This window comes from Cinclus cinclus, chromosome 10, assembly GCF_963662255.1.
Source record: "Cinclus cinclus chromosome 10, bCinCin1.1, whole genome shotgun sequence".
Taxonomy (NCBI): Eukaryota; Metazoa; Chordata; class Aves; order Passeriformes; family Cinclidae; genus Cinclus; species Cinclus cinclus.
Genome location: NC_085055.1, coordinates 25,681,682 through 25,970,039, shown reverse-complemented (window position 1 = coordinate 25,970,039; position 288,358 = coordinate 25,681,682). Strand labels below are relative to the sequence as shown.

At 39.6% G+C, this 288,358-nt stretch overlaps 1 protein-coding gene across 2 annotated transcripts; it reads right to left on the bottom strand.

Moving 5' to 3' along the window:
- Positions 1–82,575: 82,575 nt before the first annotated feature.
- On the bottom strand, positions 82,576–268,087 carry CLSTN2 (calsyntenin 2). 2 transcript variants are annotated; one of them, XM_062498932.1, is made up of 18 exons: positions 267,970–268,087; positions 203,528–203,545; positions 191,482–191,493; positions 163,764–163,959; positions 161,891–162,099; positions 155,554–155,703; positions 141,386–141,571; positions 136,475–136,723; positions 135,843–135,964; positions 113,558–113,720; positions 100,439–100,605; positions 96,890–97,038; positions 95,142–95,365; positions 93,329–93,499; positions 92,585–92,730; positions 91,789–91,912; positions 89,972–90,156; positions 82,576–82,773 (listed from the first exon to the last, which is right to left on the bottom strand). In XM_062498932.1, the coding sequence occupies exons 4-18, from the start codon at positions 163,922–163,924 to the stop codon at positions 82,576–82,578; spliced, it is 2,604 nt and encodes an 867-aa protein (XP_062354916.1). In that variant the 5' UTR covers positions 163,925–163,959; positions 191,482–191,493; positions 203,528–203,545; positions 267,970–268,087. The 2 variants fall into 2 exon arrangements, with proteins under 2 accessions (XP_062354916.1, XP_062354917.1); XM_062498933.1 differs by lacking the exons at positions 191,482–191,493; positions 203,528–203,545.
- Between the last annotated feature and the right edge of the window lie 20,271 nt (positions 268,088–288,358).

Below are 288,358 nucleotides of genomic sequence, written 5' to 3'. Positions count from 1 at the left end.
ATCTTTGCTATGACTCACACACAAAGGTAGAAGTAAAGAAGGTTGATAAAACAATCCAATAATGTAATTTCCTCTCATCCAAGTTAGACTACAAATGTACCACAATGCTATTAACTGAGGTAAAGCAAAAAAAACAGCCCTGAATTCTTGGAAGCACAGAAATTTTTAGCAAGTGAAGGAATTTTTAAATCAGATACTGAGTACTTATGTACACAGTACATAAGTAGAGAGAGATAATAGTGAGAAAAAATGGGACAAGTGTAAGTTTATTTGGTTTCCTAGAACCTACAAAGAATGTAAGCAAATTTACATCACCCAGGAAGACTCATTTGTTGCCCAGAATTAATCTGACAATCACTGAGGGCAGCAGAGGACTAGTACCTACACCTACAATTAACACAGAGCAGCTAATGGGATGCTACAGCTTAACCTACTGACTGACCAGCCATAGTGCAAATAGTAAATAATCTTGAGAGAAGAAACAAATCAACAGCACATGCTCTAACCTTATTTTTTAAAAATGAAATTAAGTAGGAATAGACAATTAAAAAATATTTAGCACCCAATAAGCACTATAGAACAGGCTGGGGGTTAAATGCGTAAATTATTGGAGCTGCAGGGTTCATAAAACTAAAATTGAGAGGAGGATATGGAACAGTAGAGTGGCCAAGACCTCAAGGAGCAAACTGGGGAAAAAAAAGGCAAAATGCCCAAGCAATGGCTGGAGCCAGAAGACTCCCAAGTAGACAGTAATTTGCAGCTTATTTATAGCCTTGACAAATATTTTGTTTCCAAAAATTTCATTGCTACAAACACATTGAAATTATGACCCTATAAAAGCTATTCTCCAACACATTGACTATTTTGATTTTGTGAACATCCCAAAATATTTTAAAATCAATACAGTAGCAAAAAAATCAAGGAAATTGTAGTGCTGGACTGCTAAAACACAACAGTCAAAATTACTTTCTGACGATAATGCAGTCTTTTTGGCAAAATCCAAATCAGCTCTGCTTAAGAGCATTCTAGGCCTTGACTACAGAGCAGCAGTAGGAAATTATGAGCAGGGAATAAACCACAGAAGTTAAACTGGGAGGTGACTTGTCCCAGTGGCTGGAAACAAGAAATGCCCAGTAACAGCTCACACCCTGGAAGGATGATGAAAGGGATACTACTCTCAAACCCAGCTTCAGCACATCAGCATCATGACTGTTCTGCCATTTCACTGCTGCTTCAGAGCTTCAGCAGTGAATCAAATAAAACCAAAAATCTGTATACCTTGCATTATTAATAGAGTTATTAATAATCTTTCTGTGTTTACTTCATAATGTTGTGTTCATTTCCTTCTATCTCTTTAAGCTTTTATCCAGCTCCATGCTGGTTGTTTACTTGATTGAAGGACAAGCAAACAGTAGCTTCTATTAACAAAGATTGACTTTTCTTAAACTGGGTGCAAATTCAACCTTGTGAAAACATTACACTAGGTAATATTGTTTGCATTAGAAAGTTACCATCCTGGATTAAAAATACTGGAAGAAAATTTTAAAAACCTGTTGTATTAATCACATAAATTTGATTGTGCTCTGGTTTATGAAAGTTTCCGGTTTCTTCTGCACAACTTCCTATGCAGCAATTTAGCCACAACAGTGGCATTCAAGTAATTTAGAAGGCAAAATGCAATCTTTTGAAAACAAGAACTATGAAAATCCCTAATGAAATAATTGACTTTTCACTGAATATTAAAAAGAATATTTCTGCAAAGCAAGCTGAAAAAAAAAAGTGGAGACTTTTCTTACAGTGAAATATTTCATTCAAAACATATTGAAATAAATTTCCACTTCAAAAACCAATATTTTTTCCTCATGCAAACATTTGCTTCTGTACCCAAACACTAGGAAAAAGGTGGCACTGTACTCCTTAGCATATAAAGGAAAATGGCTGGGAAACCCTTTAGTCTCAACCATTCTGTCCAGCAATTTATAGGCCAGAGTTCAGCACCACAAACATTTCCTGGAGAATTCTGCATGTTTATCTGCTTCCTGATTAATTCCTCATATATATGCACATATACCTATAATGTATATTTATATATAAAACCCCCAAGATGTACGTTCAAGAGTTCGTGTATCACCTATTTATTCCACTTGCAGAAGCATTATGATATCTCTCAAGAAAATAGGCAATTACTTAATAGTTAGTTAAATAGCCACTGAATTAAGTGTAATCAAGGGGATAGTAAAATATGTGCATTATATGAAAATTGTGATGGCCACCATGGACCTTGGAGTGCTCCACCATCCCCAGGGGGACCCCTGTTGCTGTGCACTCTCCCAAAAGCACTCCAAGAGATGCTGCTGTTGCCTCTTCATCCCTTGCCTCCTTGAACTTAGCCATCTCAAGGAAATTAAGCAAAGAGTTGCTACTGCTGTCATTCCGTGGCTAAAAGATGGAGCTTTACCACACATCAAAGGGGAAATCATATATTACTGTGGAACAGTCTGTACCTCTGTAACGAAATTGTGTTCTGTAAACCTCCCTATGTAATGCATACCTTTAGACTGGGATGGCCTCTGCATACAGAAATGCACTGACTGCATAAAATTCACCTGAAATCATGGCAGGCCTGGCAGATTTGCCTCACTTGAGCTAGCACTGAGGAAATATTTTTCACTACTATTAGAATTCAAAAATAACATGAAAATAATCTGCTCCTCCTCGGTGGGTTTCTCAAATTCAGATAGATAAAAAGGGTGAAAAAATGAGAGATACAAATTCACTGTTCTTTATAGACTGACTGACATGACTTCATAAACAGCAAGAAATAGGAGTATTGAGCAAATTAGAAGTTGATCAAGAATTAGCGATGTAGGGGGGGGAAGTAGAAAAGCAGAGGTTCTCCCTTGACTGCAAAACATATAGGAAGTGTCATCTTCGTTTTCTTTATTTGATGAAGCTGAACTGTCAGCTCTCCATTCTCCTTGGATGCTGCAATCTAAACTCCCTCAGTTTATTAGCTGCCTGGACTCTCCTCTTTTCTCAGCAGAAGAGATGCTGGCTGGCAGAGTTCTGAGGAAACAGAGCCTCTGTGTAGTGGAGAGCTGGCTGGGCTGAGTGAAGAGAGCAGAATGACTTACACTGAGTTTTCCTCTAATGGAATAATTTAAATGAGCCTGGTTTCCCTTTTATTAAACGTGAGAAAATCAATAATGGTTGATCACAACTCCTATCCATTAGGCTATTTCTAGAATAAACCCACACATCTGAACTTGGAGGAGGCACAGTTCAGAATACCAAATGTGTTAATAACAAAACAAAGATTTAGCAGTAGATTTCAGTAATGGGCATTTTGTATCGCTGCTGCTTTTAAATTTACATTACTGCTACTATTTTAAGTAGTCTTAAAAAAGAGACAGAAATTAATTGCTAAAAAGATAGAGGTGACAGTGTATGGATGAATAACGTTGTGATTGCCTTTAAATAAAAATCCACACGTATATGAATTAATAAAAACCTGGCTTGTTCACTTTTCCTAGTATGGATTTGTACAGGTTCTTGAACATTCCCTTTTCTTTATGAGTCCTGATGTAATTTAATTGTTTTGCCATTACAGATGGACACAAAACCTGACTACTTGAGAATCTGAGTACAGAGAGACATGGTTAACATCAGTTTATATAGGCAAGAAATAATATATGATACTATTTCCTTTCTTTCATTGTGCTTGTGTTCTGTAGGAGAGATAAAAGCTTACCACATGGCAAGATTGCTAAGTAACAATCTTAACAATGTTCAAAAAATTCACCTTTGTGATTTTTTTTCCTTTCAGAAATATCTGAATCGACAAGTTCTGAAGGTAGGAGTCAACTAAAGGATAAGAGTGAAACTTTCAGAAGTCTGCAGAATGTGAAGTTCCAGTGAAGTGTGTGACAGCTCCCCATGTTGTCCTACTTGTAGGTCTTCAGACGGAACGAGAGAAAATAGTCTCAGATCTCACAGAATCAACTACCCCTCCCCAGACTCATCTGTAGCTTTCTCTCAAAAAATATGACCAAAGGTTTAACACATAAATATAGAACTGGAGGAGATGGCTTAATGCAACCACATGAGCACTTTGCTGAAAGAATGGCAGAAATAGAAATGTAATGATGTGATGAGATTGCTCACCTCAGTAGGAGGTGTCTCCCGCAAATGATAAAGTTGAATTTGATCTGGAAAGATTTTTTAGTATTCTTCTGCACTCCTTTCTGACTTTCCTCCAGAATTATATTCCTGTGGCATTACCATACATAATGTATAAATGATCTCTGCTTAGTATTACATTTATTGCAACATGAAGTATTTTAAAAGTTCATCATATGCTTCTTCATGGTGACATACTGGGACAAATTTTGAAATATAAGTCCCCTGGGTGACTCTAGAAGAGCTTCTGTTGTGAATACAGATGAAAGCTCAGGGAAAGTAGACAAAACAATCTAAATCTTCACAAAAGCAGACTAAATATTTTTCCTTGTTAATAAGCTCAAGTTGCAATACTTGCATCTGTCCCTTTCATGCTGTAGCATTTAAGACCCAATCCTAGAGAAAGGAGTTTGAAGAAAATTTGATAATTAACATTTAATGAAATTTCTATCCAAATAATGTGGGAAAGTTTTCCAGCTTTGAGAGTGGACCTACTTTCAAATAATCTTTAGTATTCTGATATGATATAACCCAGAAAGATTAATTTTGATTTCAATCCTTACTTGAAACAAAAAATTTAAGGTACAATGTATTGAACAGCAGCTATTTAAGTTTTCTTTTTCTTTTTTTTCTCCTTTTCTTCTTTTTTTTTTCAACAGCAACAAATTTTTTTAAAAACCTCCAAAAAAGAAAATCCAAGCCAAAACAAATTAGACTAAGACAATGCCTTGATAAGCACAGCCTCTAAAATGCAAATGATGCTCATGCATTTAGGAAAATGCCTATTGCTAAAGCTTTGCTCATTTAGCCTCATGGGTCACCACCAACACTGCTATTGAAAATTTTGGCCTCCCAATAAAACAGCAAACCCATATCACTGGAGAAAATTTCCCAGTATAACACACTATAAGGGTGTGACTGCTGCTTGCATTACTAGAGCACTTGCATCTGACATTATTTTCATCTTCCCAAAACCAATTTCTAATTTATTTTCATGTATAGTGAAAATCCAGTAACAGTGGGGCATGAACTTATTATGTAGAAATGCATACAGATGCTCTTACTCAGCACAATTCCCTTTGACGTCAGTGAAAATTTTGGCCAAGTGAGAAGTGAGAACAAAATTATTAGCTGTTAAATTTTTCAGTTGATATTTTTAATCCTAGGATAGCATAGTCCGTCTTTCCAAGAGACATGCTGGCTAAGGAGACTTTTGAACAAGGTACTTCAGCTGAAACAGAAGATTTGGAAGGGACTGCTCAGGCTATGGAGTTCTCTCTACCCTCACAAATAATTACATCATGCAATCTCTTTCTTAAACTCATCAAGCTCCTCCTAAAAATTGGGCTTTTTTCCTCCATACTAAAATGCTGTTCTAGAACCTTGTTTGTGAGATGACTAAAACCCATGTTCTGATTTCCAGCCTTAACATACTCTTGGAATGTTTGTATATACTTATTCCATAGCTTAAGCACTTGTTTAGTGTTATTGTACTATTTGCCAATTCAAGGTTAATTTTCTCCTATAAATTACTTCATCTTTCAAGATCTGCCTGCTTTCAGTAGTTTAATTATGCTGTACTTTACTTTTTAAAGATATTTGTAAGGAAGTACCAACACTTCTTTAGTCCATATCACAAATTTGAGGTTTTTCAGGCTTGAGAAAAAATTATTGACAGGAGAGGTAACAGTTCCCACCTTATTGGAAGCTACTGCAGGAACTTGGGTAAAAAAAAATTCTCCCCTATCCACAGAGGAAGGGACAACATGGAATGGGTTTATGGAGGAAGGACCCTTTCAGTCAGATACCAGAAAAACCTTCCAGCTGAGCCATTGGACTAGATTGCTATATCTCCTTTGCTATAGGTTTCTGTAGGAAGTGAGATAAGAGTCAGTCAGGCATGTACTGGGTGCAGCTGCCCACAGGCAGAGAGGCAACCCAAGAGATGCTCTCAAGGTCACTCTCCAAACTTCCTGCTGGAGTAAGTTCAACCATTCCAAGGGGGATATTTATTATATAGCAAGTTGGAACTGATAGTGGCCATGCAGACCTCCTAGTAATTTTTCATGACAATGAAGAGATAATGGAAATATCTCCAAGATCAATACCTTCTTTCTCAAGAAGCAGCATTGAATATCTGTCTTATAAGATTCTTTTCTTTAGAGGCAGTAATTAAAAAAACCCCACGAACTTTACTGCATATTCTTTTTTTAGGAATTATGCCATTAGAATTCCCCTATTTTCAGGGGCCCTGAAACCACAGCTCTTTATCATTTTCCTCTTCTTCAAAAAGGCCCACAACAACATTATGTAGTGTCCTTAATTAAGAAAAGTTACTTAAAGGCTATCAAGCACAGTCAACCTCCAAACGCACTTAACCTCCAAATATTGATTGCAGAAATATAATTATTATTTTTTAAAGTGATAAACAAGTTATTTCAAAATAAAATAAGCCCCTTAAAATTATCAGTGTTTTGTATATATTGTCATTACTTTTAGTAAGAAGCCAAACTGAAATAGGAGATGTATTGAACAACTTTTATCTGGATTTTGATCCTTTTGTGCTCAGTTTAATACAAAAATATGGGGTCGGTTATAAGTAATATGAGTAATTGCAGAATGCACAAGGAGCCTCTACCCAGAAGCAAAAGCAATGTAAGCTTGATGCAGTCGCCTACATCTAAAATTGCATCTCTGTAAACCACCTTTAACACTGAAAAGCAAAACAAAACCAGTGTGGATTGCTATGCAGAGTACATCTTTGGAAGTTATGCCGTTCAGCTGTAACTCCAAAAAATACTATTTGGAAGCCAAAATCGAACAGTAAATCACAGAGCAAACTCAGGCACAAATCATTTGGATATGAAAGTTATCTCAAAAGTTAATAAATGCACACACATTGTGTAAAGACAGGGATTAAACTAAAAATCTCTTAGAAAGGGTCTGACTTTCCAGCAGTTTTGAAGTTTTAATGCAGAACAGATAAAGAGGAAGTTTTTATTAGGAAAAGAAACAACCTGGAAGTGTTTCCCTGAGGAAAGCATTGTGGCCTAGCAGATGCCATCATCTATCAATCTCCAGGTGCCTGCTTTAAAAGTCAGTTCTTTGGGTGCTGGACATGTCCAGCATTGCTCCATCTCGCACTGAGGATAAGCAACACCAGGACACTTTAACTTGTGACTCTTCACACAAGTCTGTGCTCCACAGAAAGAATTGCTTCCCAAATAAGGAATTAGCAAACAACAAGGATGACAAAACACAACCTATCACTCATTAGTTTCTTTCCATCACTATTAAGTAAACTGAAAGTCATACTCCCGCTGACAGCAAAATTTTGACAACTGCAGTTGAGACCTATGAGATTAATTAAATGCAAAGACATTCTTCGGTGTGATTGGCTTCAAAGACACCACTTCATTTTAAGCACCAGGGATTGCCAATTACTCCTGCTTGAGGCACTCTGTCCTCCTGCCTTCCACAGCACTGGAGGGAGAGTTCGCCTTGCACAGATTTCTCACTACATATTTTAAAAGTTAGCAATCCCTACTGGCCAGCATCTTTTAGTTCACTATCTCAGGAAATTCTGCATACTGTAAAAGCATCATGGCTTGTGACAGAAACACTCAGCATTTCTTCTTGTCTCTCTCCCTATGTCAGTTTGGCCCATGCTATTTCCCTGACCTGATTATTTCCTCTTTGCAGCAGCTAAGTATCCCAAAAAGCAAATTTTACATCTATGTTTCCACCAGCCAGGAAAATATGAGCTACAAAGGAAAATAACACCAACATCAAATGTCCCATGGGACAGAGAGCCAACTGAAATGGCCAGATTAGTCAGCATCACAGCCTAGTCTGTGGAATCTGCTTCTATCCATCAGCCCTGACAGCAGAGTTCAGGTTGTTCTCTTTTTCTTTGCAGCAACAAATAGCTCACCATTTGCCCCAACTGATCAAGTTCCATTATTAATGCTATCTATGTTTCTGGAACAATTTACACTTTTTGAAACACCCTCTTTGCACACATATTCTGCAAATACCCCAGCATTCACTGCAAAATGGGAGAGATGTTGTTACACTGAAGAGAAGAGCAATACACAGTTCTCCCTGAAATTCAAGTGCAGCTGTTGAGAATAATGTACAAATGGCTATTTTTAAAATCTGAAACATGTTAAATCTAAGCTCTTGCCAGCTTCATTCCAACAGTTATGGATTCATTCCTTGTAATTTGCTGTGTACTTTTTCAATTTATGACAGAGAAATTATATATTTGAAATGGAATGCCTCATGTATTCTGTAGATTACCATTGTGAGCAGTACTGCTTTGACCTTTTTAGCAGGCTGTAATTTCATTTGCTGCCAGGACTATTTAGGTTGTTCTCTTCTGTCTCAAAACTGAAGGCAACAGACAAGAATGACCAACCAACCAAACAAAAACAACAACAAAAAAATCAAAATTAAGCCTTAAAGTATAACAAATAAGATGATTACACCTCACAACAGGAACCCTGTATTGAAATGAAGCTTCACCCTGGCATTGCAGTTGATTTTGGATTCTTTCCATTGAATAAATTATTTTACCTTTTCACCTTTAAGCACATTATTAACTCCATCATTCTATCTCCATTCTCTGTTAAGCTTATAACACTAACACAGTTGTATATGACAAGAACACAATTTCTTTAATTGTTAAATGCATGGATGTTTATTCATTCTACGCACCACAGCAGTTGCTAATTTATTATTTTAGAAAAGAACTATTCTTTCTGTGTAAGATAAAGGCCCAAAAGTTAGCATAAAACATCATGGCCCTAGACAGCAGCTGCTTGATTCAGTACATCTGCATTTAGAAATACTGAATGGAACACAGGAGTTCAGGTCCTTCCGTTCCTATTTTACCTTTAAAGCAAGGCTCAATATATCACTTGTCTGTGGAGTAAGGAAAGGTATAAACTGAGAATAACTGGAAAAATACATTTATTAAAGAATGTTCATTCTTTCTGTGAAACATAAGTCATTACACCTTGTTTTCATTTCTTGCACCATTTACATCTGATGTGATTTTACAGCTCTTCTATTCACTGTCTGTACTGTGAGCACCTCTGTAGTACAGGACAAATCCAAAAGTGCTTTGCAAACAATGACAAAGATGACAAAGAGGGGCCTTGAGCCAGAGAGGAAGTGCCTCCAGATGGGAAATGGAGAAATAAGCAGAGCAAGAGAAAGAAAAAGGGGTCACTCAAAACTGACCAAGCTGGGATGGCTATTTGTAAGCAGATGACAGAGAATCTGAAAGGAATTGAAGCACTGAAAACCTTTTTTATTTATTTCTAAGTGTATCACAGCATTCCCTACATCTACCAAAGTGCTCCCTTTAGCTACAGTCCTCTCATAATCATCACTTCCCACATAGGTAAAGACAAAAATGGGAAGTAACTATTTTAATTTTCAGCACTGAAAAAATGTGCTCCATCGTCTGACAAGCAAGTATGTTGCAGCAACTGTCCTGTCACATGAACAGTTATTTCTTGGTAACTTTCTGCTTGCTTATTCAATAGAATTATTTCTTTCTGATAGAGGTTCATTGGGAGTTCTTGGAGCACGCTGCGAATTTATGCCAGACTGCCCTATAGAAAAAGTGCTCTTGGAGTCATCAAATTAATATACATAATGGGGCTGTGATAAACAATGGGAGAGGAATGGAGCCAGAATTTTTGCAGTTGGCAACCATACTTTATGTTTGTGCTTTTGTGGAGTTTGTGCTTGTTGGACTTTTTTCAACATTTGCTGAAACTTTCCAGAATATGTCAATGCTTGCTTATAGCATTTTTCTCAAAGTACAGCTTTGGGTTTGATCCCTGCATAACTTTTATTTTTCACTGCTAATGCCGGCTGTCCCATATGCAGATCATATGGGCACATATAGCACAAATGGGAGGAATAAATATTCCTATTGAGAAGAATCTGTGTTGGGTTTTTTATTTTAGAAAATTTGGAACAAAAGATTTTATGTAATCTTACTGGTATCACATAGTAAGATCATTGAGAAAGTATATTAATTTCAATTAATAATTCAGGGCAATACTTACCATCTTATCATCTGGGTTTGTCTCAAGACAAGAAACTACACCTCAGTCATGCACCTCCTGGAATAATCCTCAGAGCACTCCTCAACATGAAGTGGAAATGGGTGAATGGGTGTCTCCATGACCACTGCTGTGATGGAGCATAGACATCATGCAGGAAACCCAGTACTGGAAGTAGCATCAGTCAGTTTTTTGAGGCATATACTGACTAAACCAAGATCAACCTCTCTGTCTCTAGCCTCTTGTATTAGTAGGCTAAAACACTAACATGAACTCTTCCTGGTTTTATCCTGTAGCCAGGTCTCTGTACTGGAACTTCTTTTCACCACATAATGCAGAGCTGAGATCCTGATTCCATCAGGAGTCACCAGAATGTTTACCCCAAACTGCAGTGGGGAAGGAATACCAGTGAGATAGTCAGATAATGTTACTTCTAGATGGAGCCCAGAGGAGACTAATATGATCTTCCATAATTAGAATTTCAGCATGTATCTTCTGTGACCCAAATATTTTTTGTATCTCTCCTGGGACTGATCTATCTTCTCGAGAACAGTCTAAATGCTATACTAGGACTTACATAAAATATGGTTAAATTGTAGTAAGTGCTACCTCATATTTTTCACTGGCTGTGCTCTGTGCTGCTTAAGCATCTCTGCTGCCAATTGCACTGCTCACACCAAGTAACTTCAGGTTCTGTCGTTTCCCTGTTAGCAATCAGATACTGCTTTGAAGGGTGAGCCATAATGATGACAGCACCTCCAGGAGAGCTCTACAAGGGCTTCCAGTGCTCACACTGAGACATTGGTCGGGCTGTTCAACCCCAATCTAACCAATCTAACTCCTAAAGTCAACATCCTCAAAGCAATGTCTAAAACCTGAATACTAATTTGTTCTCAGATACTAAGAGCCTTAAATGTAAATTATCTTAACTGAAGTCACAAAAGTTCCCCAGTTCAGGAAACTGGGTTCAGCTTCTTCAGGTTCGTTCAGTGAGTAACAGATTAATATATTAAGGTGACAGAAATGGATCTCAGTAAAACCGGTAGCAAATAACACATCAAGTTGCCTTCCAAGGATACAGTGTTAATAACCCTGTGCTGGCCATCAAGTATCCAAACTCTACTTAATGATGTGACTGCAGGCAACGCGGAAGCTGGGTAGAGATGTGACCTGGTGTATAAAACTGGTGAGAATTTAGTGTGTCCTGCATATTGATTTCCTGAACTGGCAAACCAGACTGGGGGGGTGGGGTGGGGTGGGGGGCAGAAGCAGGGGAGAAACAACAAAAGACCTCCTTTATTTGTTACCAAGAAGTCTTGAAAAACTCCTAACAGATGTGAGGGAAACTTTGGGCTACACATCTCTCCCAAGAACTACAGCTATCTTGACAAAACCCTACACAGTTTTACTTTAAAGCCATATGGACTAAAAAAAAATAATATGGCCTATTTCTGTGAAAAAGAGTGTGTAAAGAAAGAAAAGAATGATCTTTCATTTGCCACACCAGTTCAAGTTCTTATACTATATAATGAAACAACAATTCAGGTTGCAAAGAGCAGGATCTCAAAATTACTTCTCTCATTCTTATATAATCTTGAGTGGGAAAGGAAGGATCTGTCAGTAAATATATTGTGATGTACGAAGCTATGGGGAAAATAAATACAGAAGTAACGTTAGATATTGTTGAAATGTGTCAGTTCAGAGAAGGAGTGGCATGAGTTGTACTGCCATTGGTAAAATGTGACATCGGTGAGCATGCCCTGTTCCTGAAAACAACTAAATATCTGTCAGAACAAAACAGCCAGGTTTTGAGATGGTTATAATACTTCAAAACACCCCAAGCATCCCATCTACTATACCAGGAATCATATACTTCACAGGGTGTTGAGTCCCCTTGGAGATTCATATCAGTGTTCTTGTTGCTATTTTTGCAAATATTTACCCGTGTTTTCTATGGGGACAGAGCTGCCAAAAATCTATGCAACCTTGTGTCATTATAAATACAGAAAATTTAAAAATTAGCAACAAGCCCCTTTCTACCTTAATAAAAATCAGCAAGTTACATCAGAAACTGAGTGCTCTGAACCACTGTCCCTGGCAGAAGAAACTACAGCAGCCCTTTCTCAGTGCAATCCAAGTGGTGGAGGAAGGGGAAGCAAATTTCGTGAACTGCAATTATCAGTTCCCTGTTTTCAAAGCAAGAGAGGGAAAAGTTGGACAAAACTTCTGCTTTTCCCTCAAATACTACACTAACCTTGAAGGGGTGGATAGACTCCAGGTCTAAAGTAAGATAATATCTCTCAATAGTTGCTATTGTGTATTTTATTTTTCACCAGAAAATAATGACAGGAGGTGCACATAGCACTGTTTTAAGGTAATGAAGATACAGCTCAGGACCCAGAATTTTGGTTAGAAATGAGTGGTGCTGCAACAACTGCTGCAGAATGTAGTACAGGCTTACTGGGACTCTGCCAATGAAACTGATGGATTTGCTCCTGCCTGTGTGACTGGATTTACTTCTCACAAAACACTACAAATTTCTACAGATGCAGAGAGAATCATAGCCTTTGAGCAGAGAAAAAGCGGTGGTGGTGGAGAGGGAGGAGAGAATGACAAGTTCTTGCAACTTGTGTAGTTATTGATGGGTTCTGATACCACACCCAAAGAATTTTTCCCTTTCTACCTAAGTGTTGTGACTTGATGCTGGCTGGATGCCAGGAACCACAAAAAAAGCTTCTTGCTTACCCTCCTCTGAAACTGGACAGAGGAGACAAAATATAATGAAGGGCTCATGGGTTGAGATAAGGACTGGGAGAAAACACTCATCAATTACCATCAACGGCAAAAACAGGCCCAACTTGGAGATATAAAGTGAATTTATTACCACCAAAACCAGAGTAGGATAAAGAGAAATAAAATAAGCCATTGAAAGCACTTTTCCCCCACAGTCCCTCCCTCCTTTCCACTGACAGTGCAGAGAGACAAGGAATGAAGGTTATGGTCAGTCCATGGCCCCTGATTTCTCTTGCTGCTCAGGGAGACGAGGCCCTCCCCTGCTGCACCGTGCTTCTCACAGAGGCCCCCTCTGTGGCCCCTGCACTCCCAAAAACCAGGCAAGACCAATACAATTAAGAAAAAAACCCAAACAATAAAACCAAACTAAATCTAAGAGTCCAAATTAGTGAGAAGACAATTAAGAGCTGTCAATTTGCAACAGGTGCAAGGCATACACTCTGTAAGAATGTTTACATTCATGTTTTTCCACAGCATGCTACTGAAGAGACAGGTACATAAGATTAAAAAAAATCTTTGTTCTAGGAAACTCACAATACATAATTTTAAAAAGAAAAATTAATATAGTGTCCACTGCACAATTTATTGCACTTGCCAGAGGAAGTCCCTGTGGACATACGTCTAAAAGCACATACTTTTAATAAATATACATTGGAAGCTCAAGATAAATTAATTGTTTTCTGCATTAGGAAATTCTAAATTTATAGATGCAATTAATGAATTTTCAAGCCCTGCACTTCTTTTGTTGCTGTGTGCAAGACCAGTTTAAAATGAGCCCCAAAACCTTAACTTAGTCCCGTGTCTGAAGCAGGATTATTATCCAGCATGGTTATCAAGTTTCTTGCAAATCTGTTCGTCATTTTATCTTTACATCTTATATTCAAATGCTGGTGTAATATTATTACAAACACAATTGTTCTGGATTTGGTTTTGAAATAGGGCTATTTTGTAGGATTGCACGTGAAAGCTATTCAAGTTTCAACACACAGATTTCTCTATGACCTTTATGACCTCAAACACCCTGATTATTTAATTCCTTTCCCCCTCTTGAGCACAGTGAGAAAAAAATGTTTGCAGAGCATCATCCAGAATTAACAGCAAAAAGCACTACAATGCCTACTTCTGTTAAGAAGCCAACAGTGACCACCTAAAGCTCAAAACTATATTCTACATGAAAATTGAAAAAACTGAGTCATGCTGCTTTACCTCTGCTTTTGCCAGTAATTCTACTCATCCTTCTGGAGTTTGCTCTTGGGTTTACCTGAACCACCTCTCTAGTGAAAGGAATTTATCTCTGAGCAGTCTCAACAGCAGAACAGTGCTGGCTGGATATTTGAAGCTGAACTGCTGAACAGAAGTACACTGAAAATAAGGATATAAGCACAGCTGATAAGGTCTCCCAAATTCCTTGAGTGATATACATAAGATAAAAACTTATGTTTATGTTTTAAAACTTATGTTCATGTCTCTCCACAGGGTTAGGCTGTGACTGAGCCTTGAAAAAACATGTATAAAATAAATTTGCAAAAAGCTTAAATACAGGTCTCTCACAGTGCAGAGTTTGCATTCAGACTGAACCACCTCTACCCCCCCCACCCCCTTCCCCCAGAGGATCCCGGTTTTACTGCAGCACTTTGGATCAGCTACTGGTTGAAGGAGTGACTGCTCCCTCCTGTGGACTGTGCACCACCCCTCCTTTCACACCAGTATCATTGTGTACACTCACTGTGCACAGTACAGAACAAAACCCACTGATTCTACAACCCAAAGAAAGCAGCCTGGTAAAACAGGAGAGCTCTGAATACACAGGGACACTGCCAGGAGTAGTTACTGCACTGCCTTAATTTTCCTTAGCTCTTTTAGACAGCTCTTTTCTGGTCCCAGGCTTTGAGAAACCCCTGTGTCCCAAAAGATGCACAGGATCGGGCAGTGAACTGGGCTCTGTGCTGAACCCACACCACATCTACATCTCCACAGGCCAGGGGTTCATCTCCTTGGGCTGGATGTGCCTGAACCCTACTGTTTTGCTCCCTCTGGGTAAGTTGCAGTGGTCTTCAGTGACACAGTCACTGCAGCACTTGACATTAGCAAATTACTTCTAACATCCTCTCCATGCTGTCTCTTTCTCCACAGAGCCAAATCATCTCAAATATTTATTTGTATTCCAAGACAGCCAGATGATTAGAGAGAGGCTCCCTGAAACCTCTACTTCTACTGCTAGATTAGTACATTCTTCCTTGAAAAACTAGTCTGTGACTTTCCAGCAGTGCGAATGTGATCTTTCGTGGCAGATAATGAGCATTTGAGTACTTTTACGCTGCTGAATCAACAAATGCACACAGAATTTCAAGTAAGTTGAAATAAACTCCTTTGGTTGTCGCCATAAAAGTTGCATGAAAACATTCATAACCTTATTACATATCAGTTCTACATCTGTCATCTCTCTTATTTCCCCTTTCTTTAATAATTTCTCCTGCTCTTCTCCCAGTCCATCTTTCATTTGTATTCTTTATTTTTGTTCTATTCCCTTTTATTCCACTTGCCTTTTGATCTTGTTGCCAGAGGGCAAGAGCTGGTAGTGATGGCACAGAAAAAGCATTCAAGTTTGGAAAAAAGAGGGGAATGAAGAAATCTCTCACATACATAATGATAGATTTCATTAATATTCTGGAACATCTGAATTAACTTTTTTTTTCAATTACAAAGAAATTAAAGTTTCCTGTCTTGAATTATTTGGCACAAGTGAAAATGTCCTGCCTTTCAAGCAAGAAATGTAACTTTAGCAGTGCTATTTTTGCAGGTTTGACAAGTAAATTGTAAGATAATAAAGGCAGATTATCTTATTTACAGAACTGCAATGTGTAAATGCTATTTATTTTCAAATGTATAATAGAATGAATGTTAGTTGGTGATAAAAACATCAATGAAAATAATGTAAAGCTTCCATAGAGACTCAGTCTTTCATGCATACCACGTTGTGCACGTATGATCACCATACCATGTTCTGATACTGCATAAGTTGGATACACATGGAACTTAACTGCTGTGAATAACATTTCTATTAAAAGAACCATGATTCAGATGTTATATACTTAGCTAGAAAATGCAGTTTCTTCATATTGACATCTGGGAGGTGTTAAAATATTGTGAAGGTTATTCTTGTTTTATAACGACCTGATACAGCACCAAACAAGTGCAACGGAATCAATTAAGTTCTGCTGGACTGCCCACATTTCTTCAGTTTTAGATTGTAGGGCTTAAGAAGAGGTGGTAGAGGCTGAAGGGATCCTTTTGTGTTCAATAGCACAACTTTTTTTCTCCTTACTTTATGGACTAGCCAGCATCTTTTAAACTTCTTTTACTGTCATTAAAGCACAGAGGGAATGAATGCCATCGCTTATTTATTGCAGATATCTATTTTGCTATTAGGAGGAATAAATAGCAATACATGTCACAAATTCAAATCAATCTACATCTATATTTGTTCTGACAAAACTAATAGACACAGAAATGATGTTATCTCAGCAATTGTTTCTGTAGTGTAGTTCCAACACTGTATATCAACCCAAGCACAGAGTACAGGTCCACTCAGCACAGTTCAGAAAAACACAGATGTTGGGGGTTGGTTTTTTCCCTTTTCCCTCTGTGGAATTTTCCCATTGTTATGCTAAGATACCTGTTGACTGGGCCCTGGTGGCAAGGGGGAGGAGAGAGAGGAGGGAAATCCCTGCGAGATTCAAACATCCAGAAGAGGAAGGGGAAGGCTCTGGCTCAGCCCCATTTCCCCCGCGGAGTTCGGACGAGAAGGACGATCATCGCATCAGCCCCATCCCTGCCATCCCAGCACCAGGAATCATCCTCACTGCTGTCAGACCCTGCCCTGCTCCCTTCTCACTGTAACCTGCCACCATCCAGCACTCTGCTGAGCACTGGACCCACACCGTGAGCAGAGGGCTCTCTCCATCTCTCTCTCTTTCCCCTGGGACAGCGCTGCCATCACCCCCAGCCCTCCTGCAGCTCTGCGGGACCCGCCCGCCCCCAGCACCGGGAACTGCAGCTCAGGGAAAAGGTGCCTGCAGCCAGAAAGGGACTGGGACTGAGTTACGGTTCTGTTTGTGGGTAATTTCATAGCTGTTGTTCTTGTTTGTCTTGTTAGATATACTAGTAAAGAACTGTTATTCCTACCCCCAGATCTTTGCCTGAGAGCTCCCTTAATTTCAGAATCATAATAATCTGTAGGAAGGAAGGATCACATTTTTCAGTTCAAAGGGAGGCTTCTGCTTTCCTTAGAAAACACCTGTCTTTCAAACCAGGACAACGGAATATAGCCCCAGTGGGATACCTTGCTGATTTAGTTATTTTGCTTTCATTACCCAGCCCATCTCTTTTCATAAAGTATGAAATTGAGCTGCTTCATTTCGTGCAGCACTGAATATAGAACTGGACAAGAGCTTCCTAACATTCAAGTTGTGTATCTGATTATTTTGTATTTTGGCGCATCCTTTTTAAGAGGAAAAAGATGACATTTTTTTCTCTAAATAACTTGTGTATGTGTTATGCTGGTTAGCAATGTACTATTTTAAACTGAGAATTAAACTAAATGTTGATGTGCTTCAAAAAGTTGAGGATCCAATGTCTTTATGTCACCAAATAAAAGTTTGACATTAACTGAACTTTAGCCCTAGGCAAAACTAGAAATTACTTAATAGAGCTGTGACCTTATGTGGTGGTTTGCAAAGATTTCCTGCAATTTTTACCTTCCAAGACCTGGGCAGTCTTGGACCTGACAAGGACCAATCAGTGGCATGGTGTAACACTGTTACACCAAAGAGAAAGTTGATGCGTCTTTGTGAAACACACATATAAAGACAAAGCACGCGGGAAAGCTCATTCCCTTCTGGCCTCTCAGAAGGTAACACCGCCCTGGGCCGGGGTGGGTGAAGTCTGATGCGGGGCTTGGGAAGCTGCTTGGCCCCATTTTCGACCAGGAACCCTGATAACCCGGGGGAGGAGAGGCCCATTGTTAAGACCAAATTCCCCCGGGCATGGCCAGGGAGCCCATGGCTCTCCAGAACCCTGCCCTGCCGCCAGCCCAGAGTGGCTCCAGGCCTGCCCTGACACCTGCTTGGCCTGCAGGAGAAACAGCCAGGTCCCTTCTGGCAAGGTCCCCCACACCCTTTGCCTGCCAGGCAGGATGGAAGGAAGACCCCCCCCAGCCTGCAGCTGGAATTGAATGCAGCAAATGCCAGAAAAGAGCCATGGAGCCAGAAAACTCATCACCGCTTTCTGGCTGGGCCCTTACGGTCCTAACCCAGCCCCAGCATGGCCTTGCAAGACTCTGTGTCATAAAATAACTCCCAGCCTCGGCCTGGAAGAGAGCACAAAACCATCCACTGCCCGGGCAAGGTACTAACTCTTTCACTGCCCAAAATAAGACTTGCAGACACTTTGCCCTCTTTCCTGAGTGAAAGAAAAAGACCAAGATGATGATGACGCAGAAACAGCATGAAAACACTGAGGTCAGACAAAAGGAAGAGTCAGGTGCCAGATGAGGGAAGAAGGAGAGTCATGGACTGAAATTTCACTTTTTTTATGCTATGGAGAAGAGACTCTTGTTGCCCTATAACACAAAAAGATATATTATGGGGTGGATTGAATGTTTTAACTGTAGATAAGAGCAGAGGCATTGATGTTAGAGTAAGCAGATGTTGAAATGGTTGTGATCCCCTAAGTTTGAATAATGAAAAGACGAAGACCCCTGCTGCTCCCCTAGGGAAGAAGAAGAAGAAGAAAAAAGACCTCTGTTTTTCAAAGAAAAAGAGAGCTTTTGTTTGAACTGCTATAATCCTTAAAGTGTGCCTCATAAGTTGATATGATCATCAATAATGATTGTGAGAAAACTGTTAGTTGAGGGAGGGAGTTTTAAACAGTGATCAGATTTCCATTCTCCCAGGCAGCTGATCACTGTGACATCGAGCCCAGGAGAAAACTGCTTCTTGTGGAAAAATCTCCATAGATTGAAGAGAGAAGTCTCTCCCAAGTGAGTTGGTGAAAGATTATTTTACAGATGATAAACTGACTGAGTTTTTTTCTGTACGTTGTCAGTGTAAAAGACAAGAAGTGTGGGGAGGGAGGAGGAGTGTTCTAAAAGTTTTATTCTGAGTTTTATTATTTTTTCTTATAGTTTCAAGTAATAAAATTTTTCTTTGTATCCTTTAAAGTTTGAGCCTGTTTTGACTTCCTCCTAATCCTATCTCACAGCAAGAAGTAAATAATTCTAGTGGGTGCACTGACAAATTGGTGGACCAAAATCATTACACCTTGCTAAGCGCATACACAATTCTTATTTTATGAGAAGAGGAATTCAATTGCCCTTAATAATGGATAGGTAGTTGTTTCTAAGTACTTATTCAGTCTTATTTTTATAAATTTTCATTGAAATCCTGTATGCTCATTACTTAGTTTTCCTTCCTTTAGCTCTGGCTTCCAAGATCCATTGTGCACTATTTATGTTGTTGAAATATCCTGAAAATACACATTTTACAATGTGGGACAATTTGCACTATCAGGTGTATTTAGAAATTAACTCTCAAAGCCATGTTTAAGGGCATTAGTCATGTGTTCTTAAAAGAGAAGCAAATAGTTTTGATATGGTATCTGTTCTAAACTTGGTGTTACTTTTTTGCATGGCAAATTCCTGACATTGAATTAAGACTACAAAAATGCTGGAGACATTCTTATTAATACAAAATTACTTCGTTAATAATATCTGCTATTCTAAAAGCAGCAGGACAAAAGAACTGTCACTAGGTTGCCTGCTGTATGTGTACACCTGTTGTTCCATAGTGATATTTTAGCTGCCATTCATTTAAAGGAACTGATATGATTTTACTTTTTAGTTCCTGGGGAGTTTGCACACAGCTAGAAGGTTATTTTTCCTCATGTTATTTTTTGACTAATTAGGAAGACATCTCCCTCAGTTTAGTGTATTCTCTGTCTCTTGTACTTCTGCTCAAGTGAAATTCCTTTCTTGCAAAAAGTGCAACCTTGGTACTACAGTCCAAATCAGATTTGAGAGTAAGAAACCTGAGTATTCCTGTTAATTTTCAATATGATAACTCAAATTCACAAGGTCAAATAAATCAATAATAAAAGACTACTTCTCACAGCATCTGCTAAAATCTTAGCTTTTGATTTGATTGCAGCACCTTTGGCCTAAAACTAACTTGCTTGTATTTTCAGATTTCTAACTTCACTCTTTTCTCCCAATTAAAACCCACATGGCACACACCCAAAGTCTAATTTATTCTGCAAGGACTCTTTGAATACTTCTCAGTTCTCACTTTTTTAGGCGACTTATTTACTCATTAGAATTGCAAGGAAAAATGCAATTTAAAATTAGGTAAAAGACACTGCACAGAAAAAGAACCACAGGGCAGTATGCTGTATAAATTGTCAGAACCACAAGTTTACCAATTTTATACACTTCACCAAAAGTTGCTTTGTGGTATAGAAAGGAAAAATAGCCTCTGAATAGAAAAAGGAAAACCTCCAGCATCAGTCCCAGCCGACCCTGACCTTAGCTCATCACCTGTATGAATTCCATAAGCATTTCCTATGGGAATAATCAAATTTGTCTGCCTTCAACAGCCAGGTTACACTAAATATGTCCATAAAGTAAATGTTGCATAAGTTATGCTTCTAACATTCAGAAATACTAATATTTTTCTTTTTATACCTTTTTTTGATCACACACCAGGCAACAATTATCCAGGGGGTTCTACAGAGAGACCTGCAACAGTTGGATGGATGGGCAGAGTCCAGTAAGATGAAGTTTAATAAGTCCAAGTTCTGAATTCTGCATTTTGGCCACAATAAACCCCTACAGCAATATAGGCTGGGGATGGTGTGGCTGGACAGTGCCCAGGCAGAAAGGGACCTGGGGGTACTGGTCAACAGCTGACTGAACATGAACCAGCAGTGTGCCCTGGTGGCCAAGAAGGCCAATGGCGCCTGGCCTTGTAAAAGGAATAGTGTGGCCAGCAGGAGCAGGGAGGTCATTCTTCCCCTGTACTCAGCACTGGTGAGGCCACACCTTGAGTGCTGTGTCCAATTCTGGCCCCTCAGTTTAGGAGGGATCAGTTTAGCACATCCAGAGGAGGCAGCTAGACTGGTGAGGGGCTTGGAACACAAGCCCTGTGAGGAGCAGCTGAGGGAGCTGGGGTTGTTTAGCCTGGAGCAAAGGAGATTAAGGGGTGATCTTAATCATTCTCTACAAATTCCTGAAATGTGGTTGTAGTCAGAGTGGGGGTTGGTCTCTTTCACCAGGCAGCACTGACAGAGCCAGAGAACCCAGTCTCAAGCTGCACCAAGGGAGATATAGGATGGATATTAAGAAGTTTTTCACTGAAAGAATAATGAAATATTGGAATGCTTTTCCTGGGAAAGTGGTGGAATCACCATCCCTGGACATATTTAAAAAAAGCCTGGATGTGGCACTTAGTGCTATGGTCTAGTTGAGGTGTTAGGGCATGGGTTGGACTTGATGATCTTGGAGGGCTCTTCTAACCTATTTGCTCTGTGATTCTGTGATAACAGGAATTATTATGACCTCTGGGTCACATTTTCCAAATTCAGAGCCAAAGAAAAATGCAGTTAGACTATTCCTAAGTACTGCTAACCATCACTTTTCCTTGCAGACCTCTCCAGAGCTTCTTGTGAGTGAAGGACAATGATGTTGTAGCAGCATAATAGACACCATAGTCGGTGATCCATACTAACAGAACTATATGTTTGTTTTAGAGTGACTAAGGGCAGCTAGGGACCAGATTGCTGCTGAAGTTAAATTACCCTTAAAACATAATCCCTGCTGAATGCTGTGCAAAACAGGGCTGCACAGGGAGTTTGTGCACACAGGGTGCCTACACAATCCATGGGTGACCACAGACGAGCTCGAGAACTGCCCTGCTGCATGGAAGCTGCAGTGATAGGACAGTAGCCCAGCTTGGGGATGGGACAGTATGGACCCAAATTGATCAGAGCAGGGTCCATTAGCAAATCTTCACCACACACTGCAGCTCATTTCAAACTCTTGGGATTTTGCAAGCATGCAGGAAGTTTCAGACCTCTGGAAAATAGAAAGCATGTGCAATCTCTTCAGTAAGGGTTACTGGATAGTAAGTGATCATCATACTCTCTTGTTCTTTACTTCAGTCTTTTTAATTTGTAATCTTAATTTACTTTAGAGCATTTTTGTAGTATAATGTCTCACTAGGATGATACAGGATATTAAACCATATGTGTATATAAATTGTATGGGTTATTACCAATGACATTATAAAGCGTTCAGGGAGCATTTAATGGAATACTCTAAACTACACTGTAATGGTTCTGTTACAAACAGTGCTATTGAAGGGACAGAGGGCACCACGACTGACAATGTCAGTCACTCAACTGCTTCAATAGCATTATATCATGGCCACAACTCTCCCATCACCTGTCCTGCAGTTAGCGCTGCTCAGCACAATCATATTAATGCCTCCTTTACTACTTGTTTGCAGTAGTCAAGTCTGATAAGGGTAAATTACTCAAGTTGTTTTGCAAAATGCCAGGAATTTTTATTTGTCCTCTTCTTTTCTAAATCCTTGAAACCAAACTGTCTTGCTTGTCTTTTATGCAATTATTTACAGAGGAAAATATTTCAGCCTGAACAAATTAAATGAATGCAGTATCTGGGTGTTACTTTTTGAACTCATAGCAATATACTCATAAAGGACTCAAATGAGTTGTTTGGGGTATTTTTAATTACATGAAAAACAAATTAAATAGGAGAAGATTGAAAAAACATTGAGATAACTCTGATAAAAATGCTCATTAAGTAATTTATGAGAAAAACTCCTCCTCTTCCCTACCACAAAACACATATAAGTTAATACTGTTATATAATACTTGAGAGTAAACCTCATCCATTCAAAGTTAGAATTTCATCTTTCAATAGAATACTGTGTCCCTGTGGTAACAGAGATTAGTACATAGATGATGTGGAATGGTGCACATATTGTCAGTCACAAACTGGCAGTCAATTTAATTATAGAAGTGTTTTATGTAATATTTAACAAATTAATAAAAAATTAATTGAAGCAGAAATTTAAAATTTGAAAAATAACTTCGGCTTACGGTAGATAAACACACTTCATTCTAATTTTCCGTTTACTTTCACTTCATATAATAGGCCTGTTTTGTTTGCCAGACAAATACTTTGTCACTCTTTCCTTTGATTTTGATTGACACATGCACAGTTGGAGTTACAGACATGTTAATTAATTTAGCATTTGAACACTGTGACTGAACAGTGTTCATTAAATGGAAGAACAAAATTCAATCAGAACTAAATGTGTTTAAACAAGTCAACTTTGTTTCAAGAGCATTGATTTACTCTAATAAATTGATTTGGATGTGTAAGTGTACCATTATTCAAATAGTTTTAAAAGTAAAAGGAAAAGCTCAAAGGAAAATGCCATTTTCTCCATCAACAGAGCATGTAATAGTTTGCCGTTACAAGCAAAGTTTAACTTGCCAGAAGTTGACTCTAGTTCCTTGCAAGCTTTGTTTTAGGAGGAATGGGTCATACTTCATCATGATGAAGCATATTGACATGTTGACTGCTTGTTGTGACCCATTTTTGACCTTTCTTTTAGAGGCATAAAAGTCATCTTTCCTTTCCACAGTATGTTCCTTATTTTTAGTGGTCTGAATTGACTGTAAATACTGAACTGCATTCATCTGCCCACTTAAAATATCCACTCAAAAAAAGTCCAAAACACACTCTGAAAAGCAGTTCACAACACACACCTATATTAAATCTCTCTATAGAATTGCTTTTGTTTGAAAAACAAGTGTCTGCTAGGGAAGGAGGAACCTCACTTGAAATGGAGAATGCAAACCCTCTCCCACTGAATTATTGTAATTTTTAAATTAAGGAGCTCTCAGGCAAAGATATGAGGATAGGAATAACAGTTCTTTACTAGTATGTACAACAAAGCAAACAAACAACAAAAACAACTATGAAATTAATAACATACAGAACCAGGGACCCCATGACAGCCTTCTCGGCCGAGTCGGGAAAGGATGGAGGAAAGGCTTTGCTTCACAAACCCCTTGGGCAGTCGATCCCGGTGCCCCTGCAGGACTCTGAGAAACACTAAGCTGGAACGAAGGAAAGAACAAAAGTTCCCGGGCTGGTGTGGGGGGGGAGGAAGAGGAGGAAGAAGAAGTCATCCCACTGTATCTCTGTCCCTCAGAGAGAAACTCCGCAGATGAGAGAAAATGCAACCAGATGCCCTCCTCCTCCCTGAGTTTGGCCACTTCTTTGTTTTCTTAAGCACCCGTAAGTGCCCAGTAGTCAGTGTTTCTTAGCAACTTGAGGGGAAAATTCTATAGGTAAGAAGGAACAAAAGAAAAGAAACCAAACCCCCAACAAGAATTCACTTACCTTTTAAGAGTTCCAGTACATTTTCTTTGCACTATTGGAGGAGGGCAAATGCTTTGAATCTTGAGTTAATTTATATTCCTGACTCAGTAGATGCCCTCTACTATTTAAATGACTATTGCTGATTAATAGCACTTTTGAAGTGAACTCTGTATAGATACTCAGGTGCCACTGTCCCATCAACAAATGCTTGTGTCAGCCAAAATACCTGGGAAGACCTCCCTGGAAGCTGAGTGTACATCTCATATAAACCTGTAGATAAACTGTCACTCCTTCAGTGAGCAGCTAGAACCTTTAAAGAACAATTGCACTTCAGATTAATATTTAAATGAACTCTTTTCTAACAGCAATACACCATGCCCCCTTTTTCATCAGAACACTACTTGGAAATATGTTCTTTGCAGTTCCTTCTATCTCTGAAAATGCTGGAAACAGAATAACAATACAGAGCATGGTATGTACCACTTTCAACATAGTAATTAAATAATATCACCTGAAGTTCATTTTTGTAAACCCCTATATTTAGATCTACAGCTTGAGAGTTATTCTAAAATTTAACCAGTTACAGCTCCTATTAAAAAATCGTTTTTACCTCTTTCCTTACCTATCATTTGAGAGCTTCTTTCTTCTTCTGTGCTCATATAGAAATTGTGGACATCCTACAAAGCCTTGATATTTCAAAAGGCTCTGTCACCCATTTGGGTTCCTTCAGGTGAATAAGCAGGAAAAGGTGTTCCAGAAGAACAGTATTATTTATTACTGGCATTTTAATACACACCAGCAATACTTGTCCCTAGGAACGGGTATCTGACTTTAGGTGTCTAAAAGCTAGTATCTGTTAAAAAAGGACTGCAATATGATATTGGCTTTTGCATTTATATATTAGTTTCTACATTGATCATAAGTATTTAGATATAATATCATATATACCTTCATTTAGCTGTTTGTTAGTATAACCTAATCTACCACTTTCAGTATGTACTGCATAGCCTATAGAAATAGCAGTGTGGTAAATATACAATGTTATAAGCCTTAACTAAACACTGGGTGTTAAAATACCTCTATGTAACCAAAACAAAAGGTGTAAGGAAATCATGTTACCTCCCCTTCTCCACTGACTGAATTCTCCAAGCGATAAGATAACCATGACACAAACCAGAGTACCAGAGGACAGTTATAAAATACCATGTTAAATTTAAAGAGTACATACTAAATCCTTATCAGAGGATGTGAAACAACACATCCTCTGATGTGCTGGGTTTGGAGACACAAGGAGGTATAAAATACATTTACTTGATACACAGGATGTCATGCAGATAAGACAGCATATGAAAAAAACAAGCAGAAGAATTCCCCGTGTAGCATCAAACAATTCACAACAATGTCTGAATAATGTATGAACTGTATGAATATGCATGTGGCACAGTAAGGTAGCATTATAAAGATAACAGTATCTGGACTATTGGCATGTTCTTCGGCTGTTTGCCAGGAGCACCCCAGCTCTGGACTTTCCTGTCATTTTATTCCTTATTAAATTTTTTAAAAAAAATTCTGTAGCGTTATTCTGTTTCTCACATATCTACTCAGAGATCTTCATCTTGGCTCCCTCTGCATTCAGTGGGTATTCACTTCTGAAGGCTGACCAATCTATAAGAAATGTAATTTAAGACGTTGCTATAACTCAAGCATGCCTCATCAAATGCCGATAATTAATTATCAAAAAATTAGGATTATAATCTAAACCAGATGAAGCAAATTTCAGTGCTAACAGCAGCTGGGAAATACCTCCATTATAATCACTTGCAATACAACTTGATTTCTGCACGTAATTGCCAAATAAAATGCATTCGATTTAAGTCTTTGTGAAATTTGTACAGGATTAAAGTAAAGCTCGTTGAAACTCCTTAAACTTGTGTGTACAGTTTCATAATTAGCATGGGGTCCAAACACAGCTTCAGTTGCCCAGCTCAGGGAGTGCAGCAGGATTTTGGACAACAGGAACTCCATCCCCCCAGCGACTCCACCCGCACTGCAGATCTCATCGGGAGCGGGGCAGAGCTTAGGTGCCTTCTGCAAACTAATCATGAAAGGCTCTTGATGTCCTGGCTGCTGAGACATTTCGGGTCTCAACCCTGTCTCTAAACGTTCGTGTTGCTTATTAGTAGTGTGCCGTGTTTCTATGGTCCTGGCCAATGTTTCTCGTGCCCTTATGGCTGTTACACTTCCAGAGCAGCTTTTGCAGCTTCTTCCCTCGGGAGCTGAGCGAATACCCTGTGTTTGTGACTTGGGAAGATGCTGTCAGAGCACCAGGCACTAAAAGCACCGAGTATTTTAAGAAAAAAAAAATAAAAAAATCTATGAGCTGGGAGAGGCTGATAAAGCATTTTTTAGTGGAAAGTATCACAGTTCGAACAATTAAAGAAAAAGAGTAAAATAAAGCATGATGGTGCTAATAAGACTGTGCAAACAATAAATTTTATCCAAAAAGAGGCATAGGCTTAATAAAGATAGAAAGTATAAAGCTGGATCAGTAACAGAAGGTTCTCTAAAGCAATTTAAAAGAGGACATTTCCCTTTCTGGCATCTTGCTTTTATTTATCATATTTTTCCTGGTAATGGACTGAGAAACTACTGTTACTTCTCACATCTTATGGCAATAGTGAAACCTGAAAATGAACACAAATACTGCAACCAATTGATGGATATCTGTGCAGTTACTGTTGCTACCTTATTGCACAGGAAACAACTATCTTCCTTTCTCAGTTATTCCTTGGTCACCAAAGCTGCTATCAGATTTCTTGCACTCGTTGTGTCACCATATTCCTGAAGATACACATGTTCTAAACCCTTTAAATCTAACCAGAAGACCTACATCATAATATTTTCCAGAGCAATCTCACTATACTTTGTAGAATTGTTACCTATTTTTGTTTCTCAGCAGCTCCCTGCAAGAACACCTCTCATGTGACCTTCCCATGAGTGTGAAGCTCATTCTCCCCTGACCCAGTTCCAGGTGCATTCCATTACTTGATGTTCCTTGCCCCAGCTGAACAAGCTCTTCTCAGGCAGCTCATCTCAAGCACAACAAAGAAATTTTGCAGCACTCTCACAGCAGTTTGAAGCTAAATGTTTTGATAGTTAAACAAGAGACTTTTCTTCACTTGTGTCAAGAAAACCCAAAAAACCAGGCAATATAAAAGCAATTGAGAAAATTACAAAGTTAGGCAGCCATAAAAGTTTATAACCCCATTGCAGCTGATATGGGTCTTTTTTGCACCTAAAGATAATTGAAATCTGCAAAACAAAGATGATGAATATTCATTCAGAGTTTGCAGTAAAGCGTTATGCTTTTGCTAACCAGGGGAGGAAAAAAAAAAAAAAAAAGGCAAAATTGAAGTAATTCACCTATCCTGCTTCTGGCTTCTGAAGATGACAGCTAAAAGCTAAGGCTGCTAATTAACACTAATTTATAAGGGAAAACATCAGGGTGCATCATAGTACTTGCTGATGGCAGGAGTATGGCTTTGATTGCTGAAGGCTGAGCATCAGTAATTTTGTTGTGTGCTCATGCCTGATCATTAAGCTGAAGTTTGTGCCATGCTATTTTGGAGGGACACAGTGCATTAGTCTTACTGCAAACGCTTTACAATGTAAACAGGTCCAGATGCACTAAAGCTGATGGGGTTTGGCAAAACTTCGAGCAGAGAATCCGTTTTGCTGCAGTTTTTTGTTTTTGTTTTTTTTAATATGTAGCTTCTGCAAACTACTGAAATTCAAAGAATGCACAATACAGTATGCTCAAATGCAAATAATTATTTGAATATTGGGATATGGTCCTTCACTTTTCCTTCTGTTCTCATCATAGCTAATTTCTTTCTGTTTTTTTCCCTGCAGGAAGGAAACCTGATTAGAAATTGTGCCTTTAAATCTTTCCCAGTAATTCTGTCTTTTCACTGTCCTGATTGTTTTCACCCCTGTTTTTATTGCTATGGTTTTCTGACCGTATCAAGATAACTAAAGAATGCCTCAAGTTATTTGAATTTTATACTGGTACTATCAAACACATATAGGCACACTGGGAAATGTTCCTGTTCCTGAAGCTTCTTTTTTTAAAGGTCTAAACCTTTTGTCATCTTGAAGAATTCATTCGTTCCCCAGGAATATATAAACCAATTACCTGCAGGGCTAGACATTGTGATCCAAGTAGGATCTACATCGAAAAACAAAGGGAAGCGGGTCAGCAATCTGAAGGTTGCCTGGTTGCACTCATACTAAAAAAGAGAGAGACAGACATTGATATGCTTAAGCACCTTTCCTAAAGGTACTTAACTTCTATGTACATATTAGCAAAGTCTTCAAAGGCATTTAAATATTCATTAGAAAAACTACAGAAGTCATGCTTAATTGAAAGAAGAAAGGCTGAAATAAGGAATAAAAAGTTGATCTGAAAGGGTTTTAATATGCAGAGTCTTCTTTTGAATATGGACTTTAGAAGATATTACATGATTTTTAGATTCTGGTGTGTGTTATGTGTGTGACCAAAGCAGTAGTCTCTGGTTATGGACAAGGGGAGTATGGACTTCTGAAAAAAACCCTTATGTAATTGTTGTATGAGATCTTGGTTAGACACAAAGCATCTGACCAATGAAAACAAAAGCAGTGGGAAAATTAAGGAAGAGTCATGATTCAGTTGCTCAGAATAGTGTCTGTCAGGGATCTTCCATGTGCTGTTGGTTGCTAAGTCTTAGTCAAGATGCTAAATTTCAGCCAGTTCAGAAAGTTTTTCCTAGCCAACTACAAGACAAGAGAGGTGTTTGAGTAGATCAGTTCTCAGCTAGACTGCTCTGATTTTGTAAAAAAAAGAGTAACAAACCTGAGCTAGGAAACACTGACATTGAAAATGTAAGGACAGGGAAGACTATCATACTGGAAGTTTGAGAACTAAATGCTAGCTGGGGTAAAAATTAAACCCTGTGTTCTGGACTGAACTTCAACATTCACATTTATCTCAAGGATGCAAAATGGTGTTACAGAACTTAGTATTAACATCAATTTATTTCCAAAGAAGCATAAGGCACCTAAAACTCTGTAATTCAATGCAAGGAGGAAGAAGGCATTTAATTGTTTTAACATCTACTGAAAAATCTCATCTACACAGTGACAGTGCAGCTTGCAGATTAGGAATTGTACCAGGCCTGAGAAACACAGACTAGTTCAAGAAGGACCACCAATCTCTTCTTAAAGGCTGGGGGCTGCTGTAAATCTAAACAAGAGGTACTGGTTCTCCTGTTTATTTCAAAGAGTGCATGACACAAAAGTAATCTAAAAGTAGTCAGTGATCCATTATTTCTAAGGGAGAATAAGCAGACATTAGCAAGAGATTACTTTTTCAAATTGACTTTAAGGATGTTTTTTCCTACCCAAGAAGAATCTAAAAACAACCTTAAAGAAAAGTTATCCCTAACATGAGTTTTGCAGTCTTAAAGCTTCACAATTTTTGCTTTACAAGTATTATGGCTGGGTAAGCAGCCAGCACCCCATCCTTACTACTCGGGTATAACTGAAAGAGGAAATCTGAGGAATCATTTTCTAGTTATTTTGTATAGTTCATTTATAGACCTCTTTTTCATAAGTGTCCTCACAACAAACGATAAGTATTTGGAGCAGTTGTGTAGTGAGGTGTTGTAAGTGGTTATATGAAAACTATCCAGTTATTTAATAATTGAAGAAAGCAGAAAGATTGATACAAAAGGAATTGAAACAGTCAAAATGGAAATTGATTGATTATCTGTCCCTTGGGTAACCAAACTCTAAAGTTAGAGATTTTGTAATTTGGAATAATCACCCAAAGGAGCATACATTAAATTTGATTCTTGATCCTTCCACTTTTAGCATAACATCTGTCCAGTTCTAGAATCCTCCTGTCAATGTCAAGGCCTTGCATGAATAAATGATTTTATTTTCAGTCGTGTTGCACAGTATCCAATGAAAGGATACAAACCTTTCTAAACTATATGAGAGTCTGAAAAATATTATCTCTAGTTTTCAAAATCATCTGAAATACATCCATGATAAGCAAATGTAGGTCAGATATCCAATCTAGGCATCCACCAATATATAATTGAATCCATTCAGAGAATCTAAACTAGTAGCCATTTTGCAGAAAGAAATTGATATTTCCTACATGGATATTTCCTACTGACTTGAAGGACAACGGAACTCAGGAGAATTCACATGCTTAAATACTGTTAATTACCTTGAGGAAATAAGTGAAAAGTCTGGATGCCTTTGGAAATCAGGCTATTCCTATTGCTGTCTGAGGATATGCAAAAAACTTTGAACACAACATGTCATACTAAGAAACATTGGTTCAATAATCATGGTACAGCACAAAGAATTTTATTTTAGTAACTATGTCAATGGCACATCAATCATTACAATTTCAACTGCACTCTAACACTTCCCTAGGTTTCTGATACCACTGACCACAAACAGTTCTGAAAACTCATTATTGACTGGCATGGAATGAAGTAACTCTATTCCAGCAGAAATAAGAGATTTGTTATCTTGCCTTCATCTAAATAAAATAAAATAAACCTCTCATCATCCTCTTTTGCTACATCTGTCACTAAGAATTCCACTCTTGTTTATTAATCTTTTCAAGTTGAAAACAGGGTCTTTGATCATTCAGGGAGAAAATGCATAGAGAAATTTCCAGACATGCAGGACTCCTGCATCTAATAGAACATTGAAATTCTGCTACAGTACAGAGAGAAAAACATTACACTATATTGATTGTAATAATATCTGGTTTGGCTAGAAGCAGAGGTTATGTAGATGACTATTTGTGTAGCTTGAAGAAAAACCAAAAGGAAATTAAGAATCCAGACCAAAATAAAAGGCTATATAAGCCTACATGATATTCTGGCATAAATAAACATAAAACCCAGATTCTTTCACAACCAATTTTTGAGTGATTTGAAACAAACATTTTTAATTATTCAGTTTCCTTGCTGCAAAAATCCAAATACGTACAAATGAGGGACAAAGAAAATGGTGATTCATAAATTATGAGCTCTGCAAATGCTGACACCAAACATTTTAAAACTATTTAATGCAGCAATGAAGAATGGTGAAGCTGCTGCAGGACCATTGAAAAAAGGCTACAGAACTCATCCAGTTTCAGTAAGTGCTTGATTACTTCTTATGTATTTGGACATCCTTGTTGATATGAGTTTAATTAAACACATGATAATATCAATAAAGTCCTATACCAAACCACTCTCATTAGTTAAAATATTTTAATGTGTCCCCCCAACCTCCAGAAGGTTGTATGTTTCAGAGAGAGAGAAAACTTCAAGCAGTAATTTTATTAAGTATTTTCCTGTCTGGAAAATCAGTCTGCACTTAGAGGTGTCAAACTGCAGACAGGTTTTGGGGTACATTCTGCAGCTCAACAGTTTTTTTGGGGTAAAATACTTGATTGTGCAGTGGAATGAAAATTGTGTTGCAAAAGAAGCAGAGAAGCAGTAGAAAAATTGTAAAGTAGCAGTCAGAAACAGTGCATTTAAAGACTAGAATTATATAGGCAATTACAGATTATTTTGCTCACTGTGTCATTTTGCTTTAAAAACAAACCAAAAAACAAAAATCCCCAAACAAACAAACAACAAAAAACCCACCAAACCAAACAAAAAGCAAAACAAAACAAAAACAAACAAAAAAGAAAGAAAAAAACCCAAAACCCCCTCCAACCAAGTTCAGACAACAGTTTTAAGATAGCTATGATTTATTAATTGCAAATTCTTTGAAATTCTGGGATTAGAAATAGCATAAACTAAAGCCACCAAGATGGGCAACCACTAGCAAATCCATTTTCTATTGAATTAGTGCAATCAGAAAAATATTAAATACTTCTGGTGCTATTTTATTTTCTTAAACATACAGAGTAGTCAGAGATTGAATGAAACTCTCTTACAGAAATGTATCTATTACTCAGGAAAGGAAGACTGTTTTTTTTATTGGTACAGTATATAGATGCTGATTTCTGTAGCATTAGAATTTAAGGATATAGTCTCATTTTATGCTCTACTTCCCAAGGGTGTAGGAGCTACCAATTTATGATAAAGTCTAACATTTCTCTTTCAACATTCTGATAAGGAAGAAAAGAATTAAATTGGAGGCAAGGTCACCTACTGCTTGTAAAAAAGGAGTTAGGACTTTGAAAAGCTAATATTTTATTAATTGAAACAAGAATATTTTTCTAGGCTCTCTAAAAATGTAGTTGACCTTAAGATCTTAGTATAGCAGCATTTAAAATAAGTTTCTGACATCCTCAAGCTGTGTTTTTTTTGTTTTTTTTTTTTTGTCATTTGATCTCTTTTCAAACTTGCTTAAAAACAAAACAAAATCAGTTCTTAGAGCCTGACATATCTTTATGGAAAACCATTCCAGGTTATGGAATAAAAGAAAATCCATTAATTTATATTTAACTGTAGTCTTTTTATTAATACAGATCTTTAGTCTTACTTAATATGGGTTTAGTATTTTACTTTTTATGCTTTTTTGGAAATAGATTTCAACACATTCTGTTCATTAAAAGCATTTTGTCATTAGAATACAAAATCACATGGCAGAGAGAACTGAAGGTGAATCAAAACATATGATTTCCCTTTTCTTTAACATGAGAATCCTGGTGTGCATAAAAGCTCTATGCCAGAAAGATGAGTGAATTGTAATTCCATGAAAGCAAATCTGTTCGCCAGGAGTTAATTTGTGCAAAAAGCTTCTCATGAAGCTGCTACAACTTAGACCACTACTTAGAATAAAAACATGATCTTTATAGTTCTTTGTATCTCAGATTCTTACCAGGAATATTTGCTTTAGTAATTGACAATGTTGATGAGACAGTAAATCTGTTTGCTGTGAAAGTAAACAAAGGAACTGTGCTTGTGTTGGGAGTGGTTTGATTATTTGGAAATTGTATTTATCCCTGTAATTATTTCATCTTGAGACTGGGATAGCAATGTTTTTTCCTTCTTGGTACATAACTGACAAAATTGTTTCCACATGGATAAAGAAACTTAAGGGAACAGTATTTTTCCCACCATTCTGAATGTGTTTTATCAGTATTCTAACCTTTCATTACTATAGTAGAGTTTAGTATGTAAATGTTGGATTATGGGCCAGTCTTGTCAGCACCTACAGCAAGAATGTGAATGCAGGATATCCAATTTAGCAAATAATTTTAACAATTGTGTCAGATCTCCCCTGTCTTTTCCATAGTGGACTGTTTAGCCAGACAAGCTTATTAGGACATTGAAGGATATTCCTAACAACACATTTAAAATCCAACATTATTTCTCTTTTCATAACGAAGTATCAGTTTGTCTGAATACTCAGCTTCCACATAGTGTCCTTTCACCTACATGTTTTCTCATTTTGTTATTTTATAACTATGAATCTTTACATTTAGTAAATGAGTTGTAGATCCCTCCTACTTTCTCAGCTGCTGCCTGCAGATTGATTTCCCTCTGAACACCTCCTTTTTTGTGGCAGTATTTCCATTAATGCATTATTACAAAATATGGTATTACTTAATTACAAGTATGAACGAAGAGATGACCTTTCCTCTGAAGACACCAAGTCCTGCCTGCGTCAGCTGAGCTCTCAGTCCCCTTCTGCAGCAGGATGTGTCCTCTGAGACAGTGCAAGCAACTGTGAAGCATAAAACAATTTGTTTTGCTAAGTAGCTGATCTGAGTAATTGTTTGTACTACAAGGGAGTCTGGGGAGCCCAGGCACAGATGAGGACATTGCATGAACCTGGAGCTAATTCTTCACTGATGGTAAGAGAATTCAGCTTGATAGTGAACTAACAAAACCAAAATTCTGAAGATCTGGCAAACAGAATGGGTGGTAGTAGACTTCAGCACGTGCCATGTGTTGGGTGTCGTGTTTTGCATTTGTTCTTGGCAAACCACTTCAACCCCTTTCATTCAGAAGTTATGCTGAATTTCTGAAATTTGGGAATACACCATGTGACTGATAAATAGCTGTTGGTATTAAAACCAGAAAGAAATGCCCCAAATGTCCATACATTTCTAACATTACAACGTAGGAAAATTAGATTAGAAGGAAAGTCTACTTTTTATTTTGGCTGAAACATATTTTTCTCAGTTTTTCTTAGGAAGCTGCAGAGAAAATTACTGTGAAGGCTTTTCATGCCAAGAAGCAAACTTTACGTAAGTCTAGGATGGACCATTTTGCCAGTTTTTCTGCTGAGGGGAAGATAGTAATCTTTTCAAAGAACTTATAGTGTGTGACTGAATAAACACTGTAGGTGGTAGGCAGATGCAGTAGACCTTGGAGAAAGCTATTTGAGTGATTAATCAACTTCATATTTTTGACACCTCTGATTCCTTGGCTCCTTAATATGATAGAAAATGCTGTGTGAATTGCAGTTCATAATGGTTTATAAAATATAAGCATGGTCCCTGGTTCCATGATGCCTAAAGTCAAATCTTCACTGCATTTAGGCAGTCATTGGATAGTATGTTATCTGAAACCCATCCTAGAAATTTTAGGGAAAAAGTGAGGCCCTAATGTCTGGGAATAGCCTTGCCAATGTGTGTCAGAAAAAAAAAAGGTTTTTTATGTAAAGATAGACACCAAATCTTGGAGTAATTACTAATTTCAGGATATTAACTTTCGTTGTGTACTGGCTGTAGCTGTATTTGTCTAGTTAAATGCGGGGAACTGTACACTAGAATGCAGGTCTTGGGTGGTGGGGAAAAGAGGGATGGATGGTTGGTTGTGTGATGAAGTCTCTGTGCTGCTGTACTATCCAAAGGCTGGCTTATAATCTCTTGTTAAGAAACAACTCCATGAGTAAAGTTTTTATATTCAGGTTCAATATCTGCAGAGTATCTGCAGTCTCTGTGCCATGAACAGGGATTTAACTGCTCTGCTGACAGTGACACTGCGTTAGCTGTAGCAAAAGGTTTCCTTGGAAAGCTCCTCCCTTATGAACATGCTTTCTCCTCATGAACCCTTGTTTCAGGTGTGTGTTTCTTGCACCTTTATTCTTATGAATATCCATAACCACACACACAACAGCTCATCTCATCCCCTCCAGGCTGGAACAGCTGCTGCCCAGCCAGCAGAGAGGAGAGCTGTGTTCTGCTGACCCAGGACATGGACCAGCCCATTTCTCACCTCTTTCTTACACAGGTTCAAACCACTTTTAGCACTGACCAGTGAGTCTGGGAAAGATCATCTTGCTGGTAAACCAACATGACATTGTTCAGAAAAGTAAATGAGGAATCTTTATTCCTGTTAGAAGGCAGAATTTTGCATTATCCATATTCACATCTCTTTTGTTCTGACTGCAAACCAAATAATTTCCAGGTTCATCCTGATGTTATCCCTGAATATCTGACTTAAAGATCGTACTGTGTTTTTTAGGGAACACACAATCCATATACCCACAATGAATTCTTAGCCATCAACCTACAGCAAAATTAGGACAATTCTGTTCAGAAATAAGGACATGTCAATGAAATATCTCAAAGGACTGTAAGGAAGAAACCATACTTTAATCTCTTGCTCCCTCACTCAGATGACCAAAGAGACACCTGGAAGACTTGTAGTAAGCTACAGTCCAAGGAAAAGAAATAAAATATGTTTATTTTCATTGCAACAATTAAGATAGCGAGCTTGTAAATTTATCTTTTAAAGAAAAAAAAGCAGTAAAACTATTTATAGCCTTGACATTAATTATTTGTGTGTGTATGCATACATATACCAACAAGCATGCATATATGTTTGATGTAAATGCATTTTAAAAAATCTAATTATTTCAAACATAAAGTTACATCACAGGGTGGGAGAAAAGAAAAAGATGACATGATAGAAGATTCTAGTCTTCAGAGTTGTTAGTGTAACAAACTTAATAATCACTATATGTCTTAGAAATACATAACAGGACTTATAAAGTATTTATGGAATTTAGTGACTGTGAAATTTGCAACTTTTTTCAGTAAATTACATCTTTTTTTGCCTTTGCTGTCTATAACCATTACTTTGTACACAAAAGAAAGAAGCATGTCTGTAAGAAAAGTATGAGGATTGAATAAGTGTCTTGTATGGAGATAATGTAGAACATTATATTTTTTCTTAAATGCCCTACTTGTCAGTAAATTATGAAATACAGGTTATTTTTAATTTGACTAATTTTAAACCCAAAGTGGGAAATGTTCATATAATCTGTGACATATGTTTGGAGTCATTAGAACTCATAATGCAGAGTTAAGCAGGCTGTAAACATTTCCTTCTATGGATTTTTGCTCATGTCTGTGACAGCAAAGTTAGTGCAGCAGAGAGTGCAGCAGAGAATGCAGCATAGTGCATGAAAAAACTGTCACTGTGTGGCTTAAAGAGGTTGGAGCTCAACATTAATTTGAAAAGTTCTCTGTATTTTTTGTTCAATGTCATTACTGTAACCAACAGATTTTCTGTGAATCTTCTCTCACCCATGTGAAAAACATTTCAGAAGGAAGAGTCAAGATCCAACTATCAGATTCCTTTCCCTCCCTCATGTGATGCTGACTGCATACAGTTTTTCAGGCTAATGCTGCTGAATGTTTGACATGTAAAACACCTAACCTGAAGAATGTATTTTGTTTTGAGTTAGATAATGCAGAAATAAGCATAAAGGTCTGAGTTCCTCAGCAAAGTGCCTCACCCTAGCTAAATAACCATCATCCCTTTTGGGGGTATGGATAAAGAATAGAAAAATGTGGAGAAGGAGCAGTTTTGCTAATATACAAGACAGCAAAATTAAAAATACAGTAAAGACATTGCTGATTCAATTTCAATATCCCATAATAGATCCTTGAATCTTTTCCAACACGCTCTCTCTTTTCACTCACTTCTTAGCTTAGTCCATCTCTTTGCTTTGTAAGGTTTCCAGCCTTGTCATTAATTCTGTTTTTGTACAATGCCTAGTACCATAAATCCCTCACCCTGGCTGAGATCACAGTGTATCACTTAATTTTGTTTTGGCACAGGGTAAATATTGCACTTATGCTGAACAATGACCATGTTTGCCAAACAAGTAGGAATAAAGGGTAGGGAAGACATGGCCCATTGAAATCAAAGGCCTTGCCAAGTGCTCTTCCTCAGGCGTAACAGGAACACTGAGTTTTCTCATTATAAAAAGTACCAGTGTAGCCTCCGATCCTTCCTAGCCCGGCTATCAGGCCCAGAGGCTACACTGAATTAATTGATTTTATGCAGAAAGACAATCTGACCCAATTGCTCAGGAACTAAAAAACTTTAACATTAGAAAATAACAACCAGCAAACTGAACAGTTTGTACTGGAAAGATGGTACAGGAAGGCTGGTTCCATGCACGAGGGCAAGTGGACAAAAGCAGGTGTCAGGGCATGTCAGGGGTATTTATAAACTTGGAGGAGGGGAGGAATTAGAGTGGAGTTTAGGGAGGGGGTCCAATAAAGAAGGGCGATTAGGAATATTAAAATTATTGCAGGAAAAAAGGAACCAGTGATAACAAGGGAAGCAGAGAACTTTCTGGCAATGATGAACATACTGGAACTGCAGGATTCTGGGGGTGATTTTTTACTCACTACTACTGCAGGGTTTTCCCACAGCCTTAAGTCGTGGTCATCTGTACTTCTATTGGAGCTAACTCCAACATACCAGAGACCCTCAAGGTTTCTGCTGAAGGCAGAAATAAATAGCTTGGAGATAGTAAAGGCAAACAGATCACCTGAGAGTGAGCTGTGACAAATGGTCTGAGATACTGCTTGAACATTTGATTTTTACATGAAGAGTAGCAAGAATGAGATTAAAACTAGGAAATATTGACTTCTCTGGACATGGAATGTGCAGGCTATGGCTACCTACAAGGCAGTAAGCCTAGCCCATAGCTTTCTTCTCTCAGCAGCAATTTCCCCACAACATTTTTATAGCACAGCAATGAGAAGGGGTTGGGTTTGGGTATTTTATTTTTTCCCCCTCATCTTATAATTAATAAATAGTAACCAAAAATTTTAACCTCAAAAGATATAAAAACTATTGTAGACATCTTTCAACCCTCTGTAATCTGTATCTAGGTGAAAACTGGGTTGTCTGCTTCCTAACTCATATTTTGTCTCGGCTGGTTTTGAAAATATTTCTGCTGTTTTGAGTTGTCTTTGGTAGGTAATTTTCAGTGGGAGCCCTGCAGACAGAAGGAAGCATTACGTCAACCTAACTGGGGCCATATTCACCATGAATGGAAGCACAGGGGTCAGCTTGTGGTGGCAGCCAGAGGGACAGATAGATGACACAGAGATGCTTTTATTATTCTCCAAGAAAATTGTGTCCTTTTATCTATTGCCATGTGTTTCTAACCCTTCTGCTGCCTTTTGCTACCTTGTGCCTCTGCTTATTTCCTGTAGTGGCAGCACAAAAATAAGCATTTTATTTAATAACAGTAATGTACATCTATGGAGTTTTGTGAACTGAGGGGAACTCTACATCTGCTAATCTGTTTTCTCTCCTTGCAAGGTGAAGGGCTGCAAGATTTAAATAGACCTTTTGCAGAAGAAACGCAAAATGGTAGTGACATAAAACATCAGGCACCAAAAAACACAGTCAGATACAACCAGATGCACTAGAACAGCAAGTGCAAAATGTTTGGAATTCTGCACTGACATCACAGTATTCTTGATGTAGGGTTCCATGGATTCTCTACTTTCTTTGCATATAGAGCAAAATGCAAAGAGAGAAATCAGAATGATTTCTAGCATGCTCTTTGATGACTGGTTTGAATATGCATCTCAGAAAAGTACTTCTTAAAAAAATCACTCATATCCATTGATAAATTCTCCAAGACATTCACTATAATTTGTTTTGTGACAATGTAGCATAATTTGAATTCTTGCATGTGTAAAAATGATCAATGTAAAGTCGCCATTGCAAAGATTTATTCATGGGTACAAAACAGTTTCTGTCCGCCTAATTAAATCTATGGTATCCAAACCAATTTGATTGGGTCAAAGTTTGTGCACAGAGTAGCTGGCAAGTGCTGCATCTGTAGTGCCATTTAGTTATGGCAATTTGTTAGTGGCAGTCTTAAATTATGAGATGTTACAAACACAGACATTTCCTTAACATTGACAATGTCATTTCAGGCATTCTTAATGACATTATAATTTTTATTGTTGTTGTTTGCTCTTTCATTCCTTCCCAGAAATTCCTATGATGTTTTTCAAAACAACAAAAACTCAGAAAGTAAAAGTCACTCATAATTCTTTGTCTGCTTCCTCACAGCTTTGTTGTCTATAGAAAAAGCTTGGCAAAGGAGTAGAGTTTGCCTAAAAAAAATTAAAAGGTATGTGAAGTTGCTTATCTAAAGTCCTAGTTTAATGAAACAAAGATGAAACCTCTCCATTTCATGGACATCTATTCAGATTTTGAAGATAGTTTCTGCAATTACATGGGTGTGTCAACATAGCGAATAATTTTCTGGGTAAGAGGAAAGACAGGTGAGAAAGAAGAGGTGTCATAGCTCACTAGTAAAAAAAAAAGGAAAGTAAAATGTGCAAAACTTTTATTCTCTCTGTATTCCTATGGCATCTGTGTCTGGCTTTCTGTCCAGTTCCACCACTTTCTTGAAGGAAAGGAAATGTAGCTTGCAAGTTTTTAAGAAGGGTGTTTGTCAAGTGGTTTTGTAGCACCAAGATACCACAGATAGGGTATTTCTTTCACACCTCCTGTGTTGCATTTGGAAGAGAACAGCCCACAGGCACTTGAGTTGAGAGGGACACTGAGACCCTATGGTTAAGATATCAGCTAGGGCTGTCAGTTTGCTTCTTGAATCCAAAAGAATACATCAGGAGGCAGAGAAAATGAAACCAAATTGAACAATAGGGCCTTAGGATGAAGGCATAGTCCACTTCAGGAGCAAAATGGCAAAATGCCGTTCAATTAGGATTTCTACTGATGTAGTAAAAAATATTAGCTAAGAGAGTGAAACAAAATTATTAGTAGATGAGACTTAGAAGTGAGTTGTAAGAACAGTATTTCCAGAAAGGGATAGATTTTCATATATTTAATATGCTTCTGGGTAGTAAATAATGCATTTTTAAAAAGCACCTGTATCATACTTTATGGCAGGGGTGACTGAGGCACACGAAGTGAATGTGTTTTGAAGCCCCAGACTTGTCCACTTTTGTTCAAAGCCTCTGAAAATCTCACTGTGGTCACTATTATTGTTTTTCAAAAGGATTAGTGAGCACCTTCATTTATTTGATCAATGACATAGAAGTGAGAGAATGAGGGTATTACATTTTTGGCAAAATACGATGTTTCTGAAGTCAAAGCAGAAGAAAGGTATTTTTTATGGCACATGTGGTATGTAGATGCATTGAAAATATGATTGTGCATAAAAATCTAAATATCCTGTGTGTGTTTTATAAATATTTCCTAGGAGCTTTGTAAATCCATTTCTGTGTGTTCTCTGTTGGAAAACAGTACTGCAATACAAAAGTAACATATTTTGAGATTTTTATCTTTCTATGTGTGTTCCTTTGTTTACATTACTTGTCCAAAAACACAGACTAGTACATTGTTTTGTCCAATACAAATGTTTTGGTATTCAGGTATCCTACTTGCTTGTAAGAAGTTAGAAGATTCCTGTAATTAGACCCCACCTAAATTTTATTTCAGTTTATTATTCCAGTAGATTAACCAGAGCCGTTCAGCTGGATAGAACCTATACAATCATCTTGTCCTACTGCCTGACCATTCCTGTTTCATTCTAAAAGTCAACAATGACATTTTCTGCAGCTACTGTGCGAGAAAGGAGCCACAAGAAAGTGGTTTAAACAATTCTGTTTAATGGAAGATAGATACATGACTGTTTAGATTCTTTGGAGTTGTCCTGATGTACTTGGTTGCTTCTCCCAAAGTTAGGAGAGGAAAATATGCACATGGAGTAAGCACTGCACAAATGTGCAGCCTGGGCCAGTTCCGAGGAGTTCATAATCTAAGCAAGAAATGAAAGGGGAAAAGGTTTATTACTCAATCTAAGTAAGGGAAAATACAACTTTTGAGAGCTGTCCTAACTTTGAGGATTATTATATAGAGGCAATACAAGGTTTAGTCAGTATTTTGAAAGGAAACAGTTGTGGTATTTTATTCCAATGCCAGTGGCTTCTGGATGTGTTTTTATCTATGTTACAAATCTCTCTCAGAATGGTAACAGAGATTACTTATTCTTTGAATTTTTTACTCTTTCAAAAGGCAGATAAAACCTGTAACTGGTTACTTGCAGAGAGTGCAGAAAAGGAAAGTCCTGACAAAATCATCCTTTGTTAAGCATTAACTCCAATTGTAATTATTAGGATGAATGCATTTATTTCAGATGAGAGGTTTGCAAGACTTTGGTTTTTGTTGTTTTGATAAGCTCTGTATTGCTTTGGATATTTGAAACCTAGTCCCAGTCCATGTTTTGTAAACCACACACCTTCTTCTGTCAGGGATGATTTGGTGTAGTTGCAGTGAAGACTGGGATAAAATTCCTGTCTTACAGCAGGCTCTTGGCAGAGTAAAATGCTGGCTCCAGGTGGCAGCAGCACAGTACAGGGGAGTATCAAGGGGTTCTCCTGTGCTTTTCCAGCTACGCTCTCTTGCTTCTAGAGCTCAGCTGCTGCTCCACCTTCCTGTGTGCTCTCTTCTCTTGGCTTACCTCCATCCCTGCTCTCTCCTTCCTGTGTGGAGCAGGAATGTGTTTCTGCTGCTGGATGAAGCCCTGCCCAGGACAAGTGAAGTTGGGCCTGTGGTGATCTGCAGAGGAGGGATTGTGTGCAGCAGGATCCAAGGAGAGTAGTTTGTGCACTCTCCCAGGAGCTGCAGTATTCAGTGCACACCTGTGTGCAGCTACCTGGAAACTGCCAGCTGGACTGCACGCTGGGTCTAAACTGAGCCTGGGATTATTTGTAGGGCTCATCCCTCCTCTAAAACAGCAGCATTTGCTAATTTAAGAGGCACTCTGCTCGATTTAAATTCATCTAGTATGACTGGAGCTTTTTAATACAAAAAGAATAATTAAAATCTTGATAGATAAGTAACATTTCAGGGCAGGAGGGGAAGAGGTGTTTTTTAGCAAAGAGAAATGGGCAGTAGGATTAAAATTAACTTTTTATTGGTCTAAATTCTTATTTGTGAGTTCTTGCTCCTTTTCTGACTGTATCACTTGGGAGTATGGGAGCTGCCATAGTGTATCCAACCAGACATTTGTCTGCTGCAGCACAACATTTCCAGTGGTGACCAGTGTGAAACACTCTGGAAAAGGCCAGGAAAACCTGGGGGGAGGCCAGAGTGGGGAACACTGATCATGAGGAAAGTGAGGAAAGTGGCTTCTTTTCCCTCCTGCTTTTGTTTTGGTTTTGTCTGAATGAAATGGATTGAAAGAAAGCTCCAAAGTCATCATCGGTTTGCGACGGCATTTAAAGTTTTCCCTTTTGATAATTCACCAAAAACTAAAGAAACTGCTTAATAAGAAGGCAAAGAGGGGAAGGGATCCAGCTGCATTTTAAAGTACATCTAATCCAGTGTAGGAAAAATTATTTTTCTTTAGCACAATGAGAAAATGTGTGTACTACTGCATCTACCTCCTGCCCTCCAGCCTGACCCTTCCAGCCTACCTCCTCTACAGCTGGCAGAAGCGTGTGTGCTTCCCTGTTTTTTAAAGGTAGAGTTAGATTATGCTTCCCCCATCTCTCCAAAGGGAGGTATTTCCTGGAATGCTTGATGATTTGCCCAAATCTAGGGCAAATTAAGGCACTGTGTGTACAATAAATACTAAACATGTCTTGTGATGCAGAGCCAACAGAGTAATTCAGAGGTTTTCCATCAACAGTGCTATAAAACATACTGAAAGTCAATGATGAAAAAAAAACTTAGAGTTGAAGAAAAAGATATTTCTCTTACATATTTTTTTCCTTCCCTTCACTTCAAGCCTTCATTGTCATATTTACAAGTTTTTAGAGTACTAAACAAACTCTTGACGAAGTGCAATTAATATAATTAAAGCAATTAAGATCTCTTCATTGAGTCTAAATGCCAAATCAGGAAGAAATACCACATTTTTCAAGGAAAAATCTCACAAGACTACTTTTTGGCTGTGGGAGACAGAGAAAAAAGTGTTTAATAAATCCATCTCAGAAGGAATTGTGTCTGGTTTGGTGACTACCATGGATTGTGTTTTAAACTGAATAGTGGTAGTAACTAATAGTGAATGTATTGGTTCTGGTCCTAACACATCTCCATCATTGAATTAGGATGCAGAAATAGTTCTAACTGGTATGGTGAGAACTAACCAAACCTCTTTCTTTTCAAATGAGGGTCCTTAGAAGTTGGGTTGAGAACTAGTGCTCTATATGCTGCCCATTATATCTTGAACAAGCTTTTTGTGCTGGAGCTTCAGTAACAACAAAGATATTTAGTCAGCTGGAAAATTTTAAAAGAAAGCCAATTATTAATGTGGAGACTCTGGTTGTAGGTTGTGGTTGTCTGGTTGTAGGTGTATGATGCTGACATCTTTCATTCTTTGGTTGTAACCAATCTCAGGATTCCACATGTCAATAAATAATAAAGGATTTTCTCTTGTAGATCACAGAGAGTTTTCTTTACTAATATAACTTTAAATTGCCGTAAAACATGGTGTGTTTTTAAGTAGGTAATGAATAGTGAAGAGATTAATTGACTGATTGATTAATTGAAAAGATCGCAGGGTGAACACAAGCAGAGAGGAGGGATAGGACTGAAAGAAGAGCTCATACATGTAAATAGCTGACAAAGAATAAAAGAGAATATAATAAGGCTAAACCCACCATAAAACAGAGAAACACAGTACTGGTAATGACTTGCATTCTTGCAGCATCTTTCATCCAGAATTGTCTTCAGATACTGTAGAGATCTCATCATTTATCCCTCCAAAGAAGTCACCTTTCAGGTGAAGGTGAGAAAAGAGATGAGAAAGATATGGAGAAGAAATATTGCTAAAATCTAGGGAGATGGAGGCAGAATAGGCAAACCCATTTTTCCAGACTGTTTTGCAAAGCATCCCACTCATAAACAAGTCATGATCCTGAACTGAAGGCATAGATATTCCATAACAATTTATATTGTGTCTGGGACTGCATCTTGGGAAAAATAATTGGATGACTCACCTAATATGAAACTTGAAAACATAACTCCCTCTGTGCTATATTTGGGACTGGTCCTGCCACATGCAGGCATCATCTCTGGAGCACATCCTAGCTTCCCTAGGGAATGGCCATGGAGGAACTGTGATCTCCACCCAGTCTCAGATTTGGATTGAGGATATAATACACTGCAGAGGAAATCCACAAGTCTCTTCTGACAAAAATATTATTTCAGTGATAGTTGAAGACTTAAAAATTGTTTTCATCTGTTTTAAAACAGGAAAAAAATAAGGTAACATCATTTTCTGCCTATTGTTTCCAATAAATATGGCAGACTTGTTGGAAGGGTAAAGTTTTTTCTTTGCTTTGCAGGTATAGGGACTTTTCATCTCTGATCCCCCACAGACTAGAACCATTTCAGGTTGTTATAGTTGTATTTGCCAATTGTAATATATCTGCTTTTTGTTGTGAAATAGAATTAGGAGTAAAAGTAAAGCGGCTTAAAACTTAAAAGGGAGTAAAGAAAAACTTTATTAACAACACAATAATAATAATAAATTCAGAACAGATATTCAGACCACTCCCTCTTTCCTCTTTGTCACAGCTTAACAACATACAGAGACACTTCAGCCAATTCCTTACTTAAATAATCTTTTTCAGTTCACTTTAGGGAGACAAGTCTCTTCTTGTTCAGCTATAGGGATCTTTTTCAAGAGAGGAAATAACCAGTTCTCTCCTGACTTCACCTTTTTCACGAATAGCAGCCGCCTGGAAATCTGCAATAGTGAAACTCCTCCCACCTTCACAGCCTTCCCAGAGCTGTGTTTGTGGGCCATGTTAAAGCCATGGGGTATTACTGTTAAGGATGAGCTGCTCAAAGGCAAAAGTTCTCTTCAGCTCTCTTCTCTCTGTTCATACTTCATTTCCAGAACAGAGATCCCCTTTTTCCCTCGGGGCAAAGGAACTTCCAAACTCTTTACACCTCACCCCACCCCCCACGTCTTTTTTCATGGTTTAAAGGAATTTTTTAGTGTAATACAGTCCACCCCTATTACTTAAAAATAGATTTATCAGCCAACCTTCATGGTGTCTCCTCATTCTCCTTCCACCTAAAAACTTAGCTCTTGCTTCATTGACTTTGGTGTATCCTTTCTGTTCTTTTCCCTCTCACCCAAGGAAGGATGGAAGGTCTGCAAGTCTTCTTATCTGAGCATTGGAAAAGTTAAAATCTCACACAGAGGATGCAGGGGTTGGGCCAGGCCATGCTGGAGCTGTGTCAGGATCTCAGGCCGCCCAGGCCGTGCTGGCAAAGGCCGGACAAAAACCGCAAAGTCCAGCGAGAGGAGAAATCGGTGCCAAGGCTCTGTCTCCAAGGCTGCCCTCCGGTGCCAACCGCCCCCAGCTCCAGCCGCAGCCCGGGGGTTCTCCCTGTGCCCTGCCCAGCACACAAAGCCCTGGGGGGCTCCCCAAACCGGGCCCGGCTGCCTCCCCCCAGGCCGTGAGGGCGGCCGGGCGGGCTCGGCCACCCCAGGGCTGCTCCGAGCCGGGGCAGGGCAGGGCCCCGCCGAGCCACGGCCACACCTGGGGAGGGGAGGGTGAGGATCTTAGCAATGGGCTTTTCTTCTTTTTGGCTATCGGGGTCCCTGGTTGGAAACGGGGCCCAGTGTTGGCATGGAAACACATAATCACAGGATGATTATACGCAGGTGCTTCTATTGAAGAGCTCTGGGAGCCGGGGTACAAACCCAAGTCTGACTCCAACATGGATTCAAGATGAACATGGTTTTATACCCTTTTTGTTATATAACTATATATTAATTATTAAACCCATATTGTTTTATTGTCTACACTGATCTTATCCAAGCATGAATTCTTGTAATTTTCATCAGGTCCCCCAAACACATTTTCTCATGATTCTTATTACAACTAAACAATAACTATATTCAACTACCAAAGAATCTGTCATTTATCATATGATGATTACACAGGTGCAGTTTCACCTGATCTAATTCATTCCCAGGGTCTAGTTCCCATTCCCAGGCCTACCAGACCCAACCTTTCTTACCATCCCCTGAATCTATACAATCCCCATGATTTTGGAAACATTTTAACCCTATGCTATCATTTCCCCCCTTTGAAAGTATTTTCATTTCATTATAATAAGTGCAAATTCTTTCACTTAATATAGTCCTTTTGGCTTCTGAGTTTATACTTGCTGTTCATCTTCAAATCCATGGTTGTTGTAACCGTGGTCATGGATGTTGTCACGAACCGAGGAACCTGAAGATGATGGGTGTGGATTTCTGTCCTGTGTCAGTGCCTTCATTATCTTTCGGTTCCAGGATGTTCTTTTCTGTATTTATCTTTTCAGGATGCTGTAGACTAACCAAATCACTAAGAATATAATTAGCAAGATTACCAAACTCTCAGTGATAGACCTAATCCATAAACTCACATTCCATCCTAACCCTTTGAAGATTTTGTCTAACCAGCTTGTAGACAAGTCCTTCTTGTGCCCCATACTCTATTTGTTTCAACTGACTGATATAATATTCTACATCTGCAGTTACGTTTGGGATGTGGATGCAGCAGTGATCAATTTGTCCTTTTAAAAATCCACATACCCCATGCTCTTTCAGGAGTAATGTATCTAAGGCAAATCAATTTTTTAAAGTTACTTTTGTGGTGGCTTGTAATTGCATGTTTAGTTCTTTAAATCCTTCCTGGGTGACTCTTGCTAGTCTATCTACTTGACCTGTCTGTTTATACAACATTTCTCTGTTTTGGTAGTTTGCTATAGGACCAAATAAAGACTATAGGGCCCACCCAAATTTCACTCCACTAGAGGATTCTTGCCAAGTTTCATCCTGATCTGGAATTTCTCATCTTGTTCTTATCTGCAGAAATTCATGTTTTCCATTAAATGGGGATTTTTTCCAAATTGGACATAAAGTAGGGAGGCCCAGGGTAATTTCTTTTACTTTCCCATCTACAGGCAGATATATTGTCCATGTACCATCACTTGTTGCCCATACAAATTGTCCTGGACTTTGGATTGTACTCTTGCCACATCCCACTATTATCTTATAATCCACTTTAGCTTGTTTGTGTTTAATCTCTCTGCAGGCACAACCAATTTGCAAGGCTAATGCTAGTGGTGGCATTTGTTTTATATTTAGTCATCAGAAGTGAAAACATAAGTTTTATTACATGCCCACCAGCTTACTTTTCTGCCTTTATTCTACTGCTAGTGGCAGTGTTCATCACTGCTGGATCTGTTTCATTATCTGGGCCTACCCATTTTAATGCACCAAGGGGTATTGGCCATATATTGAAATTTCTGAAGTATATTCGTGGATGAATTTATGAGAGCGCATCTTGTGTTCCCGCTTTGAAAAAGGCTGAAGGATGTTTAACAAAATGTTGCCGGAGAACTTGAATCCTCTCCACATCTCCTTGCCCTGTCCCCTAATGCCAGTCTCCCATCAGGCAAATACTGTAGTGTGTAATTCAGTTTTAAGCAACAGAAGCTACTTAGTTCTTGTACATCCAGGTCAACTGGTGCATGAAATAAAGATGCATGCACAGTCCAGGGAGAGAGATGCATGACCTTTGCACCTGAGAAAAGCAGATAACTTACCTGAATGATTCAAAAATTCCCACTCCGTCTTCCAAATTTTATTTTGCTCAACTTATTCATAATAAAATGCTCCCTGTTTGTGCTTCTGTATTTACATAACTTCATACTTGACTTCACAGTAGGTCTGCTGCAATTTTTGGTTTTTTTTCTTGAGGAGCAGGGATGCTTTTGGTTTTCATTTTTTTCTTCTGGTTCTGAGATTTATTCCCATTATCTCTGTACTTTTATTCTAATAATTGCTACTTCACCTCATGAGAGTTGACATTCTGTCTCTTTAGTTTGTACCCATTTTACTGATGTTCCTTTGTCAGCTGCATTTATATGCTCAACCAATAATTTCTGTGATAAATTAAGCTGTAAGATAAAGTTATTTTCATGTTGAATAAGCTCAAAACATCCAATCCAAAACTGGAGCTTTAAGGTATTTGTTACACAACTTTGTTGTAGCCTGGTGAAGACGTAGCTCCAGATTTCACTTTTAAAAGTTTTAATAGCTCTTGAAAATGTCTGTATAATGTGGTGGTGTTCCACTAGCTAGGCTTCAAGGATTATTAAAAGAAATTCTGCTTAGATTTTTACAACCTATATTTATGCTAGAATGTCCTTTCCAGGTTTTGAGGGGATTCCAGAACTACCTGTAAACTGTGAGAGATTCTTGTAAACCAGTGGGTTCTATGCAGCAACACCTATAAAGTGAGCGTGTCTGAACATTACATTTGGACAAACTGCCTCCCTTGGCTTTTGTAGCCTGCCCAGTGAGCAAGCAGAGAGTCAAATGGCTTCTAGAAAATTCATATCACACTGTGGCAAAAGTTCTTAGAAGAAGACATACAAGCTGTTAAAGATTATAAAAGATTGGGTTTCCTGCTGCAAGCAGACAGCTCCAGCAGCTGGTGCTGCCTGGGTAGATTTTAGCACTTGTCTCCTTAATTTGTGCAAGTAGATAAAATATAAGACTGAGACACCTCTGTTCCAGCCTTGCCATTCCTTGTGCTGGGCTCTGGATAGTCCTTTCTCCCCTCTGCACCTGAGTACTTCAGCCATCAGTGCTGACCAAAGTAACACAGCTGATGTGACTGCAGAAGCACATGAGTTTCTGGATGGAAGTTACAGGAAGGGAAGTCTGTAAGAAAAAAATTGAAACAGTTATTCCCAGCTTGTGCTGTAAAGTAGCACAGTTCATATTTTTTCCATGACTTGCACCAAATGTCTCACCCAGTAAATTAGACTGTCTTTGTTTTGTCAGTAAGGCCATAGTCACTCAACAATTTTGCATAGGATACTGGGTGATTTTTCATTCATCCAGTGTTGGTTAGTTCTTCAATTATAGTTTTAATTGTTCTTAGAACATCATAGCTTTTTTCTCTCTCTCCCCCTCTCTTTTTTTAAAGTACTGATACTCTAAATATGCCTGTCCCTTAGCACAATAAAACTTTTTGTTTGTTGTTTTCTTGCAAATAATTCCATTTATTCAAATGCTCAGCAGAGACATTTGTAACCAGGTCAAAAATACAAGCTGATAAAGTTCTCCAGATGTCAGTGAAATGACTGAAAGAAGAAACCACATCTGCATATAGCTGGAAAAGAAAAGCACATGCTGCTGCAGCAAGAGAATTTATCTTTTTTTTTTTTAACACTGCTGACCCACTGAATAAACACCAAAATTATATTTCTGTATGAAGAAATCTTTTACTGTTCTTTGTAAACAGGATAACTGCATTTCTTAAAGGCCTCTGTTATCTGCAAGCGAATCCCTTTGCTACAGAGAAAAAACCTCTAATGGTCTTATGAGTGATGATTTATAATAGACCCAGGATAGCAAATACTGTTTTGGCATCAGTCTGCTCTAAACCAGAACCACCTACACTTGTGAAAAAGATAAGGTTAAATTATTTATTAGACAAAATATTACTAGAGGGAAATAAGCCTTTTGTTAAATTTTTTTCTGTTCTGTAATGTCATCAGTACATTTCAGAGAGAGGAATTAAAGGACAGAAGTCCTGTGATAGTGAACTGCTGGATCACAGGTGACAACCAGCATCAGCCTTGTCAGTGGGCATGATTTACTGAAGGCAAACAATCAGCCTTTATCAGGTGCATGGAAAGAACAAGTGAATACTGCCAATACACACTGCCAATAATGAAGTGCCAAAAAGTGGAATTTCTAATGTATAAATGAAACACAGCTACTTTGATTTCAGGAAATATACCCAGGTTCTAGTGATTTGCTTACGAGTAATGGATTTTTTCTCTTCTGTCCTCCTTTATTTTTTCCTCTGTTGTTCTTTATCTTCTTTATATCATTCAAGTCATTGGAGGAAACCTGTTCCAAGTGTTTTCTTCTGGTATGATGGTCAAAAGAACCTTTCAGCACAAAAATCCATAAGCTATTTATAACTATTTACATGTGGAGCTTTTTTTTCTCTGCTTTGATAGTCAGAGGGCTGTGTACAGGTCTCAAATCCCCAGGGCGGCCATTCAGAGGAAGTTAGATATAAAAAGACATAAACCTCCGACAGCTGCAGTTGCAAGAATTGTCACTTTTTGTTGGCTTCAATCAGCAGGACAGCCTAGAGAACAAGATGAAAAATTTCCTTTGCTGCATGGTGACAGTTGTATGCAGAAAAGTAAACAGACATTTTGTGTCTTTCCTTAGCTGCTGTTCAGTGCTGGAAGCACCTGGAATCTGTAGATAGTTCTCCTTCTGCACCATGTGTTTGGAGATAAAGCAGAGTGTGGTAAGTCCTAAAACTCAGAAAAATTACTGCTTCAAATCAAAGTCTATTACAAGAGCCACATAAAGAACAACAGGAAGATAAAAATATAAACAAAAATACAAATTGTCATGCATGTTTCAAGATGAATTAGAAGGTTTTTTAGACACTGGAAACAAGTGTCTGTAAAACATAATCAGAATGACATCCTCTGCAGGGAGGACATTGTGGGCATTGAGCTGGCAGGCAGAATATTCTGATTGCCAGGGATCAGTCACTGCTCTCTGGTGAAAGCAAACACATTCCTGGTGGATCTTTGCTAAAATTCCTTGCTCTGAAACAGGAAATCTGGGGAAACTCTGCTCTGCTGGGACTGTGTGTTTGTTAGGCCTGTGTGGGTATTGCTGCAAAGGGTCTGGGTTGTCACCTGGTCCTGCAGAATGTGCTCAAAACTGAGGAAAGCTCTGGAGGCAATAGAGCTGTTTGAAGGAATTTGGGAAAAAGAAGACCAAAAGCAGCAGACAATCATAGCAGCAGACAGTCACAGACAGACTTCAAGTCTATCTCAAGTGACAGCTGGGAAGTATCTATATGATGTCTGCCACAACAAACTTGTGGAAATTCATCAGTGTGGTAGAGACTCTGTCCTGGATTTGTGGCTTCTTAAACAAGGTGCTGATCAAAAGAAGGATATTAATATTTATCTATCATTAAAACCTTTTCTTATCTGCAAGGGTAGAAGTAGGAGGTTTCATCTGGATGTATGGAAAGCCTGTGATGATATGTCAGATTCATGAAAAATAAAAATCTGCTATGGATAGATTAGGAATATTTATGGGTTTGTTACTTGCTAAATTGCTGTAAAATGTGCAGAAACTGTAGTGTTTTTCAGTGTTGTGCTGAAAAAAAATCCTGGCATATATTTCTTGCAGCTAAGGTGGAAATAAGTTCTGTTGTATGTCTTACTGTTTTGCTGATTTTGATTGTATATGGAATGTGAGAGATTTCAGATGGGAAAAAATCATAATTTCTGTCTGCTTCTATGCATGAAATCTGTGACATGAGAACAAGAACACTGAACTGAGAGCCCAGACGAGTTTGACTGATCACATACACTGGGGTCTCCTCAATCCAAAGAAGGCAGATACTGAAATTCTGTTTGTGTTGGATTGTTTAGGGCTTTTAAACACCTGTATTGTTAAGCACATGGGGGAAATTTACTTGCTGAAAGTGAGCAAGTGAGAAATTAATGGATTTCCTTTGTAATAGTGGGTGATGTCTTGGCCATTTGGTGTTACCCCCAGGCTGTGTCAAAGATCCTTATGCAACTGGGGCTGCTGCGGATGCAGGGAATAGAAGTGACATGTGGTTCTTACCATCTGAGGAGACAACATAACCAAACAACACCTCAGTCCAGCAGGATGAACTGATACATCTTTGCATTCCAAAGCAAGTTAGGAATAGTGTGGTGTGCAGGCCTTGGCTGCAGGTTCTGTTCCCACCTCCTCAGAGCTAAAGCATCATCAGGGTTCTGTGCTGGTGGCTCCCTGGCTGTCTGATAGTACAAAGAATGTGCAGTTCTTGTAACTCACTAGATAATGGCAACTGGCTTAAATCCTGATAGTAGATGAGCACTATTATACATGATGCCCAAAAATCATTTGAAAGACTGACACCTGGTCTCAGTTCTATATGTGTAAAATCCTCCAGTGATAGAAGTCACAATTGTCAAAAGAGGAAATGTTTTTCCCAACTCACAAAACTTGCATCTGACTGGTACATTGAGGTACACTGAAGAAGTTACTGTCTGGAATTACAAATACAGGCAGAAGTAAAGGTCCTAAACACACAAATTATCAAAATAAGACCTTAAAAGGAAAGGATCAAAGCTATTGATAATCCCTTTTCCTGAATATAAAAGACTTTCTGTAAAAGGACTGCTTTTGCCTTTCATTTCAGTGGCTGTTTATCAGCGTCTGGCAGCAGCATTTTCATTATCAACTTCCAGCAGACAGTAAGTGTTGGCTCATCAGGATGCCCCTTGGGTATTTTATTTCTTGGCCATGTGATGAAACAAGGCATTTTTCCCCAACTTTTCTCCTTTGATATCACAGGAGGTATCATTCTTTGGAGTCATATTTGGGCTTGCAAGTTGATGAGAAAAAGTATTCAGCAGGTGCACACCAGCACAGGTATCTTCACTTTGGCTTCAAGGATAAGATATTGCCTTTGACCAATAAAAGTCAGGCAGTGCTCTCACTGTCTTCTGTGTGCAGTTTCTGAACAGAATTCCTCTTAGCTGAGGGCAGATTCTGTAAGGGAAAGCTTAGAAAAAAAACAAGGCTTAGCTCAGTATCTACTCAGACCCTAATGAAAATCTGCCTTAAGGTTAGTTTACTCACCAGAAAGTCTCTTCTCATTATATTTGCTTTCTGAGACTTTATACAGACTTCATGGTTGTCCTGATTCAGTAAAGTATATACCAAATCAAACTCTGGAGTAGCTCCACAGAGGAAAAAAACAAGTCACAAAGCCAGTGAGCTACTTTTGTTTTGTATCCATGTGCATTCTGATTTACAGCTCAAATGGTATCAGGAAGTCAGAATTTAAGAAAAGGGTTGACTGTCAAACAATGTTATGCAACAGTTTTTAAATCCATCAAAGCTGTAAAAATTGGCCCAACTTTCATTGCAGCAAAATTTGTGCGTTGATGTGATTCTGGTGTGTTCTTATCCATGCTGGAAAGTTTTGTAGTCCAAACCACGTGGAAACATGGGTTAAAGTAATTGGGTCCTTTATTTCTCAATAGTGATTTCTTCTAACTAACCACAACAGAGTTCCTTGCTTTATTTTTACCCAGGACTATGATAAGAGCAATCCTAATAAGCCAAGCAGAATTTTAAAATTATAAACCCCCTTGTAGGGTTTTCATCCTGTGCACAGTACACACAGTACAGTAACCCCTAAGCAATATTTCCTTCACATTGTAGAATTCCAGCAGCATAACTTCAGAAATAGGTTAAAAAAAAGAAAAGGAAAAAAAAAGAAAATAATGTGTCTTAAGAAATCTTTCCATCAATCATATTCTATTCATGTTTTGCAGTGAAGAAGTGCATAATGTGTTCATAGTTTGCAGTTCCTTGTTGTTTAAGAGGTTTATGCCATTGTGTTGCTGGGACTTGTATATCATTGGAAGGGAAAAAAAGTCTATCCAGATTTCTCTTTGGCTTTAATTAAAAAATAACACCCAGAATATTACATGTCGCCCTCTTCATAAGGGAATTGTCACACAGTACAAATGATTTCAAAATTTTCTTGCACTTTGTGCAAGCAATTACTGTTTTTACTTTTCTTTGTAAAGCAGAAAAGAAGGAAACCATACTTTACTTCTTATACACTTGCTTATATTGTCCTAGAGCCCACCAGTCACATGTTTAGGCTGCTTCTCTATTTTGACTATGACTGTCAGAATTTTGTTCTAAGAGAAATACATAAAATCTATATAGCTGGAGGGATATAATTTGGTTGTTGGTCTGTCTATAAGGTGACTCCTAAGGAGTCATAGGATCATACATATAGTTCTCACTGGTAGTTTTTATGGGCATCTTTAAATTAGGTGGAAGATCCAAAGTCAGGAACAGGTTTCAGTGGCTATTTTGATAAGTACTCTGTGTTTTTTCACACAGAGAAAAAGTCAGGAGCAGCTCTGAGAGGTGTCTCTGTGAACCACTCAGTTATTACTCAGTTAAACTGAGAACATTCTTTGTCTCAGGCATTCCAAGGTGAGGATACACCAAATCAGTGGTGGTGTAACTGAACAGATGAATAACTAGATGATGGGATAGAGCTGGGTCAGAAGTTCTTTTATACCCCTGTTATATCCAGTTTTTTGTGAAGTTCTCATACATGGCTTGTATGCTGTGGAAATACACATCTGAGAACCATGTACAAGATGTGCTTGCTGTTATCATACATTGTTGTTTGAGAGAAGGAAGCCTGTGTTCTTATTCCACTTTTGATATCCTTGTGTCACCTTCTGTCCCTCTGGTTCTCTGTCTGTAAAATGAAAAAGGCTTCAATGAGCCTCAGTCTTGAAATACAGTCAGAAATTTTCTAAATAGCCCTGACATTTTTGCTTTGTTGTGATCTATTATGCCCAGCCTGAGTTTTTGCTCAGTAGTTGAAAACAACTCTCAGAGATATGAAGGAGGGTTTTAATTTTTTTCTGCAGATATCAAGAGGGGGGTTCTTATTGAAACAAAATTTATATATATATATATATATACACCAATGTCATCAACTACAGCAAGTATTAGAAATTGCAAATTGCAGAGGACACAGGCAGACATCTTCACAATATAATCCTATGTCAAGTTTTTGTCAAAAGAAATTGCAAGAAATCCTGCATTGTGTGAGACAATACTTGCTCATGCCCTTGGGAATCAATATGGCCAAGTTTTATGCAGCTCTGATTAAAATACAGCTCACAAGGATGCTCAGGCCAAAACCCACCAATTTGATTTCAGTACCAGTGCAGTACCTTATTCTTCCTTCAGTACCGGGTTATTAATTCATAATAGATATTTTATTTGTTATTTAGATAAACAATTTTGTGTCTGCACCACAATGTTCTGCTGTTTGCTCAAGTTGTAGGAAGTTGCATATACTGCATGAAATTAAATGAAAATTCAAATTACCAAGGTCTTTTGGCCTCTGCAAGAATGAATGGGAAACCTAAAGGAGGGAGAGCTTCTGGGGAATGCCTTCTTACAATTGTTGAGGCTGGCAACATTTTTAGTATCACATAAGTAGATCAACAATTTCTCATCTCAAATCCAAAATTCAAATGTAGTTGCATAGGCAGTATTTTCATGTATTTTTTTCTTTGGCAGTGAAGAAAATGGTGTCAGCTATCTTCTGTCCATCTCTTGTTAAGCCTACATGTACACTTTTTGCCTGCATGCCCTAAAGTCTGAAAAAATATATTAAAATGGATCTTAGAAATAAGTTTTCTCTCCTTTTCTCATTAAACTATCCATAAAGTGCTAGTGAAGCTATGTGTGCTGCTATTAAAGCACTTACATATTGGTCGAGCCTAAAAATTTGGGTTAATAAAGCAAGATCACTTTTCAGAAACTCATTAAACTTTACTGAGTTGTATTACACATACTATAATTTTAAGCCTTCTACTGCAGAAATGGAGAGGAACAGTTTGTTCCTCTCTGGTTTAAGTTTCTTTATTTTGATGTCCTAATTTTGCATCTGAGAAAGGAAGCTGCACCTAACGACTCTGGGGCTTCTGAAAACCTGGAGTTTGTAGAAGATACACTTCCAAAGTGAAATGGGGGAATAACTGGATAATGAAACTGAGCCAGCAGGGGCAGAAGTGTCAGGAAACGCAGCATCGCTTATACTGGCTGAACTGAACAAATCTAACTCTTATTTTTTTTTCCTGATTCTTTAAAGATGTCTGTTGACCATTTGTTCCTCCAGCTTACAGGCATGCAACAGACACAGAGCACAGCAGGGTGGTGTTGAGGGGTGCCTGTTCCAGAAGCCCTGTTCCCTCTCCGTGGGGACTGGTAGCTGCCTGTTCCAAGGATGCACAAGCATTTAATCCAGCTGAGGACAGCTGCAGGACATGTGACTTCTGAATTTCCCTTTAGGATATGTGGCTTCTAAATTTCCCCTGTTACCATTCTAGCTTTGCCCCATGTCCTGTCTTCTTATCTGCTTCACCTGACAGCTCTGTTGATATTCAGCACTTACAGCTTGTGCAAGTTCTCATCCTCTGTCTTCAGAGCAAAGTGCTCAAAACCTCTGGCAACTGAGGAGCACATCCTGGTCCTGTCAGGCACAGCTTGAGAGGATCCAGCTTTGCCTGTGCTCCAGGGTACAAGGATGAGATCCTGGCTCAAAGGAGCGTGTGAGTCCACAAACAGGCATCCCTCATACCTTCTATGGAATCTAATTAATCGCAATTAACAATTCTAATAGCTTTGAAATAGGCTTGTGTCCCTGGCCGCACCACACTGCTTTCCTAGTCCCAAGCAGAGAGAAGTGGGGTTAAAATGCTGCTCTGTAGAAAAGGACTTTTCTGTTTCTGTTCTTATCTAGCCCATGGACTCTGCAGGGTCTCATCTTCAATAAAGTTTAGAGTTTTCTCCTCTTGGAGACAGGTAATACAGTATTTCCTGGTTTTAATATGGATTTTGTTCAGCCATCCATTGCAATGCAGCTTTTGCTAAACTTCCTTGTGCTCATGCAAAAATTTCTGGGTTAAGAAATACTGATATAGTTAATCTGTGTTACTTTATGTTGTTGAATTTTTGTTCTTGAGTGCATACAGAAATTATGACCATGGTGTCTGGAGATGGACTACTGAGCTAACTTGCTTTGACAGCTGTTTTTTAAAATATGCTTACATAGAATTACATTTATGGGAGATTCTCATTTTCCAGTGGAATTTTGTCTTCATTCATGTCAACATAATGCAAAATATCAAGAGTAATTATTTAGCCCTTGCTAAATAATGCCCTCCTGAGAGGTCCTTGGTCATCCAAAGCAGCCATGAAAGAAAACACACAAGCATGTTGTCACTAAGCCTTAGGGAGTAAAATGCTAAAGGAATCTACAGTCCACATGGCCTATTTTACTGTACATAAGCACTACCTTTCAGTAGTCTCAATTCCCTTGATTCTGTTTGCTCCATGATTTTAGTTTTCTGGGCTTAGAGTTCTCTCCTTCTTTACTACTGAGTTGTTTTAAGCAATCTGGATGCTAAAGTTTTTTTCTTGTGTTTTTCTTTGAGAATGCACTTTTGCTGCATAGGATGAAAGCATTACTAGAGCAAATGTATGCATATGAAAGTCTAAACTTTGGGTTTTGTGATTGTTCATACCCCTGACATTTCATTCTGTTTGACTTCAGAGAAATTATATCTTGAATACAAAAGGATATTGAGAAAATTAATTTCTAAAATAAAAAATGATAGTCTAACATGAATAGTCTAACATTAATATTGTTAGTAAAAATAATCCTAACAACCATGCTATTGCACAATTAGATTCCAAATTTCCTGATTTTAAAACAGTTACATAGCTGAAAGTCAAGGAAGTAAGAAATTGCTGGGAGGTTTTCTCTCTGCCATGATGAAATTAAGCAGGCTACTCTGAGAACATGTTGAAACCATAAGTTTAATTAATTAATGGTTCAGGGCACAAGACGTTTGATAAAGCAGAGTTTTTGTGAAAATAAATAAATAAATTTTTATTCTCCCAAGAAATTTAATTATGTCCTGGTTGTTTTTAATGGGTTTTGCTCCTGCTGCCTTGCCCACCCTTACCTGATTTCCTAATTAGACTACATGTCAACAAGAGATGATGAAGACTCCTTGTACATGAAGTCCCAGCAGAGACTGTCTGACTGCCTTTGGCTGGAAGTTTTCAAAATCAGTTAGAAATAGTGTAGTAAAATAAATTGGAGCTCAGGAGAAAACAAAATGAATGAGCACAACAGGAACATGAATTTTCAAGCAGTTCAGGTACTAAGATGTGGTTATAATTGTCATATTTTATTAACCTTCTAACCATATAGTGAATTTTCTTTCTTCATCATCATTAAAGAGACCTGTTTGTGTTAATTAAAGTCAACAGAAAAGCCTTTTACAAGACAAATTTGTAAAGTCTGATGAAACCAAGAAAGAGTCGGCTGATTTGAATCAAGCGCAATACATATGCAATTTTGATGGCATAAAAATACTGTGAGAGTGAAAAGGACAAAAGGAAAATCCATAACAGCACCCTGGGACTCCAAATCCCAAGGTGTCCTGCTTCATCAGTTCAGCTGTAGTGTTTACCTGAGCAATATAAAGTGAGACTTTGAAGAGTCTCCTTCTGCTTTTAAACTTGTTTGTCTGTTTAGCTGCAGCAGTGAAACACTGGGCTGGAATTGCCCTGATCCAGCAGGTCATGTGGGTGCCAGGCTGGCTTCAGGCTGCAGCAATCTGTGGGCAAAGCAGTGGCTGGGGGACAAAGGAAGGCTTAACTCCCTCTGAGCTCTGAGGGTGGGGTGGTGATTCCAGCAACCTTCTTTTCTTCATGAGCTAAATGCTTTATGACATTGCTGAAGTTCATGAGAAATGAGTGTTCAAATAAGCACTTGTAAGCTCACATAGAGTTTTGTGGTGTGAGCTGGAGCCTGGTCCCATGCTGGATGTTGTCTGCCTCGGACACAAGGCAGCACCGTGGCCTTAAAGAAGAAAATGGGAAAAATGCAAAGTTATCAGTTCATCTGAATACTCCTCCACCCTACAGAAATGTGCAAATGTAGGAATTCTTGAACTGGAGACAATACTTTTTTGCTTAATAGCCCTCAATGGATGTTTTCTTTTTGCTGGCCTCAGGTTTGTGCTGTTTCTGTCAGCCTGCACAGCCCCCTGACCATAGGCTGATCTTTGTGACAGCTACTGAAAGCAGATTCTATAAAAGTGCTAGACTTGATCCTTCTAGACAAATGAAATTAAAACATTATTGGAACTCCCTGGAAGGGAAGATTAAACTTCTTCTATAAAACTGTACTCCTTGGTCAAAAAGTGGAAGATTCAAAGGAGACAATGTATCATGGGTTAGAGAGGATATCAGACAGCAATTGAAAATTTTTACCCCAGAGAACAAAAGTTTTCCTATTAGAAAATCTGTTAGAAGTGCTTTAGGGATTAATGATCTTGTAATTAATGATCTTGTAATAATGATCTTGCAATACATTATATCTTTCTGTTTTTTAAAATAATGCCTTAAACAATGTGGTAAGTTATAAGCAGGATTTTTTTATTGTGCTTTTCCTCCTAAATTAAGAAACACTAAATAGGCTGGATTTTTCTGGGGGTGGTCATGCACACATAAAGTGTGCAGTTTTAGTACTTTACTTGGTGATCGTTTCAGATATGGTCTGGAGGTACTGGTTCTGATTCTCTGTCCTTTGTACCAATTTTGTATTGGCAGCTAAAGAGTGATGCTCACACAGTTGGTGTCCCTTTGGGTCAATGTGCTATTAAGTTCCCATTACTGAGAAGGTTCTTTTGTTTGAATGTCACTCTTTCAGATTTTTAGCTCTTCTGGTGACACCATCATGTAAGTGGTATCATTTGGATTGAAAGGCTATTCCTGATCAAGCCACTTTGTCCATTGGTTCAAGTTGTTTCGCATTGCATCTCCATTTTTGATCAGTTTGAGGACAGAATAATTGCCAGCTCTCCATGAGAACATCTCTGAAGGGATATTCTTGATTTTTTGTTTCTGTTCGTTTGTTTACTCCTTCTCTTCACAATCTGAAGCAAATATTAATCTCAGCATTAGGGTATGAACAGGCAATTCAATCATCATGGCTTAAAAAAATCCTCATGTTCTATAAGGCATGTTCCCATGTCCATGTGCATGTTTTTAGCTCTATCATTCTGATTATTTTTTTCTGCAGATGACAAGCAGAAATTTACTGCTTGTTCTGTCACTTTGGATCACCAGATTAACCCTAAGAAGAGATTTTACCAGGTGAGTATTAAACACCATGTTTATGAAGGCTTTAGAACCTTAAAGAAAGCAGGAGGAATTGGATGCGTTTTGAATTTGCATTTGCAGTTTTGTCTGGATCTCCTCCAACAAACTGTTTTTATTGACCTATGAAATGTTTGCTTCCTATTGATCTCTGTTTCTTAACATGTTTCTGTACCGGGATTATTATCAGGAAATATTCCTGCTGGCAGCTGTGCTATCTGAACATTTTGTTTAGATCCAGAACTTTAGAGTTCTTTTAGGAGAATCCTGTCTTTTTACAGACCCATACCAAGCTTCAGGGATCTGCTGAGACTGTCTGCCATGTGAATTAAATAGTGTGGATTAGCTGCAGTGTCTTCAGAGAACTACTGACCAATCATAATGTTTGGTTGTCATGAGAAAAATGCAAAAAAAGAGATAATTATTTCATTTTCATTCCAGAGATAAGTAGGAAGGAAAAATATGATCTTGGTACTTATTAATACAGTGAAGTTGCCTGCAAGGTGCAATTTTCCCTCTCAAAATAAGTAGCTCCAAGTAATGCATAATAAATATGAGTGTGAGCTGTGAAAGCAATGAGAGCACTGCTGAATATGCTTTGCCTGTAAATTTGCTTCTCTCATGATTTCATTCTTTCACTTATAAATCACAGGATGTTTGTTAAATACTCTCTTATTCTAGCACAAGTAGCTTATCAAATATCATACATAATGTCCCCACAAGCTGCCTATGGTCTTTTCTGCATCTGAGGCTTAACATAAGAAATGTCAGAAGAAAAAATGCTTTACACTAAACTTGGGCTAGAAATACAACAGGCTTTCAGTAATGATATATTATCAGAATTATGCAAAGATGATTAAAAGATCCCAGTGGAATAATGTTCAAAAATGTATCCCTTTTGGGACCATCCTATGAAACCAATTAAGAATAAACCCAAGAGGGTTCTATTGAATTTTTTTCAAAGACATACTGTATTGTAATAAAGAGCATTGCTCTTTTTTTAGGGTTTTCTATTTTTAATCATCCTTCAGAATATCATGAATAATTATACCTCTGCTAGCAAATCTCAGAGGCTGGTTTTAAAAATATTCAAGAATTTCCCAGAAGATGTAATTGTTTTTGTTCACTATGATTATATTCTTTAGGACAATAACTCATTTATTTTGTGATACTTCTGCGGATTGAGTTTTTTTTACAGAGGTTCACCAAGTCTTGAGGTATAAGAGCCATATTTTGGTTCCTTCAGATATCCCCCTTATGTCTGCACATGAAAAATCCCCTCTAATATAATGCACCCAAAGTGTTTCCTGGTTAATAGTCACAATGGTGATGGGTTATAATTTTTCTTCAATTGCTGAATATCTAGAATATCCCAAAAGTAATTTGTAGTTGTCCTCCTTAGTTTTCTGATATAACCAGTGTTCTTTGTCTGCTCTTTTATCAGAATTTTGCCCTGTGCTGTTCAAATCTGTGCACAAGTAAGAGAGATGTGTTAATTAGTCTTGTGTTGAGAGTGTTGTGAAGGTAACCTGGTTTGTTCCTCCAGCTCCCCAGTGCACTGTGCCATGGAGACACAGCCAGGGAGCTGAGTCCTGGGTTGATTTCCATGGGCCATCACACGTGGGCAGCATGGACTTGGTTGATAACTAATGACACCTACTTCTTCTAAAATAATGCCAGAGGGTAGTGGGAGGCTAAACCCAGTAAGATGAATAGCTACATTTTAAAGAACATTCTGGATTTATGCTATACATAAAAATGTCGCTGTGCTAGGTCTAATGATCCTATGCTCCTCATGGAAAAAAAAAAAAACAAAACCAAAACCAACCAACCAACCAACCAACCAACCAAAACATTTTATAGGGTAAAAGGATTAGATTTTTTTTTCTGAACGTTATTAGCTCCTATCTGGAAATTCATCATTGTTTAAGTACTATTAGCTCCCTGAGGAGGAGAAAGGGGGCTTTCCTGAGGCAAGCCATCTTTTAGGAGTACAGGGTCTCATCAGTTCCTGCATATTTTCTCAACTGATTCTATTTCTTTGTATTCTATACATCTTTTAACATTTTCAGTTTATGAGTTCTAGTTGCTGTCTGTTAACTTCAATTTCCATGTTTCTTTTAAAATCTGTTATTGCTATAACCTGATTTGGACAAAATACACTATTAGGGGACTTCTGCCAGGCTTTGCCACAGAGTAATGGGACTTTGAGCAACCTTTATAGTCACGTTCTGTTTCAGGTTACTTATTTGGAAAGCCTAGGTAACTGTGGATTTAATAATTGGAGGTCTCTAGAAAGGAGTAGATTAATGGAAGTCTTAATAGAATGAGAAGCTTCTGGGATTAATAAAATGCTATCATTACAAGACTCAAACAGTTGCAGCTTGAAATATTTCTGGACTACCTGCCTTGCTGCTGTACAATGGGCAGAATAGGCTGCCTCTTCTAAAAGTACTTATGTAGCCAAGAAGCATGATTGGAAATACAGGTGGCATTTCTCTAATGAGAAATGAAGAATTTAAGCAGTCACAATCATAACAAATGTGTGATAGAAGGAAGGCAAAATTAGCCTCAGATTTTAGGATGTGGTACATAATAATGGAGCTGTTTGGAAGCATAGTACCCCCAGAGTGAGCCAGGGGATACTGGGCTCTGAGCTATTAAGTGCCAACAATCCCTTTACAGATGCAATAGAGTATGGATGCTGTAAGTATTCTATTAAAATAGAAAATTAATCTTTTCTTGACTTGCAAGAAGGACAAAGCTAGGTATGACTCAGAGACAGTCTTCTCATATTTGTGAAAGCTGAGTCACTGGAGGCAGACCTGCCACTTGAATAGCCTCTTCTTGTAATTCCTTAAAAGTCAATCACAAGTCCAGTAGACTGGAGTTGCACAGAATGAATGCACTTGAACAGTTGCTGGTGCCTGCCAACCCCACTAATCAAGCCTCATGGATCAGAGCCTTACACTGCACTAATTACTACAGTTACACACCCACTCCTTGCCACTGACCTCACAGACCCTGCTTGCATAATCTCCTGTTACCCAGCTTCTCCCTCTCCCTCCTCTTCCTCCGTATCCAAACTGCTTTTTTCTCAGATCTCTGTTGTTCTGTAAACTGCCACCTTTTCGCTAAAAACTCCTTCTTTGCATGCTCTTATGGATCCAGGGTAATGCAGGGGGGAAGTGTTCCCCTTGTCCTGCTTGACATGTGAGCTCAGAACCAAATCACTCCAAGACAAGGAGCCATTCTGTGGTAACTTCCAAAGAATGGCACCTTTTGGGCACATCTCACACCCTTATAGAGACCCAGATCTAACCCCGTTTGGTTTTGATTTGGAGTAAGGGGGGATGTGAAGCCCAAATCAAGGCTCACACTTTGTCATGGGTCATTCTATGAGCCTTATCCCTGTGACAAACACACAGCTGCTCTCAGTTCCAGCCAAACTTTCTCTTTGCTGTACAAAAGCCAGCACTATCAAGGACCTGATGAAGCAGAGCTGCCTCCCTGTATGAGCTGAAAGGAGGGATGTGGGACTCCAGACTGGCTCTTTAAAATGCTGTTTATTGTATTTAAATAATGCAGCAATTCATGGGTTGTGGGTGACAAGAGCCCAGCCTCAGCTGTAGGTTGGTCTGAAGCCAACTCTAGTTCTGGTTACAATGCATTATATACTTTTCTTTGCTGAGCATCTTAATACATAACAACCTATCAATATTTTTACTATTACTATAGCCTATCATAACTACTAAAATTACCATATTCATGTTACTATTTTTCCAATCACAAAAAGTTAGTATGTTACAGTTTAAGCTAGAAGGTTTTTTTCAGTTTTCTTGCAGTGGAAAATTCTGGGATCTTTTTTCTACTTGTAACACTGACATTTTTGTTTGCCTGTGAAATCTTTTTGCTTGGTGAAAACATCTTCTGTTTGAGGTGGATTTATCCTTTGCTCTGAGACATAAAAACTCCTTCCAACTTACATGCTAACTTACCCTTTGGCTTCTTAGTTATCCAGCAAGACTGGCTCAGCAATTCCTTTCTTCTATATCAAAACTTACTTTCATTTCTATTCCTTCTTCAGATTCTACATTCAAAGACCTTTCTGCTATATATACACATCCATGTCAAATCCCTATCCATTCCAACACCTCCCCATCTGTAACTTCATTGCTTGTCAATTTGTAGCCTAAAAAAAACTTCTTTTAACCAGCAACTTTTACCTTTTATGCTATGGACTGTGAGTGAGGGTCCAAGGTGGTGCAGAGTCCCCAGGGAGGTGCAAAGGAAAGATGCTTTATTGCAACAACCAGGCCTTTTTCAGCAGTTAGCCCATTATCAGTTACACTATTTTAAAGCAAAACAAACATAATTCAACCAACTACCATTCACCATGATGTGAAGATGTAATGATTATAGAACTTGTTTTTCTACCTCCAATTCAGCTGAGTCACTTTCCCACAGTCCATTTCTACTTAGCCAAAGTAACAGGCCTGAGCCATGATTTTACAAGGCCTTCATTTTGTGAAGTTTTACCTATATGCGACAACGGACTTGTAAAAAAATTGAGACAGAATAAATGTGTACTTCAGAGCTGTATTCATCCACTTTTTGTCTAAGCCTGAAGCAAGATAAGCTTTATTTAAAGGGGAAAAAAATAAAATCTGTTAGGGAATTATCATTCTAAAAGAGCCACCTGTTTCTGAAGTGGATTTATATACAGTGAAAACAAATGTTCTTGTCTGTCTTGCTGACACTTCTAAGAATAAAAACATTTGTTCTGTTTGTCCTTCAGCACTTTATTGAACTTCAGAACCTAGTTCATGTCAAATTCATGCTTAATGAAGCATAACTTGTATTAATAGCACTTATGAAATCTAGATAGTGTAATAGAAATTTCAGCTGGACACAGAATCTGACCCAAGTAGAAAAGACTGGCAAAGCCCAGTTGTGATGCGCTCCAGAGATTTCAATTCACTTCCCAATGACAGTGCCCATGAATCACACCCATGAAAACAGAAACCTGTTTCTGGATAAGAAAACCCCTTTATATGAGCCAAAGGATGTCTTAACAACAGTATAAGTGAGGCGTAATGCACAAATACATTCAGACAAGAATGCTACAGAAAACTGAAAAAAATAAATCCATTATTAAAAGTCAGCATGACAGCTTTGGAAAGCTAGGAGGGTATTTTTAATAGTCAACTCTCCCTTTGTGAAGATATTAGAGGGATTTTCATAATCTTGAATATCCAGAGGCTTTTAGTAGGCAGCAGTGAGCCTGAGCTACCAGGCTGTGTGAAATACAAAGTGACCATGTGGAGCTTTGGACAGAGATGACCAGCCTGACTTTACAGCTCCACCAACTCAGGCCCAGCAGAGCATTCTGTGCTCTGCAAACACATCTGCTGGGTTTCCTGGCACAGCAGGGAGGCAGTGCACCTGCATTTCCTTGGCAGCACACCCGAGGTGCTCAGCCCTTCCCAATCCATCTGCTTTTGTGCCTTGGGAGCTGCTTCACCTGTGGTACTGTTTATCCACAGATAAACTGCTAAAGTGTTAATCTGAGTTGATTGTGCTTGTCAGTCAGACAGGTTGAGTGCCTTACATTCATTCCCATCTCATCCTCTGTTCCAAAAGAACCAAACCATTTTATAGAGTTAACTAATCAATACATGAAGTGCATTAGACAAGCAACACGTGTTTTGTTTCATCTAATTATTGATCTTTGCTTGTTGACTGAGAGCCTTACTTTAAAACTAGATATTTACTGAGAAATATGGGAGAAGAAGGGACAAATAGTAAATAGAGATATAAATTATATTAAAGTAGATAAATCTGATACAGTGCCTAATTTGGATCCTCCAGGTTTTAATAGGTGAAATTTAGACATCAGTGAAACAGTATGAGTTCTGTTATTTGAGACTGCAGTGAGGGATCCTACCAAAATGATGGTGTAGTGAGAGAGGAGAGAAGAGAGGAGTGCTGGGTCTTTGCAGCAGTGCCCAGCGACAGGACAAAAGGCGAGGAGTGCAATGTGAAACACAGGAAGTTCCCTCTGAACTTCAGGGAACACTTTTTTTACTGTGAGGGTGTTGAGCAGTGGCAAAGGCTACCCAGAGAGGTTGTGGAGTCTGTATCTTTGGAGGTGTTCCCAAGCCATCTGAATGTGGCTCTGGGAAGCCTCCTCAAGGTGTAGGGACCCCACTGGAGCAGGGGCTTGGTCAAATGGACCCCCCAGTGGTCCCTTCCAGGCTCAGCCATTCTGTGATTCTGTGACACAGCATCACCTTCACAGTATTTATCTTTCAAACTGCCGTGTCCCACCTGAGGTAGGTAAGTAGTAATCATTGTGGGTCTTACGGAATCTCTGCGTCTCTCAAATTCCCAGCTATGCCATGAATCTCCTGGTGTAGTTCGGTCCATGATTTTCAGGCTTCCTTGGGTTATGAACTATTTTAATCAGTGATCAAGATGATTTCTGATGTCCACTGATCCCAGCACCACATGTCTCATTAACATTATTGCAGGCTGAATTTTGCCTTCAAGAAATCTAAAAATCTGTTTTTTCCCAAAGAAACCACCCTGGCATTTACTTTTTAAAGGAAAAAAAAAACAGTGTTATAAAAAACCCAAAAAAACTGTGATTAATATAGTGCTTTTCTGTGTATAAATGTCACATAAAGTATGACAATTGCCACACTTGTGGCTTTAGTGTTGCTGAACTAACATAACCTAACCACGTCTCTTGGTCCATGTATAGATTTGCAAGTGCCAATTCTCCCAGTGTAATTGAACACACAATTGCCTTGACTGTGCATATGCGAAAAATCTGTTTACTTGAATGTTACATCTGAGGACTGCAAATGAATGCTGAATAATTGTATTGTAAATGTTAGGAAACTATTTGTTATTGTAATTTGATCTCTGCAAAAATAAGTACAAAATAATTCAGCAGTCCCTGTAATTAAGAGCTTTGTTTCGCTGTGATTCCACAGGGACCAGAAAATCAGAGAATTTCCCAATACAGAGGCCAACTAGAGAAGTTACTCTTTAACTTTTATTATTTTTAAAACCTTGATTAAGTCATGTCCAGTGTCCAAACCAAGGCTGAATCGTGTTCAATAGCACTCCAGTGAGTAATTCCTTCTCTTTCCCCCTCAAGACTCTGACTGAATAATTTTTAGTTTCTTCCTTTAGTTCTCCCTTATCCATCTCTATATTGCAGTCACATATTCTCTGGTCCTGAACCTTCCTCCTCAGCTCACACAGCTGCCAGTGCTGGCATGGCTGGTTAAGCTGTCTGAGTGTTCTTTTCACCTCAGGTACTAGGGAGCTTCCCAAGAACAGGTTTTCTGTCAGTTCATGGGCTGGGGTGTGTGCCTCTCCAGTGGGAATTGGTTTTCATCACACAGGATTTCTGAAGCAGCTGGGGAACAATGATAATGTTTCCGGATGAGACAGTCATGGCCAAAATATTTTCAGAGGGTGATTTTTATTTTTTTTTGTTCAGTATTGTGTGAAAATCAACCTACACTGAAGTGCCCCAAAATGCAACCACTTCCAGACTGAGTAGGCATGGTACAAAATCTAGCTAATTTCTTGGTCTGTCACGCTTAAATAAAGGCAGTAGTTAAGATTAATTTTCCCTGTGATAATTATTCCACTTAGAAGGGAGGTTTTTACAAAATAGTACCAAAAATACCTGTCTTCAGTGAAAATCCGCAAGCAAAACAACTTGTGTGTACTCTAGACTTTTGAGGCAGCATATAACTGATGGTTCCCACTTTAATAGGCTTTATGCCTGAGCAATTATTTTGACTAAATGCCTCCGCTTTGCCTTGGCATTTAGTTAAACAGCAGAAGAATTTATTCTGCATCAATGCTGTAGTCTCTGAATGGGCTCTCTTGACTTCCCTAAATGTGACTGAAACCAGCACTTTGGGAAAAATGGCACTTATTTATTGTAAAAGGAAACCTAAAAATGACAATACTACTATTAAACTGAAGAAATATATGGGATACAGGCTTCGAGCTCAAACTTCTGGGAATGATAATTTCAGAATTTCTATACTACCTTCCCAATTTTAAGTCTCTCCTCAGCTCTATGGTTATTGTTGTCTTCCAAACACATACTGTGGGAATGCAATGCTGGTTACTGACAGTTTTATCTTTAGACACAAACTCTAGTTCTTACCTTTTAATTGCCTAAGAAGCATTTTAAATTTAAAAAAGTAAATAAAATGTTGCATTCTAGCAATCCCTGGAATGAGGCCTTGTCTCTCATTGTTGGATTGTCCTTGCAAGAGGATCACCTGTCAGAGTCAAAGCAAGCACCAGCATTCACATTTAATTTTTAAACCATATTATGCTAGAAGGAGAAGCCCTGAGAGCTGTGAATTTCAGAACACCTCTTGCTGCCCTGCACACACCTCATTGCTTCTTAGTAGGCTTGGTTTTGTCCTCTAAGGTACATCCCCCACCAACATTATGTACTTTTCAATTCTTGCTTGGGTAAAACTGAGATCCCCAGCATATACTGCGGAATTTAGTACAGTAAGATTTCATGGATAATAAGGTAGAAGGCATTTATAGTTGATTAAGTATTTTTTGATTTTGTGCTTCTTAATATGAAAAAAACCTTCATTGTCTGAATCACTTTATTAATGCGTATGCTAATATTAAACAATTGTGTAACTGTTTATTCTAATGAATTTCTAGAGGTCTCCTAGACCACTGTAGAGCTGGTCCTAGTGTTCATAAAATCAGAGACTTCTATAACCTTAGATAAACAATGGATTTAGTATTAAACTTTCCCTAATAAGTAGACATGGCCATATCTATATGTACTTGTCATTTTTATAAGAAGAAAATTATATTCAGTGTAAATAATGAATTTCATTAGGACTTGGTTGTCACTGTTGTTAGTTGGATATGCAGAAGTCACACTGAAAAATGTGCTGTCTCAGGAGCTTTCCCTGCTGGATGGCATACTTTGATTCCCTTGGTGAGATTTCCTCTAAGCCCTTTCATGCAGAAGCAGACAGGGAATTTTATAACTGCCTGTGATCTTATTTACTAGTCTGTCCCATTTTTGTTGAGAAACATCAGACTGTAACATCTAACTCTGGGAGAGAAGAGGCAGAAGGGCTGTGAGGGAGAGCTGCTGATGTGGTCAGGTCTTCACAGTGCTGAAGCCAGGAGGAAATATTTGGTCACAGACACAGCCAGTGTGTGTATGGTGAAGGCAGCAACCTTCATAGGCTCCAATCTCTGCTGCCAGGCTACAGTCAGTGCATTTGTTGGAGTCAAACTGGAATAACTGGAAATCAGAATTTCTATACCATTAAGACATTTGCTGGCTCGTGTATTCTGCAGAAAAATCTTCACATAAGGCAGGCAAATATGACCTGTTCCTGCTTGTGTCCTTGCATCTAACATATGTAATCATTAGATCAGCTACAACTTTTTAAAACATACATCTCTATGAGCATTTGTCTGTATGTGTCTATATGTGATCCATTAATATGTCATAAATGGTTTGGGTTGGAAGGGACCTTAGAGACCACCTTGTTCCACCTCCTGCCATGGGCAGGGACACTTTCCACTGTCCCAGTTTGCTCCAATCTCCATCTTGGCTCCAATCTCCATCCAGGGATCCAGGGGCAGCCACAGCTTCTCTGGGCAGGGCCCCCAAACCCTCACAGTAAAGATTTTTTTCCCCAGTATCTAATCTAAATCTACTCTATTTCAGTTTGAAGCCCAATGACAGGGAAGAACTCAATCCTACTTTCTCTTCCTGCTGTAATACCTTTCCTTGCCCTTGATTTTGGCACTCAGGAAAGGCAGTCAGGAATTGCTCTCTAATGGGGGGGGAAGGATAATTAGATGTAGGAACTTTTTTCCATTAAGAAAACAGGCCTTGCAGCCATGCAGGCTCATGATGGGCCCAGCATTACTGAGGGCACACTCAGTACAGATACTCTTAAATGATATTGCAGACCCCCAGGACGTTTTATTATTAAAAAGTGGAAGTGACAGTATTTAATCCCATTATACCAAAGGGAATTGCTACAGATGCCCCACTCTCTGGATGTGAGATGCAGGAAACAGGGATTGCTGTTTGGAATCTGTGAACTCTACCACCAGTCTGTACCTGTGGTGACACAGGACTGGTCTCACTGTCCCGGGGTAGGATATGCATTTTCCCCAGCTTTCCCAAACTCCAGCCAGCCATGGGCAGCTGTGCCACTGAAACAAAGGTGTGAGGGCTGATGTTGCCTCCAGCACTTGCTGTGCTCAGCCTGGCACAGTAGGGGCTGGAGACAGAGATTTGGATGTTCAGGTTTGGTTTTTGCTTGTCACTGAGACTTGTGAAGTGGGAGATGAACCCCTCTGAAAATTGGAATAGACTGAATTTAGACCATCTTAGACCATGCTTAACTGTGTGTGGTGAAGAAGTGTACAGATCCAACCTGAGGTAATCGGTGGAACATCTTGGAAAAGAATGAAATTGAGCCTGACGATGGGAGCTCCAGACAGAGCAGAAGGCAATGAGAAGACAGACACATTCCTGTGTGTGATGAGATCACATGCATCACTTACATGTGCTAATGCAATTGATGGGCTGGTGACACAGAATTAGGTTTTACCCCTTGTACTATTTAACATTTTATGTGTGAAATATGTGGTACATTCATTCTTCCCTTAAATATTTTGCCATCTTTTATCACACCAAAATGAAGGGGGAAAATAGATGGCCATTAAATGTGAATACCAGCAGCTCTTCAAGAGGTTCCCTTTCCCTTTCTCAGCAGTAGAATGAAAAGTTGTGTACATGCTGTAAAACTGTATCAACTCTTTTGACACATGGCATTTCCTCCCTAGAAATTATCAAGAGACATAGCAGACATGGGCCAGATATTTAACCTTTGCCACCAGAGATGTGTTAGTGTTTGAGGGTTATGGTTCAGGAAATGAGAACATGCCAATAATCTGTGAAATAAAGATTACAGAACATTACCTTTTATGTGAAATTCTAAAATTATATTTATTGGCCAATTCACAGAAAGTGCCATAGTGACCACAAAAATGACTCTGGCTTTATACATGTACAGACATACAGAACAAGTTTTAAATAACAGATCTATTTGGAATATGCATTTAATCAGTCCTGTGGAAAACATATGGGTACTAACAATGTTGAATTCATAAATGGCTGTGCAAATTGACATGGCTTTTATGAAATACACCACTATGCCATGGAGGAGGTTTTGTACAACTTCTTACTCTGTGTAAAGTTAGGGTTTGTGTACTGTGTTGTCTGTCAAAATTTACTGTACATTTTCATTTAGAAAGGATCGGGTTTTCTTTCTTTTTTAAACAGCTGATTAATATCTATTAAAATAATTTAATATTCATTTTTTAATTGCATATAGTAATTTAATTCATTGTATTGCATAAATTGAGTAGATTCATGCTTTCAGAAATGCATTTAGGATCAGCAACAAGACACTTCAAGATATGGTTTATGGTTGTTTCACATCAACAATAAGATATTTCATGTAAGTCCATTCTTCCTGGGCTAAACAGTCTGTTGGATTGAGACACATTTATGGAGTACAACCATTGTATGTACAACCATACAGCAAAAGTTTATTTACTCCCTTCTCTGGTGTATTTATTATTATCCATAGAAGTGGATGCAGTGTATACTACACAAAATTTGGACAGCTAGGAAGCAATCCCAAGCTACAAACTACATGCTATCAACTGCAGTTACTGCTCCTCAAGAAGAACCAATGTACTAACATGGAAGCAATCTGGGAAATGAAGAACTATGTGGGGAAAACGGTACATTTTTTCAGGCAGATTAAATACCATTTAAATTGTCAAGAGATGATGAAATATGAAATAGAATTGTCCCAGCCAATTAAAGCACAGCTGTTACATTCAACATGATGAGACTATTTCTCAGCTCTTCAAAATCCTACACTCTCAGTAGCATATAAAATATTTAATGACTATATAGTTAATTCTAACTAGAACAACCCCTCTCACCAAACTGCAACAATATTCAGGGTGCATGTCCGATTCCTGCCCTGCTGCTCATCACAAGTAATGTTTTACAGCTCCTTGATCAGGAATTCCTCTTCTTTTTTCTCTCCTTTGTGCTGCAACCTGACCTTTTAAGGTTCATTCATCTTTCCCCCTGTCCATCAGACTTTGGGTACTCCTCCTGCCATGGCTCGTTTTGGGAAGGTGGGCAGAGCAGTGACAGCAAATAGTCAATGCCAAGGCAGTCGCTGTTTGCCCATGTGACCTAAACCCACTCCTGGCACTTCATCATTTCGTACAATACGGTTTGCACAGTTTGCACCCTCTAGGGACACAGATGTGCTGAGGGAAGCAGAGAGTCCCTAAAGTCACCACTGGCACTCTCTGTTCCTGCTTCCCCCTTTACACCAATCCTGCAGATAGAGTAAAGGAAGAAGAAATCAAACTCTATTTCCCTTGGGTCTTTGTGATGCACTGGCTCTTCCAGCACAAGGATTTCAGTTCTGGTTTGGAGTTCAGGAATAGGAGGCAGGAGCAGATGAAGGAAACACATCAATGAAAAGACCCAAGCTGACTTGGTACGTCCTCCCTGCTTGCCCATGTTGCTTCTGAGCCAGAGAACACAGGTTTGCTTGGGCATACTTGAAAACAAACCACATGATCATAATGCCAGCCAGAGACCAGAAATGGATCACGAATTTACAATATAAGGGTAGGCATGGCAGTAATCAGAAGAGTTGGCACAATTCTATTTCTTTGCAGCAATTAGTGCCTGGCTAGAAATCTTGAGCATTTGTTTTAGAAAGCATTCTACTGATACTTGAGGAGAAGAAAAATTATCTATCTTAAGTGGAAGTACTGGTTAATAGCTGCTGTTTAGCGTTGGGACACTTAAAAATGTGGGCACATGAATGACAATTTCTGTTTTCACATTAATGACAGCAATCTAACTTTTAACATATTATACTTTGCATTATTGTTTGGTCCGCTGCAGCGTTTATTGGTTGGCTTTGTTAAATCATACCATGTAAAAGACACTGCCAAATTCATATCTTATGAGAACTTATCCCTAGATTACAGAAAATATATTTTAAAAAAGAAGTTTCAATTTAATTTTATTGTTTAACCTTTGACAATTTATACAGTGACACACATCAACACAGAACACCTTAAGAGAATGAACTATCATGACTCATTCAAAAAATACCAGGGGATTTAGATTGTGTATTAAAGACATTTCACGAAAAGGTAAGAAACACAAGACTAAAGGAATGAATTGGGATGAGGTGGGATTCACAATTTCTCTAGTAAATGACCAAAGGCAATTAACTTGATAACTATAAAAAATATTCAAAGGATATAATGGTTAGAGGAACTATTTAGAGTGATGCAAAAGAGTATAACTGGGATTAATGAGATAAAAATTACAAAAATATTAAAAAAGTTTATTTTAATTCATTTTCAGGAAAAGCTTTCTAATGGTGAATTCTAATAAGGCTCTAGAACAATCTCCCAGGGGATGCAGTAGAAGTCCCAGGCTTAGACATGTTTAAGTAGGTTGAAGCACTCCCACCCCTAACACTAAAAATATATATTCTATGAAAGAATTCTGCACTGTTAGCATAATACTCTACTTGCACTGCTTTTTCCTTTCGTCTACTAATAATTATTTATAGGATGTGGTAACTCTAGTATGAACTTCTAAGCACACTGAAGTTGAGATGAAACAGCTTTTAGGAAGCTCACCTTGTGTTACCCTGCAAAGTGTGTGTTACCCTGCAAAGCAATAAGCCAGTCTGGTTGTATCCTCCTATCTCTGTTGTGATGACCCTTTGAACAAAACTTCCTTTTAACCACAATCAAAAATTTACTCAACTCTTGGTGCAGTATTTGTAACAGAATGCATAAAAAACCCCGATCTCTTTTCATGTGTACCTCACACTTTAATATCAGTTTGTGGAAAGGCCAAAAATAAATGGTAGCTCATTCTGAGAATGGAGGCAACAACTACAGCTCTCAGATTGGCACAGGGATGGTCGTTATCCTTGAAAAGTTTTATATTATGTATACTTTCAAAATCAGGAGTCCTGACTATGTGGCCACTTAGGACATTGTATCACTACAAAAAGTTTACTCAAGGGCCTTTTCAACATGGAGTATAGTCTGCCTTGGGTGTCTCCAGCTCTTCATCAACCCATGGAATATGATGTAGAAGATCTCTAGAACTAATCAACAACTGTTTCGGGGCAAAAGTTCCATTTCTTACCTCAAATTAAACTGTGTGGTAACTGTATCCTTGAATCACAGCAATAAGTTTATATGTTTACAACGGTAAACTTGAATCACAGCAGACAGAATATTTGCCCCAAGCCCTCTGGGATAATCTTGGCTCTAAATTTTTCTACTTAATGCATGCTCAGTGTAGCAATACCTCTCATGGCCCTGCTCCCTTCCCAACTCTGCTTGGAGGTGCTGTAACTGGAACTCAAGGAGGCAACTTCAGCATCAACCAGGCTAAAAACCTGCAAGTTTTCCTTCATCACCATGGGCACCACTCTGTGAGTTTCTTGTACACACACATGTATATCTATGCAACACACATATGTGTGTATTGCATCTGTCTGGTCATCTTGGAATCCTTTGACATCCTACATTCATTCTCTTTCTTGTTCATTGTGACAGTGTCAGTTCTGGCATGAAAACAGAAAATGCTTCCATTTTCTTACTATTTTACACTCAAGCTTTCATGTCTCTTTCTTTTCCACAAGATTAAATTTCAACTTTTTTTCACATAATTGTAAAACTTAATTCTTTCTGTTATTCATGCAGTATTCTCTTCTACCTTCCTGTTCACTCTTCCTTACACAATAATTTGATTTTCTAATGGAACTGACTGCAGTTGATCCATTTCCACATTCCAAAGAGCATGCCCAGTTAAAACAACCATCCATCTTCTTATCTACTGCACATTAAGCAGTTTGTAGACAAGGATTTATTGCCAATTTCAGTACGGGTTTGAAATGTCATTGTAGTCACAGACTTGGTCAGGGCTGTCTGATCATGTATTTTGTACCTGTTTATGTGTTTAGGGTAGGCAGGAGGAGACAAAAAGGACACTGTAATTTTAATAACATTTTGATTTTTCCCCCTTAGCATATCCTGAAACCTTCAGCCAAAAATAGTTTTATGGGTTAGTACACCAAAAGAAACCTGAAAGAAAAATATATTCAGCTGGGAAGTTGAATGCCTCTGAAAACCCAAGACTGTACCCAGATTTATACAAGAGGAATAGGTAGGGCTGCAGAAAAGCATTTTACTCCCATGAAATTTTCTGGGTTTCTGAAGTACAAGGATGGAATACCATTGTAAAATCTTTGTTTCCTATTTGGAGTCAGCTTCTCTTTGCATTTGGCAAGCTTTGTGCACCTTGGACAGGGAAAGCTGAACTCTTATTGTACAATGTACTTAACTAGGAGAAAAAAAGTCTGCTGCTTCTTTGTTCTCAGGACAGACATAAACAGTGACAATACATGGCCGTGGAGCTTAGATAGCTGATGAATGCACAATTTCCCCACACATTTGCAGAGCTTCATGGTGCTGAGAGTGTTTCCTTATAGGCAGTAACTAATGAAGCACCAGCCCAAAGCTCTCTACTGTAACCATTGGGTCATTCCCTCTGCACTTGTTTGGAGTGCTCTACCATGGAGGGCTGGGAGCAGAGCTGCTGGAGAATTACTGAATTACAGTTCACCACCAGGCTCTTTCACAGGGTTGTTCCAAAGGATGCCAGCAGCACTGTTCCTGTAGCCAGCAGAGACATGAAAACCATAATGAGCAAACCACTGGCAATACCTACTCCAAAGGCAGCAAAATTTCTCTAGGGCAAAAGGGTACCTGCTCTGGTGCCTGCCTTTTCACCACTAGGAATGAACTTACGAACATACAAAACTTCATGGGTACATTTTTCTCTGCTGAGTTTCAATAATGAGGGCTACAGTTATTTATTATTTTAATACTCCAATGTTAGACAGAGGTTTATGAAATTAAAAGCCCTTGCTCCCGCTTAGTTTTTTGCACTGTTCAATCAAGTGTTGTGTATTTTTAATTTATGGCCATGTCTTTTTCAGAGAAAAACAAAACCAAAAGGAACATACCAGGCCTGAGTCTTGCTAATCCTTCAAAGGTGATGAATTATAATTACTTTCTGAGATATCACTGGAACAATTCTCCCAATATATTTAGCAGAAATATTTCTTGAGACTGGGTGCATTAAGAGAGTATGTATTTTGCTCTGCTGTAGCTTTAGTGGCAATCTCTATTATTTGTGTCTTTATTCTTCATGTTAACAAAAATAAAGTTGGATTCCAGGAGAGTCCAGCAACCAGAAGTCTGATCATTGGATACACAATCTGAGACATGCAGCTTTAGGGAACCTGATCCATTTCAGTTTACATCACTTCTCACACATGACTTGTTATGCCTTTCTTTATTTAAAAAATCCCAACAAAACATTTGACCCAAATGTACAAAGATTGTACAGGATCGCAGCTTCTGGGTGCTGTAAAAAGTACTTATTTTATATTACAAAGTGTTTCATGGTTTGGTGCATGGGAGTGTTGGTTTCTTTGGGAACGCCAAGGTTGTTTGAGGGAGGGGCTGGGGGGCTGGCTGCTGTTCCCGTGGCTGTTTTCAGTGGCACAGGAATACTGTGAGCTCTGCAGGCTCTGGGGGCATTGAGGCTGTGCAGGAACAAGGGCTGGCAGCTTCCTCAGCTGTGCTGAGAGGGAAAACCTAATGCCATTCTGTGGTTGGTGACACTGACTGGAGCATGAGGGAGATTATCTTCATGCAGCACAAGATTATGTACCATCAACAGGAATTAATTTAGTGACTTAGAAGGTGGTTTGATTTCTTTGGCAATCTTTTTGATATTAATGTTTTGTCATTTGGGGCTTTTTCTCCTATTTCCTTAGATTTGCTCACTTGGTGTAGAACTACTTTAAGCAGTTGCTCCATAAAGGTCAGCAGCTGCAGGGATCAGCTGAAGGGGCACTAATCCCAAGACCTGCTGTTGAAGGCCTAGATGAGGCTGCTGCATTTTCCAGGTTCTTCCCAGTATTTCCACTATTTTTTTTTCAGTAATTTTATCAGGGAAGAACCTGATAAAACCTGATATCCCCACTGAGTCTGGGGATATCCTAGTTTTGAGATGCTTATTCTGGTCAGCATGTGTGAATTAAGGGAAGGGGAAGCCCTTTAGAGGAGATGTACTCAGAGTTTTATTTCCTCACCCTCTCTCAGTAGCCATATGGTTTTGCAAACATCCTTACTTTTGGTATTATAATTTCTATTCCAGGATACCAGGAGCAGCTTCATCCCACCAGACCTTTACCTGCTGTCACCCCAGTGCTGTTCTGTGGAGATGGAGAGATGTGTGTTCTGGCACCAACTTTGAAAAGAGGGAGTGTTGTGTCCCAGTGCACTGGGACCCCTACCAGGAAGAAGAGCAAAGCTGCCTCTGGGGTTACAGCTGGAGAAAGGGACAGCTGAGACACAAATTATTTACTATTTTATTATTTATATTTTATCAAAGCTCAAAAGGCCTTGCCATGGGTGCTACTGCATTACCCTCTGCCCACCTGGGGCTGCTGATCTCCCATGGCATTATTATCAGTTTAGGGTCAGGCAGGGACAGCTCCTGCAATGGAGATGGTTTTTATCCCCACAGGAGGAACTTTAGAACCCTCCCATCCTTTCTGAGCCTTACTTTGTTCCAGAATGGAGTAAGGATGGTGCTCAGCAAGCTCGGCATCACCACATGCCAGACAGGAAAATAAACTGCTCCCTCTCATTAGCCTCTGGTGAGGTAAAAACCAGTCCCACCATCACTGCAAAGTATTACCTGTTGGAATGAACAAACAGCAACAGTTTATTTTAACTAGGATTAAAGAAGTCACAAACCCTACATACCTATTTCTAATTTGAACTGGTGTCAGCCAATGCAGTAAATATTGAGATTAATCTCAACTGTGTATTTTAAGGTTTACTTGCAAAGATAAAACATCTGTGGAGGGGCTAGAAGTGAAAGGGAAATGAGACCTATTGATCACAAATAGCCACTTAGGCAGTTATATTAATTCAGATAACATCTTCAATTTGCATTTGTAGGTTTTGCAGCTTTTCCCAGCCTTAGAATAGAACTTCAAAATCTTAAAGGCATCATTGATGCAATGTAATTTTAGACTTCTATTGTCACCTCTGGATTCCTGATGCCATGGATTGTGTGTACCTCTTCAGAACTGCTTTCTTTGAATAACTTGTTTATTCATAGTGTAAAAAAGCCACCTCACAAGACAGATCCTGAGGGGCTGCAGTGAGTCCAGGGAAGGGAATGGAGCTGGGGAAGGGCTGGAGCACCAGGCTGGTGAGGAGCAGCTGAGGGAGCTGGGGCTCAGCCTGCAGAAAAGGAAACTCAGGAAGGGCCTTTTCACTCTCTCCAACTCCCTGAGAGGAGGCTGCACCCACGTGGGGTTGGGTTCCCTTCTTAAGTAACAAGTGATAGGACAAGGAGAAACAGCCTTGAGCTGTGCTGGGGAGGTTTAGATTGAATATTGGGGAAAATCTCCTCATTGAAAGGATGGTCAGGCCTTGGAAAAGACTGTCCAGGGCAGTGTGGAGTAACCATCTCTGGGGGAATTCCATGTGAATGGGGAAACTGGGGACATGTTAGCAGTGGGCTGGGCAGTGCTCAATCATCTTAGAGGTCTTTTCCAACCTGAATGGTTTTACAGTTCTAACCACTTTTTTTCAGGAAGGAAAGGAAAGGAAAGAATTTTGGCTTTTCATTAGGGACAAAACCCCCCAAATGTGTGTCTTTATGTGTGTATATGTGTATATGTTCTGGTTGATTTTTAAGCAAGTAGGTTATATAAAAAAATAGTTTCTGGAAAGGAGGAAGTATTGTTAGAATTCTTTTCCATAAAGGGAGTGATAGTTCTCTGATTTTCTAGTAGTAGTTTTGCTCAGGAAGCCACTGTTCTCAGGGCTATACAAATATTCTAGGGCCCACTGTGTGAAGAAGTATCTCATTCTCACTGCCATTTTGTGAAAACAATTTTTCTATTTATTTGAATGAAAAATGTTGCATAATGCACTCCAACGAGTAATCTAAAATAAGTATAGTGATACATTTTAGTTTGCTGAATATCTTACTGCAAACCACGTTTTAGTGATAACACACATGCCTGTATTACTTTGCTTAGGTTTAAAAATGTAGGTTTATTTACAGTAGAGAAAATACTTTGTTTGCTTCTTACGCAATGTATGAGTACAACCTGAAAATATCAGCTTCCAGTAACAAAAAGATAAAAGTCTATTAGATGGAGGAACACACTGATGAATTCACAAACATATAAAAGAATTAAAGGCTTTCAATAAGGTTGGAAATTGTTGTTTTTAAGTTGCCCTAATGTTTGTTATGATAACAACAACAACAACAATAATAATCAGGAATAACAGAAACTTTAAAATAATTTAAGTCCAGTTTTAAATCTGAAAATGACTTAAATATCTACATTTAATTTTAAATAATTTTTTTTCTGAGCAGAAAGATTTGCTGATATGTGCTGACAACAAGCATCATGAAGAGCCTGCTTCATGTCACTAAGAAAATTAAAATTAGGGAATTATCTAGAATACTGGGATGTTAGGAACTAATCTAACATAACATTTTTGGTCAACATATTCAGAAATATTAATTCCGTATTGAACAGAAATTGTGGAGATTTTTTTACAGTTGTTATTTCTGCAGATAAAATGTATTTATGTGGCCTTGATTTTGCACATATTCTTCTAATTTTAATACGTGTGAGAGAATAAAATGAAACAAGATTCAGAACAAAAGAAAACTGCAATGTGCCACTGTGACTGCTGACACAACAAATAAAAGCATGAATACCTATAATTTTAAAATTAATATAGATTTTTCTTTCCTTTAGTTTCTAGTTAGTCAACTACAAGGCCTAGTTGCTGTCAGTATTTCCCTTCAGCTACCAAATGCAGAAACTGGAATTACAAGAACCCCCAAACACACTATATATTTCCTATATCCCACGACATTCAGGAGCTGTTAATAATCCAGGATTGAGGGAGGTGGGTACCCTCAAGATTGCTCCAAGTACCCTTTGCAACATCAGCCACCATTCAGAGTGCTCAGGAAGGTCCAGTTGTGGCAAGACTGACTAGGAGAGTGCAGAGGAGGAATCAGCTCATTTTAAACAGCAGATTGTAAAAGTCAAAGATGATATTGCAAAGAAAACAAAGTACTCAGGAAAACAGCCCAGACAGCCACTAAGCAGCATTCATTTCCATGCTATTTTGTTTCTATGCATTGGAGCAGCTACCCCTGCAAGTGTGGCAGCATTTGGTGAGCAGAGCAGTCGAAGATGCAAAGGTACTTTAGGAAAGGGGGCCAAAAACACGCCACAGAGACTTATCAACACATTGTATACATAGCTCTGCTTGCTTTGTCCTTTTTTACTTTTTTTTTTTAATAGTGTTTAAGAAAAATATGCTGTGTTACCATAACAAACTAAAATACTCCCTCAACCACTTAAGATTTTAGTTTTTGTTTTCAACTATTTTGGTTCTGTGTAGGTTTTATTTTTCCTTGTCTACTTTATAAAACCTTCTTTCAACACTAATGGCTTCAGGAAGAAGAAATAAGGGAGAAATATGAGCACAGAAGAGGGCTCACAGCGTTGTTCCTTTCTCTTGTGCACTATAGGCAGGCAGGGGTACAGAAAAAATACGGCATCATGTTTTTACAGAATACAGTTAGGAATTCCAGCTGGCATTTTCTAAGCAAGAGGGAACATTTTCCTAATCTAAAATAATTGTTTAAATCCCAGCCATACACAGCTATAGAATAATGGGGTCACTTAATTTCCACTAGTTCAGTAAGATGCTGCAGCAAGCTAATGATTTCATGAGACAGACAGTTTAAAACATCGATTTGCTGCAAATTGCTCAATCCATAACTAATGAGCAGCTCTACATATTTTCAGTGAATCAATCCCATTAGACTTTACAGTTTGCATAAGACCGTATTACTCAGTCTGTGGACACAGAATGAACTGGGGGTTTTTTTGGTAACCTTCAGCAGCCCCTTCTTGTTGCCGTTTTTTTAAAACTCGTTTTTAACTTCTAACTGTAGGTTGGATAAAAATCCCTCTCTTGAGGGTCTGACAGCATGCCTGAAAAAATACACTGTCCACACCTACATAGGCACACATGCATCCCCTGTCAAGTCTTAGATATTCCCTTGTAGAAGACAGTTAACATCCAAAAGGCAGGATGAGATGACAGATGGAAATCAGCCCCTGCAGCACTAAAACCCTGCCCCAATTTGGAGATGGATTATGTTTTTTACACCTGTAAGAATGTGAAGTTAGATGGCAACTGGTATTTGGACCCACAGAAGTAATTCTTCATAACAAGCTGAATACTCTCCAGTGTGAAAAAAAAGTAGCAAAGGCCAAAACTTCTATGCATCGAGCACCAGGACTTTTGGCACACATCTGCAGGGTAGAAACAGGAAATTGAGAACTATGCTTGCTAACAGATCAAGTTCTGGATTACTTTACTCCTATACCAGGAGTTTGTACCATTTTTCCCCCCAGGCTTTGTAAGAAAAGGGTCAGTTCTATCATTATCAATTACTTCAACAAGATCATTTTAGGCAAAATAGTTATAGGCAAGCAGAAGTTCAAATCCTGTCAATGAATTCATAAACTCTGAAAAAACATTGTATTGGTTGTTACAAAAGAGCAGTGGCTGGAGGGCTATTTGTTAGTAGGGAAGTGTTGAATCATCCCACTCCAACTGCTCTTGCCTGGTGGAATTCTGTTTGTCTCCCTTTTGGACAATCACTTCCTCTTCCTCTTCATCCTCTTCACTGTCATCTGATTCATCACTGGTTGTGTCTTCTTCTTCATCGTCTATGTCTTCTTCACTCTCCTCTTCTGTCTGGTGTGGCTTTTCATATTTCTACAACACATTTAAAGAAATGAGACAGTAGCAGAAAGGTGCCTTCTTGCCAGACAGGGCTGTCTCAAATGAACATTTAGAAATGCTAACTTGCTGGGCAAATCTGATTTCCATCATTATGTGATTATTAAGCATCAAATTCATACAAGTTGGTAGCAGATATTCAAAAACTACTGTAAGAAGAATGGAATGTCAATAAACAATCTCTTTGTTAGCCACACTGCCAAAATTTAAATGCTCAACATCAGCTTCTTTAAACTGCTGATTTCCCCTCCTTTTAGTGCATAAATGCTTACATGGATACAATATCATCTTGGGTACCTACAGACATGGATAGAGTGGAAGTGATGCTGTAGCTTAGAGTTCTTCACCATGTTCTTTAGTAATGATACATGACAACAAATCTGAAGCTCTCAATGATACCTGATTAAGGTGTGCAGAGCTGAGAGCTGGGCTGGAGTCCTGAGTGTACATACACATAATGGAACAACTGCACCCTGAAAGAGGCTGTTGGGGGTTGGTTCTTTCCCTTTTCCCTCTGTGGAATTTTCCCCATTGTCATGCTAAGATACCTGTTGACTGGGCCCTGGTGACAAGGGGGAGGAGAGAGAAGAGGGAAACCCTGCGAGATTCAAACAGTCAGAAGAGGAAGCGGAAGGCTCTGGCTCGGCCCATTTCCCCCATAGAGTTCGGACGAGAAGGACGATCATCGCATCAGCCCCATCCCTGCCATCCCAGCTCCAGGAGCCATCCTCACTGCTGTCAGACCCTGCCCTGCTCCCTTCTCACTGTAACCTGCCACCATCCAGCACTCTGCTGAGCACCTGGACCCACACTGTGAGCAGAGGGCTCTCTCTCCATCTCTCTCTCCCCCTGGGACAGCGCTGCCATCACCCCCAGCCCTCCTGCAGCTCTGCGGGACCTGCCCGCCCCCAGCACCGGGAACTGCAGCTCAGGCAAAAGGTGCCTGCAGCCAGAAAGGGACTGGGACTGAGTTACTGTTCTGTTTGTGGGTAATTTCATAGCTGTTGTTGTTCTTGTTTGTCTTGTTAGATATACTAGTAAAGAACTGTTATTCCTACCCCCAGATCTTTGCCTGAGAGCTCCCTTAATTTCAAAATCATAATAATCTGCAGGAAGGAAGGATCACATTTTTCAGTCCAAGGGGAAGCTTCTGCTTTCCTTGGCAAACACCTGTCTTTCAAACCAGGACAGATTTTGGCTCCCCAACATGGGGCCCGAGGGCATTGAGAGGAAAGGGTGAGAAAGGAATAAAAGTTCTTGAGTTACCTCAGTTTTGTGTTAGGTGGCATCATGTTGTCCACCTTACTGTGGTTTGGGCTCCATGTGGCCACAGCTCTATCTCTCCCATTTGCAATCCCTTACTTGAACATGTGTCCTATAACTCAGGCTGCTGTAACTATTATCCAGTTCATTTTGTGGGTTGACAATGTGAGAGATTCATGGATTTTTAACTTTCTCTGGAAGGTGGGCACATGGATTAAGGGCTATCACACTCTAACTGTATGTTTTTGGGGTTACTTTAATAATGGTACATACTGTGAGGATATGACACCAGGAAAAATTTTGTCCCAACCCCTTACACAGTTTTTTGGGTCTGCTCCACCAGTTTTTCAAGGTTTCAAATCTCTTCTAAGCAGTAATAATATCATACAGTGGCTGACATTGCTAATAGGCCTTGTAAACCTGTTCTATTTAACATTCCGAGATGAGGGGAGATTGACTTGGATGACAACCCTGATACATCCCCCAAGAAGTAGGGATTATGCCCCTGAGCCTGACTCTGCCCCAGAGCTCACCTCAGAAAGGAACCATCCAGAGTGGGTGGGGTTTCTAGTGAAGGAGATGGGCCAAATGCTGAAGGAGTACCTTTCCCAAGCTCTTGAGAAACTCTCCCTCTGCCTTAAAGAGGGAGAACCTGATGGTGCAGCAGTGGAACCCACAAATGTTACATCTCTCCAGGCTCCAGCTGAACTGCAAGGGCACTCACAGCCAGCAGCAGTTGCCCCCGTGGAAACTAGAAAGTCTAAGGTGAAAACAAAGCACCTAGATAATAATGATCAGAAAGCAGGGCCCTCACAACCAGCAGGGGAGCCAGAGGTTGAGATCATCACAGAGTCCCTGTCGTACGAGAGTCTCCGTAATCTGCGTAAAGATGTTGTACGAAGGGGCCGTGAGGCTTTTACAACGTGGTTACTGCGGGTCTGGGACCTTATGGGTACAGGTGTGCAGCTGGATGGTACTGAGGCAAGGAATTTGGGACCCCTGACCCAGAACTCAGGTGTGGATCACGTATTCGTAAGGGAACCAGGTCCCCTTTCCCTCTGGGAGAGGCTTTTAATGAGTGTAAGAGAGAGGTTTGTCCATAGAGAGAGAATGCAGGAGCACCACCATAGAATGCACTGGAAAACCGCTGAGGAGGGCATCCAACAGCTGAGAGAAGTGGCAATACTGGAGATACTCTTTGGGAGGGGTGGACAACATGACAATGACCCCGACAAGGTCAGGTGCACAGGGCAGATGTTGTGGAATCTGGCACACCTGGGGCCATCTCAATACACCACATTCATTGCAGCCATTAATGATGACACCAACCACGAGACAGTGGGTTCTGTTGCCAATAGGCTCAGAAATTTTGAGAGTATAATGAATGGCCCAATGCAGGCTCAGGTCTCTGCCGTGATTAGGGAACTCAGAGAGGAGTTCAAGGAGGAGATAAGAGGGGTGAGGGAGGAGATGAGGAAGGTCAATGCAGCACCAGTGCGAGTCACAGATCCCAGAGTTAGAGCCCAACGTCCCCCAGCTAGGGAGAGAGGATACACCCCACGAGCTGACCTGTGGTTCTTTCTGCGTGACCATGGGGAAGACATGAGGAGGTGGGATGGGAAACCCACTTCTGCCCTGGCAGCACGAGTGCATCAACTCAGGGAGGGAAACACTAACCAAAGGAGCTCCACTAAAGTGAAGGTGGCCTCAACTTCCCATAACCAAGATGCAGGGTATTACAAAAGGGAGGATGATTTGTCATATCCCCTTGAGGGAACCTCCAACATGTATGCCCAGGAAGGAAATAATAACCAGTGCTAGAGGGGCCCTGCCTCTAGCCAGGGAGAGGCACAGGAAAACCGGGTCATTTGGACGGTGTGGATCCGATGGCCTGGCACATCAGAGCCACAGAAACATAGGGCATTAGTTGACACTGGTTCACAGTGCACCCTAATACCATCAGAACATGTGGGGGAAGAGCCTGTTTCTATTGCTGGGGTGACAGGGGGATCACAGGAATTGACTTTGCTGGAGGCTGAGGTGAGCCTGACTGGGAAAGAGTGGCAGAAGCATCCAATTGTGACTGGCCCAGAGGCACCATGTATTCTAGGCATAGACTTCCTGAGGAATGGCTATTACAAAGACCCAAAGGGACTCAGGTGGGCTTTTGGAATAGCTGCTGTAGAGGCAGAAAACATTAAGCAATTGAACACCTTGCTTGGACTGTCAGAGAACCCATCTGTAGTGGGACTCCTGAAGGTGAAGGAGCAGCAAGTGCCAATTGCCACCTCGACAGCGCACCACAGGCACTACAGGACAAATCGAGATGCCGTGATCCCCATCCACAAGATGATCCGTGAGCTGGAGGGCCAAGGGGTGGTCAGCAAAACCCACTCACCCTTCAACAGCCCCATCTGGCCTGTGCGCAAGTCTGATGGAGAATGGAGATTGACTGTGGACTATCGTGCATTGAATGAAGTGACTCCACCGCTGAGCGCTGCCGTGCCGGACATGCTGGAACTCCAGTACGAGCTGGAGTCCAAGGCAGCAAAGTGGTACGCCACCACTGACATTGCCAATGCATTTTTCTCCATTCCTCTGGCAGCAGAGTGCAGGCCTCAGTTTGCTTTCACCTGGAGGGGCGTGCAGTACACCTGGAACCGACTGCCCTAGGGGTGGAAACACAGCCCCACCATCTGCCATGGACTGATCCAGGCTGCACTGGAAAAGGGTGAAGCTCCAGAACATCTGCAATACATCGATGACATCATTGTGTGGGGGAACACGGCAATGGAAGTATTTGAGAAAGGAGAAAAGATCATCCAGATTCTGCTGGGAGCCGGTTTTGCCATCAAGAGGAGCAAAGTCAAAGGTCCTGCCCGAGAGATCCAGTTCCTGGGAGTAAAGTGGCAAGACGGGCGGCGCCAAATCCCCACTGAGGTCATCAATAAGATCACCGCAATGTCTCCACCAACCAACAAGAAGGAAACACAAGCTTTTCTAGATGCCGTAGGCTTTTGGAGAATGCACATTCCTGAGTACAGCTATGTCGTGAGCCCTCTCTACCTGGTCACCTGGAAGAAGAACGAATTCCACTGGGGCCCTGAGCAGCAGCAAGCCTTTGCCCAGATCAAGCAGGAGATCGCTCATGCTGTAGCCCTCGGCCCAGTCAGGACGGGACCAGAGGTGAAGAATGTGCTCTACTCTGCAGCCGGGAACAAGGGCTTGTCCTGGAGCCTTTGGCAGAAGGTACCTGGTGAGACCTGAGGCCGACCTCTGGGATTCTGGAGCTGAAGTTACAGAGGGTCTGAAGCCAACTACACCCCATCAGAGAAGGAGATCTTGGCTGCTTCTGAAGGAGTTCAAGCTGCCTCAGAAGTGATTGGCACAGAAGCACAGCTCCTCCTGGCACCCCAACTACCAGTGCTGGGGTGGATGTTTAAAGGGAAGGTCCCCTCTACCCACCACGCCACCGATGTCACATGGAGCAAGTGGATTGCCCTCATCACACAGCGCGCCCTTATTGGAAACCCAAATGGCCCTGGGATTTTGGAAATAATTACAAACTGGCCAGAAGGTGAAAATTTTGGTCTTGCCGATGAAGAGGAGCAAGAACAAGTGACCCGGGCTGATGAAGCCCCGCCATACAACCAACTGCCAGCAGATGAAACTCGCTACGCTCTTTTCACTGACGGTTCCTGTCGCATCGTGGGGATGAACCGGAAGTGGAAAGCAGCCGTATGGAGCCCCACACGACAGGTTGCACAAGCTACTGAAGGAGAAGGTGGATCAAGTCAACTTGCTGAACTCAAAGCCGTTCAGCTGGCCCTGGACATTGCTGAAAGAGAGAAGTGGCCAAAGCTTTACCTTTGCACTGATTCATGGATGGTAGCCAATGCTCTGTGGGGCTGGCTGGAAAGATGGAAAAAAGCTAACTGGCAACGTAGGGGAAAACCAATCTGGGCTGCTGATGAGTGGAAAGACATTGCCAGTCGGGTAGAGAAGCTACCCGTAAAGGTCCGTCATGTAGATGCCCATGTCCCCAAGAGTCGGGCTAATGAGGAGCACCAACACAATGAGCAAGTAGATCAGGCTGCAAGGATAGAGGTGTCACAGATAGACTTAGACTGGCAACACAAGGGAGAGTTGTTCCTGGCTCAATGGGCCCACAATGCTTCAGGTCATCAAGGTAGAGATGCTACCTATAAGTGGGCACGAGACCGAGGGGTGGATCTCACCATGGACAGTATTTCCCAGGTTATCCATGACTGTGAGACGTGTGCTGCCATCAAGCAAGCCAAGCGAGTGAAGCCCCTCTGGTGTGGGGGGCGGTGGTCCAAATATAAGTATGGGGAGGCCTGGCAGATTGACTGCATCACACTGCCTCAGACACGCCAAGGCAAGCGCTACGTGCTGACCATGGTGGAAGCCACCACTGGATGGTTGGAGACCTACCCTGTGCCTCATGCCACTGCCTGCAACACCTTCCTGGGCCTGGAAAAACAAGTCCTTTGGAGACATGGTACCCCTGAGAGAATTGAGTCAGACAATGGGACTCATTTCAAGAACAGCCCCATAAGCACCTGGGCCAGAGAACACGGCATCGAGTGGGTGTACCACATTCCTTGTCACGCACCAGCGGCTGGGAAAGTGGAACGGTGCAATGGGCTGCTTAAAACCACCTTGAAGGCACTGGGTGGGGGGACTTTCAAGAACTGGGAGATTAATCTACCAAAGGCCACATGGTTAGTGAACACCCAAGGTTCCACTAATCGAGCAGGCCCTGCCCAGTCTGAGCCCTTGAGAACACCAGATGGGGACAAGGTTCCAGTGGTGCATATGAGAGGTATGCTAGGAAAAACTGTTTGGGTGAACTCTGCCTCCAGCAAAGAAAATCCTATTCGTCCAGCAAAGACAATCCTATTTGTGGGGTGGTTTTTGCTCAAGGGCCAGGTTGTACCTGGTAGGTGATGCAAAGAGATGGAAAGACCCAATGCATTCCCCAAGGAGACCCTGTTTTAGGGTGAACTACCTACAATACTGTGCCTGTATCTGTAACTGTATGTATGTCTATAATTTGAAGATTTTAATTTGATGTAGCATGATGGTAGGGTAAAATTCGGGGTGGATAATATAGGGAGTTGGTTCTTTCCCTTTTCCCTCTGTGGAATTTTCCCCATTGTCATGCCAAGATACCTGTTGACTGGGCCCTGATGGCAAGGGGGAGGGAAGAGAGGAGGGAAGCCCCGTGAGATTCAAACATCCAGAAGAGGAAGCAGAAGGCTGGGCCTCGGCCCAATTTCCCCCGCGGAGTTTGGACGAGAAGGACGATCGCCGCCTCAGCCCCATCCCTGCCATCCCAGCGCCGGGAGCCATCCTCACTGCTGTCAGACCCTGCACCACTGCCTTCTCGCTGTAACCTGCCACCATCCAGCACTCCGCTGAGAACCTGGACCCACACTGTGAGCAGAGGGCTCTCTCTCCATCTCTCTCTCCCCCTGGGACAGCGCTGCCATCACCCCCAGCCCTCCTGCAGCTCTGCGGGACCTGCCCGCCCCCAGCACCGGGAACTGCAGCTCAGGGAAAAGGTGCCTGCAGCCAGAAAGGGACTGGGACTGAGTTACTGTTCTGTTTGTGGGTAATTTCATAGCTGTTGTTGTTCTTGTTTGTCTTGTTAGATATACTTGTAAAGAACTGTTATTCCTACCCCCATATCTTTGCCTGAAAGCTCCCTTAATTTCAAAATCATAATAATCTGCAGGAAGGAAGGATCATATTTTTCAGTCCAAAGGGAGGCTTCTGCTTTCCTTAGCAAACACCTGTCTTTCAAACCAGGACAGAGGCTCAAACCCACTGCCAGCCCAGCCAGTGGCTCCTGGCCAGCGTGCAGTGCTGTGCCCCAGTTAAGTACCTCCATGGGGTTGACGGTGATGGTGAGAGCAGAGTCATCCCAGTCCATGTCGCTCTCCTTGGCTCCCTCGGGGCCCGTGGTGCCGCGGTGATGAGCCGTGCGCAGCCGGAACACGCCCAGCGTGATCACCAACACCAGGACGCTCACACAGACGATGACAACGATCGTGGCCATGCTGGGAACCACTGCAACAAAGGGTGGCAAAGGGAATGCAGTCACCCTTGTGGAACAAATCACCTAAATCCCATGAACCTTGTTCGTTTTCAACACACAGCACCACCTCCTTTGGACAGACACCTGCCACGTGCCTAGTATGACAGAAAGTGATGACAGAAAGTGATGACCACTGCCCATCCACTAAGATGGAGCACACACACATGGTGTTCATAGATATCTTAACCTGAGTATGATAAATCCTAACTAAAAAGTGAGCATGCCCACCTTTGCTCTTTGAGCCACTTAACTACAGAAAACAAGTAGTTAATAACTGCAGAGTCAATTAGTTTCTGCAGTAAAATTCTGTTATCTCACCTGCATGTTACCCCTTCTGATCACAGCTGAGGCCTCAACCTTACTTGAGACAAAATGTGCATCCCAAAGCTTGTATTTTCAAAGGTTTCAGACACCTGTGATTTGAATCTCAAACTCCCAGAAATAAATGCATTGCCACCCTACTTGCCTGTGTTACAACTTTTCTGGAAGACTCTTGAGGACTCAAGACATTTTTCCTCTCTGTTTGGTTGCACTCTGAGAAGTCCCTGTCTCTACCTAGTCACAGGAAGAAATCTCTCTGAACTACCACATGTAATCAGCTCCATAATTAGGTCAGTGGAGAAATGCTGCTGTTTTCTATGTACTTTGAGGTACTGCAGTTCCAGAAGCAATGGGATTAACCAGTCCATAACCCATTTTATTGCCTTTGCCCTGCCTACAGGAATGGAAGTCTGAAATCAAAACATATTTAGGAGCCAAAAAACCTAGTTTGCAACAGTTTATCCATTAAACATTCAGTTTCATTTTAGTGAACTGTCTGTACAATGTAAAGAAAAATACAGTAATTTTCTAAGTATGTCTGTATATAGCTACTTATAACTGCCTACACTTTACATCACTTTACTTCTTTACATATGTATCCTTCAGCTAAAAGGATTTCATAATCCAAGTTTTAAACAAGTATCTTTGCCCTGGATTCAACTTCACTGTGAAGGTTTCAGATTTGGGTACATATTTTAACTCATATAGCCTAAAAAATAAATTAAAATATATCTTAATGCATGCTGCACATGACTAGATGAACTTGTATCTCCAGAGAGCCCAGACTGAGACCTTGACAGCAGCTAACAGAGGCACTGCAGCAATTATGTATTTAAAAATTAATACAATTTCTTCCTTTTGCTTTTAAAGGAGTGGGTAGAAATTAATATGCTACAGAACTACAAATGCACAAGGACAATATGATCATAAATATTACCCTTCATACCATTCAATACTAGAAACAAGGCAGTTTTTACTGTGGGGGGTCAGAGTTCAAAATCATTAATGAAGACTTTAAAAAAGGATGCCAGGTTTTAATTACAAAGTACATTATTGGACAGAATAGAATTCATTGTTACCTTCTTTCACACCTGTGCAATGATCTCTGAGAGGTTTTAGAAGCTGAAATAATGGCCCTCAGGGCTTTAGTCTGTGGAGCAGGCTGACCCACAAGGGAAACACTGACACACTGGAATCATTGTGAGAAACCTCTGGGAAGGTGTCACATACCTGAGCTGTGAACTGGAATCATTGTGAGAAACCTCTGGGAAGGTGTCACATACCTGAGCTGTGAACTGCAATTACACTCCCCTCAGGCTGCTGAACAGATTGGAGAAATTGAGGCTGAACTATCATGTGATTTGCATGGTCCATGAAGTTGGAGTTGGAAGTGTGTAGAATATTAACCTGGAGGAAGAGAAAAACAATAGATCAGATACTAAAAAGTGTTTTATACTGCAAGCCTACTGGTTCCATGTATTAAATTGGACTATGAAGTTCATCAGCTGATAGGAACACTACTTCATAGATGCAAAAGGCCAAATTAATTCCTTTTTTAGTGCCAGCTGAAAATACACAACTTAATATTATTATTTCTAATTTGTAGCATGAAAAATGCATTCTAATCTTTCTGGTTGTTGACTCTGAAGTGGCACAGAACAGGAATCTTTTTGTTTACCTGTTCAGGTAAGTAGTGAATTTTTCTTCTCTCTATATTAATCAGCTTTTAGGTGTTACCTAAATATTACAAAATAATTGTTAATTTTCTTAACAATTATTAAGCTGTTAATTACCTTTATAAACATTGATTAATTTTGATCATACTGCTAAGTAGGTCCAGCAATTTCTTTCAGTTGTTACCTGGGCTCTAGGCCTCAGTGTTAGGTTGGAAAAAACTCAGTCATTGCTAACCTCCAGGTTGAAATCATCGCTTACCTCCAGGCTGAACTCATTGCTCACTTTCAGGCTGAACTCACTGTTCACCTCCAGGTTGAACTCACTGCTCACCTCCAAGCTGAACTCATTTTTTGCCTCCAGGCTGAACTCACTGCTCACCTCCACAGAGAGCTCATTGCTCACCTCCAGGTTGAACTCGTTGCTGGTGTAACGCCCATTGAGCTCGGAGCACTTGACCCTGAACTTCCTGTCCGAGGTGGCTGAGGTTCCCCAGTTGCGGTAGCGGAGCTGCCGCAGCACCTGCTCATAGCTGAATATGCTGTCCACACCTGCGGGGTGGGAGGGCAAGGACAGCTCAGGGACAGTGAAGAGAACACTGGTCTGGCCTTAAACAACAAATCAACTGCTCAATCAACTGCTCATGGAACACACAGAACTCAGCAGAATGGTCTGGAAACAACAGGGCATTGAATGTTCCCTGACACTTGATCATATGAAGATAGTTTTTGTAATTGAATATAGGTCCCTAATGGAGAGGGATAAATAGAACAACAATGGTGCAGAATAAATTACTTAGTAGATCAGAAAAAGATGGCCAATGTCCCAACATTGTACTAGAGCACTGAGGAACCCACTCACTCCCATGTTCCGCTGTGATGGTCCACAAGAACCCCACATTTACAGAAAGCATGGATGCCATTTTCCTTACTTGGGGAGTAGCAGGAGGGATGCTGAGAATCCGAAAGGCAAACACAGCACATCCAGAGATCAAGAAGCAACTGTGTTTTTTTAAGATAGAGTCACTCTTGGGATATTTTCATGGCTAGAAAATCATAGAAATCTGTCCAATTTCTTACATATTTGAGCTTTTGTTCCAATATATAATTGATGTGACAAAATAAGGGAAAACAAATGTCATGAACTTACCGTAGATTGAATATCCTGCTGTAGAATTTGTGGCATCTAGATGTTTTCCTTGAAGCTCCCCATTATCTAGTTCTAAGCACTCTTGTTCAGGGTCTAGTTCTGCACCAATAACCAGAACATCACAGAAATCCAAGTTGTGGAGCATTTCTTCTACTACCAGTTGCTTATTGGCTGTGAACCCATGTCATAGAGCATGAAAAAAGGAGGAAATGAAGATAAAAGATCAGATAACAGCTCAGTCTTTTTATGTGCTTTGCATCAGGGCTTTCAGTTTTTGCCAAGATGGCTGAACTGTTTTTGCTGATATTAAATCCAGCACACTTGAAGCAAATCAAGAGAAGTGTCATGTCTGTACACGTGCCATGATGATAAAAGCCTACAAACACCCAGTGCGATAAATAGAAAATATATTGCTCTGTAATAAAAGGTACCCGAGAACATTACTGGAAGTAGAAAACTGAAATTTGATATGGGAAATAAATTAATGTAAAAAATTCCGGGTTTCAATGCTGTAATGATTCAAGATTTCACAAGGAAAAACAAACTAGAGAAATACACATCCAATGTGTCTATGCTTGGATAATTCTCTCAATTACTCTATGACCTGTAAACAATTTGCATTACAAAGACCTGGCCATCTATCCAAGAGCAGGGCATTATCATTAATAGCAAGATCATGTGCTGTGTGGCTTAAAGAAATTGTTATAAACTGACTGTCCTTCAACATGTACAAGTAAAAATATAATTCTGTCACTGCAAAAAGAGTAGCATAGCAATTTAATATTTAAATTCTCTGATCAACTTAGCACAGAATGTGTAGCAAAACTGCTTAAGCAGCTCCCTGAGAGCACAGACACTGCAAGCCTGGAAATTCCTGCCCGTTTTGCAAATTTGATGTTAGAGAGTGTATTGGGAAGGAGGGCACATCCAGGAAAGCCTTATGCCCCAGACTGCCAGCTCCTAATGCAGGAGCTTTTTGGGTACCTAAGCTCTAGGTACAGCTGTAACATATCCAGAAATGCAGCCCTAGTCAAATTTGTAGGCTCAGGTAATGCACGCCCCTAAACTTGCATATCATTATCCATTTTCTCTTCTCCGGAGATGTACATCTAGTTGCTGCTTATTCTGGTCCAACAAACAGTGTTTAGAATGTTTCTTCAAATTACTAGGCATTCCATGTGCCTTGCACACAAGCACGCAAAAGGAAGATTCCTTTATAGACAGTGATTTAAAACTTGATTTATGCTTTTGAACATTCACACAGTGTTGAGTAATAATTCCCACACTGCTTATCATTAGAATAAACTGTCATCATTGAAAATTAATATTTTAAAAAGATTATATATACATTTCATAGGTGGGAAACTGAGGCATGAGATTATTTTCTCAAGTATCACTCACAAGCTAGTGTCAGAGCTGGAAACATAAGAGTAGACTAAAACTTTGACTTCTGTTCAATTACTGTTTTTCATTTTATCAGCACAATTTAAAAAATTCTGTTACAAACAGAGAAATTCTAATGAGAATACCCTAATGTAACAGAATATGAAAGGAAGAGTAGAAAGGAATTATTCTGAAATATATTAATGGACACTACATGGAAAATCTGCTTTTTCTTTGAAGCACCTTCTGATCTGCCACCATTTAACACACTTTTCAATGTGTTGAATTGAATTTCTTCAGTACAGCATTACTGTGGCCTAATTAATCTGGGTGAAGTGACTTCCTTTGCATTACTTGTTTGTACCATCCTTTAAAAAATATGAGGAGATGTTATGAAATGAGTAATAATATTTAAAAGAAAGACACAAACCTCGGTCATGTTCTCTGAAATCCACTGAATGCTCCATTTTAGTGACTGTGCTGACAATCCTGATGTCAGGTAACAAGTTAACACCTCTTTCACTTTCAAACTGTGCAGCTGGTCTAGCAAAGTGGTCCATCCCAGTTATGGTAATCTTGGGCTCATTGGCCTGAAACACCATTACATAGGCATCTATATCTGGGATACTAATGCAGACATCTTCACCAAAACATCTGAAAAAATATATTAGTCATTAACTGCATGTGACACATTGCACATCAGAGGACTATGGCACTGGCACTGCCCCAAACCCAGCTCATGGCTCTCACATCAGCCCAATACATCTTTGGGCACTGTCACACATGAGGACATATTCCTGTACTTCTGTGCACACAGGCCAGCTCTGGCCCTCTACTCCCTTCCCATCTTCACAGATACTCACTCTGAGGGACAAACTCAGTCTTTCCTAAGGTCACTCTCAAAACAATATTTTAATGTTTAACTGACATTTAACAAGAGTAAATGGTTAAAAAAGTTAACTAGATAACAACTAACTTTAGTAAACCTAACATTAAATTCAGAAAGTGCTAGCTAATGAATACAACATGGTCATCTTATCATGTGTGAATAAAGGGCCTTATTCTCCATTTAAATTGTTCCCATCATGAACTCTTTTTGGGACCCTCCAATATTTGCAGGGGAGGAAAGCTGCCTGTACTTCCATTTTCATCTGAATCAGCGGTGTGCTTTGGAAGTGAATCTCCTGACAAGCTTTGCCTCATTTCATGCTGGCACAGGAGCTGGGCCAGCCCTGGAATGTGCAAGCTGGATTGGTTCCAGTGGGACTGCCTCGGGAGCTGTTCTCCTAGCCAGGAGCTCAGCCTGCAGCCCAGCCCTGGCACTTGGGAACAACTATGCCTACAGCAGGTGAGAGTTGGCAGAACTGGGTTTGTTTCCACTCCAGAGCCCTGCTTTGCCTGCTCTGGACAGAGCTGAGCCCAGGGGAGCCCAGGAGAGGCTGTGGGCAGCTCTGAACATCACTGAGCAGGTGCGGCACGGAGAGGAGAGGAGAGGAGAGGAGAGGAGAGGAGAGGAGAGGAGAGGAGAGGAGAGGAGAGGAGAGGAGAGGAGAGGAGAGGAGAGGAGAGGAGAGGAGAGGAGAGGAGAGGAGAGGAGAGGAGAGGAGAGGAGAGGAGAGGAGAGGAGAGGAGAGGAGAGGAGAGGAGAGGAGAGGAGAGGAGAGGAGAGGAGAGGAGAGAGGGACATGGACTCTGCCCAACAGCCTCCACCAGTGCTCCAGGGACAGCATGGATGCATCCGGGCCAGACACACACAGGCTGCTTCAAGCACACCTACAGATACTGCTCTTGCAGATATCTCCTCTGTTAGATGGAACAGGACTGCTTTAAAAAGTCATGGCTCTGGCTATCTCAGAAGGAACTATAAATGTTTAAAATGAAAAGTAAATAAGATTGCAATAAATGCACTGTTTGGTCCAGACTGTATGCCCCAAACTATAAAGAGAATGCAAGTACATTACATTAACAAAAAAGGTTTCTTAAGAAGATAATATCAAGAGAAAACCCCCATGGAAATAGAAATAAAAGTAAATTAAATTAATCCTTTAGGTTCAGTAACAAAGCAGTTGGATTTATCAATTTAATTTAGCCAAAATGATTCTTTTTACATGACCAAAGAAAAAATTAATTCTTTAAAAATGTTCCAAATCTGTTCAATTCAGCTGAAGTATAACTTACTGAACTTTAGATGACACTTTGAGACGTCGTATGCCTGCAGTAGGAAACTGTCTGGAGTTGATGTATGAGACTTTTCGGAGGGCTTGATTTACATTCTTAATGTCATCTCCTTCCATGACAAGGACTGACTGGGAAGGGTTGAAGTGATACTAGGAGAAATGCAAGTAATTAGTATTTAAGACACTGGGTACAGAGTACAAAATAATATATTTTTTAAGGAATGTTGCACAGACATAAATTAAAAATGTAATGATTTAAGAAAAAAAGTCTTAGTAGCTATCACTGGCTGAATTCACATGCTGTTCTCTAAAACATTTGCTTGTATCAGTCACCTAAATAACTACTGTTATAATTTTGTAATAAATTAATCCAGATTTGCTGTTATTTGTCCAGCCTTATTAACCTTGCTACGAAAATTTCTACAGCAATTTCCAATGCTATTTATTTTTGAAATCTGTAGAAGCTCAAAACCTTAACTTACCGCCATGATTATGATTCCTATGTAATCTTTTTAGTTTAAACACATTCCTCTTTTAAAAGCATTGTCTTTTGAGCTAGCCTAGCATCAGAAGCATATTTTGGCTGCTTTCTGTGTGGTTTCATCCTGGCCTACCCTTCTGAGATATATTTCAATGTGAACAAACAAAACAATTACATTTGCCTCCTATATCTTCATTAATGTCAGCCACAGTAAAGGGGACTCTCCATCCTGTCTGATGATCAATAAGGGTGTCATGATTTAAGATGGAGATGCTCACTTGGGCCAGCAAACCCTGCACAGTCACTGTCTGCTCTTGTAGCCCCGAGCCTTCTCTGCTCCATTGCACTGAACACAGATCAGTCTTGCTGACCAAGAAATTTCATCACTGTTGTGACACAACCAATGACTGATTTTTACCTTCACAGTAATTAATCCTAATTCCCTGTTTTGTCTGTTAACTGGTTCAGTAAACTGTCTGCATTGCAGAGGAAACCAGTGTAACCCCCTTGATGTTGTACCCCACTGTTGTCAGCACAGAACACAAATGCACCTTTCTCTCTTGGGAAGGCTCCCTCCCCAGAGCTGGGCATTGATTATGTGAAGATGTTCTGTTAAATATGGACAGTGGCTGCCTACACTTCCTTACAGCCAGAAAGGTTAAAAAGCAAAACACATCAAATAGACTGTGAAGAACAGGAGGAAGCACAGGGTCCTCTCAAACAGAACACAGAAGACTGGGTTTAAAGCTTGTGCAGGAAGGTCACAACACACTGAAGTGTATTTTTTATAAAAGAGGAGAACTAACATGAATCCCAGCTTGCATACAGTTATTTTTCCTCTCTTTAAGCTAGCAGCAGTAGAGAATAAAATTAACAAAAGGAGATTCTAGCTAGCCAGTTAATAGCTCATCTGCCAGAACAGCTGGAACACTGCCAAAGGGAAGGAGAAAGCCCCAGTCTGAGCCATTTTTGTCTTTCTCATTAAAAAAAGCTAAATATAGCAACATTTTAGTGTCTCAGAGAATTGTTACAGAGCTCTGAAAATTAGGCTGCAGCCCAAAAATGTCTAACACTATCGTGTCAGAAACTGCAGCTGCACTGCTCTTTCTTAGGTGGTTAAAGGGTGACTCTCCATGGTCCAAAGTGCCCAGAAACACCTTCCAGCATCAGTCTGCCAACATTGAATCTGCAAAGCGCCACATAAACTGCCCCACAGAACCCGTGTGCAGCTGTGACACATGCCTGTCTGGGATCAATTGTGTTTGGTTTTGACACCACAGCACCTTCCTCTCTCATTTTCTCTTCAAGGTCAGGCAACTGTTCTGCTTTCAGCTGAGCTTCCTTCTGTTAGCCCCCAAAAGAAACCCTTCCAGAATCTCTCTCTGGCTGCTCCTTTCATTTTTGCTTCCTGTGGTTTCTCTCACTGTTGGCATGCTGAGGCAGTAAAAGCAACATCAGTAACTTAAAAAAAACTCCACTATGCCTCATCTGTATTTCAGAAAATGAACATGTTTTGTAGGTTTGCAAAACCATTAAAAGTCAGGAAACAATCCCTTGTATTCCTTTTCCCCTCTGCACTGCCAGTACAGTAAAGAAGCCAGTCACAAATGCTGGAGCAGCAGTGGGTAGTAGAAGAGGGAGTTTCCCAAGCCCATGAAACTGGGGTGACTCAAATATTGTCAGGTTTCAGAGGGCAACAATAGAGGAGGAATTACTATGCTTTTAAGCACAATGGATGAAGTGCACTGTGCTTTAATTAATGGAAAATCCCAGCAAATTACTTATTAGCAGGTGTACACATGTGGGTTCTAGAAATCCCTACTTGTTCCTTGTATGCTGCCTTTTAAAAACAGTTTTAACCAACCCCTGTGTCCCGTTGCTGGGAGAAGCAGCAATGTGAAATTCCTTATGATGTTGTTGGTAGGATGATAAAAGAATTCTTTGGGGTCTTTCCTCATATGTAAAACTTAGAACTAGCAAAATTCCCCCTGACCTTTGCACTTTCAATTTTCATTTTTACCCTTGTTTTCACACAATGTGTCAGCTATACTACACCATGCAACCTACCATCACCTGGACAGACATCTGAGCCCATTTCAAGTCAGTCTGTACAACTGAAAGGTTTGGCTAATAAAATGCAGTCCATGGCATTCCCCTGCATGGTCCAGATTAAGTGTTAGAGCACCATCCTCCTCCCCTCAGAAAACCCCACACCAAAACACCCCTGTTCACTTTCTCAGGATGCACTATCTGCACCCAAAGGGAGCTCCTGGGTTGGAACTGAAGCTCAGCTCCTTTAGAAGTGGTATTTGTGTGCTAGGAAACAGCTTCACAAGTGCATTTACACTGAGCACAAGAACACTGTCACCAAATAATGGTGTCAGTAAAAGAAAACTGACAATGCAACTCATGTGAGCAGTTGAATAGCCAAGATCCTACATATGCATTCAAAGAACAGAATTTCAGAATTATCTGAATGAATGCAAAGCCATCTGGCCACTAGGTCAACTGAAACAGGATTTCCCTGTCTGTTTTTCTCCAGTCTTAGAAAAAGATCTACATTACCAGTAGTCAAATGCAAAATTAACATAGATGATGATTCCACTCAAATATAAAAATTTAATTCCTTGACTTTAGGGGATTTTATTGTTCAATTTTCATGTACCATAAAGTTTTCCTCTTTGAACACACTGAATTTTAGAATGCTATCGCATTACGACTTAAGTATTCTGCTGCTTTAAAACTACTTGAGATCAAAATTCAATAAATTTTTGGAATCGCATCTATTTCTGTAGAAGTAACAAAATGAGCATGAAAACACAACCTGGCAATTCATACAGACTCTGAAATATCAGCAGTGCCTTACTTTCTGATAATCTACTCTGCAATAAGGGAAACATTTTTCTTTGCAGTATAACAGTTTTTCTACTGTTCTCTTTTGTCTTTGCATGATTTTATGGGAAATTACATTGCTTCTGGGAGTACCTCTGTACTGTGTGTACTCTACCTTGGGCTCTCCATAAATCAGATCAAAATTTTTATCAAAAATGATGTCAGTTCATCCCTCACCTTTATTCCTTGGCCAAGACTCTCAAGAGAATTAATATCAAGACCTTCCTTGCAGGCCTGCAAACAGGAAATCACTTTCTGACTTTCAATTTTCCCTGGCCGGATTGTCAGACTTGCCAAGCTGCCATGGAAATACTGAGCAAACCTGGGCTTGGTGACTTCACCACCTGCAAGAAAGAGGATGCAAAATGGTTACTGGTACCAACACACAAACTGCACATTTAATAAATCATTTTATGTTCTAACATAAATAATCTCTATCTATTTTAGCCAAGTATATTTTAGATCCCATTTGTTGCGGTACAGTGGAATGTTTTTGTGGGTTGTTGGGTGGCACCTGGAAGCAGGCTGTTTTTAGCATTCTTGTTTTTCCAGGACTGTATGTATTCAAGTATTTATAAAGCTGAAACAGCAAACCCAGAGATGAAACATGGCTTCCTAAATGTGTACAAGAAAGCACATGATTTTTAAAAATGAAGCTTTTCAAGTATTCAAACACCAATTTAAAAAAATATTTAGGCCAAATATTTATTTGTAGAGAAACAGTATTTGCAAGTGTTCAATGACAAGATCAGCTATGTCTGCCTTTGTCCTCCCAAGAGCACAGTACCTGATGAGCTGAGAGTGGTGGCTCTGTGTACACAAACTCCCTGGGCTGTGTCTGAGGACATGCTGGGAATTCCAGCAGCAAGCAGGGACATGTGTACAGCCCCTATCTGAGAGGCTGGGAGAGCTATCCCTGATCCAAGGTACACCATTTGGTGCCAGGTCCTGCTCACTCTGCATTGCACTAGGCCCTGCATACAAGCTCGCTTGGATTCCAGACAGCTCCCAAGGAAGACTGATCTTTAGGAGCTGTCAATAAAACGTGATTACAGACTGCCTGCTCCAGTGATCATGGCATCTCAGTTACTCTTGGGACTGTTAGTGATTTACTCATCCTCCTTTAGGAGAATTTTTAGAGCTTGTCTTTCCTGCAGTGTTATCTCTCACAGTGCATGTGAATTACTGCCTACCTTGAGCCTGCAAGGACCAAGGGAGTCCCACAGCAGCAAGCCAGGCAGACTAATTGGATTAGCAGTTGATAACCTGTTCATAAGGTGTTGTAATTGGTAGATAACTCATCTCTACAGTATTTGTAGCTTTAGTATCAAACAACTTGTTTTTGCCAGGCAAGATAGCTCAAGCTTGAACTTGAACTTGTGTGGATTGGAGCTGGATAGGGATAAAGTGGCAAATTTTCTTTAGACTTCCTGTTGTTACCTAAAAGCCTAAAAACCCTCACTTCCAGTCCCAGTCTCTGCAGGATGACCATTACGAAGAAAGCTTGAGCTATTTTATATAGGTAAGAAAATACACACTGGTGTATTGGCAGAAAAGAGGTGTCCAAGCAGGCTGTTTCTTTAGAGAAGTCAGCAATGTTTGTTTTGTTTTTTTTTGTTTTTTTTTTTTTTTTTTTTTTGTTGGTTTGTGGTTTTTTGTTGTTTTTGTTTGTTTGTTTGTTTGTTTGTTTAATATATTACAGCATAAACTGCCTCTACTTTTCTTAACCCACAGGAAGGTTCCCAAAGGGAGATTATTCTTGTCCACTCTCATTCATTTGTCCATTACAAAGGAAATTTCCTCTGGGCAGAATTTTGTTGAGATTTCCTAGAAACGTTTACGTATACAACAGCTGAAGTTCAGCCTTTCTGATATTACCAAGACAATTATTTGGTAATTATTTTGTAAATCGATATTGCATTATGGGGACATTGTCTTTTCAGCCAAAATGCTGTTATATTTATCTGCTTACATTGCCTTTAAAAGTACTTATACAGCAGTAATGTAACTGGATGGAAAAAGGTATGCCAGATTTTTTAAAAAAAGCAAACATATCCTTAAAAAGGAGACAAAGAGAGAAAACCACTTAAGAGCTCACAGAAGAAGAAGAAGGAATCACATTTTGTTTGAAGCTTCACATTCTAATATCCCTACAGAATTGTGAAGACAGCAAGTTTCAAGGCTAAAATACCAATACTAATCCTGAAGCTTTGAAATTTAGAAACCTACTATAGTAAGTCTGGCAGTAGGCCTTAATAGTTCTGAGGAGATGCAAAATAAGAAGCAGGCTCAGATCAGTGGATGTATTTAAATTTGAAATGCACTCATTAAAATGTATATAAAAGACCAGACAACAAGCCACCACAAAAAACTCAATGTCGTGGCTTTGCCTGTCAGAAAGAAGCAGAATGAACCAAAGCATCCATGAACAGAACTGGTTGTTCTTCCACTTTGGACTAGCTCTTCCCTGGTATTCTTGACAGAGCACTTACAATTACATTGCTAGCTTATTAGAAATGATACAGTATTTGCCCATAAATCATTAAATATGCAGGGTATTCACTGTGCCCAAGCCACACTTTTAATAAATGCTGGTGCACAAGGAGGTATTACCATCTTGGATATGTATAATTCTTGTTTAAAGTCATCTGTCCAGCCAACAACATAAAAGCACGGGAGGGAATATGAGTGCTGACAGGAATAGGCTTTTTAAATACCCTGAAAATACAGGCACTACAAAAACATTGAACATTTAAAGAACAATGCTTACACACCCTCTTCACAGGAATAAGGATGGTGTTTGTGTAGGTGCAGAGGCCGCGACTGGACTGTAAAGGTGGTGATGTAATCTTTGCTTGGGAGAGGCTATCAACTGTTATTTAAATAAAAAACCCCAAGTATTTCAAGAAAATGTGAGTGAAAAATAGCTGGAAGTAGCCAGTGTCATACTGTGTGAGCAGAGAAAATCTGCAGAACCATGGCCATGGTGATGAGAGGGTGATCCAGGCTGGGACAATCACATGAACAACTGCGAGCAGAGTCTGCAGGGACACGGAGGGATGAGGAACTCTGCCCCCAGCCCCAAGACAAATACACCTGTATCTAACCTATTCTTGAGAAGACTGCCTGAACTTTCTAAACTGTACTGAAGACAGAGGCTGCCCAAGCAATCCTCTCCATCAACCACTGACCCTTGAGGTGGACATTTATTCCCAACAGGAAATATGAGAGGTCAAAACACAGCTGTATCATTTTCCTTTGCCAGGCTTCTCTTTACATTTTCCACCTAACAATGTAGAATATGAACATCGCTGTTGCTCTTCCTGGAAGTTATCTTGCTGAAGTACTAACCCTAATATAGTGTTCTTGTTACTACTATATGTGTGAAACAGGATGTGCCTATGCATCCATGGCAGTGAGAACACCAGCTTTTTATCACATGAAAAAACCAGAACACTTAAAAAGATAATACTTATACCAGGTTGCTAAAAAAGACTTCCATAAGCAACTTTTACCGGTGTTACAAACAAAATGATATACTTCCCAATTCTGAGCTTGAAGATGAACAGAATCATTATATCTGACTCTTCTTACAGCTGCTTGCAATTGCAGCATGCTGTCATTTTGATATTCTTCTGTTTCAGCATTTCAGAATCTTCTCAGCTCAGTGAGGTATGTTAGCTGCTGATGTTCTCATCGCCAGTAATTATTAGATTGCAGATGGACAAAATCAAATGCAATAAAACAGGGAAGCAAAAACCAAAACTTTCACTAAAATTAAAGGAATGGCCTAAAGCCAGTTTCTTACAATCCTGCTTTCTAGCTTTGATAAAATGTTTTATTCATACTTGGTTCTACTGTATTAGTGTGTTTGAAAGCTGTGTTTCCTTCTGCTTCTACAATATGATATTCTTTGAGTATTTGACTTCAGTTTCTCAGTGGGTGGAAATTTAGCCCAGGAGGGGCAATCTCCAAATCCTAGCCACTCTAAAATTCTGAGCTCCCAAGACTAGATGAGCAGAAATATATTTAATTCAGACTGAACATGATAATTCTATTGCATGTTTAAGCACAATGGATAACTGTACCTAATGCTGAGAGTAACATTTTACAGAATATTATCCAAATTCTTCTAAATACTGATTTTTCAAATAGAGATCCTTTGACCCTGAGCACGATTCATTTCATGACAGGCAGCTCAGAGTCAGTGGCTTCACTGGGCAGGAGGATGTTCAGTTCCACTGCCTGGATTTGACTCAGCACTGACCTTACCACCTCCTAAGAAACAAGTGAGAAAGACATGACCTGCTCCCAACAGCCCTTAATGCTTTAAGGCATTTTGAGCTCCTGGTTCTGACACCAAACTGAGCCTAAGCAACAACTTTTTTGGCACAATGAAGAAGACCTAAATAGATTGCACAGAGAAGAAAATGGAGTTCCAGTGACAGTGGTCTTGAGGTAATCCAAGCATATGAAAATTTGTAATAGTTCTGTAACACAGCATCTCCAGTTTCTCTCCAGAGCTCAGGATATTCAGTTAATCTGGATTGCCTCAGCAAGGTTCATGGGACTTCTTTGTTTTCAGGGTCTTTCTGCCCTTTCCAATGAGTGAAATATTCCTCGGATACAGCTCATCTCCATGAAGCTGTTGGTAAGTTCTGAGACAATGGGAAAACCTAGTCCTCACTGCGTTGTGTCTTGTGTTTCACTCAGCACTATGCTTATTGATTGCTATGGATTAATATGCTGTGAGTGCTAATTCTTGGGGGATAATTAAATAGTTAAGGCTGATGAATGACAGGGCAAAGAGAGGAAAACAGAACCCACCCCACTGTCATGGAATTAAGTTAATGTCTGTTAACACAAAAAAGACTGAAACTGCACTATACTTTAGTCACTATTCCTACTACAATTCCTTCCAAGAAAAATTTTTGAAGCTACTGATTTTTTGCTTAAATGTAAATGTTGTGGTTGCTGTCACAGTTGTGAGGGAACATAGCCCACAGGGTTGTTCAGATGTTGCTGATAAAATTGTGCTTTGCTTTTCACACCTGACCCAGCATACACCAACACTCCCAAAGTCTGGCAGATATAGGACGATGGATGGCAGCTTTTGGCATTAATTCAACCCTTGTAAAGGGAAGATGGTGTCAACAGACTGTGGAGACCTCTAGAGGAACCACGACATCCATAATTATTCACTATAATGCTGCTTACTCCTTAGTCACTGTTGAACTGTCTTCTGGACTGAGATTCTTCTGTGCTGGCTCTGATCTGTTTTGCTGCTGGAATTATCTAGATAACTAGAGCTATCAGGGTATGCTGAGGGGTAATGTCCCATGATATTAGCTGCAGGCTTGAGGCATCTCCTACGCTGGGGCCAAGGTGTTCCCCTCCCATATCAAGCCTAGGAGCCTCTGACCCCTTGTGAGTGTTGGTTCCCTCCTGTGCCATTCACAGCTGGGGCTGAACTCACAGCAAGCCCAGCAGGGAGCACAGCCAGGGATGGACTCACCCAGCAGGATATGCAGGAGACCCCACAGACCCCTCAGTGGGGAGCAATCAGACTGCCAATAAAAGCAAGACGTTACAACATCAGTGCTCGGCACAGACCTAAATAGGCACAGGCACAGTTACAGCTGCTGCCTGAAATTTCAAACACACCAGATCAAATGGAGAAGAGCAACCTACTTAATTGTAGCTGAGTATGTTGCAGATGTCTGTCTGTGTTGGGGGAAGCTCAGTGGGGATGCCCCCTTATACACAAGGAGGAAAACAAATGTTTTGCTATAAACAGTTGAAGACTGCCAGATGAACAACAATTTAGGGGGATTAAGAACTGTTATCTGACAATCACCTCTGGTTGCAGCCATAGGGAGGTTCTGCTAGCTGTAGCATGTTATATCTGTTAGATATAGCACTGCAGAGTCCAGGGGAAACTGAAGAGTCACAGGGTTCAGGGGAAACTGAAGAGTCACAGGGTTTGGACTTCATGGGGTTAAAATGCATTCATTAAAGAAGCAGAGCCTGTTTCCATGGCACTTTTGTTTTTCATTTTGCATTGAGTTGATATAAATTGTGACAGAATTTGATCAGCATTGAATTTTACAGTTGTTGGTTTGACTATTCAGATGTAAAGTGCTGTTTGCATTCCTTATCACTCTCCAAAGAACAATTAGGCACGTCAAAACAAGTAATTTTATTGAACTCACAGATTTTGCAAGCTTTTTGCCCTATCCTAATAATGACAAAGTAATTATCAAGGCAGTCAAAGCACAATGAGCTTTTCAAGGGAAATAGTGAAATCAAGAGAATTTCCAACTGAGATGCAATTCTTTTAAGATATTCTAGACTCTGGTTATACTGAGCCAGATAATTAATGAACAATTGATTATTCAGGGCCCCAACATAAAGATTGAATGAATCTGGGAGCAGGCACAAGATATTCTGGCTCTGAAGTCCTCAGGTCCAAGCCTCTAAATTTATCCCATCTTTTTATTATGGCACTTCAGGGAGCTGGGTTTAATTCCCTGACAGGTAGATTGGCTGTTAAACAGGATGAAACTTAACACAGATTTCAGGAGTACCCCCAATTTTATGACATTTTATGCTCCCAGAGCTTCTCAGAACAGAAGAGTTTTAGTGGGCTCTTTTATATCACTCTGATAAAAATTAATCAGAAATTGATCCCCAAACATGGCCCATGTTAAGTCTGCCCCTGCTCTGGATAGGCATCATAACCCAACAACCTCACTCAGAGAGCTTTAGTCTTTACAGCTTTATCTGAAGTATGACAAGTTCAGAGAACACTAAGCGCTCCCTGCTTCTAAGTGTCCAAATTCCAAGTGATCTCTGTGCAATACATCGTAAACCCAAAGTGGGTGTAACTTACACTACTGAAGATCCAGGATAATAAAAACATGCTACAATTTTTCACAACTCAGCCAATAGATAAATGTTGCTCAAAACACCTACATCCCTATTCTCCCAAAAACAATTTTGTGCTGTAGTGCTTCCTGCAGAAATTCAGTTAAAAACGGGACATACATCTAGGGTGACAGATTTGAATGCAAATTCAGGTCTCCAATAAAACACCCTTTTAAACTAAACTTTCCACATGTCTTTGTGTTTCTATTACAGCTGAAATTCAGCAACAATCTGTCAAGTGCACTGAATCTGCCCCATTTTTCTCTTGATGAGGATAACGCAGCAGGAGCACTGCTGTACCCATGGAGGCATCGGGACACAGATAATCAGCATCACACTGTACTGAGAACTGCCCTGGTGCTCTTGCGTCAAGGTGTGCTTGTACCACTCCTCTGAGGTGGCAGGTTTGTGCAAGCTATGCCAGCCTCCTTGGCATGATCCAGTGGTGTTGGATGCACATCAGGGGGAATCTTTATCTGTTGAATACCTTAATTTCTAGATGAAGTCCAAGGCTGAGCAATACAGGTTGCTGCTACAATGCCCACACCGGCTCTCCTTTTTCTGACCCCTCTCCTACTTTTAACTCCTGTGGTGCTTCTTGTCTTGAATCATCAGTCAGTTCTCTGACCGCACTGGGTGATTTTTGTGTCAGCACAGGGCTGGCATGTGAGGATAATAAGATTATTCCACAGAAGGGCTTTATAGAAAACCTGATCTCTCCATCATAGATTAAGGAAAGAGGAAAATGACAAAAGAAAAAGAAAAGAAAAACAGAATAGGAAACAGCAATTCCTTAGAAAACAGTAACTGCAAGAGACTTCTGCTGCATCCATGATAATAAAGTAGCTCTTAATAGGCTTCTCCTGAAGACTGTCTCAATGCAATGTCCAGCAGAATTGCACTTTGAGGCTCCAGCACTACTGAAGGGGTGGCTCTGTTAGAAACAGTGACTTACAGCCATGGTAAGCTACAGCATAACCTTGTGACAAGTCATTCACTTGTGTCACTGCTTTCCTGACAGAGCTTTAGGAGCCATACACAAATTCCTTCCCTCCCAAAATGCCTTGTATGAACTCAAGACCTTATCTTTTCAGAGAAACCATGAGGAAGTCTGTCTTCTGCCTCTGGTACAAAAAATGACCAAATCACATTAACTTGCTCCCTTCCTCTGCTTTTGCCTCTGAATGTATAGCAATAAAGGGATCAGAGGGCAAATCCATAAACCTTAGTTTAATGGAAGAAGTTTCTCACTCTGTAAAAGGGCCCATATGCTATGTCCTCAGATAAACTGAATCAGAAATAATGAACTCAGAGAACCTCCTGGGGTAAGCTCTTGTAAAGTGTGCTCCAGGACAAGCTAACGATTTGTTGCATTGCTCAGGAGAATGAAACAGGATGTTAAAACCTAAAAGGGAGAATAAGAATAGAAGATCATGAATTCTGATTCTATCTATTCTTGCTGTGACGCAGATTTTTTTAAAGTGACCTGAGGAAAAATCATCTACTGCATTTTATTCCCACATAGTACAAGGTGACTCTCCCACCTTGCTGCACCTCTTTATTATTTGAAAAGACCTTGAGACTCCTAAGGTGAAAAGGCAAATCTGAAAGTACTTTTATGCTAAAGAAGAAAAATGGTAGTAATGAGAACCAAAGATGAGGCTTGTGGAGTTCTCTCCTATCCCCATGGACCATGTCTGCTTTAATACCCATTCAGGGAAGATGCAGTTCAGACACAGGGCCACTTCCCTCCTGTTCTTTTTGGTGTCTCTTTTACACTAGGAGGCAGACGTGCAAGCAAGTCAATTTTGTCCTTTAGATACCCTGAGAGAATAACTCTGCCTGAAAATTTCTTTTACCATTAGAGACAGAGCAGCACTTTGGCCTTATATAACCTGACCTACATCAAAACCATACCCTTGACAGTAATCAGGGAGACTAGTGATGTGAAGAAAATTTTAAAGACATTAAGATTAAGTTATGTAATTAACCTTATGTACCTACAGAGAAAGCTGTCAAACTTCACCAGAGTACACAAAGAGCTAATTCCAGGAACAGCTGTACCAGGTGTTTGTTTCTGCCCTCACTAAGAGCCCACTTTGCTTAGCTCTGTCAGCATTACCTTTTCCCAGGCCTCACGTCACTGAAATCACAGCTAAGAAGTAAATTGGGATTTGCCATGTATGAAAGCTGGCATGTTGCTGGGGTTAGGTGCTACCTGTCACTGCTCCTGGGTCACATGTAACCAAACCCACATCAACACTTTAGCCTAAAGATAATGCTTAAACTCCCACCCTCAAATAAATCACCCCCACTCAAGTACAGCAGTACTGAACAGCAACTGAACAAAAAAGAATTCGCTGTAGGCTAACCATTGTGAAGGACCCTAAATCAATGAGGTAGCTCTGCTTAGATCTTCCTGTATTAAGAGCCCTGAAGAAAGAACCAAGGTTTTTTAGATTTAAAGGGAAATTATACCACTGTAACATATAGTATACCTGATTTTTAGTAGATAAAGTTCATCTTGATTATACCAGAACAAATTATATGACTTCACTCATGCGCGGGGTGTCATTAGAACTCGAAACCATTCCTCAGGCTTGGTTTTAAGTAATTGAGCCATTTCCTGGGCTGCAGTAAACTTGACCCAGTGCCTGACAGACCCTGGGAATGGTCTCTTCTACCACTTTTAAAGGCTGGCTTTCTGCTTTTTCAACCATCTTCACTCCCTGCTTGTCTCCAAGAATCTGCCCTTCAGGAAAAGGCTACTTTCCCCTCATTTTTGGAGAGTCCTAGCCCTCAAATCACATTATTTAAAGAAATTTTGCATAAAATCAGGGACAAAAAAATCAGGCAAGATTTTTACACTGCCAGGTAAAGATGTAGGAGAGATTTTCTTATGCCACAGAAAAACTAAGGCACAGTGAGCACATCATAGGCTAAAGTTTGAATTTCTCATGTGAGGCTGAGGAATTGCACATTTGGTTTCTTTTCATGGTGTGGTCAGGAGAACAGCACTGATCTTACACTGCTCCTCAATTTCCCTTGAGCAGCTGAAGACAGAAATAAAAAGCAACTGATTTTTCATAATGGATGCTATAAACAAGGCTATAAAAGTCAGAAAACAGTTATGCAGGCATTGAAATATTAATAATAGGCAACAATAATCTTAAAGAAAAGAATTTTTCATGTCCAAGATTCCTGTAGGGTATAACTCTGAGAAAGACAAGGAGGAGGTGAAGCATGGTGCTTGCTACAGGACCCCAGGATGAGGACCAGTGGTGATGGAAAGATCAGGGCTCAGTCACAGTACCAGAGGACACTCAGGCTCCTAAAGAAGCAGCAGAACAATTCTTAGTTTCCAGACCAGAAATGAACATTTTTCATCTGCAAGAGGGTAAATCCCTCATAGCAGTACCAGATTTTCCTATTAGTCCTAACACAGCAAATTACAATTCTTGTTCTTGATTTTTCACTGTCTTCTAAATACACTCTTCCTTCTCCCTGCCAGTCCTTCAGCTGCCCCAAAGCTACAATGACTTTTGGCTGTCAGCAAATCAGAGTCATTGTGGGAAGGAAAAAGGAATGTTGCTTATTCTGATTCATTTACTTGTCTGAGTTGAGACTGTTTTTCAAATAATTTTATTCTGACAAATGGATGCTGTGTACTCAGAACTGTAAAGTGGTTTACTAAAGACAGAAGAGAAGGTCTTGCCCTTTCTGAAGGAAGAGGTTAGAGCAGTGTTCCTTTCTGCCAGTGCTTTGATGAAGAGAAAGGAAGTAGTGTTAGCAAACCGGAGCTGCAAACTCTTCATAGCCTCTTAACAAGGACACTCCTGAATGGCTTATGACACCAAATTCACTGTATATCTTACTGAAATAAATCACAGAATGTTGTAAAGCAGCATTATAATGCTTTGAAAATGTAGAGTTTTAGACTACTGTTACTGGCAAAAATGTATTAGCCTAAGTACATTTATTAACAGTTTCACAGAAAGCATTTATAGTAAAAATATTTATTTGATAGGGCCCCTTTTTCTTGAAATATACAAACTTTGAAAACTCATGTTTTGACTAGAATATATTGGTTTTCTATGTTGATTAATTACTATTTCACAAACTGAAATACAGTACTGAATCTTATTAACAAAGTGACTTCCCACACCATTCGTTTTAAAGTAGTTTGAGGTGACCAAAATAAATGTACCAAATTATAAGCTTTGTCAAAACCAGTATCTTGAAATTTTGTTTCACATAACCATCAGAAGTTTATCTTTTTGCCTGATACATGATAGTTTATCAGAATCTTTAGCCCACTCTATTACTAAATCTTAGCATTTTCATGAGGTGGAAAATTTGTATCTACTTTTGAGGCGCTCCAATTCTCTCACTATTAAAAGAGCAATAACATAATATTGCAGTAATGGCAGCTATAGGTACTATTTCAGTAGTTTAAATCAGGTGTTTCACCAAAAAGGAAGAAGAATCTTATACTGAATGGTTATTAATTAGGCCATCAAATTATCCCATGCAAAACTAAAAATATTTGAAAACAATTGCAACTTTTTACTTGTTTAACAGCTTAAATATGAAACATAGTCAATGGTCTGAATGCATTGTGAGCCTATGTGAGCAGTTTAGTCTAATTCCTTCTCTTCCCAATTTGAGACAAGGAGATAGAAGTGCAAAGGAAACAAGATTATTGTATTTGTTCTCAGCTGCCTTGGGGACAGATGAGCCCAAGGACACAGGGCTGTGGCAAAGCTGGCACAGCTTTTGCTTTTGTTGCACAGACACCCCAACTGATCCACAGGCCCGCAGACGTGGCACCTGCACATGGTTAATGTGATATTCAGGTGAGGGCTGAGGGCAGTGCATTCCCAGCAATACCAAGACTTTTAGGAAAAAAATCTCACAACACTGAAGAGTGCTTTCAGAGAGTTACAAAAACACTGAGCGTGAATGAAAGAAGATAAGGGGCAGGAGCATTATGCATTATGCACAAAAACATTTATGTTGACCTATACAGAAGAACCTCACATAAATATGAAGTAAGGGATTAAAAAATTTTTTTTTAGCACAGCTACAGAGAAATGGTGATTTTTCAGAAGGCAGTACTCCATGGTTATTCACAGTCTCTATGGCATTTGTTCATGTCTTGAAGGAACTAAATTTACAAATGACATTTGCATTTGCTAACTCTGGAACTTAGCTCTAGAAGTACTGCAATAATACTGCATAGCAAAAAAAATCAACCCATGTAATCACCAGCTAGACAAGAAACAGTCTATACTTTTCCAAGTACATGGGATTAGTGCAATGCTGACTATCTTATCACACCTCCAATAATTATCAGTATTGTAAATTTACCAAACTTTGTTCCTAGGGTTACTGAGGCTTCATTCTGTATGTTATTATCAAAGTAAAGACTGGATCTTTACCCCACTCATAATCTAACAGCTGGATTTGCTTCAACTACTATTTACACTGAACAGTCATGCATAAGATGTCCAAATTATGCAGATAAGCAGAGATCAAATTGGCAAACAAGGTGATAATGGAGAAAGTGAGATCACATGAAAAAGTGGGGAAGGAACACAAGCTATGTTAAAGCATTTTTTCATAGTTATAGTTTCCTTCCCATCATACTTTAAGCGGAAAAAACACAGTGTAAATAGAAAATCAACATGGAGGAGAAATGAAGACAACTTTACAAAAACAGACAAGCAAAGAAAGAGGAGCATTTCAGGTGTAAGTCAGAGAACAGATAAAGAAAGTGGTAAGGACCAGGTAGAAATAATGAGAAGAATGGGATTGTAAAGGGTAGAAAACAGGAAAAGGTAATATTTAAGCAAATGTTCATACAGGTATGGCTTAGGGGTTTGGATTTATTTTACTCTCACTTTTACCTCTGGCATATAATAGGGTGAGTCAAGTAAATTACTGGAATTGTTGGTGAATAAATCCAACATCAAGAGTGCAGGATTGGGCCATGAGTTGCAAAAGAAATCTGAGGGCAGGAACTGAAAAGAGATAGCTGGAGTTCTTTAATATCTAATAGTTTGCTTAAGGCTGGAGAACAAGGGAAACAATCAAAAGAAGTGAAGACAAAAGATAAAGAAGACAATCTTTCACACTGAATAGACAAACTGTATCCAATACTTCTTCAAGTGAAGAAAATGCAAAGCCTGTTAATATCCTGTCCATTTTACCCTTGGACTTCATTAACAACTCTGGATTTACACCTGACTTTATACCATCAATCCTTTCGCAGTTTATTTCCTATGCAATCAGTGAGACAAGTAAGGCTCTTTCTTGGCCTGAACTCCTGATTGTGTTGTCTGTTGTCTGTAGCTGGTGTGGTTTTACCTTGCCAGCAAGCCCCCACTGTGAGCTGCATGGCGATGTGGGAGGGGTGGATGGGCCAGTCGTTGGTCACCAGGTAGGGTTCATATGTTGTCCCATCCATGTAGAGCGTCACCACCGGGAACTCCACGTTGACCACGTAGTAGTGCCACTCCTTGTCACAGATCTGGGAGATGCAGCAAAGCATTAGTTAGCTCTTACAGTGACTGATTTTTATATCCTATATATTTTAAAAATTGTGTTGTTTCCAAAATTCATTTATACGAAATAATTTTATTGCAAATTCTATGTCTCTAACATCAATGAAAGCCAAAACAATGTTGATAAATTCTCTTGGCATATTTGGAAAATATATGTGATAAATAGAGGCTTCTTAAAACACACTCTTAAAACAAGACACGGATAGAAAATAGAAAATCAGACAATTTGGTATTTGATCTGTATTTTCACATTTGTTAATACATGATATTAGTTTCTTAATGTTTGTATCTACTGTTGAAAACACATTTCATGTAGTTTACACATAGAATGTATTGGCATAGTTACTGGGGATCCTTATTAGCTTCATATTAAGAAAATACACAGCCCTTAGTCACTGGATTGATGAGTTATTACCAGTGATTGCCATTATTCATTTATCCCATCAGTACTTAGAAAGTCCTGTGCAACCTGACAGGACCTCAACAGTTCTAAAAGGACCTGGGCCATGCTCTGTGTGGCACAGAGGGACCAGCAATGTACAGGTTTGAGCAGGGAAATCACCTCTTCTCACCCTTCATCTTTTGGCCTTGAGCTTTTTCCCAGATGGTGGGAAAATGATGATCTTTATTGTTTCCCTGATACCCAGCAGATTTGAAAAGCAATGGCCACAGTTACAACGTATTTTCAGGATGACAACATTAATGTCAAATCACATATTAATTTCTGAGCCAGACAACCAGGGATTACTGCAGGATGGCCAAACTCAGCTTTAGTTCAGAAATGTACAGCTGGATGAACCCGTGCCTCCAGAGACAGAAGTCTGGTGTGCAAATATCAATATCTGCCCCATTATTTTCTTCTGTTGTATCTTTCAGATTAAAAAGTTTAAAGGAATAATTCAGAGTAAACTGGTAGGATGAGTGGGCTGTTTTAAAAGCAGAACAATAGCTACAACAATTGTACTCTCAGATCTAGAGAGATCCTTGTTTTGATGTATTAAGAAATTAAAGTGCTTGAATGCAGATATCCTTGCTGTTTCACAGAAGCAAGCACAAAGTGATGTTTAAACACAACACTTTGTCCTTGGCCAGGTTAAGTGCTATCTGGTGCAGTATCTGCCCTTTGAAAACAAAGCTAATGTTTGTTCCAGAAGACATTTCAAAAAGCACTTAATCACTTCTCATTCAAACAGATACATTTATTACTGCAGACATGGTAGCTCCACAGTGAGAGATAAATACAGCAAGGGGCTGCTGGAGGGAGCTTTCCTTCTGCAAGCAGCAGAGAGCACAAATGTTTTCTGAAGGTTAAATGAACTGAAACCAAAATTCTTGGACTGAGAAGCAAGTGATGCTTAGAACTAGACTGGTGGTCTACAAAATGCCCCATTTTTCAGCTTTGTCCATACAAGCCTGGCATGCGCCTGGGAGAATCTGCAACTTCTAGCTCTTAAGAGCCTCGCTTGGGTCAGCTGGGGCCACTCCTGGAATGGGGGTCATCCACCTGCTTGGATACACACACCAAGGCAGCTTGTGCTCGCCAAGTGCCCAGTGAGAAGCCGTCCACGAGCCTCTGCTGCAGATCTCAGCACCTCCCTCTGGTGCCACTCAGCAGCCCAGGAAACTCCAGCAGGAAAACAGCTCTGCACATCCCAGTCTGCCCACCCCAGGGAACTCCAGCAGGAAAACAGTTCTGCACATCCCAGTCTGCCCACCCCAGGGAACTCCAGCAGGAAAACAGCTCTGCACATCCCAGTCTGCACATCCCAGGGAACCTGAGCAGAAAAACAGCTCTGCACATCCCAGGGAACCCCAGCAGGAAAACAACTCTGCACATCCCAGGGTGCTGCTCACACACACCTGAGACTGTCCCTTCAGGGATTGGAATGGCATGGGTGGCTTCCATCTTCTGCTTTCTGGGACTTTGCTGAGGAAGTGCTCTAAGAACACACTCAAACATCCTCAACAAAAGCAGGAAGAAGGAAAGGAAGGCAAAGAAAGCCCTCTTCTCACTGCAAATAGCACCACTCCCTTTCTGCAGCTTTGAGTCAAAAATTCTTCTGCCTGAGTGGTCTGAACCACTAGTTCAGTTGGCAGAAGTGGTCTGACTGAACCACCACTTCTTTGGAGAAAGCAGCTTAATCCACATTCAAAGCACAGAGCATGTCACTGCATTCACTTCTTGATGCGTTTTGTAGCATCTTAAGATGCTCTGAATCCATCGCCCCCATCCTTAGTCATCATTTATTAGAGCACATCTAAAACAGTGGGCCTGCCTTGGGCCCCTCAATACAAGGAGTATTCTGATAAACTGGGCTGAATTCAGTGGAGAAACAGCAGAAGGGCCAGCTCTGGCCATGTGAGGAGAGGCTGAGGCAACTGGGCTTGTTTGGCCTGGGGGGAGGCAGCCTGAGGGAAAAACAGCAGCCCTACAGGGCCAAGGGAGAAGTGACCACAGAAGGGCTTTTCAAAGTGGGCAACTCCACATTTTTATATCCCCTTGCTAAAGAAGGCAAAAAATACAGGGAATCTTAATGACATTAGAATTATACACTCAACCACAGTCCCCTGGTCAACCCTCCTGCCTTGATCTGAAAGCAGCCAAATGCTTTGTGGCTCTGCTTCAAAGCCTTGCCCTTAATACCCTGGTTCAGAGCACTGAAAATAGATGATAATTTGATGGGGAGAGGGGTATTGCTTTGAGTTAAAATAAAAAAAATCACTTTTTTTCTCTTCATCTCTAAAAAAATCATTTTGAAAGAGCTTTTTACAAATTTACAGGGTTTGGCATTGCTATTTTTCCGTTGATTCCAATAACTTTGATAGTTTTTTTATATATTTTGAGACAAGAAAATAGTTCTATTATGTATTTTGAACATATTTTTATAGTACTGACAGAAAGCACTGCACTGCTTACAAACAGAAAGCTAAAAAGACGGTTCGGAAAGACTGTTTCATTATACTTTGAATCAGGACCTAAGGAATAGCGCCACTGCAACAAGGAAGCATAAAAAAGTTAATTTTGAATTGATTGGCAGTGGATTTCATATCAAACTGACAAAGTTACATATATTTGCAATTTTGCAAATAAAGATGTTGTGTATTTACATATGTAGATTGTGAAAAAATAAGCATTTTAGGCAGTTGAGTCATTCTGCCTGAGACCTTGAGTTTTACATGAAGGCAATTCACAGGTGACCAGAGAGAGCCTTTATCCTCTCCCAGTCTGGGGTATAAGATGGTAGTCTCTGAAATGGGGACTTCAAAGAGATTGAATGAGCTTTTATCTGTTACTTTAGAAACTCATTTATTATACTATTTGTTTTCCTAATGTCAGTTCTCATCCACTAAGGCATGCTAATTTTAAAAGAAGAAAAGGAGATACCTTGGGGCTTTGCTATTGCTATAACTATTGCTTCCTTTTGATTAATTCTAATAAATCTTTGCCTCAGATTTCAGTAGCTGAGCTACCTGCAAAGCTGATTAAGCGGTATAGAAAAAAAAGTTACACAGTTGACTTTTTTGAGCTCTTTTTCTCATTGTCTATGAACAACTCTGATTTTTTTTTTTTTTCAATCATCCCTACACCACCAAGAACAGAAGAAAACACTTCTAAAAATGTCCTGCTGTTGATCTCAAGTGTGTAATTCAGTATGCAGATATTCAGTGTGAAGGATGGCATTGCTTCCCTGGGTACCCAGGTTACCTGGTCTGTTTGTTTTCTAATACAATGAACAAAAAAACTGTTTCTGCCATGAATATGTGGTTTTATGGTAAAAGTCTACTTTTGTGGGAATCAACAGATATGCAATTGAAATTGGCTTTCTGCTACAGTCTATCAGCATATTCATTTTGGGGAATAGCTTTTGGAAATAACAAAAGTGAAGTGCAAACACTGACTAATCAAATCCCTTTAGTCATGTGAATTGCTCTATCTTGTAGCAATATTTATTCAACCTCAGGAGTAAACTCTGCATTAGACATATTTGCCACATTTGTTGGCTTTACTCAACCTAAGCATTTCTTCCCAGGTGTGCTGGTTATGCATTGAAAGCACCTGGGGGGAGAGCATACTAGGAAATTTTCCTCCATGAGAACTTCCTCTGTGAATTGATGAGACCAATTAGAAGCAGGTTTAGTTGTTGACAGCCTGAGAAACCAATTGGAAAAGTCAGTTCACTCCATGAATCACATTTGAAGCAAGTAAAGCCCGGGAAAAGCTCTCTTTCATTTCTGGCCCCTCACAAGGTAACCCTGACCTGGCCCAGGTCCCTCCCACGCGGCCCGGGCCAGGCACGGGTGGGCTCAGGAGGCTGCTGGGCCCCGTTTCCAACCAGGGACCCCGATAGCCAAAAAGAAGAAAAGCCCATTGCTAAGATCCTCACCCTCCCCTCCCCAGGTGTGGCCGTGGCTCGGCGGGGCCCTGGCCTGCCCCGGCTCGGAGCAGCCCTGGGGTGGCCGAGCCCGCCCGGCCGCCCTCACGGCCTGGGGGGAGGCAGCCGGGCCCGGTTTGGGGAGCCCCCCAGGGCTTTGTGTGCTGGGCAGGGCACAGGGAGAACCCCCGGGCTGCGGCTGGAGCTGGGGGCGGTTGGCACCGGAGGGCAGCCTTGGAGACAGAGCCTTGGCACCGATTTCTTCTCTCGCTGGACTTTGCGGTTTTTGTCCGGCCTTTGCCAGCACGGCCTGGGCGGCCTGAGATCCTGACACAGCTCCAGCATGGCCTGGCCCCAGCCCCTGCAACTTCTCTGTGAGATTTTAACTCTTCCAATGTTCAGATAAGACTTACAGGCCTTCCATCCTTCCTTGGGTGAGAGGCAAAAGAACGGAAAGGATACACCAAAGTCAATGAAGTAAAAGCTAAGTTTTTAGATGGAAGGAGAATGAGAAGATGCCATGAAGGTTGGCTGAAATATCTTTTTTTTTTCTAAGGTATAAGGGCGTATTATGCTATTATTGGTGTATTAGTGTATTACACTCTTACTGTATTACACTAAAAATATCCTTTAAACCATGGAAAAAGACATGGGGGGTGGGAGGGTGGGGTGTGTATGTGAAGTGTTAGGAAGTTCTTAGGAAGTTCCTTTGCCCCGAGGGAAAAAGGGGGATCTCTGTTCTGGAAATGAAGTATGAACAGAGAGAAGAGAGCTGAAGAGAACTTTTGCCTTTGAGCAGCTCATCCTTAACAGTAATACCCCATGGCTTTAACATGGCCCACAAACACAGCTCTGGGAAGGCTGTGAAGGTGGGAGGAGTTTCACTATTGCAGATTTCCAGGCGGCTGCTATTCGTGAAAAAGGTGAAGTCAGGAGAGAACTGGTTATTTCCTCTCTTGAAAAAGATCCCTATAGCTGAACAAGAAGAGACTTGTCTCCCTAAAGTGAACTGAAAAAGATTATTTAAGTAAGTTATTGACTGAAGTGTCTCTGTATGTTGTTAAGAAGGTGTGAAAAGGGGGAGGAGGCCATGGTCTGGAGATCTATTCTGAATTTTTTATTCTTTTCCTGTTGTTAATAAAGCTTTTCTTTATCCTCTTTTAAGTTTTAGGCCTGCTTTGCTTTTGCTCCTAATTCTATTCCACAACAAAAGGTAAATATGTTACAATTGGCAAACCCTAAACTATGACACCTGGAAATGCTCAAAACATTTCTGGGAAAGGGTTTGATTTTCCTGACCACTAAGTGAAGATGTGCAGATTGCAGATAGGTCTCAGATATCTCCACAATCTCTTTAGAAAACTTAAAATTGTGCTCTAAAATATTCATATTTTGTACCTGGGCTTTTTTTTAGTAGTCTCTTTCATGAGAGGCAGTGTTTCATGTTCCACGTTTATCCTTCAGCAGCTCCTTCACACATCTTTTCCCCTGTCTGTGAAATCTATACACTGTGTCTCTGCAGTGCCAATACATACAGTATGGCAGTAGTAATTAAGGCAGCATGGAAGAAATATATACTGCATATGGGAAAAAGAGGCATTAATACACACTCCCACAGTTAATTTTGCAGGTGATAAACTGCAGCGAATCATCATGATCTACCAAAGTATAGTGTTTTATCAGTAAGAATACTGCTGCACATGTAACCTCCACATAAATTTTGTAGCTTGAACATCAGCCTGCACAGCCCTGCTCAAAAGTGATCACAGAGTCTCCCTGAGCAAACTCCAGAATTCTGACAGTTGGCAGTGAAGGAAAGAACCCAACCAGCCAGACTGCTTTGCTCTGGACCAGCTTTTCTGCTTTTGAGACTGGAGCATCACTACTCTTCCAAGTGTCAGCAGTAGTGGCTGTAGGATGGAGTAATATGTAGTCCTTGGTTAGGAGCTGTTCTACAGCTATCAGAGCTGTATCAGAACTTGCATGTCTCTAGTACAGATGCTGATGTAATGCTATAGCTGTGTGTGCAAGGAGTTGAGTTAATTTGGAAAATTAAATAACCATTCTTCTATAGTTTCATTTGTAAAGGACTGTGTGTGATCAGTCACAGAATAAAGGAGATGAGCACTGTGCAAATTAATCCCTTCTTTGTGGAACCACAACTCGGTATCAGAAGACTATTACCCAGAGAAGGGAGCAAAAGAGACTTTCCTGCTCCTTATGGAAGTCTCAAGCAAGTTATTGCTTCCTCACAGGAGTTTTGGTGAGCAATTTGGAAACAGTTGGTATTTCCTACCCTGGCTGTATGGATAAAAAGAAGAGATATATCTTGTGATGATACTGAGGTGGCAGAGGCACAGGGATGCCATTCTCAGGCCTCTGCTGGCAGTGGTTCATGCCCAAGATCCTGAATGAGGCAACGGTGACATTCCACAGACACTGAGTCCCAGACAGATCCCTTCAGGTGTGTCTGCACTGACACCTTCTTCAGAAAGCTGAGCAAAAGCAGAAGGCATTTCCCACAACTGTGTACTCTGAAACAAACTGGAGCTGAAGCACTTCCTTGCCCTTATAACCTCACTAATTGAAGGGGTAATCCAGCCTCCAGCTGATGGATTTAAAATGAGAGTTTGTGTACTTCATAAAGCAATTGTTTCTTCAATATGAACAATTCAGTTGGATAATGAAGCAAACTGTCCATTAGAAACATTAGAAAAACCTGCTACATATGCTTGTGTACCTGCTCAAGTAAATGCTTTATGCAAATTAGCATGTATCTAATCACAGTACTTTTAACTATTTGCTCACTGTCTACAATGTATTTTTTTCTTTTGCTTAATATTTATATGATGTAGACATTTTCTTTCACTTAAAAAAAACCAGATTTTCAGAGACTGTTCAGGAAACATCCCTATGATTTTATATTTTAAAGAAATTATGGTTAAAATTTTCTGTTAAAATACCTTCAGTCCTGAAATTTATTATGCAATATGGTTTATTTTACATGTCAAACAGAAGTGTGGATATCCATTAAATCCCTCAGAAAATTTGGTGAGGAAAGTTCTGTCTTTAAACTTTTTTTTTTCTCTTCAGAAATACCCCAACAATACCAATTCATCCAAACTAATTTATGATATACATTTACATAGCAAGTTTGTAAAGTGTCTTTGTTTAAAGCTATGGATCTTCCCATAAGAAATGCCTTGTTGCATTTTATCAGAAATTCTTCTTTACTTTGTAGTGACAAATAAATGTAATTATTTTTATTTATAATTATTTTTTCCTTCCTCAGCAATTTCCCCTCCATGTCCATTGAAATGAAGGAAGAGCAAGCATCTAAAACAGTCAAATCTGTGTTTAGCACCAGACCTCCAGATGCAAGACATGTTTTGATCTTTGATTTTTATGCGACTAAAAACCTGAATCTTGCAGAAATCTGCAGTGTGTTTTATTTGGAGGTTGACTGACACAGCCAGTGTCTTTCATCTCAAAAAAGAAGGTGAACACAGACACTGCAACTCACCCTGTAGCAACTGGGGAAAATTTCTCATTACTGTGAGTTAGTTTTATTCTGGTTTGTGTGTCATCCTTGGTGTAAAAGAGCTAAGTATACAAATCTGAGTGTGAGTTTTCCAAGATTTGTTAACTGGCTTTGTCTGAGCTCCTTGCCCCATATGCTAGAGAGAGGATGTTAATGGTGGCACTGACCTCTTTGTTAGCCAGTGGCCTCCCTCCTTGTGCTGCTGGCATTCTGCCAGGCAGAACAGATCCCTGCCCTGCACCTCAGCATCCCCTGCTCCTTTTGGAATCATAACAGCCACTTAATGAAGCCAGCTTCATTAAAGCCACACATGACATTTAAGTGCTCTGCAAATGACCCTTCAGTGTGTAAAAACTGAAAGGATTTAAGATATCTCAGGGTAAATGTCTATTCACTAACTGTAGAAGAAGAAAGGAGAGGGAATTAAATAATAATCAAATACATATCTTAGTTTCTTATTCTGCAGTCCCCTGATGAGATCTTGCACGACCAGATTGCTGACCCTTTTCCATCAGAAACCACTCTCATTTGAAATTTATCTGGCTGTTCAGCTGCACAGATTCATCTCCTGTCTTACTCTTAGAAGAGACTTAACTCTGTCCCATACCTGAAGACTTTTGCACTACTGTAAGATGGAGAGATGGTAAAAACAATTCCCTGGTGCAGTTCTTTACAGCTTTTAGTGGTACATATATACATATGAATGTATGAGACATATAAATACGCATATGCATACACAGACACATACTTTGGGGTTTTAATTACAAACTAGAGTGAAACATTTGGAAACAGCACTGTAGAATAGTTACGTATTTCTAAAGCTTTAAAGTAAAAAGGGAACACTGTTTTTAGAAAGTCAACATGGTACAATCACTGAAATGAATAAACTCCAAACAGCTTACATCAATGTGAGTATTTTCTTCGACCAATTTGTACTATTCTAGTTGCAAATGTAGTTGTAAAGATTTCAGGGTACTTTTCAACAGCTCCTACCAGAATAAATTGATTTCAAATCAAAGACAGAGAAATTGTCAGCATACAAAGATGAAAAACATTTTCAGAAACTAAGTATTTAATAACAGTTAGACTGAAATTGAAACTAAACTACTGAAGTGATACACAGCTAATGAAAACTGATAGCTGTTAACTCTACTATTAAAGTTATTACTGATACTCCTTAAGCTACCAAATAACAAAGTCTTAGTAGGTAATAGAAGAGAAAATAATTTATATAAACTGTTATAATGGTCCCATAAAGAAATTTCCATGGGATTAGGATGAATGTGGGTTCTTCTTCACCAGTAAGGAAATTTTTCCTGGCCATTAGTCTTGCTGCCTCATGTAAATAAACCCAGTTAACATTATTTGACTGTAGTGCTCTGGATTGGACCATCCCTCTTTCCAGGCTTTCTGGGCTGAGGGTTGGTTTCCAAAGGAGAGTTATAAGGAAGTGACCTCCTGTTTCAGAGGCAATATTCTCTTCTGAAGCTGTCAGAAATTGATACCCAATGAAAGGAGCAGCACAGTTGCCAGCAGAACTGAGACAGCCAGGAGGACAGCAGCCCACTTAAAATACTTTCCAGGTTACTCTACTGTTGTTGAGAAAAGTAGATAACAAACCAAATAATTTCTGTTTTATCTGCTCTTTGTTCTTATAATATTTCCCTACTTATAACACGAAGCTTTACTGAACAGTAACTCATCCTGGTGTATTATTTCCCTTTTTTCTTTTTTTTTTAAAAAATCCCCTTTGTTTTATTTTTTTTTCTATTAATACCAACTGATCATGAATTAACAAAAGGCAGAAAAGCCCCCTGATGTCAGGATATAAAAAGAACAAATATAACCATTAAGGATAATGTAAAGAACTTTGCTTCAGAGATGCAACATGGCCACTGGAAGCTTGGATTTGCCTTTGGAAATCTACAGCTGAAGAGAGCAGGAAAAGCAGGGGAGGAGAGGCACTGTATCTCCCACCATGGATGTTACAGCTAGTCAGGCTCAATAAAATACCGCCTTGCTCCTATAAGGGTGGAAGACTGCTTCTATCTAAATGGAAAGAATGATCAATATTTCAAGATGAATGCACTTTCTACCAAATAATGAAACATGGGGACATTTTTTTTAGACCAACTTGAATCAAGTGAATCTGAGGAATAAAAAGATCAACCAAAAACTTAGCCAGAATAAACACTGTGCGTTTAATTTTCTGCCTCCCAATTTAAAGGGCTTCTATGATTGTTTCATTGATATGCCAGATATTGATCTACACTAATTTGTCAGTATAAATTTTCTATTAAATTTCTCTTTAAACAAAAGAAGCTACTATGTTATATACCCAAATGAGTATATATATACGATCAGAGACAAAAAACAGCAAAGACTTGGAGAGATCATGTCTTTGGGAATTATTCACAACCAGAAAACATTTATCACTTAGCAAATAAGAATACTATTAAGGAGAACTATGAAACCCACCAGATTCTTTGAGCTCCTACCTAACTGAAACAGCCCAAATACCTCTGTTTCCAAATCTCAGACCTGATACCTGATTGACATTATTTACTGAAGTGTTCAATTTTTTGAATTTTGACTATTAATGCATGTATAATGCATGAAACTGTTTTGTTTCCGAATGAGGCATCACTGGGAAGGGAGCACAGGGATTAGGGATTTTTTCAGTTATACTGAGGCCCAAACCGTGTCAGTCTTATTTTCTTGCATTATTAATGTCCTTTCCAAAACTGAAAAGGTGTGGGCTTTTGGACAACCTGACTTCAAAGGGAGCGGAAATGAGCTTTTGTTCTGTGAGTTTGTTCCCTCAAGACAGCACACATAGAATTCTACTTCATTTCACTCATGAGGCCTCATCATTCATCTTTGAATCTTATCTGGGATTTAAATCACTTCTCTCCATCTCCAGGATCTGCCTTCTCAGGTGACACATGCAGGGATTCTGCCTGTTAGCTATTTCTATTAAGAGATTTGCAACCAACTTATTTTTCACTCTTTGGAGGGCTCTGTCTGTAAATGGAATTGTGGTCATAAACGAAATTAAATGCCCATTTAACATGCCTCCAGAAACACACCTTATTTGCTAGAAAATCAAGCAAATAATTTTCAGTTTATTAATAATACTTAATCAGAACATAGACTTAATTAAAAAAAACCCAAGACTATGAGGGTTAATACAAAACAAGCCCTGCTATTCTTTTCCATTACCTCTCAAATATTAATATACAGCGGTTTTATTCAGTTTGCTTTCTAGAAATCCAGCTGAAATGCTAAGACTCAAATGTTTAAAGGTTACATTTGAGTTTGGCATCTTGACTGCCTGCTGCCAGTCAAGGACTGAGACAACTGAGAGGTGTGACCACACTCCTGAAGGGTCCTCAGGAACTGAGACTTTTTGTCTGAGCATCAGGAAGTTGCATGAGGAAAAAGGAGGCTGTCACTGTTCAAAGCACAGGATGATACATCCTTCCCTTGCTGCTAGTGTCTGAACAAATAAAACACTTGGTTCAGGTAGCTTTTAGGATGGTGTAAAGGTACAAAGAGTGGGATCAATGCAAATTAGACCCCAGAGACAAACAGGGTAGCTGGGGCTTGTTTGCTTTGGAGGGCAAACACCTGTGCTCAGCTCAGAAAACACCTCCTGAAGAGAGCTCCTGTCTCCTCCCTCTCACACAGTCCCACCTACACACATCACTCACTTTGTCGGACAAAGGACTACACTCCCTTATCGACTCACATCCCGAAGGAAGAGTTATGTGCTGGCATTAATTTATTAAACATACATCCAGAGTTGATGCCTCAGCTCTCAGCTGCCATCTGGGAAACACTGGGGTTCCCAGGCTGGTCTGCACATAGAAGAAAGCCCACCTTGATCCTGCCCGGGGCTGCAGACTTGTCCTTTGCTGGCTCTTTGAAGGCTCCCATCACTTGGCAAATCCCTCTTCAAAGGCTCTGATCTCTGAAGGAAGTGCTGAGACTGTTTGCAAGGGTTGTTTTAAACGTGCTCAGCAAAGGCAGATGGAGCTGACACGAGTGTTAAACATCTCTCACGATTTCCAGGTTTTGGGAGAGGTGATTTACTTGAAAGATTATTTGCTCTGTTGAAAGTACACAGAGTAAATCGGGGATGAAAGAATCCCTGCTCTTACACAAGTCTCACACTGAATTTAGAGGATCTCTCCAGGGAACCATGGGGGGAATCTCATGCAGCCCAGAGCCCACTACTCTGGCAGGTCTGGATGCTGCAGCAGTCTGAGCTGGAGGCAGCTACAGCAGCACAAAGGCACAGCAGAAATAGGTGCTCCTTCCCCATACAGATTCGTCTGGGATTCACTTCTGTTCCAGCAGGTAATTAGGAGATAATGCAGGAAAAAGCAAATGCTATTTTGTTTTTAATGCAGCTAAAAGGTGGCAATGACTCATACTTGGCTAGCTTAATAATTTCTCTAAAGTGAAGAATGGTTGTGCATACATGCTGCTGTATTTATACACAGAGGTAAGATAGAATATGATACAACCCAAATATTATGCATAGTCTCTTTAGTGAAATGGGGACTGCTGGGACTATAATTACAAAGCTGGCATTTAGCAGACTGAGTATATGTTATATACCACAGGAAGGTAATTAGTTATCAGCTATATTTGTGACTTTGACAGAGAATGCTGTTATTTTGTCAATATGCAGCTTGCTTCTAGTACTAATCATGATCGTGCTCTTTGTGCCTTTTTGGGAGGAGACAAGTTAGCACTGAGGGTCTGCATCCCAGAGTAGCTCTGGGCTGACGTTAGGGACATGAAACAAATAGACTGTGGCAAGACATTTTCAGTATCAGTGTTGCACAAGCCCTTAAAGTTTTATGGATCTCATTAAAGTAATTGTTGAAAGGTTCAAGCATTCACAATTGAACTAAAATTTTCCTAGTGAAACACTGTTTTGCTGATTGGTGAATGGGTGCTGAAATTGTTATTGTTAGAAATGGGACAACATGTTCTTCAGGTAAGAAAAACAAACAAAAAAAACCACTTAAAAATATGCCTTTTTAGTTTTTGCCAAATAGGTCAGGTGTTTGCCTTCAAAATTGTAAATAACTTAAAAAAAGAAATCTGAATATTAAGGACAAAAATTCCAACATGCTTCTCTCAAGCATGTAATTAGAGACCCAGACTAAGTTGTATGGAAGTCCTACATGACATGAAACAACTGTAACTGCAGAAATAATGACAATTGTGAATTACCTGCTAGCTGGGAGCTGTGTATTTCTGAAATCCAAACACAATTGGTCCATTTGGGCTAGGAAGTGACTGTCCAGGATACCAAGAGCAGCTCTGCTCTTGCAGGAAGAAATCCAAGTGTGACATTCAGCAATGTCTCTTATTACCTGAAGGCAACTGGACATTTCCCGTCACCTCTGTGCATGCAGGACTATCAATGGTCTCCTACTGCACTCACTCTAGAGTCAGATAAATACCATCATTTTATGTTTGAATTGTTATACACTTAACTGTTATCCCAGTTCTCCTTCTATTTACTTTAGCTGAGCACTGGGTGATAAGTTACTGCAAGAATTTTCATTAAATCAGCCACATTTGGTCATACAGAAAATGAAGGCTGAATTTGAAATCAGGGTCTCTCTGTTGGCCATGGAATTACATCAAAACCTCAATCGGGAGTGCATCCAAATCCAGGGATGGTGGTAGAGGTGCCTCAGAGAGAGAGGGCATGAGGACACTTAGGAAATAATAAAAAATGCCACACAGGCCATGCATGCAATTACAGCAACAGTAAATTCCTTTGAACAGGTATGAGTCCACAGGTTAATTGGAGTGAACAAATTGGAAGGGAAAAGACTGAATCAGTAATGAGAGGATCACTGTAAGATTGGAAAATAACTCAATGAGACCCTGGACTCTGAATAACTGCTTGAAAGAAATCTTACCACAGTAAAATTCTGGAGTGTCTAGAATACCATTAACTGTCCATTTGAAAGAACACTAAAGCAGGGGTAAGAAGATCTGTGCAATATCAGTCTGCAGCTTTTTGTCTATCTTCAAGAAGTTGTGAGTAAATTAGAAATAGGAACTTACTTCACAGGTTGCTGTGAGGATGTTTTAAAATTGGAAGCTTTGTTACAATAGTCTACCAGAACTTTGTGCAACTTCTATGGCACAGTGATGCTTCTTTTGGGAAATTTTCTTACTGATGGAGGTTTGTTATGACTCTAATATGCAATTACTTAAAAAACCCCTAATACTAAAAAACATCACCGCTATCAATAATATCAAAGAATGCCAGGAACTTTTCTGAAACTACGATTCAATGAACCTGCAATTTCTAACATTGAAGTTGCACTTGGAATTTAATTTGTAAACAACTTCTGCTAATGGAAAATTCAAGTGAGGATCCTGCTTCTGCCTGCCTAAGAAGTTTCTTTTGTAGGGTTTATTGCCTGCTTATAAAGAATATGGAACTCTGAAGTAGAAAAAGCTTTCAAGACATGAAGTTATTCATAAAGGATTTCCATTTCCTAGCCAGCACTAGTCCTGCTACAAAACTGTGAGGGGATCCACAATTATTTGTAACCTAACCAGGTCATAATTGCTATGGAGAGAATGGTTAATGGTTAAATTTTAAAGTTATCCTGGCTCTGCCATGCTCTGGTAACACTCACAGATCCAAGCACAGTTTGAAAAGTACATTTCTAATTGGTGGCATTGAACAGAAAACCTACACAGCTACCATGACCTTATTTAACAGCTGCTGTTTCTCCTTTATCCTCACACAGTGAATATCCATTGGTAAGGAAGCAGAGGTTTGAAATGTTGGCCAGTGCAGATTCACACCAGTGAATTCACACTGGCTCATCAGCTCTGTGGATGCCTAGTGCAGCCCTTGGGAACTTTTTACTTTCTGCAGCACATTAACACAGTAATAACATCAAAGTTCAATATGGTCAATAGATATCAATTCTTCTGAAAGGCCTGGTGAATACAAGAGAGTGTTTATAAATCTGTGTCTTAAGAAAGTCAATATCTTTAGCAAAGTAGAGCTCTTTATGAAAAGTGAAATGGATCTTTCTTCAAATTCATGTAAATCATGCATTTGGTTTACCCACCACAGTAATTCCTAACACATCCCAGGAGCTCTGTGAATAAGAATATTGATTTTTGATGACCTCGGGAGGTGGTGCAGTGAGAACTGACAAATCCATAGTACAGTAAATGACTCCTACAGTCTTTGGTGGGAGTTGTTTATATGGCTACTTTCACATGACAAATGCCTGATATAAGTTTTATTAAACCACTAGCAACCATAATACTATATTTTTAGAATATTAGGCATTACTTAGAGAGTAACAGGTAAAGCTGGAAGGCATTTTAAGGGGATAGATAAAGTGCATCTGTCTCTGTGGCAAGGTTGCATGATGTACACCCACTACAATTTCAATAATAAATATAAGAAAATAAAAATTTAGTGGGTAAAGTATAGAAAGGGAAGATTAGAAGATCAAGTTCTTATTTGGTGCAAGCAAATAACTGCATTAGAAAATGCAGCTTTCAAACAAGAACCTTTCTATTTAAGGTACATTCAGTTGTGGCAGTGACAGGAAGAGTTTGCAAACTTATTTGCATGCAAGCTGTGAGCTGCTTTTGTAGCCTCGAAACTCGTAATGTTGATTTTCACAATGGCTTTCAAGTATATGGATGGTTTAATTACAACTTTAAGTAATGAAATTGCTTAATCATGCTGACGGATAAAACACCTGAAAAGCCTGATCATGTACTGCAGCTGCAGCACGTCTTTGTGCTATCATGCTATAACTTCCAGGTGTCTTAGTAAATTAGATCAGTAGTTCATTCATGATGAAATAATTCTATTATAACCTGCCTTTCTTGTTGCTGACTTGCATCAAGCAAATATGTCAGTTCAGTAATACTTGCTGACTGTAGTTAGGCAACACCCTGTGTTTAGTTTTTAACGCTAGAACTAGAAAGCTGCTCAGTTCTGCCTTTTCATGTAATTTTTCATCATGTGCTTGAACATATGCCTTTCTAGGCTTTGACACTGTCAAGAGACTACCCAGATGTTGAAGTAAATCTGTGGAAAAAATCCACCATACTTTATTCCTGAACTGCAGACATCCAGAAACCCCGGCTCCAAGGCTGGAATAAACAGTTCATAATGGAACTGTTTATAATGGAATATAATGGAATAAACATGCACATGGATAAATGAATTTATACTTATTCATAACATAACCTCTTTGTCTCCTAATCTGCCTTTGGAAGGATAAAGATGTCAATCCTACCTTTGTGAAATGCTTCAGACACCACCTGAATCATAGTTTGATTGGGAATTTCTGTTCTAGACTTTAAATTTCTCGAGTTCCCTGAGCAACCAGGGCATTAAAAGACACTTTAATCCAGTTTGTTTAGGTGTATTATTAAGTCCATATCAAGATTTTCTCTAAGAAATGAAATTATTTTGAGGGCCTTCCCACAGGATGTTTTTTATTATTACATGGTGCTATAGACAATTTTAAGTTCCTTTTATTCTATTCAGAGTTTCCTTCCTTTTCTTTCTCCTGCTTCAATCAAGAAATGGGTATCTTAGGATCTAAGGGATGTTTGGAACAGTTCTAGCTTCCCTTGGGAATGGCCATAACTACATATGGGAAAAACAGTTGTCCATGTAAAACCCAAGGGACAGCACATAATAGAGATAATTTTCAGAAGGATCAACCCAGCTCACTTAAAGTCTTGGGGAATAGTAGCCAAGCATGAACAGATGTGAAAATCCCATACTAGTGTAATAAAGCTATAATAAATGGGTCAGAAAATTGCAAAATGTAGAATAGCAATATGCAAGAAAATGTCCAAATAACTTCAGGCAAAAGCAAGTAGAGTAATTCTAGTATATTGAGCTTGGTTGCTCCTTAAGGTCATAGAAGTTTTACAGAAGCACAGAACAGTCACTGCATTTCATACCGGGCTGTACTGCAGAAATCAGAAATGCACAAACCCAAACAAGTTTGTAGGAAATACTTCAGAGGGGGCCCAAGGGAACTTCTGTATGTCATAAAGCAAGTTCTGGACAGGCACTGTGACTGGTTTGTCAAGATTTCGTTATTATCAGTGATAGAGCAGTTGCTTTAAAAACATATTAAACAAGCTTCTTTCAGTTGGAATCTAAAAGAATATTTTTGGCATTTATCATCACTGGTGACTCATCCTTGTGCTACCAAAACCTGTTTTGAAGCAAGACACTGAATAAATATTTGTCAAAATAGCATTTGAAGGTGGAAAGTGGCAATAAAGTGTGTCAGAACAGACAGGGCTATAATGGAAGGCACTTGAGGTGCCAGGAATGCCACAAAGACTTTTTAAGTCCTGGAATTATTTCATCTCTGTTGCAGAATTAGTGATTCATTTATCATTTCTCTCTCACTGGCTCTGTAGGTGAACACCTCACTGATTTGTTTCTGCAGTTTTATTAAAGGTGCATGCATAAAGCAGTGCAGGCCTGCATACCAATTTCTAAAGTAAGTGTTTAAGAGCATAAGAAGCCCTTTTGAGCTTCAAGTAATAAACAACTAAACTCCATCATAAACAAAAAACTGACTTCAAATAGAGCATTGTGTTGGAAAGGATGGGACTGGCAAGCCTTGAGGGCATTTACCTAGAGGAGAAATTTCATGCACAGAGATGATGGAAACTTGCAGCATCCTGTCTCTCTGTGCACCCTTATCCCTTCTGGACAGAGATTATTGTGTACTTTCCATTGTGTACTTTCCAACTTTTGTTTTTTTTCTCTCTCTGAATCTCTCAAGAGAGAGGCCACTCACAGCTTTCATTATATGAAGGGTGCTCTTCTCAAAACTGAATACACAAATAACAATTCTAGATACTGTCTAATAATCCAGCATAAAAGAACAATTTCCAGGCATAAATCCTGTTATTTGATGGAAATATCCAATTTAAATATATAAAATAGAGTCTAGATACCAATTCAATTTCACTTTACTCTCTAATCATGTTAACATAAATTCATTTGCAATTCAGTTCCTGCTCTACCATGTCCTTGAGCAGGTGCTGATATTAAAAAAGGAGATGGGAATGAAGGGCTTGACTGGGCATGACTGCTTCCTCCAGGGGAAGCCCCTGGTGTGTGTGTGGCCACTAAAGTGGTGAAGTGCAAACCCAGGCCTTGATCCTTCAGCAGTTCTGTGCCCACACAGACAAAATGCACCCCATTTAGATTGAGCTAAACCATCTCCTGTAGTTCCTGTTAGAAAAGGAATTGTTTTGGGTTTTTCACAATGAAAAGCACTGCAAGCTAGTTATGGATTTTTCAAATAAATTTATCTCATCTTAGTAAAGAAACAGTAACTTTCTGCATGTTTATCTGTTTTCTGCTGACTTAGAATGATTCCACATCATGCACAGCATTCCCTGTTTTTAATGGGCTCAACAGAAATTTTTCCTGTGGGGTGAAGACTGTTTGCAGAATGATAACATCCTGAAAGTAATGTTGCACTGTGGAAAAAGTACATGAAAAAATTGTTCATCTCTAGCTCAGATACCTTCTCCCACTAAAAAAGTGTTGCTATCCTATTGATTTAGAAGGAAAAATACCTTTTGGCATGACTGTCCTCATATTTGTATGAAAAGTGTAATACCTATGCTGAACAGAGTGTGAAATACACAATCCTATTTAATGTAATGCATTCCACTATCACCAAATGATGGTAATATGCCTTGGTTCATCATTCAAACTGCAATTTTGTCTTGGTTCACAGCCTTTTAAGAAAGTCAAAGAAACAGTTTTAATATTTTATATGTTATTCTTAGATGGCCCAAATGCGTATTTGTCTGCCTAAATAATTCACTTAAAATCATGCCTATGTTCCTATCCATTTGAGACAATTAGATGGTAATTTAGAGGCCTTTTACTTTTGGTAACAAAACTTTTTTTTTAATAAGTTCTTGGGTTTAAAAGTGTCTAATACTTGAAGTATGAGAAAAGAAATTAACATAAATGTTGACAAACACATGATATTCAATTTAAACTTTTGAAATGGGAAACTTGGTAAAAAGGTTAATTCTGAAACAAAGGAAACACCTGCTCCTGCAAGGAAAGGGGAGTAAGGAAGGAACCTCCTCTACCTGGGCATCTATTACAGTTTTTATTACCCAGTGTTACAGACCTGACACTGATTTTCTTTAACATTGTTCTTTCCATACCTTTTTTCCAGATTACTGCTAATGAATTCTCTCACAACTAAGACCTAATTTACAAAAGAATAAACTAACCTAATTAACAAAATTAACCTAATTAAAATTAACCTAATTTACAAAAGAATAAAAGTGGGGAAAATCCCAAACTATCCACATTTCTTTTTTTCCCTTGTTTCTTATAAATAACAAGGATACCCTCAGTAAAAAGTCTGACACCTCTGATTATCAGCATCTGTTGCAGACGTCCTGTGTCAGCAGGTCACTTGTAAATGCCCAGGGCTGTGGCACTCTCAGGTCATGGATCACTGCAGTAAGTGAAAAATTCTCCTAGCAAAGGCCATTAATGGAACAAATAGGGTCAAATAAACTGAAAGCCACACTGGAAATAGATCCTTAATTTTATGAATTGACTTAAAGACACAATCTTCCCTTCTTCATGCACAGGTTTCAGACACTTGTGCAAGACTGTCATGGTGTTGAGAGACTCCAGATGCACTGCTCAGGTGCAGCTCTATAAAATGTTCCTTGGATCCCTGTATCCAAACAGGACAGAGCCTGCAGTTAAGGTGTGTGCCATACTCACCCACCACAGAAATGAGATCTAGGCAATTAAATTAAACCTGGAATGACAATAAGCTCACATTCCTGATCACTGCCCTGAAAGAATGAGGAGTCTCCTGGAGTAGATAAGAGCCCAGAGCAGCTGGTATCATAAATTTTACTGTTCTGCAGTGAGAGTGATAAATGATTTCACCAATTTAAGCTTCACCCTCTTCCAAGGTCACTGGATTCCTCTCAGCAAAAACAATCTCTAGATTGTTTCACCCATAAAGTGAGCTCAGCAATAAAGTGCCCTGCCACATTTTCCTCTGCTCTGGCTGTGCTTGGCACCAAGCCCTGGAGGGTCTTGCAGAGTCATTTCTGCCCAGTCCCACAGGGCAGGTGGGGGAACAGGGACAGCAGCTGGGCACAGCTCCATTCCCAGGCTTTTCTTAACAAAAAAAACCAAAACAAAACAGAAAAAAAACCCAAAACAACAACAACAAAAAAACCCATGGAATTGGAAGGTTTGCCACTACAGAATTAACTGTTCTTAATGTGAGATTTCCTGAGGTATGTCAGTGTCTAAATATGCAAATAATCAACTTAATCTACTCCTGAAAGTCTAGCCCAGCTTTTCACATTGAGTAGGATCCTATCTTGTTTTATGATGTGGTTTTAAAATATCCTGTGCTTTCTAAGATAGACCACTCTAGGTATACAGTTAGAAGAAGGCATCCTTTTACTACATTATAGTGACAATTTCTCACTGCCTTGTCTTCAAAACCACGCAAGTTCCTTCCTGGCCCATTATTCAGGTATGTTTTATTTTCAGTTTCTTTTAATTTACTCTACCATATAGGCCAGATGGAGCATGAAGAAGAACTAAAGCAGCAATTTTTATGAGGTCCCTTCATGACAAAACTTACAACAGTATTACCATGACAATATAAATTTATCTTCATGAAAGTCAGGGCACACAACCCATAACAAACTTTATTTATACTTTAATCTTACTTTCTTTTTCAGCTATAAACAACAGGTGAAAATATAGTGTGGAAATCAATTGACAGCAGCTGAATGAAAGGAAATTAATCAAGTGACCTAAAAATATATTTTCTGTCTCTAGCTTCCATCGTGTAGGAGTTTTCAATAGTAGTTAGGAAGGTTCATGGCCAAGTTGCAAGAGTCACACACAAATTTAATTTATTGAGAGGACACTGGTTCTCTCTCATTGTGAAGACACAGAAGTTGACTGCAATCAATTTTCAAAATCAAAGTATTTCCCAAAAACTTTTCATTATCATTAATTTAGATGTTTAGTACAGAGTTTAGAAATACAAGTCCATCTTCAGCTCTCAGAACAGCCTTATCTGAGGTGATGTCAGTTACTCCTGACTTGCAATCTTCAATATGTTTTAATTTCAATTTGTTTTGAGACACTGTAAGGTTTCATATTGAGTACAGTACAAACTGATTTCAGACTGGTTAGTGTAAATGCAAAACGAGTGCTGTGACTACCACAGGCTTTCTTACCACACTCATCTGATAAACACCATGGAGATATCATTTTTATATGCATTTAGAAGGTGAATAAGAAAAGTAAACATTCCTATACCTACATCTTCAATGGCATAGTTTGTACTCAAAGATAAGAAGAAACTTGCTTTGAAAAAATAGTCCTTTGCTGAAGTCTGTCTTCTTTCATCCATATGATCTTTATCCTGCCTAGAATTAATAAATCTATGAAAGGCAACTCTTATCTCTTTAATAATAATTTTCTTGCAATATACTCTTAATAATAATGTGAAATTACATACAGCACAGCAGATGAAAGAAAAGGTCTGCATATTGGATTTACAATATAATAGAAGTGCCTGTGTGTCAGCATACTCTTTACTGAAAAGGTTTCCATCACTCCCATTGTGCTGATAAAGCAGATTAAAAAAAAAAAAAAAGGAAAACTTTTAGGGAATTATATACAATGTCACTCTATCCACTGCCAGAAGATATAAACCTCTACTTACTATTTAAAGTGGCTCAATAAAATAAAAAAAAAATATGAGAAAAAAAAGAAGAAAACAAAGGAAAAAAAAAAACCTCAAAAACACCCCCCAAACTACTGAATAAAATGACTTAACAAAGTAACTAATTCCTCTCTTTTTATGTGGATACTAATTAGAGTTGTAACAACTGCAAGTTGCAGGATAGTTGCAAGAGATTTCAGACAGACTGTGGAGAGCTGCTCCGGGATATGGGAGGCTCCCTGTGCTGTCTAGAGGGGCTTAGGAGGAGGGATCAGGGATCTGGATGGTTCCCTGTGCTCTCCAAAGGGCTGAGGAGGAGGGAGGGTCCCGAATGGCCCTGGGCAGCACGAGGGGTACCTGGTCGAGCTTCCAGTGGAACTCAGCAGGGCGGAAGGTGTCAGCCTGGTCGAAGTCCTTGCGCAGCAGGAACACGAGGCGGCAGTTGTGCACGTACAGCGCGTAGTGATGCCGGTTCATCTCTGCGGGGGACACACCCAGCTCACCACCACGCACGGCCCTTGGTGTCTGCCAGTCTGACACACTGACAGCACCCAGCCAAATCAGAGAAACCCCAAAGAACAGAGCTTTCTCATGGATCGTTATGGCTCTTCCTGAATAACGCCGTATCAGCTTTGTTCATGGACTCATGCTGTCCCAGCTAATAATTCAAATCCAAATGCAAACTTCGTCTAACCAGTTTCTGTGAAGAATTAGAACTGTTTCTCCCAATCTAAATAATGAAAAAAATTAAACATAATTTTCTTATTTTATCCATTAATGCCTGTGAAATCTCCAGCTGTATTATTCCAGCTGTGTTTGAAATTTATGTAGACATCAGGCCTCTCAAAAAACTCTCAATTCAGCAATGTTTGGAGTGGCACCATCTGAGATTAGTTTTTCCTCAAACCAAATTAAATGAGGAGAGATGGCAACACTCTACTGCTGTTGATACTCCCTTTGCATAACATTTTTTCCATACGCAGACTCACCTGTCTTGTCAGAATTGCAGAGAATAGTCTCCTTCTCAGCTCTTAATCCAGGACTAGGTCCATGTTTCATCCACAGAGTGACTGTGAATTGATCAGTTAAATTTTTCGGGACTATTCCATCCGGGATTTTGGCTCCTTGCTTTCCATCAAATTTAAAAATTACGTCATTGCTATCCATGAGGAGCCCAGCTGTCCAGTTGGTCGTTGTACTGGGAGATGGTAACAGGTCAATGGCACCTGAGGAAGCTCCTGCAAATCACATATAATGAATAACACAATGAGAGACCAATGAAAAAGCTGTGAAGATTAATTTAATACAGGCCAGGGTCCTGATTCACGCTCTTTAGACTATTTTACTACCCAAATAGTCCTACCAGCCTCAAAGCCAAATCACTGAAACGTTATAAAATAAACACCTACCACCGTAAACCAGCAAGAGTTTTCTAGATTAAATGTACTGCACAGGAAACTGTAGAAAATAATGTAAAGTTATCTTTCTCAGAAATGTTCATTATTTTCTGAAATTCATTAATGACATTTCTTCAGCTATTTCAAGATCTGCAACAAGTCAAAACAAATTTTCTTCATTTATCTTCCCTCCCTGACAGCATGAAGGTATGTGGGGATGATGGGCTGTAAAATACAACAGGGATGGATGCAGAACAGGCCCCACAGTGTCCAGCAGCCAGTTATGGATATCCCCAGTAATGCTGGGAGGAATGTCCATACACAGAGGGGATTCACCCCAACCACATAATACCACTCCAGTGCTGATTTCTGGTACATATTTGATGGCTGGAGCACTATCATTAAAATGTTCTTTAATGATAGACCGAGATGGAAAAGACCATGGTGCCAAAAGACCTTGGTGCCAAGATCTGATAAAACAGCACAGTTCTTCACAGCTCTGTGTTGTCTTACAGTTTAACTTGTGCCCACCAGGTACTATGAAAACCATGCAAGGAGCTAGCCAGAGCATTTACCTACTGGTGAAAGATGTCCTTTAGCAGGAGATACGATTGCAAGGGTGAAAAGCACAAACAATCTTTGTATTCCTGTTGCTGCTTTGTCAAGTAACAATATGGTGAGCCAACTGTGATGGCATAAAAAAATCCCCTGTTAAGATGTTCTGCCCTCCTTCACCATCCAAGAAGAGATAAAAGATCACAAATCTCTGCAGGAGTGTGAAAAACTTAAGCCAAAAATGTGTAGAATTGTTTCATGCAGGCTTTTTAAAAAATGGTATTACAGTAATGATTTGGAAAGATTCACCTTATTCTGTAACTGAATGTCTTGGATTCTTCTCCAAAATTTATTACTGTAAAATGAGGCTATTTTAAAGTGGTATTTTGAATATGAAACCTAATACATGTTCATAGTCTGGGCATGGAGATAAAGTCTATTTATCTTACAAGCTGTAATTCTGGATAAAACAGGACACTGCATTTGTGTAACCAGCATCAAACTCAACAGGTTCTACTTTAACTGCCTATATGTGTACAGAGATTTATGGCTGAATTTGGAATCTCATCCTGTTAGTGTGTTTCCATCCTGCCCTGAGAAGAACCATTGGATTATGTACTTGGGAGATTTGGCTGGAATAAATCATGCTTTTCCTATCCTAACAAATCTAACCCAGAGTTCCAGGCTGCTCAGGTGTGTACAGAGACAGACCTGGAGCAATGCAAACAGGATCTCTCAGGAGGTGTTCCCAGAACAGCCTTATCATGGGATCAGCCCTCTTCCAAAATGTAGCGTCTGATGCCCTTTTCTCCCAAAATGCTTCCAGAACAATGCAGAAACTGCTGCATGAAGCTCATCTTTGGGCTGAGACCCCTGAGGCACCTCTTGCAAATAAAAGTGCTTGTTTTCACCAGTGATTTATGCAGTTGGCCCCACCTTCTCTCCCAATCCTACACATCTGGGCTCCAAACTTTGTGCCAGGATAAGCACACAGTGAGGCTGCTCGGTGAGCTGGACCAGACTGCTGGCTTAGCTGGAAACTAATCATCCAAACAACACCCAGCCCAAACTGTCCTTTGTGATCAGATCCACAACTTTCTTTGAGCCTCTACACCACCCAGGATAATGGATAGAGGGCAGGATCCCAGCTGAAGCAGGGCATTGAGGCCAATACTCAGTGTTTCCCTGCCTCAGTTTCCCATCTGCCACATGGGAGAATTAGCAATCCCATTATTTTCTATTTTATCTACATTTAGAAGGAAGTGAGACAGCACCAGAGCCATCTTTTCACTATATTTTTAGGCTCCTTAACCTATGTTTATTTCAGCGTGATTTATTCTGGTATGTTTTTGCAGTCCAAATGGTGTCTTTTAGATAGTCCGTACTTTTTATTATTGTCAGGTGACAACGGGAAAGAATGCTTACTAAAATGCTTTGAGGCACAACACTAATATTTCCTTGACTTTAAAATGACTCAAGTGTAATTTAATCATTTAAGCTACCCACTTTAACCATCCAAGGGAGTGCAAATCTCTGGGTTATTGAAAAGCAGACTTGAACCTTCCATCACATAAAAAATGAATTTTAATTCACCCTTCTTAGTATCTGCCTTCTCCAGATTTCCAAGAGATAAATGAAGAAATGAGCACATGATTTATGAACTGGATCTTTAATTATACAGAGAGAGCCTTGCATTTTACATGGTGCAGAGCTGTCTGAGTGCTCAGTTCTACACTCTCTGCAATCACACAGTGCTTCACTGTACAAAAAATGCAGGGTTTTCATCCTTTTCAAAGGATTTTATCATCCAACCATTAGTTAGAATAAGGTAATTTCTGGGAGAAAACTATTTCCAGAAATAATTTAACCTGCTTTCCTAGGAGTGCCCTCTACACTAAGGATGGTAATAAATACTAAATAGCCAAGTGCAGGCCAGGCTAAATGCAATTCTCATGTAAAGCACATTGTCACTTACAACTGTTTTATCAAAGTCCTGTTACAAGTTTTACCATATCTGCACTCTATGAAGATACGGAAAACCTGAACCAAAAAAATTATTCTTTCAGCAGTGAGAATTTTCCCCCTATTTCCACGCACTCTTACATTCTTACCTGTTTTCTAAAGTGCTTTCCATTCTGTTCCTTCACGCACGTGCTGAGCCAGAGCTGAAGTTCAGCAGTGATGTCTGTACACTGCTCAGTGCTGCCTGTAGCCACCACAACGGCCCTGGCAGGCCTGAGAAATTCTCTTTTCTACTCCAGTAATTCTCCATAATTCTCTTTTCTACTCCAGTGTCTACTCTACCTGTCTACTCCAGGTGAGGCAATCAAGCCACACTCTGCACACTGAACCCCTTCCTCAGCTAAGGACTTTAACACCAGCTGAAGGTTCCTTCTTTCAGCCCTACACTTGCAATGATAATACTGTTGGATATAGCTGCCATCAGTGATTGATTTCAAGCTAATAATTTCGTGGTGTAGGTCTTGTTCTCAGTGATCTGCACTGAGTGACTGTGCCATTTGCAGTTCAGGTCTGTAACAGCATAAAGCGATGTTCTTTTGGCTGCCAATACAGCTTCTTAGTGGAAAAAGTATTTGACTTTAGCTACAGCATATTTATTTTCATTAAAATTCTAGTATTTTATGAAATCAAGCCTTGCGCTGCCTCTCAGATTTAATGTCATTACCATGAGTACGATGCATATTGGGGCAGATGGATTTTCATCTGTTCTTCTAGAGCCAAGGCAGTTGGATAAAGACACAGGATTCAAGTCATGATTGTTTCTGTGATATTAATTAAGCAATTTTGAAGTTGAAAACATTCATATTTTATGACAATGCTACTACTCCCACTCACCTTTACCTCCCTTTCTCCATCTCCACTGATAACTGATAATTGTAACTGCCAACTATTTTCCCCTGGAAATTGCTTCTCCATTTTTACTAATTTAGTAACACTAGCTGAAATTTTTCATTTACAAAAATTATTTCCTAAAGGTCAGTGTATTGATCTCAACATCTCTGCAGCACTGCTGGGCGGTTATTAGAGCAAAGGCAAGTCCTACAACCAGAGCACCGCATTTAAATGGAAAAAATTGCACAATTGCTACTGTAGCTCAGACAGAAACCAGGCAAAAAGACAGAGATGAGAATTAATGTCCACACCATCAGGCCTTCAGAGGAGCACTCTAAAGACAGGATATTAAAACAGGAGAGACATCTGATCTCAAAAGATAAAGGGATTATTGTGAGGCTGTTGCTTTGCCAGATACAGTATTTTAAAGTCTGAAAAAAATACAGCAGTATCTTCAAGTATTTAACCTGCCTTTCAAAACTGACTTCTGCATTTCACACAAAGTTATCAAAAAGCACAAAAAGGGAGGAAAAACTTAGGAAGTGTTTCTCCACCAGGTCAGCTCTTATTTCAAGTTCATGTTTCTTAAGTATTTTTGCTCAAAAAATTGCCCAGGATATTCTTTTACTTTTTGGTTTTTTGTCCTCTCAGACAGCACAGAGCAACAGAACATAAAGCTGAGTCAGGAAGACTGAAACACAACAGGGAGATTCAATTCCCTTCAGATCCTATGGTCTTCCTGTGATGGCAAATCTACACTGGAAATCTCACCACCCTGTCACAGCAGCATTTGTAGCAGAGGGAAGAAGAGGAGATGGAGGCGGAATAAGGAAGAAGGAAAAATTGAGAAGGGAATAGGAACAGAAGAGGAAAAAATTAAAATAAGGCAGGGAAAAAACATGAAATAGAGTGAAAACAAATGGAAAAGAAGGATGGAGCAGCTGTCAAATATCACAACTCTCCATTTTCATTGCTACAATCCAAAGTGAGCCAGCTGAACTAACTAAATCCAAGTGCTGCATGCTTACAGGTCACAAGGAACTGGTGCCTTGTCTGCCAAAGCATTATTATGTCAACTGAAATCTATATTCATACCACATAATTTCTGCAGAGATTTTTCAGAGTAGGTTTCACGATTACAGCCCTTTCCGATGTAATTGGTCTGCAGTTCAATGGTGGTGTGGATTGAGGACACTGGTCCATCACACGTTTCTAGATGGATGCTGGGAAACAAGGGTATGCTGCCAGAGCCCGGCCTGTATTCAATCCGTTTGTTCCAGTCTGGAAAAACAAATCAAAAAACACAAGATCCAATGGGGAGTAAAAAAAGGGAAGGGAGTTATATAATTTCAAATTACATAGTATTCTCAAAGGTCACTGTCTAAGGCAAAAAGAAGAGTTTCTGAACTTGGCATCAATAAGCTACTCTCCTTAAAAAAACTGGATTTTGGCCCAGTTTTTCTAAGAGTGTCAGGCTCACTTAAGTAACACTACTGCTGGTTGAGTCACACAAGCAGGGGCTGCACACGTCCTGACAAGAAGTGCTAATTGGTGTCAGTCTGGAACTGCAGTGCCCACCTTCCCGTGACAGACTACAAGCTGACTCTGCAGGGAAAGAGGCATCTGCTGCATCCAGTGTGCTCAGATTTCACAGCCTTGTGGTAAGAACAAATACCTCCAAGGACCAGGCTACACAGTCAGTCTAATATAACACCTCTGTAGAGCCTCTTCTTGTCTTTGAACATCTTCCTAATTTTGTGGAGCACTAATGACAGGAAGTTCCAGCTGAAAAGATGACTTGTGCTTTCAGCTAGATCTGACTAATCCATTCTTATGCAGATACCTAACAGCACAACATTTAAACAATCCCTGCCTCAGGCAGCCACCTGTTTGTGCCACACATACCCCTGTGCTGCTCAACTGAAGCATTTAATGTTTGAAATCCAATTAATTATGGTGTTTGCAACACGCTTCAGAGAAAACCCAAACAAGCAGCAGTAATCACAAACATGTATTTTAGCTGTCCTTGCAGCTCATATTTTCATGGAGTCACAGAATGGCTGCAGCTGGAAGGGATACTCAAAGCTCACTCAGTTCATCCCCCTGCCATGGGCAGGGACACCTGCCAGTAAACCTGGTTTCTCAGAGTCCCATCCAACCTGATCTCAGATGACTTGAGGGATAGGGCATCCACAGCTTCTCTGGGAAACCTCTGCCATGCCTCAGCATCCTTAGAGGAAAAAAATTCCTTTCATATATCCAATCTAAATACAACTTAAAGCTGTTGCCTCTTATCCTGTCAGTACAGGCCTCAGTAAAATCTTTCTGTCTTTCTTGTAAGTCTCCTTCAAGCACTAGAAGGCCTAAGCAAGATCTCCGTGGAGCCTTCTCCACACTGAACAACCCCAACTTTCAGTCTGTGCTTAAAGAAGAGACTCTTCATCCTTCTGGCTATATTCATGGCCCTTCCCCTCGTTGCTCTAACAAGTTCAAACCTTTCTAGGTAAAAGGAGACTTCATAAATGGAAAAGTTCTCGGTCCTGGTAGTCAACATATTCCCTGAAAGCAAATGGACAGAGACTTGTTCTAAATATCAGTGAAAGGAAAACTAATAGTGGATACAAGTATGTATGTGCAATTAGTAGGTGAAAGAGTTTGATGTTTTCCAACAGATCTCATTTCAGAAAGTTTGGAAAATGGTGCTCTCTCCCTTGGTCTTAAACTGCATTAAATATTTACAAGAAGGTCTGAACATCCATGCAAACTTTGAAGTGTGAGGCACTCATTAGTCCAGAGTCCAGGCAAAGATGCTACAACCACTGGTCTGCATTTCAGAATTCTCAGATCATCCTGGCATAACCCAATTTGGTAATCATGCAACATTTTGTTGACAAGTGGAAGATGAGACTTCCTGGAACATTCCAAAAGTATGTTTAGTATCTGTTTCTACCAAAATCTTTAGGACTTGTACATCACAACTAAGATGATCATGACTACATGACTGCCTGTGCACATATAACTAAGCTGCTATTTCAGTTGTAATTTTCAGGTAATTCACTCCATTTGCTCCATATTGAGTTAGATTTGATCTACAGCATTGCATAATTTCTCTGCAATTGTTGGTTTAAACAGTTCCATTAGAATTTTAAGTACCATATACGGGGCATCATTACAATAATAAGTTTCTGTTACCTCTCCATTGCAGAAATCTGAGGTCAACACTTTTCCAATAGAACAAGAGTAGCAAATTCTTTCAGGTACTTCAGGTAAAAAAAAAAAATAATAAAAAAATCTTGTTTTATACAAACTAATAATATATTAATTATTGATCTTTACAGTCTCTAATTCACTAGTTCAGGCATTGTATTCCTCTACCCAAAAAAAGAAAATAAAGTCATATATATATATATATACATGTATATATACATGAAACCTTTCTGACTATTTCAGCACCTTTCAGCCACATTTTCATTTCTCAGGTATACCAAATATCATGTACTCATACCAGTACCAGTACTCATGCAAAATATTCATTAGCGGATGTGAGATGTGACTGAATTATGAACTGCAAGGTACTTGCAGCTGCACACTCACCTCTAGCTATACAAGGAGTTGTCCTATAAAACCCATACCGTTTAAAATGCCACTGCTCACAAGGAAGAATGATGGGAGCCCCCTGTTTGTGTCACAAGAACTGGAAGAGGTATTTAATTTCATGGTGTTACTTTTCAGCTTAGCAGAAGTGGGAATTTGTGCCTAGAGATCATAAACTCTGCACCTCCTAAATCACTCACATTTATCTCACCTCTAAATTGTAAAACAACAACTAGACTTGAACCAGTGTCTTTGTACCTCAGCCCACAGCACCACCACAGACCAATCCTCATCCTGAAAGGCACCAGCACTTCCTTCACTGACTTAATGTAGATTTAGGAATCCCACCAGTGTTATAGTTTGGGTTTGCCAATTATAATATATATATCTTTTGTTGTGAAATAGAATTAGGAGTTGTCCTAGTTTGAAAGACAGGTGTTTGCTAAGGAAAGCAGAAGCCTCCCTTTGAACTGAAAAATGTGATCCTTCCTTCCTGCAGATTATTATGATTTTGAAATTAAGGGAGCTCTCAGGCAAAGATCTGGGGGTAGGAATAACAGTTCTTTACTAGTATATCTAACAAGACAAACAAGAACAACAACGGCTATGAAATTATCCACAAACAGAACAGTAACTCAGTCCCAGTGTTTTTTGGCTGCAGGCACCTTTTCCCTGAGCTGCAGTTCCCGGTGCTGGGGGCGGGCAGGTCCCGCAGAGCTGCAGGAGGGCTGGGGGTGATGGCAGCGCTGTCCCAGGGGGAGAGAGAGATGGAGAGAGCCCTCCACTCATGGTGTCGGTCCCAATGCTCAGCAGAGTGCTGGATGGTGGCAGGTTACAGTGAGAAGGGAGCAGGGCAGGGTCTGACAGCAGTGAGGATGATTCCTGGTGCTGGGATGGCAGGAATGGGGCTGATGCGATGATCGTCCTTCTCGTCCGAACTCCGCGGGGGAAATGGGGCTGAGCCAGAGCCTTCCCCTTCCTCTTCTGGATGTTTGAATCTCTCTGGGTTTCCCTCCTCTCTCTCCTCCCCCTTGCCACCAGGGCCCAGTCAACAGGTATCTTAGCATGACAATGGGAAAATTCCACAGAGGGAAAAGGGAAAGAACCAACCCCCAACAGGAGTAAAAGCAAAGCAGGCTTAAAATTTAACAACGGATAAAGAAAAACTATATTAACATAACACAAAGAAAAATAATAAATTTAGAGCAGATCTTCAGACCACTTCCTTCTTCCTCTTTTTCATATCTTAACAACATACAGAGACACTTCAGTCAATTTCTTACTTAAATTATCTTTTTCAGTTCACTTTAGGGAGACGAGTTTCTTTCTGCTTAGCTGTAAGGATCTTTTTCAAGAGAAGAAATAACCAGCTCTCTCCTGACTTTGCTTTTTTCAAGACCTGGGATCTGCTATCATGAGACTCCTCCCACTTCACAGCCTTCCCAGAGCTGTGCTTGTGGGGCGTGTTAAAGTCATGGGGTATTTTAAAGATGAGCTACTTAAAGGCAAAAGTTCTCTTCAGCTCTCTTCTCTATGTTCATACTTCATTCCTTCATTCCCAGGAACAGAGATCCCCCTTTTTTCCCTCGGGGTAAAGGATCTTCCAAAACACTTTACACTCTACTTCACCCCCCCCCCCCCCCCCCCCCCCCCGCCAATGTCTTTCTCCATGGTTTAAAGGAATTCTTTAGTGTAGTACAGTCCACCCCTATAACTTACAAAAAGATATTTCAGCCAACCTTCATGGCATCTTCTCATTCTCCTTCCATCTAAAAACTTAGCTTTTGCTTCATTGACTTTGGTGTATCCTTTCCGTTCTTTTCCCTCTCACCCAAGGAAGGATGGAAGGTCTGTAAGTCTCATTTGAGCATTGGAAAAGTTAAAATCTCACACAGAGGATGCAGGGGTTGGGCCAGGCCATGCTGGAGCTGTGTCAGGATCTCAGGCCGCCCAGGCCGTGCTGGCAAAGGCCGGACAAAAACCGCAAAGTCCAGCGAGAGGAGAAATCGGTGCCAAGGCTCTGTCTCCAAGGCTGCCCTCCGGTGCCAACCGCCCCCAGCTCCAGCCGCAGCCCGGGGGTTCTCCCTGTGCCCTGCCCAGCACACAAAGCCCTGGGGGGCTCCCCAAACCGGGCCCGGCTGCCTCCCCCCAGGCCGTGAGGGCGGCCGGGCGGGCTCGGCCACCCCAGGGCTGCTCCGAGCCGGGGCAGGGCAGGGCCCCGCCGAGCCACGGCCACACCTGGGGAGGGGAGGGTGAGGATCTTAGCAATGGGCTTTTCTTCTTTTTGGCTATCGGGGTCCCTGGTTGGAAACGGGGCCCAGCAGCCTCCTGAGCCCACCCGTGCCTGGCCAGGGCCGCGTGGGAGGGACCTGGGCCAGGTCAGGGTTACCTTGTGAGGGGCCAGAAATGAAAGAGAGCTTTTCCCGGGCTTTATTTGCTTCAAATGTGATTCATGGAGTGAACTGACTTTTCCAATTGGTTTCTCAGGCTGTCAACAACTAAACCTGCTTCTAATTGGTCCCATCAATTCACAGAGGAAGTTCTTATGGAGGAAGACTTCGCAGTGTGCCCTCCCCTCAGGTGCTTTCACGGTAAAACCTGCACAACCAGGAAGTCCCTCTCCTTGCCAAAATCATTCGCAGGCAGGTGTGAGGGAATACTGGTGAAGGTTACAATCCTGTGATGGCAGAAGTATCGCTAAAGGCAGCAGCAGCTCTAATTAAAACCAACTGTCTTATTTCCACAGAACCTTCCCCAAGCACCTCAGCTCCCAGAGCTGTGAAACTGAGGCCAGCATCTTCTGCATCTCACCACCAGTGCAGGCAGCAATGCTGGGAAGTGCACAGTTGGAACAAGCAACAATAAGTGGTAGTAACAGTACAAAGAAGTTATTGCGAGAGCAACCCAAATCCCTTATTTAATTTTGAATTGAGTGAATATCATTATTTTGCTTTCTCCCACAATAACATCCCACATTGGACTTAGTCAAAAGATCAGTACCTTCCCTTCAGGAATGTGGTGGCACTTTTTTGTTTCCTCTGGAGTGACTCAGAGGAAAAGTTTTATGTAACCTGAGTCTGCAAAAGGCTCTGAATTTAGGTATTTTCTAGATAAATTCAGATACATAATCTCATCTGAACTTGCAGGCAGCATGTAGATTAGCTAAACCCAACCAACATAGTTCTTCCTTTGACACAAACCTGACCTAAGTCCTGCTACAACACCACGTTACACTGCAAGCATGGGAAAGTAAACACTGTCAGGGTAGAAGACTGATCCCAGGGGGAAAGTCTGAATAGAACTACCACTGTTTAGTCCTGCAACATCTGTTTGGATTTTATAATTCAACAAGCTTTTGCTTGCCACTTGTGGCATAAAGCTGATCCAGACAATGCAAGACAGCATCAGCTGGGTTATCCCTACAATACAGCATTAGAGTGTAAACATCACCATGTCAAGTTTGTGGATCAGATTTCATCAATCATAAAGCAGCTAAGTAAACATGGATCTTGATTGCTGAGATACTCAAACTACCCCAAGATCAAAATGGATCAAACTTCAGAGACAGTTTAAACTTTTAAAAGTAAAGACCAATGCACTGACCAAATTTTCCTTTGAACAGAAGGATAATGTAAAGACTTTCCTAGATCTCTAAACTTAAGGTTTTCTGTACTTTTTGTGATCCATGTTTTATATTTTAATTTCTAATGCTAGATGACACTAAGAAGGATTTAATCTGATTTTTTTCCTTAAAGGAGATCATGCAGAGGAGGTATGATGTGATTCATGTCTCCTACATGTGTGTGGCCATAAACTTAGATTCCATTTCACAGTGTTAAAAATGACAGCAATGTAATTAAAGATAATTGTAACACAACAAAATGCAAAACTTCTCTCCTGTTGCACTGAAGAGGTGCATCTTGGCAGTAAGATAAAATTTATGTGGTGCCATTAGTGAGTCTCTGCAGCATCCCTAGATAATTGCTGGAACAGAAGGTTCCCAGAGCAGTGTAATTGGTATCTCTTCTGTTTCCTCTGCAGCATCCTCACATCTGTGCTGTTTGTGTAGGCTAGAGACTTGGCTAAAGGTTACTCTGGTGCCTTTTTTATGTGAAATAAGATGAGTGACTTGTTAAGGAAATGATAATCAGGTCTGACTCAGTTAAAAGGTTTCCACAGCAAAGTGAAAACTCAAACTAATGTCCAAAGCTCTGCTGGTTTGCTAAGGTATTTAAATGCACATCTCAAAACATAAACAAACATTCATATACACCTTTTCCTTGTGCAGCATGTTGGTAGTTTTAAAAAGACAAACAAAAAGGAGAGAAATTTGTGCTTAGTACAGGACAGTGGAAAGGCTGCTGCTGCAGGAGCTGATGATCCCGATGGAGTAGCTGTTGTGCCTGACCTACTGACACTGAATATTCCATCAAGTGATAACGTTCCCAGATCTAATGGTGCTTAATTATGTGAAATAAACATACAAGAATCTAAAAACCATGAAACAGCACAGGTAAAGCTATTATTTGTTGTGAGATTGCATTTGAATAATGTATTTCCCACACTGTCAGAGCCCCAAGGGCACTAATAAGCCCTAATGAACCTCCACAAGCTTCACCTGGGGCCTCCATTTGCCTCCCATGCACCTGGAGCTCTGTTTAAGCTCAGGCTGGGTGTTGGTCTGGCTCAGCCACAGCATCCCTGGATCCAGGAGCTAGCCCAGGGCTTGCTGTTCTGGCTTGACAGAGCCTCAGCACTGTGGACCTCCCCAGTGACCTGATCCCAACCCTGATCCATGGATGCCCCTCCTGGGACCTGCCTCCTCCCCAGTGCTGGGATCTGGCATCTTGGCTGAGTCAGCCCCCCCCCTTCTCTGGGTCTGCCCTGCTCCCCTCAACAGGGTCAGGGCTTGGCCCTGGGTGATGAATACATCACCCCACCCTGCCAGCTCTGTCATTACAATTGGCTCTCTGCTTGCTTTCCTTTAGGAAATAACCTTCTTCTTGCCAGGTTTGGGCTCGTCACAGGCTTCTGATGTCTCTGCTGGAGAGTCTGCACAGTGCTTCTCAGATTCTCGATGACAGACTCTGAAGCACTGTATAGAGTAGTTACCCAAATCAATGAACAGAGTGTCATAACTCGTGTGGGAAAGTCTTCAATTTTTCAGCCCTAGGTCTAAGAATATGTGGAACTTTTTACATTTAGAGAAGGAAAAGCTTCAAACCTAACTAGATATCCCATAGTGCTTTAACTTTTGGGTAGATGGAACAATGCTGTCAGCTGTGTCTCAAGAAATAAGAAACTTCTTGATAAAATTATGATTGCCCCAGTAAAGCTCAGGAGGATCTTGCAGTGACAATCCAAAAAATAAAAGATTATTTTTGTAGTTGAAAATGCAGAAGTGTGAACAAAGGAGTTATCTTCCACACAGTTATATGGAAATAAAAATCTAGTTAAATAGCTCTAAAATTAATGGGGGTTTTGCATCACTTAAGATAGAAAAGACTGGCTTCAGTATTTCAGTCCTCACAAATAAGCAGAACAGCGTGCAGAGAGGGAAGTAACAGGTTACTCTGCAAATGTGAAATTCATAGTACACAGGGAGCTAGCTGGTAATGATCCCTGTGAGTCTGCCATGGGAATGTTATTTGGTATTTCCATTTGCAGTCCTGGCACAAGAGCAGGACCGTGTTAGTTACTGCTGCCAGTGAAAGGAAAGGAAAGGAAGGCAGTGCCGCACTAGAAGTCAGTCTAGACAGGGGAGATCCTAAGCACAGAATAATATGACTTTGAGAACTGGTGTTACAGAAATAGTGCTTAGTAATGACACGAAGTGCTCAGGAACTTCAGCAAACTGCGGCAAAATCACTGAAAAATGACAAATGGAAAAAGAGCTGATTCCATTAAGACAAGAACAGCATTTCCACCAGCCACCAGTCTGATATGACCAGGCAAAAGCAAGGCAGTCTTGGAATATAAAAAGCACTGTTTTCAGTAAGAGGCCATGGTAAAAAGAAACATGAAAGGACCTGGAGTGCTCAGGAAGATGTATTTAGCTATAATGCAGACACAGAACTTACTAAAGAGAGCATTTCTGAAAAATTAGATTGAAACAGGTCTGACTGCTTTCTCTGTATATGTCTGGTAGTCAAAGCAAAGCAAAAACAACGTAGATACAAGTGAAAAAAAGAGTATGATGTAAATTTTAAGCTCAAAACTCAGTTGTACTCTGTGGAGTCCAGTTAATTTTCAAATATCTGGAGTGATTATTTAGAGTGGATATTTTACTAAAATGGTGCCATTCAAGTTAACAGCAGAATGTAAGTATTTCATCCTGATTATCCTAGTTGAAGGATGTATGGCTAATGGATCCACAGCAGTGCCAAGCCTAGACTGGCATAAAGACTCCCTGCTTCACAATAAATTTAATTTATAAAAATATGGGTGAATATCTTACAGCTAAGACAACACAAGGATGGTGTTTTAAGCTGGTAGGTGTGTGCACAAAAGTAACACAAATTGATTTATGTTTAGTGCAGAAAATACTTGGCCCTTTAAAATTGTTCTGGAAGACTGAAAATATTATCCTCATCAGCAAGGTTTTTGCAGTTGACCAGCCTCCTCCAAATAATCAATTGCCTTAGTAATCATATTTCTCCTTGTTAAAAGCATTGGCAGAATGAAAGCAAACAGTTTTGGTTTTCCTCAGTAATTGGATCTTACTAGAAAGCCCCCATGTAAACCATTCTGAAGTCACTAAGCAGCTACTGCAAACAGCATCTCTGAGGAATGTTGACTCAGAAGTGATGTGAGATCACTTTGCTACTGAAATGGAAGGTCCTGCCCTTCTCTGTATAAAAGGATTTTACTTCATCAGGAAGAGCAAGCTGATCTGACTGCATATGGCCTCTGAAAGACTATTCAGCCTTAAAGAAGTGGCAGGAAATTGCCTTTAGGTCGTAGCAAGGGACCACATCACCTCAGTGAACCCTACATGCCTTAGAAAAGAAATTATACTGTCCTGGTTTACAATACAAGATACATATTCTATTACCATCTGAGAAGGGTGATCATCCTTATCTCTGTGGGAAATGTCTTCTGTTGATGGGCCATCACTGAGAAGGGTGATCATTCTTATCTCTGTGGGAAGTATCTTCTGTTAATGGGCCATTGAGTCCTACTGTATAACTGATAAGATTACATCATCCCATTGGGACATGCTCCAGCCAGGAGGACGAGCCAAGCCTTTCCTACCTAGATAAAAACTGAGGTTTAGAACACCAAAAGCAGCCTTTTTCCACTGGATTCCAGAGGAAGAACCAGGTTTTTAGCCACATCATCGCTGGACCCTTTGGAGGAAAACTGCACCAGCACCCTGACTGACAGGGTATCAGGTTGTATTCTGACTCGGTCAGTGGTTTTTTTTTAAATTATTATTATTGCATATATTTTGTTTTTCCTTTTTCTCTTCCCTATTAAAAATTGTACTACTTGCTTGAAGTCTCACTGGTTTTGCTTTTCAAACCAGTACAGATATGCACTGTCTTTGACACATTAACCACCTTTATTAAATATTTTTATAATCTTTTAGGTGAATAAACGAAGAGAAGCTTTTCTTTCAAAACCACTTTTAAGTCAACACTATGTAAAAGTAATTGAATTTTTCAGGACTCAATCTTTTAAGATGAATTTTAAAATAACTTCAACCTTATTCTCTTTTTTGGGTTGTTGGGTGTGGATGCATATGGGTTCACAGACCTTGGAAGATAAATGCAAGAAATCTTTTCAGACTGATAAAACACTTGAGGATGCTGTGAAATCCTGTTTTCTATTCCAAGTCCTAACTGCCTGCTCAGCTGCAGGTTAGTCACCATTGCCTATACAGGGCGGTATGAAATTTGGTGTGGAAAAAGTCTCCTTTCATGAGGGGAAACAATGTGACTTTTGAGTTTTGGACTGTTGCCTTTGCTCCACACTCATCTCCTCAGGAAGCCTTCCTTGTGAGTTGTGTGACACTTCTCCAGGGTATTCAGCTAGTTGCTTTAGGGAAGTTATTTTTCTTGTAATACCTATTTTCTGTCTGAAATTAACTCCATTTTAGGGAGCAACCTCACTTGTGGTTTAATTGTCACTAATTGAGCATACCTCTGACATTTTTCAAATTTTTGGGTCCGTGATTCTGCCCTTGTTTTTTTTGAGGCTAAACTCTTTCTCCCCACACAGTACATCGCTCACCAGAGAGCTTGGTACAGGAATAATTGTTTTCAATTGTCTGCTATCTTGCATCTTTCAGCACATTTAATATTTAATTTCAGCACATATACTTAATTTCCCTTTGTTATCCCACTATGGGGGCACAGTAACAGTTTCTTGAAAACTGTTCCTGAAATAACAGAAATGTGACAAAATATTACAACGCCATAAATGAGCCAAAGGAAACCTGGTCTAGATCGCAGGATTTTGCCTTACTTCACCTCATGCTATTTAATGAATATACTTTATGAGTATTTAATACCGGGGTGCCACAGGTCTGTCCACCCTGCTTTTAACAAGGGAAGATGTAACTTTCCAGAAATCAGTATTCATGACATTAAAACAACCGCAGTGAAAGGAATGCACTGCAAGTGAATGTCCAGGAAGAAATGTAGTGTGAACTTTGTGTCCACAGAACTGAAACCGGGCAGAGCCCTAGAGGGATGGACAGAACCTGGGGAAGGTGTTGAAGATAACAAGCTTTAGCTTGGGATGGAAACGCCATAACTTTTTAAAAATGCTTTAAACCAAAAATCAAAGTATCTTAGACTGCAGGTAAAGCCTTTGTGATGTCAGGAGTACTGTCATCATCCAGCTTTTCTTGGTAATGCACTCCTTTACCTACCTGGCAGGACACAGTCACTCCACTGTTTGGAAATCATGGACATGAAAACACAGCTGGCATTAAGAGATTTTGTGGCACGGCTCTAGAAGTCACTTGACAAAACTCACTAATGAGAATTTCCAATTAAAAGAACTGATTAGGAATTTAGCTCATTGATTTACATTTTTAGCTTGCTCAGAATAGAAATAACACTCCAGAGTGGTCTGCTCAGAAAGCAGATGTCATCTTGGGTCAAGTTTGTTTCTAAAGTAGCCTCTGAATAAAGAAGAGGCTTTTTTTGCTGAAAATGTCTGTGGGGATCTCCCTGTTGGTATATTAATGTCCATCATCAGAGAGCAGGGAAGCAGCTCCTGGATTTAATGAAGACTTCAGTGCTGTTAGCCCAAGGGAATATTGATTAAAGGAAAGCACCTTGGCTTGTGGAGCCTTATTTGCTCTGCCACACATCAGTCATGTGCTGTCAGCCTCGAGAAGCAGGAATAATTCTGAATTATTTTATATAAGCCTGTTTTTCCCTGTCCCGGTCCAACACAGTGAAGGTTATCTGAAGGGCATCTACATTAAAATTTGCTGCACTAAAAGTTTTAATACTGAATTTGCATTAGACTACTCCAGTCTCTACTCATGGATTGAGAGTTTGAGTTGCATAAACAAGTGCACAATATTTCAAATTACAAAAGCCATTAACTTTTAGGAACTAAGTCCCAGTGCCATAAATAGAAAACCCAAGTTTGTTCTTCACTGAAGAACAAGAAAAAAAAAATCTCATGTTTCTGCAACATTTCTATTTTAATCAAAGACTCAGCATATTCTTCTTTTCTGTCAAAAAACCTCACATTCTTTTATTTCCTGCAGTCATCCAATCTTTACAAATATAGCATTATTTCAAAGAAGATGGAGCATACCTGCTGGCTGCCCCTCTGTGAGAAGATCACAGAGCAACAGACACAAGGAAGAAAGAACACCATAAATATCGTCCATTTCTAGTCTCCAGATTTCCTCTTTAGCTACCAGAAATACTCTTGGAAAGTTTTGCTTATTTGATCTTATTTTTTCCCTAGAAACAGGTGATTTTTACAGATACTGGCTGAAACTGGCAAACAACATCACCTACATGAATTTCTCCACCTTTAAAAATAAATAGGCATTAAGAAAATCTCATTAAGATAAATGTGTAAATTTCTGGAAGTATTATGTTGCACCTCATTTTCAAATTACAATTAATGAAGTAATAATAACTAAGGAACGAAGCCCTATGTACTCAATTGTTTACTTAAAGACCTTCTACCCTGAGTAGGAGACATCCCCTTGCACTTTGTGCTCCTTGACCTGGGCATGTGCCAGGGAGGTGAAGAGTCACCTGTTTGACACATGGAAAGGTACAAGTAAACAACCAAAGCATCAAAAAAAGCCCCAAATCCTGACCAAACCTGTTTGAGGTTGTTCCTTTTCCTTTTTATTGGCTGCCTGGTGTCTTAAACCCACCTGATGGAACCAGTAGAAACCATAACAACCACATGAAATGTGAAATAATACTGGGCAGTAGAAATACACCATTACCACCTTTGCAAAACTTGATCAATAAAATACCTAAATAAAAAAATACAGAAATGAAAAAAAATATTCATCAATGACACCCATCTTAATACAAATCCCAAGCTAACTAACTTGGGGGTACTAATTTATCTGAAATAACTCCATAAAATGGAAACAGAACATTTTTCCAGTGTGAAGAGACCAGAATTTGTTTTATAGAATAAATAATTTGAACAATAAGATCAGTTAGAAAATGTGGAAATAGTTAATTTTTTTCAACAAAAATGCTCCTTAAAATACTTGAGTGCTACTACATCCCAAAACACTGAAACGTGGCTCTGCTTCAAATGAGGGCTGTGTAAATGGAATCCTGCTATTGCAAACATTTCATTACTAGCTCCTCTAGAACAGAGCTTCTCATTTTACAAAGAAATTTTTTTCTTTTAAATGTCAACCTGCAAATTTATCTTTAAGTACAACAGTTAAACAGATTTTTTCCTCCTCAATCATTATGTTTAAAAATCACAGTTATGAAGGTCAAGCTAGTCCTGAATGACGCCTGCATAACATAGTCACATCCAAATGGTTTGTCTGTAATCCAGCCCTCATTTCCATCTTATTTCCTAATAATTAGTGGCATATATATCTCCCCTGCACATTGTCAGATGGGGTTTTCTCCATTCCAGATAGCGTATAGATCCTTACAGCCTTTTTAGAAAATCCAATTGCTTCCTACTGAAATGTCTCAATATCAAGATAGGAATCAGGTTTAAAGAGGCTTTTCACTCCCAGTGAGGGTGCTCTGGCTCCTGCATGCCACAGAAACCAATCCTGAACCTGGAACAAGATAACCTGAACAACTCCAGCTCACATGGCAGAAGTACCTTGCCATGATGGCTTCAAAAATGTACTTTTAAGGAATAGTAGGACAATGGCAAACCAGCAGCATTTTTTTAATCTTCCAGAATATTCAGACTGACTCATAAGATAACTTACTAGAGTAGAAATTTGTCTTACTTCTCTTTGTCTGGTCCCCTCTTTGCTCTGCCTAGAGAAGAAGCAAGGCAAACAGAAGCAAACATGGGATTATCATCCACTTTATTAGCAGACTTGGAATGAGGCAGAAGAAATAGCAGCAGTTTTCCACACCACTGCAATAAACACTCTATTTTCCTTACTGTGAGGTAGAGGGAAAACACCAAAGAAAAGAGATTTAAATAAAAAAAATTAAAATAGAAAAGCTATTCAACCTTACCTTGCCAGCCTGGTTTGCACACAGGTTTGACATTAACTTGTACCAAGACATCTTCAGTTGCATGTTTCTGTCCACAGTCAAAAGCTGTCACCATTATCTCATACTGGTGCTGTTTATCATAGCTCAGTTTCTCGGTGTTCCTGATGTTACCTAGAGGTTCAGCACAAGAAAATATTCAGACATTCATTCTTGGCTAAGCATCCACAGACTGCAACATTTGGGTCCTGGTTCATCAAGTGCTTTGTAACTTTGAGCTCTTTGAAGCATACAGGACATGCACAGGCAGGACAGTTCTGAAGAGTAAGAAGGATTTTCTCTCAATCCAGCAGAGAAATAAGAAGATTGGAGGCAAGTATAAGATGGGAGGGATGTGCTGTGGGCATGGCTCTATCAGAAATCATCTGCTCAACAACACTTACTATAGTAAGATGGTAAAAGTAATTAGCAGTTATATCTTGACATGTGAGCTATGAGTAGGTGCACACTTCTTTTCCACATTTGCCACAAAACATGGCTTTAACAGCCACGTTCCTGAGATCCACTACTGAACCAAAGTATCCTCCTGTTTTCCCAAAAGCTATTACCCTGTAGGTGAGAGACATTTTAAAAATAGGAGAAACCCCAGAATCACCTCCTGCATTACAGTTCTTAACAGTATTTGATAGGGCAGCACAGAGCTATCATATGGAAAATGAAACCCTGCAACAACAGGGTTTATCTGCTGAACCTGACATACATATAAAGGTGACAAATTTCCTGCTTTGAGAACAAAGACATCAGAACCTTCAGAAGGAAAGGGAAAGATCTTTCTCTGAATCGCTCCCAGAGGACTGGGAGAGCACCATGCAAAATGTATGTGTTTTCTATTAGCATTTTAATTCTGTCCATTTCCACTTAAATTTACTTCTTGCACAAGTTGAAACTTCATCCTGTTCAATTCATTTCATGCTTTTGCTCAGGGCTGTCTGTTTTTACTAAATCCTCTTTGAATGAGGATTTTTGTTGTAGAATTCAAGAAACAAACTTACTCTGCAGCAGCGCTACACATAACAACTGCTTTCAAGCCAGGATCAGCAAAATCCAGTTGTTTGGGCTAAATTTGAAATGGGCAGCCCCCATATCCTGGAAGTTAGTCAGATGCAGTGAACTGATCCCCACGGGTGCTAACCATAGTCTCCTTTGCTAGGCACAAAACATTAGGTTTGGTTTGGGCATTTGGGTTTCATTTTCCTTTTTCTTTTCACTCAAATGAGGAAGAGACAGAAGAAAGCAGACAAATGCAGCTTCTTAAAAGAAGTCTTTCACTCCATTAATTTGACAAGTTAAGACTTAGCAGGTGTCTCTCTGCTGCACATTCCTTATCTTGTTAGAACCCACACTTTTCTTACTGCTACTACTCCATTATAGGCAACTTTAGGAGTTGAAGTGAAATGGATGCAAAACTTCCCAGGCCAGGCCTGAAAAAAGGTTGCTGTCAGCACCACCTTCAGGTTCAAAACCTGTAGCTTAAATAGACCCTTGCATCTGCAGTTCTAAGTCAGGCTCAATACCCCTTTTGTTGCTGACTCTGAGTCTCCCTGGCTCCCTTTGTGAGCAAGGCACAGAGGAGGACGAGTGCTTCTCACACTTTTATGTTTTGAAAGGGGCAATGGAACAAGCTGCTGAAGGCTGATTTGGAGGCAGGGCAGTGTCCTGCATGCTCTGGAGTTCTCTCTCTGGGGTTCCTCATCTTGCCAGGCATTTTCAGGCTCTGTCATGGGCACAGCTCTTTCCTCCCCACGAGAACTGCAACGACCACAGCAACTACTTCATTGGCTCTTGAGGTAGTGATTGACAAAACAATCTAATCACCATCTTACTATCTTGAGTTACCTGAGTAGTGGCTGCCTTAGAGCACTTAATGAAAAACTGCCACTGTATATACTTAATTATTGATTTTACATCTGCTCAATTCTTCTGTCCTTTCTGCACTATATTATATCTTACACAAATCTTTATATTTTCCTATTTGGTTCTCCTTGGCATTATTTTAGTCTGTGATCAGCAAAGATAATTCTCAAGAAACCAAAATTGTCCAAATTTTTATTAGCAGATTGCTAGAATTTCTGTGGCACATTAACCATCCTACAGGATTTATGAATCATTACAACATATTTACATTTCATTAGATCTGTCTTCCAAGATCTGTATTTCATTGTAGCCATTTCAGATTTGGACTACAAATATTCTGACTCTTAAGTGCTATTCTGGAAGGTCATTTGGATGACTTGGAGATGTTACCCAACCACTTATTAATTTCCTAATAATTTTTTTCTCTTACCTCTGATGCTTTATGATTCTTTGGGTTTTTATAATTTTATCAATACGATTAAAAAGTAGACATAGAAGGGAAGCACTATAAACAAAGACTAATTAAAGTTTTAGAGATGGTAGTCTGAAAGTTTCCGTTTACATCTCACCCATAGACAAAAACGTAATTAATAACATTAAAAAGATAAAATTTTAATGGAAGAAGTAAGCACATTTCTAAGCAATTCAAAATTAGGCCATAGATTTTTTTTTTTTTCAGCCTTCTTAAATATCCGCTTTTCCTGGAAATACCCAGAGCTATAACCAGTTTTCTAACAACAAAAAGCAGATCAGTGATTACTGGAATATAAAAAGTCTTTCCTGAAGACACAGATATTTACACCTCTAGTTCTTAAAGGTCAATTTCAGGGTTAGATGGATATAGAAATCCTTCTTTTCTGGCTCTTTCACCTTACTTTGGAGCAGTCACAAGAATGGGGAAAAACTTGACTGATTTAGTATGGCAATTTCCTCCTAAATTCAGCAGTTACTAAATCCACTTATCTTCTTGTCAAAAAGGTTCATTTTAAAATGATAATGGAAAGAATCTGTCATCTACTAAATATATAAATATCAAATGCAGATGCTCAGCTATGAAGTTTTACTTTTTTTTTAACTTTTTTAGCTTTTCTGCCAATATGAAGTTTGCACAGCTCTTACCACAGCTCTGGGTGCTGTAAAGCAGGATCCTGTGAGGTCCTGTCCTGTCTAGGATCTGTAACCTGATAAAACCTGTATGGACTGGACAAGTCCCTTGCATTTGTGAAGTGCTCCCCAGAGCTGGGTGGCAAATAAGAGTCATCCCCATTTTTGAGGTGAGACAAGGTCAGAGCTGTGACAAAATTTGTATCTATACCCGAGTTCCCAGATCATCAGACCATAATCCCTGACAAATTATGCAGGAGACATGTGAATAGAAATGGATTTTGCTGGCATTCTGACAGATCTGTGCATTGTGGTTTAATTTTTCTGTCACCTGAAAAAAGCCTACACAGTATTGCTGCACTTGACTTGGATTCTCTGCTGAGGAGAAAATGAGACTAATCTACATGCAATACTACTTTAAAACATATTATGCCTTATACCTTTAATCACAGTTCTTTGCACAGCAAAGCATAAATCTGTCCTCTGCCTTTACATGACTGTATTTTATGACTCAGAGCTCATTACCCTCCAAGTTGGGCTCATAATATACAAGAGTGAATTTTATTAGTGCTGTAGTTTCAGAACACAAAGTAATTTTATCCACAAGGAAATCACATACCAAGGGCCAGAGTTGCCAAAAAGTAACTGGGAAGTTTTATATTACCTCCCCAAAGTGCCTCAGTTACAAGGACCTGTAGGAAATAACCCCAAGCTGATGCTGCTTCCTGTGCCCACCCACTCCTGCCTCCCATGGAGCAAGGATGAGACAGCCTGTGCACCAACACAGCCTGCAGGGATCTCTGCCTCTCTCCAAACCTTCCCCAATGTGTATTATAATTTTTCAAGGCCGAAAGGTGCTCCATGCATGGATCTAGGGACAAGAAATAGGTTTTACCTAACAAGACAGTGACCTGTCAAAAGAAAAAGAGCTGATGGAATAGCTTCATCTTTTTACAGGCTTATGTTTGGGGTTATTTTCATATGTTGGTCATGAAAATAATCCACCATATGGGGCAGACAACGGCATGTTTTTCTTACAATTTACTCCAACCTCCATCTTTTGGGGCCCCCTGCAGTATTTAGATTTGATTTTAAGGTAACTGGTTATCCTCTTTCTGAGCAACGAAGCTCCACATGTAGGTGACTGAAAAACATAAAAAATTATAACCTGCAGAAGACATAAGAACCTAGATTTGTATTTCACAACGGCTAAAAAACCCTGTTAACAAAATCCTAATTAGCACAGAATTACCAGACAGTCCCAGGCATCTCATACATCTATTTTAACCACCCTACAGGGAACCAAAATGGGCATGCTTCCAAAGAATTTGCATCAGAGAAAGTTTATATCAGCTGCCACAGAGAGACAGCAGTGTCTCACTGCTTTAGCAGTGGAATGTGTTGGAACTAAGCAACATATTTCTGTCACAAAATAAAAGTATAAGCATCTATTCTAACTTTGTCTCTAATCCCAGTGGGTTTAAGCAATTACCATTATCTTAAAAAATTGCAAATTAGACTGCAATTACTGTTGGTTGTGGCAGCACTGTTCTTTTAGTGAACAAATAGATCAAAAATATTAATTGAATTCATGACCAAGAAACTGCAAGTATTACAACCTCATACCAATTATTCACTACAGGCTTTAAAGTCACATTTAAATCAATGATTTTCTCATTGCCTTTGCTGAAAAGCAGGTCCCAGGCACAGGAGGACAAAGATGTAACCAAGGACTCCTGACATTTCCCATGCTTTTGATCATGTCTCTGACTGTAAAAAGACACGAGCACTCCCGAGGCAGCTGCTTTGTGTGATAGGAGTTGAAAAGGCTTGAGCAGTGGAAATGACTGCTCTGTATCACATCAATTTCAGGGTTTTCTCTGTCCCTTATACCTGCCACAAACTCCGCAGGAAATTATGAAATACAGTCTGTGACTTCTCTAAGTACCTACACACAGACAAGTCATGTGGAGCCTTGGAAAAAAATAGATTCAGAGACATGTATAACTTTCTTTTATGACAAGATGGGAAATCTCCCAGTTAAAAAAAAATCCATGGAGAGGAAAAGCTTCCAGGGAATTGTTTCCAAATACCTCCTTCCAAATGCCCACTTGCTGTAAAAAATCCTTTGTACAGTTCTCTGGACTCACAAGAATCCTCAGGATTACTGTGCCAGCTACCCTCATTTACTCAAACACAAACATACTCAAGACTGCACTTCCTATACCATACACTTGCCTCCCAGTGTGTGTTAATGAGATGGATTTTTCCCCAAAGTCATTACAATTTATTGATACAACAGGTTGTCTTCTGATGCTCACCTGTGCATTGTGCAAGAACTGCACAAATACAGATTAAAAAAAATTTAATGGGGTAAAGAGTTTTTGTAAAACATCCCAACATGAAAATGACTGCTCAGAGAAAACAGCAGCTCCATGCATGCTTTCAATTTACAATTTGGCCAAAAATCAGATTTAACCTCCAAACTGTACTCTCCTCCCACAAACAACGTGGATTAAATGCTTCTGCTAGGAGAGAGAAATCAGAGCACTGCTGGGTATGTACACAGGGTGTTTCTTCTGGGAAAACTATTTTGTATTGTCTGAAGCAAGCAGAGAAGGGGAGGAAGGACCTTCCACACACTTTTCATGCAGCTCAGCTGCCATTCTCAAACTCAGTTCCACATTCTTTGCTGTTCCAGGAAGCTGACATGCAGGGCCACCAAGGTCAAAAACTGCTGCATATAGAAAACCTTATACAGTTTATTATTTTCCCTAAAATATAAAATATATACCTCAGAAAAAGCAACTAAAACAAACAAAAACTTAAGAAATGGTACTTAGTCTCCAAAGTACATTTTCTTCTATGCTGCAGAATAATGGATCCACTTCAGGAAGCACCACAACTGGGCACGTCGGTGGACCTGTGATGCTGAAAACTTCAACAGTCAAAAAGCATATGCAGAATATTGCATATTCAGGCTCTGCTTCATGGGACTAGCTGTAATCCATTGATTAAGCCCTGCATTGGGAAATACATGCTGCCTTAGGGAATGCCATTACTTGGATGGGAAACAGGATCTGAGACAATTAGGAGAACGGACTGAGTGACCAAGAATCAGGCCACTCACCAAAATCTGGTGGTTAAATCTCTGCAGGAGGTTACCACGCTGCTTTCTGCCCCAGTATTAGACAAAAAGGATGGAATTGTTCAGTGTGAGGATTCCTCCATTCTCAGAGATGAGAACAGGATTTGTCTCTGGAGCTCCCTCTCCAGCCAGGTGATCAGCTCGTGCCCCAGGCACTGCCAGCCCTGCAGACAGCCCTGCTGTGGCAGCACTCACCGTTCCTGTCGATGGCAAAGGGCACATCTGTGGTGACAATCTCGTAGTTGCAGATCTGGCTGTACTGGGGGGAGCAGTCCTCGTCTGTGGCTTCCACCTGCAGGATGCTGTCATAGATCTTCCCCTCTGTCACTGAGGCCATGTACACACTCTCCTTGAATGCTGGGGAGAACTCATTGACATCCTTCACCTGGATATGGACTACTGCCCTAAAATAAGCACAGAAAATATCAGAGAAAAACTAATTTATTGTGACACCTCACTAACAGTTTATTTTCAAAACTCTTGAAAAGACTAACAGAACATATCTAAAAAACTATGTAAGTACCTATTAAAATGAGATATTACTCAATTTTTATGTTTAATTTGCCCAAATTAGTATCTTAATGTGGCAGCAGGTAAGAGTCTAAAGCCATGGCTTGTAGGGAGAGGGTTTCATGGTGGTCACTGTTAAGATCTGCCTCTAAAAATGAACCCCAGCAGAAAGTCAGTGATGTCATTACAGGGTAAAATAAGCAAAGAGGGAAAAAAAATCACACTAGTCTTCCTAAAAATACTAAATATTAAATATACTAAAATACTAAAATATTAAAAATGCTACCTAAAAATAGCCAGTTTACAAACATTCTTCCATACTAAGTAAGGCTCTCACCTTCTGCTGATGATAATTAACTAATCCTTCAACTAGTAACAGCCCTGTACATGTAGCCCACCACAGCCTTTGGTATTTAGTGAGTAAAACCTAAAGGCCTTGTGTTGGAAGGATTTGCTTTCTGGTTTGATAGGTAGGGAGGGTGACAGAGGGACACAGAAGGGATGTTCTGGAGCAAGGGCAGAGCTGCAGTAAAGGCTGGGACCCCAGGTAGCATGGCTGAGTGAGTGATACTAGACAAAGTCTGGTGGCAGTGATCCAGACTTCATTTGGTCAAGATTAGATGAAAACTTTCCACAACTGGATTTCGACCAGATTGTTACTGATGTGAGTGGGGGAAACATAATAAAACTTGATATTGTGAAGCAGAACCTATTTCTGTAATTTGATGGTTATCTGCTATTGCAGGCTTTCTCCTAAATCTGTATTCTTTTTAAATATCCTGAAAACTTCAGCATGCATTATAGACCTAATTAAATTTTTAATTGTCACATGTCCTGGATGAGCAAAAGGAATAATGATTATAATAAATCATTTATTATAGTGGTTCTGAGCAAAACTAACTATTTGTACAGCACTTATACACCTATGTCAGTTAAATTCATCTTTAATGACAAATGGTCTGGAGCTTAGTTTCATTAATTCAAAAGGAAAAAAGGCACTGTGCCACCTAAGCTTATTCAGGGAATTGGCTCCACAGTAAAAAGTACCACCTACTGACCTTCAGTACACTCCTCTTCAGAGGACTTCACTTTCTCAGAGACTCAGTGGACAAAGGCTGAGGTCAGACACTGCTCAAACGTGACACTGCTCAGCTTGTGACATACATATACTAAAAAAGGGGATGATTCCTCTCTTCTTACCATTTGAAATTAAATGAACAGAGAGAAAACAAATTTAAAAACTGCAAATATCAATTGAAAGCTGGCTTTCAAAAGCCAGCTTCTATGATCTGAATGTATTCACATGAAAGCAAGAATGGAAAATATAAACCAAAGCTGAGATGAATTTATCCACTTGAATGGGGGTCCTGTCCAAAGCTTTAACTGAAGCAAATTAAAAGAAATATATTTTCTAATAGGAAAAAGGAATGAAAAAAATGGGTGGAAGATTGCAAGAATGGTTCATCTTTGTTTTGTTTGCTTTCTACCTGACAATAACATAGACTGTGGAGCAAATATATGCCAAAGCAAAAACATATTTCTCCCCATTTTCACCCACTTGTGAGATTTCTTCCAGTTTGTTCCACCTGGTCCTGACCCACAGTCATAGGCCTGGATGATGAATGTGTATTCCTTCTGCAGCTCACAGTCAATAGGACTCTTTGCTCGAAGCCGACCTTCTCCAGATGTCTGGTTCAGCACAACAGCCTCAAAGGGCATTTCTTGCCCATGGATTTTAAAAGCACAAATTTCACCTGTGAGGAACAGCACAAAACAGTCATAGCTGGGAGGGGCGTCTAAGTCTTATGTGCTGGAGTAACACCTGCAAAGTTCATTTGTATTTCACCTGCTGCTCCAGAGAGGGAAAACAGAGGCTCAGGCACCAAGTCATTGTGTATCCAAAATGGCCATTAAGCAGGTGCCCGTGCAGTGGGATGTGCTGAGTGCAGCTCCAGGCACACTTCTCCCTCTTCCTCCATCAGCACTAAATGGTTTTTGAAAACCCAAGAGGACATTCCACATGGTACCAACAGCAATGGTGAGCTAAAATATTTTTGAGCTAAATTAAGAGACTGTATTTATTTAAAGGAAATGGCAAAAAGAAAAACAGATGATACTTCGCAGGTATCTTTTTTTAACTGCTGTCACTCCTTGAGCCACTTGAGCTGCCAGGTGGTAGCAGATGTGCAGATTCTTGCAGTTTAGTTTCCCAGTAGTGGAAAAACCAATGGTGCAGAACATGGGTACATCCAAAATGCCTCCTTTTTTATTTACAGACATACATCATCTCTGGAATACAAGTAGTTGAAGGCACACAGACAAGTGTCCCTTTTGGACATCTCAGTCACCCACCCACACTCTCACTCTCAAACATGAGTGCCTTCTTGGCAGCAGCTCACTCTGCCTCCAAACTGTTTCCTAATGTAATAGATCCATAGCATCTCTCAGAGGAGTACTACAGAAGAGAACAGATGAGACAGCAAGGACTAAAAAAAAATTTATTTGGTCACAGAAGACAACATGAAGAATCTTGTGAGAATGTGAGATTGGAAAGGGAGAAACACCATTTTCTGGTGTTCCTGTTTTCATCCTTCATGATGATAGCAAGGATATACACACGGAGTTAATTTTTAACTACTCCAGAATCCAACTTTAAAAATGAAATATTTATACAAAGACCAATGTGACAAATATTTTTATGACACATTAAACACATGCTCTTTTATGAGCAAGTCAGTCTCGGGACATGCATTATAGATTCAAAGCTATCTCCCACTCACATAATCCCTTTCCATTTATTTCCAATTTACAGTTGCAGCCTTTTGAAAATCTCCTTGCCAATCATATTGGAGCCAAGTGCCAAATTCTAAATTAACTCTGAATCTGTGACTTCTAATTAAGGCCTGGTTCCTCTTTATTACAATATGTTGTTTATTTTTTCAAAAGAGAACAGACGTGGACTTTGTAAAAGTGCTGAAGTTCATAATTCCTATTATGTGTGAAAAATAAAAAATGGCAAGGGTGTGTCTGCAGGAAAGGTGGGGATTAGGTACACTGAGGTATAAACACAGGACTTTTAGAATATTCCCTCAACTATAATCACACAAGTTTCCCTTTATGACCACAGGAGCTGAAGCTCTGCTCAGATACATCCACTGATATTTAGGCAGACAAATCCCACACTAAACAATTGCAATCAATCCTGTGAATGTCTTCAGAGGAGCAGCACACAGTTTTGGTAATTCTGAGGCACTGAAAACGCACATTAGGCATTGCTTAGACATTTTCCTACTGCACTCTCTCCCTCCAGGGGTGTGAAAGAGCTGTGGAGTTTCCCAGAACAAAGCTGTGCTCTTTTCCAAGCTCTCTGCTGTTCGCCCTCAAGTGAGCTCAAATATTTGGACTACAGAAGAAGCAATGGACTTTAGCTTGAGAATCAGATTTTCAAAAATACTAACAACCTTGCACATCCATAAATGCAGGCTGCACAGTGGTAATGAACTGTGCACAGGGGCCAAAGCACGAGATGAAGAGAAGGCTGAAGGGAAGCAGCTTGTTCAGCTAACATCACAGGCACTGATCACTGAGTTTATATCACACTGCTGTCCCACACAATCTTTGAAAATAATTATTCACATTTCCTTGTAACTTCAAAAAAAAACATTCATCTGAAATGATATTGTGGATTTCAGTTTTATTTTAATTGAAAACAAAATAAACCAGTGCAAACATGGGAAGTCTAGAGGCAAAGACTGATTTTTGTGTTCTAAGACTGGCCTTCATAGTTTCTTAATAAAGTTCTCCTCAGATGCACAATCCATCAACAGATATCTTAAGTTCAGTGGTTTGTGTTTATTATTTTATTAATCCACTGTTTGGTTGCAAACAAGACAGCATTTGCAGATGTCCAAGCTACTTAGTTCTTAAAAAACAGAAATAGCTCTGGGCAGAAAAAAGTTCTCTCAGCCCTACTCTAAATATTTATAATTTTTCCCTTTGCAAAGGCAGAGCCCTAATGCAAAGCAATCGCAGAAGCAACAAATGTTCCAATTAGTTCTCAGCAAATATTTTAGAAGTCTCTATATCCTGCTCCTGTGCAAGATACTCCAGCTTTAAATAGAACTCTAATTTTGTCTTCCCATTCCCATTTGCCAAAGATAAAATAATGACAGCTCCTTGGATATGGTGAGATATTTGTAAACACACTGCAAGAAACCCACATACACTTCCAGGATGTGGCTGCAGAAACCTGCTTATTTGAAAACAACTGCAAATGTTTTTAAAAACTGGCTAAGACTTTTCCCAAAAGAAGAGTTGCATTGCTGTTTCCAAAGACTGAACAAACATTGTAAAAAAATTTAAATATATAGGATCACTATGTTTTTTTAAAAGGTGTCTTAATGGCTGTATTGCAAGTGGAAATGATAACAGAGTTTTAAGAGCTGAAAAAGAGCAGATGAAGTAAGGTCCACTGCCAGACACACATGCATTGACAGATATATAGAACTACTATTCTTAAGCATTACAAACAGTGCCTTCAAAATGTAACAGATACTATTTCTTATTATTAAATAGAGCTACAGGGCTTTATTTCAACTCACCTGAGCTCACCTCAGACCTACATGGTGCCAGTGGGAACTGTGCCAAGCTTATCTTTCTTACTGGGGTCTTAGGGAAGTATGGGTTTGTAACTCACTGGAGGAAAAGGAGGCAGGGTTTCTCTGCTACTCAGTCTCACCACTGAAGTTGCAGGACCTTGGCACCACCTTCCTCCCACCTCCTTTGCAAGGTTGAAATAATGAGAGTGAAAATTGGGACACTGTTTTTTTCTCCCAACAGACAACCCAGTAAAATTCTGTGCTTTGTTCTTAATTTCAATTGAATGGGTTTGGGAGGAGGTGGATATAGGATTTTGTGATCATAGAAATGGAGGTAGCACTGAATTGCTAAGAAAAGGATAAGTTGCTGAGATCACGTAAAGGTAGAAGCACATTCATGAAATCCTATAGCAATTGCCAGGCCAGGAGGCACACTCTGAGGGCTTCCAGCTGCTTCCTATAAAACCTTCTGATTGCAGGGTTGAGCTCTGCTGAGTTTCACTTTAATACATGTTTTAACTAATCTCTGAACACGTTTTTTTCTTCAAATCATTCAGACTGTAGTTAGCCATAAGCACCTACTAAGTCTGAAGTTTCCATTACTGCAGGGATAATAAGGATATAATTTCCTCTGTAAAAATTATAATAGCCTGAAAAAAAGGCTACTCATGGTTCATAATTTCTGAAACATAACCAACAAATTTATACACTGTTTGGAAATTGATAAAGATAATGTTTCACATTCAGCCACATTTACATGCAAGATTTAGCAATTACACGACTTAATCAATAAAAATGTATTACAAATTACTGCCTGCTACGTGAAACACCAGATTCATGCTCCAATTGCCAATGTTACTCCTTTCATAACTACACAGCCTCATTCACTTGAAATCAATTTCAGAAGTTATTACAAAACCACTGCATGCTTATGTGGCCTTTCACAGCTCCCTTTGCTGTTTTCTCAGCCTTCGCTACACCAAGAATACCGAAGACTTCAAATGAGAGAAGAGCTGGGCTCTCTGACACTCCATCACTGGCACCAATAGGTTAAAAAGGCACCAGCTGTGTGTGAATCAGGAATCACCAAATGTTGTTTCACTGAGCTGGCTGAGGTTCAGCAAGGCCAAGCGCTGGGCCACCACAAGCCTGCAGTGCTCCAGGCTGGGGCACAGAGGTGCAAAGTGCCCAGCAGGGCAGGACCTGGGGGTGCTGGCCAGCAGCGGCTGAACATGAGCCAGCTGTGCCCAGGTGGCCCCAGGGGCTCATGGCACCTGGCCTGGACCAGTGTGGCCAGCAGGAGCAGTGACCAGGGATGGAGCACCAGGCTGGTGAGGAGCAGCTGAGGGAGCTGGGGGGGCTCAGCCTTCAGTAATGGAGCTCAAGGGAGACCTCACTGCTCTCTGAGGGGAGGCTCGAGTGGGATGGGAGTCAGTCTCTTCTCCAAGGTAACAACTGAGAGAGTGAATAAATGGCTTCAAGTTGTACCAGGGCAGGTTCAGATTGGATGTTAGGAAAAATGTTTCCACCAGAAGTGTGGGTCAGGCACTGGCACAGCTGCCCAGGGCAGCGCTGGCATCACCATCCCTGGAGGGATTCAAAAGACATGAAAATGTGGCACTCGGGGACATTGGGTTAGTGATGGGCTTGGGAGTGCTGGGTTAATGCTGGACTCAATGATTTTAGAGGTCTTTCCGGCCTCAGTGGTAACTGCACGCTCAGGCAATCCCGCGATTCCTTACGGAAGCGAGCTCACACTGCTGTGTCCAGGACACGGTGCGTGACTACACACATCTCACTAAACAGCAAACAGAGTACACGGAAGTGTTCCAAAAGCTCTACAAGAAGAAAAAGCTTCAATTCTATCTTGTACCTTTTAGGTAGCAGCAAATCTGAGGCCCAAAACCTCTAGGAAAACAGGCTTCATTAGTTTGCTGCTGACAAAATAACTCATTTACATTCATATCCTGTTCTACTTTTATTCCTCTCTAGCCTTTTATTACACTTCCATTTGTGTTTTTCTCCAACGTGCAAATCCACATAGATAATCCTTTATTTAAAATTAAGGTTGCAGTTTTATTCTTCCTGAGGTAAGCACAGAGACCCTGGAAGATCCCAAAGTGCCGAAGAATCAGAGGCCCATGATCACAGGGCAAATCCACATCCACCTAGAAGGAGACAAAAGCCCTGCTCAGGACAGATGCATATCAAGTTTTGAGACAAAGAACAGACAGAAATGCCATGATAAAGGTGTTAGTGACCTCCAAAGCTTTGCACATGAATGACGATAACACTGCTCTTTCCTTAGGTGTGCTGACAGAGGTATCTGACAGTCACAACTAATGAATCTTTTCCATGCCACCTGTAGGCTTCCCAGAATTTTATATAACGTGTAGATTTGCTTGTGGCATGACTCTCCTCTCATTCTAACTAAAAGTTTATCAACAAAATTGAAGTACTTTCAGTATGAACCAAATCCAAATCTTTAAGGCTTTACATGTGGATGGAAATCCAAACGCAGGCATGCTGTTATTGGAAAATTTATCAGCAAAGATCTCTCCTGGCACTTGGATGGACACCTGGAAATAAGTACCCTGCTGGGACACTGCTCAGTTGGCTGTTTCCTCAGAAATATAGCACTGACCCATGACATGCTGTAAATGTCACATTTCCCAATAACTTTTTTTAGGAGTTGCTGTTTCTCTGTTTTTCTTTTATTTTTCTTTTTTTTTTTTTTTTTTTTTTTTTTTTAAATTCAGCCTTCCATGGTAACAGCTGTATACAAGTTTCTCTGCTGGAATCCTGCAAGCACCTCCTGCAGTGCAGAGCTGGTGACCTTTTGAGTGTCTCTGTGCCACTGGGAAGGTTTTCAGCTTTGATGAATTTTTCTATCACAGGCTGTACCTACTGTTTAAATAATTACAGAATGCAGAAGGTTATGTTTTGAAAGAGGAAAGGGCAGTTGTTTGGGAAAAGGAGGCAAAATAATAATTAGAGATGCAAAATATCTACAAGGATAGGAAAAAAAATAAGCTGGTAACTACCATATATCCTTTTCCAGCTCATTTAACTCAATACTATTAACTCACACTGAAATACTGAATTCCAGGAAGCACTACTGAAATCATGAATAGAGGGAGGTATTCATGCCTTAATATAATACCAAAAATTACTACTTCCTCATATCTAATTTTATGGGCAACATGCTCTGTAAAGCAAGACCATAAATGCACTGCTACCCTTCCTGTTCCATGGATTTGAAACTGCAAGAGGGGGAAACTGCACTTGCACTTCAAGTAATTCATTGTTGCCATAAGTTCATACCAAATGAACTAGACTTCATCCTTCTGCTGAAGCAGGGGCCAATTGCTCAGGATAAAGAGATAATTCTCTGGGCACCATAAAAGCAGCAGTGATTTCCAGGTTTCATTCTGGCTCCGCAATAAGTCTCCCTACTCTACAATTTTGTTTACATAAATCTTGCTTTAAAAGTGTCATTTTTCTAGACAAACTGTGATTCTAGTGAGATATCTGACCACATTGCTCTGTTGGAATCCCCCACTGCTAGGATGCACATCCCACTCAGGTCTACACTCCAGCTCAAATGATGGAGAACTGATAGGTGTTTATTTGAAAACTGCAGTAAACATTGAGGTGGATTAGAAAAATAAGTAACAAGGAGATAAATGTGCACATAAAGATGTGCTTAATTAACTACTGATGGTGCCTTTCGCTGACATCCTCTATTCTAAAAGCATAGAAATATGAAATATTGTCATTCCTTCCTCCCATCAATCAAACCCTTACCAAACTGACACTCTATTGCAAATAGCTTGAAACATTCCTTAATCTTTTATTCTTTTGAAAATCTGCAAGATTCAAGAGAGGAAAAAAAGGAAGTGTGATTTTAAGAACAGCAGCAAAAAAGCATAGTTTTCTAATCAATGTGTGGAGCTCCATACCCACTGCACCAATGGAAGGCTTTGTCAGCCTCAGGTTTCACGTTTGGAAGTATCCTGTGGATCCAGGAGTGAGCCCAGTGCCGCACAGCCACACACTCAGCACAATGTCTCTAACAGTTACATGAGCATCACTGAGAAATATTTGCCTTGGCATTTTTACAGTGCCACATTATAATGAACTATTTGAAAAATTAATCCTGCAACTGTGTAGTTAAGCCTGTGGAAAAAGCTCATTAGTAAAAGGAACTTTATCCTCCAGGAGTCAAGTGAAGCTGTGAATTACACAGTTCCCAGCTGGGTGATTTTCTGTCTCCCTTTTGCTCAGGTGTCAATAACAATCACAAACACCTGTGGGTCATTGTCTTCACACACCTTACCTGCATTCTTAGGGCAGTGCCCACTCAGGGACTGTAGCTTTGCTGCTGCAGCAGCAGATCAAGCAGCACTTTGCTTCAGACACTTCTCTTCCAGGAAACACAGAGGCCCAGATGCTCCCACTGCCCTAATTCCACATTCGTGCCTGAAGATGGGTCACAAAGCTATTTCTCCTCTAGATTACTGAGGTCTACACTGAGAAAAGTAGGAGTTAACTTGCCTTATGAGGCCCTGACCCAATTTACTGTGAATATCATTTAAAAAAAAAAGGTGGACCTGTTTTTAAAAGAGCAACCTAGAGATCTCTGCATGCAAAATTAAAAAGGTTATTATGATGCTTGCAATAATTTCCTGCCACTAAGCACTATTGAGCAGTAAAAGAACAAATGCTAATAAAATATGTGAAAGTAGCTATGATGTATAACGTTTATAAGATTTTCAAATTAAATAGAGACCTACAATTAGGAATGTTGGCTAGTGAATATATATTGCTTACAGAATTCCTACAGTCCTACAAGCAAACCTAACACAAATATTTCCTGCAGCAGGATAGATGCTACAACATGACCTGCTAGATTTGGCTCCCTTGTGAGATACACAGAGATAAATAAAAAAATTAGCTTCACTATGTCACAGAGTAGAAAATCAGCAGCTGTTTAGTCTGCAGAGAACTCAGCAGACTGACAGAAAACCTTACTTTTTAATTGAACTACTTTCCCTAGGGCCTCATATCAAGGCAGATAATTTCTGAGATAAATCAGCTTGGAAAATGTTGAATTTATTAAATGATTATTTCCCAGAATAATTTAAAAAATGTTGTTTTGGGGCATAGTTAACTAATTCAAAGCACACAGTGAATGATCAATCAGTTTTTCTGTTTCTTTGAATCAAAGGCATGAGCTAGCTCTAACTTCAGAGCTATACCAGGAACTTTGGACTGGCAAGCATGTAATTTAAACAGCAGACTCAACCATGCAAACCAGAGGAGAGTCAAGTACTAGGAGCTAGGGCTGTCCTGCAAAAACCACAACCAAAAAATAATTCCAATATTCTACATTTGAATAACTGTGGAGCTTGCATGGCATAGCAGCCTATGAAATGAGTTCAAAGGGAAAATTTGGATCTTTTCAGTGGCTCCTAAACTCTTGCTAACATATACAGTAAAATGTCAGATTTTAATGTCAGTAAAATTAGGTGTCTCAGGATTCTTCCAATTTTGCCCAAGAAAACACATGTGAGAGGCAAGATACTGAGTGAGAGGTTAGGAAAGGAATAAAGTGCTTGCACATCCTCAAGTCTTCACTCAGCTATTTACTGTTGTGGCTTCTGCGTACAGAAGCAGATTAAATAAAAAATGTAGGAACATTAATTTAATCTTGGCATGGAGCCTGGACACAAGGGATTAGCCTGTGCATCCTGCAGACACACAGCGAAGTAAACCAGTGAGTTTAATTGTTACAAGAGTACCATATGGCTCCTCCTGATCATGGCTTTTTTTTTTGTCTTTACTTCCACTTGCCTGTCTTTTAAGCAATCTGAAATACTCAGCTCCTGATATAAAGTCATAATTTGGATTGAATCTCTAGACAGGATAAGTTACTTTGGACACAAATGCTTCTGCTACAAAGCATCATCTCAAATGAAAAGCAACACAGTCAAAATTATAGCATCTGGCTTTCTAACAGAATGGAAATCATGTAGTGAAGATAACAAGATTCACCAAAATAAAAACAAAAAAACCAAAACAACAAAAAACAACAACAACAAAAAAAAAACCCAAAAAAACCAAACCAAAACAAAAAACCCCAACCCTAAACAAACAAACAAAAAAATGCACATCTCTGTAGAAGACCAGTTGTACTCTAATTTGTTTGGACATTCAGAATTGTTTTTCCTATTTCTAACAAAATATATTCAGTTCATCCTAATCCTCTGAGCCTCACAGTCTCCTCCTCTTTTGTTCTGTTGAATTTAACATTTCCTACTACACCTTTATAAGAAGTGTCAGTGCCTTTTTGTACTGTGATAGCCCAAGGTTGCTCCTCACCAGCCCAATACTCCAGGAGACAGCTCCTGCCACTGACCAGAGTCCAAGCAGCCAGCAAATGTCTGTGTTTTTGTGCAGAACAGGCTTGCAGTGCTGTGTCACTCCCAGGCAGTCAAGAGAACACAGATTTTCAGACACAGCAATCCAAGATTCCCCAGCACAGCTTTGGGCAGAGCTGCCTTCACCTGCTCAGGCTCAATGCTTGACACATGAGAGGTGTGAGCACCTGAGCTGTGTGAGCTGACTACCTCAGTACTTCCAGCTGCCCTCGGGCAACTCCTACTTGACATTTTGCTCCTTATTTCCAGCTTTTCATTCTCTTAACAGCAGCACAAATGCTTAAGCAGTGCAAAATCCCAGCTTTTTCTGAAACAACAACTAATTCCTACTCAGCATTTAGTTAGATCTTTGTTTTTCAATGCAGGACTGCCAGCCTGAAGAGGTCCTGATATATTCCATGATTCAGATGGGACTCCAGCTACCAAAACAATTCCAGAAGCACAGCCCCATGTCACAATAATTATAATGGCAGGGTGACTGTGCTCCAGTAAATCTTGGACTGACTGCAAACACGGCTCTTTTGTGCAATGGTATGGTCAGTAGAACAAAGTAACTTTTCCCATATGGAAACTTAGATTAACATTTTTATGCTCTCATTGACATAAAAATAACTATAATGGATATTGTCCTAGTTTGAAAGACAGGTGTTTGCTAAGAAAGGCAGAAGCTTCCCTTTGAACTGAAAAATGTGATCCTTCCTTCCTACAGATTATTATGATTCTGAAATTAAGGGAGCTCTCAGGCAAAGATCTGGGGGTAGGAATAACAGTTCTTTACTAGTATATCTAACAAGACAAACAAGAACAACAGCAGCTATGAAATTACCCACAAACAGAACAGTAACTCAGTCCCAGTCCCTTTCTGGCTGCAGGCACCTTTTCCCTGAGCTGCAGTTCCCGGTGCTGGGGGCGGGCAGGTCCCGCAGAGCTGCAGGAGGGCTGGGGGTGATGGCAGCGCTGTCCCAGGGGGAGAGAGAGATGGAGAGAGAGCTCTCCGCTCACGGTGTGGGTCCAGGTGCTCAGCAGAGTGCTGGATGGTGGCAGGTTACAGTGAGAAGGGAGCAGGGCAGGGTCTGACAGCAGTGAGGATGATTCCTGGTGCTGGGATGGCAGGGATGGGGCTGAGGCAGCGATCGTCCTTCTCGTCCGAACTCCGCGGGGGAAATGGGGCTGAGCCAGAGCCTTCCCCTTCCTCTTCTGGCTGTTTGAATCTCAAGGGGTTTCCCTCCTCTCTCCCCTCCCCCTTGTCACCAGGGCCCAGTGAACAGGTATCTTAGCATGACAATGGGAAAATTCCACAGAGGGAAAAGGGAAAAAAAACCCAACCCCCAACAGATACACAAACTGCAGCTGTGTTGAGCCTGAAGATTCAGTACAGCTATTGAGAACTCAATTGTAAAAACAGGGGCTCTGTCCCTTCTAAGATTTTACATTGGGATATCTTATTCATATTAATTATTAATCAATGCAAAGAACTTTGCTTTCTGATCTGTAAGTTCAAACCCACAGGGAGCTCAGCATGGTGGGGTTGGTGCTTTTTAACTAAGCCTCTAAAATCTCATCTAACCCACTGAAAAACTGTATTTATTTCCTGTATCTCTTAGATGCTATCCTATTTCTTGCCCTCTTGAGCAGGAGCTCCACAGAGGGCAGAAATGGTGTGGTTCAGCAGCTTTGAAGATGGTGTTCGCTTTTTTCCTCAATGTGAAATTAAAAACTATTCGAAACTTTTCATGAAACTGAGCTGTGTCAAAATAGTTGTTTTCATAGAAAGGTCAGACTCTCAATCCAGTCCTCTCAAAACGCCCCTCAGCAGTGCAGAAATGGCAGAAACATCAAAAAATCCACAAAATGTTTCTACTTCAGTACAATTACATTCTTGATAAACCATATTTTTGCCAGCTCCACTATAAATATTTAATGACTTTGCTCTTTCTCTTTACACCTGCTCCATATCTGCTGCCCACTTCTGGTTGTGCTAGTCTGAGAGGTGCTTGTGACTTTTAGAAAAATTGCCTTTTTTTTTTCCTCTTTGCTTCTTCAGATGTGGAGGAGCCTGGGGGTGCCAGTCCTTTGAAAAAAGAGCACTTGTCACAGACTGCAGGAGGGCTGGGACTTCACCACTGGGTTTAGTTCCTTCTTTATGTGAATTTGGCCTTTCTAGGAATTTCCAGTCGCTGTATTTATTGTCCTCAAAGCGTGTGTGGTCCAGCAAACACTTCAGTATCTGGGGATGTACCAGGGGCATTGTTCCCTCACCTGCTGCCTCAGATGAGCCTCTGAGTAAGCCCCTGCTACAAGTGCAAAACTGAAGTCCTGAGGGAATGACAAAATCTCTAAAAGTGGACTGAATTCAGTGCAACCCGGTGTTGTGGATACATATTTCAGTTTCACCTCTACATCAAAATATTTGGGGATATATGACCTTGTCCTTTAAATTACTTAAAAATCTTTCCTTCTTTTGGCATATTTTGCATCTTTAAGAATTAATACTGCTGTGGAAGTTTTGAGAGGTCTGAATTTAAGTGTAGACATAAGCCTTTGCATAGCGAACTCTAAATGTTTAATAATGTGAACTCCCAAGGACAGTTGTGTATTAGTTTTTTGAGCAAATGAGATACCACATTAAAAAAAAAAAGCCCACCTGAAAAAGAAGTGAAATTAAAAGTACAGTATCTTACTGATTATTTATAAATTTTGCATTGCATTAATGGCAAAAGGCAACCTCTTCCTGAGTGCTGGTAAAATCCCTAATTGCTAAAGGCTAAATTAACCTGGGGTAACTGAAGTGCAATAAAACTAAAGGTTGTAGTACAGAAATGAAGACAGATCTCACATTTACCAGCAGCTGATATGAGTAATATCACAGTTCTTGCTGAGAGATTATTTTTCTACTTAGTCTATATTCCACCCCCACGTTCATTCTAGAAAGTGAAGATCAAAGCTTATTTTTTTATACTTTAGGAGCTATGGCTGAACTTCAGTTGCAATTTAATTTTTAATCTGAAATTAATGGAATGAAGGATGCAACTATTAAAACCAAACATGTGCTATATAAAGCAATAAAAAAGTAACGCCATGTAAGTTCCACAATAATAAAGTGTTCCAGAAATTCAGAAAGTACAAATAAATATCTATATAATTTCTATTTAACTATTTAACTGCTCTTCAACAGTGCAAAGAAACAAATTCTATTTGCAGTTTCTGAAGTAAATTGTATTAATTTGAATACATCTAGTAGGAAACACGAAGTATTTTATCATGATGTAAAGTCAATTCAAAGCCAGTTTTGTGTTTACCACTCAACAACATCGAGTGGCATTTGCATTTATCCCTTCACAACTGGTCAAACAGAATTTGGCTGTGGCAGAACTTCGTTGTGAATGCTCATCTCTAGCCCTGGGAAGCAAGTGCTGTGTCGACACAGTTTTTAGAGCAGCCATTTACAGAACTGAATTTTTGGGTGACAAATGTGTTTTTGGAAGGGGGAACTAAGTGACTGCTTTTCAAGCTATTTTCTAAAAACAGCTTCTCTGCTAGCTTTTATTCCATGTATTCCTGAACATCCTGATTTAATTTACAAGTGGTATTTTCTCTCAGTAGATATGGTAAAAAGCTGTCTTCCAGGAATGATCAATAAGGGCAGGGTTATTTCACTCCAAGTCACCCCTGCTTGCTCTGAGGACACAAATGCCACTGAGAGTGTCCGGTCCTCTCAGCCCTGCAGCACACAACTCACACCGAGTGACCAGGATCATTATCACTCTCTTGCCACAGCATTAGCAGCCTTGTTTACTGGAAACCTCATTTCCAAATGTATGGAGTAAATGCTGATCCTCGGGGATGCACGGAAAATTGCAGGTGCTTACAAAGCCTAAAGACCAGGCTGTCTGCCATGATCATATTTGAGCTAAGTAATAGAACTGTAAAAGTGGTTTTAAGGGCATATTCTGAACGCAGAGGGATCGAGCAGCTGCCAAGGAGAGCCCAAGGAATCTTTATTCTCATTATATATGTCTCTGTAAGACTGGGATGAGTTTATAGATGTAACAGTTAAAAAAAGCTTGTGATTTGTTTTCAAACTGAGCACAAAGGTTGTAATGAAACAGAGTGACAAACAAAGCACTGCTGTAACAGGGAATTAGCCATGTTGTGCCAAGGATCTTGGCTGCAGGGCAGAGCTGCACACCATGAGATGCTGGGGGCTATCTCACAAAGCCCAGCAAACACTGGGGAACAACTGGGATTCAGTACAAAAAATTGCCCACTTGCACATCCACTTGTTTCCTGGCATGGCTCTCTGGACAGGGTGCTCTCCTGGAGACCAGAAGGAACCCAGAGAAACAGGGTGCTCTCAAGCAGGTTAATCTCACCTGAGTGAAGTTCTTCAAACACTCCAAAAATGCATTAACACCACTTCTGTGGTTAATAGAAAATAAGCAGCCTCAACTGCCAAAACCTCAGGAATGATCCTCATCATCCTCCCGGTATTGCTCCATAATCAACACATTATGGCTGTCAAAAGTACTTATCAGATACAATGACAGCTCACTTGGCAGATTAGAACTACTGAAAGAGCCATAATTGTATAGAGATATGCAGCTGAGGAACCCTTGAAGAATTCTGAATATTACAGGTCTGATAAATTAGATGATAATTAAAGGAAAATTATTAAAATACTTCTCATTTTTCACAAGTTGTAATTTTCAACTTACCAAGTGTACCAACTTTACATCTACAAACCATAGTTTGCAGATGGGGTGAAAAAAGCTTCCCAGCTGTGGCACTGGTACAAGTGTGCGTGATAAAGTCTGAAAGAAACACATTTGGCCCATTCCAGTGGGGCAGTAGCTCCTTCCCCTCTCCTCCAGAATTCAGGGAATTCTCAGAAGGGTGTGTGTGGGTATGTGTGCACTGCAGAGAGCAGGCGGGAAAATACCACTAGAACCCAAACTTACAGAAACTTCCTGGCTCAAAAGGAGATGAACCCTTGGTACCTGCCCATGCACAACAGGAAAGGCAGTGACACCAAAGAGTGACTACAACTTTAATCGTGTGCCAGGCTTGCTTGATCTTTTGAAATGGTTTCCTTTGAGTTCCTTTCCACAGTGGAACAAATACATGAACCTTCAGGTGCACAAGCTGCTTACACCACTGCCCTCTGCTCTAGGCAGTCATCTCAGAGATTCCCTTCTTCCCCCTCTTTCTCCTTTTTTTTTTTTGTTGTTTTTTGGGAGTGTAGGATCATATGTACAGGAAGATGGACATGTACTAAATGAACCAGCCTAACCTTCTGAATGACATCATCTCTGTGGATAAAAAAGGTGATGTTGCAAGAAGAAAGAATAAACAGAAAGTTGCTGACAATCATAGGGGTGTCAACCCAAGTAAAATGACACTTATAGTATCAACCAATTAGATGAAGAAAAAAGACACGCGCTTGCCTTGTTGACAATACAGAGCTACCAATTAAAAGATGTGTGGACAAAGCGGAGCTACCAATAAAATAATGTGTGACAATGTAATCCAAGATAAGAAGTAAATATAGACAATGTTTAGAGGCACAATAAATGGCTTTTGCTTGATTCACACTGAATAGTCGAGAGTCCTTTGTCTCCTCATGGGGGGTTTTCTGGTTTGGTTTTTTGTTTAGGTTTTTTGGGCTTTGTTTGTTTGTTTGTTTGTTTGTTTGTTTGTTTTGCGGGATAAGGCAGCAGAAAGTGATGGGGGAAGAAGAATCAAGTGTTTTACTAAAATAGACAGTTTTTTTTTTTCACAGTTTTACATTCTGGGCAGAAGGCAATCAGGTAACAGAACTGATAATGACCTTTTTTTTTTGTTTTTTTGTTTTTGTTTTAGTGATGAACTAGAACATAAACGACATGTTTCTCATATCAGTTTATTCATAGCATTGTTCCACTGACCTCAGGAAACTGTTCTCCATTTTTACAGCCAGAAGGGAAAGAAATAAGCACAATAATGCCCGGTGACAGCTGCAAACAAGGCATTTTGTGGGAGGGGAATACCAGAGCATTAATGCCTTTTTCCACTGTGAACAACACACCAACATTTATTGTTTCAATAGTGCATATCCACTGTAAGTGTAAAAAACAGTGCAAGAGTCTGTGTAAATTCACTGGAGATCTCAAAACAGTAATTTAAAAAATTATTGCTACCAGTCGCTAGTACTGTGACCTATAAATCAAGGATACATGGATACAACCACAACCAGAAACTGATTCTATTGGGCATGACAGAGGAATAAACAGGTTCTTTTACATCTGCCCTGAATTATATTCTCTTAGCCTGCAAATGGAAGTAAAATATGGATGTGGAAAGGATTATATGAAAATACAACCACAGTGCTGCTCTGACAGGAGCTTTGGAAGGATGTTTAACAGATTGTGCTATCCAGGACATCCTGATAGCATCATGAGAGATCCCTCTGTTTTGATCATAAGGGAAAAAAACCAAACAACCAAAGAAAAAGAATCGTAAATTCTTTAGGTGATAATAGATTTGAAACAGTGAAAGCAACAAATCAAAATCACAAGAACAAAGTTTCCACACAACTGATGACACAACATATAAAACACAGGTAAAGCTAGAAAAAGAATAAATTTTTATTGCATTAATTCCTTGCTTTCCAGAGTAGAAGCTCTTAAGAGGTCACTGTCTACTAAGCAGTCTGTGTTTTGTTAGGAGTATCAAAAATATTTAGTTGCAATGACTCACACATTTGATTTCTCCTACTGAATGGCACCTTTGATAGAATGAGAAACCAGGCTTAAGGTGGAGAATAGTCTGGGAGCAATTTTTCTGAGATACTCCCTGTGTTTTCAACTCTGTTCTGTAAAAATACACAGCTTTAAAAATATGTATGTTCAACAACTCAGTGTGGCTTTCTGGTTTCTATACTGAAAATGCTACTGATGCTTGGCATGGGGACTTATTTCAAGTGAATGTTACAAGGTCCTCCCTCCATCTCTTTTAAAATCATTCCATGAGGCAAGGAATTGCATCTGAAATAATAGTACTGGATGAGGGAAAACAAGAAACTAAACAGTGATGAAAGCAAGCTTTGCAAAGAAACACCTGAGGGCTCTGTGAATGAACAATGAAGGGGTGATCAGTGAGAGTACTGCTTCCAGCCAGGGTCAATGAACCTGTTACTCCCAGAACCAAACCCCAGGTGACAGAGAAGTCCCTGTCCCCAGAACAGAGGGGTCAGTTGTAGCAAGAGAGACTGTAAGAAAGTGACAGCAAAGAGAGGGCCAAAAAACCAGACTTGTCAAAACCTCACGGAAATAAAGAAACCTACAGTTTATGACACCAGTCCTACCTCACCTAGGTTAAACATCAGGTTTAAATGCTGTAGGACAGACCTGTCTCTTGGAAAGCATCTAGGGAATGAGGCATGAGTGCAGCTTATCTCTGAGCCATCACTCCATTTTAAAGAAAACAAAGCAGCCAGATTTTCAAGAGTCAGAGCCAGCAAAACTATCAGAACTATCCATGGCAGGAACTGCATGGTCTGTTCTATGCTCATCAGGATTTCCTGACTACGGACACATTTTTGGAACTGGAAGTTCCTATATACACATATGTATGTTCTCTTAACTTTCATAATTTTAGCAACCCCAGGGGAATGTGAGGCAAATGGAAAGATCTTGTGCATCCTGAATACAAAATGTCTAGTTGCCACCACCCCTATCAAGAGGTTACCTCGGGCAGACTGCAAAGCTTTGCCCTGAATGAGTTGCAGGCTCTCTGTAGGGGCTCTTCAGAACCCACCCCACCCAGAACTGTCTGTCCCCTTGGGAAGCACCACGAGTCTCTTGTCATGAGATGCTCAGAACACTCTGAAAAGAATTTCATAGACAAAAGGTATTCCAGACATTAGCATCTGTTCTTCAAAACCTGTCAGGTTAGCAATTCTATCCACAGAAGATACACCCAAGTTTTACATGTTTTACTTCAATTTTTTTTTTTCCTGCAAACTACAGCATATTCAAAAGGGAAGTTGCTGAGATACAATAAATATTAGAGCTGCATCTCCAGTTCTACAACATCATTATTCACGCAATGAATTTTCTTTAAAATACTGGCAAAGAAGTATCTAGGTTGATCATAAAAAAAAAAAAAAATCTGTGTTATGGCCACTATGTTTCTTAAACAGTTATTTTTGTTGGATGTTTAAACTTGCAGTAACAACAGGATGATTAAAGGTGAAATTAATTATGTTGCTCTGTGAAATTTCTTAGCTTGTCTGAAGAATTCCGTGGGGTCATCCTAGACATGAGAACTGAAATACAGTTTTCTACATGACAGTTCCCTACATGACATTTCTAATTATGACACGTTTAAATTTCTTTAAATTACTTTGCATAAAGAACATTGTAACAATATCTAAGCTACTGCCTTCTGCTGGACACATTCATGTTGTAGCAGAACACAGCATTTTTCATGGTGTTTGTGCAATGGGCTGCAGCCAGAGGCAAGACCTGCAAGTCGGGAACCATAACTAATCCCCAAGTCCTTACACAGAGCTACCTTTTAAAGGCTGTCATAAAAGGATATGTTGTCCTATGATAAGCATGGGAGCATATAAAAGATTGCTCTTTCTTACAGTCTTGCAGAGGATAAGGACAATCCAGACATTATTCTCTCCTCTGGGTAATGACCTGGCAGCATCACTCCCTGTTAGCTAGTGGAGTTTTAATGAGGAGCATCCTTTCTTCCTTAGAAACAAAACAAAACAAGCCCTTCAAATGAGAAAAAGGATCAGAAAAATAGCTTGAAAATACAGAGGAAGGAAAAGACTAACCATTCCCACTGCACCTACTCAGTCCCAGATTCTCTGTATGATAGAATAAGCAGTCACACATTGTTTTGTTGGTTTTCTGTTAGTTTTTTGATACGGTGTTTGATTTGTCAGCTCGTTCCTCTCTGCTACATCTACCTCGTTTTCTGTATCTGTTACTCCACTGTCTGATGTCAGGCAAAGGATCAAAAGACTGATGACAAGGAAAAAAGCTGGAGTGGATGATCATACACAGTGCATGGCATCAAATTATTCCATGCAGCTTGCTTAAATTATTCAAGTCCCTCTGCTGTTGTTTATAAACTTGTGAAACTGTCTTTCCCCAACAATTTTTGTGGGAGCTGATTTAAAAGCTGTAAATACAAATAAGAGGGGCAATGTAGTTTAATTGAGGAACGTGCTGATTCTTCAAAGCCTGACTCGTTCCAGAATTTCATATTCAAACCAGAGTTCAGCCTGAACTGAAAAAAATACTGTCCCCCATGCCAGAAGACTTGAATCAGATTGCAGAGGAATTTAGTTGTCTTCTCCAAAATGATTTTGTTCTCTTTCACATTAACTTAGTAGCTGGACCTCACCACTACTTTTCAATCCGCTCGAGCTGACAACAGTGAAAGGTGCTAATAAAGGAGCAAAAATGGGTGAAGAAACACAAGGGATACAAAGCAGTCACAGCTCAAAGACTTGGATTACTCATTTTCTCCTTCAACAAATCTAGCCTGCTCAAAATAAGAATTGAAGCGCATTATGGCTCTGAATATAAAAACACCAGTTGTTTTTGTTTTCCTAAAAAAAAAAAAGGCAAAAAACCAAACCAAAACAAAACAAAAACAAAAAGGAAAAGAAAAGGAAAGGAAATCTGAATGTAGAATGAAAAAAACAATAAGGCATATGTGCAACATTCACAGTCAAAAATCTACTGTGGAGATAAGAAGTTTAAATAAAATTATTAATAAATGATATGACACTTGCTTTTACAAAGTATTTTTTGTGCTGTTCCCTTACCCTCCTTTTTTATACTTTAATACTTGGTATGGCTTAAAAAAATATTTCAAATATTTTTTAATCCTTGCTATGAATTTGCATTCTGTCCAGCATGCCAGCACTGAGTTCACAGGTTGGGTGGGCACCAATACATCTGCTTTGGACCCACCTCCCCCCTCTGGGCACTGGAGATCTGCCAACCCCAGAAAGGTTTCCCCTTTCCAATGCCTTTTAATGACTCATGAAAATATCTTTATAGGAAGCTCTGCCAACCGAGCTTTTCATCTCCCAACAGCCACCAAACAGGTCCTAAGGTAGGAATGTCACTAAAAACCTCATTTTTCTGTGACTACACAGAAATTCTTTACTGAATGTAGGTGTAGATCTTCCAAGAAAAAAACAAATCACAACTCTAGGAAAGAGCACCCGTCTTAAGGTTTCTTTTTAACAAACTTTCAGCTTCCAACCAGTATGGATTTAATGTTTACTTCAATTTTACCCATGGCAGTATGAAATATATTGAGAGTTTTTCTTCAGTTTATCTTCAGATAGAACAGAATAATCTTCTTCAAAGAATGATTCAATTCTTTCCTCTAAATACAGCTAAAGTAGCAGTAAAAGCATCTCATCAGTCCAGCTACTCGGGATTCATTTTTCAGAATAGATTTCTGCTTAAAGAGATATTTATTTTCTGGTTTTCTATAGGTTTTCCTAGTGAACAATTTTTAATCCATTTACCCATAGTGATTCCCCATAAAAGTCTGTCAGCAATATCTTGCAGAATAGGAAGCAAAATACAGCATCAATGACTTGAAATTAAATGAAGCCTCAAGAGAAACAGTGAATTTTACCCAAATTGCTGCCACCACAATTGCATTTTAAAGCTGTTGGATATGTCTTATTTCAAAACAAATGGCTTTATTTATTTCTTTTAAAAGCAAAAACTCTTGGTCTCACCTGCTGTGCTATGAAAATCTCTGGTCTGAGAAAGTTACAGTATTTCCCAATTACCAGACTTCCTTAGACCCCTCTTGGGATGTTGGCTGGAAAGACAGAAACCTGGTCTAGCATGTGGTTTAACTTTTAAATGCTTCTTGGTATTTAGGATGTGTTTAGATAAAATGGGAAATAGGGATGAAAATTTATTGTCAAACAGAATCTTTTATGAGAAAAAGTATTTTTGCAGATTAGGATTTGTTTTCACTTACTGAAACTTTAAATGTATTCTAAACCTCTTTTCTTAATTGTGCTGTCCATTAATTGAGGGGGAAAAGTATTTACAGGCTTAATACACAACACAAAATTTCTGTAATGTCAGTGTCCTCCTTAATATATACAAACCATATATTCCAACCTTAAAGGTGCTATCAAAAACAAATTACTGTAAAAATGAAGCAAAATTTCCAAAGTAGAAGTTACAAATATTCAAGGTAGAAAGGGAAAAAAGGAAAAGAGAAATAATCATGTATTTTAATCTATTATTTAATTAGATACTCTACAGTGGGAAAAAAATAAAAGAAAGAAGACATGAAATATGCAGTGCATTAGAAGAAAACTATGCACAGTTTCAAATTACAGTATGGAAAAATCAGACTTTTTCCATCACTATGCAATTCAGTCTACAGTGCAATACATATTTTAATATTCACCTTCAAAGGATTGTCCTTAATGGCAGCATTTCTTTTTTTTTTTTTTTCAGGAAAGACAGATGAGAACTAGATGGAATGGAAACATAATGGGAATTCTGCTATGTCGAAATATATATAATTCAATTACTACACATGGCTGAAGCCTCAAATGAAATTAATGAATTGCAATGTCTAGTATGCCTTTAAAACAATTTAAACGATGTCATTATTAACATAATAATTAATGCTCCTAGTAATCTACAGACCCTGCTTTTGTTGCCATTAATGTATTCATTTACTAGACAGGCTCTTCTTAAGTATAGGGAGAGTGATTTTGAGGTGTTTTCCAGTAGGCAGGGAAAGGTTAAGCAGCAGAAATATGTGGACATTTCAAACCAAATCATGGTGCAGAAAATCAGACAATATTTGCAAACAACTGGTTTTGCTGATCACTCCACTCCACAGCTCTACCACAACTGTGCCTTGGTGGATGGCACCTGGGAATAAATCACTGCATTCTACCAACACTGAAAAAATCTTTTCAGTGGTTTTTGTATGAGACACTCCATAAGAATTCATACTGCCCAGGACCCTGTGGGATTTCAAACACAGTCACTTGGGCACTCTGAGGGCAGAGTGTCTAAAGGTGCAGCTCAAACCCTTTCTGCCATGGCAACTCCCACCTATGAAAGAAGAAAAGCAAAAGCAAATTTAGAGATCTCGTCCCATTAAATGTAGGATGAACAGTTACTTCTTCCATCCCCCAAGCAGACACCTGGAGTGGCAGCTCTGTGAACAGGGATTTATGTAAAACTGCACAGTTCACACAGGATCTGTGAACACACAGGTTCTCTTCCATCTCTCCAGGACTCTGGAAACCTGGCCAGGCAAAAGGAGGAGGGTCAGCGTCAAATTCCTGCAGAAAGTCACTTGCTGGGGGATCCAGTTGACCAAGGATAGAAAGAAACAGCAAAACAAAAAACTCAACCTGATCCAACTTCCCCAGCCATTTGTGTTTGCATGGAGAAAGGCAGTATAATATGGCTGCATTCCCACGGATAAAGCCAACTTCTTTCCATGTGACAACATTAACTTCAAATGCCAGAAAGAAAGGTATTTCATTTGTGAATGAAGTATTCAACAACGGAATATTCATTTAGTGATAGAATCCATTTCTAATCACTGTTCTACTGAAAAAGTACTTGGAAAGTATAGAAGTCAACTATGAATTTTAATTAGAGTCTATCAGAGTCTGGGTTTCACCCTTCATCTTTTATAAACTGACACTAAGTCACTGGTCTCTAAAAGAATGTCAGAATTCCCCCATTCAGACTCCCACAGACCAGAAATAAACCAAAAGCCAGCCCTGCTGGTGGCTTGGTTCATTGAGGTTTCTGCTGCAGTGATCTGATGTCCCTGAGAACTTCTGGTTGTCTGTGTAATGCCAGAAAACATCTACCTGCTACTCATGGGAAAAGGTTTTTGTTACAGTAGCTCTAAGTTATGAATAATTTTGAAATATAATTTGTTTTTAAACCCTGAAAAATCTGATATATTCCCTCGATGTTGAAATATATCATTAAGAGGTCATTTGTCTTGAATAAAACCCTGTGGGAAGTAAGGGTTATTTTAAATATTGCTGGGGTCTCTGAAAATCAGTGAACAAAAAGAGAGTACTCAAAGCCCATTAATAAAAAGTGTATGATTATTGGAAAAGAAATGTTAAGATAAAGCTTCACATTATTGGGAAATATTTTTCATCTGGAATTCATTAGCTCCTGACATACACTTCTCATGTAATAATTTACATTTCTCTCCAGTTCCTTAAAGTAAAATCTGCAGAAATAAACCACTAACACTTTAATTGGCTTTTGTGTTGCTGGCTGAGATTAAACATGAAAAGTAAATGGGAAAAATTATTTAATGACAGTAACCTGATCACTTTGGATCAGCAGTGTTTTCCTGCAAATGCCGTTTAAAATTCACAAATAGAAAGTGAAATAATTCTTTGAAATTTATGATGTATGGATTTCACAAAAACCTCCCGAAATATTTATCTGTTTACTACTCAAAAACATATAGCATAGTAATATTATGGTTTTGTTTAGGAAAGCAGGAAATCATAAAAAATATTCTGCGATGGAGTTCAGATTTTAGTTCCTATTTTCTGATTGATAAAAAGAGGCAGATAAGGAATAATCTTTCTTTTCTTTCATTATACAGTCAGTTAATTGTGTAAGCAAAAACCAGCATTAGTAGCAATCTTCCCTTGCCCGAAAGTTTTCCATGATTTTATTACAGCAGAAAACCAAAGCAGGCATTCTTTTACTTAATTTAAACAGAGTTTCAAAGAAATCTTTTGAACCTGTAGAAAAGATCTGTAAAACACTCAAAAAACACTATGTGAAAAAAACCCCACAAAATTATCAGTAACATTATTTATTTACCTCTCAAATGTGTTCCACATACCATGCAGGATTATCTGACTGAACTACCTTTATTGGGTTTTGCCTTTCCTTCTGAATCTAAATCAATATGCAAATCTATTGATGCAAATAATTTTTTAGTGGGACTGTATTTCTTGCTCCAGCACATCTGATCAGATTTGAAAGCACAGTGAAATTCCTGAAGCCAGCCCCTCATTTTACCATCTCATTTGTGACAAATAAATTTCAAGAGCTGGGATTCCTCTCTGACATGCCCGGGTGAGGTGGGAAGACCCTGAGATGACACCAACACACAGCCCCTATTCTCACTGCTCACTCTCACCTCACACTCACTGTGCCTCTTCCTCAGTTGTTCACAGAAAAATACTCATGGGAATGTGTTCTGAAACAGATTGTGAGCTGAGCCAGGCTAAAAATAACTCTTTAAACCAACGCCAAGTCTTCACATTTTGACATAACCCTCAGGGGCTTGGAAAAGCCTTTTTAAGGCTGTTTCTGCATCCATAATCAATCCACCCAAGCAAAAGCAAATACTGGCTGGGCTTTGCCTTTTGTTCTTACATTCATCTGTTGCACAGACAAAGAACTATGACTTAGGTTTGTAAATCTCACTGAACATCCTGAGGTTAAATCTACATATAACTAAAGGCAGAAAATCATTAGTGCCATGTCACAGGAGCTAACCTAAACTGACTTCCAGTTTCCAGGCCTAGAAAAGTGTAGAGTTCTTTTGATGCCTTTTTATTTGGAAGATAGTTTCCTCATTTTTTTTTTTGGATGAATTGAGATTTTCTGTTGGTGTCTGTGGAACACGATCCATTTTTTTTTCCGAAAAAAATTGTGCTTAAATGCTCTTCCTCCTGAAAAAAAACCTGGGTACTTCAGTTGAATGGTCACATCATTTTAAGAGCCAGCAAATATCTTCTCCCTTTCTACCTCTTTTTGAAGGGATGGTGAGATTTTTTTTTTTGCCCAGCTTTTCCTATAATGGTGGTCTAAAGGCAAAGAGAATATCCTGCAGCCCTACTTTGGGGAGCAGAGCCAGGTGAGGAGAGCAAGAAACTTTACAGTCAATTAGAGTGGGGAAAAAATAAACTGAAATATAATCAGTGAAGGAAAAGCACTTCTCAGAGACGGCAGTTAGTGTAGTTCAAGATGATTTGGATTGACACATGTGAAATGAGATTGGCAGATGAAATGTAACTCAGAAAAGATCGCTGTTCTCAAACCAGAGTCTTTTACTTGAGTGCACCCAGGTTAAAGCCCACCAGCTCCCTCAGCTGCTCCTCACAGGACTTACAATAATGCATCCTCTATGACAGAAGTTTTACTGCTTGGCAAAAATTTGTCCTGTTATTCATGTGTAGAACATTAAAAACATTCAGTGAAATAGAGAATCACTAAAAATGAAACAAAGCATGAAATAAGGCAGACACAAAGCTTTAGCATGTTGTTTGTTGCTATTTTCTAACTGCCCTTAGATTTAAAGCATCCACAAACTGTAATTTAAGAACTATTTCCTCAGGAACAACAGCAGGGGGTGGGTAAAAAGGAAGAGAATAATGCTGTGAGGCAGTTCGTGTGCACTGCTACAGAGTGCTGGTGTTAGGTACAACAGGTCCTTGCCTATCCTGAGCCCTGTGAGTACTTGTGATGCAGTGTGAGACACTTGTGCCAGCTGCACACTGCTCCAGCACCTCCCTCTAGCTCTGCAAACCCCAATCAACTCAAAAGACTGACTCAATTGTTTTCATTTTTATCTTTTTTTTTTAAAATTGCTATGTGTTTGTAGAGACATCAAGTATTTAAGAAAGCAGTGGACTACACAGAAAAGCATTGGCAAGTAGGTGCAAAAATGTATTAGTGTGCATTTTGTCTCTCATAGGTAAAAGCAACATTTAATCATAGTGATTCTGCAAGCAAAAGTAGGGCTTGTCTAAAGGCCAAAGATTTATCTGATATACAGAGAAACCAAAGATGATTTCTGAGAAGTATTAAAAAGCTTAATTGGGTTGTGATGATGGAATAAGAAATCCTTTCAAGCACTTTCATAATATCAGCTCCTAGCAACCAGTTATTCCAACCTCACACTCCTACCTGCCAAGGCACAGATATGGGACAAATCTGTGATAAAGCTCGTAATATCCAAGCAGGAAATTGCAAAATTATGGTCAATTCACTTCCTCTGTGCAAATAGCTCTATTTCCAGCACCTGCAATTTTGAATCGCAGAATGATAGCATGCCAAGTTTGTGTCAATCATGGGTAATTTTGGGACTAAATAAGTAACAGGAGCCCTAAAGGCAAGCATAGGCTAAAAGCTTAACATAATTTTGATTTAAAATGTTAAGTCACCTGTAACATTGACTAGTGCTGGTACAGAGACAGATGGCACAACACTCTGTGATTCGTGTGACAAAAGCATTTTATTCTTGTGAACTCTCCTTAAATAGAGAGTTTGGAGTTCCTAGGCATACACATTAGATTGGTTGGGAGTTTGGATTGCTCAGCCCTCTGACCAATGGGTGTCTTCATCTTAAGATGGAACTCACTGGATGAAATCCCTGTTTGGGTTTGCCTTGTTCATTGTTCACCTAGGGGCCTGTTTATCAAACCAGGCTGCTTCAACTGAAACTCTTATCTACAGCTGAATTAACTGCCCAGCTACAAGCCAGCTTGTGCTGTGACAGTCACCCAACATTCCCTCAGTGAGAAACTTCAGTAGTATTTTGAAGCAGACATATATATTATGTTCTTGATATATGTATCTTTTCCTGTTGTGTCTTCCTAAAGGAAGCCATATTAGAATCACTTGGTCTTGCATTGTCTTTCTAACCTTTAGTACCTAGAACCGAGTATTAATGTAACAGCTGCCCAGTGTGTGATAGAGGGAATCGATGGTAACTCTTCTCAATTCAACCAGCCAAATGGAAGTTCTTTGCTCACTTTAAAAAGTACTTTGTGCCATTCTCATTTTTCATACCAGTTAATTCTGTGACAAATTCTCCAATTTTGCGACTCTCCTTTGACACCCTGACAATACCAAACAATGTTTTCCTTTCGGTCTCCTGTATTATCAGGAGAATCTCACAGGTTTTTTTTACCCTGCTATTCTTCTGTCCTTGTCTCCCTTCATCACAGATCACAAAACAAAGATATGCTCCTTATCTGCTCCTCTTATCAGCCTAGGCAACACATCCCATCATGTCCTTTAATGCAAACTGCCTGCTCAGCCTGAGAAGTCCCCATCTTTCCTCTTGCAAGGTAAGACATACCATCTTTCCTTGCCTCATAAAGGATCCAACCAACAACCAAACCAAAACAATCCACATTGTCTCCATCACTTGCCTATCCATACATTTCCCTGGCTGTATGGTGGCCCTGATGATTCCATGTGTAGTTTCTTAAAGCCAAAAGTATTTTTAAAAAAAATTCTACCCCATCTACTCCCAGAATTTACTGGGATCTCCTAAAGTAAACACATCCTTGTCCATTTAAAGTGTGGAAGGGTTTGGTCTCAAGTCCTTGTGAAATGCATGTTTGAGACTCTTCAAGCTTTCAACTCTAAGGACCATTGCAAAGTTTACACTACAACACGTTTACATTTCATAAACTTGTAACAATTCCTGTGTTTGAGACATTACTCCCCACTAACTTTTTTACAGCTGGTCAAAAAACTTCAGATAAGCATCTCACTTGACATTAAAAAATGCCAAATATTACCTGATTTTTTTTTCAGCGATTCATGAAGAAACAATCAAATAATTATCAATAACCTCAACTATATTTTACACAAATGCAAAGAGTGCTGAATATATTAGCTCTGTAACACCTAAAAGTTAAATACAAACTGAGCATATGCTTTTTGGCATCAGCTCAGTTTAAGGTATTATTTCATAATACTATACTGATTGCTCTGTGAGACGAAAGATAAAACAACAGAAGGCAAATTTTCAACTAATGGACATTTGCAGGTTGGGGGCAGTAGGGCCCGGGATATTGACCAAGGGAGACAATATATGCAAAGTTTACCTTATAAAATTATTTTCAGTTTTGATTACTTTCTTATGAAATGTATCTTCCCTAATGTCATAAAAGCATGTAGGCGGCATTATTTTTATTTTTACGTCATGTCTGAAGGCTGCAAAATCCCCTTGGTTCAGCTGAAAATTAAACTTTACTGTTTTGAGGCAAGTAGCATGGAAATTATGAAGGCACTCAATAATGCAGCTGAGGTAGCTGTGCATTGAAGGGGCTTCTCACAAGCATGGCACTGTTCCAGCCTTCCAGCTGCATGGCACAAAGGGGCTCCAGTGCCTCCAGCACATTCTTCACACTCCCCCTTGGGTTTACCCTCTCTGGTTACTACCATTGCACCTTCACATTGTAGCAGCATTTGTGGGGGCAAAGCAAGACAATCCAATTCTCAGCCTACTTTGGAGCCAGCCTGGAAACAGGTGAAGATCCTGAGTCCATGAACACTGCTCTCCTCACCTGGGCTCTGTGTGAAGCTGCAGGGCTGCGTCAATCCCAGCGGGACAGGTCTGGGGCTGAAGCCACCTGCCCAAAACACTCATCCTCCTCCAAGAGACAAACCTGCAGGCTGCACACAAGGAATGCAGTGATGGGAATCCCAGCAAGGCACAAAATTTAATGTGAGCATTGTGCTGTGACTGCGGAGCAGAAAGCTTGCCCCTGCTGGCTGTGCAGGATGCATGTGTTCAGGGTAAATTAAACAGAAAAGGCAGCTACAGCCATACTCAGTGCAAGTCAACAGAAAATACGGATGGAGAGAAAAAAGAAAAGCTAACAGAAATGCAGACCAAAGTTTGGCACATGAGTGTGGTTCTACAGTATAGAAAGCAGCTGTTAGACTTTCATCTGGCCTCTCATCCTACCTACTACACAGAATTTTACTCAAATTATGAACAGAATGTGGTTCTCTTCTGTAGTTCTTCTTTTTTCAACTTTTTAAAAAAAATGCCTCAAGTTTTCACACAGACTCCATACAGTGGTTACACTAGAAAAATATTTAGGACTAATTAAAGCCAGACTTTTAACTATCAGTCCTTGGTTTAAAATATCAACATTGCATGGGGGAAATTAACAGATTTCAATAAACAAACACACACCACTACCATTCATTAGCCAGATGCAATCCATTTCAAGGAAAAAAGCAGGGACTGATGCACATTCCCAATCAACATTCAATATTTGAGGTATTTCCTAGGTCACAGAAGGCACTTGAGACTTCTCTGCAAGGTTGCCTGTCTCATTCCATACCGGAGAGCAGTGGACAGTGGACATTGTTCATCTTGACTTCAAGAAGGTTTTCCACACTGCCTCCTGTGCTGGTTATGCCTTGAAGGAACCTGGGGAAGAGCATACTAGGAAATTTTCCTCCATGAGAACTTCCTCTGTGAATTGATGAGACCAATTAGAAGCAGGTTTAGTTGTTGACAGCCTGAGAAACCAATTGGAAAAGTCGGTTCACTCCATGAATCACATTTGAAGCAAGTAAAGCCCGGGAAAAGCTCTCTTTCATTTCTGGCCCCTCACAAGGTAACCCTGACCTGGCCCAGGTCCCTCCCACGCGGCCCGGGCCAGGCACGGGTGGGCTCAGGAGGCTGCTGGGCCCCGTTTCCAACCAGGGACCCCGATAGCCAAAAAGAAGAAAAGCCCATTGCTAAGATCCTCACCCTCCCCTCCCCAGGTGTGGCCGTGGCTCGGCGGGGCCCTGCCCTGCCCCGGCTCGGAGCAGCCCTGGGGTGGCCGAGCCCGCCCGGCCGCCCTCACGGCCTGGGGGGAGGCAGCCGGGCCCGGTTTGGGGAGCCCCCCAGGGCTTTGTGTGCTGGGCAGGGCACAGGGAGAACCCCCGGGCTGCGGCTGGAGCTGGGGGCGGTTGGCACCGGAGGGCAGCCTTGGAGACAGAGCCTTGGCACCGATTTCTCCTCTCACTGGACTTTGCGGTTTTTGTCCGGCCTTTGCCAGCACGGCCTGGGCGGCCTGAGATCCTGACACAGCTCCAGCATGGCCTGGCCCAACCCCTGCATCCTCTGTGTGAGATTTTAACTTTTCCAATGCTCAGATAAGAAGACTTGCAGACCTTCCATCCTTCCTTGGGTGAGAGGGAAAAGAACAGAAAGGATACACCAAAGTCAATGAAGCAAGAGCTAAGTTTTTAGGTGGAAGTAGAATGAGGAGATGCCATGAAGGTTGGCTAAAAAATCATTTTTGTAAGTTATAGGGGTGGACTGTACTACACCAAAAAATTCCTTTAAACCATGAAAAAAGACATGGGGGGTGGGGTGAGGTGTAAAGAGTTTGGAAGTTCCTTTGCCCCGAGGGAAAAAGGGGATCTCTGTTCTGGAAATGAAGTATGAACAGAGAGAAGAGAGCTGAAGAGAACTTTTGCCTTTGAGCAGCTCATCCTTAACAGTAATACCCCATGGCTTTAACATGGCCCACAAACACAGCTCTGGGAAGGCTGTGAAGGTGGGAGAAGTTTCACTATTGCAGATTTCCAGGCGGCTGCTATTCGTGAAAAAGGTGAAGTCAGGAGAGAACTGGTTATTTCCTCTCTTGAAAAAGATCCCTATAGCTGAACAAGAAGAGACTTGTCTCCCTAAAGTGAAGTGAAAAAGATTATTTAAGTAAGTTATTGACTGAAGTGTCTCTGTATGTTGTTAAGAAGGTGTGAAAAGGGGGAGGAGGCCGTGGTCTGAAGATCTGTTCTGAATTTATTAGTATTTTCTTTGTGTTGTTAATAAAGCTTTTCTTTATCCCCTTTTAACTTTAAGGCCTGCTTTGCTTTTATTCCCAATTCTGTTTCACAACAGAAAGTAATATTAAAATTGCATACCCAAACTATGATACTCCATAACAAACTCACTGACAAACTGAGGAATTTCAGCCCAGATAAACAGACAGGGAGGTCTATTAAAACTGAAGATTGGAGCACCAGACATGCAAATACTTGAAGTGGTCACTTTTAACCCAGAATTCATCCTCCATGCACATCTGGCTGACATTTCACATCACTAGGAGGAAACCTCTCAACTTAGAAGAGGAATATTAATACACTTTAGAGGCACTGAGGACTGGGCAAAGATAATCAAATTTTCAGGTGTGTTGACAAGACTCACCTCACTACCAGGGTAGCAATAGAATATTTAGCAGGAAACTGGGAGGAAATAACACAGAGCTGATCAAAGGATTCAGAGAAAATAAATACTGCAGTGCTCTGCAGCAAGGTGTGGTATGCGCATGTTCATTATTTAATAACATAATTCCTGGAAAGGCATTTTAGTTGGAAATATGCAATGTGCCTACTTGGACTTGGATTATACCAGGCTGTACTGCAATTTTTCTCTCATACAAAATACACAGAACCAGATATTCTGAAACTAAGAAAAACTTGTGACCACAGAGTGACTTAACATCTCTTCAAACACAAATATATTTTCCCAAAGATGCAAAAAATACTTACTATTTTAAAGGATGGACAAAGGTACTCCATGTTATTAGGAAATCTGGTGGGGTTTTATATATTTAAATTGTAATGTTACCAGTAGAATGGTTGCTTCCCATTAGAATTAGACTGACAACTGTTCATTCCAAACCAAGAGAAAGTATCTAATTTTGCCATTTTCCTGGTTTTGACACAAAAAATAAGAAGGCAATTTTGTCAAATTTTACGGAAAAGTGGATCTGAGGAGAGGTAAAATTGTGTGAAATAGGAAACAGTTTTGTGGGGGAAAAAAAAATCCTCAAATAAACATTTTGATTGGTTTCCCAGAGCTCTGATGAAAACCATAATGAAAGAAAATGAAGGCAGACATGACAGAACAGAGTTATCAAAAATCCAGATGAAAGCATGTTCCTGTCTCTTTGTTACTGCTCTCTGAGGAAGGAGATCATTCATTTTCCAGAAAGAGGGTTATTGGAGATGCTGCTTTGGGGAGTAAGAAGCCATTTGGAATGACACTGAAAAAGCATGTGTAAAACAAGTGAGACATCAGACTGAGAAACAATGGAGAACCCCCTCTAATGATGGATTTCAAAGTGCTCTGTTCAGCAGTGGTGAAAAATCTGTGTATGGAACAAGACATTGTCTGTAGCAATCTGGCAATTGTCTCTCCTGGATCTCTGCAGAGAGGCTAAAATATCACTTATGTGTTTTTTTTTCAAACACGCTCTAGGAAAAACACAGGGGCTGCTTTTACTTTCTTCTGTCAAAAATCCTTAGGAAACATTTTGCAAGAGTATATTTTGAAGATACTGTACTGATCTTTCTTTGTAATCTCTTTATTTAAGTATTTCTGCTAGGCAGCAAACTCGTTCTGCTAAATAATTAACATACACCATAAAAACTACTATAAAAAGATTACTAAGGTTTCTACTCTGGTGTTATGAACATTTTAATAATTCCTTCACCTTGCTGGCAAGCTATGTCACTTTATATAATATTTGACAGTATGCAAGTATTTTAGGGTGCAGGAAAATGAACTGTCTGCTGAAGTTCCCAGCTCTATTCTCTCTGACCTTTTATTGTGTGATACCTCCAGTAAAACAGTGATGCTGGTGCATTTTTAATGTTCTACCCTACAAGGCACAGAGCCAACAATGAACATGTTTTTATGCCACGGGTGTGTATGCATGGGCTTGCTCTTTTCCTCTCTGGAAAGCTTGGAAATGGAGAAAAGCCTTCATGCTTTCAGCCACCAAAGAGGTGTCTCCTTTCTGTTTACCTTTAAACATGAATATGTTTGCTAGGCTGTAGGTCTGCAAGCTTAGACACTTCTGTAATGCACAGTCAGCATATACAGGGTACCAAACACTCTGTAAATGTGGTCCAGAAATTCATTGTATTGAAATGTCAGTGTCTTTCAAAGACATGCAGCTTCTCACACACAGGGGGAGCCCCTCCATATTTATATATACACTTCTGAGCCAGGGAGCTGCAAAGGCCTGGTCCACTTCCAAAAATTACACTGGCGAATGGGGAGGCAGCAGCAACAAGGCAGCTTTCCCTCATGCTCATAAATAACTGGATAAATGTCCTTCAGTCACTTCCAGAGCATTTTTTTTCTTACTGCTTTTGAGAAGAGAGACTTAGCTGCAGCAGCTGGTGGTGCAGAGTGCTGGTCTGGTGGATTAGAAGCCCTGCCATGTGGTGGGTGCCTTATTACCTTTGCCTCCTTTCCAGTGCAGGTGAACTCTTACCCAGTCTCTACCTGATCTGTAAAAACACATCAGGGTTACTCCCAGGGCAGTTCATTGATGCAACTCCATGGGATGATTTGCTGGCTTATAGCACTGGGACTAGATTTAAATCAAGGGGGAGACTGCTGGTTTTGGCCCATGGGTGGGGTGTGTAAACACACAAATAGCTGTAGGAAATATCTGTAAACACACAAAAATCTGTAGGAAAGCCACAGGATTTGGTGAAGGGACAGAAATGCTGAGCTTTGACTGGACCAGGAAAGAACAGAGTTGAAATTGTTGAAATACAAACTCACAGACTCAGGACCTCTCTAATTAATCTTCATTTGGAAACTTGTAGGAGACATGGGTCTCAGGCAGGCAAAGAGAAGATGAAGAATGTTCTCCTTGTGCCCTGGGTGCAAAGCAGGGCACATGGCCATGCATCTGCCCTTCTCTCTTGTTGCAGCTCCCCGTGGGACTCACACTTGCTTTTATTGTCAGTGCTTTTCAAAAGGATGGCCTGTTGTCTCCTTATTTTTATCTTTTCTTGACAATTGTGCCCCTCCCTTTAGGCAAGAGAAAGAAGCATTGTGTTTTAGCCTGAACCAAACCTCCAGACTTAGTTTTCTTGTCTCAATTCACTAATTTTAACAAATTACTATAATTGCTCTTCTTGTCAGTCTTACCATGGCCAGTACATGGTAGAATGCAAAATAAATTCTATGCATTCCAATCAGGGTAATAGGCAGAATAAATAAATAAATTGTACAAATTGCTACCAGAGGGCATCTTGGACTCAATTTTCACCAGACTACTTAAAATCTGCCAAACTTGATTTTTATTAGACTTGTAGCATTTATATCTCCTGGGTTTTTTTTTTTTTTTTTTTTTTTTTTAATAATATGTAGGAGTTAAAAGGCTGAAGATAAAGCAGGTTGTGTAAATTCATATTACCTACAATATCATTACTGCCTACACAAAGCTGAAATATTTGACTTTTGAAACTGATTTTTGCAGAACAAAGCAAAGAGCTGCCAGAGAAAGTTTGGATCTGGGATAGCCTGCAAACTGAAACATGCTTTGTTGTGGCCTAACTCTTCTCCTGCAGAAAGCTGTGCAGTTCCCTCACTGGATGCTTCCAGAGCTGCTCAAGAGGGTGACACCAGATTTCCAGGGATGGGAGCCCTGAGTTGCCCAGGTCTCTGCACACCTGATCCTTTTCTGTTCAGCTCCTTTAGAGCCTTCACAGTATCTATGAGACAGAGTAGGTGTCTCTGAGGTGGCTTTTTATTAGAGCAGAATCTCAAAAAGAACACAACAACACTAGACATTAGAACAACAATCTGAGTTTGCTCAGGTTTGCTTTTCAGGCCACATTTCTGAATTCCACACTACCCAAGAGCTCCACATTCTTCCTAACTTTTGGCAGTGGGTAGAAATTGCCATGCATCAACACCTTACAGGTTTCCTAACTCCAACTGGGACCTGAAGCATCAGAACAAGAAAAAAAGAGCCTAATGTGAGGTTTATCTTGTCTGCATCAAAAAGTAAAAATATCCGAAAAAAACAAAAAGCAGAGAATTTATTCAATGACATATTCTGAAGCAGCAATGTCAATCTTTCCCATGAATTTCCTTATACTGAGGATTTCAATCTTAAGTGTAATGTTATTAAAATCAGTTATGTTTTTTCACTTTTATCTTGCTTCTTTTAACAGTTTAGTTTTTGGATATCAGACATTTTTTAGTGGGTGCACGTAAGTAGAGTATAAAATAGGTGTTTCATTTTAGTGGGTGCACATAAATGGACTTTATAAAATAAATGTTTCACTTTGGGACTACAACTTAAGGTCACTTCTCTGACAGTTTAAATAATTGAAGATTTTCAGGGTCTTTGTGAATTGGTCTGTAAAAATCCATTATTTTCTCACTAGTTATAGTGAGGATGTTTACAAACAATATGAAGGCAGTAGTGGATGGAACACTATAAATATCTAGTAAGAAAGAAAAAGTACTTCCAGAGTGGTGTTATTGATTGCTATTGCAGCATGCAGTGGAAGAGCTGGTATATTTATATGTAGGATTATATTGATAACTGCTAAGCTTGGGTGCATCCCTGCTTTTGCTGAAGATCATTTTCTCTTTGTCTGTGCTGGGCACATCACGTTCAGCAGCCTTTGCTGTCATTCATTCCTCAGCCTTGGTCACAAGCAGCTCTGGGGACAGTATGTGCAATTTGGACATACCTGGGTGTCTGAGGTGATTGTTTACCTGTAATATGGGGTAGCAGTAGGGTTCCTGCAAAAACCCTTACACCTTTTCCAGCTCAGAGAAGTTGGCTGTGTATTTATTCACTCATGTACAGAGTGGCCCCATGCTCCACAAGCAGCCATCAGCCAGGAGTTGGGTGCTACTGACTGCACCCCCTGAGTGTGCTGGATTCACCTCCCCACATCCATGGATAGAATTACCATCAGGTTATCTGCAAAGTTAATACAGAGTAATTATTGCCCTCCTGGAACCATTACTTGTGTGTCCCTCAGCATGAAGGCGTCACATTCCTTGGGGATTCTGCTTCTTAAATCCTGCCCAGACATCTGAATGTGCTCTTTTCTTTCACAGAAGAGTGTGAAGGGGTCAATTAAACAATCTAAAGTTAGCTTAATTGGCCCTTTGACACTGATGGAAGCATTTGAATTACTGATGAACTGAAGAGGAATATAAATGTAGCAACAGGCAGTTATGTTTTCATCATCTTGGACATAGCACATAGTTTTGGTAAGGATGTGTTCTTTTGGAGTAGTTCACCCTGTCTTTTTTTAGACATTTAAGAGGAAGAAAGATTCAGAAGTAATTGCAGGGTAATTCTAATAGAAAGATATTTTCATTCTGTATAAGTAAAGAACTGGTAGAATTTTTCTCAAAGGTTCTTTGTTCCATAATTTCTTCAAGCATTCAGTTATTATTTCCTAGCAATTATACAACTAGAAATTCACAGAATGCAAGTTCCTATTTTAGCCTGTATTAGAAAAAGTAAATAAGAAATCATAACTAATTCACTAAGCAAGTGTCCTAATCAGCCTACTGATTTCCTGCTCATTTGATTCTTCTGCTTATTTCAGGGAGTTTACATATCTGGTACATTTTCTTTAAATACATTTGATTCCTTTCATTTACATGGAAAACTTGCCCTTTTTTTCAAACCTAGTTCTAGCATTGCACAATATCCAAGATTTCAAACCTTAACGTTTTTTGCTGTTTATCAGTTGTACCTAGGGGATTAGTGGTTTGACTTTAAATAGCACATGAGAAACAGATGGAAATCATCTTTGATGCTTGGAAATTGTGTCAGTGTTCCTTTGTGTAGAGAAATAGGATAATATTCTGTTTGGTTTGAATGTTAAAAAAATATTTATAGAGGAAGAAAGTCTAGTACTATTTTAATTCTCTCTTCAAATAAATGACAGCTATGGGATTACTTACATATATGAGCTAAAACTAGTGTAAAACACTTTGATCATAGTCTGAAAATACAACTTTTAAGAAAGAACCTATACCCTTACAAGATAAATTTTGCAGCATAATAGGTACTAAGCTTTAAGTTTGTCTCCCCAACAGTCAGCACTTACAACAAAAGCACTTTCCAGCTACTGTATCCATTTCAGTCTTCCTGGCCTTAAATATAGCTGTTATTGAAGAATTACTTGTATTGTTTTTCTAATCTAAATTTGTCATCTTCTGAGCAACCCTGAATGCAGCTCTCATCCTCAGGTTTAGAAATTAATGTTGTGCTGCAATTGTGGGCAGGAGACTTGCTCTTTCCTGGAGTTTTTGGGTCTTTAAAACTCTTGGAATACTGAAAGAAGGCTTGTGTGTTTATTCTAATAGCTTTTACAGGTTTTTGTCTGTATAATTTGTCTTGTTCAGGCTTTATTTTATGTACAATGTCTGTCTGCAGAGTTTTAGCTTTCAGAGCACCAATCTAGAGTCTTTTCACTCTGGTTTTTAACCAAGGGCCACAAATGCTGTCTCCCCCTGCAAAGTGATACTGTCATTCAGTGTCAAGGTGTGTTTGGTCTGTGTGCTGCCTTCACCTGCAGAGTACGGGCAGGTGGTGGAACACCCCACACAGTCCCAAAGCATGAGCTGGGCATTGCTCCTCTCCTGCTGCCATTGTTTCCTCTTTGGTTTGGCCTCATAACCCCTCTCTATTTCACTGCCAGGAGGCATCTGCCCAACAGAACCATCCACTTCAGGATGTCAGGGAAAGGCCCTCAGAATGCAATGACTGTGGAGAAACAGCACAGCTGAATGTGTGGATTGTCATCCCTGGACTTAACCTGTGTCCAGGCTGGTCCTGCACCATCCCTGAGCAAGACCACAGCTATCTGCTGTACTTCCAGGAAAATACTGCATAAGGAAGAATCATGTCTAAAACAGTGAAATACTATCTAAAGCCATGGTGGATAGGAAAGGAGCTCTGTTTATAAGCAGTTCATATTTCAGCTTCTCTGCTACTGCTGTTAGAAAAAAAAAACAAAAAACAAAAAACCCCCAACCTTTTTACCGCTATTCCGAGTCCCTAAGGGCACTTTAATGATAGTCAGGTTGGTCAGAAAATAACCACAGCATGTTGGTGGCACCACAGCTAGATTCATTGTGTTTTATCCCTTCAAACTCTCCACTGTTTTGCTAACACAGCTTTTACTCATTACCCTATTGAGATTATGGCATCTGAGGTCAGTTATCAGTACATGTCTATTCCCCCCCTTTCAATCACTCATCTGTCCAGGAACATCCTGTTTCCTGCTGTGTGAGAATGTTTTCTTCCCACTCTGGTTTCAAACAGGGTCTGTTTGAGTGTGTCAAAGCAAGATGCTGCTGTCTCTCAGTTGCCGCACTTCACTGTCTGAACATTCTATGGATACCTAAAGAAAGAATTTCCATTCAGAAAGATTTTATGCTCATCACCTTTTGGATATACTTTTGATTCTTTCTCAAGATAAAAATGTTGTTAGTCTGTTAATGAAGACAGCTGACAGATTCTGCCACAGTTAGTAAAGGCATATGAAAGGCTTTATTTGACACTGGGCATTTGTAGGAACATGGACCCAAGCATTTAAAATGGTGCTTGTTGAAATATCTCAGTTATTAGACCTGGAAAATGCAAGATGTAACTCTTAGACATTTAATGGGGAAAAGTAACAGCTCCTCCTTTAATGCTGCACAGGGCTTGCAAAGCTCACAAGAGCTTTCCTCCTTGCCACTATGAGCTGGATGAGGAACTGGAATGTGACCACATTAAATATTATGGAGAAGGGGCTTGACTTTGAATTTGCTTCTGACAGGAGTCCTGGGAGCAAGAGATTACATCCTTCCTCGGATCAGTGTTTCAGATACACAATTTATAGTTCCCTTTGCTTTTCAGTAAATTAAATCAGGGACTTGTTTGCTTTATTTACTCAATGGTAAACTGGCTTGCTCCATCCTCAGTTGTTGCTGTCATTTACTGTGGATGGTTCTCCAGTGCTAAATGAAGTGTAAGCGTAGGAAGTCTTCACAAAATCTGGTTTATTTTCTCCTGCATCTCCCAGATGCAAGTGTCTAGGACTGATTTGGTAACTGCTTGATATGCTTTTTCTTCATTAGATAATTACCTATGTTCAAATAGGCTTTTGTTTTTCCTTTGATAGTGTAATTTCCTCTTTCTGCATAGAGAGGCCATTAAAAAGGTAATTAAATTAAATAATGGGTGAACATGCAGAATACTGTGATCGACCACAGGTGAGAGTGAGCAGAGATGTACTTCAGACATTTATGCGCTGATACAGGATCCAAAATGCCATGTCCCTGTAAGAATGTATTGGAACAGAGGAGAGGAGGAGAGATCCTGACGTACAGACTCTCATTAGCAGTTATTTGTAATTATAATCCTGTTGAGTGGAGAGGAACTTTTTCTGTATGATTATTTACTACAGGCTTCCCTTCTGCAGTATTTGCTTGAGATAACTCTTGATCAATCAGCCTTTCTTGCTTGAAAAGTGTTCATGTCTAATAAAACAATACTTGAATAACAGGATGGTAGGACTGCAACACAAGATGTTTTGCTGGCAGCAGATATGAGAGGACGACTCTTCCTGAAAGTGCTAAATTTAATCTGAGTAGCACTTGATCCATATTCCTGACAGGTAAAGCTAAATGGTGTTGAAGCAACAAAGAAACTTTTTTTTGTGCATGAGAAAGGCAGATAAAATACAATACAATACCATCGTCTGCAATACAAACAATGGAGCTTTGACATGAGACAGAGAATATTTCTCCAGGCAGATGCGATTAGTAAAAAAAGAAGGAAGCAAAAAAGTGAAAGAAAGCAAGCTCAGACTGTGTGAGACTGGACTGCAAAGGCTTTAAGGTGAAGAGTGGGAAGAGGCTGGAACAAACCTCAAACTACGAAAGAAAAAACACCCAGGGTGCAGTTTGTAGCAATAAAATTAATGAATAAACAAATAAATAAGTGCTAAACCATTTTAACAGCTGCATAAAAAAGATCCTCACAGCTTCCACCTGTATTCCCTCAAAGGCAGAACTTTAGATGTTGCTCATTGATCCCTGATACCAAAGACAAAGCCTTCAGTAACTTTGTAACATTTTTTCTTTTCATTCAGACTGCAGATGTATGCTTTGGAAATAGGCTGACAAAATGCAACCCTTAATTCATTATATACTGCAGAAAGAAAAGACAACCTCAACATTTTTAATTTCCACGTGCTAAAAGGTTTTCCATTTTAATCATGTCAAGTTGGATGAATGTAATTCAAATCGAGAAAATGAGGCTATGTTTGGGTATGTGTTAATTTAGATTTTTGCATTTCAGTTATGTCCTGAGATAGTAAGGGATTTTATCTGATTTATTCACACACCCACTCTCAAAACCACAAAACAGAAGGTGGCAGCATTTCAGGGGAAAAGAAAACCAGGATGATAACAGAGAATTTAGAAACTCAAAATGTATCTTGTTCCTTTGACACCAAGATTACTTAAGAAAATAGCTCAACAGAGCCACTCTCAGCTAGAGATTCCTCGTAATCTTTTGACCATTTGGAAATTCTGCCAGCAGCGTGAGAATAACAGATGAGATTTAATTCCAAAGGAGATTTTCCTTCAGCCTTTAGTATCATGCAATGTAGAAACACAGGTCTGCTGAAAAGCTTCTGGGAATAAAAACCATATTTTCCTTTATATCTTAGCATGACTGAAGCCTGGTTTAATCCAGGGCCACTTTAAACAGGACATTTCCTTGACTGAAAACAATCCACAACAAAACAAGGGGAAGAGCCGTGAGTGACACAGCAAAAAACCCCCAAGTTTATGCAGATTATGAGTTTTATAGGCATGGAGAAAAGCAATAGAATTTTTATTTTGCATTAAGGGGAAAAAGGCATCAGCAATACAGGGAACAGAAGGGCATATTTTACAGCCTGAATAAACTTACTGTAAATCACACCAAATACAACAGAACCTGTTTTTAAACACTTGAACAAAATGAGAGTTTTTCAATTAGTAAGAAAAAAAAGAGTTTAACTGTCTTAGCCAATCTTTGTTAATTGACTAAAGACTGAAGTGTTTATATTTAAAAATTATATTAGAAGAATCCCAGGCCCTTCAAGCCTTCAGGCACAGAAGAGGTCAGACAAACCCACTTAAAAGCAGTTTACAAAATACTGTTTACAAGAGCAAGTCTGCAGTATGTCCATGAGAAAAGCAAATAAGAAATGCAGCAACAGGTTTGAAAATGGCAAGATAATACTTTTGTTCCTTCAGGCACAGGAATTCAGAATATAGAATATTCACAGGCTATATCTGGAGCTTATGCTGCCAGAACTCCCCCTGTAGAGAGCAGGTGACTGGCTATTAGAGGGTCTAATAGTGCAGATTAGAAACAGCAAGAGTGGAGAGAAGTTCTTAAATAAGGCCAGATATTTTCAACAAACTAGGGAGATTCAAGCATATTTCATCTCCAGACTAGACATAATTTTTGTACCAAGCATGTGTATGGCAGCTCACTCGGCTATGAATGTATTTATTTTGCTTTTTTTTTCCAATGTGTAAATTCTTCATTAAAGATTTCAGATTCCCTTTCCCGCCCTAATTAATGCAGGAAAATCCTGCTAGATGGGTGCCTTAGTTACAGAAACATAAGATCAGATTTTATACGCAAATTTTCTACACTTGGGGTCATGTTTATCAGTATTTCAAGGAATGTACCTGGATTACAAACACAGATTGGTCAAATGTAGGTATCTGTACCACGCTGGGGTTACTGCAGAGAAAAGCATTTAATGAGTTGCAGGAATGACACAACATTCCTTAGAAGATACTCTACAATGCTGACAGAGGGATCTTCCAGAGGAGACATCAGCTGCCCAGAACACAGAGAATTAAGAGGTTCAGTGATGGAAGGATGTACCTCTCGCCAGCTGGCATCTGAACACACAAATTAATGAGTTGATTCCAGCCCCACCAGAATTCTAATAGTTACTGCATCTGAAAACGAAAGTGGAGTCTGGAGGAGAATTCTTCCCTCTTCTCCAGGCAGAGACAGCCTCAGCAGCAGAGTTTAGCAGGCAACACTTGATATTACAAAGAAAGGAAATTCCCTTGAAGCCCGCAGTATTTACAAGTGTCCAGCATTAGTCTATCCTTTATTTCCTACTGACCAGGGCCATGTGTTTGAAGATACTAATGCAACCCAAGAACAGACACAGCCCTTATCATTTATCACTCTGCCATTTCGTGCAATTCCTAAGTTTAATAAGATTCATACTAGAAATTAGAGACTGTAAGTACCATGACAATACTCCCAATTCTGCTTTCTGGACTTCCCACACTGCACCCATGCCTAATGTGTCAGGGCTTCCTGGGACAGCGGATTACAGCAGAAGTGATTCTCATGCCTGACTGAGCCCAGAACAATGGGATGTGTCTCAATGGGATGTGTCTCCATTTTTCTCAGGGTACACACCCTGCTGCTGTTCCCCAGCCTGCCCTTCTCTGTGCTATACAGCACATGCTAGGAACAGGAAGGAAAAACAGAAGCTGAACTTCAGATATTTTGCACATGTATTTGGATAGAAAAAGCCCAAACCCTAAGAGAGCTGAAATAAGGCAGTATGTTCCAGACAGCAGTCTCTGGGGAATTTTACTCTCCCAAACCACTTTGTCTGTTGTTTATGCATCCTGCCAGTGAGGACTGTACAACTGAATGCTCCAGATACTTCTGTCAGCCTTTCATCATCCCCTTCTCACAGCCATCTGAAATGCCACCAAATTCTGGAGTGATTCAAGTAGTGACTGGGGATTTCTCTGCTTGAGGACAAACCAAACAGAAACACCTTTTCTGAGCTGAACTGCGATTCACCAGTGCCGTGGTGTTAAGCCAGGCTGGCAAAACATAACGAAGTTATTATAAGGAATGAACCACAGATATTTTTGTCTGGTCAGCTTGGGTTATTCCACATAAGCTAATGAGCCCACTGTCCTGGGATTCTGCAGGCTTCATGAGTTATCTGAAATCCATTTATTCTGTCACATTCTGAGACTTCACAGAGGTAAACTATCACAATGCTGTAACAAACTGCTTGGTTTGGTGTTGGTTTGGTGTTTTTTTGTTGTTTTTTTTTTTTTGTTTGTCTGTTTGTTTTGTGTGATTTTGCTGATATTAATGCATGGAGTCACCAAGCAGTACTGATTATAAAGACTCACAAACAGAGGCTCCGCTACTCGTATAAAAACCCTCTTGGTAAAAATTCTGCTTTTACCTTTTTCCCGTACCACTGGTATCATACATGGAGTTTTGGCTTCCAGAGATAATTTGCTGCATCTCAGTTTATTATTTTATTTCTTTACCTAAAATTCAACAGAATAACCGAGCTTTACGAGAGAAAATATTGTGAGCCCTTACTCTTAAAGTACCTATTAAAGCCTGTCATTTATGGCAGGGAAAAATAAGAAATTTTTATTCTTTGTAATTCTAAGGAGCAGCTTTGTACATTTCAGTTTTGAACTCTGAGAAAACCCAACTGATGAGTACCATTTCTTCCCAAACCTGTGCATCACAAATTACTCGTGGCAAACAGACCAAAGTTGAGATAAACTCAGAAAGAAGTGATCCTGTGAAATATGGGGATTTGTTCAATAAGCTGTTACTACAATAAAAAGGGAATACTCATGTATGACAGCACTCACTGATGCAGGTTGGAAAGTTGTTCAGCAGCTTCTGTGAGGGTCTTTGTCTTTTTGCCCTGCTTATATATTCTGCTTACAGAGAACTTCATTTTCACAACAAGGCCCACTTAATTTAGGAAGTTGATAAAGAAAAATATTTGCCACTAATAAAGGTCAGGCATAATTTTTCTTAGGCACCTTACCACAAAGGTGGAATTCAGCACACTTAACCAAATTGACATGCAGTTGTTTCAACAGTGTATCCCTCAGCATGGAAGAATGAGGTGTGCTTGGATTAGTCCTCGTGTAATATCATCCTGCAGGCATTCCCTGCAGTTTGCTTATCTCTGTTGCTTGGAGCAGTAAGCAGCTTATGGATGCAGCCCATTAAAAATATGTTTGCTTTATTCTTCTGTATTATATCAATAAGGAGAGACAGATTTAAAATTTGGAGCCAGAAATGCAAACTAAACCATCCCTTTCAGCCAAATTAAAAGGTGAACATCTTATCTAGGTTATACAGGTCCCATCAATTTGTAGAGGTACAAAGGATGTAATCCTCTCTCGTTCTAACAGATCTCAAACACTAGAGGCTCTGTACCATGCACAGTGCCCTCTTAGAGTTCAAAACATTACATTTTCCTCTAAAATAAGCAAATCAGCATTTTCCCAGTTGTTGTCAGTGTAGCAAGTACAGACTTCTAATCATTTGTCTTAAGGAAATCTATTCTATATATTTATATATCTTATATATTTATATATCCTGGTGTTAAATCTTAAATGCCACATCTGGCACACACTTCAAACTCCAGGAACTACAGCGACACTAACAGCAGGCTGCACCCTAAATGAGTTCTGGGGGAATTAAACTGCAACTGTAAATAAGCAAGGTCACTAATGAGCTGAGACAGAAAAGAGGCTCTGGCTGCCTTTCAAGTTCAAACGAGTACTCAAATGGATGTGTTACACTCCAGAGCAGAGAACTAGATCAGTGTAATAATTAAGTCATTGTTTATCTAAAAGTTGTTAGAAATTTCAAGGATAATATCCAGAATGCATGAAGTTAGAAGCTGTGTCCATTCTGTGATCCAGTAATTACCACAGCAGGAGACCCAGGAGCTGTCACTGAGGTCGTGGTTAAAGACACAGATGTGAAGAGACAACCATCTCAACACAAAGAGCCACCATACATTAACATCTATTGCAAATGTATCAGAAACACAATGCCATGTTAATCCATGTGTAAGAAAATTACTGATGCCCAGAAGTTGTCTTTGCCACCAAGGGGAATTGGAAATGGTGTCCCGCTGACATTTGTTTCTGTAAAAAGAAAACTCAAGAGAAGACTGAGGCACACGCTCTCTACCGGGACAAGTTCGGGGGTGGGGGGGGAGGAAGGCAATTATATAAGCTGAAATGTTTTGACAGATCAGTACAATTTCTCTATACCCTGAAGCAGTGAGTGATCTTGCAAAAACCCTCTGAATTATTTTTGCCAGCTCTGCTGGCCAGAGGAAGGAGGAAGGCTGTGGAAACATGTACACATGACCTTCACCTTCAGATTACAAGCTTGGATGGACAGACACGATGCAGATTTGGGGAGCTGTTCACTGTCCCAGTAAGTTCCTAGTAAGTCCACAAAACATAGATAGCATTTTTTTTCCTCTTCATTTTTTTAGTACAAGTATCAAAAAAACTCCAAAAAACATAAGTGATTAGAGATGTTTACTAAAGTCAGGACTTCAGAGGGCTTTATGAACATTACTATGTCAGCGTATTCCAATGTGCCTTTCCAAGGGGAAAAATGTATGACTCTGGTTTCCAGGAAGTGGAAAAGGGCTCTCAAAGAAAAGCACAGGAGAGGCGTTCTGTCCCAATCACCTTACTCTCAGATGGGCAAATATGAACCAGCTTTAAATTTCCTCTGTGAATCGGAAACTGAGTCACCTGGTTTGCTCAAGCAAATGGCAAAAGCCACTTTGTGTTTACTGTGATACTCTTCTCCCTACAGAGCAGATCTGACCTCCCATCCTGTGCACCCTGGGATCTGTTTGTAGCCAGGCTGCTGTTCCTGAAGTTCACCAGTACATAAAATAAGAAGCACTACTCCCAGGACTCTTTCACACTACAGACACACTTCTGAACTCCACTCAGTGCTTATAGAACAAATAAGCTTTTGTCATTTTTTATTTAGTGTTATTAAAATAAACACCTTGATAAATAGGCAGCCAACAAATGAAGCAGGGCTCACTGTGGTAAAACAGAGTATGAGGAATCTATGAATTAAACATGACTTTAATATCAGTGCTTGTTAATTTCTTTTACCTTAAAGGCAAAAGCTGGGACTCAGAGCACCTAAGGACTCAACCTGTACTCCAGGTCACCAGGAACTCCAACTGTTCAGATGATCCTAACACTGCCACATAAGTCTTGAAACAGCACTATGGATTTCCTTAGAGGAGCAGCTCCAGACATCGCTCCCTTCAGATCACCTTAATGAGAACATTTCTATATGTGACACAGGCACCACTGAAAATCTTGTCCTAGTGTGTGCTTTGTACTAAGGCAAATATTAATTGCAGTTGGAATGCAAATCTAAGCATAAGGAGCTGAACTGAAATTCAAGCTTATGCTTAATGAACTCAACAAAAAAACCGTGTTTTTTCTTTAAAACAAACAAAAACATAACATCCCCACTTAAAACAGGTGAGTTTCTTTTTTAGTTTCCGATCTTTTAAAATAAGTGCTCTGATTTATTGTTTGATATTGTAAATTATCTAGAAATATCTGAGTACATGCCTTTATGCCTGTGAGGTCTTCTAAAATTTGACATTTAAAAGCTACTAATAAAGCATTTAAAATTATTTTCCCCTTTTCCCTGAAGATTACATATTCCCATTGAGGCAAAGTCAAATTCTTATGGAGTTGTATAAGGCACATTAGCTGCAAAATCTGATTCTGAAAATCAGCTCTTAGACTAGGAGGTATGTTTTCTCAGTTGCAGGTCTTGGTTGACTTACATTCCCTACAAAATCAAGGCTAGAGATGATGAGGCAAGCTCAAAATAAAATGAAATCTCAAAAAATGCTTGCTTCCCTGAGTATCCTTGCATTTTCCCAGATACAGTAAGTTAAACCTCCATATGCAAGCTGCAAGTTTCAAAGCTGGTATTATCCTTAGTTTAAAATCCTTGAAACCAGAAGTTTGCTAAGGAAACTGACATACCCTTGAACAACAGAACCTCACAACTCCTTTTAATGCAACCTGACTGCTATTGATTTAAAGCTGCTTTGTATTCCACTTAGTTCTGCCTCTTCATTTGACTTTCTTGCATTATCCTCCTTAATTAAACTGGTTTTGTGGTAGTGCAATGACAGCTGGGCAGTACCTTCTGAATACCCAAGTGCTGGCCCTTTTTCAGTGCTTGGCTTCCATGACTGCTAATGATCAGGTTGTACTGGAGGGTACTTTTGCACCACTCCCGGGCCAGGAAGAAAAGGTGACAACACAGGTGATGGTCAGAGAAAGTGAGACTTCCTTTTGGCTCTGAACTCTGCATTCCTGGACAGAACATCAGAGCAAAGTGCTGGGAGCACAAAGTTTCTTTGCAGTCAGAGCTCTGGTGCCAATGTTCAATAGATGACCAAGTCCTACACCTGTGTCACTGCATGTTCATCCTTGTGCTGCAAAGTTTCCCAGGAGCTCCGTCCAGCTTCCAGGCAAATATGGAATATTTGAAATTTGTGTGCTCCCAGTGAACACCTCTGCCCAAAGCAAACCCAGCAGTAACTCCAGTGAGCAGAGAGCCACACCAAGCAGCACACACACATCATCCTGAATGCCACACCAAAAACATCTCCAGAGCACTGTAAAATCCTGCCAGGTGAGCTCTGAATCTGACAGGAACTGTACAACCTCCCTGCACAAGCCTTTATCTGTTTTTATGGATGGTACCCAATTGCATTTACCAATGAGCCCTATCACATTTTGCCACACTGGAAAGATGTAGATGTGAGTCTTAATTATTACTGAGGAAAATTATTTAAACAGCATTCATTAATAGGAATAGAATTAATTTAATTGCTGTCATGAAACTGTTTTTGCTGCACCATGATAATAACATTTCAAGTTCTGTGGGGTTTCTCTCCCCCAGCAATGTGGAAGAATAACAGAAGGAACAGGAGGGGCATCAATAAATTTAAGCAATAAAGATTCTTGAGGGTCACTGAGCCAATAAAATATAACAGCTGCCAAAGGATGGGATTCAGATTATATTTGATCAATTTTCTTTAATGCAGTGAATATTCTGATGTTAGCATTTTTACAATACTTCCATATAACTTTGCCGGTATCAAAATGAGATTTTTTTTAAATCAAAGCTTTTCAGTTAATTAATTTTGTTTGAAGTTAAAAAAATAAAAATACATGTATGTCAAACACACTGTATGAAGAGTCCCCAGAATAATGAAAAGCTTCATCATGTCATTTTCACAGAATACTAGCAGGGAAAAGGTGTTTTTCATCTTTAGCTACTTAGCCACCTCTTTTCAACCACCTTGAAATTAGCAGAAAACAAGGATAAATCTTGGCTTTTAGCAAGATTTAATATCAACTAGTCAGCTGTGTCTGAGAAGCTTAATAGGTGCAAATGTATCCTATGAGCATTAAATAACCAAAATTCCCTAACAAATTTCCTGGCACATTCCAGAAAGAGAAATGTCATGCTACAGGAATTATTTTTTAAAAATGTACAATTTAGTTTCATATTATCATTTCATTTCCCATCAGAAGCCTGTGTTAGACAGGAATTTCCCAATGCCCCATTTTCCCCATGCTTCAGTTCCCATCACCAGCAGGTTCAAACATGATGGCAAAAGCCAAGTGGGGCTTCCATGCTGCCACTTCCCACCCCTCAGAAGCACCTGGTCATTACTTATGGGATTGTCTCACTGTAATTCTTTTACAGTTTGTTTCTTTTACCAGCAACTATAGAATTGCAGTGTTGGGGTTCAGGACAGCCCTACAAATGTGCACAGCACAAGGTCCAGAACTACTTCTAATTCCAGAAAACTGCAGAACAGGGATAGCTCAGGCAACCCATTTTTCACTAGTGTAATCTCAAAGGATACAAAACTAAATATTCCAAGAAGAATGATCTTAATTTTAAAGCCATTTCTTCTTTTCATTACAATCTGCTTTTTCTAATTTGTTAATTTATTTTAATAAGATTGACTGGGGGAAGTGAGAAAGAATAAAACCACTGCAATTACTGGTCTACTACTAAAACATGGGGAGTTTTAAAGACACATTGCTTCCAAAGAAAAGCTGGTCTATCTATATCTGAATGTCAGAACATTCACCTTTTAATCCTAAAGTGTATAGTCTCAGGAGGAAGGCTTAGCATTTTTTAGGCAGTTCTGTGCTAAAGAACTCACCCTACACAGCACATACCAGGGATGGCATGTGTTGGCTCATAATATTAGGAAGACAAAAATCTGTATCATGGAAAATGGCCATTCTCTGCCCATCTATAGCCACTGCAGTACCTCACAAGCTGGAGGATGTGAAGAAAAACACTGATTAAAGCATGTAGGCAGCAATACAATTTGCCTTACTTTGCTTTGTTTAGCCCCAAAGAGCAAATCAATGATGATGTGTCCATAATACAGCAAAACACCCAAGGCACATGGCAAGCTTTAGAGGACAGAGGCAGTCTTGAAGAGATGGAGAAGAGGTAATAGGAAATAATTTATCCTCCAGTAAGACAAAATTTGTAATTATCTCAGTAAGGTTCAGATTCAGGAAAACATTTAGTCATGGTTGTTTCCCAAGTGCATTCAAGGTATGCTGAACCACAGGTTCCATCTCTGCAGGGAGACAAAGATCCTTCATTCACAGTGCAAAGGTGAGGCAACAGAAGGAATCAGTATCATCTGATCTCTATGTAAAAATCGCTAAACATGTTTTACAAGCCCTGTGATTTCCCAGCATTAAAATATTGTATACACTTAGGAGATTGTCAGCATTTCAACTGTCAGACTGAACAAGGTTCTTTCCATATTCCAAAAAAACCATCAGAATCAATGCACTTCAGCATGAGAATCTGCCCTGCTGGATGTGAAAAGGTGGTGCTGAAGGATTCTTCCCCATGTCCGTCAAGAAAAGGTCTCTCCTCCTTTTTTAAGGATGTGGATCCTCTGCAGCAGTTTAAATTCCCAAATGCGTGAGCTCTGTAATCACTGCATAAGAGAGTTCAGAAATACAAACACCTCCAAAACTGGACTAAAACTCATCAAATTTTTCACTCAGTGGTAGAATCTGCTGTGGTACGAACAACAGGTGAGGCCTCAAGTTCTGGCTCCGACAGAGGCAAAGCTCAGCCACAGGATCCAGGAGGTTGGAATGCCATAATCCCACCTGCCCCCAGCTCACCCCCAGAGGCACAGATGGCATTCAAGGTACTGCTGGCACAGAACTGTGTGTGCCCTGGCCTGCATTAAACAACCAAAGAACAGACTGTTGACAGTGCTGCATGTGCCACTGCCTTAAATCACCCTCACACTAAAGAACAAGTGGGAAGGAAAATCTGCACTGAAATCCATGAAAAAATTTCCTGCCATGTGGTCCTTCAAGGACCACAAGGGAGAGCTGGGCTCCCGATCTGTATGTTAGATATTTTTATTTTATAAAGCTGATCTTTAATTAGTGCAGTAGATTAGCCACAATGATGGATGCTGGAATGACAAGTAAAGTGTCCCTTTCCAAAATGAGCTCGTACCAAAGAACAGATGGTTTAACAAACAATTACGCAGCACAAGGATTTTCCACAATATACCAATTCTCTTTACTACTGGAATTGTTAATTTCCTGGGACATTTGTGATCATATCTGGTTAAAAACGTTGGCAAGGCTAAGCAGTCATTTCCAAAAAACTGTGGCATCTTTTTACTCAATTCAAAACTGACTGCAAGGGTAAAGCCTGGAAATACTGTTCTAGAATACTCTTCCAATTCAGTATCGCAGTTCTGATGGCACAGGAGAGAAGGAAGGTGCTTATATCCATCAGGAACAGATGGAGATCACAGTCTTACAGTAAATTCCTTGTGGATGAGCTCTCTGAGGGCTTCTTTGAGAACAGAAAAAACAGTTATTTCTAGAGACTGTGCATTCTACTTTGACATAAGCCTCATTCCTAAAAAAATATATTTAGTACATCAGTGAGACCTCAGTTCAGATTTTTCAGGTCTTCATTACCATTTTTGCCATTAAAATATCACTCCCTAGGTTTTAAAGACTCAAAATGACATTTTCCTTCTTGCTAAGGGACCAGGAACAAATAATACAATATAAGGAGGTTGTCCCAAAGTGACCTTCTATGAAATAGTCTATTAAATTCCATCCAGAAATGAAAGCATGTCTCTAGGAAACAACGAATTTAAAAAATATTAATTTCCTTTCTCATCATCTTTCATTTAATTCTTCAAATCAGGCTGAAAGATCTGAATAAAGATCCTATGAACTCTGTTGTTTTTTAGAAATAAACGTATGATCTCACACTATTTTGAGACCTGAACAATGACATCATACACACAGGATGTTTTTTACTCATAGCTCTCTATTTCCAAATGGATGGAATGAGAAGGAATATTAACTGCACTCCAGTTTCCACCTCTCTAGCTGCTGAGGTTCTCAGGAATGAAAAGATCCCATGGACACACAAATAATCATCATGTATCACTCACAGCTCAATCTAAAAAGAACCATTTTGGAGCAAGTGCAATTAAATAAATTCTAGGAAGCTGATGGTGTAATACTACTTCCTATCTTTCAGCTTGTCCTCTGGCAAATCTGTATATGTCTAAAATTCTCTGCTGTATTACTGTGTGCTGCCTATGAAAATAACAACCTGCCACAGGGGGTTATAGGAAGAAGGATTCTTGGACATTGTAAACTTTCTTTTATCTTGCAACGGGTGACCAAAAAGATGCTTTGGGGAGAGTGGGAGGGGAAAAAAAAAAAAGGAGCAAAAAGCATCATATTAATTCTGGGCATAAATAACTCAATCTCGTATTTCACCTCTGACTCAGAAGAAAAACTTTGAACTCTGTCTCCTGCACTCCAAGTGAAATCTCTCAGCCTCTCAGCACTGGGCTCAATGTAATTCTCTTTTTCTTATAAATTCTTCCGCTGAAGTTCGTTTTATTTGGTTGATTCTGAGGGGAAAGAGAAAAATAAGCACTCTATAGTTCACTAGTAAAGGCATTTGCTTGGGATAGAGGAAGACTTCAATTTCCCACCCCACCAACTATTTCAATATTTCTACAAAATACATCAAGGGAAGAAAGTGATAAAAACCCCCTTCTTGAGCAGTGTGCTTGTTTTGGACACTGCAGATCTCACCTGAGCCCTCCCTAACCAGGAAATCTTCTGATCCTCCTGCCTGCCCACATCCTGGGCTCATCCCTGCCCTGTCTGTCTGTCACTGCTTTGTTCTCGGGGGGCCAGGAGGGACAAGTCAAGATTGATGGAACTATTGCATTTAAAGTAGAAAACTGCCATCAAAGAATGAATCTGCATACAATCTAGAGCTACTGAATAATTAGATACATATGGATTAGGCTTTGAATTCATCCAGGAGTCTGGAAAACTGTAGAATTCAATAAACTACATTGAGTTCCTTCTACATCAACCATATCAATCTCAATCTGATTGATAAAAGAGCTACAGGCTACTTTCCACCTCTTGGCCATAGTGCAGAACCCACCTGCTTTCACAGATACTGAAAAAATATTCTGATTTTTTTTTTTTTGGTTGTTTCTCCCATGTGCAAAAGATTCTAAATACGGGATATACACCATCATCTACTCCCAAATTATGTCTAAGTACTGAACTACAACAGCCTTGGACTGTTTTCTCTAGACTATTACTAGAGTAGGCAGAACAGGATAATTTTAGAAAATCATGGCTTCTGTCCATTTCATTAACATCTGGTAAACAACCAAATGTTAATGAACATTAAGGATTTGGCAAAATCTGGTAAAATTCCTTAAGAATATAAATTAGCAAAATGAAGAAAATAATAAAGAGGTAATAAAAATTAAGAGTCCTCAGCTCTCTCAGGAGACAGTTCTGAATAGGGAAAGGTCATCCAGTGAAGATGAAGGATAATTAAAGCAAACTTTGCCATGCAAACACTTCCTTGAACTGAGCCTGCTTTACAGGCACCCCAAAAAAAGAGAAGGCAACATTAATTTTTTCTGCCAATTTCTACATCCTCTTTTATATACTTCCAACTCACATCTGTGCTGCACTTTATCTGGACCACCATTAGCCTTCCTATTTTTTTTTTTAACAAAACCACATAAGAAAACCAAGTAAACCTAATAACAACCTTTCTACAGAAGACAGACCTCTTTTCTGTATCAAAGCTGTGGTCTAGAAATTCCTGAGAAAAAAAGTTTTCCAAGTGAGTTAAAAGCGTAAATGTTAGCAGCTAAAAATAGCATAAAGGGAACCGAATTCTGAGAACCCAAGTGGGATTTTGGGAAGAAGGTTTTCTTTTTCTATTTCTCCCCTTTTCTTCCCAGCTTTACAGAAAAACAGAAGTCTTAATAAAAAGATGATAAATCTCAGCTTTTCAAGCCTCATCAGACACTGTAAATGTTGTCATGTATTCTTTATTTAAGACACTACCCTGGGAAACAACAGAGTAAAAAAAAAAAAAAAGGAGGAGTTCTTAATAACATTTTGCTAGGAGAAACTGAACAAAAATAGAAATAAACAACCAAGGTCAAAATAAACTTGTGTTTCAGTGAATGCAATTTTAAGGACCCGTCACAGGGACTGATGCATCCCAGTACCATGCTGAAGAACACGTGGATTTTTCTAGCTGGTATTGCATGGGAGTTCACTGGATTATATCCCAACAAAATGAATGACAGAAACAGTCATGTGGTGGACAGGGGCTGCAGAGGATTCCCTCCATCAGCTTTTACTGACTGTAACTGGGTGCAGTTCCTCAGAGACATTTAACACCTTGAATTACAAGTTCTCAGCTACAGAGTGGTTGGTATTCAGTGAAGTCTAGAAATATCCAACACAATGGGAACATCTCTAATACACACATTTAGGACTATGCAAGTTCATAAGCTTTAGGAGATACTTTTTAAAATATGGCCCTATAGCAATATATTCTTTATCATGGATAATATGTAGAAGAATACAGTAACTTAATAGTCTTTGAAATGCTAGTTGGGTGTTTTTTCTTTACTGTTTCGAATTTATTTTGCCCAGGCACTGGATAGAAGTACAGCATGTATTTAATAAATTTACTGCAAGTATTTCAGCTAACACAGTGACAAGTCAGTCCACTTTTACTTGAAGTCAACAGAAAACATGGAAATTCAATTTGCTGCTGTAGAACACAATAAATGCAATAATTAAATTATAATGTCTACAAACTTTCTAAGTAACATTCATAAGACAGGCTGGTCTATAAACATTAATGTTCAAATCAGCTTGGTAAAACTGCATTTCAATCGGTAATCACAGATATTACAACTCCTGAACTACATTTGGAAAAACCCTCAGAGCAAACCACACCTGAAACTTGTGTCCATTTCCAAATGCAAGCCAAATCCAATCCTTCCCAACACTACCCAACTGCACTTGGCTTCCTTGGAGTCACTTTCGAATGACCAATTTAATTCTTCATATCTGAATTGACCTTTCTTTTTTGTTTGGTATTTTGCTTGGTTGTTGTTGCTATTGTTAAATCTATGAAATGCCACAACCAGACACCCTCCTGTCCACATTGTTTCCCTGAGATTTTATTCCCAACCTATGTGGTGTTGCTTACCCCTCTGTTCAAGCTCCTTCAGTGTTCAGGCCATGCACACCAAGTGATAGGCAAGTGGCATATCCCGTAAACTCGACTTGCACTGAAGTCACTAAGAAAAGTCCTTACGGATTTCAGCAGCAGCCCTGGTGTTCATCTTCCAACGCACTGATGGGTCCCTACTCTGTCCTCACAATCAGGATGGGTGTGGTTATTTGCATGTGCCCAACAGTGTTTTTGTTAGCCATGCAGGGTAAAAAGCGAACAAAGGCATTGGTGCAGACCTCGGTTCTCAGCAGTCCTTCCCCCTCCCCAAAAACTCTCCCCAGTATCTCCCTGCTGTTCATCAGGCACCCCCTGGGAGCCCAGGCTCTCCTGGACACGACACCTCTGTCACCAGAGCCCAGACACTCGGACAAAGCAGCACGGCAGATGTCTTGCTGAATGCAGTCAATACTCCTGTGAATGCCATCAATCCAAAATTCAGAAAAGAACAGAACCAAAAGATGACACTGTATGGCTCTTATTGTTGAAAGCTTATTATGACAGAGAGTAAAGCAGCTGAAAAGCCACGGCAGAGGATATGGCAGAGACTTGGCTTCAAGATTCCTCTTAGGCTGTGATGTTTAAATGCAGACAGGACAGAACCTGAAAAACATTCTTACTTAATCTACTAGAAAACTGATTTCAGCAAAAATTGCTAATCAACCATAACAGGATTTTGGAGCAGAATTAGAATCTTAGCAAATGAGAGCCAAAAAAAAAAAAAAAGCCAACATGTCCAGATTAATGATTAGGAAAAAAATAAGAGAGGTGTTAGTACAGTAGAACAAAACCTTATTATGCACCATAATTAGATGTCAGCACACATTCTGTCAGCTTACATGCTAATTTTAATTTCTAGGGCGCACTGTTTTATATGTTTGGACATTTAAATTGATGTTTTACAGTCTAGTCATGAGTATCAGATCTGAAAATTAACCTCTTCTGACAGGCTATTATTTAGGAGTTGATTCTGCAACCACAAGTGAAGCATGTTTGAATCCAGCTGCAGTTTGGTGGGAGAGGGCATTTATCAGCCTCTCTGCTTTGAACAAAAGCAGGTATAGCTTAGGACAACCATTGCAACAGCCCTGCAACAGCCCAGTCACTCCAGAGAGGACTTTGATTTATTCCATGGACTTCAAATTAGTGGAGTTCAGCAGACAAAAACTACAACTATTTGTGATTGTAGAATCAAACTCCACAAGTGCTACATTCATAATAACCTGGGGCTGCTGCTGGTCACATTCTACCTCTGAAGGGAGAACTGTTCGTTCAAACATCCCAAATACATTCAGATGTCCCTATTAATTAAAGTAAGCGTATCAACTAACAAAATACTACTGACATCCATCTATTATGCAAAAGATCAAGTCTCACTGCACCAATACTTTTCCTCTTGAGTGCCAAGAGAATTCATTCTGATTTGTACAAAACAGATCTTTGTCCATTAGGGGGACTGACTTTTTGCCTTCCGTGCCCTTTAAGCATGAGAACATAAGAGAAGCTTGAACAGCAATATTCAAGACTTCAATTACTCCTTTGAAGTTCTATTTAGAGAAGGAAAAATTTTCCACCCCCCCCATCCCTGTTACTCCCTGTTAACTTTATTCTTTCATCTGAGTATTTCAATCCAATGTCTATGTGTTCAATATAAATTAACTGTCGACATATAAGTATGGTTCAGTTTTCCTGATATTATAAAACACTGATGATGTTGATTTATAGCATCACTCAATGAAAAGGCACTCTGAGATGATGGTTGAGCGGCACTTTAATTTCACACAATAAAGTAAATTCTAGGGTGCCTCTGGAGGAAATTTAAATACAATTATTCCAAATTATACCCAGCAGAAAAACACTAAAGTGTCATATTCTTTTACCCAACACAGATGGAGCTCACAAGAAGCTTGGGGCTAACTTTATGCAAAAAAATAAACAGATTTTAAAACAGCTTTGAATTTATGAATAATCATAAAGATAAAATGGTGGACATTTTAAAAAGTAAAAACCAAAAGGCTGTTTAATGCTGAGGATCCTACAAAGTGATAATTTGAGAATTTTGCAAAGGCATTGGAATAAGAAACTAGTTTATTCTGGCTCATGAAAAATATACCTGCTAAGTTATTGATATTTTTTCATAAAACATCTATTAATTTTATTAGATTTATCATTTTAATAAAACTGGTGTTATTGTTTCATAAAATTAGTCTTTTATTAAAGACCTCATTGTTGTGTGGTTTCATTTGTGTGCACGATTGCTGTTTGTGATCTTGAAAATACTGATTTGAGACAGCCCAAGAGTCATCTCAAAGTTCTCAAAAGAGAACAAACAGCAAAAAAGTATCTTTACTCTGTACTGCATTAACTCTGAGGAAACTGGACTTTTGTGGAAATTTGAGTTGGATTCCACCTCCAAATACCCAGGATATGCCAGCTAAGTTTCACTTCCCAAACCAATTTATTGGCAATGAAGGATGAACCAGGATGAACACAGCTGGATTTACATCTCAAGCTGAGCTTGTAGCACTGACAAAACAATAATGAGAAATCCTGAGGTGCTTTACTTGTAAATTAAACAAGTGTATCCCAGAACATTTGTCTGCAACACACAGCAAATGCTGCACAGTCAGTTTCAGGTTATTTTATCTTTCATTCTAAAAAATAATATGCATTTCCCTTATGGAAAAAGCAGAACTCAAAACCAGACAAGCAGTTACAGGGATGGCTTTACATTCTATTTCTGTAAGAAAACAGCTCCAGTCAAGAGCTAATAAGCCTTTCACACATAGAAGGAATCTTCATTATATGACACCATACTAAATATCAGAGAGAAGTAATTTACATTAGATGGTAAAAATTGATGATGGCACATGCCCCAGGATGTTACTTTGTTTCTGAACCTAACTGGAAGCCAGACCAGTGGAAAAAAAATCAGAAAGGTAAGACTTTAGGAAAGAGAACAGATGGCAATAAAGCAGATTATGTGAACTGAAAAGTTAAAATCTAGATCAGTGTCTGGCTTTACTCTGGAACCTAAGGTTGTTCAGGTTTGAATTTTAATGAGCTGGAACATGTACAGATACAACTTATAATGTTCCAAGTGTCCTTTCCAGGTCACTGTCACAGAAGTATATTTGACCATAGTCTCTGACATACAGCTACTCTTAAATAAAAAACTGTTTCAAAAGGAAAAAAAGCCCAGCCCCACAAAAAACAGCAAACAAACAAACAAACCCAAACAAAAAACCCCCAAACAAATTAACAAAAAAAAAAAGCCAAAAACAAATGAAAGCCAACAAACAAAAATACTCCAACAAAACAAAACAAACAAAAACCCAAACAGTGGTTCTGTACAGGAGTCTAAGACTATTCAAACAAACTTATTTGAATTATTCCATTAATTCATCTGTGGAGGCAATAACCTAGCTTTGAAGAACAATGAACATCAGCTCAATGCTCCATATGAACATCATATCAATGCAATAATATTTTATACCAATTGTGGGTGTATTGAAAGAAAGAAAAAGAAATTATACTCCATCCAAATGCAGCAGTGTTCAGGGATATGATCTAAGAGGACTGAGCCACTTTTCCTCTCTCCCTTCTGAGCACTCAGAGTGAGGAGGCTTCCACCAACCCTTCTAGAGAACGGCAGAATTTCTCACATCTCCATTCCCCGGCTGTGCTGCAGCCTCAGCTGCTCAGGAGGGCTCCCAGCCATGGAAGATTTCTCATCTCCTGCACCTCGTGGCTCAAGCTTTCACCTAATGCTGTGTCTGCTCTTTTTAAATTAACTCTGATTCTGCAGCACAGGTAGCAGAGTATGTTTTTAAAAAGCTGTAACACAATTTGGCTCTGCATATAACAACATTAAGGGAAAACTGCTTTCATCACTTCAGGGCATTTTCTTTTGTATCATTATGAGAATTATCTTATTATGTTAATGTTTTGCACTGAAGTTCTAATCAATTGAGGATCTCCAGAGTGATTTCCAGTTGAAAGGAACAATTAACTACCAGCTATAAATTTTTAGGTGTTAGGCAGAAATGAGAAGTTCTGGAAGAACAGTCTCAAAAAAATTAACAAATCCATTTATGTTGATTGAAGAAGCAGAAATCAGAGGTTTTTATCTGGTCGCCCATAAAATAGAAATTTACCCATTGAGAAATACATCGCTGAAAGTAGAGGGGAAAAAAACACCTCTGAGGATTAGAGTTTTTGCTCTGCATTTTATAAAATATCATTTCAGCACTGATTAGCCCAATAAAGACACCATGGAAGTAATAAAGCTCTGAATGAAACAGCGGCATAGTCAGTAATTAAGGATTTTGGGGTTTATGAATTTTTTTTTTCCTCCATCAAGCTCCTTAAACAAAAACAAACACACACACAAAAGAACATTCAGGGAAAAAATAAATTATTTCCTAGCCGCCTAATCTAGAACTAGAATCAAGTTCAAAAAAACACAGAAACACTCATGTTTTGAAGATTTTTACCACAGCATTTCAAAGACCTGCATAGGAGAAAAACTCTGCAGAGCCCCCAGCAGTTTGTTGGTTTGTTTAGCTTAAAGCAAAGCACCAGAACACTTACCATGAACAGGGTAACAGAGTTCTGAATACAATATATAAGGAAACTACTTAACTTAGACACCAACTGTTTTGAACTCCACTGAAATAGCACATAGATGATTATGAGTTGCTTAATTGAATAAAAACCGGTTTGTAGTAGAAAAATAAATGGCAAATAATTATGTTCATTTAGTTCACTTGGGATTCAGCTTGTTTTCTGCTTCCTTGATATTAGTGAAAAGAAATCTAATTTGTTCTGCATGGTAAGAGCTGTAATTTAGATGCTTATTAATGCACAGTTCTGATAGCAGCTCTCTGAGAAATGTAGTTTTTAAAATGTTTGTTTTGTAACTCCAGGAAGCTATAAGTGTAACAAAACAACTTGTTTTACATCCAAGTATAATAATAACTTTCAAGTAATATAGTAAGTTTTTCACTGCAAGCAGGCAGACTTGAAGACTCTACCAGAACCTGGAAAGACAGCTTTTCTTACACCATAACTTAAAATATACATGTCAATACAGTATTTTTTTGAACTTTACTGTAAATCATGTTTAGCATTAAGAAAAATTACAGAATAGTTCTCCTACTATCCCTAACACTTCATAACATTACACACACTGGATACAATGCCAGCCTCCTTGGAAAAATATTACTAATTGGCTTTGTCCCAATTATTAAAAAGTTATCACATCTGTTCTGACCAGCATAATCCGTTCTGACAGGGCCTGCATTCTTGCTTCCCAAGGAATAGTTCTGTTACTTTCTAACTTTTTCTGCTGCATGTGTAGGAGTGTTGCAGGCTTTGTCAATCTTAGCTTTATCACAGGTTTAAATACCTATACATATAATAAAAAAGACTTCAGGCTAGATGCATAGAGCACTCTCATCATGCCGGCAATTAAGCTGGTGCATTTCTAGAAACTGAAACTTGTTTTTAATGAGTGCTATAAACTTTCTAAAATTTTGTTGGTGAAACTCCATTCTATTCCAGCTAATTGTCTAGTCTGCTAGCTGCTAATTAGCTGCAAGTCAATAACCGAAGTTTCTGTCAACAGGATTTGAATTTCAGCTATAAAGCAATGAAAATTCATTTCCACTAGCACACCTTAGAAATTCTTCCAATTAGCTGCCTTTTGTCCTGATTTATTCCTGTGGGATGAATACTTAGAGTCCTGAACTTCATTTGTTGCTGCACAAACATAACCAGGATTATTTTCCAAAAGCCTATTAATGTTTTCTTTTTATAAATCACACCTAATCTATTTCCACCAGGATGGCTGCCCTTATAATGTTAAGCAATTAGTATCCTGAACACCATTTTGTAATAAAACTTAATTTGCAATAATTAGAATGTAACAAAAAAATAAATAGCTATCATTAGATACCTACAGGCATTTTGCTTGGATGGTAAAATAATGAGGTTATCTACAAATGTTTTCCTTTTCAAAGTAAAGATCCAACACACAGACTCTTCAAAATAATATCAAGACAATATATTTTAAAACTGAAATATTATTAAACTTTAAAATACAGTCCAAAACTGCAAACAGAAAAAAAGCAGCTTCTCTTTTCCTTAATGCAAACATTTAGAAGTCTGAAGGCAAAATTTATAAGCTGGTAACACGAAAGTCACTTCTTGGTTTTAAATTTCTCAAGATTTTTTTTCACTCATGTTAGATCTTGCAACGGCACAAGACATACAAAACAATTTGTAAGTATCTTTTTTCCTGCAAACACATTGGACCCATTTCCTTCTATATTTGCTGGCTTTAGCAACAGGCCCTCTGAAAAGAGGACATCTTTTTATGGATTGGTACGAAACACAGGATTCACTGAAGGGAGAGCAAGCCCATCAAAAGCATTGTTTTCCAGCAGAAAGAGTGCAGACAAGAAAAGACTGGATAAGTATTTTAGACTATTTTATTGGACATTAGTTTGGCTCTGGGTTCACTGCATTATATAGGGAGCATTTTGGTGCCATGTTGAATACTCCCTTGTACAAGCACAGCTGAACCTGACTCCAAGAGATTTACCTGTGCATGGTACTTGTATAGATAGAAAATTGTACTAATGCCCACATTTGACCAAGAAAGAGATTAACTCCCAGGGTCAGGCAAAATTATACAGGGTAGAGATTTTACTGCTCTGTTTGGAGCTCAGAAGGGACAGCCAGACGCATTCACAAAGTTGAAGGGAAAAAAAAAGGTTATAATGACCTTATGTTTCCCTATGATAAATGACCTGAGATGCTTCAAAAGGAAGCAGCAGATCTGAAGAGAGAACAACAGCACATGAGACTACATGAGACCACTTCTACAGAGAGAAGTAAGGAAGTTCACTATGCCAGTATCTCAGCTCTGGGCAAAACTTCGTAATTTTCATCTGCGAACTCTGCAGATCCTCTGCATCGAAATACAAAAAGTATTCTAAAAGCAGAAGACTTTAAACTGTTTGTGTTACAGAATACAGTGGACTTCTGCTAGAGAGAGAAAAACTATCAAGAAGGAATTGAAAACAAAAACTGATTGGAAAGCAACCCTAGAAATACATTGCCTAAACAGCAAGCCTTTGATAGCAAGTCAACATTTCTAGAGCACAGAAGAATCCTTTGAGTCTAAACTACTACAAATGTAAGCATAAGGTCTCCTAAATTCTGTCTGGGTGTTTTGAATGAGAAACGAAGACAATATTTAGATGGCTACTCCAGAAAAGGCTGATCTGTACGTTCTACTATGTCTGTTGTGCACTCTTAAAATGTGAAGAACAAAAACATTAACTACTGTTCTTCACCCCAAGATCTCAACAAGCTTTGCTCATAGGAAACATTTGTACTGCACAATGTCCATGTGTCTTAGGAAATAAAGATTTATTCTTCTGGAGCTGGTGCAATCAGCTCTAGACTAAGAACTGGTAGGGAGCCAGGCAGCTACTCTGGCAAAAATACAGCCCAGACTGAAGGGGTAGACCAGAATAATACACCCTATCAACCAAAAATCTTAGAATTTGTTATTAAGTGTATAGATCTGCCTTTAGTATAGTTCCTAATACCAGTATGGATCAGAATGACTTTCAGGGACAACTGGTCTTCTCTTAGGCACTGTCCACACACAAGAACAAAAACAGCACTTTGTGGCAGGTGGTGATCAAAACATTAAAATGAGAAAAAACCGTCTGATGTGCCATGTTTCTCATGTGCTGGATTTCAGCTAAAGCCCACGAAGCTGTGGGTAGGACCAAACACTGCAGGAATTCAGGGTGGGCAAAAGGCAGGCACTGCACACATGTTGTATTGTTGGAAGTTTTATCCCTGCCTGGTAATGCACTAAAACTCCAAAATGTCAAAACACAAGAAGAATTAATTACTTTTCCCCCACTACTTTTAACACTTGGATATCCCTCTTTTTTCATTAATTACATCATCAGTTTGTTTCTGTTGGTATCTTAATCTTCCTCAAAGCCATTTCACCCCTTTTGGGAGCACCAGCAGAACATTTCACATCCTGGTCTTGTCACAAAGAAGATGGCCCTGCTCATTCTGAGCTGAAGTCAGTCCTGGCTAAGGACTGCAGATGCACTTTTCCACAAGATTAGCCACCAACACAAGCTAAATTTCCCATGCTTCCTAAGGTACAGAGAAGTGAAGAGTTTGGAAGATAAGGAAACAAAAAATTGGTTTAGGCTAACCTGAAACCTTACATTTGTCTTCATGTCCTGTCCCCATGTGTCTTTGAGAAAATCAACAATAACTTCAGTATTTTTACACTCCTTCTACCACTAAGCCACAAGCTCTTTCAGCAACCCAATTTCCAGGTGGATCCACAAAATGTGATGGTGAAAAATGGTGAATGGTGAAAAACTTTTCTATGGTGAAAAATGTATGAACTGGCTGAGGTCAAAGACACAAAAAAATTTTTATTTTGAAAGGCCTGTTTTCAGATTCCATCCAATTTCAAATATACTACACAGTACAAAATACAACTGAGAGCATCCCCAAACAAATCTTCAGCACTTGGCGAACTACATTGTTGATAATGCCTTTAAAATATAAATCATGCTACAACAAACATTAGTTCCTCTAGGGTTCTCTTCAAGACATTCTCTGACATAGCCCAGCAGGGTTTAATTTATCTTAGTCATCTTTTTAAGTTAAATCACAGGTTTGTCAAATGTGCCTCCTGATCAGGGCTTTAGATTACTCATATGATTAAGAGTTAGAGCTGAAAACAAGATTCTTGGCCTTCCAGTTATGACTTGTTTAGGAAATTGATATTGGCATTTTCTGCATCATTTGCTGTTTCTCCAGTGAATTACTTTCCCGTCTTCAATTCTCCTAAAGAAATTTCAGTGTTGTGGGAGAATAAAACTAATTAAAAAAACCCAGCAAATTTAACTTCAGGCAGAGAGTCTGAGCTTCCTGTTAGAATTAATGTACCTACTGATCTGTTAAAATAATAAACTAAAACTCACAGTCTATCACAGAAAAGAATAAGGTGTCTGAGGTCAAATGCTAATTTATCCTTTAAAGGAGGGCATAGGGTTTCTTAAACCATATATAGGTTAACCTGGAAGCTTTCCAAGATAGGATGAGATGAACAAATAGGAATAAGGCCCTATGGAATACACAGGGAAACAATTGGTCATATTAAACCTTTTTTTTTTTTTCTTTACACAGACACAACTCCCTGTAATAAGATAGAGATGATGCAAAGCATTTTTTTTGACCATGTTAGTTAACAAAGGTTATTTTAGAGTAGTTCTTATTTCTGCAATGTATCTTCTGTGAACTTTTGTCCTCTTCTCCAATCTTTCCTCAATACAGCTGCTGCTATTATATGCAAGTTAGGAAGGAAAGGTCTGCTTTAGATTTTCAATATCAAAGACAAAACAAATCAATTCTAATTTTTCAGGAGATGAAACCACTGATGCAGAAGTTCATTAAATACTGTCTGCTTTTCAGTGGCACTGGAGCCCAGAATAAAGGATCTTACAAAATGACAATCACTGAGATTGAGATGATGAAGAAAAAGGAAAAGTTTCTGCTCAGGAGGGGGTACTGAATATATTTATAAAAGAGATATCCTATTTATAAATCACTTATTATACCCACTGAGTAGCTAGGTGCTATCCCAGTGATTCAAATCCTTACACAATATAGGAATTGATGACCCAAAATTCCAAAGCAAAATAAATCTTTGCTGCCAGCTGTCCTTCACTAGCATCACTATGTACCTGTAGCTTGATTTACCTTCCCAATTTTTCTCATTTTCTTTCTCTACCTATACACTTTCTTTTTATCCTTTAGCTGCCTTTATCTTAGCAAGTATTGGGTTTATCCAGACAAGAACATTTTTCACTGAGCTTGTGACCAATGAGGCAGTCAAGAGCATTGACCTAAACAGTTTGACGTTCATTCCAGTTTGTCAGGTCACAGAATTCCTGGTAAGACTTTGAGCTGAGCCCATGTTTCTGCAGAGGCAGTACAACAGCAAAAGGCTGAATGAAAAACAAACAAGGAAAAAGGATTTTTTCCACCACTTTTATTATTGGTTTCCTCTCCTCTTTCCTGCATTTGTCTTCTTTTCACATAAAAGAAGTAGGCTTGACTTCAGTAATAGCTCTGGCCCTTCTCAAATAACTGTCTCTATTGACTTGCCCTTAGCCAACCACCCCTATAAAGAATGTTTTTATTATCTCAAAATAGATTGTGTCAGTTGTTATTAGGAACAGCAATTCCTTTTTTCTCCTGTATCTTTGGAATTCATTTAAAAGACCTGCAATCCTGCATTGCCCTTGGGATTAAACTGGCCACTGTACACTTCAAACTGCAAAGTCTTGCTTTGCTGACCAGAGGCACAGGCCACCTGCAACTGCCTTGCTCTGTATTTGTACTCAGTGTTTCTCCCTCCAAAACAATGCTGTTTCTCTAATGCAACACTGTGTAAATTAATTTTGAACATCTACACATCTAAACCAGGCAACCTAGTTTATTTTCATAAACTCACCATATTCTACAGACTAAAAGCAGAAATGGATAGTCCAATATCAAGTGATCTTACATAAATGCTTTAGCAGGCTCATTAGTCAATGCACATATTCACTTCCAAAGTTCATGGAAATTAATGTGAACGAACTGATTCTCTGATTCTCAGATGTGGAACTAATAATAAAGACTATTACCCAAACTACAGTTGTTAACAGAACTGTAATTAAGATTTTAACAATCAGAGTTACTATCTAAATTTCAACACTCATCTTTTTCTGGTCATGTTAATCAGAACATCATAAGGTAAGCAGTACTATATGCTTTCAGTGAAAAAATATTCTGTGAACACACGTGTTGTGAGAAAGGCTGGGGCACACCCTGACAAAGGCCAGGTAAATGGCAGCCACTGCTCTCGGCCTGCCCACAAACCAAGTTATTGCACACCAGGGAATGTGGCGAGGCAGGAGTTACTCATGATAAACCCACACTGACTGTGCACAATCACCTCTTCTCTTTCAAGTGCCCAGAAATGCCATTCTGAGAGGACCCAGCTTATGATTTGACCTGGGTAACACCTGCAGGGTGTTACCTTCTGCTGCCTTGGGACAACAGCAGTTAGAGCACATCTTGCCTAGGAGATAATGTAATGCTATATATATTATATTTATATAATACAGTATATATAATAAAGCTGAACATGGCCTGTCCAGCTCTGAAATCAGATTCAAAACTTGCAAAGGCTGAAGTTCAATTTTGGATCAAGTGAGTGCTCAAGGCATTTGTGAACTACTGAAAGCTGCTGCTGCATTAAATGACAGGATATTTCTATTACCTACTACAGCTATATTAAACATTTTTGTTAGCTTAATGACAAAATTTTTATTTTCATAACTATACTTCAATCAGTGTGACAAGTATATAAATTTTAAGTTGACTGTATTATGGTAAGGTCCATTGGAATGGCTAAAATCAAAATGCAAACCAATGTCATCCGAGACAATTAGGAAACATTTCTCTTATTCTAAGTACCTATGTGTATTCTGCAAAAAAGTCACAGGAAGATCACCTGTCATTCTAAAATACCAACATCCATCAAATGACAATATCTTCTGCCATCAACTGATTGTCATAATGGAAACAGAGGCCCTGAAATACAATGTTCTAGAAGGATAAATAATCTCCCTTTGAAAATAAATCTCCCTGCTTCACCTCAATGTTTATTTCCTATGAGTGCCAAGGGATGCTGAGACATTCATCCAGCAGTGGGAGGACATTATTCCATTGCAGTGTTCTGTTCTGATGTTCTCTCTAAAATAATCCAAGGTCAATTATTCAACATCCCTAATCTACAAAGCTTCATCTTCCAGTATGTGTACTGAGTAGAATGGGATCAATCCTGGAAGATACTCACATGATGCAGCCTTTTAGAGAACTCTGAGAAAAGGTTTCACTATTTTGTGGCCTTCTATCATTAGCTGTGAGAGACAGAGACATGGGCTCAGACTGGTAGGGAATCTGAATCATTTATTCAAAGAAGCAAGCTGGGTTTACACACTTCTCAAGGCACAGTATTTCCTTGTGTGATAATTCTCACTACATGATCTATCCCACGTTACCACATCAGCAACACGCCCTGTGTCCTTCTGTGGGGTGATCACCTGTATGTGAGCTCTGAGCAGGGCTCTGCTGTGTGACACCTCCTCCTGCCAAGGTCATGCAGAGAAAAACAGGTCAGTGCCTCTCTTTTGTGCTCCCACGCGCCCCTCTCCGTGCTCCCACGTGGTTCTGCAGGCACATCCCACAGCTCAACTCCATCCCATTTCTTGCCACGCTTAGCCAATGTCAAATGTGCAAAAAAAGAAAAGAAAAAAGGGACATACTTATGTTTTTACTGTTTGATTCAAATAAGGGCCAACAGCAAATGTTTAATCAGTTTGGTAAATTCCATTTTTGAAGGCTTATGATTATGCTTCCTTTAAGGTCCTGAATATAAATATTTATTGAATAATTTTAGTGAGTTTTGGTATTCCAACTCAGCAAAACATTCCATGAACTTATAATTGTGCTGCCCCTGCAGAGATACGTGGAAAAATGCAAGCCTTTTGTTTAATGAAGCATTTAGCTGAATGCTTTCCTCTGATACAGAATGTATTTAAGCCCAGAGTACTGAAAAAAAGCTCAGGGTGCACAACAACATCAGCATTTCAGCTTCAAAAAAGGCCTCTGATCTTCCCTTTCATACCTGTCATTGTCAGATTGCAGGAAATTTGCCTAAACATTCTTCTAACCCCACCTATTCAGTCTGACTGCAGGATCAGGGTTACATAGATACTACTGACAGGAAAAAAGAGAAAACCTTTATTCCAGCATGTACTGCAAGAAAAATATGCTACATCTCCTTGAAGGAAGTCTGCTGATTCTGTTACAGGGCTTATTATCAAACAGCATCAGGAATAAAAGTGGATTCTTTTGTCACACAAATGACATGGTAGCGTGTTCCTAGGTGTGCACTGCCTTTTCATGTTTTTCTCATCATGGAAGCCATGCAGATTTATTCATTCTTGCAGAACTTGAAAACAATAAACACAAATTATGGTCCCTGTCACTAGTAAAAGGAAGGCAAGGGAGTTTACATCTATTTATAAACATACAAATCAGATACTAACAGAGAATTACTAACAACAGTATCTTCATCTCCCAGTGTCTTGATCCTCAGAGAATTTTCCCTATTCTTTTCTGTGTTATAAATTCTACTCTTCCACATCCAGTATAATGGAAGTGTAGAATAGCTATCTCCTCTCTTTAAATTTAGGTGAAAACAACCACTCAAACCCACTTTGAGCAATTTTATCTGATTGGTCCTGCTTTGGGGTTGAAGCTTCCTTGGTTCAGAAATCTGGTTGTTAAAGCATTCCACAATAAATACATCCAGACCACAGTAATGATTTTATTTTTAAGGTTTAACTACCATTCACTAGCAGTTCCTACACCAGGAAGTTTCAGTCTCTAGATGCTTCGAATTACTTAATTTCATAAATTTTCAACTCATGAAGAGGTTACAGTCAACCTGGACAGAATTTCCAATTAAAAATAAAATAATAATGTGAATTTCATATTCACATAAGACCAGTGGGAAAAACAGCAAAACAGGAAAACCAGAATAAAACCAGGAAAGATGCTGCCACTGAAAGCAATGTCAAGGTTTTTGCCTGACCTAGAAGTATTTTAAACTTAGAAGCATTTAAGAAGTAGTATTTAGAATATTTAGAAGTACTTAAACCTAGAAGTATTTCAAAAATTAAACACATTTAATTTAATGTGTGCATGGAAGTATTTTCAGTTCCATAGGATCTCTTTAAAATTAATATAAAACTTGGAACCATTTCTAGGTTTCTGCACACACAGGAAAACGTTTATACTCCTCTTTCTGCATTTGGCAGGGGAAGTCCTCAAGAATTACAGATCGGAAAAATAAGAAAACTTCACCCAAAATATTGATGTTATCAAAAGAAAAGAAGGGCCTAAACAAAAAACAAAACAAAACAAAAAAAGGGCTGATGCATTAAAACACCAAGAGCAAACTGATTTTCCAAGTGCTACATGACAAGCCAGCTGGAGAGTTCTTGCGCTCTGTCGACTGAAATATGCAGCATACGTGTCACTAGAAAATCACTGGAGATTCTGACATTTCAAAATCTGCTCTTTTGCATAAACTTCCTTTTTAAGATTCACAAAACAACTACAAACTACTGCTTTTTTCCTTAGGATTTCTGTTGTACTTCTAAACTCACTGTACTTACTGTCATTTCAACTTTGTTTACCAATGCTTGCCCCACAAGTAAGCACACTTACTTGCAAGCCTGAAGAGATCTACAAGAAATACTATAAAGAATTTTAACAACCTCACCACTGATACATTGTATTTATCAGATGGACAGCATTCAAGTATTTTCTACTTTAGAAGTCAGATCTGACCATAACACTTGCTTATTTCCCCTGACATTAACAGTATATATTTAATTTCCTAGAATTTTTGACAGCATACAGCCACAACTCATGAGGAATTGTAACATCAAGTGCATGCAATAAAGCATCTTTGAAGGAAACATAAACACATTTTTAAACGGAATACAAATAGCCAAGCTTACATACTTGGGGTTTCTTTAAACTTTAGAATTGAAGACAGTAAAACTAAAATGCAGAAGGACACAGTAAGTAAATGTAAGTTAAGACAACAGGATGGTTTTACCTGAGGCACCTTTCAGATCATCTTAAACAAGTTAAGATTGCAGAAAAGTACTTCTAAGAGATCATTAAGGACTATGTCAGCATGATGCCACATTTCACTGAAATGCAGCCTCTTCTGGGATAAACAAAAACATCAATTTAAAGAGTACATCCTTTGCAAAGTGTTAAAATAAGTTTCCAAAACTGCAGCGACACAGCAGCAAACTGAGCTTAATTGGCCTACCATGTACATCCTTGCAAGCCCCAGCACTGATTAAGTGTGATAAATTTGTGTTTATTGGGCAGATTCCTGGGACAGCAGAAACAAAGTGGTGGGGCTCAGTTGTGGCTGTGTCATAAAGCACGGGGACAGGAACATCTCCGAAGCAGGAAGGACTGAAAGCCCTGAGCACCTCCTGCTGCCAGGTGTTCCATGTCACACCAGGGAAGGGATGATATCATCAGACATGTATGGTTTGCCTGGGGAAACTTTGTCCCAGGACTGACATGCGACTGAATGAATCTATGATTGTCCACGTCAGATACCTGAAGCATGTCCAGGGTATGAAAGTACAGAGGTATGTGCAGAAATACTAGGGCTGGAAATAGGTGTTGTATGACCTCTGTATCATTACCCTAAAAGGAAGCAAAAACCCAAAGGTGGCTCTTGTTGTCCCACTCCCTTCTGCTACACTGGAAAACCACCAGCACCCAACTCCTGGCAAACCACTACGCTAAATATTTATATAAAACTTCATTAGCAATTCAAAGAATGCAAATTGTAAGATAATTTGTAAATGTTCCTCCTTATTTTAAAGCACCATGCAGCAGCACTGTGAATTATACGGGTAAACCTGTGCTGTAGCTCAAGAAGAATAGACAATATGTTTACGTAATTCTGTTCAGATCAATAAGGCTTGAATAATAACTAAACCCATAAAGACAAAGAGACTTCAGGAAACCTACTTTTACTATTAAGGGACTGCCTTTGGGCCTAATTTAGACATACAATAGACTATTACGTTTTTGGGATCCTTGTTAATTGTTTTGTTATATATTTAACACTTGTAACAGCTCTCACAAGTCCAAAATTAATAACTGATGATCCATTATTTGGAAAATAACAAAGTGCCTAAGATATGTCTAATTTGCCCATACACATGTATTTTCTTCTAAATGAAGTATTCTCTGAACTCCCATAGGAGCATCCTAATTTTCATATCCAACATTTAATCTCTGAATTAACAGTAAAGCATTAAATAAGATTGGAAATGTATAGATAAATAATACCTCTTACATTACTTCCTGATATTAACAATGAACTTTTAGCAGTATTAAAAGGGGTAGGTTACAAGTAAAATAATTACAATTAATCATCTCAATTGTTCATTTGCATATCCCATTAGGATTCTATAAAGCACACCGTGCTGGTTATGCCTTGAAGGAACCTGGGGAAGAGCATACTAGGAAATTTTCCTCCATAAGAACTTCCTCTGTGAATTGATGAGACCAATTAGAAGCAGGTTTAGTTGTTGACAGCCTGAGAAACCAATTGGAAAAGTCGGTTCACTCCATGAATCACATTTGAAGCAAGTAAAGCCCGGGAAAAGCTCTCTTTCATTTCTGGCCCCTCACAAGGTAACCCTGACCTGGCCCAGGTCCCTCCCACGCGGCCCGGGCCAGGCACGGGTGGGCTCAGGAGGCTGCTGGGCCCCGTTTCCAACCAGGGACCCCGATAGCCAAAAAGAAGAAAAGCCCATTGCTAAGATCCTCACCCTCCCCTCCCCAGGTGTGGCCGTGGCTCGGCGGGGCCCTGCCCTGCCCCGGCTCGGAGCAGCCCTGGGGTGGCCGAGCCCGCCCGGCCGCCCTCACGGCCTGGGCGGAGGCAGCCGGGCCCGGTTTGGGGAGCCCCCCAGGGCTTTGTGTGCTGGGCAGGGCACAGGGAGAACCCCCGGGCTGCGGCTGGAGCTGGGGGCGGTTGGCACCGGAGGGCAGCCTTGGAGACAGAGCCTTGGCACCGATTTCTCCTCTCGCTGGACTTTGCGGTTTTTGTCCGGCCTTTGCCAGCACGGCCTGGGCGGCCTGAGATCCTGACACAGCTCCAGCATGGCCTGGCCCAACCCCTGCATCCTCTGTGTGAGATTTTAACTTTTCCAATGCTCAGATAAGAAGACTTGCAGACCTTCCATCCTTCCTTGGGTGAGAGGGAAAAGAACAGAAAGGATACACCAAAGTCAATGAAGCAAAAGCTAAGTTTTTAGGTGGAAGTAGAATGAGGAGATGCCATGAAGGTTGGCTAAAAAATCATTTTTGTAAGTTATAGGGGTGGACTGTACTAGACCAAAAAATTCCTTTAAACCATGAAAAAAGACATGGGGGCGGGGGGGTTTCAAGTGTTAGGAAGTTCCTTTGCCCCGAGGGAAAAAAGGGGATCTCTGTTTCTGGAAATGATGAACACGGGGGACAGACCTGAAGAGAACTTTTGCCTTTGAGCAGCTCATCCTTAACAGTAATACCCCATGGCTTTAACATGGCCCACAAACACAGCTCTGGGAAGGCTGTGAAGGTGGGAGGAGTTTCACTATTGCAGATTTCCAGGCGGCTGCTATTCGTGAAAAAGGTGAAGTCAGGAGAGAACTGGTTATTTCCTCTCTTGAAAAAGATCCCTATAGCTGAACAAGAAGAGACTCCTCTCCCTAAAGTGAACTGAAAAAGATTATTTAAGTAAGGAATTGACTGAAGTGTCTCTGTATGTTGTTAAGAAGGTGTGAAAAAGGGGGAGGAGGCCATGGTCTGAAGATCTATTCTGAATTTATTATTATTTTCCTTGTGTTGTTAATAAAGTTTTTCTTTATCCCCTTTTAAGTTTTAGGCCTGCTTTGCTTTTGCTCCTAATTCTATTTCACAATGGAAGGTGACTATATTAAAATTGGCAAACCCTAAACTATGGCACACACTTACGTACAACTGGACAAAGCCTAAAACTCCCTTCTGTGTTTACCTTCCTACTTTTCAAGGTGAGTTTTTACTTAAAGTTGTGCCAGGGTTAATTTAAAGAATAGGACTCAGAGGAAGATACCCCTAAAAAAAACCAAACTTTTGCTGCCGCACCTGTTGTGCTCAAATTCTCCACAATTCCTGCAACCACAATCATAACTACCATTTTTGCACATTATAAAAGTAAAAAATGCCACTAAGTATGATCTAGAAACTTAGCAGCCTCATCTATCTTGTTGTTTTGCTACTTCTCTTCCTAAAGATTCCAACTTCCAACCTTCCCCATCTCAGTTATGTGTTTGTTTACAGCAATCTAAGTATATTTTCCTTTCAGCGCATTTTATTGATCTTTACTTCTGTTCCAGGCGGTCACTTCCCCAGTACAGGACATTTGCTGTGTTTATGGCTGCACCTGCAGAGTTCCTGCCACTCCTGCCTCACTGGGATATTCTGTCCACCCCAAAACCCAGCAAGCAGCTCCTCACCTGCTGCCCACAGCCAGCACCTGTAGGGGTTTTTTGGCCATCACACTTGTCCTAGGTTACAATGTAAAGATGTGTCCAAAAGTGTGTATTCCATCACCATGTTTTGAAACCAGGTGGGGCAGTGATCCTTATCCCTCTGGGGGATATCTTCTGTCAACTGGACATCGAGTCCCACTGTATGACTGATAAAATTATATCATCCCATTGTGAGATGCTCCACTCAGGGAGAGGAGCCAAACACTTCCTCCCTAGATAAAAACTGAGATCTGGAGCACCAAGGCAGCCCTTACCCACTGGTTTCCAGGGGGCAAGAGCTACCCTGCCAGACCTTTCTAGTAGGAGGATCACTACTTCAGCAAGACCACTTCATCTGGACTGCTACCACCATCCTAACTAGCAGGGTGTCAGGTTGTATTCTGTCAGTGGTTTTCTTTTGTACTATTGTATGTATTTTATTTTTGCTCTTTTTTCCCTATTAAATTGTATTTCTGACTTGGAGTCCCTCACTGGTTTTGCTTTCAAACCATTACAGCACTTGATAAGCCACATGCCGAGTTGTCTGTACCCAGGTTTCTTAGAAGAAGCCTTTGGGCTTCCTTTGAAATATCATCCCTGGAAATACTGCTGATGTGGATCTCCCTAATTGCCAACTGACAACAGGCAAATATTTTCTTCCTGTTTTCCTTCACCACCCTTCTTGTTGCTGTGACTGGGGGAGAGGGAAGCCTCCTCTCTTCCAAGTCCTCCTCCACCTGGGCTCACAAATGCCCACACAGACAGGACTGTGCCAGGGAACAGCAGTGTCAGCCCAAGGTGATCTCGGGTTTACTCATGTTTACAGAAGTTTCTGAGGCGCACGATGTGGATTTTAAACACAGAAAACTCACACACAGGTAAAACAAAGCACTGCTGGGCAGAGCTTGCTTAGCCCATGCCCAAGTTCCCAGATCCCAAGCTCCCAGCTGGAAGAGGAAGTCTGCACCAGGAGATGGTGAGTGTTTGGGACCCAGCACCTCAGACACAGACTGCACTGTCCTGGGCAGGGGCACAACACCATGCCAAATGCTCCCACGGTCCTGACTGTCTGCTCCTTCTATTTTATAGGATAAGGAATCTCCTCAGAAAGGCTGCAAAATTCAATTTTGTGACATTTTTGAAGGTTCCTGGGATGGCTCTAATTTCAGCCGTGCTACATCTTCAAAAAACCAATGAGATACTATGGTACTGTTTGACTGCATATTCCAAAGGGAAACACTGAACTGGATACACTCCATTTAAATTAACATGCACATTTTTCTGTTCAACGCCATGGGCTGCAAAATCCTAACATTCAAAAACCCCTAGAAGTTGTCAGTTTATTCAGAGGATGTAGCAGAACACGTCTTTTATATTTATTCTGCATAAACCTCCACACACACATAGTAGGCCATCACATTCCAGCAAAATATCTCAGTACAAACAAGACTGAAACAAATAGTCAAAAGGAACATCAAAAAGCAAAGCAGCAAGAGCTTGCTCTTCTAAAGTTATCAATTTTCATCACAGAAGTGAGGAGGACAAGATGATGAGAGACAAGAGGAAATGCCAGTTGCAGTCATGTATACCAAGCTATGGATCTGGCAATGTGAGATGGCCAGCAAACACTGCAGGTGGCAGAGAGACAAGGACTGCTGATTGAAATATTAAATCTCTGTCTGCTCTCTACTGTTAGATTAAATATTGGTATTTACTCATGCTTATCACTGCAGGTGGTTACAGGTTTGTTTTAAAAACAAAACCCACCACCCCCAGCACACATTTAAGCGTTCAGATTGTGAAATGTGTTCACATGAAGTATATAACATTCAGTTAAGTGTTGATCAAAGTATGTTCATGCCTAAACTTCCCAGCTTTGAATTTCATCAGTGCATAAAAATACCAGCTCGATCCAAAACTGTCAATCAATTCTTCACAAGCATCCCATGAAGCCAACACATACATTCACTATACACACAAGAATTATCACAGAACACTCCAGGGTACTTTCATGTCTAGTGTAACAGAACTGTTTCAACATTATTTTTGTTACACATTATTAGGATCAAAAGAATACCAAAATTAGGGTCCCGTGAAACCCCAGACAGAACTTCTCATGGTACGTGTAAAAGCCAAATTTTCCAGCATGCACAAAAGGTCTCTGGTTCAATGTGCTGGGGTGGAAACTCCAGTCTCTTTTAGCACCCCAATGTAGCTGAAGTTTTGCTTCTGTTGCTGCCTAAATCAATATACCAAATGGTCTGCAAATTGCATTCAAAATTTTATGATAATTTTAAACAGTTCTCCTTCCTCCTTACATTGAAGATGAAAGCATTTAAAATCTACCACACAGCTCTTCTCCTTTAACTATGTTCATCTATAACCTAGGGCTGGTGAGATGAAGAAAAGCCCGCAGAAAGTGCAAAGTTATGACAAGTTTCCCTGTGAAGCCATTTAAAGGTTCAAATATAGCACTTCATCCATTTTAATAACAGCTTTAGGAAATTGAAGTAAAACTAAAAAACATCCCCTGCAACTTTTAAAATGAAACTCTCTCATTACTATGAAAACATTACTATGGAACAACTGTGCTGCTTTTTCCTAAAACCACTTCCTTTCCTCCTTTTCAATAACCTAAATAAAACCAAAAATAAGGATGCAAAAGAAAATACAAAACTGACACACATTAAATTTCCTCACTTTCACCCTTAGACTCCCTTAGTACTTATTACATTACTACTGACTACCTTCTCCTCTAAGAACAGTGTTCTCCTGTCCACAAAATGGCCATGTAATAATTATTACATGAATTCTTATTATTATATGTATTTATTATTATTTTAATTTAATTTTTAATTTATAATTATAATTAATATAATTATTATCCCTGAAACAAAATGATAGTTTTTCTTTTATATTCATAGTACAACTAAAATAATACAGCAGGTCTGATTTTCTCCTGCATTTTAATGGGGAAACAATTTACTAAGAGAGCAGATTAAAAGCAATGTTCAGGGGAAAAGCTGAGGACAAACATACCTCCTGAGCTTTACCTTTCCACTGAAGTGATGAAACCTGGGGGCTGCCCATGCAGCTGACCTGCCCTTGCCCCCAGCATACCCCAGTATCCCCAGGCTGGCTGCACTGGGGGCTGCTGGCATGAACAGGAGCCAGGGAGCCCCTGGGCACTGCAGTGCGGCAGTGTGGCCAACTCTGTCCCACACCCCATCTTAGGGCTGCTGCTCCCCAAAGAGAGTCTAGAAAATAAGCATGAAAATAAACTCCCCTACACAAGGGGTTAAAATATTATTTTTTTTCCCCCAAATGAATGGGAACTAAGAATTCAGCATGTAAATTTTGCAATACCTATAATTTATACAGTATGATTTGATAGCATGAAGTGGGAGGCCAGGAGTGCCTTGTGTCACTGCAGTGACGACGGAAGCCATGCAGGACAGGCCCAATGCCACTGTCCCCACAACCAGCCTAGTGTGGACACTCTGCCATGCACCAGATTCTGAAAAGGTCCCAGGTGCTGTCATGGAAATAAAAGATAAAGATTCTTCAACTGACTTATATTTGTGCTTGGATGAGCCAAGCAGAATGGCCCCACCTGCTTCAGAATTAAACAAGAACTACAGACATGGCTCGAGCACTCCAAAACAAAGTGATTTTGCAATAGGGAGGCCGATGTAGTTTCTGAATGTTGAGGTTCTCCAACTCTTAAGTCAGAATGAGTTTAGATATTGCTACAAATACTTAACATCTCCCTGGAAGATTAGTTTCTTACTCCTCAAATATCCCTGTGTCACATACCTTTGGTCTACTCGGGAAAGAGCCAAGTATACATTACAGCTTCCAGACAAGACATACACTGGGATATTTATTTTGTTTTTAGAACTGCAGTGAGCAAACATAAATTGAAAAGAAGCCTGAATATTCTAAATAATCTTCATGGGTTTAGTATTTTTAAATTTTTGCACGTTAGTGAAATTTGTTGCATGAGAAGAGAAAACCCCATAAAGTGATCACAGCTAGAATAATTTCACATCATCACAGCAATACTCTGTTAAATGCCACTGAGTCAGGTGACCAGTGGGGTACTATTCATGGTGCTTAGAAGAGTGGTTGGCTGGTTGGGGTAGTGCTATTGCTGTAGAAATTATCCTAAGGGTATAGATGTTTTCTTTTTTTTTCATGTGTTCTTCCTGTGTGCTTGCCCTTTAGTACACAGACTAAGTGCAGTTTTATTGCTGTGTTTGGGCACAAGACCGGTTCTGCAGTGCTCCACATGGAACTCCTCCTGGCTCTCTCCAGCTTCCAAACAGTTGTAATCACCTCTGTGAGGAGGTGGAGGGACTCTCCAGTATGTACACAGGTTATCTGTGGGCAACAAGGGGGTATTTGTAGGAAAGGCTCTTTCGTGGTTAAAGCAATACCTACAGATTAGTTCACACTTGCCCACCCCCAACTCATTGTGTCAGTCTCAGTGCAGCCAAGGGAAAATCAGGAAAGACAGTTCTCCTAAATTTTGGTACCACAGCCCTAAAAAATACTCTTTACAAATCTGTGCTTTCATATTGAGAGCAATTTTGTACAGATACAGTGTGTACCTCTCCCTGCAGCTCTGCCTTTAATGATGTTAAAATGAAGGTGGGTCAATGCTTGCCTTTACATTCATTGTGTATACTGCATAAATGAATTTAGCTTGAATACCAAGTTTAAAAGAATTACCTCTAAAATATACATGGTGTCTTTCAGATAACAAATAAAGCAGTGTAGAAAGGCAGCAATTTGTAATGAATTGCCTCTGAAGCAGACAGTTCTGGCACGTGTGAAGGAACAGGCAGGCCTCGGTCTCTGATGAAGCTTAATTTGCTTTTGCTTACTGCTAACTCAGTTTCATAGCAATGATTTATCCCACACTCAGAAATGTTTTGCTGAGGAAAAGCCCCATGCCTTTTGGCATCTGAAAACACCAGACTACCTCATCTATATAGGCAGTTCTGCCTCACAGTTCCTTATGAAGAGACCAGGTAGCTTTTTCTGTGTAGCATAGAAAGGGCAAGTGCCTTTTCACAAGTTGGAAAAAGTTATCACTTTTGCACCTGCCTTAATTCAGACATGAAACAACAGTACAGCTGTTAACAGTCTCTTCAAAATTTACTTTCCACAGCCCTTTGCTTAAGGACTTTCTCCCTTCTGCTATATTTTGTAGAGGAAAGAAAACACAGCTACTGTGGGCCACTGTGTGAAGTGAGATTCCTCTGTACCTAAAGACTCCTGACTCTTCATGCACTTACAGTTTAAAATAAACATTCGCATTATTTTAATTTGGTTGAAGCAACCAGACTCCTACCTTTAAACTGAAAAAGGGATGTGGGGGAAAAAAACCTCCCATTCCTCAAATCTGTTTCCAGAAGAGATGGTAGAGATGCTACAAAGTCACTTCAAAAGGTCCAGCCCATCTTTGTCGCATTTGTTAAACTTGGATTTGTTCTTATGACCAGTTAGAGGAATATTTCACTTTGATGCCTGTCAAGCATGGTAGAAACATCACTGTAAACACAAGGCTGAAATATCCAAAGCCACCCAGAAACCTGGACTGAGTATTTTAAAGCTACTAAATGTCCCTCAGGGTAAAATTCTTTCAGGAAGACAACAAGAGTTTTAATATACTTAACTGCCCCTGGCTATGTTACTACGCCTTCAAAAATGAAAACATTTTTAATTTTAAATTGTGGCATTATTAATTAATTTAAAATTAATTAACTAATTGATTAATTAATTAATTTTAAAACTGTGACATTTCACTTAAACCCATAAGATTTTGTGATTACTGGCCTAAGATGGTCATACTAACAATGTTTTTAATATTTTATTTTTTGTGGTCTGTTTACAAATCATGGCACAAAACATAACCTAAGATGGCACAAACACTAAAAGCCTTTAGTAGTCCTATTTATATTAAGTAGGTTAATTGACCTTTTTTATCATGCATTAAATGTAATACATATTTCATACTATCATTTGTAGTTAAAAGTTTCAGGAAGTGAAAGCAGATATCTGCATTTTTAATGACACTAATGTGCATTTCAGTTCTGCCTGTCAGTGCACAATTAATTCAAAAGGGTCTGCTAGAAGATACAAATAATAGTCAAAAGACTAACAAATTGGTACCTTAAATAAGGGCAGATAACCATAATTTGGTCATTTGGCCTGCCTATTTAGACAGAAAGCTGGAGCTTTCCCAGGGCTGTACCTTTATAAAAGCAAAAAAATAAATCTGCTAGAGATCCCTCTGCAGAGTAAGCACATAATGAGGGGGTAAAGATGCTTGGAAATGAATCTCTTCAGGAGCTCTAAGAAAATGCTACAGGAAGCAAGAGGTGTTGTCTGAGGCCTGGATATGGGGACTTCTGTTTTATCATCCACTGATTCTGCTTGCCTTGTACCTGTGCATCAGTTAATGCTCTATTTTGAAAGAGTTGGTGTTTAAGGCGATTTGGCAGAATGTCACAGGGTCCAGGGAGGGCTGAGTCACTGATGGGATTTCCTGTGTTGTTCCCTGGGAAACAGCAATGCAGCCTAGAAATGATGAGGATTCTGTGGTTTGTCTTAGAAGAGAAGCAGATTAGCCAAAACTTGAGAAAATATATCTGATCCACTATTCTCAAAATACAGTGCCATTTGTCAGTGAGGGGTGCAGGGTCATGGGGACAGGGTTCTGTAATCCAAGTATCTTCATGATATTATGTTAGAAGGCTTTCTACATGTGAAAAGGGGCAGGGGGAACAGTTGGTCTTACCAGATTCTTAAAACCTTTTCTCATTCCATCTCCTTATTACTCTACCAAAGGAATTTATTGTTGTTATTGCTATTATTATTATTTGGGGGAGGGTGGTACTTCAACGAGTTTCCTACAGTGTATTTCAAACATGTTCACTGAGATGTGGGACATGTTAGAAAACACTGAATGACTTACCCTAAAAATCTGTTCCATGTGAAAGTTTAAGCAAGTACTAGTGCCAGTAAAAAGCTGCTTCACAAAAACTCCAGCTCCTCCACTAAGACACTGAAACCTTCACTGTATAAAAACAAAAGGCAGTTAAGATTCAGCTCCTAATTCATGGTCTATCTGAAGGCCTTCTAGCAGCCTGAAAACTTGTCAGGGTATTAATACCTCTTGAACGGCCTCACTGCTGAAGTTCCCACATTTTCTGTTATTCTTTGCTTTCAGCTAATGTCCTCTTGTAAATGTCAGCCTGAACAAGAGCACAGTAGTGTAATACTCAATGAGATCGATATCAATAGAAACAAAAGGGAAAAAATCCTTAACTTCATACCAACAGAAAAAAAAAAGGAAGATGGTGGTTTTCACCACTCCAGTTAGAATTGTATCAATGTTTTATCTCTTCCTTCTGTAATTTTCACTTCACCATTTTATTGCATCTTTCTATTTTCTGCTTCATTTTTTCTCCTAATTAAATTTATTTTCCATTTTATCTTTCAGCTACATCTATAATTTACAATCTTTTGTTCCAGAAGCACAATTTCTTTGCCTTTCTATATTCTCTTCTGGCAGATTTAGTATTAGAAATCATAAGAAAAGGGGAAGGAGTATAATGACAGTATCAGGCAGATGATTTATCGTGAAGGTTATAGGCTAACAGGCCATGTCAAAGGCTGTAAGAAAATTTATGGAACACTGTGTGTTTTAGTGAGCTCCAAATGCTATGTTACAAAAATTATGACAGGTGATAATTGACAATATTAGTATGGTGATAAAACTAACTTGAAATAGAACATTGTCCTTAAAGGTTACACAGTAGAAACCAGAATTCAGACAGAAAATAACCTGACCTACTTTAGAGCTGCAGTTAATAGGTCAAGTTTCCTTTATTGTAACGGGTTTTTTTGACTCTATTTCTCCATATTCAATGCAAAATAGGACAGTGAAAGTGTACAAGTTAGACTTCAGAATGAAGACTTTGAGTCTCTCAAATGATACAGGGCACAGCAGAAGCCTTTCTGAAAGATGTTCCTGTGAGGAAAAACTGTAATGCTTCAAACAGAGCTAGATCAGCCAATAGCCCCAAGTCTCCTGCCATGGATTTTAGGTGGGATACGGAAAACTTTCATCCCTGAATATCATATTGCATGTATTTGGCCTTCATGCCTTGATTTTTCTGGTAGTTCCTAATAAAGTATTATTATCCATTCAGTAAGCCAGCTAAATGAACACTGAACATGTGAGCAGCTGGAGAATTCTTCAGTGGCTTTATTTAAAGATCAATTTGTCTCCACAAAAAGGAGAGGAATAGGGTATCCAGGAAGAGTCACTGCCATCTGCATGAAGATGCTGTGTTCTGGTTCTTCATTTCTCTGAAGCACAAACTAATAGCTCTGCCCAAGAAGTTTGATTGTGTACAGGAACATCTGACAGGCTGGAAAGCACCAGGTTAATAACTGCAGGTCATCTCCAGCACCAGACTACAGCAGATTGAGAGCTGCATCCACGGTGATATTTAACAGAGCCCTGGGAAAAGAACCCACAAGGGTTTCTCTTACTCCTCCTGCAGCACAGGACAATATTTTGCTGAGGTCACACAGAAATCTCTCACCTAAACAACAAGATGCCAATGCAGGAGCCCCAAAAGCTGTGAGCACTCCAGTGATGCAACTTATTTGTGGGACTCTAAAATGTCTCCACTCAATAATGAAAGGCTAATGCCTAATTTTTCTAAAGCAGACTAGTTCATCCTTCTTCCTGCTTTAATTTCAAGTATTGTTATTCTATCATTCAGTGTCCACTACCCAGCCTAATGTAAAGTTATGAAGTCTAAAAATATGGCAGAACTCATCAATCTTCTCACTTGTATTTTTATAAATTCTTAAATTTAAAATTAATTAAATACTCATATTAATTTAATGATCTCATTAAAAGGAATTTATTACTTTTTCCAAATTAATTAAACCCCACTGAACTCATCTGATGCCATATCAGCAAGGCTTCAAAAATTCATAAAAGCAGCCGGCAGTCCTTGTAAACAATAGCTGCTCCTCATAAGACCACATTAAGCTCTCTATTCCAGTGAATTAAGAAGCATGAAATAATTTTAATGACAAAAGTTAATATTTGAACAGAATTATCATGACAACATTTTTTTCTACCAGTGGACTCTCTCCCTTAGCTTGTTTCTGTTCTTACAGAGTGTCTACCAAGTTAAGGAGGATCCTGACATTCAAGAGATGTGATATTAAAATATTTGGCTTAGCAGATACGAAGAATGTATTAAAAAATTCACTGGCAAACCTTAAAAATAGATTACAAAGAATATGTCTCAACAGTTGTTACAATATGGCATTCTAATGATTAAATAAATTATAGATAAACAGAATATATAACAAAAACAATATCTGCCATTTATCTTTAAAAAGATATTTTAAACCTGGGTATTCACAGCTTTGATAAAGAAGGAACAGCTAAATCAAGCATCAGGGCTGGCTGCATAGCATCAAATATTTAATTCTGGTAACACTGTAAAGTATATCTATATGGAAATGTTTATATGGAAGTACCCACTCTCTGCAGAAAGGTCAGTAAGAGGAACAAAAATCTCAGAGAATGTGTGGAACTGCTGAAGCTGCTGTGATGTGTGGGCTGCCTGTGGATCTGCTGCAGGGCTGGCCAAAGCCAAACACCATTGCCATGATACCCCTGCATCCACACAGAAACCCTATGGCTTACGTCCTTATCAATGACAAGAACAACACAAAAAGGCAATCCTCAAACTCACAAACTGCACAGCTACAGACAAAGCAAATAAGCTTTATTGATTGGAACCAAACAAAAATCTATTAAAAACAGTTCCTAAAATTATTAAATACTAAGGGCTCCCTACACTCTTCCTATGTTATGAATCTTACAGCGCTTAATGGTTCTGAAGCACTTCTCATCAGGGAGCTGGTAGTCATCAGAATCTCATTACTCAAGCAGGCAGCATCCTGATTGCTATCATCCACCAATTCACTAAATCAGATATGAACATTCAGCCAACCACTAGCATGTAAGTGGGAGCCCTCATGAGATAGTAGCCTCGCTATTTACTATATACAGAAGAAATGCTGCTCTTTTTTTCCCCTTGTATAAAATATGTAAAGGTTTCTGAGCCAGGGATTTCTAATGCATTATAATTTACAAGCAAGTGGGTTGGCTAGCAGCTGTCAGAAAGATTGCATAATCATAATGAAAATGTAATCAACTCCCCAACTAGTCTCAATTAATTTCAGGAAGAGTTAAGAAAAACTGTAATGGTTAGCCAAGAAAATATATCTGAAGTATAAGACAACATAAAAAAATAGAAAATAAAACATTATGAAAGATATTATTTAAGTCTATTCATAGGAAATTACTTTAGCTACAGTTAAGAGGTAATTACAAATCTGAATAAAGCACACATATTGCACTAACAAAGCCTGAGACTCTGACACTTAGCTACAACCAAGGTCAGGAAATAGCCTGGATGAGTTCTGAACCTGGACCTGAAAGTTTTTGCCCCAGGGAGTGGTTTACAGGGCTTCTCATGGCACCAGGAATTCACTACTGTGCTCCCTCTTCCTGCCTTACAATGACCTGTTTCTAAAATGACCCAGTTTCTTATCATCCTGCATTAGACCTTTAATTGCTCAGTGTGTGCCTTCCAACAGCAGCTCAGTGCAGCATCCAGCCAGCCCTTATTCATCACTACCTGTTCACTTCTTCTTTCTGGTCAGCTACCACCACTGACACAGGGTCTGGCTCTTAGGGAAACATGCCTGAAGTAAACACTCCATATAATTCAGAAACTTCTTCAAATCAAAGGCAGTAATGCTGCAAATCCCATTCTCTAAAGTCCAGATAAATGTAAGAAATTCCAGAATTGCCGGGTACTAACTGCCATCCTAAGGATAACATCCCTGTTACAGAGCTTATAGTCTTTTGTCTTTATTACTCCCCATCTTAAATCCTGCAGGGTAACCACTTGTGATTCTGGCAGGATCTGTTTGAACCTTGCTCTGTTCCTCACCAAGTCTCAGCACATACTGAGAAGGAATCATCCTCCTCTTCGCAGTGCAGTGATTTTCAACAACACACAGAAAATTGATCCGTGTCTTGAAAAAAAACAAAACCTTCGGACCTCAACAACTACCAGTTTTCAAAAGAGCTGACTGAAATGCAAACTGTAGAGAGAGATCAAAATTTCCTTGTACATGTGGCTGGACATTCCTGCATCTCCCTGCCCACTCGCTCATTTCCTGAAAAATTCTGCTTCTCAGAGCAGGAGCTGCCAATGCAATCCATTTTGTCATCAAATGATGGACACTTTGGTCACCAGGGTAAGAGGTACCTATACTGTGATCCCTCCTCTAATTTAGAGAAAAAAATCTACGAGTAAATCAGAATTCAGGCAGATATATATTTGCCCTGATGTCAGGCGGAGTTCTTTGCTATTGGCAGACATTCCTTTGCATGGAGCATAATTCTTCAGCACACAAAAAGGAAGGGAAATAGAAAGCTTTGCAGAATAAATGCCAATCATCAATTGACTTGTCAAGCTGAAGTGCTCAAATCCAGTCCTATAACCCAGTGCCTCCTTTGGCAGAGATCCATCATTCTACCCTCAGAAAAAAACTCATTCTAAACAACATCTGGAGACCCAGTGGACCAGCAGCAAATACAGCACCTTTCAAATAGGATACCAAGCTGTTCTCACTTTGGAAGGCCTAAAAATAGACATTTAAAGATTCTGACCCTTGAAAAATAAGCCCAGTGAAGTTGATGTGCTCAGTTACACAGGGTGCCAAGAGCACACCATGCCAAAGATTACTACTGCCAGAAGCCTCTCTCTGAATACTGAAAACTCCAGACCTTTCTCATCTTTAAAGACCTCAACAGATTTAACTGAGTATACCTGAGAATGACCCAAAGCTACCAGAGGAAACTGTATCTCAGACACAGTCAAGAATCTGGAGGCATACCTCGCAAACAGAGCACAGAGCACTCACCAGTTGATGGTTTTAGTATCAGGGAATTAACAGTAAAATACCTGTAAGCACAATATTTATTTTTGGAAAACTGAGGCAAAACTTAATGTTCAAGGTATGTACTGTGTTATTGATAAGCTTGTGCAGGCAAAGAGATTTTAACTTTAAAGTTGCAAAGAAAATACCTGATGTGGCTTTTTTTTTCCTATATACATTTCTATTTGGTTAAAGTATTCCAGGAAGTTTGTCCTGAAAACACGGGCCCTTCAAAAAAACAAATTAGCAGCTCCTCTTATGGAATGACAAAATGGGACCAATACAACAAACAAAACAGAAGACAATTACATTAAAATTAGATTACTCACTAGAGAAAAACAGTGTAGATGAAGACATACATGAGATTTTATAAACTTCTAAAACAGAAGAATAGTATCCATTTAAGAACAATCAGTTACATGTTAAAATATCCAAACAGTCTTTCTTAATGCTGTATATTTTTGGCTGTGTGTCATCTGGGAAACTAGAAAAAAAAACTGAGAGAAAGATTGTTTGTTTTTTTTTCTGCTTGCCATTTCTTGTGATGCACTGACAATGTTTTCCATGAAAAAAAACCTTGGTAAAACAGTGACACTTCAAACTGCTATTTCTGTTCTTGTCATGGAAACTGCATTGCTTGACACCACACTGGAGGCTCTCTGCCATATGATTTTTAACCCTCTAATAGGGTGGATTTCAAATACTTCATAAAATAACCAGATCCTGGCTCAAAGGGATAATAAGGAACTATTTACTCCAACTGTATCTGTAAGCAAATATATTTCTAACCCAAACCGTTTTCAACATCTATGTAAAAGTTTCTAATGACAGAAACACCAAAAGCTCCTAATTCCCCATATTTAATAGTTCATGATAGTTCACATCACAGGATCTCATAAAATAAATAGCAATGGAACAGAAGTTCTCTTGCTGCAATTTCGAAGTACGGCTCTTGGTTCTAGTCCTGGCAAGCAAAGAAGCATATTCCTACCTTCCTCTTACCAACCCTTTCATGCACCTGAAAACTCCTTTGTTCCAGCAGTCCCCTCTTCAAGAGATCAAATAACCAACATTCCTTCTAAGGTCCCTCCTTGGGATCTCTGCCTCTGCTTCCTACAGTGTAGCATGGCTCCCTGTGTGTGTGTGTACAGAAGAGAGCTGCTAATTATTAATGGGCATAGCAAGAAGTCAGGAATCCCCATGCTTGCACACACAAGGAAAGGTGCAATGGCTGTAAAATCCAATTAATAAAAGCAGTCTTTTCACATTGTATCTTCTTTGTGAAAATTATTTGAAGATAGTCAAAAGTGAGCCACACCACATTTAATTCATTTAAAGACCCTCTGAAGAGCTACCAAGGGACTTTTTCTTGGCCTAAGATCATCTAATAACAGGCAAGGATGGGGCCAAGCAAGGTTCAGCCAGTAGAACCAGTGGCCTACATGAGGAGCACAGGTACTTGATAATTTATGATCTTGAAATCAGCGTTAATTTTCAGGCACATGAAAGTTATACAACAGTTGTATGGCAAGAAGGAGCAAAGTTATCCTCGAGATTCAAGACCAATGGCAATTTCAACAGGATGCTTGTACCTCCAGGTCATTTCTGTACACTCTTCTTAATTAAATTCCTGGTAATTGAATGAGATTGATGTAATCAGGAATGCTTGATTGGTTGTATCTGCCTGTCTTTACAAAAAAGATTTCCCTGATTCCAAATATGACTGTGCTGGAATCTGTTTTCTTTGGATACATTGGTATTTCAGCCAAGTGCCACCAAAGAGATGTACAACAAAGGAGAACCTTTGCCACTTCTGGTGAGCATTTCATCCTGTGTACAATTCATTGCACTCCCAGAGTTGTTTGTGGGAAGATGTAAACCTTGTGATAACAAAAACACAGCAGTCCTGATAACAATCCCCTCATCTGCTTTTGACTTCATTATTTTTCCAATCCCACAAATTCATTTCAGAGACAAGTTTAAAGAAGGATTTTTATGCACTGGCATTTGCTCTTAACTTCAGCAGCTCAGTAATTCCTCATTTACGTAGCTGTTGGAAAAACATTAACTCTGAAAGAACTGTATAAAATTTGGAATTGGATTTTCTTTTCCAATAACAACAAAGTACCATTTTCACAGATTACTGTAACTGATTATTTTATAACCTGCTCATTTGTGGCCAACTATGAAATCCTTTGCAACCAGTATATTTTTGATTGAACTGCAACACTAAACATTTTAATTCAATGTTTTAGAGTTTTAGACAACAAAACAATTACAAAAGGAAAGCTTTATTTAATGCAAAAGGGAAAAATTATTTTTGTGTAGGTATAAAGGAGTTGGTTGATTACAAGTATTCTTACTAGGTATGATATAAATTCACCCATAGTAGGTCAAAACCTGCAAGTTTCTAACTAAACTCAGTAACCAAAAAAATAATTTCTGCATTACTAAAACGTGTCTAGAGTGTATTAATATTACAGCTATCAGTTCTTAAATGGATGCACAATTATATACCTTTATTTTGTACTGAGGCACTTAATACTCTGAGAACTGACAAAATGGATTTATAATACCTATTACTTTTTGACATATCTCATCCATATAGTTTATGTACAAATACTCAATGCTATTGATTACTTAATGAAAGCATTTATATGAATGTTCAGAAATATCCTAGAGTTAAGGACCTCAGCTATACATTTCATGAGGACGAATGTGTCCAGTTGTAAATCCATCTGCATCGCTTCACACACTCCATACATAAAACTGAAATTATGAACCAATAAAGTCAATAAAATTTGCTCTGTCAAATTTCTAGCAAGATTGAATACACACATTTAAACAGTAATAATTCCTGGAAGCATTTTAAGCAAATAGATATATAAAGAGCTAATGCAGAGAGTACCTAGAGGACCTAGTTCAAGTAAGTGAAATTCATTTGATTCTCTGCATGCATGAGAAGGTCAAGATAAGACTACATAAGATTATATAAAGGTACAAAGTTTATTGGCTGTGTGCAAATGTCACTTCAAAACAAAAGAGAAAGAAAAGCAGTATGTTTAAAGAATTCTCCTTGGTACCTTTCAAGGAATAAGGAACCTCACCTTTCCAACCCCTGAAAGAACTACAAAAATCTAAGTATAAAAGCAAAGAAATCAGCATCTTCAACTTTGGTATTTTTTAATTTCAGAAAAGTGAGTCCAGTGTGTTCTGAACATTTATTTATATATCTACATGAATATTAAAAAAAGAAAGACCCACCTACAATGAAGTTGAGATATAAAATATCTGTAATCTCAACTCAGACACTAAAAGATAAGAAATGGTAGAGCAAAACTCTGGGTGTTTAAAGCTTCTCCTCTGTTTTAATGCTTTTATTATTATCCATTGTTCACTTTTTTCCAGCAGCATTGGTATGTTCGGGATCCTACTCCTTATTCAAATTAAGAATGCTAATCATACTGAATTTTGATTAATGCTTTCCAGGGTTTATTCTGATGATGGTTATACTCCTATGTTGGCAGCTTGATAGATATTGCCATGCACATTTAAGTAAAATAATTAACTGAACTGATTTTCCTCCCCTCTGAAAATAATTTTGTTTATAAGCTTGCTCCCCTCAAATGTGAGCCATAAATGGAAGCATTCCATTCATCAAAAAAGAATGGCCGCTATGAATTGTAAAATTAAATATTTAGACATCTTTGTAGAATGGATTAAATGTCAAATGTGTCATCTAATACCATGAAATATCTATTAAAAATACATTTGATAGTAGATATTTTCTCATAACACTAAAAATCTGGGAAACAAAAAAATCTTAGAGTATTGCCAAATTGAAAACCATGCATAATTCAGCACTCAAATTGAATTTTAATCTTTTAATAATGCTTGGGGAAATATTTTATACTTATGAAAACGAAGGGAGATAAAGAACATTACAAACCAAATAAGTGGCTTTATGTTCAGGCAGAAATGATACAATAGCTAATAGAAATAGGTTATTTGAAGCAGTCAGAGGAACTGAAAGCACCCAGGACATTACAGATTCACATCCAAGTTCACAGGACTGTTGAAGGAAATTAAAAAATATGGTATGAGGAACTCAGGGAACTTTTCATCCTAAAAGGGAACAGTGAAGCCTGTTAAGAGTTTAAACAGAGGAGAAGATGAAAGCAGCAGCTGCCCATCAGCAGAGGCTGCTGCCCTTTGTTCTGATGATGCTTGGAGTCCTCTCTTGGGACAACTCCCCTCCCTGCACTGACTTATTGCTGCCTCCTCGAGTGCCCAGGGGCACAAACCACTGCTCTCCAGTAAAATCCTGCTTGTCCTCCCTACCCAAGGACTAAGATGGTTCTCAGTCTGAGAGCTGAGAGGGACAGCACCTCCAAAATGACTGCCTTTTGGATTGGTGAAAGGGTCATCACCACCACCACCACAAAGCAATCAAACAGCATTACAGCTGGTGTCAGCACCAAGAAGAATCCAACAGAAAGATTCTGGTATGACATTCAGAACTGGCATGACATTCACTCTGTAAAAACATAGAATTTCTTTAGGGATGTGATAGAGGTGCTCTTCTTAAATTTACAGCTACTGATTACCTAACATGAGTCAAACTCCCACAGAACCATCCTAGGATACATGTAAAGGGCTATTTGACTCGAGTAATCCCTCACAGCTGGTCAATAGGTCTACAACAAGATATTTGTAAAACAAACAAACAAACAAACAAACAAAAAAAAGAAACAGCAGTTTCACTACCCCATCCCCTTCAAAACTCTGTGAAAACACCTGTTCTACAGGATGTTCTTTTCTTGTTCCTCCTCAATTTTTGAAATTTGGAATTTGTTATTTCCTTAGGTACTTTGGTACTGTAGTCTTGAGCTTATATCCAAAGTAATTCCTCAGCATGTCAGGTAAATTTTTAGCAGTAGGGAAGAGCATCTACCCCTTCTGCAAATTTCAGGCCCATGTGTCTTTGAGGACAAGAAACGCGCAAATGAACTTTTTATATAAATTGAGTCTTTGGGAAGAGCTGGGAAGTCTATTTTGGTGTGCCCCAGAGGGCTGAGCTAAGCATTTAAATACTGGTTTGTAGTGAACAATGAACTTCCAAACCATCCATGCCTGCAGCTGCCACTCATCTTGATGCAAATCCCAGCTCAGACTTTCTTGGATATTACTGCTGGATGCAGCAGATGGTTGCACACTCAGAATTGGCAATTAGTAATGAGAAGAAAACACAGAGGGGGGAAGAAAAAAACCAAAAACAACAAAAAACAAACAAAAAAACCCCCCACAAAACAAACAAACAAAAAAACAAAAACAAAAACAAAGAAAAAAAAATAAAAGGTTGCTTCTCCTGACAGTTATTTTTGCTCATTTTCAGCCACATTGAAGATTCTGCTCTCCTGGTAGTGATAAAGATTGCCTGCTTTTTCTGCAGCAGTTGATTAATTTTGCTTTATAGGTAACTGGATTTTGTTTGATATCAATTTGTCAATTTTTCAATTCTTCAAGGGTAGAAATTAGGACGATAAGGTCCATCAGGAAGGTTAGTCCCTATTTGCTGAGCACACGAAGAAGGTTATGTGTTCAAAATATAGCATTTTTACAGGGGAGACTGGGAAAAAAGGCAAGGAACTGCTGTCATCATTTCACTGAAAGAAATGGAAAGTAGATCCAGGACTTGAATCATCATTAACAGAGCAGTGGGTTCAAATAGCTCTTCAATATTTAATTCTGTATGTATAATTTTACATCCATTATACTTTTGATATTTGCAGATCTAACAGTCATTTATTTGGTGCAATAACATGGCCATAATCATTAAATAAATGATGAAGTACTATTCCAAGAAAATCAGAGGAGGAGGGAAGGTGGTTGGGAATTCTTGGCTGTTTCTATTTCTCAGTAGCAGGTGAATGAATGGTCAGCTTTCCCCAAACAGCACTATTTTGTGTCACACACTTCACATACACCAAAAATGAACACTGACATATTTTATCATTATCAGGTTTTCCTCATTAGTGTCAAAAACATGGAACTTGTTTTATTTATCAAAAGTAATTGCTTCCCCTTGGAAACCAAGAGACATGTTATTGAAATCAGCCCCAGGACTGAGCTATTGCAGCTGTCAATTGCAGCTATTGCAACTCTTTCAAGCAATCAGATCTATTAACAAGAATAAATTTAAAAATACACATTTCCTACCCTGGTCTCTGAAAAAAAGGGATTCACTGACATCACAGAATGTAGCCTATTATTCTTGTCAGTCACATAATAAATATGAAACCATTAAATAATTTTCTGACTATCAGAAATGCCTTCAAAAGGGCTTTTTAAAACAAAGCTCCTTTCTTGATTAAAAGGTATAGTAAACGAGAAAAAATACTGGGCCAGACCCATGTGTGTCTTATTGGGCCAGACTCATATTGCCTTCAGTCTTTTAGCAGAGCAGTGGTAACTTATTGTAGATGAAAATCTGACTTATCATTTCAAACTGATCGTGTCCATTTTCTTAATAAACCAGAGCTAATCTATTAAGTGCACAAATGGCCTCTGGACTATTCCAATGCCAAGAATAAACAGTGTGTCTTCATTAAAAGCTTTCTGAAAATCATTCAGAAGAAGGAAGCAGCAGAAAGCAGAAACTGCCAATAGGTTCAGCCCTGACACGAGTCATCCTCTTCAGATGTGTGTCAGTGCAAGTCAAAGGTTGTAATGTCAGTGATGAGATCATTATTAGATCAGAAATCCTGTGACAATTGCAGCACTGTTGGCAAGAGAAATAAAAAAGACAGGAACCATACCATAAATACATTTATTTGTGGCGCAGTAGAAAAGGCATCCTCCACTTAACTTTTAAATCCTACAAATTAAATTAAAATGGTATTTCCATTGCCTGTGATTAAGCCCACTTAGAAAAAGACAGAAATAGACAAAGCCTTTGTGTATAACCTCTTGGACGTCTCTGCTGAGGTGCACAAATAATGAATAGCTGAGAATTCTCTGTCCCCTGCAGGAAGGCCTCAGGCCTAGCACATGGAGCATTGCAGGTTGCATTTTCTTGACCTAATGCACTCATTATCTGGAATAATTTGAGAGAAAACAACACATGAGAATTTTGTCTTTAAGTTATATATCAAGTACAGACTGTGATAAACAAAATAGCAAGAAATCTGAAATTAAATGCCTATGAAGTGAGACAATTGAAGAATTGCAATAAGCCATGAGAGGCAAAAAGCTCCCTCTCAGGACTGAGCTATATCCTTTGAATGTCCACAGCAAATAAAATTAAACATTCTGAGGGTCTTAAGTTGCTAAGAACTTTTCCTTCAAGGAGATGACAGACATACATCCTGTATTCTGACCAGTTTGAACAGGGCCCTGAAACTGAAGCAAGCATGCTTTTGGAAGATGGGAGAAGCCACCCTTCCAAACCAAAAGGAAGCATGAGGCAGAAAAAGTTCAAACTAATGTTGGAAAATGAAGGAGGAGGACTGCACACATTACAGTCATCAGGGCTGTACAGGGAGCAGGAACAGCAGCAATTCTATTAATAACAGCCATTTATTTCAACAGATTCCTCCACTGATGTTGATGGACACCAAATGATGAATGGTAATCAACTTGGGCACTTCTTAAGTGACTGTCCAAAGTCTGTGGCAGATGAAAGAATTAAATTTTGATTCTGAAGTCCTCTGGGATCTAATTCCTTCTAAGAGCAATTACAGATACGTACCCTGGCTCAAGGAAGAATATATATGAATTTATAATTCTTAAATTAAGAACAAAATGAGTGTATGGGAAAACTGGCTGCCAGGTGAGGTGGAAACACCAGCTATCAGTCAATTAAGGTTTGCTGACAACTAATGGAAGAAAGGGAACAGTCCTCTCCCTCCTTTTCTCAGTTGTTTCCATTGTCATCATCAAAACAGCACATAGCAGCTTAAGTGCAGAACGCTGAAATATTAATTCCTCTACCCTAGTTTTGTGCTCTGTGCACCCTCCTGAAGTGTGCTAAGTTACTTATTTTGGTTGCCTGATAAAAAATTGATCAATTCTGACCAGTGCAAACCTCCTAAAAAGCCTGGTTTTACTCAAGCGGCTACTGAAGAGCCAGCACAATGTGAGCGGCTTTGGTGCACTCAGAAGGCAGAAAACCACAGTGGAGTATCACAAACCCAATGGTTTTCAATAAATCACAGGAAAAGACAGTAGTTCTTTCTTCATATGCAAAATACTATCGAGTCTGAACATTTCTTGAGATGAAGACAAACTCAGAATAAATATTATGACTGTAGCAGTCACAGAACTACCTGAAATGCTCAGCATGTCTCTCCTTCTGTGTATTTAGGCTTCTGTTTCTGAGAGTTTATCTACTGACTTATCAATCTCCAAAGTTAATTATAAGCCAACATCAAGACACCCTATTTCAACACTTTAAATTACTTCCCATTACTTTTGGGAAACAATGACTCAGCTTTCTTTTTTTTCATTCAAAGCTGAACCTTCATTTTTAAAATCTACATTCTCTTCTGATGTTTGAATTTTTACTTCTTTATAATAGGAACAGAGTTTAAAATCTCCCATTTTCATAATAAAAGTACCCCAGAATGAACTAATAAATATTTGATGTTATTTATGTATGATTTAAACTTGCAATCTGAATGTAAGTCAGTATCTTCTACAATTACAATTCAAGACTGAGTGTAGGAACTAAATTCATCTTCGGTATAGCAATTTCAAAAACCCCTAGGAAGCTGGATGGTATTTTAAACAATGTGTGTTATTTAAGCAAAGTAGCTGTACTTCAGTCCTTTATTCTGGGTCAGAGACCAATTCACACAGAAATTGCACTATGGGCAAAATGTTACTGAAAATTCAGATTAAGTTTAATGACAATGCAAATTTAAGCACTACCTTAGCTGCACCATGGCAGTGCTGTCCTTCCAGAAAGTGCTTGCTGAAAACCCCAAATACACCCAGCCTGTGGCTACAGATGGCTCACTTGATTGTCTAGTGCCCCTCCTCCAGTGTTATCTTAAACCTCAGTAAACTTTCATGTGCTGAGGCAGCTTAAGACATGGCAAAATAATTAACAATACATTTTAGGAGGGTCTATAGCTTTCTGATTTCAGGGTTTATTTAATACATTTAAATACATTACATGCATTTTCTGAATTTTGTTTTGTTTGGTTGGTTGGCTTTTTTTTGTTTTTCTTGAGTTTTTTACTCCAACCATTTTCTCACTGTTCTGAGAAACTGTCCTGTTTTCTGTTTATCACCTCTCAGGAAGTCAGGCCACCACCTCTAGACCTGCAGTCACAGCATCACGACAGACACATGTGGAAGTGTTCGTCCCTGACTGTTCATTCCTTCTCTTCTCTGAAGATACCATGATACTGAAATAAAAAACTTAAAACTGCAAAGGGGGGTTATTTCTACATATAATTCTGCTCAGCAAAGCCACAGTCACTAGCAAGAAAAGTTCTAACCAAATTAACTTTTCCCTGTATGTAAAACCACACCAAGCAAATGAACTACATGGGGACTCAGGAGAACGCTGTGATTTTTCTGCTGTGCTTTCACATGCAGCATAGAAAAAGCACTTTGCAGTAAACAGTAGGCAGGGCCTTTTACTTCAGTCTTGCAGATTAAAGCAAAGGACTGTTTTGTTCTCAGTCCATCAACTCAGCCCCACACCCAGCAGCCCTTGGCTTCTGCTGTGCCACTGATTATCTGCCATATGTGGCACATCCTATAGCAGCACCCCCAGAGAGATGGACCGAAATCAACACTGTTGTGTTTTGTAAAGGGCACTGAAAAACAGACAGATGGCAACAGCTGGGGCAAATTCCATTCAAGGAAGCACTTTTTAGTCAAAAATTTTATACAAATTGTATGGGGCTTTTCATTGCACATGATTTCTCTTTCATTGCACATGATTCCCACTGCCTTTCATGCTGCTGTTCTAGCAGGCAGCTGCCACATAGCAGGCAGCTCCCTCACACAAGGACAGACTGCAGCAGAAATGGGCAAGCATCCATCTGAGCTGACAGAGCTGCAGAATTTTGCCCCTTTGCTCTGTCGAGTTTTAGTGAAGTGCTGCAGAGGTGAAGCCCTGGGAGAAGAGGCCGTGCAGAAACACAGCTCCCAGCTCCAGGGAAGCTGCCAGTGGGGATATAGAAGCTTTGCTGTCCTAACTAATGTGTTCTAGTCCAAAAGCATCTAAAAGCTGATGTTAAATTGCTGTCATCCTTTCAATTCTAGCATGCCTATTAATTACAGTGTTATACTGAATTTCATTTCTGTACTCTGGATTCCACACCACATACAACACTCATTGCTCCTGCCTTCATTCATGACTTTTTTCATTAGCACACCTGGAAGTTCTCCAAGGCAGGCAGCGGTAAGGAGCAGAAGTCTTGTCAGAACTATCCATTAAATCTGTCACAGGCACTAACAAATCAATCGAGTACCAATGAGCCTTTCAGAAATGTTTTTGAGCAGCTGGTTAAAAAGGGACCCACCTGACTTGAAAACTTTCAGCAACAACAAAACACACTAGGCCTGACATGTTGTGGTTATTATATCCACTGCTGCAGAATTACAGTTACTTAAATTTCTTTATCATGTGACAGGAGTAAGTTAATTTTAAATGCTGGAACTAAAATTAAATTTAATTAATTAAATAATCGTAAAGGAAATTAGTTAAATTTAAGTGCAGTTTCTTATGGAGATGAATTCCTATAACAGGTTGGCAATTGCTCTCACTTCTAAATCCAAATTATTTTTCTGTTATTTTAAACTTTATATAAAGGGCAAGTAAGTTACAGTACATTATGATTTTTAAAAAACAAGAAAAAAACAGAAATTTAAAAATGAAATTTTAAAAGGTTATGTAGGTTTGTTTTGCAGTCTGTTTATATCACCATGGTAATTGCACACCAACTGGAGTCACAGTCAATGAAGTAACCAAAAAACAATCACTTCCAAGAACTGGTTCTTTTGCTCTCAGTCTTTGTATAATTTTCTAAACTTCAAACAAGAGACAGTGCTGTTAGTGAGGGAAACTGGCCTATGATGTGACATGCTTTATTACAAAAACAGTGTAAGGCATGTGTTTGCATGGATACAAAGTGCAGACTCTGGTTAATTGTGCCCAAAAGCTGCTACTACACCACAGAAGTTTTACAGTAACGTGCATCATAAATACCTATAACACATATGTCTATATTTCATACCTACCCACATTGTCTGTTCACACCCTCCTGGGTTTTCAGAAAGCACCGAATGTCTCAGGCTCAGGGCTGTGGAAGGGGGTGACAAATCAATGAAATCCTTGAGACTGACACAAGACATTGGGGGCAGGCGGAGAGTGAGAACCCCAGAGTGGGACCTCCAAGAAAAGGATCATGGCACCCAGGAGATGGCTGGAGCTGTGTGGATAGGATTGGGTGCCCATCTTCATCAGCCCAGCGTGTCCTCCTTAATTAACCTGGCCTGAGCCAATTAGCTGGGCAGCTTCAGTGTTTGCCACCAGGGCAGGAGCAGAGTCTCTGTCGAGCCTGGGAGTGGCAGAGTGTGTGATACTGCAAAAACCTAACACAAATGATATATTGTTTTCTCAAAACATTCTGAACTCTACTGTGTTTATGTCCATCCCCACCACGATGGAGGCAACAAACCAAAAAAAATCTAATATATTGCCTCCACTGTCCTTTCTACACTGCCATTTAGTCTGAGAAACAAGAGTCACCCTGACATCAGATAACATTTAAAACAATATAAAGACTTGGTCCATTTAATTTGGAAGCATTGGACTTCATTTATAAATGGAGAGGTTGTTTCCAAATTACTGAACAAAATTGCTGTGTGCCAGTCAGGTGTCATTGTCACATCCCCTATGAACACACCTGTATCAAAAATGGTAATGGAACAGAAAACAGCTGAGAACAGCAAATCCTCCTCGTGCTTGGGGCTGCACTCAGAGATGCTCAGCACTCCACAGTCACTGAGATAAAAGCACTTGGGAGAGGTTTGTCATAATATAAACGCACTGAAAAAGGGACAGTGGAGGAAACCACAGGCCAGGAGAACAAATTGGTTTAATCAGTTTCACACAGCCAGAAACAGGAGAATCGAGCAGAAAATCAATGACCTAAAGCACCTGTCCAGGGTTTGAATTCTTTATATTCTTCTTTCCCTTCCTGCATCATCAAAGTAGCATCACATGCATTTTTTTGGGGGGCTAACAAGCAAAGGGATCAACAGCACTTTCAGGCTATTGGGAGTGTTTGTTCTTGTCCAGAAAAATAAATTCTTTTCAGTTGAGTGGAAAAAAGCAGGTTTAAAGAAAACTGGGGGTTCTTATCTGTTTTGTCCACAAGAGACCTGCTGACCAATAAGCATAAGGAGCTCTAAAGAATAAATAATTACATATTCAGGCTGTTGTTTTAAAATGTTTTTAAGATTTAGAAACCATTACCAGCAAGTGATATGTCCCTGCTGCTTCACACTAACTCAAGCAGTTCCAATCTGAGGAACACATTTTCAAGTATTTTGATTTTATTTTTAAAGCAAGCTGGAATCCTGCAGCACCAATTCTGTTGCAGTAAACTTTTAGGTGGCAAATATTCTAATTCCATTTGTTGCATTACCAATACTTCCTGGTATTATACGTTGTTTTTGTAAGTCTGTATAAAGAATGCTGCATGCTTTGATTTTTGATTTTCATCATCATTCACCTAGGAACATGACAACACAGGAACTCACACATAAAAGGAAGTATTTATATAAAGGAGAGAGATATAATTGAATTAATGGGTGGACCACACATGGAATGAAAGTGTGAAGAAAGATATTAGAGTAGAATTTGCATTATTTGACTCAGTTTGTTCCTTCTTTTGAGTCCTCACACTGCTCCTTCAGCCCTCCCTCTGAGGGTCCCTCCTGTTATTGTAATAATGGAAGAAAAGATGGGTCCAGATTTTGGATTCTTGTGTTCAGACACACTGGAGAGCAGAAGTGAGCAGCTCAAGTTAGAACTTGAGTAATTCAAATTCAAATAATGAAGAGTATCTAACTACACAAGATGAGAATATGTCCCAGGGTATCATTCTTGTTTCCCTCAACTGGGTCACTGTAAATTTTCATGGCTTGGGGTTATGCTTGCTAGCATAATTTAAAAAATAATTTCCTTTATATCAATAAATGTTAGAAAATGTCCATTTCTACCTGAAATTGTAAAAACCTAAGCAGTTATGATTTCCACTGCAGACTTAATGGTGAGGGATAACTAGAGTGGTTCTACATTTTTCAGCTGCTCACATTTACTTTAATACATGAGTGTGTTCAGACCTCATGTAACTCTCCATGTATCACTCAAACCCTAAAAAGAGAACTATTCCTCATCCTTTTTACACCTCCAAACAGATGAGTTTCCTATGTTGTCTTTCCTTTGACTTTCAGAATTTGAAATCCTTGAGGAACCATCTCTGATTTTAGAGAATGTCTAAAAAGTGTAGAAAATACTTTTAACTACATAGTAAAAATCACATCACAAAAGCAAGTTACAGTCTTAATCCACACAAAAATATTTCACTGCGGGAAAAAAGTAGTGCCTCAACAGAATAAATACTTCCTGTATCTTTTAAAGTATTTTGTTGAAACTAAAAAGGTAATGGCTATAGTTCATTTAAATAAATGACTTCATATTTCAGCTGCAGATTCAGGCACATTGCTCACAGTGTATTTTTTAATTATAAGCAATGGCTCTCATACAGCAAGGCTTCATTAGTTTCAAAGGAGCGTGACACAAAATCTACATCCATCTTCACAGCATAACAGCAGCAACAAATTTTTGGATCTATAGGACTAGCAATTCCAGTACTCCCCACTCTTGTGTTCTGAATAACACAGAAGTTTAACAACTCTCACTATTTTCCTTACACCTTCAGTGACAACCTGTTTTAACTAAAAATTCTTTTACTTAAATGGTTATTTAGTACACTTCAGGATTATAAAATGCCACATTCTGTCCCTGTCCTGTTGTGTAGGGTTGCAATCCACTATAATATCCTGCCCATTTTTCTAAAGATCAAGACTTGTACATAAAGAAAACTACTCAAAAGCAGTTCAAATGTATCTCAAATCACTATTTTCCATAAGTAGTTTTAAAAGTCCAAGGGGATATCATCAGACTGAAATTAGTTGGCTATTTTCCTTGCTTCTTTCTATCTTGAAGTAATTTAACATATTTAGTTGTAATGAAGTATCTCAACATTCCCATTCATTATTGGTTTTATCTGTTAGGTGAAACTTGCATTCACTCCCCTGCATGTAATTCTCATTTTCTCCCTAGCCCCTTCCTCCTGCAATGAAGACCCCTCAGCAGCCACTAAAGGCTCCATGAGAACAGCCCAAATCCTTGACCCTTTAGTCTTCTTTGGACACACTGATGTCACCGACTGTTACTTCACAGCTGTAAAAATGACTAAGAAGGGCAATCACAGAAAATAACCAAACCCTAAAGTCCTCAAACCCCTCATCTCTGAGCTTCAGGGACTAACAGAGGTCACTGTGAGAGTGACTGGTTTTTCGGTGCAGTCTAAATCTGAAACCTGAGCATGTTTGTCACTGTTTACTGGAGGATAAGCAGCATCCCTTAAGTCAAAAACAGCATTAATTGTGCTATTACCAATCTTTTATTTTACCTTAGAATAGGATCACTGTGAAGAGATCCTTTATTTGCCTTTGAAGGCTAAAATCTTAACTAATTAAGCTACAGTAATAAAAAAGCTAGAAATTAAAAATAATTTTAAAAAATTCTTGTGAACAACTGCAACACTCCATGGCTTTGCCTGCACTTCGTATTTTTTGATCATGCCTCGTTTTCACCTAGAAATATTTAACACAAATGAATTCTGGGCATCCTAAACTGACTTGTGTTCTAAGTCTGGCTGACAGTGAGTAGAAACGATAATATTTAGAATGACAATTTTAAAATAACTTTTGTACTTTTAATGTTGTACCAAAAGGATAGTTGCTGTTATTAATGCCACTGCTTATCAATACAAACAAACAAACAAACAAACAAGGGGGCTGGACAGCTTCACACTCTGAAGCAGAGAAATAGGATTTTGTGTTCAGCTCCTGGGTGTAAGTGGGCTGACAAGTGCTGGATTTTTTGTGGTGCAGCTGAGAATACACACTCCTCTGAACTGCTAAAATAAAAAAGCCTATTTGGAGAGTTTGTGGTTGCAGCTTGTAGATCAGTGAATATTCAGGCATCCTTCCTGGCTGTTTTTATGGCCTCCTTATTCTTTACAGTGCTTTTAGCACAGCCAAAATACAGTCAGAGACTGGGACTCCATCTGCCCAGAAGGCACGAGCTGAAACTGCTTCTGAGACATGATTAGTTGTCTGGGGAGAGCCAGACCTCTGATCTTGCTAAGAAAGACTCTCTATAATTTATCAAGAGCATAAAAGTAGCTCAAGATGTAATGGTACACCCTGGTACAACTACCCAGCTCAGCCTCACTGGGACACAAGGCACTCAAATGTGACTCTACCAGCCCAGAAGTGGGGGCACAGTGACAAGTTTGGCTCTTCTCTTCCAGGGTGAGAAAGGACATCCATCACCTCACTGCCCTGAATGTTACCTCCAGGTTTTCTGCTTCAGAAAACACCACAAACAGCAGAAACTCCCTCCACACCAGGCTGTTTAGGATGCTGTTTAGTGCTTTTAGGGAGTAAAATAAAAGGCTTCTGCACAAAAAGAGTGGGAATGATCTGCCCTGCCCTGTGGAAAAGGATGGGCTAATGGGCTAAAACCACTGTACAGAAAGTTCTGACCAAGCTTCATGAAAAACCAGGAGCATGGTGAAGGCATGCAATAGATCACCCAGGGAAGCTGTTCCATCTCTGCCACTACAGGTCTGTAAGATTAGGACAGAAAACTATTTCTCAGGAATGACAAGGGTCCTACCTTGGGCAGGAGTATGGACTGGTGACATCCTGAAGTTCCTTTCAGATCTATTTTTGCACAGCATTGCTGATGAAACATAGTTGCTGTTACTGGAATGCAGATAGATGCCTCTTCCGAAATCGTTCCCTAATTTCACAGCATTTTGTGAGGGACAGAATCCTAACGAACTGATTCAGTAGATCCCACCTTGTTTCCAGCCAAACTACTCCTAAGCCTGAAAGTCAAACCCTGGAAGTGGTAACCAGCCTCCCCACCAGAAAGGGAGCTGACTGTTGCATGGCTGTGCCAGTCGGTGTAAATTGAATTAAACTTACATTCCTTCTTTTGGGTACATTTTATCAGATTTTTTAAAATGGAGATTGCTCCTATGGATGTCCTTAAATCACCTAAGTCCATTTTGCAGCTATACAATGCTTACAGGGTTTTTATTGTGCGTTTTGTAGAGGTTTATTTTTTGGGAGGTATTTTTTGGCCAAGGGGAGGGGAGGAGGGTCAGGAAATGTCTCTGATACCCTGCAAAAGTCTCCAGGATACCATGGTGAGTTTAGTTATTTTAAAGGTCTCTAGTATTTCAACACCAGTCTGTGGAAATCCTTATTGGGCCAGGACTTGAAAAACTGAAATATGGAAAACTGCTGATCCTGAACCTTCTCACACTTAAAAAGTTATGCTGGCATTTTCAAGCTTTCCCTCAAAACTAGGAGAAAAAAAATATAATTGCATAAAAAGAGAAAGTGAGGTATGCTTATATCACAATAATTTTAAGAACCAGGACATTACATATTCTTCAATTATTCACAATAAATTCATTAGATAAAGAGACACCAAAAGCCATTCATTGCAATCTTGTGAAAGTCTTCATGCTCCAGTTATGAAAAATTCTGATTACATTTGACAGCCAGCATTTTCACAGGCACATTTAGTCTCTCCTTAGTCCTTCCTGGAAACACAGACCTGTTGGGAAGGTAACTGCACAGAAGACTCCTTTTTCTCCAGTCATCACCCTTGATGTTAAACATTAGAAATAGGTGGGGAAAAAAAGTGCAGAATACAGAAATTTTCTCTTGTGACCACTCAGGTTTGATGTGCACCATAATGTGTGCACTCCTAGAAGGGGTTGACAACTTACCTTAGTAGCCATGGGGTTGAAAAAAGGCAGAGGTATTAGGAGAAATGTTCAAGTTTCCATAAGTAAGTGAAAACCAAAACACTGTTTGCAGCTTGGAGTAGGCCTGTCCTACAAGTAACATTTAAACTAAAAAAAAAATGAGATCATGGCAATGGGTACAGAAATGGTATTGAAGCACTAAGGGCAGATAAGAATCACAAAATAGCAAATGCCTCTTAACAGCTTAGTTCTGCTTAGCAACAAAGCAGTTACCTGGTGAAAAATTATTTTCCCAGGTGAAAAATATGAAAAGCATGAGATACCTGTGCACCAGGGCAAGCAGCAAGGAGTAAGGTGGAAACACAAGGACTAAGTTAAGCACGTCCAAAAGAACTACACCCTCACTAGCAACATATGAATATGGAATAAGTAAGTGTAAGTTAGTAGATCAATGTATTAAATAAATAGGCATTCCCCCTACTGTGACCTCTCCAAGTGATAAGTCCCAAAATTTCCCTAAACCTGACACTGATGGAAGACAAGCACTTCAAAGGGAAGGCATTAAGAGCAGCAGGAAGATTTCACAGCTCACAGAACACCCATCCATGTCTCTGTACAGGTGTGCCCTGGAACATCAGCCTGGAGGGGAGCTGACACTGTGCCTTCTCTTCTGGCTCAGTTCTGGTCCTACAGAACTCCTTCCCATCTGCAGTGAACGGGTACATACATGGCAGCTGGGTTTTTGTTTTGTCTTTTTGTTTGCTTTGAGTGTTGGGGTTTGTTTTGGCTTGTTGGGAGGCTCTTTTGTCAATAGGTTTTGTGTGTGTTTTTAAAGTCAAATGTACACAAGTTCTACTGAAACAAAGTTTATTTCTCTAAGATAACACAAATCTCAATAGAAGAACAAACAAACTATAAACTATTAAAACTGTAAACTATTTCAGGGGTTGTTGCAGAGGAAGAAATCACAGAAATTTAGTCTTACTACAGTTTGCTCAAGGAGATCTCAGCAGACATTTCAGCACAGATCAGAATCTGCCCTGAAATATTCTTGAATCTGGGCTCATTAAAAAAATAACCAACCAACCAAACATGGAGAACTTTCCAAGTACTAGAATTTGTTTCTTCTCCAATAGTTGCATAGAATACTGAAAATATTAACAGCTGATGATAAAGGAACTGTTGGAGCTCTGATTCTCTGTTACAACTGAAGACTGATATATTATACAACTGGAATTTCCACATTTAAACAAAACATAGCCATAGAAGATATTCCACATTACCACACTACTAAATGTACAGCTAGTGAATATTGTTAATGTTGTACTTGTATCTGTTTCAGTTTTCTCCTACAAAATATATGATGCAAATTGAATTTTCCATTAAAACCTTTAATAAATTAATGATATTTTGAAATCAAATAAAAGTACATGGTATTAAAGCAAAAGATACAATGGAAATAGTAAATTCCGCCAACAATTTTAAAAGACAGGAGGCTTTTTAAAAAGTGCATAGAGGTTTTTCCAAAAACATAGGGAATGCAGGGCCATCAAGAGAATGAAGGGTTCAATCAGTACTATAATATTATGCTTGGACTGCAGATCATGAGGCCAAATATTACCAGGAAATGAACTATTAATATCAGGGAATACACAGAAATAATTTACCCTTGTAAGAAGTAGAGACTTCTCACAGTATAAATACTTCCAAACAATAAATGGAGAAGCTAAATTAAAACAACTGTTGACCAAAAGCCAGTCTGTCTGTGTAAGTTCAGTATTTCAAAAGATGATTTTCTACATGAGAAGTAAATCACTATTTAATGAAAAATGTGTTGATTCTCTCAATGTAAAAGCTGAAGGAAATAATTAGGCTAACAAATTCCCACTCAGCAGAGATTGCAGTGTCAGTGACAACAGCACTTGATCAACATCCCTGGAAGGATCCTAAGGGAATGCAAGCAAAAGAACCAAATCTAAGATGGAACACCCACAGTGATAGAAAAATTGAAAAAAGGAAAAAAAATGTCAACGGCATCTTTTCACTAGGAATTGATCCTCATGCAGCCAAGAATCGCTGGGCACCATAAGCAACAAACAGATCTTGATACTAAAATGGGGGTCAATATATAAAAACCATTTGGGAGCCCCAGTCTGGCAGGGTAGGAGCTGATGCCAGTGTAAGCTTTTTGGAAAACAGACTGAGAACAATTCTTCTGTTTGCAACATGCACTTGGACTTCTGCTTTCTGAACATGAGAATTCCTTGAGAACCAGGATACTTACCTTTAGCAGTTCCTTTCCTTAGAAAAGGTGAAGATTCTCAAGCAATACCATCTTTTTAACAACTGTACCATCTCAGGATCTTCAGAGCAGCTATCAAGATTTACTATTCTCCCTTTTCTTCAAAAAGTGTTTTTAATGAAAGAGGGAATTTAAGAGAAAACTTGCTTGACATGCAGAAGCCCCATATTCTGCTTAAGGGACTCAGGACAGAAAAGGTGTCAGGTAAAATGGACTTAATACAAATGCAAACTTGTATATGACATACATCTGTCATACAGCAACCTGAGCAAAAATGTTCAAAACCTCCATTCAATTTTGTGTCCAACTCTTCACAGTTATAAAATACTTACACAGTAAGATAAGATTTGAGCAACTTTAAATATTTGCCACATATTTTGTCCATAGCCAGGGAGAAGAACAGGAAGAGAGAAAGCAGGGGCTGTTACTGCTGAACAAAACTAATTATGTATTATTACTTTAGACAATTGCAATGATTCATTTCTATACAAGCAAATTCAAGTGTAATTGTATAATTACTGTGTTTTCATTAAAAATGTATCAATAGTGGGTGCCTGCTGTATTATTCTCCTTATTCTGTACTGCTTCACAACAAATCCTGTGTAGGAAACACTTCATTTCAGGATCTGTGGGTGAACAGCCAGGTCCTGAGTACCCAAGACACAACTTTTACATGTTTCCTTCAAATTACACCAGAAATTCCTTCCTTACAAATGCCAGTAAATACAAAATGCAGTCCACAGTCTCAAATGCTGCTGCTCATGTACATTCCTACCTGCAAAGGGAACAGGTGCATCTTTATCCAAAGCAACCAGGGGAGGGTCCAAAATCACAGTGTCATTGTTTTCAGTTATGATTCCATGGTACGACGTCTCAATCCAGGGTTTGTGTTTATTCACTAGAAAAGAAAAAGCCATGCCTAATTAATTTGGTTTGTGTTTCATATCCATTCAGCTCATTTTATCTATAAAGTGAAATTATTTAACAAACTTCCAATATTAATGGTATTACTCAAAAGTCACAAGCAAAATCCCCACAATCAATAGTCAAATATAAAAGAAAAATTACATCCACATTGTACTGCACTGATGAGAAAACCAACACTGGCAGACATCCCTCTAATTAAGACACCAAAATAAAAACGCAACTTGCAAAATATGTTTAATGTGTTCTCAACTGTTAGCCTAATTAGGTTCAGACACTTTTGAAGGAATGACTTTCAGTTGCAAAGCCTTGATGCAAGAGAAAGAGCATGCAGAGAAACCCAACTTGACAAAGCAGAATGGTGGGTGAGAACACTCCACTCTTGGTCACCTTCTCCTTTTGTATTTTCAGAACAATACCCACAATAACTTCTGTGTTCTGAGCACTGTAGAAAAAACAAACATCTTACATTTTAATCACTGATAAAAGTCTGCACTTCTTTACAATTTAACCAGGGTATCTAAAGCTTTTCTGGAAAAACCTGTCCTTCAAATCCATCTGTTGAACATTTTGGATACCTGGTCCTGAAGCACACGGAAAGATCACAAAAAAACCCAAACCAAACCAAAACAAAACAAAAACCCAAAACACTTTAAGGAGAGGCTACACCACATCATCAGATTGTCTTATTGCTGAACCATTTTACACCCCTCTCACCATCCATCTCCTACAGATTAGAAATGATGAAGACACAAAATAAAAAGGAAGGGGGAAACACACGAGGCTTAGCTTTGCTCTGCTTATAAACTGAGTTTTCTTCCTGCAGGCACAATCTGAATGTTATGTCACTGGAACTCCTACATAAGAAACACGATGGTGACAGCTAAATGAATTTCAGTTGGAAGAATGTACTCCCCCAGGCAAGAGGGAGCACTGCACCAAGGAATATCTACCCCATGTGCAGCAAACTCAGATGCAAGGTAATTTCTACACCTGCTACTTAGCTGTGTGTACCCGGTGCTGAGGAAAATACCTGGTGAGTTAACAGAAATCACCTCAAGGATGGAGAGTTGACACTTAAAAGTGAAAACAAATTTAAAAAAAAAAATTACCAAACCAAACAAAATTGACAGATATAACCCTAACTCTTTCACACCTTGTCATCTGTAAACCTTCCCCCCCCCCCCCCCCCCCCCCCGCATCAGTGAGATTCAAATTGTTCCCTTTGTGAAGAAAGCAGCAAAAACCACCAAGACAACAGAGAGGGCTCTGGCCACAGGTAAACATGGGCAATTAACAAATTATTTTTTTCACTGGCTATTTGGGTAAAGCGTACAAATACATGTATGGCAAATTGAAGTTCATCCTTTTCCTGTCTTGCTTCATTTGACCATTAGGAAACTGTGGACGTGGGAAGACTGATCCTTCTAAAGCTGAACTATTTTATATTCCAGCACTAATCTGGGAGTTTTGAGTTCATTTCTATGTTGCAATAGATCTTCTTTCAGAAGAAAACATACTTATCTTCACACTAGCTGGTTTTGCCCATTTTTGCAATAACTAAGCAAAAGGAAGATTAAACTGGGGATGTGTCAGGAAAAGGTGAAATGGAAAACAGGGATCTGAAATCTCTTTATCTTGCAGTGACTGTACAGCCAGAGGAGAAATTGGTCAGTTTATGGAATAGATGAAGGCCAAAATCTTGTTGATGTCAAAAAATGAGAAGTGATGGATGCAATTCGAGAGCTTTTTATGGCATTGGGGATTCTGGTCTGCAAGGCAGTTAAGTATCGTGTATTTGTTATTAGAACAGGTGAACTGCCTGAAACATGCAGACACACAAATGTGCTCCAGTGGCACTCAGGTGTGACTCCCAGGCTATGAGGGACAGGCTGCACTGAGCCAAAGGGCATCCCCTGACTGCAGGCAGATGCAATTGAACCATAATGAAACAATAAACAGGAACTCACATGAAAAGGGAAGTCTTTATGCAACTCAAATTTCAAGCACCAAATGCTTTTCATTCCTCCCGATTCTGTTAAAGATCTGAGCTCTTAAAAAAAACAATCAATCAAACACAAAAAACAAACAAGGAAACAAACCAAAAAAGCTCCAAAACTTTCCTCTTACTGATTTCCTAGAGAGTATTTTTTATGTCACTTTTACTTAAGGAACTCTCAGGATACAGTGGGTGCCTTAGCCTTCTCCAGTTGGTTTCAATGAGCAAGAACATCAGTCAAATCAGTGGCAGCAACATCACTCCTTATATTGGGAGGAAGTAAAGTACATTACAAACAAATGCTACAGTTTAGAACTTAGAAACTGGTATTGGGAAGAGGAAAAGAACAATAAGCAAAACCAAAATAAAATACCAAATTATTTGCAAGCTCTTATCTCGGAGATGAATCTTGGAGATATATCCCCAAACGTAAAAACTATGGCTATATAAACTTAATGAGACCTGTGGTGTGGAAATTTCACAAATAATGGAAAGCATCCATGCTCTCTGGTAGTGCAAAGCAAGTCTTTTGCATCAGATCATCTCTCTTCAAATATTTTCATATCATGAAAATTACTGATCCTTTTACACTGTTTCAGATCCTTGCTTTAAAATAAGAAACCTCTAATCCTGAGATGAGCAGCTGGTGTTCTGGCTGGGGGGATTGTTTATATTCTCCCTGCTAAACTCAGGTAAAATATTACCATAGAACTAACTGCAGAAACCACTCTACAGCCTTTCATAAAATAATCGATTCTAAAGGAAAAACCTTCATATGTAACATGATCAATGAATACTTTAAGTTTCTTACTCTGAGACGAAAGGACAAGTACAAAATATTATACTCATTCAAGTCAATGTTTATCCACAGGTTACACAGTTCTCAAATCTCTGATATTTTCCTATCCCTGTTCACTGTCTTCAAAAGAACAGAATTTTCAAAATTCAAAAGTGTTTTGTCTTAGCTTATTTGAGCTGTCGATTCTGCTTCAGGATATGTGAGTCAGATTTTAAGTTTCCAAAAACATAGCAGTACCACACTGAACTTCTTTAAACACCACAACAAAAACTTTTTACCATGCTGTCCATTTCAGACTACGTGAAACTGTATGTTTAACTAGAAAAGAGAAACAAAATTCCCATTATTGAAAAATTTCCATAATTTTGATTATATACAGTGCTTATTAGGATATTTTAAAGATTAACATTTATCCTTTTGGGAATTCTTCAAAGTTTTAAATAAGATGGGAATTTTTCATTTTATCTTTAAAATGGAAAAGGCAGGAATGATTAAAAAATATTTCAGTGCTTCTCAACAAGGCTTACAAATTCAAAGTATTTTATAAAATAAAGTTAAAGGCAGACTACTTCTCTTTAGTTTGCATTTGCTAAAGATGATGGAAGAGATCTATACACACATTTGTATGTGAAGTTTCAGGAACTAAAAAAGCAGAGCACTACACAGCCAGTTAAGCTCAAATGAGCAAATAAGCTGGATAATCAGCAAGTAAGAGTAATACAAAAAATATCTTTTCCCTCTTAAGGTATATTAAGTTGTAGCATGCTGATATTAACTCTAAAACTAGAAAAAAAAAAGGCTTTGTCTTTCTCACAAAAGATCTTCTCTGGAAACATTTATTCTCTCCCTTTTCCTTGCATTTGTCTAGCTGGGTGGAAGCTGTAACCAGTACAAGGCTTGCATGAATTCAAATATATTTAGTTAAGACATAAAGATACCCATGCTGTGGGTTGTTTGTCTTTTTTAAACTTGCCTCCCTTCCTATAATTTGTCATTCATAGAAACCCATACTATAAGTAATTTATACCATCTAGGATAAGGCAACTGATCATCCTTGGTTACAGATTGAGGTCAATCTACTGAAATCTGTCTCACAGCTCATTTTCCTGGTGTGTCCCACTCAAGGCTGTGGTCAAAGCCTTGGGATGCAGGGAAAGCACCATGCCAGAACAGGGCCCCTCTGTGCTCCCTCCAAGGAGAACCAGCCACGTGCCCCAGGACTGCTGTCCTCAAAGTCAGTGTGAGGACAGCCCCAGATGAAACAAGGGGAATGCAGAGAAAGGCCCAGGTGATGTTCAGAGCCCCCAAACCATGCTGACCTTATCCAGGGTATTGAAGACTGCAAGAACATGCAAAGGCAATCAGAGGCTATGCATTAAATCTTCCAAGTCTTAAAGCCTGAGAGCAACCCAGCTGTGATTTGTCAGCACAGGAGCATTATAATAACAGGAGTACAATAAGGACAAAATGTATGAGGCCATCATCTTATGAGCAAAGCCATCTTTTCTCTAAGCTGAGACCAACGCTGGTTTGGGCGGGGACAGAAGTGAGTGGGTGGAAGCAGCCACAAGGGGCATACTACAAGGGTATTTGCAGAATTCAGATGGTTTCTGACTCAAATCAGTTAGAAAATGTCACTGATCTGAAAATAACACATTATAAAAGAATTTTAAATGAAAAAGAGTGACTATTAGAAGGTTTAATTCCTGACAACAGGGCAGATTCAAGACTGTCAGTTGATTTAAATGACCATTTCTAAACTTCAGGCAGCTAAAACCTGAGGTGGCAAATTATAATGGTTAAGAATTGCTTTATGAATCCAAATGTTTTCTTTCTTTGTCTCCTCTAAATAGCACAATGGATTTATTTTCCATTTAATTGCGTTGATAATATGTTCTCTCATCTCTAGCTTTTAAAATGGTTGTCATTTCCAGAGAAACTGGCAGAAAATTTAGGCTTTCTTACCACCTCTTTCAGCTCTAAGTCTTTTCATATGCTAACTTCAATGACCTTCAGCTCAGCCTGCTGGAATCCTGTGTAGGTGTCAAAGGCCTTCCCCTCAGAACCAACCAAAGTGAGGATGTCCAGGAAGCCTTTGAGGCATGCAGGAAATCCCATGAACTCCCACAGAATGTCAGAGCCTGACCTTCCTTCCTTGGACAGCAAGACGTCCTGCTAGAGCCCTGCTGGGGGATGCTGCACAGCAATTCCCAAGGGATGCAGCTGCCACAGGGATGGCTGCAAGGCATGATGCCCCTGGCTGGGAAAGCCCCCAGACCTGGACACCATGGCCCTGGGGGACACTCCTCCCTGGGGACAGTGCTCACCTGGCTAAACACCACAGTGACACCGCTGCCATCAGCAATGGCCACAGCTCAGGCTCATTTTTCAGCTCTTTCAAAGGAAATGGCAACTAAAACCACAATTTGTCCCTTGCTGAGTTTCTGTGAGCTGTTCTCTGGAGAGCTGTAACAGCCCTGGGCTCTGGACCAAGACGGAGAAACCTGAGAGAGGATGAGGTCAGAAGATGATTTTGACAAGTGTGGTTAATGCCATGGTCATGGTCATTCTTTGATGAACAAGTGAGAAGTTTTGAAATATCCTTAACAGAAATTCACTGGAGTCTTCACTAGTTCCAGTTTCCAGTAAGTGAAGTATTTCAGAGATTGTGCATGTGTAGCTTTGTAACAGAGGAGACCTTAATTCCCCCAAGGTATGTCTTGAGATGTAATCCTGGATTTCCAGAATGAGCCAGGAATAGAAACTAAGGACAGCAGCAAAATCCCAAATCTCATAAAGTAGCAGCTACGAACAAAAATGTTCAGAAGACAGGCAGATTTGGGGGCTTAGGTCACTAAAGAAATTAGGATTGGATCTTGAGAAAGAATTTAAGACTTCTTCTGGAAGGCAGAGGAAACAAGGACATGGATAAAGCATTTTTGAGGAAAAATAAACTAAGAAAAATAAGTGGAAACTGAAAATGGCTGCAAAGTAGGAGAAGTAAATAAATGATTGCATTTTACAGGATTAAATCTTTCTCACCATTAGGAAGAAAAGAAAAAAAAACACTGAGTAGATCTATCAGGAGGAACCGTGATTCCCTACCTACAAAAACCCTAAAAATTTACCAGAAACATTCAGATATAAAACACATTTTATATGCTTTGCCAAAGACAAATTGTAAAGAAGAAATTTATTTTCTCCCACACACTGTTCTCCCTGTAATGCCACTGCCTGAATTACTGGAATTCCAGTAGTTATGTTCTGGCTTTATTTTTAGATAGACAACATTAAACCGTAATGCTTTATGTGCTTTTACATAAAATAATGTGAAACTCCTGCCCCAATTAAGGCAATGGGAGTTTTGACACTAATATCAGTTAAAGCAGAATTTATATGATTTATGATGAGTGATTATGAGATGTGAACCCTTTAGAGAACATTTTAACTGAGCAATACATTATGAGCAGGTCATCTCAGCAACATTAAATTAATCAGTGGAGCTCCTGTGGATGCCTTGGCACTGCTTTGATTGTGTTGCACAGCAAAACCTACTCTGCACCAAACACACTGCACTAAGTTTTCTGCCATAAACACATTCTCTGGCATCCGAGAGAATGCCTTCCAATAATGACAGTTCCCATCCCATTTTAATAGAATAACAAAATTTCTTCTTCTATTAAAAACAGGGGAACATTTGAAAAAGGAAGACTCTTTTTTCAGTAGCTAATTCTTATTACAAACTAATTTGACCAAAAGCACTGAGTGTCTTGCCCAGTAGACTTGACAATATCAGTAACATACTCTGTACTTGCTCTGTACGTGCTCTGTACATGTTGGGATGTTTATGCAGCTATAAAGATGTTTAATTCTCTTGTAAATCTGTTTGTTTGGGGCTTTTTCTGAGTGAGGGATAGAAACTTCTTGACACTGACCAAATTAACATTAAACATTTAACAGGAACTTCATGAATGCTTTGCTCAACCCAAACCTGTGCTGTTCAGGAAAAAAAGTAATCTAGCTGCAAATTTGGTAGAACGCCACTTACAATACTGAGATGTAAAACTTTCAGCAGCATTTTTTACTTCTAACCCTTATTTTTGAAGAGCACTTTTTGAATTTCCATATGCATACAAGAATTGGCCTTTACACCCTATCTCATTGCCATCTTTTAGGGAATGGACCAATGTAGTTGTGGTCCCTGGGCCTTGAAGTGCCTTTAAGCTTAAAAGTTATTTTAATTAAAAGACAAAAGACATTCCAACTCCTTCATCAATATGTCCTCATACATTTATCTATTGACAGTTGTTATAACAAACAGACTTCAGAGAGTGCAAACCTGCATTTTGAGCTCCCAAGGTCTCTTCTCAGCATTAAGAGCAGGAAGCTGCACATGTCCCATATCTAAGGAACAAAACTGGAATTATGGGATGAATCTGACCCCCAGCTATCCATGGGAACTTTACCAGCACTTACTGATCACATCCTCAGACATGAAAGTTGAACAGTTAAAATCTTGGGGAAAGTATCCAATGGTATAAAAACGTTTTCATCGCTGTCTCAAGGGCACAAAAAAGTCAGACAAGGTGTTTTCCTATGCATTTACTTGTACTCAAAAAGCATTTCACTTATTTTGCTTATCAATGCTGATCTTCAATATGAACTCCTCATAAACAGCTTCATTCTCATTTAAAAAGACATAAAAGTTTGAGATGTCCAATATTTACCCATTCTATAATTTAATTTAACCTTCTTCAATAATGAATAACTCCACGCTCACTATATGAAACTGCCCCAATCTTACACACTTTATCTCTTTTGTTTGGGCTGAAGGCTGTTCAGAACACGGATTTATTTTTCCATTACGAGCATTAACAGCAGGCATTTTAAATTAACCTGACTCTCACCCTTATTCCTTAAACAAATGAGAATGGACTGAGCTCTGAAGGGTTCTATCAGAGCTGACCAGGGCTCCCAGCAGTTTCACTGACTGGGCACCAGCACCTTGCAAATACTCCAGATATTTCACATAATGCTGAGGAACACACCGATCTCCAGTGAACATTTTTATCATGACAGTGTTTTTTCGTAGGAAGCAAAACAAATCAAGTTCAGTGGTTGCGCAGAAAAGCAAGAACAATCCCCTAAGAGCACCAAAGACAGAACTCACTTAGGAGCTGCAGGCCTGTGGTATGCCTGTTTAACTAAAGAACTGATTTGCATCTGTAATACTCCCCCTTACTGCCTGAAATACCAAAACCAGGGGATTCCAATTGCTGATATTTCTCCCTATGAATGTCTCAATTATGACAACTCTAAAGTGAACACTGCAGCTGCTACAGAACTCAAGATATTTTAATGCTGCCTGAGCGGATTTCAAAAGTTTTTCAGCACCTTATAATTCAGATTAGTGTGTATTCCTTTGCAAATACTACCTTGAGTTGAAGTTTTAAAAATGTATATATCTTAGGTTTTATGCAATTATGTCTCAAGTGTTTCAGCAACACTCTATAGCTGAGAACAGTGTTTTGAAAAATTCCAAGTTAAAACCCCTATTCTATCATGAGGCTAAAAATAAATGAAAAAAAAATCTTTAAAAAATGTAGCCTTTATAAAATTTCATGCCACACTATTTTGATAGCACAGACTTGAGTGCTATCACAAATTTTATCTCACTGAAATCCTATGCTCCTACATATAAGCCTTCACATTTGGAAATCTTGGGAAAAGAGATAAATACTAATGCCATGGATTTTAAAGGAATAAGTAGTTGCTTTTTGTAAAAAACAAAGTATTGATGTTCATCTTTTCATTATTTGTTTAAAATTACAGATTTCCATACAGCAGGGGCTGAATGATACTGAAGTAGAGAGAAGCTGATCATTTACAGGACAGGTATTGCTGCAAATTACCTGCCCTTTACTTCATCCAGCAGATCTTGAAAGAAGATACTTATCTTTTCCCTTCATAGGCCCACCACTCCTTCCAAATGAACCACACTGGTTTTGAAATTGTGACTGCACTATAGAAAAGATGCTTTATTCCCTGATGAAAACCAAGAAACTCCAACTCTTTAAGAGGGAATAATAGAAAGAGTGCAAGAAACTGAGGGAGACTGATAAATTCTAGGCACGTTTGTGTGGGCAAAGGCTCATGAAGCTGAAAGGCCAAGAGAGAGATGTGAAAATGCACAGAAATCCAGAGCTGGGAGCATGAGAACACCTTAGGGTACATATCCTCTGATTGTCTTGCACCTTTGTGCATTATGGGCTGACCACAGGCAATTGCAGGTGTCACATTCACTGTTCCACTTCAAGCTGTTCACAGGTAGGGTGGCACAGCTCTGTTCCATGCCATTCACAGAGTGATCACAACCTGTCTAACAGCCATGGACCAAACCCACAGATAAACCATTAAGTGTAAAAATAGCTACAAAGAATGCAGGCAGAAGGGCACCACTGAGAAATACAACAGGATGTTCATTTGCAAGTATTTAGTTTGTGTTCAGATGTCTCTTAGAAGTCAAAATGTACCTCAAAGTAAGTCTATTAACTGACTTTCTATCCTCACTCCAAACCTCTCAGAACATACCTCTAAAAGGCATTTGTCACATGGTCCCACAAATGAATAAAACAAGGATTACATAGGTTTTACTACCATCAGTGCACAAGGCAGGTGGCAGGTGATGGTGTTGCCCTTCTCAGCCCCAGCAGAAAGCAGGAGTGCAGTAAATGACAAACAGGCAGGACAAAGGGAACACTGGAGTGTCTCCTGCTTTGGGACCACTCAGTGCAGCTCTATCCATGCTGGTCATTTCAGACAGACTCTCTGTTACAGTCTCCTGAAGAACAGCAGGTTTTTAGGACAGAACCTGAATGTTTTTGCACTTTCATACAACAGCTCTTATTAGTTTGTATCCTGACTGAAGCTTCTATACACTCCAAAACAAATAATGATCTGTCTACCCTCCAAAATTCAATGGGAATGTGAGTGTTCCAGACATTTTAAGAGTCAAAACCTCTGTGTTTCAGCTCTCCAAGGCAGAGAATGCCTTCATTCCATGGGCTATGGAATCCATATGGTGAACACACTGACACCCCGATTTTCCTAATTACTTTGCATTCTTCTGATATAGTCTAGCTACACTTCTTTTCTACTCCATTTGTTTTCTTTTAACAGCTAAGTCTAGACCTAACAACTGCCTGAAAGAAATGTTTTTAAGCTTTGATGCTGTTTCTGATTATAAACAGCTCTGACTTTATAAAAACAATACTTAATTTAATTGATTTTTATGCAACTCCTCATTATCAATGCAGTTGTTATTTTTTCCAAGGCAATATTTTCTCTCAGTCCATTTTCTACAGATTTAAACCTAAAATTATCACTGATCCTATTTGAATGATTTATTCTTCTCTCAAAACTCCCTCATCTCTTTTTTTGGCATTTCAACCTGGAAACAGGCTCTTTTTTCCTTTCTTCCCTCAACATCCTCAAGTGTCTTCTAATTGCTGAGTGTTTTGAAACATATCAGTCTATTTACATAGAAATCATACTGCCAACAGCCAAGTTTTAAAATGCAATTCTTACATTCGCAAGTACTCCTTCCTCATTCCCACATTTATGCATCTAAATAACAAATGCTGAGTACAGGTGTGAAAAGTGTGGCACAATTTACCTGCGTTAGAGTCAGAGTTCCCAGAGTTCCAGTCAGAGCTGGACCATGACCTTGCACCAACAATTAAAACGTTCTTGTCCCCATATGAATCCAATGACAGCACTAAGATGCTTTTTGTATTTCAGCCTCTTTAGGAATGAGAATGAATTATCAAATTCCACAACAACGTGAGACAGCTTTCCAGCTCTCTTAAATCTTGACTCTGAATCTGAATCTTGACTCCAAGGAACCTCCCTGTAAAACTGTCCCTCTCATGGTAGCCTGATCATATATAAACGGATGAGGAAGGAGATGTCCAAGCAGAGGAAGGTAAACCTAGAGATCACCTGAATGTGTGGCTTACTTCTCCCCTGCCTCTGGCATTAAACATAACTGAAGGATCTTCAAGTTCTGATCTGCACAGCCTTTCATCAGATGCCAAAATAAATATAATTCCAAGGTTTCTTTTAGGGTTTCTCCTTCTTCAAAAATTTGTAGCTCCTCCCTGCATTTCTGCTCTCCTCGGGCAATACCAAAATTTAGACTTTGAGACTTGGGGCACACTGTATAGGGCACCCCACAGGAAACAAAGAACTGGGGCATGGCTGACCAATCTTCCTGACCGTACAAAACCACACAGTAGAACCTCTTCTCTTCCTCATAGAAAACCTCATCAAGCCTACAGCTGGGTTACCTGTGGGAGGGGATGAGGCAGCAGGTTCTGTTCTGTGGGATTCACTTACTTGTGTGGCAACCAAGGGACATTTGCTGCAGTGATTCCTGCTGGCAGTTGTCCCCAGCAGCAGGCACAGGGATCCACCAGCTCCTCCCTTCCAGCACAACCCTGCTGCCAGCCAGGTGACACTGCCAGCCAGGTGACACTGCCAGCCAGGTGACACTGCCAGAAGTACTGCCCATCCCGTGACATTCCCAGCCCTGCTGCCTGTCCAGTGACACTGCCAGCCAGGCGACACTGCCAGCCTTGCTGCCTTTCCAGTGACATTCCTAGCCCTGCTGCCCGCCAGGTGACACTCCCATGCTGCCAGCCTGGGAACGGGGCCCTGAGCCCACCAAGTTCACACGTGGCTCATGAGGCATGGGAAGCCACTGGGGCTCTGACAGCACTAAGGCAAATGAAGGAAAAACAGATGATGATGGAGAACTGCTGGTCTGACTCTTCATGTAAAACTTTCTGTTGTGCTACAGGCCAGCAAGCACTGACACAAGAGTGAAAGTATCCCAGCAGCCAGACAGGAGCTTCTGCCCTCGGGAATGCTCACTGTTGAGGAGGTGAAAACTTAGCTGTGTTTCCTCTTCAAAAATGAAAATACACATTTGGAGAAAAAAATGATTTTGAGAAACACTGGAACACTATATGCAATCAGTACTTTTCCTTCCAAAACAGGTGCTATATAATACTGGAATAATTTACTGCTCACAAGAGCTTGATAAGAGTACTTGCGTAAGATACATTCTTTATGTCGATAAATTAATTCACTTCTGTCTGTCTAATCTCAAAAAACAGCTAAGTTTACATTCATTCCTTATTAGTATTCCCTGATAATTAAGTAGATCATTTCCTAATTACTGCTGTCTGCTGTAAAAGAGTTTCCAGGATTCTGGCCAGTGCAGAAGAATTTGTTGGTCAAATAAAAGACAGACTGATAGAAGAAAAATGAAATTGCATCTTCTGCCCATCTGAGGTTTTTTTTTTTAGTTAATTGGTTACGTCTCATGGCTAAATATCAAATACTATTTTCCCTCATCATTTGGTCCCTAATTACCAACCACCTCTATGAATTGCTAATATGAATGATTTCGACCCGTGACATCTCAGTTTTTGTCCTACAGTACCACAGATGGGACACATTTTATTGCAAATTTCATTTCATGGTTTTTATTGTGAAAGGTATGGAACACTGAACAATAATGATATATTTTACAGTTCATTCATTTCAAAATGATCATTTCATATTCATTACTCTAGTGACAGACATGTCCTATCAGTTTTACCCCTTATTATGCACATATCTGCATTTGAGCAAGCAATAGAATTTTGAAAGGAGATTGCAACCAAGTTTCCATCTTAAAAAAAAACAAAAAAACAACTGACCAAAATTCAAAAAAGCTCTGCTAGCTTGTTACATTAACTTTAGGGGCTGCTGTCAATGAAACAGCTAACTAAAGTCATGTTGCTGATATTTTTCACAACCTGGTCAAAGGAAAAAAAAAAAAAGCTTGGGCATAAAAAATATAAAACTACATAAATCATTCTTATGAAATCTGAAGAAAAGGTTAAAGCTCCTGGACATATTTTCAGGAAATGAACTTGGACTTCAATTTTTCCTAGTATTTCAGATATCACCAAAGAATCATTACATTTTGTATTGCAAAAAGTCAACTTGGTGATAGCCAGTGATTAATTGAAAATGTATGTAACCTAGAAGTTTTTTTCTGTGCTTCCTAAAAGAACCACTCCAGCCAATTTCTATGTTCCAATTTTAAATAAGATCTCTCTAGATACTCTGGTTTTGAGGCTCTTTTCATCAGAAATAATTGCTGATAATCAGAATCTCTTCCTCCATTGATTACAATGGATATATTCAATGATATATTCAAAGGATGTTTGGTCCTCACAAAATTTGGGTTGCTAATGGAAAACTGTTCTTCCTTTTAACATCCCCCAAGAAGAGGTTCTGGCTCCAAAATATGACATCATGATATAAGAAATATGGCATGGTAAATAGAAAATATATGGAAGGAATGAGTGCAGTTGGAGAGCAAGCACCTATAAAACACCAAACCAAAACACCTCAATACAAGACAAGAGAGGATGAAATGAAGCCTTGTGATAATCACAGCTGAACCACATAAATGAGCCAGCATTTACTCTGGGTGACACCAAAAGGGACCAAGATGAGACCATCTGTTCAGGCCCCAGCCTGGTGAGAACCTTCTCTATCAGTCTGTGCATCACAGGCAGGGTGTGGCAGAACCCAAACAGTGGGTGCACATCAGACCACTCATGGTTTCCTGACAGGAGGCAAGAACTCCACAAAACAAGTCAGCCAGGATGCAGAAGAAACTGCCTGAAGCTATTTAAATGCAGAAATTACACCATATCCTAAGAGGTAAGGCAAAAAGTAAGTATTTTTCAGGGGTCAATGCTGACAGTTGTTTATTGCCTGATTTGGAGAGACCAGTGCTTGAAGGGACGATAGAAGGAATGAATTAAATCATGGTTATAGGCTTTATTAATTTATTTGCATTTTGCAAATAAATAAAAGTTATAAAGACCTCACCCTGCTTGTATGACCCCCTGTGCAATAGCAGAAAGGTCTGGACCTGTCATGTCCTCAGCTGAACTGTACAACAACCACAAGTTTTATCTGACTTAAAAGCACACTTGTAACTGCCCAAAGCCTGTCCTGGACAAAACCCAAAATAAACCCACACAAGTCCAATCTTTTTGTGACTTTGAAACTTCATTCATTCAAGACCCTCACACAGTAACTTGAAAGTCCCACTTAAAACATTAAAATTGTTATATATTAAAATGCAACAAAAAAAGCAGAGCTACTTCAATGTTTGGATCACACTTGGGAGCCCAGGAAAGTGCCTGCAGCTACACAAATGCAGAAATGACACCCCATAATCACATAAACAAGAATCTAACAAGGCTGACACATGGATTTGGCAAATGGCTGTGTTTATATCAGCACATCTTCAACACTGCTCATCAACATTTACTACTATGGCAGAGATTAAAGAGGCAGGGGAGAAAAAACAAACACTTAAAAATCCAGACTAACCTGCCTTTGGAAAAAAAAAAAAAGTATGTTACGTTATTTGTGTCAGTAATAGAATCTACAAGCTCAATTAAGTAAAGTCACCTGCCTGGCAAGGGTCAGAGGCCTGCTCTGGTTCAGCAAGGACAGGCAGAAGGGGCCACTCGTGTTTGACTGCTCTCACACATGGGCAGTCCCCACACACAAAGGGAGAAAAGCCCCGCTGTCAGAAGAGCCACGGCATCACGCAGGGCTTGGCATCCCTTCAAAAGTACCTTCCCTTTCAAAGCAGTCCTGTGAGTGCCTCTACATCAAGGATACCCCTCAATCTTGCACAGCAGCAGCAGCAGCAGCAGCAGCAGGATTTTCAGCAGCCCCAGCAGCTCTAGGTCCCCATCCCCTGCGGGTCTGACCCGAGCACGGATGGACAGGGGGAACAGCTGGGCCCAGACGTGAGGGAGCTGAAAGGTTCTGCAAACATGGCATGGGAGCCACTGCCCTCCCAAACACACCTCACACTCATGAAGCAGTGCAGAGCATGGTCTGAGAGCCACTGCCAGACACATCACACACCGTTATCCCAATGGGTTTAATGAGTTAATGCATTTTAATGAAATGCGGATAACAGAGGGAAATTATGACAAGCAAGCTGCCCTAACAAATACTGCACATATTTTCATCAGTCTTGCCACGATACTACGCTGCACATTTGCATAACAAAGTGTAAAAACACACAGGCCTTACGCTTTAATCACTGTGAGGGGCAACATGGAAAAGAAGTCCCTGAATTTGCTTGGTATGGCCTTTGTTAGTTAAGCAATATCACATATAAGACCCATGCTAACCAAGTAATTTATCTGCTCCCTCCTCCCTCACACCAGCAACAAGTCTTCCCTTCACTGTTCCTTGCTAAAATTAAAACTGAACAAAAAAAGAAAATGTTAAGATTATCACGCAGATCACATTCCCACTGGTGCAACAAGTCAAACAAGAATTTAAGCAGCTGATTTAAAGGTAACAAGTATATAATCACTATGAGCTCCAAGGCTTCCCATACTTCAGGGCTAGAGTAGAATTGCATGGCTGAAAGTCCTCTGAACTGCCTTTCGCCCCATGCTTTTGACAAATAACTCTGCTCCCCTGAGGCTGGGCCTTGGCATTTCACTGGGAATGAACTCCTGAACTACGCCAAACCTTCAGCTCAGTGCATCAGTTTTGATAAGATCTGCCCACAAAGTCGCAGCTCAGCTGTTTCAGTCATTTCCTGCCCTGGACCACAAGCCATCACTACAATCCAGAGCCCACCAACACTCTGCAGTCCAGCACTAGCATGCAGGAGGAGGGAGCTAGGTGAGACTTCTCCTTCTCTATAGACCAAAGCTGTAGTGGTTGGCTTTCTTAAGCACAGCTTTTAGAACAGAGCCTGTTTGGAGAGCTTAGCAGAGCAGAAGCACTTTGAGCAGGCTCCGGGCTCTGCAGGGAAAGCACTGCCAGAGGAAAGTTTTCTGCTTTTGTAACAGTAGAGTGCAATGCCAGATTGGTATCATGCGGGCAGCACAGTGCAGAAGTCCTGCCTTTTAAGGGGGACAGTTACCTGCAAAATCTGAGAACAAAGGGCTGAGGGAAAAGGCAGCTCATGTCTGGGGAGCACTGGGAGCTTCTAGTCTTTGCCACTGAATAAAGGACACCGTCAAAAAAATTAGTTTAAACAAAGAAAACAAATGCCACATCAAGTATATTATAACCACTGAATTTTAGGAAGGGGAGGAAGTATTTGTAAAAATACTCATGTCAGTTGTTTCATTTGTTTTAGTTTTTTTTTTTTTTTTTAATCAGTCATATTCTACAGAGAAATGCTGTGGCCAGGTTCATTACTAAACTATTTTTATCAGAAGTAGGACAAAACCTACACAAGTCATAATTTGAAGGACACTGAAATCAATGCAAGTCAGCTCTACTCCAACAGCTTCACTGCATCCCAGGTTTCTGTAGGCACTATCACCCCCAGACAAAGATACCCAAAACAATGTATGACAGTGAAATCCTCTCACATCCCACACCCTCCCCTTGCAAAGGCATCTATTGGGAAGTCGATTTCTTCTGGAGGATGTAACAAATGTCTGGTGAATTGTGCAGATTCAGAAGGCTTCTGTGCAACAAACAGCATCACAAAATTTCACATCACAACTGCAGCAGAGCAATCTGAAATAGCATCACAGACGCCAAAGAGATTATTCCAGTTTTAGGTTAATAACCTGCCTTGATCATGTCTGCACACAGCTAGGAGACAGAGTTGAAGAATCCTTGGTGAATTAATCCCAGTAAGGCCCATTCTGATCCTACTTCTGGGTTTATTCTATGGTCATCTTGTGCTGTTTGCAACAGAAAGATCACTATGAAAAATAGAGGTTCTAATCACCCGTGATGAGAAGTGACAGCCTCAGCATTAACATTAATAAAATGTGTGACTGGGTTTCTTTCTGAACCAAACAAGGTTAAAATGGAAAGTGTTTTTGCACAAGAGATTATGGGTGATGGCACATGGCCCAGACAGGGTTCAGCTCCAAAGAGCATCACAAATGTTCACAGTGTCACTTCCAACAGAACACTGCCAGCACGGAGATCAGGACACAGGAGAAATCCCCAGCACAGTGAGCCTCGCAGGACTGAATGTGTAGTGCACAGACACAAGCACCTTTGCTGCTCCCCAGTGTGTACACAAAATAATTCCTCAGCAAGTTAAAAATCTAGTAAGGGTTGAAGGTTGGGGCATTTTCTGCTTGGATTTTTTTTTCTTTTTCTGTTGCCTTAAACTTTTAGATGGTGAAGACAGTGAACTTCATTCCTGTACATTTGTCAATGTGTCAATGTTTGGATTCACCTATCCTTGTCTCTTTCTTTTGTGTTCACTTTTTTTATTTCTTACTTTTTACATTCATATTTTCAGGGGTTTTTTTGTTTTGTTTTGTTTTGTTTTCCCTTCCCAGTTTTAGCATCCTTTTATATAACAGCCAAAACATAGCAATACAGATTTCTTCTTCCTGAGGAAGGGTGCACATTCAGAGGCTAAAGCATATTCAGGGCTCCACTGAAAAAGAAAATGGACAGGCAATAGTTATGAGTACACTTTTAAGCTTTTACAGTACCTTTTATGAACACTCATCTGAGCCAGCAGTTATTGTAAAGGGCCACATTCAGACAGACCCGATCTTTTTCCAGGTCTTTCCCTCATAATTTCCTTCAGGACATTTCTCAGAAAGCAGGATTATAATCATAACTGCATTACACCAAGCTTGCACTGCAGATCTAACACGCCAAGCAGTCTCGTGGCAATGCTGACATTAATAAAGCATTTATGAACAGAAAAGCTTCTACATTATGAAAATTAAGAGTATATTGCAAACTTCAGACTGCACAGTTCTCAAGGTTTTGAAGAAATCCCTTGAGCTGTGATTTAGGAGTGTGAATTTATGAATGTTCCAAGCTACTCCAGTGCAGAGCCAAAGTTTTAGGGAATCATGAGTGCTCACGGGGTCATTTCTGCCTCAGCAGGGAACTGCAGCCACAGGTGAAAGGCAGAAGTGTCCGAGCCACATGCTAGCATTCAGAGACCCAATTCTAGCAGCTGACATAGCTAGCAGAGTCTCAAACCTGGCAGAACAAGGCAAGATCTCTGAACTCAGCACACACCAGCATAAAGTGACCACACCAAACAACTCTGCCTGATGTGGGCATCTAACTACAGAACACAGTTTGGCAGCCCAACCCCAGCCCTGAAACATGAGCTTAATTCTTAATGTGGCCTCAGATTTCACCTGTTTCTGTTATCAAATGGGGAAAATCTGGACAAGAAACAAAAAAATCTGCAAGAAAAGCGAAGTAGAGGTGGCTCGGAGTCCTCAACTGAGAGCAGCCCACAGTGTCCATCACAACCTTCACAGGTGCCCAACTGCCTGCCTTTGCTTGGTCTTGTTTTTAAAACTATTTAATCACTCAGAGCTGGTCTGAAAGCCCAAGACCACACCTCCCCAAATTCCAAAGCAGAATGAAAAATGTACGAATTGTCTTTCAGTGGCACGATACAAATATTTTGGCTGAACTGTGACTGGAGATTCAACTTGGGAATTTCCACTTAAAAAGGAAACATCAAGAATCAACCCATTCCTCACAACCTTTTTGCTTTCCCCACATGCTCCACTTTCAAGTCTCAGGTGATATTTAACCTCTAAATGTAGAGGAGATGGATCTCTCTGCAGATACCCCTGTGAGGCACTCCTGGTATTCTCTCTGAGATAAGAAAAAACACTTACTTAGAAATGGCTCACGTTAGAAAAATGCAGACCCTCTCTTATCTTTTTATAATATTATTGGTTAGATTTGATTCTTTATAATTGGTTGTTTCACACAAAGAACACTAATGTAGTTGGATAGTGTTTTAATTCTGTACCCCATTGGTCTTCTTTTGATCTGCCCCTGAACCCTATAAAAGGTACATGTAGTGTTGAGGGTTGGTTCTCTGCCTTTTTCCCTCTGTGGAATTTTCCCATTGTCATGCTAAGATACCTGTTGACTGGGCCCTGGTGACAAGGGGGAGGGGACGGGAGGGAAGAGGGAAACCCAGAGAGATTCAAACATCCAGAAGAGGAAGGGGAAGGCTCTGGCTCAGCCCCATTTCCCCCGCGGAGTTCGGACGAGAAGGACGATCGCCACCTCAGCCCCATCCCTGCCATCCCAGCACCAGGAATCATCCTCACTGCTGTCAGACCCTGCCCTGCTCCCTTCTCACTGTAACCTGCCACCATCCAGCACTCTGCTGAGCATTGGGACCCACACCGTGAGCGGAGAGCTCTCTCTCCATCTCTCTCTCCCCCTGGGACAGCTCTGCCATCACCCCCAGCCCTCCTGCAGCTCTGCGGGACCCGCCCGCCCCCAGCACCGGGAACTGCAGCTCAGGGAAAAGGTGCCTGCAGCCAGAAAGGGACTGGGACTGAGTTACTGTTCTGTTTGTGGGTAATTTCATAGCTGTTGTTGTTCTTGTTTGTCTTGTTAGATACACTAGTAAAGAACTGTTATTCCTACCCCCATATCTTTGCCTGAGAGCTCTCTTAATTCCGAAATTATAATAATCGGAAGAATCACGTTTTTTTTTCAGTCCAAAGGGAAGCTTCTGCTTTCCTTAGCAAACACCTGTCTTTCAAACCAGGACATGTAGTAACTCATGTATTCAGATTGCTGCCAGACCCCCTTCATGGAAGAAATAAAGCCTGTGGAAAAAGTCTGAGCTGCTCTCCCAGTCTCTTTCCGTCAGCTGAAGAAGTTCCCTGTGAGCAAAGATAAAATCACGTAAGAGCTGACTGCCTAGACAGGCAGACCTTGTAGCTGAAACCTGCCTGAGAAGAACAGAGGGGAAAAATAACATCTAAAGAAATACCCTCCACAGCAGCACTTTAATGCATAATAAGATTAAATTAAAAGTAATCCATCGCAATTCATTATTACATTGTTTCCTTCATAAAGTGAACTTCTCCTCTTTCCCCAGAGGGAAAAGTTCTTCCTACTCTTCTCTCTCCCAGTTCAGACCCCTGTTTTTCGAAACATGACTTGCAGCTGCATTCACCCTAATCCCTGAGGAAGCTGAATGTTCCTTTTCTATTAACAATAGATGATAAAGAGGCAGGTACTATCAAGCTTTGGGAGAGTTTGGTTGTGGGGCTGCCCTGGGCTGGACATAGCAACAGCTTTCTTTTGTCTTTTTAAAACAGTTTAAAGTAAGCTAACTGGGAGTATAAATCCATTTTTTTATTATTCTCTCTCTGTATGGCCACCCTATTCCAGTACAAACACATGTTCCTTATTCTTTTGTTTGAAGACAGCACAAACAGCTTTGTGGCTGTTCATAGCTCCTGCCATTCTCCTCAGAAATTTGCACATCTCACCTCCCTATAATTTAAACATCACACTCTTTACAGCTCTGACAACAATGAAAACAATTCTGAGCAA

Coding starts and splice junctions, on each gene's coding strand:
- CLSTN2 (XM_062498932.1), bottom strand. CDS start 163,924: ATGCCCTTTGAGGCTGTTGTGCTGAACCAGACATCTGGAGAAGGTCGG. Junction 97,039..100,438: donor GTCTTGGCCAAGGAATAAAG/GTGAGGGATGAA, acceptor CATTTCTCCTAG/TATCACTTCAACCCTTCCCA. Junction 92,731..93,328: donor AGCAGGATATTCAATCTACG/GTAAGTTCATGA, acceptor CCCACCCCGCAG/GTGTGGACAGCATATTCAGC.